Genomic DNA, 288,358 nt, shown 5'->3' with positions numbered 1-288,358 from the left:
AGACCTCTAGAACTGTAAGAAAATACATTTTTGCTATTTTAAACCACTGATTTGTTATAGCAATAGTAAGAAATTAATATATTTATGAAGTAAAATTTAAAAATCCATTCAACTGTAAAGGGGGAATTTGTATCTGAAGTCTGCAAAGTTTAGAGACCATACCATTATGTTTCACAACACACTTGTCACAATTATATGCAAATGTCTATCCAGATTTATACCCAAGGCACTTGTGTTTCAACAACACTTTTTATTTAAGGCTAAAGGATAGTTTTTAGACTTAAGGGAAAACATATGATAGCATATGCTCTCCTGGGAAAGATTGAAGTCAGGAGGAGACGGGAACGACAGAGGATGAGATGGCTGGATGGCATCACCAACTCAATGTACATGAGTTTGAGTAAACTCCGGGAGTTGGTGATGGACAGGGAGACCTGGCGTGCTGCAGTGCATGGGGTTGCAATTGAGCGACTGAACTGAACTGATGATAGCATCAGTTAAGAGAGACATATTTAAAATACTAACGCATACTCAGCACTGCTAAAGCAGATAGGTTGCCAGTTAATTATGATAACTTGACTTTTTGATGAGTAAAATCTCACATTCTGTGGAAATGGAGTTTGGGTGTGTGTGTGCAGTTAGCTGGAAGGATAGTAGGAAGCAAAATAACCCATTTTAAGAATGCTATCTAAAACTTCAAGGGAAGTCTGTGTTCTATTCCCCCACTTCAAATAAAAACAAAAGGGGGGAGTGGGAGATGCGAAGGTTTTGAGGAGAGGGAGGTCACCCAGCAGTCATAGATTATAAACTCTGGAAGTGAAGTTGATAAGGTATGGGCAGGAGAGTGTCTTTTAGAAACCTGACAAATAAGGCACAATCCTACAAATGAACCATAAACCCATAGAAAAATTCAGGTTTTTAACCAATTTTTCTCTGACCTAAGAAACTGTGAGACAAAAAAAGTTCTATAAGGCAGAAGCCTGCCTTGGAGAAAAGCCAGGGTCAGTCAACTGTAGCAAAGCTTATTGTTGTTTTCATAAGGTAGATGGATGTGGATCCACCAGTGAATGAGGAAGGCATAGTCAAAGGTGGTGTTTCAGTTTGGAAGAAAAGCATCTCCAATGCTCCCTTACTGTGAAGTTAAGAGAAATAAGATAACAGAATTTACTAAGGTCTCAGAGGTTGGACTGCCATTTCTGAAGTCTGCTACCTTGATGCAATTTTAGAAAACTATGCAGATTTGGGGGTAGAACAGCCCAACTCCTGATTCAGCAGTTCTCTTTACTCAGCAAATAGAAGGCTGTGTAAAGGCCCCCAGATGTAAGTCTCAGAGCTGTGTGATGAGCCAAGCACAACAGCAAATAGGTCCTGAAGCCATTTGCATCTGAGGAGGAACTCGTGAGTAGGATGCAAAGAGAGTCCGGATTTAGAGTGACTAAACAACAACAACCCTTAGACAAGCAGTACTTCATGTCAGTTTTCCAATGAATCCCCAAAGCTAGAAAACTCCTTTCTAGATGGATAGGATGAGGGTATCCTGATGCCTTCGAAGAGCTATGTTAATTTTCTCTCAATTGCTTTCAACATACCAGTTAGACTTTGCAGCAGTGACCAAGGTTTTCTATCTTGTACTTCCATGACTACCTACATGGCCTTGCTTTTACAAATTGTGTAGGAGAAGAGCATGCTCTATGTCACTCTTCTCTTTCTACCTCCCCACCCACATTATTAAAGCTACTCAACTTAGACCCCAGAGGCATAGTTTGTAAACGTCATTGTTTCACAGACCCCTTAAAAATCTAATAAAAGACATGTAACCCTCCCACTCTACCCAAAGAGGAGACTCTCTATACACACATAATTATACACCACATGCCACATATATTTGCAGGAGTTCATGAACTCCTGAAAGCCCATTTATGGAAGCCCACGTAAAAAAGCCCTCGCCCTACAGGATTTTCTTCACTCTGTTTTAGAGTTGCCAAGAGCTTTGAAAAGAGAGAGAGGAGTGCAATGATGCATGTGCCTTTTCAGATAGCTTGGATAGTTCCATGAGCTGTTGAAGAGTCAAAAAGCAAATAAACGTCAACAGTTCTGAATCCCAACATTGTTTAATGACAACCTTCCCATGTTTGCCAACTTGCTGCTTAACAACAATCCTGTTGACACTGTGGAAAAGGCTTTCCAGGTCCTCCCAGGTAAATAAGACACTCCTACCAATCACCTGGCCACCCAACTGAACTCTAATACACACAGAATTCATGACGATGAGTCACTCTCTTTGCCAAATGTACGTTGACATAGCATAGATTTTGCCTCTTCGTAAGAGCTTTTCATATACTAATCCCAGCAAAGATCATTATAAGAAGGCATCAATTCTAAGCAAAACTGTATGACTGAAGTGAAAGGTGTTGTTTTCACATTTGTGAGAAGTGTAAATGTCTAACTTTTCTGAAGCATTCCATTCCCATTGCTCTCAGGCCTTAGCATATGACTGGATGGGTGGAAGGATTTTTTTTTTTAACTTATTTCATTTGTTGCTGAAGTTTAAGTCTCACCAATTTACGTGCAACTCAGTATGTTACTGGGAACAGGGAAGCAAAATTGAAAATTAGAACATTCATCAATTCTTTAGAAACAAATGAGACAAGTGGTAGATTTCCTGAGGTAGAAAAACATGAAGAGTCAAGGGAAGCACAACTTTTGATGTTGAAAAGACAATTGTGGAGTGGACAGCAGATAAACAGCATTTTCCCCTGCTGGCTCCACTGCAGAAGTAACTTGATCACTCTGTACAACCTGGCAAGAAGCTTCAGGCAGGAGCAAAGAACTATCCCAGGCAAGTAGGGGGTGGGGTGTGGAAGTTGTTAGATTGGCTTACCAAACCCTTCCCTAACAGCCAAGAAGGAAGTGGATTACCTATGGCTGTGACTAAGGAACTTATGGCCAACAAGACCAGTTGCCTGCACAGAATTCTGCCAAGTTCAGTAGCTTCAGCTTTCGTGATGGTTTTACACAAGTTTGGAAAACAGGTGGGAATATATGGGGGGGAAAGTCCAGGAGGTAGATTTCATTTTAAACAGTAAATGAAGATAAGCAAGATTTCCCCAGTGCAGGAGAAGGATAAATTAGGAGTTGGGGATTAACATAAATACACTAACATATGTAAAATAATCAACAAGGACCTACTGTATAGCACAGGAAACTCTACTCAATAATCTGTAACAACCTATATGGGAAATGAATTGGAAAAAAAATAGATACATGCGTATGTATAAGTGACTCACTTTGCTATACACTTGAAACGTGACACTGTTAATCAACTATACTCTAGTATAAAATAAACATTAAAAAGTTTTCCCCAAATCCAAAGTGATTAAATTATTAGAAACTACCTTAAATGCTAGAGGTCATATTGGAGGTAGACCGATTAACAAGGGCAGGATTCCTGGTATAAGAGGAACCTGATTTGGAATTGTTGTAGGCCAAGTTCAGGGACCCTGGAAATAGAGGATTGGGTGCAAGAGGTACTACAGTGGAAAACCAGTTATAGATTAATAACAACTGAAGACCCACAAATTAGAAGGTATCAAATTTAGCCAGGTGTTAGCATGATTGAGAATGAATTTTAGTGCTTTAACTTCTTGGGTTAGGAGTCCTATTTTTTAAAAAAGCACATTCTAATTGCTCAACTATGCAGAAAACCAAAACAATAGCATTAGTGAAGGGGGTTTTACCATTGCAAATGTCAAGAAGGGATGATCTACACAGTTCCTCTTACTTGAATAGAATGTTCTTAGAAATGTCATTCAGTGATTTGCCCATAGTGTGAATGATTTAAAATGAAGACTTCTAATTATTTCTAGCTATAAATTGAGAACATATTTTAAGTTAGGCAGCATTATTGGACTCTAATATTCGTATGAACTTTATCTAAGAAGCTGAAGGTCTAAAAACCTGTAGTAAAAAAGGACACCTTGACTTTATTAGTGTTTCAAAACTCCAGTAGAACCTTCTCCAAAGAGTTATAATATCACACAAAAGTAGGGGAAAGACTTCTAAGAAGTCTTCTGGAGCTTATGAAGGAGCTTCATTTACTGGAATTTATTTTATTTTTATTACTGAATTAGGAAAATGTGACCTTTCTAGGTGTAGTCAGAAAGTTTTTTTTTTTTTTTTTAACTATTATGATTATTCACTACAATAAGGTCTCTATTTGCTACAATAAGGTCTCTGTTCTATTATACTGAAATATTTATTTAAAATGTGTAGCAATGAAATTTCTTCACTATTGTATATTTTTGTTCTTAATACAGAGTGATTTGTTGTTGTAGTTCAGTCACTAAGTTAATGTCTGACTCTGCAACCCTGTGGACTGCAGCATACCAGGCTTCCATGTCCTTCCCTTTCTCCTGGACTTTGCTCAAACTCATGTCCATCGAGTCGGTGATGCCATCCAACCATCTCATTCTCTGCCACCCCCTTCTCTTGCCCTCAATCTTTCCCAGCATCAGAGTCTTTTTCGGTGAATTGGCTCTTCGCATCAGGTGGCCAAAATATTGGAGCTGCAGCATCAGTCCTTCCAATGAACATTTGGAGTTGATTTCCTTTAGCATTGACTGGTTTCATGTCCGTGCAGTTCTAGGGACTCTCAGGAGTCTTCTCTAGCATGTCTAGAGCCCCATGAACAGTGATTAAGATGTACTTTAAAAAAATATGGATCTAAACTCAAGCTAAAGAACCATAAAATTCGTTTTAAATCCTGATAATACAGTTATAATTTGGTGCTTTTTTTTTTTTTCTAGTTTTTGTAGTTTCAATTGTTGGTTATCTACAGTTTTTTTTGTTAACCTTGGCTCAAGACACAAATTATCTACTTGGCCACCTAATGTGGTGATGGCAAGGCCACAAGAGAATTTACTGGGGCCCGAAAGTTAAACATCTTTCAAATGACTCCAAAGAGAATGTCTGAAAGATGTGAACTCTGTCCTTTTATTTATATAATTTTCTTTGTATAATTATTTAAATTTTATGGCTATGTAGATATTTCAATAATAAAAATAAACTAGATTAAAAGTAAGCCAGTGGTGATACATGAAAGACATAAAGAAAGAAATGTCTAAAGTAGTTTGGACTCCTCTGAAGATGAATACATTAAAGAAGCAAGTGCTATACCAGTGTAATTTGTATTACCATTAATCACCAGAGCCCATGGGCTAAAACCTTATCTAGACACTAACTTCATAAAAGAACATGCAGAATATTTAGCAACTATTTTCATTTAAAAAAGCACCACATCCTCTATCACTTTCCTTTTAGTAATATCATGCATAGAATATCCTGTAGAATTTGAAATACAAAGTATAAAGAAGAAGGTGTATTGTGGTGTTAAGGGTGATGACAGTGGCTATTTAAGGACAGGACTTGTTTCTTAGGCATGAAAAGGCAATAGCAACAACCAAGCAAGTGATGAATTCATCCTGCCAGGATTTAGGAATAAACTGATGAAGTTCCAAGCAGAGTGACTCTGCATATCACTCCCATCTCTGAGAAACTGCCATAGGAAAGTTTCTCAATTATGTTTCCAGTTGAATTATCAGAAAGTGTTAATCAGAGCAGTAACTTACCCTTCAGAGAACTTCCATATTACTCATGGTATTTAGACCATTCTAATTCCAAACAATGAAGAGAAACCAGGAAAGAAGCAGAGTTCACTCTTCAGTCACTGGTTCTTGGAACTTACTTGAGCCAACCTACACATGCCAACACCTTTTTTTGTTGTTAATTTGCATTACTCTCTTGATCTTAAACAGATGGAGTCTTTAAAAATTAACACAAATATTTGGGATTTTGGTCTAATTTGGTTATTGAAATGATCAATTCCCAGACTGTGTGTTGTGCATACATTCTAGTCCTATATATATTACAGGCTCCTTTGGATCTTCTGCTCACAAGCCCATGGGAGCTGCAGCGCTTATTCTCCTCTACCATCATGATCCTTGAGGGCAAATGGTTTAATTGCATGTATTTCAATTGTATAAATAAAATGAAAGAAATGGGCAAAGCCACTCATGATTGAAAGGGCAAACTTAAAAAAAGTCTCAGTAATGTTTAGGGCTACTCTCTAGTTTTAGTGTGTGGGTTCCTCATTGAAGTGACTTTTTTGCAGAGCGTGGGCTCTAGGCCACTCTGGCTTCAGTAATTGTGGCTAATGAGCTCAGTAATTGCAACTCTTGGGCTCTAGAGCACAGGCCTAATAGTTGTGGTGCATGGGCTTTTTTGTTCTGCAGCATGTAGGATCTTCCTGTACCAGGGACTGAACCCATGTCTCCTGCATTGGCAGGAGAATTCTTTGCCACTGAGCCACCAGGGAAGGCTGATGGCTCTCATTACTTTCTATAGTACCTACTTCCATTTGACAGCAAAAATATAACCTGTTCATTTCAAATGGTTGTATGATCATTCAGTCATTTCAGGGGTATGCTCAGTCAAGTTGAGGGTTTTGTCCCTTTTCTTCTATCCAGGGTCACAACTATATCCTGAGCTTATGTGATCATGGCATGGAGTGGGAGTTGAGGGGGCTGGAGATTGTCTGGTCCTTGGTCAACATCCATCTTCCTCAACTGCTCATCGAGGCAGGTAGGCTTGACCCATCTAGTTGTGAACCGTCATCCTTGATTTCTACTGCGCCCACAGATGTCTATGTTTGTCCAAAGTCTCTGGCTTGGATTGTCTAGATTCTTCTAGGTTCATTTGGTTCTGTTTATTACATCCCACAACCTACTGTCTGCCTATCTAGGTCCTCTTTGAGAAACTTACAGACCAAGCACAGATTCTCTTCACTCTCAGAGCTCCCGAACCTTTCTGGGGGGTCCTATTCTCCCCTTATCCCTGGATAGAGGGGATTGGGGGAGGAAATGAGAGAGAGTCTCTTCTCAGAGACCCACCCCAGTAGCTAACTGTAATGCTGTCTTTGATATAATTTTTCCCCACCCCCGTTCTTTTGGAAAACTGACTCTGATATTATCATACCTTCTTTCTGACTCTGCTATTGCTGAGGTAAAATATAAGATATGAGTCCTTCAGCCTCTTGGGCTTTCACTGCTCCAAAAGAGTTTTCTTGCTCTAAACAGCTTTGGGTTTCAAGAGTCCATTTTGCAAATCAAGATCCAAGAATTTCACTCTTTTTTTCTTTGCATTCGGCACTCTCTCCACAGGAGTAATAAGGAAGTCTTATTTTAGATGGAAGACTTAAGAGTTTGACAACAGGGAAGAAGAAGGGGCTAAGCAGAGGAATGTGAGGCTTAGAGAGGTGAAGTAACTTGCCTGAGAGAAGGCAATGGCACGCTACTCCAGTACTCTTGCCTGGAAAATCCCATGGATGGAGGAGCCTGGTAGACCCCAGTCCATGGGGTCACTAAGAGTCGGACACGACTGAGCGACTTCCCTTTCACTTTTCACTTTCATGCATTGGACAAGGAAATGGCAACCCACTCCAGTGTTCTTGCCTGGAGAATCCCAGGGACAGAGAAGCCTGGTGGGCTGCCATCTATGGGGTCGCACAGAGTTGGACACGACTGAAGTGACTTAGCAGCAGTAGCAGCAATGTTCAGGTATTAATAACTTTAATGCATTAACTATTATAATTCCATTAACCTATGTATTATATATATATTCTTTGCAGCCAAAGATGGAGAAGCTCTATACAGTCAACAAAAACAAGATCGGGAGCTGACTGTGGCTCAGATCATGAACTCCTTAATGCCAAATTCAGACTCAAATTGAAGAAAGTAGGGAAAACTACTAGACCATTCAGGTATGACCTAAATCAAATCCCTTATGATTATACAGTGGAAGTGAGAAATAGATTTAAGGGACTAGATCTGATAGACAGAGTGCCTGATGAACTATGGACGGAGGTTTGTGACATTGTACAGGAGACAGGGATCAAGACCATCCCCATGGAAAAGAAATGCAAAAAAGCAAAATGGCTGTCTGAGGAGGCCTTACAAATAGCTGTGAAAAGAAGTGAGAAGCAAAGGAGAAAAGGAACAATATTCCCATTTGAATGCAGAGTTCCAAAGAATAGAAAGGAGAGATAAGAAAGCCTTCCATGGCCATCAGTGCAAAGAAATAGAGCAAAACAACAGAATGGGAAAGACTAGAGATCTCTTCAAGAAACTCAGAGACACCAAGGGAATATTTCATGCAAAGATGGGCTTGATAAAGGACAGAAATGGTATGGACCTAACAGAAGCAGAAGATATTAAGAAGAGGTGGCAAGAATACACAGAAGAACTGTACAAAAAATATCTTCACAACCAAGATAATCACGATGGTGTGATCACTGACCTAGAGCCAGACATCCTGGAATGTGAAGTCAAGTGGGCTTTAGGAAGCATCACTACGAACAAAGCTAGTGAAGGTGACGGAATTCCAGTGGACCTATTTCAAACCCTGAAAGATGATGCTGTGAAAGTGCTGCACTCAATATGCCAGCAAATTTGGAAAACTCAGCAGTGGCCACAGGACTGGGAAAGGTCAGTTTTCATTCCAATCCCAAAGAAAGGCAATGCCAAAGAATGCTCAAACTACCACACAATTGCACTCATCTCACATGCTAGTAAAGTAATGCTCAAAATTTTCCAAGCCAGGCTTCAGCAGTACATGAACCGTAAACTTCCAGATGTTCAAGCTGGTTTTAGAAAAGGCAGAGAAACCAGAGATCAAATTGCCAACATCCACTGGATCATCAGAATAGGAAGAGAGTTCCAGAAAAACATCTATTTCTGCTTTCTTGACTATGCCAAAGCCTTTGACTGTGTGGATCACAATAAACTATGGAAAATTCTTCAAGAGATGGGAATACCAGACCACCTGACCTGCCTCTTGAGAAACTATATGCAGGTCAGGAAGAAACAGTTAGAACTGGACATGGAACAACAGACTGGTTCCAAATAGGAAAAAGAGTACGTCAAAGCTGTATATGGTCACCCTACTTATCTAACTTATATGCAGAGTACATCATGAGAAACACTGGGCTGGAAGAAGCACAGGCTGAAATCAAGATTGCTGGGAGAAATATCAGCAACCTCAGATATGCAGATGACACCATCCTTATGGCAGAAAATGAAGAGGATTGGAAAGCCTCTTGATGAAAGTGAAAAAGGAGAGTGAAAAAGTTGGCTTAAAGCTCAACATTCAGAAAACGAAGATCATGGCATCTGGTCCCATCACTTCATGGGAACTAGATGGGGAAACAGTGTCAGACTTTATTTTCTGGGGCTCCAAAATCACTGCAGATGGTGACTGCAGCCATGAAATTAAAAGATGCTTACTCCTTGGAAGGAAAGTTATGACCAACCTAGACAGTATATTAAAAAGCAGAGATATACTTTGCCAACAAAGGTCTGTCTAGTCAAGGCTATGGTTTTTCCAGTAGTCATGTATGGATGTGAGAGTTGGACTGTGAAGAAAGCCGAGCACTGAAGAATTGATGCTTTTGAACCGTGGTGTTGGAGAAGACTCTTGAGAGTCCCTTGGACTGCAAGGAGAGCCAACCAGTCCATTCTAAAGGAGATCAGTCCTGGGTGTTCATTGGAAGGACTGATGCTGAAGCTGAAACTCCAATACTTTGGCCACCTCATATGAAGAGCTGACTCATTGGAAAAAACCCTGATGTTGGGAGGGATTGGGGGCAGGAGGAGAAGGGGACGACAGAGGATGAGATGGCTGGATGGCATCACTGACTCTATGGACACAAGTCTGGGTGAACTCCAGGAGTTGGTGATGGACAGGGAGGCCTGGTGTGCTGCGAATCATGGGGACACAAAGAGTTGGACACAACTGAACAACTGAACTGAACCTATGTATAGTATCTTAAAAATTGAAGTATATTTGATTTACAGTGCTGTGTTAATTTCTGGTGTACAGAAAAGTGATTCATATTCTTTAACATGATAGTTCATGTTTTCTTTTCCATTGTTTCATAATTATTTTTCATTATATTCTTTTTCATATTACTTTTTCATATTCTTTTCCATCATAGCTTAATACAAGATATTAGTTCCCTGTGCTATACAGTGGGATTTTGTTGTTTGTTTTATATTTGTAGTTTGTGCCTGCTAATCCCAAATTCTTAATTTATGCCCCCATTTCTGTTTGGTAACTATAAGCTTGTTTTCTATGTCTGTGAGTCTATATCTACTTTGCAAATAAGTTCATTTATATCATATTTTAGATTTCATGTGTGATAGCATGTATTTGTCATCCTCTGACTTCACTTCATATGATAATAATACAGTATGATAATGATATCAGATCAGATCAGATCAGTTGCTCAGTCATGTCCGACTCTTTGCGACCCCATGAATCGCAGCACGCCAGGTCTCCCTGTCCATCACCAACTCCCGGAGTTCACTGAGACTCATGTCCATCGAGTCAGTGATGCCACCCAGCCATCTCATCCTCTGTCGTCCCCTTCTCCTCCTGCCCCCAATCCCTCCCAGCATCAGAGTCTTTTCCAATGAGTCAACTCTTCGTATGAGGTGGCCAAAGTACTGGAGTTTCAGCTTTAGCCTCATTCCTTCCAAAGAAATCCCAGGGCTGATCTCCTTCAGAATGGACTGGTTGGATCTCCTTGCAGTCCAAGGAACTCTCAAGAGTCTTCTCCAACACCACAGTTCAAAAGCATCAATTCTTCGGTGCTCAGCCTTCTTCACAGTCCAACTCTCACATCCATACATGACCACAGGAAAAACCATAGCCTTGACTAGATGAACCTTTGTTGGCAAAGTAATATCTCTGCTTTTGAATATGCTATCTAGGTTGATCATAACTTTCCTTCCAAGGAGTAAACGTCTTTTAATTTCATGGCTGCAGTCACCATCTGCAGTGATTTTTGAGCCCAGAAAAATAAAGCCTGACACCTTTCCACTGTTTCCCCATCTATTTCCCATGAAGTGGTGGGACCGGATGCCATGGTCTTCGTTTTCTGAATGTTGAGCTTTAAGCCAACTTTTTCACTCTCCTCTTTCACTTTCATCAAGAGGCTTTTTAGTTCCTCTTCACTTTCTGCCATAAGGGTGGTGTCATCTGCATATCTGAGGTTATTGAAATTTCTCCCGGAAATCTTGATTCCAGCTTGTGTTTCTTCCAGTCCAACATTTCTCATGATGTACTCTGCATAAAAGTTAAATAAGTAGGGTGACAATATACAGCCTTGACGAACTCCTTTTCCTATTTGGAAACCAGTCTGTTGTTCCATGTCCAGTTCTAACTGTTTCTTCCTGACCTGCATACAGATTTCTCAAGAGGCAGGTCAGGTGGTCTGGTATTCCCATCTCTTGAAGAATTTTCTACAGTTTATTGTGATCCACACAGTCAAAGGCTTTGGCATAGTCAATAAAGCAGAAATAGATGTTTTTCTGGAACTCTCTTGCTTTTTCTATGATCACAAAAATTAAATATTACAAATTCACAACACAATGTGAATTCCAGAGTTGTATGGAGTGCTATAATTGTTCAACCACAAACACTTGTCCATGAAGAAAACAGTTTGTTGAAAGGAGAAAAGAGAACTTGTATTTCATCTCTAAGAAATTTACACAAATATCTTAAACATCACTTTTGTCAGAAGATGATAATATAATTAAGGGCACATATCTTATTAAAAGTCAAAATATCTACTTTATACTTATTGACAAAAATCCTTTGGCATACTCAAGATGAAAGAGACTAGTAGCCTGAGTTGAGTATTCACTTATTCTTTCAATCAGTGCTCAGTAAACAAAGAGAAAAGCAGTAGAAGGGGGGAGAGTCCCCTTTTCCTTTCAGATTTCAACCTGTAAATCTAAGACAAGCCGCCTAAAAGTTTTAGGTACCCACTTGCCTAGACAAATATTTATATAAACACACTGGTGTATGTGGGGTGTGTGTGTGTGATTATGCTGTTGGCTGAGTTAGGGATGTTATTGTGGGGAGGTAGAGAGTGGAACCGATACTTACATAAGCTAGGGGGAGAGAGAGGAGAGATGAGAGAGGTGAAGTCACTTGCTTATGGAGATGGGATCTGGACCTGGGTTTGTGCATTACCTTAAGTTCCATGCTCTTTAATTATACCGCACTGCCTCCCCGACAACAACCCTATAAAATAACCTCCTCAACAACTGAAAAGATCTTAAGTGGTGGTTTTCTCAGAGTGTGGAAAGTCTAAATCTCTCCACGGATTATCAATAATTAAATGCCCTTTCAGAGCAAGTGAAGTGTGTTAGTCATTCAGTCGTGTCCAACTCTTTGCAACCCCATGGACTGTAGCCCACTAGGCTCCCCTGTCCATGGAATTCTTCAGGCAAGAATACTGAAGTGAGTTGTCATTTCTTTCGCCAGGATATCTCTCTGACCTAGGGATTGAATCTGGATCTCCTGCCTTATCCCTGGAAAAGGGATAGGCTACCCACTCCAATATTCTTGGGTCTCCCTGGTAGCTCAGATGGGGAAGATTCACCTGCAGTGCAGGAGACCTGGGTTCAATCCCTGGGTTGGGAAGATCCCCTGGAGGAAGAGAAGGGCTACCCACTCCAGTATTCTTGCCTGGAAAATCCTCATGGACAGAGGAGCCTAGCAGGCTACAGTCCATGAGGTCGCACAGACTCTGACATGACTGAGCGACTCAGCACAGCACAGCAGCACTCCTGCCTTGTAGGCAGATTCTTTGCCATCTGAGCCCCCAGGGAAGCCCTATAAGCTAGGAGCATTTGGTCAATTCCTTTGAAATAAGGCCATCTTGATATGTTCATTAGTTCATTCATTGCTTCATTTTTATATATCTTTAGTCTTTATTTCCTTTAAAATATTTACTGAGAATCAATTATATTCCAAGCATTGCTCTTATAATTATTTTTCCTTTCAAGTAACTAGCAAACTAGAAAATAAGTTAGTGTAATTCTACAGAGAAAATAACTCATGTACACCTGTGTCTGCTTTACTAATATCAAAATGATAACCTATTTTTAAAGAGAACTGAAACAAATGCCACCTAAATTAGATATTCACCTGGGGGTCTATGAGTCTTAAATAATTCAGTCAGTGATTAAATTATAGCAAATTGAAGAAATAAGTATCTAGGCAGTGGTGGTTGGTAGGGGAGAGAACTGTGAAAGGATATAAAATGAATAGGGTAATTTATCTACCTTTACACTGAAACTGTATTGAAAAGCAAACTTGTCTTCTTACACACCCTTCCTTTCCTCCACAAAATAAGACGGGGTCTTTAAAGAAGTTATGAATCTCTGTTGCTATCCAAATTGGGAGCTCAAATTTGAAATATCCATGTCAGCAGCTGACAATACTTCCAAAGGAAATTTTGATGTATTTTCTCTTGTGTAGTCAGTTCTTTTTAATAAACCAGAATTACGCTTGAGGTGTAAGTACATAACAACCAAAAAACCCACAACCCTGATAGAAAAAATAAATCTTTTCTCCAGAGATGACTGACTGTTCCTTTGTGAGAAGTGGACTGCAGACTGCTATCCTTGAATTTTGCTCTGGGGGACATGGGCACCTTCCTACCTACATCCCAGCCCAGTATTACTATAGTATCCCAGGCATCAGTGGAGGTGTGCCATCGTTTTACATTTAAATGGAATGGATTTGAACCCTATCCTGCAAGTGATAGAAGCCCCACATTGCTCATAGTTTTTCCAAAAATTCTGGCAGGGGAAAAAAAGAAGGGTAAGGATGGTGTATGCTTTTCTTGGTCAACTCAGGCTCTCAACCACTTTTCAGTTTGTGATGGACTGTGAAGTTTTCCCCAAGAACGGTGTCTGTATGGTACCACATCACCCCTGAGGCAGAATACAGTGCTTTCTCCTTGATTTATCTCCTAAAATATCACACTAGTTAGTGTGAGTGTGTAGAACATCTTAGTGAAGGTTTGGGGATAACAAGGGAATTTAGTTAGCATTATAGTGCCTCTTCTGACTTCCCTGGTAGCTCAAATGGTAAAGAGTCTGCCTGCAATGTGGGAGACCTAGGTTCAATCCCTGGGTCAGGAAGATGTCCTGGAGAAGAAAATGGCAACCCACTCCAGTATTCTTGTCTGGAGAATACCATGGACAGAGGAGCTTGGCAGGCTACAGTCCATGGGGTTGCAAAGAGTCAGACACGACTGAGCAACTTCACTTTCACTTTCATAGTGCCTCTTGGGCTTCCCAGGGGGTTCAGTGGTAAAGAATATACTTGCAATGCAGGAGACCTGGATTTGATCCCTGGATTGGGAAGATCCCCTGGAGAAGGAAGTAGCTATAGTTGGGTTTTAAATAACCATTTGCTTTTTCTCCATTATACTTCATGGTCCTTGGTATTATAGATTTTACTTTTTCTGCCACAGGATCACAGGCAAAACCTTCTCCACACTGACGGGTTTGTGGACCATCAGTGGGTTGCCCAACAGTCTCAAGATCCAAATCCTTACTGGTCATGTCAGGACACTCTGATTAGGGAAGGGACAGAAACTTACAATTTCTTGAGTATCTACTGTATGTCCTGCATGGTAGATCTACATTCACAAGGACTGAGCAAGCAGGTCCTAGTGTTCCTGATCTTACAGATAAGGAGGCTGAGATCAGAGAAGAAACTCACATAAAATCACATGGGTATTGGAGGCAGGGCCGGGGACTGTGCCCAGATCTTCTAGCCAGCAAAGCTGTAATATGTGCCCTTTCATCAGATTGTGGTCTTAGGGAAAAAAAGATGTTAAACTGTATTTTCCAGTATAGGATGCCCCCACCCCAACTGCTGGGGAACTTTGTTTCTGAGACTTTCTGAGACAGCTTCTCAGCTTCTCTTAGCAAGTGATAAGGTTTCACTATAAACTGCCTGGAGCAAAGAGCCTCAGGAGTCCAAAAGAACCCTTTCCCATGCCAAGCAGAGGGAGATTCAGCTGTTAATGTCAGAGATTGATAAGTAACTACTGAGTTGAAAGATAAAAAAAATAAAACTCTAAAGTCAGTTGAGAGATACTAAAGGTAATGGCAAATTGCATATTTGAAATAAAAATTTTGGATTGACAATAGGTTTAGAAGAGGTAAGAGGATTAGCTGGACACAAAGGGTGGTAAATGTGTAGGCATATGCGCTTATATACAAGTGGATACAGACATCCACACTTTTATGGCCTGCCTTTAGAAAACCACTTGACCAAGAATTGAGCTTCCCTGGTGGCTCAGGTGGTGAGCAATCCGGCTGCAATGCTGGAGACCTGGGTTTAATCTCTGGGTTGGGAAGATCCCCTGGAGAAGGGAATGTGGATTCTGGCCTGGAGAATTCCATGGACTATATAGTCCACAGGATCACAAAGAGTCAGACACAACTGAGCAATTTTCACTTTCACTTAACCAAGAATAGAGAAATGTATCATTGCAGCTGCTCTACTCTGTGTGTGTTGTAGTAAAATATATTATAAACATAAAAATGTTTAGAAAGGTTAATGTTAAGTGTCTAATTCAGCATATTCACACTAGTATAACCACTAGCTAGCCAGAATTTTATTATTCCAAACTCCATACCTATTAGACAGTAAGTCCCCATCCCTCCCACCCTTTAACCTTGGTCACTATTCTACTTCTTGTCTCTATGAATTAGAATGTTCTAGGTACCACGTGTAAGTGGAATCAAACAGCATTTGTTCCTTTGTGCTAGGCTTGTCTCCAAGGTTTTCCCTATTTGATTAAGAAGGGTAGCTTTCTGGTACCGTTGACTAGTGGCAACAACTTCTCTGGGGTGAAATAATTGGTTTGATCATGTCCAGGGATACCTATAATAAAGAAACTTTATAAATATGCAGATTAATCAAGCAAGAATAATGTATGTTTTCAAAAACAGTGGCACTTTACCAGATCAGCAAAATTCAAAATTACAAAAGGAGAGCTTTATGTATACATTCTGCATATGTACATGGCAATATTTTGACACTAGGAATGAATATCAAACTTCTGTTTATTTAGGAAAGTTTACCAAGTTCGTACTATATCAAAGATATCAAGAGAATGAGGTAAAGAGTGTTCTCAATAAAAACAATGGGAAAATTGTGTTTTTTATGCTCATTATCAGCCATTATTATAATTATCCCTCCAAAATATATAATAAGATAACTTAAAAGGGTTAAAAACTGGTTTACAAATATTATTTGTAGGAAGAAAGTCATTTCTACTTTAGGGGAAGCACTGCGGTTTCATATAGTGGAAAGTATATTAAGAACAATATAACTCTGGCACAATATAATTCTGGCAAAATAATGCTTAGAAATTGAAAGGCATCTTATAATCTATACATGAAATTGGGTAAATTGAATAAAATACAAAGTGTCTTCATTTTTTTCCTGAGCTTGTTTGTCTTTCTTTCAAGGGAAGTTTTGTTTGATTTGTGTGTCTATATGTGTGTGCAAAGATGGAGAAGCTCTATACAGTCAGCAAAAACAAGACCAGGAGCTGACTGTGGCTCAGACCATGAACTCCTTATTGCCAAATTCAGACTCAAATTGAAAAAAGTAGGGAAAACCACTAGACCATTCAGGTATGACCTAAATCAAATCCCTTTTGATTATACAGTGGAAGTGAGAAATAGATTTAAGGGACTATTTCTGATAGACAGAGTGCCTGATGAACTATGGACGGAGGTTTGTGACATTGTACAGGAGACAGGGATCAAGACTATCCCCATGGAAAAGAAATGCAAAATGGCAAAATGGCTGTCTGAGGAGGCCTTACAAATAGCTGTGAAAAGAAGAGAAGTGAAAAGCAAAGGAGAAAAGGAAAGATATAAGCATCTGAATGCAGAGTTCCAAAGAATAGCAAAAAGAGATAAGAAAGCCTTCCTCAGCGATCAATGCAAAGAAATAGAGGAAAACAAAAAAATGGGAAAGACTAGAGATCTCTTCAAGAAAATTAGAGATACCAAGGGGACATTTCATGCAAAGATGGGCTCGATAAAGGACAGAAATGGTATGGACCTAACAGAAGTAGAGGATATGAAGAAGAGGTGGCAGGAATACACAGAAGAACTGTACAAAAAATATCTTAATGACCAAGATAATCACGATGGTGTGATCACTCATCTAGAGCCAGACATTCTGGAATACAAAGTCAAACAGGCCTTAGGAAGCATCACTATGAACAAAGCTAGTGGAGGTGATGGAATTCCAGTTGAGCTATTCCAAATCCTGAAAGATGATGCTGTGAAAGTGCTGCACTCAATATGCCAGCAAATTTGGAAAATTCAGCAGTGGCCACAGGACTGGAAAAGGTCCGTTTGCATTCCAACCCCAAAGAAAGGCAATGACAAAGAATGCTCAAACTACTGCACAATTACACTCATTTCACACACTAGTAAAGTAATGCTCAAAATTCTCCAAGCCAGGCTTCAGCAATACGTGAACCGTGAACTTCCGATGTTCAAGCTGGTTTTAAAAAAGGCAGAGGAAAAAAAAAATAAAAAATAAAAAAGGCAGAGGAACCAGAGATCAAATTGCCAACCTCCACTGGATCATCGAAAAAGCAAGAGAGTTCCAGAAAAATATCTATTTCTGCTTTCTTGACTATGCCAAAGCCTTTGACTGTGTGGATCACAATAAACTATGGAAAATTCTTCAAGAGATGGGAATACCAGACCACCTGACCTGCCTCTTGAGAAACCTATATGCAGGTCAGGAAGAAACAGTTAGAACTGGACATGGAACAACAGACTGGGTCCAAATAGGAAAAGGAGTTCGTCAAGGCTGTATATTGTCACCCTGCTTATTTAACTTATATTCAGAGTACATCATGAGAAATGCTGGACTGGAAGAAGCACAAGCTGGAATCAAGATTGCCAGGAGAAATATCAATAACCTCACATATGCAGATGACACCACCCTTATGGCAGAAAGTGAAGAGGAACTCAAAAAGCCTCTTGATGAAAGTGAAAGTGGAGAGTGAAAAAGTTGGCTTAAAGCTCAACATTCAGAAAACGAAGATCATGACATCTGGTCCCATCACTTCATGGGAACTAGATGGGGAAACAGGGAAACAGTTTCAGACTTTATTTTTCTGGGCTGCAAAATCACTGCAGATGGTAACTGCAGCCATGAAATTAAAAGACGCTTACTCCTTGGAAGAAAAGTTATGACCAACCTAGACACAATATTGAAAAGCAGAGACATTACTTTGCCAACAAAGGTCTGTCTGGTCAAGGCTATGGTTTTTCCAGTGGTCATGTATGGATTTGAGAGTTGGACTGTGAAGAAAGCTGAGCACTGAAGAACTGATGCTTTTGAACTGTGGTGTTGGAGAAGACTCGTGAGAGTCCCTTGGACTGCAAGGAGATCCAACCATTCCATTCTGAAGGAGATCGGCCCTGGGATTTCTTTGGAAGGAATGAGGCTAAAGCTGAAACCCCAGTACTTTGCCACCTCATGCGAAGAGTTGACTCATTGGAAAAGACCCTGATGCTGGGAGGGATTGGGGGCAGGAGGAGAAGGGGATGACAGAGGATGAGATGGCTGGATGGCATCACCGACTCAATGGACGTGAGTCTCAGTGAACTCCGGGAGTTGGTGATGGACAGGGAGGCCTGGCATGCTGTGATTCATGGGGTTGCAAATAGTCAGACATGACTGAGTGACTGAACTAATGAACTAATGTGTGTGCTTTAGTTTTAAGAACTTGTTTGACTCTTCCAGTTTCTAGTGCTGATAATCATATAAGCTTAGAATTTAAATGGTGCAGAACTCTGACCTTCATTTTTTATTCTCTCTTCGGACCATCACTGGGCAGTGTGGAATTTGAAGCAGAAAGAAGGTCTGAAATTTGTGATGCATAACTCGAGCCTTTCTCTATGCAAGACTCCGTAACATATCTGTGTTTGAATCATGCCTCTCCCGCTTATCTAGCTTTGTGATCCAGCAGGTTACTAAACCTCCCAGTGCCTCAGTTGCCTCAAATGGTGAACAATTATACACTCATAGTGTTATGAGTGTTAAGGGAGTTTAATGTAAAGCACCTTGGCTTTCCAGGTGGCTCAATGGCAAAGAATCAATGTAGGAGACACACGTTCATCCCTGAGTTGGGAAGATCCCTTGGAGAAGGAAATGGTAACCAACTCCACTATTCTTGCCCAGAGAATTCCATGGATGGGGAGCCTGGTGAGCTAAAGCCCATGGGGTCATAAAGAGTCATACACGACTGAAGTGACTGACCATGCACTAAGCACCTACATTAATGCCTGGCACATACTAACTACTATCCACTGTTAACTGTTAACCCTTGAGCCTCACTTCCTTGATGTTCTCTCTAGACTCATGTGTTTTCTTCAACTTTCTTAAACTACCCTCTTGGTTTATCACACTCCTATCCAAGCTTTCAGCAAAACCTGTCCATTCAACCTTCAAGATACATACAGATTTGACCATTTCTCATGATCTCCATTGCATTTGAAAAAATGTAATAGGTGGTCAGTCATATGCAGCTCTTTGCAACCTCATGAACTGTAGCCCACCAGGCTCCACTGTCCTTAGAATTCTCCAAGCAAGAATACTGGAGTGGGTACCATTCCCTTCTCCAGGGGATCTTCCTGACCCGGGGATCAGATCTGGATTTCCCACATTGCAGGCAGATTCTTTATCATTTGAGTCCCCAGGGAAGCCTATGGCTCAAACTGTCAATTCTTCCTTGACCAACTGGAGAAACTTTCCACTGATTTCTCAGTTTCCTTCCTCCTTTCTTCTGATATTTTATCTAGAGTAGTTCCTTTAAGTTGTGGCCTGTTATGTTACTCCTTTGCTGAAGGCCCTTCAATTACTTCCCATCTCATTCAGAAAAACTTTAAGTCCTAGCACAGCTTTTCAGGTGGCATCTTATCTGGCTTGTCTACCCCTTGAATTGCCTCTTCTCTCTCTCCTCTCTGTTCCAACTGTGGATGCCTTCAAATGGCTCATGTAGCATCCTGCTCTTGCTTCTCTTTTTTCACAAATACCAGGATGGCTAGCCTATTCCTTTATTTCTTTCAGGTCTCTTATCAAATAGGCCTTCCTTCCCTGATCACTGTGTGGAAACAGCATCCATTTCCCTCCTCACTGTATACTTTTTCTATTTTACTTTCTTCTTCGCACTTCTGCTGTTGTTAAGTCGCTCAGTCATGTCCAACACGTTGCGACCCCATGGACTGCAGCACACAGTGCTGTTCTTCACTATTTCCTGAAGTTTGCTCCAACTCACGTCCACTGAGTCAGTGATGCCACCCAACCATCTCATCCTCTGTCATCCCCTTCTCCTCCTGCCTTCAATCTTTCCCAGCATAGGGTCTTTTTCAGTAAGCTGGCTGTTTGCATCAGGTGTCCAAAGTGTTAGAGCTTCAGCATCAGTCCTTCCAATGAATATTCAGGGCTGATCTCCTTTAGAATTGACTGGTTTGATTTCCTTGCTGTCCAAGGGACTCTCAAGAGTCTTCTCCAGCACCACAGTTCAAAGACATCAGTTCTTCAGTCAGCCTTTTTTATTGTCCAGCTTTCACATCCATACATGACTACTGGAAGAATCCTAGCTTTGAGTATATTGCCCTTTGTTGGCAAAGAGATGTCTCTGCTTTTTTAATACACTGTCTAGGTTTGTCATATCTTTTCTTTTAAGGAGCAAGCATCTTTTAATTTCATGCTTGCAGTCACTATTCTTGCACTTATCACTACCCAGTATATTATCTATTTTCTTTCTCCTAGATATGAGAGATAATTTTCATTCAGGCTGTATCCCAAAGGCCTAGAACAGTATTTGGCACATTCCAGAGGCTCAGTAGACATTGAATAAATGAATAAAATAATGTGTCATTTTCTAAGAGTGATTTTGTTGGTACCCTCATTTGAGTGATTGGACTTCCCACTGCAAATGGATTTGCATTTATTTATCAGTCTGTGAAAGATTGGGTTAAAAAGAGCTTTTATGTTTTTTTATCATAAATTCCTCCCGAGGTTTGGACACGGTTTCTCTTACTCACTTGTTCAGAGCCAATCAATGTCACCCTTTAGTCTGCCAAAGTGGTTGCTGAGTGATGAGGCATTTTATCCCTCTGGGAGCTTAAGGTACTGGCTGTGTGGCATGTACAGTTGCTGCTGGCTATGAGCAAAAATCTAAGATTGATCAAGCCAGAATCTCCTAGTAGGGAGCACAGGCAAGGAATGTTTGGACTCTGGGTCAACTCAGAGGGTCTTTCAAGTCCTCCCTTTAATACTTGTCAGGATTTTAGTGCTCATGAAAGCAGAGCACCCCAGAGAGTTGGCTGTAGTCTAATACACTGCACGATCCCCACAAAGCTTCAACCACAGCTCTGCAGGGAGAACTGAGTCTCTCTGGTGACTAAGCTCATCATATACTTTTATAACTTAATTTCGAATAAAATATTATTTGAACCAAGAAAAAAGTCCCATGTGGATTTTGCTTTTAGAGCTGGAAAAATAAAGAACTTGGCTTTTTCTCATTAAGATCATTTTTGTTTTCATGCTATAGCACTAATGTGTGCTGTGTGCTAAGTCGATGCAGTAGTATCTGACTCTTTTTGACCCCATGAATTGCAGCCCTCCAGGCTCCTCTGTCCATGGGATTTTCCAGGCAAGAATACTGGAGTGGGTTGCCATTTCCTCCTCCAGGGGATCTTCCTGACCCAGGGATCCAGCCCTAGTCTCTTATGTCTCCTACATTGGTGGGTGGGTTCTTTACCACTAGCGCTACCTGGGAAGCCCAGCACTAATATAATGATTGCTTAATAATCTGGTGGTCTTACTCTGCTTGGCTACTGTAATATACACAATACCAAAGACTGGATGATTTAAAGAAGAGAAATTTATTTCTCACAGTTCTGGAGGTAGGTAGTCCAGGCTCACAGACTTGCTCCTGCTGAGAGCTCGCCTCCTGGCTTGTGGATAGCCACCTTCTGGCTATGTTCTCCTATGGCTTTTCCTCTGAGCAAGTTCCTGGAGAGACAGAAAAAGGGGGAGGGGGAAGTCTATCTTTCTCTTCTTACAAGGGCACTAAGCCCAGGAGGGCCCCCACACTGGACCAAATCCAAACCTAATTATCTCCCAAAGGCCCCCACCTCCAAACATCATCACATTGGTGGTTAGGGCTTCAATACATGACATTCAGTCCAAAACAGAGGTTAAGAGCTTTGAAGGCAGAGAGACCTGGATTCAAATCTTGGTTGAGATAATTACAAAGTACATTTGGGCAAATTCAGGTGGTTCAGATGACAGTAAAGAATCTGCCTACAGTGCAGGAGACCCAGATTCAATCCCTGGATCAGAAGATCCCTTGGGGAAAGTAATGGCTACCCACTCCAGTGTTCTTGCCTAGAGAAATGCATGGATGGAGGAACCTGGTGGGCTATAGTCCATGGGGTCACAAAGATTGAGACACAACTGAGCAACTAACACTTCTACTTTTAGGCAAATTACTCAACTTTTCTGCTACTGCTACTGCTGCTAAGTCACTTCAGTCATGTCCGATTCTGTGCAACCCCATAGACGGCAGCCCACCAGGCTCCCCCGTCCCTGGGATTCTCCAGGCAAGAACACTGGAGTGGGTTGCCATTTCCTTCTCCAATGCATGAAAGTGAAAAGTGAAAGTGAAGTCACTCAGTCGTGCCTGACTCTTAGCGACCCCATGGTCTGCAGCCCACCAGGCTCCTCCGTCCATGGGATTTTCCAGGCAAGAGTACTGGAATGGGGTGCCATTGCCTTCTCTGCAACTTTTCCAGGCCTCAGGTTTTTAGATCTGTAAAATGGACAGCCAACTACCTCACTGAAGTCGTACTGGCAAAGTCCTGCCCTCTCTATAGAGCAAATATTTAAATGGCAGCTGTCATTTCTGTCTTTTAAATGCCTCTCTTTACCTTATGTAATTGCTGAAAATATTTTGGGAATTAATACATATCATAAATAAAAACTGTCTTATTTCTGATATGTATTAAAATGTAAAATGTATTATCCTCCCCAGTGGAAAATGGCTTTATAGGTTCTTAAGTTTTTTTAAGGTGCCAATTTTCATATTATGTAGGAAATGTATGAAGTATTGTTTTATAATCATAAAACAAAATAAATATTAGATTGTAAGAATGTTATACTTAGAAACTCTGCACGTGTGTGCTCAGTCACATCCAACTCTTTGCAACCCTATGGACACATAGTGTATTTTAAATCAATCTAAGATGAAAGTAGAAAGTAAATGTGTTCTGAAAAATATATATACATATCTATTTTATTTATGTGAAGAAGTTAGCTAAGCTCTAAGCATATAGTAGATGTTTAAGAGATGTTAACTTCCCTTCACCTCAATATCTACATAAACATTAACATAAGTTTTATATAGAAACCCATGACCAAAATGTTAGCATTTTAATTTTTTAAATGTCAGTTTCTATTTTAAACATTTTTAATATTAACACTTTTTCATCTGCTTGACTTCCAAAATTTCTAATGCAGGCAGTAAGAGCTACGATAATTCTATTATCTAGAGTGGGCCCTTTAAATTGTTAATCACTAATATGACATTCTTTTGCTAAAATGTTCACTGCCAAATTCAATTGTTTATTAAGTCAGAACTTATTACGAGCCTGCTGTGGAACCTCCCTGATAGTCCAGCCATTGATACTCTGAGCTCCCACTGCAGCATCAAGGTTTGATCACTGGTAGAGGAACTAGGGGAGAAGGCAATGGCACCCCATTCCAGTACTCTTGCCTGGAAAATCCCATGGACAGAGGAGCCTGGTAGGCTGCAGAGTCGCTAAGAGTCGGGCACGACTGAGTGACTTCACTTTCACTTTTCACTTTCATGCATTGGAAAAGGAAATGGCAACCCATTCCAGTGTTCTTGCCTGGAGAATCCCAGAGATGGGGGAGCCTGGTGGGCTGCCGTCTATGGGGTCACACAGAGTCGGACACGACTGAAGCGACTTAGCAGCAGCAGCAGCAGAGGAACTAGGATTCTGCATGTTGTGTGGTGCAGCCAGAAAGTCTTGGGGGAAAAAAAAAAAGTGTGCTGTCTGCCAGGCACTGCACTAAGGCAGTGGGTGAATAAGACACGTAAGATCTCTCCCCTGAAGCAGATTAAATTCTAGTGTGGAATAACAGATAATAAGCAAACAGCCAAACCAACTGCAGATTTTCAAGAGTACTAGAAAAAAGAATAACAAATGAGACATATATTCCTTTCCATATCTGGCCAGAGAAGGCCTCCCAGAGGTAGCACCATCTGAGTTGAAACCTGAAATCTGAAATAATCAGCCAGGCAAAAAGCAATGAGGAGCACTGTATTGAGAGGGGAGTGCAAACCCACAGCCCCCAAGGCATCTTAAAGAGAGTTTACCTCCTTAAAAAACAGTGGGTAGGCCACTAGGAACATAACAAATAAGTGAATCTGCAAGGAGATGATGGGTGAAGTAGGCAAGGGCCAGATCAGATGATGTTATGTAGTCCAACAGAAAATTATAGATTTTATTCTGAATTAAGGAGGAGAGTGACATATTAATAATTTTACTCCATATTGACAATATTTTACTCCATAATGACAATGACAAACTGGACAATTGTGTGCTGAATCTGCTGCAGAGGGGAAGAAAAGTGAAGGCTAGGAGCCCAGGCTGGTGGCTTTTTCCATAATCCAGACTAGAAGTAATGGTGGTTTAGACTAAGGTGTGGTAGTAGAGAGAAGGAGAAATGGAGAAATCAGACTCTTCAATTTGAAACTTGAGCAAATGAGAAAAATTGCTGGAGAGGGGAAACGTTGCACAGGTTTTGACAAGATGGGGAGTTATCAGGAGTTCTGTTTTTAATATGTGAAACTTGACATGTTTATAATATACAAGTAGAAATGTCAAATGTTGTTGGATATGGGTCAAGGATAAAGACATATATTTAGGAGCTGTTGGCATCTAAGTGGTATGTAAATTCACTGGGTTAGGAGAAAGTATAGCAGGAAAAATTATAGTAGGCACTTGATCAAGTTCTGTAGCACTTCAACACTTAGAGGTCTCATTTATTATAAGAAAGATCCAAGAAAGAAAAATAGTGATGGAGCACTCAGAGCAGAAGAAATAAAACAAAAGAATGTGTCATTGAATAATATCAATGATGGCTAGCAATTCCTGTGCCAAATACTGTTTTAATTGCCTTAAACTAACTTAATCCTCATAATTTCAAAAGGTAGATAACATTATTACCCCATTCTAAACGCACAGAAACTAAGGCACAGTTAATCCATTTGCCTGTTTACACAGCTCATAAGTGGCAGATCTAGGACTCAGATGAAAGTTATCTAATATGAAAGGCAATATTCTTAATTGGGACCTGATATTGGTCCTCTAATTTGCAAGTGAAAAGTAGCTTTTTTACCCCCTTAATAATATCAAATCTCCCTGCAAGATAAAATAAGATGAGAGGAAAATATTTATTGGACTTGCAACATGGAGATAGATTGCTTCAATGGAGAAAACTTTTTAAGTGGAACATGGGTAACAGAAGACAGATGGGGCTTAACAAGTCAGCAGGAAGTAGGCAGTAGAAACCACAGTGTTAGATGGCTCTTGTGCAAAGTTCTATTGCAGAAAAGAACAAAGCAACAGGGCTGCAGCTATAGAGGGATTTGGACTCAAGGGAGGTATGCTGGTTAGGTCATCTGGGAAGCAGACCATCATATGGAGATAGAAGTACAAGAAATTAATTGGAGTAATGCCTTTGAAGGATAATGAAGAGGGAGCAAGAGTAGGCAACAAAAGCTTTGAGATTATGACACAAATTTGGGACCTGTGAATGGAGGAGGGAAAGGCAAAGAGAATTTGGTCAGGAGAGACTACTATGCACCTCTGAGAATGTCTCAGGAAGCTCTGTCATCAAGACTCCCCAGAGAGGAGTCTTCATGAGGCAGAATGGCCAGAAGCCTTGCCACAGTCAGTCTTTGGTTAGGATTATCTGAGAAAAGTCTTGCCCTGACTTAAATGCTGCAGTGGATGGCCAAGGTGCTGCAGCTGGAGTGTCTCAGCTAACTGAGCTCCTTATAGCTGATCAGCAAGATCTGTCTTAAAGGCAAATCTGAGTGTTTAGCTCCATGGCCATCCCAGGAAGAGGACTGTTTTTGTATATTGACTTTATATGCTGATGAGAATCAAGGTAAAACAGAGATAACACAGTTACTTAAAGTTTTTGAACACTAGAATGGGACTTAACTTTGCCTCTAACGCCAGAATTTTAGGCAAAAACTTCCTATTTAAATATTCGTTTAATATTCGTTTAAATGGTCCCAACAAAAGTATTATGTAACAGAACCCCAGACCCCGAGGAATATTAATTGGAATGAGATATCCCAGAGGTCTACATCTCAAAACCAAGACACAGCTCTACCCAACTGTGTGCCAACTCCACTGCTGGAAACCTCAGGCCAAACAGCTAATAAGACAGGAACATAGTCCCACACATTGAAAAAAAAATGAAATAACAAACAAAATGAAATAACAAACAAAACAGGTGAGATGTATGGAGAGAGTAACATGGAAACTTACAATACCATATGTAAAATAGATAGCCAATGGGATTTGCTCTATGACTCAGGGAACTCAAACAGGGGCTCTGTGACAATCTAGAAGGGTTGGATGTGGAGAGAGATGGGAGGGAGGTTCGGGAATGAGGCGACATGGGTGTACTTATGACTGATTCTTGTTCATGTTTGACAGAAAACAAAATTCTGTAAAGCAATTATCCTTCAATTAAATAAAATGGAAAAAAAAAATGTGTTACAGATGAAGGAGCAAGATAAAAAACTGCAAGACCTAACAAATGAAGAGGAAACAGGGAACCTATTTGAAAAAGAATTTAGAATAATGATAAAGAAGTTTCAAAATATTAAAAATAGAATGGAGAAAATGTAAGAAACGTTTAACATATTTAACAAAGGCCTAGATGAAATAAAGAATAAACAGCGACGAACAACACAATTAGTGAAATTAAAAATAGAAGCAATCAAGAGCAGAATAACTGAAGCAGAAGAACAGATAAGTGAGCTGGAAGATAGAATGACAGAAACAACTGCTGAGGAACAGAATAAAGAAACCAGAATGAAAAGAACTGAAGACAGTTCAGAGACCTCTGGGACAATATTAAACATACCAACATTCAAATTATAGGGGTCCAGAAGAAGAAAAGAAAAAGAAAGGTTATGAGAAAATATTTGAGGAGATTTATAGTTGAAAACTTCCCTACCATGGAAAAGAAAGTAGCCACCCAAGTCCAGGAAGCCCAGAGAGTCCCATACAGGATAAACCCAAAGAGAAATATACAAGACACATATTAACAAACTAACAAAAATTGAATACAAAGAAAAAATATTAAAAGCCACAAGGAAAAGCAAAAAATAACAAAGGAATCCCCATAAGGCTAATAGCTGATTTTTCAGCAGAAACTCTGCAGGCCAGAGAGGAGTGGCAGGATATATTTAAAGTGATACAAGAGGAAAACCTACAACCAAAATTACCCAGCAAGGATTTCATTCAGATTTGATGGTGAAAGAAGGAATTCCTGCCATATAGGACAACACAGATAAACTGTGAGGACACAAAACAAGCCTCAACAAATTTAAGTGGGTACTAAATTTAGTCTCAAGAGCTCAAAACACTTGGTAAATAAATGTCATTAAAACCTTTTTATTACTATGCCTGTGAAATGATGATAGAAAGTTACAACTGCAAAGTCTGAGTGATAAGGTACCAAGGTGAATTGTGTAAAAGATCACAAGTTTAGTGACCTGAAAACTGAAAAAAAAAAAAAGAAAAGAAACTCTTTTTGATACTGAATTGATGATAAAGCCAACAGACATGAGTCAAAAGTATTGGAAAACTAACTCTGTGCAAAGCACTAGTCTTGTTGCCTGCTTAACTAGATACAAGATCAACTGTGTAAGTTTTCACTGGGCTGGAAGACTACCTTGACTGATGTTTTGAAAACACACACACACTGCAAAATTTAAAAATCTTCATAGGTTACCAAAAAACAGACAAGATTTTTCTATACTAGATCAAAGTATACACACCTTTTAAGCAAACACACCACTTGTGGAACAACACTTTAATATATTTCCCCTCAGAGTTAATGGGCTTCCTATTAGAGGCAGAGTAATTCCTGAGATCTCAATTGCTTGGGGATTCTTGGTAAAATTACTCTAATAATCTGAGGCAGCCTGAAAGCAATAATATAGCAAGCATACAAAAATATTCACAGCTACTCTCTGTTCCCTGGGAATTTAGATGGGTAATCCCATACGGTTAATAGTACTTGTTATGTATGGTTGAGAATGATTCCAAAACAATAGAAATCACCAAGGAATAATAAGAGGGAGTTAAAAATGGAGGGAAATTTGCCTTTCTGAAGAAAATAAAACCACTGGGCATTTTGACCAGTGGTTGCCAAGACCATGTCTTTTTCAAACACACTTAGATGCTGATTTTGTTCAAGGACTGACTATGAAAAAAATTTAACTCATTCAATTACCTGTTTCATAACAACACAGTAATGATCTCAGTACAGACAACTGATTTCTTTCTCTTGTTAGGCTATGGATTTTTCAGCTATTCAGTGGTAAAGAATCCACCTGCCAAGCAGGAGACATGGATTCAATTCCGGGGTCAGAAAGATCCTCTGGAGGAGAAAATGGCAACCCACTCCAGTATTCTTGCCCAGAGAATCCCAAGGACAGAGGAGCCTGGCGGGCTACAGCCCATGCGGTTGCTAAAGAGGCAGACACGACTTAGTGACTAAACAACAACAAAAATGGGAATTAATATGAGTAGTTTCGTGGGGAGAGAGCAAGGATGACAATGTGTTCCCTCTCTACTATTCTGTATTTGTGAGGTGATTTCCTTCTGGGAAGGGCAGAGTACTGAACTTTATGTCAGTTCTAGACAACCCCATGAGTGCTACCCGTGTGTGAGGACCCGAGAAGTAAGATAAAAAAGGTCTCAGACTCATAAATTAGGAACAATAATTGCAGAGCAAAACTGATTTTGTGCGCTCAGGCAATGGGATTAAGTTAATGCCACAAGCTCTATGGTTTGTAAAAGGTAAACTTCTGGCTGAAGAGAACAGCAACAATTATTCAGAATTCCTGAAGTAGGCCAACCATTTGTCCAGAGGGCAAAGAAATCCTGCTTGACTAGCTTCTACTCGAAACCAGTGTCAAGTTCCTGACCTTATGAACTCCCCAGAACGATATTAGGTGGCAAAGGAGGAGCTGTTCTCTTTCGCTTCTTTTTTCTCTCTGCTTTGCTAAAAATCAGAGCAGGCGATGTGGTTATGTTTGCATTGGCATTCACATATTGTTTCTCAGAGAATTGTTATATTTTATAATAGACTTCCATCCTTTATAAGGTGGCAGATATTTTTCTTTCTCCTTCTTAAAATGATAGTGCTCATTAAGGGAATTCTTAAAGTGGCTGGAGTTAGTAGGTGAATATGTACATGATTGTAGATGTACTGTCTACATTTAAGAAGACATTATTGTATTGTTAGTGATCTACTGCCTCTCCTCTGAGTATTTTCTGAGTGGCACTGGTGACAGTTGGTCCAGGAACTGGAGAGAAGTAAGGAATGAAATATGACTGCCTGAAGTAGCAGCTCTTAAAATGTGAGATGTCACAGATCACCTTGAAAATCAGGTAAAAACTTGGAAGTACACTCTTGGCAGAAAAAAAAAAAATTGTTTAAGCTTACAAAAATTTATATACAATCTCAGGAATTTCAGAACCCTCTTGATATGCATCAATGAGCCCTCACTCCAAAGTTTATGAATATCAGGTGAGTCCTATGACAATAATAAAGGCTTTCCTGGTGGCTCAGATGGTAAAGAATCTGCCTGCAGTGCAGGGGACTTGGGTTCAATCCCTGGGTCAGGAAGATCCTCTGGAGAAGGGCATGGCAACCCACTCCAGTATTCTTTCCTGGAGAATTCCATGGACAGAGGTGCCTGGTGGGCTACAGTCCATGGGGTCGCAAAGAGTCAGACATGACTGAGCAACTAACACTTTCACTTTCCCGTATAATAGAGGGGTGAAGAGGTTAACCCCTACCAAGTTTTGGAAGACTGAATACCCCACCATCCTTCAACCTAAAGCTAAAGTCTTTAGGTCATCTCAGTCAGCACCACTACTTTGAGTGCTGGGTCATCATGGGAAGTGCTGGGTATAAAGTAAATGCTCTACTTTATCTTCCTCTAAATGTTGAGTTCTTAAAACTTCAACCACAAATAGTGCATTGCAAAACTCACTTGAAGCAATTGGTAGTTCACTTGTGAGAAGATACACATGATTTCAAAACTGGCTTTAGCTGGATGATTTTGCAGTTGCCTATATGAAATGATCTGTCCATTTTAGTTTTGATCTTAGGGAAAGCAGCCACATCTTGATACATTCCTCATAATAAGCAGCTTGGATAATACTCCTACTCCTGAATTCAAAGATTAAAAGAATCTGGAAAAAGAACTTGCCTTTTTCTTCTTGAGACATTCCCTCCAGGGCAGGCCGAAGGTATACTAGCAAAGAAGGAAAACTTATCATTTTTCTATCCATAGTATCCTGAGCTGTCAATTCAGCAGCTTGCACAAGAACTAAACCTACTTTACAAAAAAAAAGCTTGAAAGTGTTGTACCATTAGCTATTCTGATTCTAGTCCATGCCAGGAAGCAAAGGTTCTTATTATACCATGCTCTATTTTTGATCTAATCCATATCAACAGCCTGAAGTCTCAGCATGGTAATGCTGGGGAAATTGTTTGATGATAATTGGAAACTGCACTGCCTTGCCCCTTAAGTGATACAATCTGACTGTCACTAGGAGTGTCATTTGGGCTTTAAAGAGTCAGGAAGAAGAAAAGTGGGCATCTGAACTCTCTGTGGAAGGCACTGCAGCAAGTCAGAGTCTCTTGTGAAGGTGCTCCCATTGGTGAGGTTGGGATATAGAAGGAAGATGTGTATCCCTACCCTCGTGTTTGAGAGCCTTCAGACAACTCAGTCTACTACCATCATTCAGATACCCAGACTGCAGTACCCTGACTCTGGGGCAGACAACATGGTATGGGAAGAAAAGTCACCCTACACAGCAGTTATTGAAAACAGTTAAATAGAACACCAGGCGTTAAAACCTGGTACCTTCTTGTCATGATAAAGATTTTAACAAGAACAGGAAATGGCACAGCACAAATCCGTTTTCATGATAATGATCTCATGAATGCAAAGAGCATAGGAAATGGAACAAATGTAACCCATTCCATTACCACCTTCAAACGGTAACCTCCTTGTCCTAGTCACATGCCCTACTTCTGGTCCTGATGAAATCACAAAGGAAATCAAGAGGCTGAGTGTGGCACGGGCAGCGGTTGGGGGGTGGCAAGCAAGACAGCCCCCGTTTATGTGTGCATATGTGTGTATGCCCACACATATTTCCCTTCTTGAACTCTGTTGCAGTAGAGAATTCCTTAGAGCTGATTCCCTAACTTTGACCTGCTTTTAGCAGGTCAGACCCAGAATGAACAAAGAAAACTAAAAACCCAGGAGTCCCCAGGGAATAGGCAACTCCCCTTTAATAACAGCTACACTGTTTATCAAGATGAGGAAACCTTGGCTTTGCCCTAAATAGAAGCTGTAAACAAAGAAGATGATTGACTGCCTTTCTTCCTTCCAGCACTCACACCTTCTCAGCTTCTTGAGAAAAATGGAGCCTCTGTCTTACGATGTGCTGTCTCTATCCTATCTAAGTGAAGCGCAAGTCCTCCAGGCGTGGCCGACTCTTTGCAATCCCATGGACTGTAGTCTGCAAAGCTCCTCTGTCCATGGGATTCTCGAGGCAAGAATACTGGAGCAGGTTACCATTCCCTTCTTCAGGGTACCTTCCCGACCCAGGGATCGAACTCCAGTCTCCCACATCGCAGGTAGATTCTTTACCATCTGAGCCACCACGGAAGCCCAATCCTGTCTCAAGAGATTGCAACTTGATTAGGGCTCATCTGAAAATATAAAGAAAGGTCTTGGGAAAGCAAGGAAGCCAAAATTGGTTGAGGGTGATTAGGCCAGGTCAGAGTCACTGCTGCCGTCCATTCCTCTTTGACCTGGCCATGTTTCCCAGGAGGATCTGCTCTCTGTGAAAAGCTCTTTAATACTATGTGAAATCTATAATAAATCTTCTTACCCCAAGATGACTGCTTCAGATATGAGGGGGAGTAGTGAGGCACGATGGCTGAGTTTGCCAAATAAATACTAGAGAAGACGAGAGCCAGATTGCCTGGAGTACTGTGCCCACACCCTGCCTCAACCAAATGTCACTCACTCTGCTCAGCTGGCTAGTAACTCCTTACATGGCATCCAAGTAGCTGTTCTATACATTTTCTTCCACTGGGGATTTGTCCAGGCAAGCAAGCCTGAATTCACTTTACATTTCAGGCATCCCGGATGTCTGTCCTTTCCAGATGATATCCCAATTACCAAATGACCCTGGTTGGTTAATAAGGAATGCAATAGTCTTCCTTGCCCTGGTTATATGTCACTTATTAATGTGATGTTGGGAGATTCCCAGATGATTTCACGTCTTAAGACAGCAATTGGTGATCACCTTATCAGACACCAGGTAAAAAGTTTTCTGTGGGTGCAGGAGTTTCCTAAGTGTGCTACCTTGATTCCCAAAGCAGGTTACATTGGAATTACCTTTTCAAAGAAAAGGGAGCCCTCAGTTTCAAATGATCTAAAAATTTAAGAAGGTTATAAGCACTGAGAAATAATCATTTGAGATAAGTACTGCATGAGAAAATGAATAAGTTGGAAAACTGGTTATGTACTTTTGGGTCTCTTAAACCCCCATAGGAGGTAATTGACTGATTGTATATGATTGTGGTGAGTCACAATAATGGGTCCCTTTTGCTTAAAACTATTCTACTCGCTATTAAAAAGTGATGTGATTGGGATAACTAGAATTTAGGTCAGATTATTGAACAGGCTTCTATCCTCCAGTTTTTTCTAATTCTATTTTTCATTCCCAAATGGCCACCTTACATGTAAGCATATCTTTGCAACATAGGTTTCATTCTTTCACTATTCTATGGGAGACTTTGTGGTGGTTTAGAAGGAGAACTGAAGTGACGACAGCACAGGGAGGCAGATTTCACTAACTGTACAGCCTGAGGATAACCCCTTGGTATTTCTGAGCCTCAGTTCTTTTATTAGTAAGATGAGAAACTGGGTCCACTTGGTATTGAAAGTCCTTTCTAGCTCTCAAGGAGACATTGGGTTTCTGTGAAATTTAAACCAGTGACATACTCATCACTTCCTTTTGTTGTTGATGTTGTCCTGTGAATTTTTGATGAATATCACTTGGAATGTCCTTTTTGAGAGGGTGAAAGGTCCGTCTAGTTAAGGCTATGGTTTTTCCAGTTGTCATGTATGGATGTGAGAGTTGGACTGTGAAGAAAGCAGAGCGCTGAACAATTGATGCTTTTAAACTGTGGTGTTGGAGAAGACTCTTGAGAGTCCCTTGGACTGCAAGGAGATCCAACCAGTCCATTCTGAAGGAGATTAGTCCTGGGTGTTCTTTGGAAGGAATGATGCTAAAGCTGAAACCCCAGTAGTTTGGCCACCTCATGCGAAGAGTTGACTCATTGGAAAAGACTCTGATGCTGGGAGGGATTAGGGGCAGGAGGAGAAGGGGACAACAGAGGATGAGATGGCTGGATGGCATCACCGACTTGATGGATATGAGTTTGAGTGAACTCTAGGAGTTGGTGATGGACAGGGAGGCCTGGCGTGCTGCAATTCATGGGGTCGCAAAGAGTCGGACACGACTGAGAGACTGAACTGAACTGAATCTTCTCTTTCCATGAATTTTAAATCTCTATTTCTTGCCTATTGTTCTTTATCTTTACAAGTAAAAGGTACTTTGTTGTTTCCAACAGAACTTATCGGTTTGGTTCCACAGTATCTTTAAGGAATAAGGATATGAGACTAGGGAACAAAATTATGAAGAGCATTAGATGGGAAGTTTGCAAGGCACAAAATGGACCTATGGTGGGAACACAGAGGAAGAAGGGTTTTCCAGTAGGGACACTGAATGTAAAATCTCCAGAGTAGGGGAATTATATCTTAAAGAACTACAACCGACTAAATGAAGGGATGAGTTTGTTTACATCAAGTTCTGAGCTGTATTTGGTGAGAAGACTTTTGACTTCTGCTGAGACATCAGGTCTCAGTTATTATGAAAATAATAAACCATTCTCCAGGCATATAGTTAGAAAGAGAATGTTGGAAATTATTTCCCAAATCAGAAGCATGAGCCTGCTGTTGATTAATGCCATCTATACCTAATCCTGAAATGCCCCTAACCAGAACTACCCAGCTGGCAGAACTGCCACTGTCCCTGCCGTCTGCTCTGTCCCAGCACTCTCTTGGGTAACCCACCTCTGTTTAAAAGGCTTTCATGCTGTGGGACCAGAGATAAGACTTGTCTCAGGCTCGTGCAGACAACCACAGCAAGGTGCCATGAAGTGGTATTATGTGAAAAGGGAACTTTTCTCTGATCTTATCCAGGGACTTCATGCCATTTAAAATTACCCCACTTCAGCATCCTATTTCCCAATTCCACAGTCAACTTGGTTGTTTATTTGAACATTTGAGTTCACCTTATTTGAAATTATTTCCCATCTAAACCAATTTACCAGGTATCCAAAGCACTCACCTTGTGGTGTGCAAAGGATATACTGACGGCATTTTGTGCAAAGACAACCGGTAACAAAAAGGCATCTCTATTAGTTGCTTGTGACTAGCATGCTTCTCTGTGAATCAAGTGATATTTTGTAATAGGACTTTAGACTTGTGATTTTATCCTAAATTGGCCTCTGGTGCCAATATGTCTTTGAAAGTGAAAGTGTCAGTCACTCAGTAGTATCTGACTCTTTGTGACCCCATGGACTGTAGCCCACCAGGTTCCTCCATCCATGGGATTCTCCGGGAAAAGAATACTGGAGTGTGTTGACATTTCCTTCTCCAGGGATCAAACCTAGGTCTCCTGCATTGCTGGCAGATTCTTTACTGTCTGAGCCACAAGGAAGCCACATAGGTCCTTTGCCAAGCTAATAAAGTGGTGATCAAGGAGATGCAACTTCGTTTCCAAAGATTAGGAAGACTATGGAAAAAGTGAGCTTCCTTTGTGGCTCAGATGGTAAAGAATGTGCCTGAAATGCAGGAGACCCCTGTTTGATCCCTGTGTTGGGAAGATCCCTTAAAGAAGGAAATGGCTATCCACTCCAGTATTCTTGCCTAGAGAATTCCATGGACAGAGAAGGTGGGCTGCAGTCCATGAGTTCTCAAAGGGTCGGACACAACTGAGGAACTAAAACACACACACACACACACACATTCACACACACAGAAAAAGTAGACCGAACACTACAAGTGATAATATGAGCACCTACTACAGAAACAAAAATAAAAGAATATAGAAAAACAACTCTTCTAAAGATTGCATTTTCACTACCCCGCTTGTCAATGAAAAGTATATTCCTACACATCTGGTAATCTTTACCAGTCCTCTAGAAAGATAGCAGCCAGAATTAGTGAGGTAATTACAGAGCTGTAGACACAGAAGAGAAGATTAGTATTCGCCATCTCAACTATGGATTTAGGCGCGTCGTTCTAGATCAGTATATGTTTTATTTATGATCACCTAAAATATGTTTGAGCATTTATTGCTTATATCCGTGCATTTGCACTATGAAGAGAGCCTAAGATATGTGTTAGAGTGCAGTTTCTACTCAAGATAACCTAATTAAAGAAGAGTCAAACACATGTGATCATGTTCACGTTTGTACATATCTTTAAACTCATTTTATGTAAGAAGAAGAGCACATTGGTGAGATTGGAACCAACTGTACAACCAAGTGTTCTCTCTGAAAATGGCCCAAGAGCTTCATTAGCTTTTACTAAAATGGGAAAAGCTTTATATATAAAGTGGATTTTGAGCTGAGTATTGAAGAAAGTTCAGAAATGAATGTAGAGGAGTGTGGCTATAGGTTTATAGGCAGGTCATGAAGAAGCAAGTAGGAGAAAGAAACAGAAGTAGAGCAATAGCCAGGAATAACAATGGGAATGTTGACAGATGACCTCAAAACCCAATTTAGGCACCTAAGGGGTTTTCAGAAAAGAATTATGTGATCCCAGCAATGGAAGCCCGGCAGCAGCATTTAGATGAACATATCTGCAGAGAAAAGGGTGCTGAATATGAATAGTGGAGCAATAAATGGTAGCTGAGACCAAAGATAATCAATATGCAGAAGAAAAATGCAACTAAAACAATCGGGAGTAACAAAATATAGTGCATAAAATAAACTCTGAATTCACTGGGGGATTTCCAGGGCCTGATATCTTTTAATTTTCTAGGAATAGGAAAAGACTGCTGCTAGAGGTCAAATCTGGCTTAGTCTTCGGTCAACTAAATGAAAAGTTCTTCCCTCCTTTTCCCACTTCTACCCTCTACCTGTGGAAATGGATTTTTTTCTGATTTTGCATAAAGTATAACATAAAAACTTATGTTTAATATAATCTTCTTTTGTCTAATTCAAAAGGAATTTCAATTTCTTATGATGATTTTAAGTTTATTATTAAATATTTTCACAGGGATGATTGGGGAAAGTATGAAAGAATAATGTTGAAAAATTACCGGGTGTCTTCAGTGCTGGTTGCTATGCCATGGACTTTCCATATGTTTCCCTATATATTCAATCATTATTATTTTCTATAGTTAGTCCAGTTCATCCTTTTCTATTTTAAATAAACTATTGCATATTTTATATAATATTGTTCATCAGCTTAATTATTTGACGGTAGGAATGATTTAGGGCAAAAACCAGTTCAAACAAACAGCCACATGAGAATGAAGATCTTAAGTAAAATTAAGGAACTGAGGATTTGGGGGACGAGTTTAAAATTAAGATATATAGTTAGATGCCTACTTTAAAAGAAGAATAAGAAGAAAAGGGTCCAGGAACAGAAGAGTCTCATTCTGTAGAACTAGAAAATTCTGTAGACATGCATGATTGGATTTTAGGAGAAATACTAGGAGAGAAGAGCTGATATTTTGATTCATTTGCTGTAATTTTGAGACATTACTGAAATAATTTTAATCTACTCATGTTTCCATGGGGGCTGATGAGCAAATTTTGTGGACGATCAGGAATCTTGAGCAATATTAGCACAGATGCAAGATAATCTTAAGCAAGACTTGTATTTCTGTACATAACTGGAAAAACTAGGCCTTTTATCTTAAGATATATTTACTGAGAGATTCATTAGTTATAAAGGAATTTTATCTTGAATCCACAAACATGTTTTGAGGAAATAAATGTTTAAGTCACTATGTGCATTCTGAAAGGAGCATCATGTTAAAACCCCTAAAGATATATTTTCTCTAAGAAGCTTCCAATTAAGATTGAAGACAGTTACTCCAGAAGAGAAATACCAATGCATTAATTACTCTTTTCTTTTTGTAGTGTCTCTCTATGTACATGTCTGTGTGCTCAGTCGTGTCCGACTGTATGTGACCCCTTGGACTATAGCTCACCAGGATCCTCTGTCTATGGAATTTTCTAGGCAAGAATACTGGAGTGGGTTCCCATCTCCTACTCCAGGGGATCTATCTGACTCAGGAATCAAACCCACATCTCTTGCGTCTTCTGCATTGCCAAGTGGATTCTTTACCACTGCACCAACTGGGAAGCCCCTCTATGTACATAAGATTAGATAAAACAGTAATTCCAAGCCATATTAATGGAGTAAGAAATGTTTGCTGTCTTTCAAATAATTTAACCACTGTTGCTAAGCAGTGTCAGATGCTGCAGCTGAAAAAAAAAATGCTGAATATATATATAGTATATACATATATATATAAATTTATGCCAAATATTGCATTTTATTCTGTCTTAAGTAATACAGTAATTTGGAGTTTCTAAAATTGCTAAGTGTAATTACCAAAGAAAAGGAAAAATTAACCTACTCTAGCTATCTCATCTTCTGGGAGTGTATTACTATTTGCAGAGTAGGCTTTCTACACTGCCATCTTATATAACAGAATAAATAATACAGTAAAAGGGGTGTAAGCAGGAAATTCCTCTAAAGGAAGGCTGGAGAGGGATAGGTGTTAACCAAAGTTTCTACGGTGTGGATTAGAATCAATGGGAAAAAAGATACAAGGAACCTTTGTAGTAACATTACATGATATACGGTATTGAGAATTACAGGGCATATTTACAATAACTAATATAATTCAGCAAAAATAAAGACCTAAATTCAGGATACTCAAACCACTAATGGCATATGAAATAGGAATAGGCTATCCATATAGAAAACTTCTGGAAAACTGGATCAAGTATTATAAATGCTTAGCAGTTGGATGGATAATCTGTTAAGTTTTTCTTTTTTTTAATGCATCCTACCAACTTTTCTTTTGATTATTATTTATGCATTTATTTTTGGCTGTGGTGGGTCTTTGTTGCTGTGCAGGCTTTTCTCTAGTTGCAGCAATTAGGGGCTACTCTCTATTAGAGGTGCGCAGGCTTCTCACTGTGGTGGCTTCTCTGTTGTGGAGCATGCGCTCTTGGGCGTAGCAGCACTTGGGTTCAGTAGCTGCAGTGTGTGGGTTCAGTAGCTGCAGTGCGTGGGTTCAGTAGCTGCAGTGCGTGGGTTCAGTAGCTGCAGTTCCCGGGTTCAGCAGCTGCAGTTCCCGGGTTCAGTAGTTGAGGCACATGGGCTTAGTTGCTCCACAGCATGTGGAATCTTCCTGGACCAGAGATCAAAGCCATATCTCCTGCATTGGCAGGTGGATTCTATACCACTGAGCAACCAAGGAAGCCCCCTACTGCCTCTCCAATGATATTTGCCACGGTGCTTTCATGTTTAAATGAGCTTAAATACACCAAATATAAGCATATAATTCATGATTCGGAAATTTAATAGATGCCCAAGAAACGTTTTTCTTCATATGCTTTCAAATCTGTTACCTTGTTTTATTTTAACAACATTCCTATGATATAGGCAAGTTTGGCCTTTAGAATTATTCACATTTTACTGTAGAAAATGAGCTTGCTACCTGACCAAGGAGAGTAATATGGAATTTCTATTCAGATAACTCTATTGCCCTGATGTTCTTTCCAATAAAGTTTGCTGCCTTTCAGGACTAGAAACATGACAGACTGAACAAAAAGTTGGAAACGACCCTGAAAAGAAGAAATTATTTTGCAAAGACAGAGATGTGACTTACCAGGTAAAGACTGTGCAGTTTTATAATCCTTCTTGTTGGTTGGGTCAACATTTGTAATCTAATCTCTCACTTACACTTTAGAGAAATAACATTTCCTCTTACAGTATTTTTATACATATTACATGCTTTCAAAGCTGTTCTTTACCACATATCTCAAAGAGAAACTTAAAAATATTTGAGTTGCTACGGAACATGATGTAAATTCCTCCTGACCCCCATTTCTCACTTTTTCCCTAAAAACACAATTTTAAAAAATCACTTCCAACATGTAGTTGTATAACATTTGACAAAATGAGGTGACTATACTTGTGGTTTTCTCCTATTTCTTTCTTAGAAATCTTGTGTTTGTATGCTATGACTTCTGTGTGGCTGTGTCAAGTGAATATATATACCATCTTTTCTTTAAAAGTGATGGTCTTTATTCTGCTTAAGACAGATACTGCTGTAAACTAGTTCTTTTCCATAAAGCTAGAGTTCATTTTAGCTTTTATTTTTCTAGAGAAAAAAAATACTTGTTTATTAAACAAACTTTAATCAAAAAATTGGTGAGAAAGTGTTACGTCCTACCAATTTCTAAGAGATTTATTGTATTTTTGATACAGTTGTGTCAGCTCTGGTAGTGAGAGTTACACTAAAAAGTTCAATTGGCAATGCTTGTTTCTGTTTCAAAAATGTCAATTCAAACAAACAAACAAACAAACAAAAAATGTCAATTCATTGTTTGAAATTCTAAAGATTATTGGCAAAACTAATACAATTATGTAAAGTTTAAAAATAAAATAAAATTAAAAAAAAATAAAGATTATTGCTTCTTACATTGCTTAAAAAAACACAAGAAGTTATTGACTTACTGAATTTTTCTAAAATTTAAAGCAATCCCGCTGCTGTTGCTAAGTCGATTCAGTCATGTCTGACTCTGTGTGACCCCATAGACGGAAGCCAATCAGGCTCCGCCGTCCTTGGGATTCTCCAGGCAAGAACACTGGAGTGGGTTGCCATTTCCTTCTCCAATGCAGGAAAGTGAAAAGTGAAAGTGAAGTCGCTCAGTCATGTCCAACTCTCAGTGATCCGGTGGATTGCAGCCTAGGCTCCTCCGTCCATGGGATTCTCCAGGCAGGAGTACTGGAGTGGGTTGCCATTGCCTTCTCCTTAAAGCAGTCCAGACAAGTTAAAACTAAGCTAAACAGAAATGGCACCCCACTCCAGTACTCTTGCCTGGAAAATCCCATGGACAGAGGAGCCAGCTAGGCTGCAGTCCATGGGGTCGCTAGGAGTCGGACACGACTGAGGGACTTCACTTTGACTTTTCACTTTCATGCATTGGAGTAGGAAATGGCAACCCACTGCAGTGTTCTTGCCTGGAGAATCCCATGGACAGAGGAGCCTGGTGGGCTGCTGTCCATGGGGTTGCACAGAGTCAGACACGACTAAAGCGACTTAGCAGCAGCAGCAGCAAACAGAAAAGAGTAAACTTTATAGTTGAGGTTCTAACTCTTCTTTCAAAATTGCTTCACATAGCAAGACTTTAAGTACAGTTGGCCCTCCATATCCTTGGGTTCTGCATCCACAGATTCAACCAATCACAGATCAAAAATATTTGGAAAAAAGCTCTAGATAGTACCAGTAAGCAAAACTTGAATCTGCTGTGTTCCAGCAACTATTTTATAAATCGTTTTCATTGTATTTACAACTACCTACGTAGTATTTACATTGCATTAGGTATTATAACATATACAGGAGGATGTGCAGTATGTTATATGCAAATACTATGCCATTTTATAGAAGGGACTTGAGCATCCTTGGCTTTTGGTATTTGAGAGTGCTCCTAGAGTTCATCCTCTATGGCTAGTGAGGAGCAACTGCACTGTAAAGATAAGGTGGTATTTCTGTCACACTTCCAACATCGTCTGTTACAATTCTGGACAAACAATAGATACTTTACAATTGTTTAAAACAAATGCTTGTATCAGATGTCTCTTCCTTGTTCTCTTACTGATTTAGTTTGGTCAAAGCACACTGATAGGAAGTTGTTTCAGTGTTTGTCAATTAGAGCATTTAAAGATTTAAACATTGAGTTTAATATGGAAGGAGGATGCTAGAACTGGCCAATAGGAATAAGTGATTAACTCTGAAATAATGAAAGGGTGCAGCAGTAGCCATAACAGTCAGTTTTATGCTTGCAAGGAAATGATGAGTGGGAAATTTGTGACACCTGACTAAAAATCAATGCTCATGGAAGGTGATATAATAGCTTTAAGCTGGAAAAAAATAAGTACAGGGGAAATCAAAGCTGACACGGTGAAACTGCACAGAAAGAAGTGGGTAGAATAATGACAATGTCAGGCAACTAACATAGCTAATGAGGCATAACGTGATGGCACTAAAGATCTCATGTCTTCTAAAACAACTAGTTAATTTAGCTGACTAATTTCCTTACCTCTCCTACTATATCTCTTAAGAACACCCTGGTGGTCCCCTTATATGATACTTTGTATCATTTCTCAGAATTCTCCAAAGAATCATATTAGGATATACTTGGAAAGAGGAAGTAAAGGCTAAAAATCAGGTCCTTAACTTATTTATTAAGGTGATGATCATCTAACTCCAAAACAAATCTAAAGTTATTTTCTGTATGAGACAACATGAAGGAAAGAGAAATGAAAGTAAAACATACACCTCTATCTTTTCTGGCTCCCAGAGGAAAAAAATATTAAAATGAAATATTTGTACTGTGTTAAGAGAAGAAAATGGGGCTTCCCCGGTGGCTCAACGGTAAAGAATCTGCCTGCAACGCAGGAGATGTGGGCAGGAGACACGGGTTCGATACCTGGTCAGGAAGTTCCCCTGAAAAAGGAAATGGTAACCCACTCCAGTATTCTTGCCTGGAAAAATCCCATTTCATGGGGTCACAAAAGAGTTGGACACAACTGGGTGACTAAGCAACAGCAAAAGAGAAGAAAGCTTAATACCAGGTTAAAAAGTCTATACGTATGCTACATTTTCTTTATGTTAAATTATTTCCAATCTCCTGATTGGGTTGTAAGGAGATCAGACAATATCTTCCTTTGCGTTCTTCTTAGAAATAGTAAGAAAGGGTTGTCAAAGTGGCTAAAGGAGAGCTCTAATTAAAAGGGATTCAAAGACATTTGGATGCAGCCAAGCAAACTCCTTAAAATTGCAGGAGAGCTATTGTTTTCAAGGTAGCAGTCACTCCCTTTCTCTGAAAACTGCTTTAACTTGGCTGGGATAGGCTTCCCTGCTGGTGAGTTAAAGGGTCCCAAACAACACAAGATGTTTTATCTTGGTTAAGCTGATCATTTGTCCTACTTTAGCAAGTGATGCAAATTTCCCTGCAAAGCTCTTTGCTCATTAGCTCATAATTAGGGTAATAAATCTGGAATCACCAAACACATCCATGAAAACATCACAGTACTGTAAAAATGGAAGTGGGCTCTTTCTATTCTGTAGGAAGCAGTAGAGAATTTGCTGAAATCTATTCAATTTCTGAATGCAAAGCTACATGTAATTGACATAAATTTAACCCCTAGGAAGAAGAGGATTGGAGAAGGAAATGGCAACCCACTCCAGTATTCTTGCCTGGAGAATCCCAGGGACAGAGGAGCCTGGTGGGCTGCTGTCTATTGGGTCGCACAGAGTCAGACACAACTAACGTAACTTAGTAGCAGCAGCAGCAGGAAGAAGAGGAAAAAACAGTCTGAATGGCATGAAATCACTTTAATAGTCTACGTGAAAACTGAAAGCTTTAAATGCATTTCTTAAAAAAATATTTTAGAATTATAAGCATTCATTATGTATGAATTATTTTAAAGTGGGTCTTTCACACACATTTTCACACACAAAGACTTTTGCAAGTAAGCACTTACTATGCTGCTAGGGGAAACTGGTGGCCTGAAGGTACCAAGCAATTAGTCACAATTCACATAGTAAGTCAAAATATTGAGTCAAGGAAAAAGCCCAGTAGAGGACTCAGCAAAGCACAAGGCCCACACTCCACCCTTAGTATACAGAATTCTGGGGTGGATGGATATCTTGAACTACTCTTGAGACAATGGAGAGTTGCAAAGTCATGAGAAATCAAGCAATTCTGCTTTCATTTACTTTTAACAACAACAACAACAAAAAAATGCTAATTCTAGGCCAGCTACTTGTATACTTATAATACGTCTTTCATTCTGCACTGCTTGCAAATTATTTGCAACAGTATGTTTGCAACTTGTTTACAAATATGACCCCTCCTCCCTCAAAACTCCTATTAACTGATACCAGTCCAGATCATGCCCATACATGCTAAGGATCTTCTGTTTATTTCTGAGCTCCACCCAACTTGTTCATTTTCCTCATCACTCAAGATTTAGAGAAAGTTGATTCATGTCAGTACTGTAACACGTAGATTGACTAAAACTAACTTCAAGATTAGGGCAGATACGTCTTCTCTATAAAAGTACCTGGAATTGCCCTATAAAAGTACCTAGAATCGCCCTTTTATTCCCTGTGTTTGTCCTAATCCCTGTGGCACTTAAACCACAAAGAAACTGAGTAGTTTATTTATGTTACTACTGAGGATATGTTTCTTCTTGCTCAAAAAAGTGGTTATGTTGAGACCCTGAATGATTCCAGTCTCAGCAGAGAAGTCAGGATGAACTGCTTAGTGGTTATTTACTCCTTCAAAGGTGAAATTTTGCTTCCGTTATTCATTGGGATCTCTTTTTGAAACTAAAATGCAGACTTTTGGCTAAGAGGAAACTATTAGAAATACATGTCCTCTGAAAAGAAAAGATATAATAACAACCCCCCAAAAGCCACATAAAGTGAATGTGACATCTATTTATATTTTATCCTTAGAAGGTAACTTTCTAAAGGTGTGACCACAGTGGAACCTTAGTGTATGCTAATAGGTAAACAGGAATATATTCATCATATAACATCAGCTAAAAGACCAAATGTGCATGGTAGGCTCAAATAAAATATATTTTATTTTGTATTTAACTCCTTAAAGGTCTTCAGTAGTCTGACTGCAGCTGAAAATATTTAGAATGATGTACATAGGTATGAGAACTAAATCTAGTCATTGTGAATAAATCGTATCTACTTAAATTCTCCTCCAGCTTTTACCTTAAAAAATCAATTTAAATATTTCTTTGCTCACTTCCCCATTCTTTAATTTATTAAAGACCTACATATCCATTATCCTATCCCTATATGGGGTATTTAGCACTAATTTAACATTTCACCAAGATATTCTAACTTTGCTCCTTCGCCTTTTGGTAAAATCAAAAATTGCTATAAAATTGCTAAGAGGTTCATGTACTGCCTAGAAGTCTCTCAGAAAACTCTATTTAATAACTATCAGTTTTTCAAACTAGTAGAAGTACTGTGACATTTTCTGAAAAGCAATTGCAAGCAGCATTCCTTCTGGCAGATCCATAGGCACCATCCTGTGTAAAGGGCTTCAGTCCAGATTGGTAGTTACCTAAACTAGAGCATGGGACACAAAAGATATTTTCCAGAGCTACAGATATTCTCCAGAAAATGGAAGAGGAGAATCACCTTTAGATGCATTTAAATACTGAAGACTGAGTCATAGAAGAGAAACAGAAATATAAAGGTGAAAGAAATGGTTTAGAAGTGGTGCCCTGATGGCTTAAAAGGTAAAGAATCTGCCTGCAATGCAGGAGACCCGGGTTCAATCCGTGGCTTGAGGAAGGTCCCCTGGGGAAGGGAATGGCTACCCACTCCAATATTTTTTCCTGGAGAAGTCCATGGACAGAGGAACCTGGTGGGTCACAGAGAGTCATACATGACTCTCTGAATGAGTAACAGTAGATTGTTAGGGGGAAAGAAAAAGAAAACAGGAAGAAAGAAAAATAAAGCAAATAATAGAAGATATCAGATACTCTGAAGCTTCTAACTTTAGCACTCCATCAGCATTCCATTTTACTCACTCCAGGAGAAACAACCCTGCTTCTTGGTCCATCTCTCTCACCTCTCAGGAGAGCATCCCTGAATTCCAAGGTCACATTCTGACCATACTCCTCTCTCATCCCTGTGTGTCATCAGCACTGTATTTGAACAAAATGAGGGGCTAGATCCTCTTATTCCCAAACACTCACCCCCATCTCAAGATTTCTTCCCTATGTTTCCTATGATTTATTGTGTATTGTAAAGGAAGTACTTAGTAGGTCTTCTTTTTCCACTAGAATTAGGTGTTTTACATTCACTGGAGTGTAACCTGGACAGTGAAGTAAAAAATAATTCCTTGGGTTCTTGAAGATTCAATCAATGACTCCTTTGGCTGCCTCTTTATTTGGTGTTTTTTTTTTAATTGGAGAATAATTGCTTTACAATGCTGTGTCAGTTTCTGCTGTACAGCAAAGTGAGTCAGCTATGTGCATGCTCAGTTGTTCAGTCATGTCCAGCTCTTTGCAACCCCATGGATTGTAGCTTGTCAGGCTCCTCCGTCCATGAAATTCTCCCAGCAAGAATACTGGAATGGACTGCCATTTCCTCCTCTAGGGGATCTTCCCAACCAGGGACTGAACCCACATCTCCTTTGTCTCCTTCAACTGGCAGGCAGATTCTTTACTACTGAGCCACCTGGGAAGCCCCGAATCAGTTATATGCATACATATATCCCCTCCCTCTTGAAACTTCCTTCCATGCCTGACCCCCATTTCACCCATCTAGGTCACCACAAACCATTCAGTGAACTCCCTGTGTTATACAGCACCTTCCCATTAGCTATTTATTTTACACATGATAGTGTGTGTGCGTGCGTGTGTGTGTGTGTGTGTGTGTGTTTATCAATGCTACTGTCTCAATTTGTCCCATATTCTTCTTCCCCTACTGCTTCCGCAAGTCTCTTCTCTACATCTGCATCTCTTTTCCTGCCCGGGAACTAGGTTCATCTGTACCATGCCTCTTTATTATTGAGACAGAACACACTAAATGCGTGGAATCCTTTGTTTTATTAAACTAAAATAATTAAGTACACAAAACTTGTAGATCTCAACCCCAATTCTGTCTTTTCTCCCTTGGGGAATCTCCACTAGAAAACTCTCTGCCCCCTCCTATCTCAGGTACACTTCTCTCTGAGTTGAACTATCAGTGAGTTCTTTCTTCAGGGGGATTGGCATTTTAACCCTTGCATCCTATTTTGGAATGGAAAACTTTGCCTCAAAGACATTTCAGTTATTCTACCATGTCTGTACTTAAGAGACAGGCTCTGAAAGTTAACTTCCCTCATTAATTTTAAGGTGGTGGTGGTGGTGGGTGACTTTTCTCACACCCCCTGTTGTCTTCTGTACTGCAGGCCATGCAAGAAGCTGCTCCAGTGGCAGCTGCTGCACGCCATTTCCAGGAGGCAGAGATAATCATGGAACTCAGAGCTTGGCTGAAATTATTCTAGTCAAAACCAAGACATGGTGAACAAAGCAGAGCTTTATTCTGCTTCAAAGCTAGGCCTCCCCTCTCTTCTTTCTTCTTTCCTTGTCACGGTGCCCCTTATCCCCCTAATGCTGAGGTGGCTGGACTATGTGGAATGTTCATGTCCTACAAGGCTGGTGCACACAGGATATAAGCTGGTGCAAGGGGAGAGAAGTGTGTTTCATTTAGACCAATTCAGGAAAAACCGTTTACAGTCCATGTAAAAAAATTCAATATTAGAATAGCCTTACTCGGTCTTTTGTGAGGGTGCTGCTGCTGCTACTGCTAAGTCGCTTCAGTTGTGTCCGACTCTGTGCGACCCCGTAGACGGCAGCCCACTAGGCTCCTCTGTCCCTGGGATTCTCCAGGCAAGAACACTGGAGTGGGTTGCCATTTCCTTCTCCAATGCATGAAAGTGAAAGTGAAGTCACTCAGTCATGCCCGACTCTTAGCGACCCCATGGACTGCAGCCTACCAGGCTCCTCTGTCCATGGGATTTTCCAGACAAGAGTACTGGGGTAGGGTGCCATTGCCTTCTCCATTTGTGAGGGTAGATAGACTTAAACAAACTGAGATTAACCATTAAATATCAGTGGAACCCAAATTGGAGCCACTTCTTATTCACTGACATGTTGAAGACTGTCATAATACAGGACAATTTTCTAAACGGAATCCTAAGTATAGGTCCTCTATCAGTTGGAAAAGTCAGGAAGATAAAAACTTTAAGCTGGAAGATGCTCATCATGGACCTGGTATGTAATTCTCTTTAGGTCATTCAAGAAAACAGAATAATTCTTTTCAAATTTTCTATGAGGGAAGAAATAATTTCTTTGCAAGTGAGAAACAGAAAGCTTCAAACTTGAGTTTTGTGAAAAGAGCAGGGACTGAGGATGTGAACCAAATACTTAACTTTTAACATGAGGGCAAATGTCACAATTATCTAATTCAGCCTCCTAGATTTTACAGACAAGGAACCAGATCAGTTACATAACTTTTCAAGGCATTTACAGGGAGTCACTCACTTCAGTTTGATGACTGGTTCCCTCATTTTTCAATTGTGGGACATTAAGTCTATAACTTTACCATAGTTTTCTGTCTACAGAATTGGGATGATTTTATAGTATTACCTCATAAGGCTATTGCAAGTAACAAATTGTTCATCTCATATGTATAATCATATATATAGTGCACCCAAATCAGTATATGTAACCAGTCTGCACTCAATTATAGACTTCTTTCCATAATTCTCCTTTGACATGAGGGATTGTAATTTTACTCATGATTTACAGAATAATTTTCAGAATATAGAGAGACCTTCCATTTATACATCTGGAAGAAACAGCATCCCTATGAATGTCAGAATTAAAATATATTCAATTTTAGTTCTCGTCTGAAATTTAAGTGGATCTTTAACAAGAACTTTTGCCAGACTCGAAAACAGGTAGTAATTCAACACGCCAGACAAGCATTTCAAGTCTGACTGAGCCTTGAAGAATGGGAAAAAAGGAAGTGGAGGAGACTCCCCCATTGAGCGATAACACATCCCCACCCTGCTCATAACTCAGACAGCTCTGTGCTTTGAAGACCAGAGGGATAAAAAGAAATGATAAGAAAATTAAGACTTTCTTGCAACTCTGCCTTTCTTAGAATTTCTCTTTCCATGAAAGTCTTCCTTTCTCTTTTCAGTTCTTAGCCTATCATTCAAGTTCATGAAAATTTCCCAAGATACTCAGCCCACAGTCACCTCTTAGTCTCATAAACTTCTGGCCCTTATCACCAAAGCCATTAATTTGGATATTAATCCAAAGCCACCCTCTGATAACTCCTCTGCTGCTTAAATAATTTGCTATTACTTTCCCTGTGTTTAATATTTTGTTTCCCAACTAGTAACTCGAAGTCCCTGGAAGATATCTTCTTTTTTTTTTAATTGGTTGACCAAAGAAAGAAAAGGCAACGCAGAAAAAGAAAGTAAACACTGTAATTCAGAAGAGTTCGCCAGAACAGCTCAAACACCAGCTTTGCTCCACAAGCCCCACCCCAAAACTAAGCAGGACTGAAACGGCCAAAGCAAAGTACTAACAAAGCTCAGTAAATATTTAGCTTGAGTACAGCAATAGACGGCTAACTAAACTTTTTGTCTCCAATCTCTCCTGTCCAATCCATTCTTCACACGACTGCTGGAGCTATCTTACCTATGCTGTTGAGGCACTCAATAATCAGTTGCTTAACTGAATTTATTAAGCATATATTTTTTTGCTAGGAAAAAATTATGTTGGTGATTTAACAACTGTATCAATGTTGTGCTGCCAGTGAAAAGACAGAACTTTGGCAATTTAAAGTATAAGAATGTCAACTTAAGAAACAAGGTCTGGTATAAGGTATCCGGGTCCTTTCTAAATTCATCAGGACAACTGCAAACTACAGCATGTTTCTGTTCACTGCTCTCTTAGCAACTCTGGAAAATACGAACTCTTTTTCTGCATCACACTATACAAAACATATAGTTTGACCGTTAGTGATCTTACTGGAATAATACTGATGTTAGAAACTGTAATTCAGGAAATATTACACCCAAAATAGGTTCATTCATTCAATCGACAGGTAGATATTCAGTACCTTCTACATTACACATACCAAGACTGATAAAATTACAACAGATAAAGCAAATACTAGGATGTTGTATCTTGTTAACTACAAAAAATTTTCTATCTTGTTAACTACAACAATATTTTGTTGTTAACTACAACAAAATAAATGCATATAGGTAAGATCATACCTTTTGAATCAGTAGAGCTTAAGCAGGAAACGGATGGCACATTCAAATGAAGGAAGTTTGAGAAGAGTATAACGTGAGCTTTTGTGAGCTGGGTAGGAGGAAACTCCAGGGCCAGTATCTCTGTGAGGCATTTGTGAAGAGAAGGGCTCTTCATGACCCTTGTCCTGAAGGCACAGTGGGGAAGGGTGCTCGTTATTAGAACTGAAGACAGAAAGCGTGCTGGTGAGGAGGTAGGTGGGCAGAGCTGGAACCTTTGACGTGGGGCAGGGACCTGCAATACACATGTCCCTCTCATTCTGGGTGCTGTCTCCTATGCCTGTCTGGAGGTCAGACAGTGAGGAGTCTCGCTGGTGGGATCCACACAGTTCAGACACCCCAGCTGCAGAGAAACTGCAAAGAACAGAGCATAGATCCAGAGATGATGCTGTTCAGCATCCTTTTAAAAACTTCATCACAACTAGGGATGCAGTCAGTACGGGTTGGTTGAACAGTACAAATCATTAATGAATGAGTGACTTAAAGTAGTGCATTTTTAAAACAGCACATTCTATTGAGATTCCTAAGGCAAGGTGTCAGAGCAGCTATCAACACTGATACTTTTTATAGAAAATGGAAAATTAAAGAAGCAAGAAGAAAACTGTATGTCCATGTATGTTCATTGCTTACCATTTATGCCTAATTACCATGTAGCACAATAATGTGCATTAAACATATGTAATATTCGCTTTACAGTAGTCACTTTGCAATGTTAATTTTACCCAATTAGCTCAGTCTAATTGGGTAAAGTTTTGTAGGTTTTGACTCATACAGTATGGTCTCTCTTTTAACTCAAAGTAAGTAATTTGCTTCAGTGATACTCTGTTCAATCATATGGTCTCCAGGACCCAGGAAAAAAAAAAATGTAGTAGATCCTTTCAAAGTAATATTACTTACTTTAGTTGTGCTCAGAGCCAAATCAAAGTCCAGGATTGGGTTATCAACTCATTCCAGTCATGATATTAAGTAGGGAAAAGGTCATGCCAGACCCTTTATAACTCTTAAGTCATGGAACTCAGAATGCAGTCAACTGCCACCAGAAGGATCAAATGGGCAAGGGGTGTGCTATCTTTAGCAAATGCATTCTGGTCTCTAAGACCACACTCCATTTTTTGCACTTGAACTAGTTCTTAACTGTAGTGTAAACCTGGAGACAAAGGTGATTATGATGTATTAGTACTACATGTTTGCATTTCCAGTAATGATTCAGACATCTTATTGCTGAGGTTTTGCATTCATTGCAAAGATATTTCATAAATTTTTTTCCTTGATAAAGGGAGAATAGATTTAGCTTACACATTCTAGATCCTTTAAATTGCCAGATAGAATGCGTGCAATATACTATAGGTTGTTCTAAAAAGGTTCAGTTTAATTGTATCAAAAGCCATAATTCAGCAGTGGGCCTAATACTATAATTAAAGGAGGTTCAAGGTACTATGTGGTATGCATTTAAAGGATTAATCTACTTTAAAGAGATGTTCCTTTGATCCCAGCGAAGAGTTGAGTTGCTATGCCTCACATCTGGATAAGGATCTATACTCAGAAACGTCAAAGTGTGAACATGTGCTGGGGCATGGGCCATATTTCACAGCCTTACAAAATACAAGAATGTCGGGGATTCCACTCCTCCTTGGGGATTCATCTTCTAGGATCACAGGACCCCTTACAGTTACTGTCTCTTCACTGCAGGCCTTCACTTGTGATGAGAGGGGAGGGTGGTTATATTAAGACCCACTATGAAGCCAGTGAGAAAGCAACATGGCAATGTGGAGAAAGGCCAATTGTCTGCATTTTCACGTCATCCTCGCCTGCTGATGTGTTATCTGACCTTTAGACAGTTTGCCACTGTTGTAGAGAAGACTGCTAAATTAACCACTTAAATATCAACAGGCATTCATTGACTATCTGTGGTAAATAAATGATGGAATTATGACAGCTTAGGGTATTTTCTTATGGGTTAAAAACACTTCCTATATTATTAGGAAGTATAACTACCCTACATTGCTTGCCTATTTTCTACTACATATTTAATTGGGATTTTAATTCATTGATCAATCTTGTGAGGTATACCATATACCATTACATAGCTGGGTCTTCCGTGGTGGCTCAGATGGTAAAGAAGTGAAGTGAAGTGAAGTGAAGTTGCTCAGTCGTGTCCGACTCTTTGTGACTCCATGGACTGTAGCCTACTACGCTCCTCTGTCCATGGGATTTTCCAGGCAAGAGTACTGGAGTGGGTTGTCATTTCCTTCTCCAGAGGATCTTCCTGACCCAGGGATCGAACCCAGGTCTCGCGCACTCTAGGCAGACACTTTACTGTCTGAGCCACCAGGGAAGACTCCACCTACAATGCAGGAGACCTAAGTTTGATCCCTGGGTTGGGAAGATCCCCTGGAGGAGGGCATGGCAACTCACTTCAGTATACTTGCCTGGAGAATCCCCATGGACAAAGAAGCCTGGTGGGCTGCAGTCCGTGGGGTCACAAAGAGTTGGACACGACTGATTAACTAAGCATGCATGCGTGTTACATGGCTGAATGAAAACAGACATGAACCCATGGTCGCATAGCACACATAGGAGGAGGAGCCTGGGTTTGAGACCAAGTCTGCCCAGTTCTAAAACTCACATGCTTCCCACTATTCTGTAAGCCTTAGCAACACATTTCAGCTTTTCAGTTAATGGTTGTTTTCTTTTTTCTCCATGGAAATTTCCCAATTACCGCATACACATAAACCCACAGCTTATCCCTGACTCTCCTCCTGCTCTCTGTTCCTCTAAAACATCTGACTCAGAGTAATCTTCCTGAAGCAGCAAGATACTGAGGCTAATGAAGCAGAAGTTACTATTATGTCACTTGGGACAACGACCTATGGGCTGTGGTCAGTAGATTACAGCCTGGAAAGGTCACAGTTTGGGGGGGTCAGAGGTGATGATTCATATGATATCTTCTTTTATCATGATTGGTTTTAAGAAATGTCAGAAATGTCCAGTCATCCAAGTTTTCTAAGAAATCTGCTGGCAAAATAATAGTTTTTTTTTTTTTTTTCCCCCAAAGTTTAAAAAAAATCCACTTAAGGTGTTCTGTAACCCATTGTTTAGGGAGGACTGTCAGGAGTTAACAATTATAAATTTCTCCTTCCCAAGACTCACTCTGGCACCTGTGGCTTAGATCCCATCCCTTCCAAATTCCTCAAGAAACCTGTTACCACATGTTTTGCCTTCATCTCTAGAATCTTTAGTTTCTGCTTCATTCCACTTTTATTTTCTTCTGCCTTCACATTTCACCAAAAGTTTGCTCTGCTGTCCCCTCCAGCTACCATCTTCTTTCTCTCATTTTCATTGTTGAGCTTTTTAAACAAGTGGTCTCAGGATGCTGCCATCATCCTTGCCTCAAGTAAGCCTCCCTTCAGCCTCTGACATTCTGGCTCCCACCCCACCACCCTTTCCTGAATATGTAGTAGATTTTTTCTTTGCCAAATACATTGGACAGTCTTTACTCTTATCTCTGTGTCATGTTAATTTTAACTGCTCAATCCTCCTTGAAACACTGGCTTCATTCTTGGTTTCCTTTTGTCTCTTCCTACAAATTTCAGTAGCTTTTTTCCCTTCTATTTTCCCTTTGTGTTTTTAAAAAATTTTTCTATTTTAGAGTTTCTATGTAGTACTGCTTAATCTTTTTTTTTTTTTTTTTACTAATCTTTAGCAGCTTTATTGAGATATAATGGATATACAGTAAACAGAACTTATTGAAAATATACAATTTGATGTTGCAATATATTTATACACCAATGAAACCATCACCACAATCAAGATAACGAATGTATCCATCAGCCCCACAAAGTTTCTTCATGGCCCCCTGTAATCCTCTCTCCTCTCCTCTGTCCCCCACTTCTTCCCTAAGCAACCAATTATCTAGTTTCTGTCACTATAGATTAGTTTTCACTTTCTAGAAGTTTAATAAATGCTATGATTCAGTATTCACTTTTTTTTGACCTGACTTTTTTCACTCAGTATAATGATTTTGAATTACTATTGCATATATCAATAATTCATTCTATTATATCGTTGACTTTGAATTCATTGTATACATAGTATACTAGGATTGGTCCACTCATGCCAATTCTAACTACTCTTTCATAAACATGTGGATTACTTCCAGTTTTTTGGTTATTACATAGAAAACTTCTGTGAAAAGGTATGTTCAGGTTTTCCTATGAACTATATGCTTTCAGTTCTTTTGAGTAAAAATCTTGGAAATGCATAAATCATGGGCAGTACATTTACCTTTTAAGAAGCTGGTACACAAATCTCCAAAGTGCTCTACAGTTTACATTCCCACCAGCAGTATGAGAGTTTAATTTCCTTCAAATCCTACCTAGTATTTAGTATGACCAATATTTTTATTTTAGCTGTTCTAATAGACGTATAGTTATATCTCATTGTGGTTTTAATTTGTATTTCTCTAATGACGTTGAACATCCTTTCATATGTTTATCATCTGTATATCTTCTTTGGTGAAATGTCTTTTCCAACTTTTTGCCTTTTTTTCTTGTTTGTTTTCTTATGTTGAGTTTGAGAATTCTTTATTTATTCGGGCTACAAGTCCTTTATCAGATATATGACTTTCAAATATCTTTCTCTCCCAGTCTTCTTATCAGAGTCTTTCAAAAAAGTGTTAAACTTTGATGAAATCCAATTTATCATTTTCTGTTCTGATGGATCATGCTTTTGGTATCATATCTAAGAAATCTTTGCCTAACCTAAGATCACAGAAGTTTCATGTTTTGCTTTAGAAATTTTAAGTTCTACATTTAGATCTGTGATTCATTTTTTAGTTTTTATATATGATGTAAGGTATGAATCAATGCTCATTTAATGGCATGTGGATATCCAATTGTTCTAGCATCATAGTCAGAAAGGCTATCCTTTCACATTTAATTGCTCTTGAAAATATGTCAGAAACCAGTTGTCCACATGTGTATGGATTTTCTATTTAATTTCAACAATAACAAATAATTGCTTTATTTGTTATAGCAATTACATCACAATGTCTTCATTGCTATAGCTTTATAATAAAATTTTAATTTCTTCACCTTCTTTTTCAAGTTCCCCAAGTGTGGCTGTTCCTGTTGGAACTATTGTTGACTTGAACTTGAGCTTTCTCTCTAAACATGACTGGCCTTAATTAATTCTGGAAACTCTCTCCCAATTCCCATAGACACTTTCTTTTTTTTTTTTTTGCTAAAGAAATTAAAAAAAAAAAAGCAGAACCACTAACCCCAGTTTCTCTTTTGCCAAGCCTATACTTCTGCCACTGTACAGATGACTATAACTGTACTTGGAAATCTCAAGTCTTCAACTTTTCTGAAATTCTCAACTGACCTTCCCGATTCGTTCTCCCTCCTATTCCATGGGGTCACAAAGAGTTGGACATGACTGAACACACACACACACACACACTCCACTATGTCAACACTGCCAACATTCTCCTGTCTGTCCCTCAGACCTGAAACTTCATCTGTGACTTAGCTCTGTCCTACTTCCCCTAATCCAATAAATCACCATACCCTGGCCATTTTTTTTTTTCATTCAAAATAATTTTAATTTATGGCTTCTTCTGTCTTCTCATTGTTAATTCACATTTTCACTTTTCTCATGCCCGAATGATTGAAAACCTAACAGACCATCCCATTTTCAGGCTCTCCCTGCCCCAAGCCATTTTCTCAGATTTATCTTTCAAAAGCAAATTTGTTCTCAAGGCAAACCCCCACCCAGAAGTTTTCCTTTCTAGCTGTGTTTTCCTCTAACTCTCTTGACTTGTTCCAGTCTAGCTGGTTTTTTTTTACTTTCATTTACACACGAAACTAGCTAGTTTTTAAAAAAGTGTTTTCCAAGTAGAGCGGAATTTTCAGTAACATTTACTTAAAGACGTTGTAGCAAGGCTGTGAAATCCAGACACCATCACAGAATTCGGTTCTCTGTCTTTTTACTCTTTAGACTATACCTTTAGAGTTTTCTATGAACTGAAAGGCATCCAATCATTTGACACTGAAAGATTTTATTTAAACTTGTCCCTTTCCATCTATTCACACAAGAGCCTGCTGCTGCTACTGCTGCTAAGTCACTTTAGTTGTGTCCGACTCTGTGCGACCCCATAGACGGCAGCCCACCAAGGCTCCCCAGTCCCTGGGATTCTCCAGGCAATAATACTGGAGTGGGTTGCCATTTCCTTCTCCAATGCAGGAAAGTGAAAAGTGAAAGTGAAGTTGCTCAGTAAGTGTCTGACTCTTAGTGACCCCATGGACTACTATATGTTAAAAGAACAACGAAAATAAAAAAAATCTAGAGCAAGTTCTCTCATGTCTCTAAGAAACAAAGTAGACCAATTAGACTGGTCATCTACAGTGAAGAGGACAGATGTCTGTGACTATAGCAACTAAAGGAGAATTTTCAGAAGTGACAGGTTACTAAATACCTGCTTTCCTCAATTAAAAGTTCAACAAATTTAGTTACATTCAATTGAGGTAAATGCCCAATTACTCTTTAGATTTCCTGACCTTAATTGAAAGTCATGGGCAAGTACGTTTGTCAAAATAGAAACAAACTATAAAAGTTTACTTCCTTGTGATATTTTGCAGAAGATATAAGAAATAAGAAATAAAACATTTTCTAATAAGTATATTTCTTCAGGGAAAAGTAATATTTGAAGACCAATTATTCTGAGAATAAAAAAAAAATTAGAAACATCTATAGATACATAGGCATGTGAACTAGGAAACATACCTTCTCCTGGTTTTCAAGAATGGTGATATCCTAAACATGGAATTATTCAGATTGTGAAAATACCATGATATTGTAAGGGACAATACAATACCATTTAAGGCAGGTATTTATCTTTTTCCCATTAGCACTTAAAAAAAATACCTTATAGTAAGCACATATATATGTACTTAAAAATTGAACTCTATAATACTATTTTCCAAAAATTAACAACACTGACACAGTTAAACAACTGGCTTCAAAGGGTCAATTTGATGTGAATTTGCAGGAAGAAAATAAATGAAGCTATACAATTCCAAGTTCAAGTTAACAAAATAAGTTAACAAAATAAAATGGAAGACCTGTATTAGAGCAGGGCACCTGTGAGATAATTTTCAACTATGTAACACATATATATTTATAAATGTTGCTAAACAGTCACCATTAAGAAAAAATAATAAACTGAGTACACTGTAGTAGTAGAAAGATATTTTCCCCCAAGGAGGGCAAGTGTTTTTTGAAACCTGCATGTTTTCAAACACCTGCAGGTTCAGGTAAGGCACTTGTGTGGGGTAAAGGTGTCATAATCAGAACACTGGGGGCCTGTGCAAGCTCACAGTTCTACTTCATTTCAAAGTCTAGGAGAACTGAGTTTCCTAGAACTCTCATGAGTACAAGACAACCAGCTTATTTTTTTATCTTCCCACTTCATGGGTGAGGAACGAGGGCCAGAGAAAGGTGGTGGCCCTGTTAACCTCACATAACAAGCTAGCCCGAGCATTGCCTGACTACCCAAGGTGTATACTGCATTAACTTTCACCTGCTCGGGAAAGTGCAATGTTTTGTTTGGATGAAAACACAAGAATTCAGGTAAGCCAAACCAAACAGCTTAGCCAAGATGATGATTCAGCTGTTTAGGACTTGGGCAGGCAAATGGGGAGGGGGTGGGGTGAGAAGAACTTGGCTATTCCTCAGAAAACTCAATTTCCTACTCCCCAAAAATCATCAGGAAATTTTAATTTTTAATAAAAGACACACGATGATGCAGAGTAGGTAAAGAAACAGTTTGAAAAGAGACAGAAATCAAATTTACAAGTGGTACATGGCATGTGATTTCTGATCATTTTAGAAAGCCAATTTGAACATCAAGAGATTTGAACAGACTTTAAAAGGAATGGAGAGGGAGAAGAGAGAGTGAACTTGTCCATTTAAGCATGTTTTTTCCCCCAGTCCTTACTGCTCATCTGAAAACAAGAAGTAGAGCAGGTCAGGAAAGGGGTTATGGTTAACACTGCAAGATGAAAGATAAGCAGCCAGGCAGTTAGAAGCCAAAGCATTTTATCTAGAAGAGCAGGTCTGGCCTTGTTTCCATCTTGATAAGAATTAGATTGGAGAGCTTGTTTGTCTGTAGACTAGGATGGGGTGGCCGGGCTGAATAAAGGGGACAGGGAAGTCAGGGGCTTAGTTATGGAGTTGTGGCAAACCACTAATGTAGTGATAAGTCCTTCTTTTGTGCTGTACGTCTACCTGAACTTTGAAATTGTTAGACTTGTCTGTTTAGATAACATGGCTGTGTTTCTTTCAAATGTGCAGACTTAAATATCTAGAAAGTTTAAGTGACCTGAACAGGCTTATTATCCTCGTTTAAAATATTAAGACAATGGCTAACTGGTTAAGCCACTGACTCAAAACTTGAAGGAAATGACATTAACTCCTCTTTTTTTTTTTTTTAAATTATTTTATTTTTTAACTTTACAGTATTGTATTGGTTTTGCCATGTATCTACATGAATCCGCCACAGGTAGATCAACTAAACTTTAAATTAACTCCTCTTTTAAAAATTTTTTTTCAGCAGTTTTATCAATTTTTATTGGAGGATAATTGTTTTACAATGTTGTGTTGGTTTCTGCTGTATAACAGTGCAAATCAGCCATAAGTATATATGTTTCCCCTTTCTCTTGCGTCTTCCTACCCCTCCAGGTCATCACAGAGCGCCAGGCGGGCTCCCTGTATTATACAGCAGCTTCCCTCTAGCTATATATTTTACACATGGTTGTGTATATATGTCAATGTTATTAACTCCTTTTAATGGTATGCTTACCTTTATTCTGAAGCATATGCACAAAATACTCTGGATTACATTTAAAGTTATGTTTTTATCCCACTTCAAACCCCCAACAGATTACAATTATAAGAGCTTCTAGTTTCTGATGATTTAACTGCTTGAACAGATTTTTAAAATATAATTATTAAAATCAAAAACTTCTGAAGTCATCAAGTTTCATTCTCGGTGTATTTAAAAAAGAGACATGGCTGCAGGTTTTCCTGGGGTTTTACTTGCTACTGCTCTTAGTATCTCAGTTTCTGAAAGAAACAAGAAATCAGAAGTTCAAAAGGAAATTAGTTATTTTTTTAAAATAGGTCTTCAGAATTATCTTAGTGGCTAACTGAAATGAATTTAGTGTGATAAATTTACTGCTCATGCCATGAACTGCTCAAGTAGGGTTTGAATATGTCAGATGATTAACACAGGAGGAAGCATCATAAAGTGGATATAACTCATACATTTGTTGGGGTTTATAATCTATACTAGGAAAAGGAAATGGCAACCCACTCCAGTATTCTTGCCTGGAGGATCCCAGGGATGGGGGAGCCTGGTGGGCTGCCATCTATGGGGTCGCATAGAATCAGACATGACTGAAGCGACTTAGCAGCAGCATAATCTATACTCTCGGAGGAATAAAGTAGAACACTTGTTGTCCAATGGTTATATAATAAAATAAGTTTGTATAAATGACAAGTGGGAAGAAAGATCTTAAAACAATATGTTCTTATCTTGGCTACTTTCCAAATTGTCTGACATCTAGGGTCTTATCTTCTCTGGACCTGAGGCTGTCCTATAGGTAAATAGCTGGACACTGCCCTGATGACCAGGAACAGTGTCCACAGCACCTTATAAAGAAAATACCCTTTCTAGAATGCTCCCAGTTTAAAATCTTATAACCTCTTGCCTTTGGCTATTTAGTAAAGTTGTAGTGGTACTGAAAGTCTGAGGCCAGAAGAAATTTTAATGGTAATCAATAATGATAATATAAAAATAATAGCATCCCTCATTTATAGGAAGCCTCCCAGGTTACAAGAGTCTATGAGACATTTTGCATAAGCTGTTTTTTCATTGGTTATAAATATGCTCTAACTAGTAGGCCCTATCTCTATTTCCTTTCACAAACAAATTTTGCCTAAAAGAATTATACAATTATTCTATATCCTAACTTCCAGGATGCTTTTAACTTTCTCTGCTAAAAATAATATGTGTATGTATATATACATGAGTATATATGTGTGTATGTATCTATGTATATGCACACACTCAAGTTAGAAATGTGTGTAAATTTAAAAGTGAAATAAAATGCATAATCAAACCATTGAGCTATGAACACTTTGATGTATAGCTTTTTAAAAACTGTCATATATACATATGTACACATTGTTTATTCACAATGGAGGCATTGTGTTCATTTGGTTTATAATTTTTTTCTAATTATAAATTATCAATGCTTTTCCATAACGTTCAATAGTTACCAATTTTTCATGGTTTTTTGTGTGTGTGTGTGTGTGTGTGTGTGTGTGCACGCACGCATGCTCAGTTGTATCTAACTCTTTGCAACCTCATGGACTGCAGCCTACCAGGCTCCTCTGTCCATGGAATTTACCAGGCAAGAAAACTGGAGTGGGTTGCCATTTCCTATGCCAGGGGATCTTTCTGACCCAGAGATCGAACATGCATCTCTTGTATATCCTGCATTAGCAGGTGGATTCTTTACCACTGCCCACCTGGGAAGTAGCAAAAGGTGCCCTGATAGTAGTTATCATTGTTGCATGTTATCATAAAGCACAGATTTCTTAAATCAATCTCAAGCCATTAGATATTTTAAGTATTTTTGTCTATATTTAACAAACACTCAATATAAATATAGTATTATTCACTTAATTCTTGTCAAACTCAATTAAGCAATAACAGTTTTTTCTGATTATGGTAATCCTTTTTACTATATTACAGATAAAGAAGTTGAAACTCAGAAAAGTTAAGTAACTTACCCAAGGTCACAGAGCTGATAAGTGGCAGATTTACATTCAAGTTGAGACAGAGGAGCCTGACAGGCTACAATCCATGGAGTCGCAAAGGGCAGGACACGACTACGTGACTGAGCACGCACACGCGTCTGGCTCTAGAGCGAGTGCTTGTAACTACTGTGATACAGTTACTATCATAAATAATCCTGTAATGGATCTCCTCATTTCTTTTTTTTTTCTTTTTTGAGAAAATCCCTAGAATGCGAAGGCTGAATTCTGGCTTTTCAAATGCATTGACACTTGACCTTCAGAAAGTTGATACTTTTCTTTCCCACAAGCTGTATATTTCTAGACCTTAGATAAAACTGAGCATTTTAATTTAAAATTAAATCTCCTGCCGTTGTAGTTCTCATTTGCAATCCTCTTGATTTAGTGGACTTTTTTGAGTCACCTTTGAGCACCCTTGGCCTTGGGTTATTTTCCCTCACTTGCTTCTCATGCAACTCTGCTGTTCAATGTGAGATCACCCTCTGCTGCTCCCCTCTAACTTGTGTTAACATTCCTTCTCTGTTTCCTTCACTGATACTTTCCCCTGACCTCCTTTTTAATTTTAGTGTTTCTTAACTCTCCACTTGATTCTCTTCTCATGTTACAGTCTCCCTGGGAAATCTCATCCACCCCTCATGACTTTAACAATTTAAATGCTAATACCATGCAAATCTTATCTCTTCCCAGACATCACCCCTAAATTCTAGACTTATATATGTAACTATCTATTAGACATCTTTACCAGGGATGTTCTCCAGGCTTTAAAAACCAGAATATATTTAAAATTGAACTCAACATTTTCCCTCTAAACTTCCTCTTCATCTTGTATTTACCATCTCAATTTGATGTTACCATCACACACCAAATATTTAATGTGAGACTCATTGTAAATTAGCACTTACACCGTAGGGTAAGGATGAAGAGCAATGATTTTGAATCAAGTAAATCCGGATTTGAACCTTACCTATGCTACTTAAAATCTGGAAGACCCTGGAAAAGTTGTTTAAACTCTCTAAACTCCAATTTTATTTTCTATAAAATGAGGATAAAAATACCCACTCTGCCAGGCTATTAAGAAGAAGAAATGGGATGGTATATGTTACAGATGTTCTCAATGGAGTTCCTGATATACTAAAACACTTAATAAAGAGTATTGCTATTGGGGGAATAATGTCTCACCTCTCGATAGGCAGGAAGTTAACCAAAAGCAATGAGAGGCAGCCCCTTCAGCTAACCATCCAATAACCACCTAATCCCACCAAGAAATGTATCAGGCCTGCAGCTAATATGCCCCCTAACATACTCCAAATTTGTAGCTAATATACTCCCAAAATAGTCAGGGACCATAAAAATCCTCTACCTACTGACTGGTAGGACCTTCCCTACTCTAGCACACCTGGCACTATCCTGTACTAAAGTAACCTTTGGTGGCTATTGGACTCATTAACTGCTCATAAATATCCCATTCATACATACATCTAATTATAACCAACTGAATTATGGGAAACACATGTGTGGTAGAGCATTTTGTTATGTAACCTGCAGCTGTCAATCAGGAACCCCATGGATTATGAAAATGACCTGGCTTTAAAAACTCTGTATCCCAGCCCTCCAGGGCCATTTGCCTCCCTAGGCATGGCACACCTCTTTCTTGAGGTGTCTTTCTGTTCGTTCTTTGTGTGGGCGTTCAGTCGTGTCCCATTCTTTGCAACCTGTTCTTTCTCTCGTTATTGATAATAAACTCTCTTGCAATGGGTAAGATCTTAGATTTTTCTTTGTCCTTACCAAGAACCGAGGCCCACCAGAGGAAAAGTCTCCAGATTCCCCTTCTACTAACACTCTCACATTCAGTTGGTTTCTAAATCTTGTTTCTAACTCTAACTTCACTCCTACAATCCTCTCTCTACCATCACTACTGACAATGCCTAATTAGGATCTAGTCATGTAAAGTGTCTGTCTGCAATGCCGAAGACCTGGGTTCGATCCCTGGGTCAGGAAGATCCCCTAGAGAAGGAAATGGCAACCCACTCCAGTACTCTTGCCTGGAAAATTCCATGGACGTAGAAGCCTGGTACGGTACAGTCCACGGGGTTGCAAAGAGTCAGACACGACTGAGACTTCTCTCTCTTCTCTCATGTCTACCTCAGTGACTGCAATTTTCTCTAACTCAGTGGTCCTCTCCATTTTGTCCTGACATCAACATGGGGTGATGTTCATATGATTCATTCCCTCAAATGCAGTCAAATATAATTCTAGAAGTGTCGGCTATAACTCTACTCCTTTCTTTCCCATGCCATGAGAAATGTACTAGAATAAGAGTTCAGAGATCAGATCAGTTGCTCAGTCGTGTCCGACTCTTTGTGACCCCATGAATCGCAGCACGCCAGGCCTCCCTGTCCATCACCAACTCCCGGAGTTCACCCAGACTCACATCCATCGAGTCAGTGATGCCATCCAGTCATCTTAGCCTCTGTCGTCCCCTTCTCCTCCTGCCCCCAATCCCTCCCAGCATCAGAGTCTTTTCCAATGAGTCAACTCTTGGCATGAGGTGGCCAAAGTACTGGAGTTTCAGCTTTAGCATCATTCCTTCCAAAGAAATCCCAGGGCTGATCTCCTTCAGAATGGACTGGTTGGATCTCCTTGCAGTCCAAGGGACTCTCAAGAGTCTTCTCCAACACCACAGTTCAAAAGCATCAATTCTTTGGTGCTCAGCCTTCTTCACAGTCCAACTCTCACATCCATACATGACCACTGGAAAAACCATAGCCTTGACTAGCTGGACCTTTGTTGGCAAAGTAATGTCTCTGCTTTTGAATATGCTATCTAGGTTGGTCATAACTTTCCTTCCAAGGAGTAAGCGTCTTTTAATTTCATGGCTGCAGTTACCATCTGCAGTGATTTTGCAGCCCAGAAAAATAAAGTCTGACACTGTTTCCACTGTTTCCCCATCTATTTCCCATGAAGTGGTGGGACCGGATGCCATGATCTTTGTTTTCTGAATGTTGAGCTTTAAGCCAACTTTTTCACTTTCCACCTTCACTTTCATCAAGAGACTTTTGAGTTCCTCTTCACTTTCTGCCATAAGGGTGTCATCTGCATATCTGAGGTTATTGATATTTCTCCTGGCAATCTTGATTCCAGCTTGTGTTTCTTCCAGTCCAGCGTTTCTCATGATGTACTCTGCATATAAGTTAAATAAACAGGGTGACAATATACAGCCTTGACGAACTCCTTTTCCTATTTGGAACCAGTCAGGAGTGGTGCTACTAAAGAGGGTGACTTAAATCTGCTCCCATTTATTTCAGTCTGATACAAATTTGAGTACTAGATTTTCAGTAGCAAACTGCTTATAGCACATCTGTGTGCAACTGCATCATTGTCGAAAGTTTTGTGTTAACCAGTTTCCTTTCCCAGTTTTCTTACCCTACACTAATCCCATCTTCCTCTTTATTGTCAAAGTGAGCTAGTTTCTATTATGTAGACTTGACAAATGTTACGCATTTTCTCTGGTGTAGAATACAACTTCCTTTGGTTTGGCACACAAGGCCCTTCAGACCTGGCCCTGTTTACCTTCTTCAGGCTTTTCCCTTTCCATACTTCACCTTGTATATGACTCTTGAAACAGCAAAATAATGGCATTCTCATCTCCTTTTCTTCCTCTTCCCCTCACTTGTCATCCCACTGTAGTCTGCCTGAGGCTCCAGATACTCCCTTGATGGTGACTTTCATCCTGGGAGCTCATGACCTATGTGTTACTAAGTCCACTGGGGATCTTCACTCAAAAGTGATGGACACTTGGAACACTCCCCTTCCTCCTGATTCTTTGGCGCCTCCTTTATTAACTGCATTTTGGGTTCTTTTTCTTTTCCTACCCATACTTCAATATTCTTCCCCAGGATTCTTTCCTATGCAGTTTTATTTTTTTGTTTTTTCTTAATATTCTACTGTCTTTGGGAGATCCTCTTTATGCTTTGTGGTTTCAGTTACCATCTGTATGCAAATATTAACAAATCTTTTTTTTTTTTTCCTTTTAAGCATTACCTCTTTCCTGAACTCTATATACTCAGTTGCTCATAGGACTTTCCCACTTGATGGTCTTATAAGTAACATAATTGTGCACAGTGTCTCCAGAAGGACTTCGTTATTTCCCTCACCCTCCCAAACCAACTGTATGCTCATTCAAGTTGCACACTTCTATAAGTGGAATCTTCCACCAAATTTCTAAGCCAGAAATCTAGGAGAATCTATACTTGATCTCTGATACTCTTTTATGAAACATACATTTCAACCAGTTATCATATCTTGATTATACCTCATTAATTTCTCTAAACCCCACCACACATCTCCAAATCCACTGCTACACCTTAATCCAAGCTTCCATCTTTTCTTACTTAGATTAATTTATCTTCTTCCTCCAACTCTGCTGCTCACTAACTGATTATCCTCAATCCTCAACCAGTTATTGGACCCCAATTCAAATCTGATAATATAACCCTCATAACTTAAAACCCTTCAAGATAAAGTTCAAAGATTTAACATGATTGATAAGGCTTCAAGACTTGGATCTGGCCCCTCCTTCCAGCCCAGATTACTTGCCTTGTTCATTCTTACACCATATAGTCCAGCTACACTGAACGTTTTTCAGTTCCTCATATCTTTTTTGTTGTTGTTGTTGATTTTTTGTCTCTGATTTTATCTGCATTGTCTCTGATTTTATCTGCATAGGATCCTCTCCTTACCTGCTCTCTTCCTTTGCCTGGTTGCCTGGCTTATTCCTACTCCAGAGCTCAGGTTCTCTAGGATTGATTATGTCCTCCTACTATAGATTTCTAAGCTCCCAGTACTTTCCATATCATTATATCACATTTCTTCACTAAAAGTTTTCATTGTGTATGACTGCTAATAATTAGATTCAAATTGGGGAACTATAAAGTGCCATCTATACACATTAATTTTTTGGCCTAGTACTGTAAATGCACAATCACTCACCAGTTTTCTGATATAGGGCTATGAGTTTTGATTTAAAGATGAGTATGTTGACTGATGAGTATGTTAGCCATCATTTTTCTTTACCACAGTACACTATGTGTAAGTTCTAGTTCCACCTTACTCAAAGTGTAGTGATGACTTAAAATAGAGTAAAAAGTTAAAGACTTTGCCAACCAAGTCTGAATGCAAAATTTTCTGGATTTTTTTTTTCCTTTGAGTCTTTTCTGCTTTCCATCCTTTACCTGATTTTGATAGAAATGTTTTTAATCATTTCTTTTTACTGAGTCTTTCCAAAATACTCAACTGAATTTTCAAAGAAACAACTCTTTCATTTTAAAGTCTATTTCACTGAATTATGTAAGCAGTGTTTAATTATATTACATGGTTACAATAATAAATCAACTGTCATAAATAGTTTGGGCATAAACACAACTCATTCTTGGCAAGCATGCAGTTCAACCAGTAAGAGAAGCGTGTAGGCTTTCTGGAGCATAGCCTACTAGCTGAGAGCTTTCACTGAACTCATAGTATCAATCAGTTTGTTTTGCAAAGGCAATTGATAGTATTAGTTAGCCAAGTCAGTTAAGTGGAGGTCTGTCTGTTAAGAGTGCTCTGTTAACACAGTTTTCTCTCTTCACATTGACTGTATGGATTGTGAGGACAGGAGAAGCCTGCATATCTTAGAAACAAACCACCTCTTTTTTTTTTTCCATCGTGATGTGTTCACCACCTTGTGCTGGCCACATAATAAATATTTGCTGAAGGGCTGACTATTCATAAATAGGTGGAATACCTACTCTTCATAGCCTGTCTTTCCTCCAGTATAGCTCAAGTGTCAACATCTTAATTTATAGACTGACTTCCCTGACTTATCTTTCCATCTTCCAAAGTAAAATGTATAACTTCCCTTTTCCTGCCTCCACTGTACTTGACATCCACTTTCAACCTGTCTCTTTTAAATATTCTTGCTAACATTTTGTTTCTATTTTCCTTTAATCTATTGCATACCTCTTGTAGTCAGGAAATTATTCTTATGTCATGTTTAGTATATAAATGGCACATATAATATTTCCAAGAAAAATAAATAAATAGCTCTGCCATGTACATATACTTGTAATCACTTTCGATGAAGAACCTGAGCCAGAAAGATAGTGTAAGTAATATTACAAGGCAAATAAATCTTGGGGTCTCCTTGGTCCATGTACCTCAAAGCTCATTTTCTATTTCAACTCTGTCTCCTTTAACCACCTAGTAAGTTAAAACCTCTTCCAGGAATAGAAGTAAAGCATTTCCTGGCCTCGATCAATATTTGTTACTTGCCAGCTATTTGTGAATATTAATATTCTCTTTGCTTAATTCTTTCACAGATGCATAGGTGAATAGCAAGGAGGAAGTGCAGATGATGAATGCCAAGGAAAAATGATACAAACTTGAGCAATAAGGTGGAGTATGTGGTCTAAATTAGAGGAATGTGGAAATTGAGGTGGGAAAGATTATATAGAGCAAATCAGACCCAAGGATATAGGTATATCCTATGGCATTACTTAACCCATGGAATGAGAACATTTGTATAAATTATCCATTCCATTGTTTCTCTCCATGGGGGATACTGTTATTTCCCCTATGTGGTTTGGGAAGTCTTCTGGAGTAGATTGATCTCAAGTGGTATCTTGGATGATAGGAAAAAAATAGCTTAGGGTTTGGGAAAAAAGATCTAATTTGCAGGCTGAAAAGTCAGTGTTTTAGAAGGAACTGGCACAAATTAAAAAAGGCAAACGTGGATGATGACTAGAGTGAAGAAAGCACCATTGCTGTGCTGCAGTCAGTAGAGAAGCTCTGCACAAGCAAGCAAGAAAGGCGCACTGTCTATGTTAGAGATTCTCCCACCTCCCACTCCAGAACACTGACTCTTATATCCACTTTTGACTTTGTCCAAATCAGACATGCCCAATACTCATCTTAGTTATGCAGACATCATGTCTAATGTAAAATTTCTTAGTTGTCAAAATCATAGCTTCATATTTTTATAAAAATTCAGACATAAAATCAATTCTCCAGTTTTCTAAACACTTTTATAGCTGATTTACTCTCAGTATATTTAATAATGTAGCAGTTCAACAACAGTTTGTGTTTCACCACAAATTCTTTCATAATCTGATTTAAAACACATCCAGAATATACTACTATCTTTTCTACTGCTACTCATTTTTAGTTTTGTTCAGCAAAGATGTATATACTGTGCTGAATGTCTTCAATATCATTATCTCTGTAACATAATCTCTTTTATTTTTCTGTATTATTTATAAATTCCTAATCCACAAGCAAGGTGGGTGTGGTCAGTGGTCACTCACTTTCCAACTATCAATTTATTTCAATTACTTTACCACAAATTTCATTCCCCTAAAATAAAATTGGCTATCTTCAATGAAAATTAAAAATACAAAATTACATAAAAAATAAAATAATTATAAATATTATCTCGATATAGTTTATCTTCATATTTGTATGGCCAGATCATCACTTGTTAATGCCATAGGTTTAGGCAATTCATTAAACTCTTTTAAGTCTCTTGTCACTCCAACTAGAAAATGAGGTGGACAACAGCATCTACGTCATATGATTGTTTTGCGGATGAAAGAAGAAAAACATGGATATCGCCACAGTGACTTTTATATAACTTAATAAAAGGTAACTGCATTCATTATTACAATGCAGGATTATTTATATAGTTGAGTTTATCCATTAGGATAGATCAAATATCTGCTACTGAGTCCTTGGAAATGTGGCTGTTGAAACATGTCTAGTCCAAATTGAGATGGATTATAAATGTAAAATACAAACTAGATTGCAAAGGCCATGAAAAATAAAGACGGGAAAATATTTTATAAGTTTTCATGTGCTAATATTAGGTATGTTGGAATAAATAACAAATGCTATCAAGATTAATTTCACTTGTATATTTTAAATGTGGCTACTAGAAAAATTTTATATCAACATATGAAACTTGTATTTGTGGCACATATTGCATTTCTATTGCACAGCACTATGATACATCATAATCACCAAGTCATGAACGGGTTTAGGTTTACCTAGAAGTACTCTCATAAACTTTCTATTTCAGGTGAAACGTTGATGCCCATAATTAACTTTATTAATTTTTATAACATACACACATTTAATATATTTTGAGACCTCTTATAAGGTATCATAGAAGATGTTCTCTGTTAGTATAACAGATTTTAAATAATGTATCCATTTTTTATGATGTGAAATTCTTTCCATATTACATTTGTACGTGTCTTCCTACATAGCTTGCAAAAAAATAATATCAGGCATCATATAATTTATGCATCCCTTAATTTATATATGTGTGCCTAGCTAAAGATTTATATGATAATAAATGGGAAAACTTAGTTAATTTTACTGCAAGGCAGGCAGGTTACCAGAAGACCAGTAATAGAATGTGGTTAAAAAGTGGTCCCAGAGAAGCCTATTTAAGTAAAAGAGATCATCTAAAAGCTGTGTTGGGCTATAGGGTTGTTCTATAACTGTACATCCTGCCTTAGTGTGACCTTGAACATCATCTGACTGTGATGAAACCCCAGTTCCCAGTTGTGTGATTAGCTGGTATTGGAGAAAAAAGACTTATATAAATAAATTCACTGAAGCCTCATGGTGAGGATTCCTGTTTCTGTCTCTGTAAATTAAGATGAAATGTCTAGCTCAAAATGAGATGATAATACATGGTCGATGTATTATCATCTAAGTGCAAACATACACCTTTTTTTTTTAACACATATAAGCCACATTTAGTAAAAAAAAAAAAAAAAAAAAACACCTAAATGGTAGTCTATTGCATATATCACAAAGAAAAACAAAAAACTGTTGAAACCTTCATGAGAGGAGACACACATGACTGGATACCACACACCACCCCAGTTGAAGTATATGGGGATTCACTCTCTGGCCAAGTGGTGTCTGTGTCCGTGCCTGTTTGAGGTCTTTGGTTCTGCTCTGTTTCTCCTAGACACATTCAAATTCAGAGGAACTGAAAATTGAGGAATATTTCCCTTAGAATTTTTTTGTTGTACAATTTCAACCTTTTTAGTTATCTTTCTGAGAAGTTCCCAACAGAATTTTCAAAACCTCTCTTAAATCCCACCTTTTCTATGAGGCTATTCCTGGCCCCAACACATTTCCCCAGGACCTGCATTTTGATTCTTTGTCACAGATTTTATTTATAGTCATTTCTGTACATCTCATTCCTTCTATGTTTTATGCATTCCTTGATAAACCTCTTCCTACACTTTAATCCCTTGAGTTTGACTTTGTGGTGGTGGTGGTAATTTAGTTGCTGTCATATCAAACTCTTGTGACCCCATGGACAGAGGACTCTGGCAGGAACTCCTCTGGAATGACAACCGGAAGGGGTTGGGTTGTCATTTCCTTCTCCAGGGGATCTTCCCAACCCAGGGATTGAATCCAGGTCTCCTGCACTGCAGACGGGTTCTTTACTGACTGAGCCACAAGGGATGCTTTTTCACTGTACACTTTCTCTAGATGATCTCATCCACCCTGTGGTTTCATGTTACCATATATATGGTGTGTGTGTATGCACGTGTGTGCATGAGTGTGTGTGTGTGAATGTGTATATATATAGTATACACAACATATACTTTATATGTTATATTATGTGAAGTATCAAGTGGGGTTTATATGAACTTAAGCTTAGATCTCTCTCCTGATATTTAACTAGTATCTTTGATTTCCTACTAGACATCTCCACTTGGATGTCACATCGGTATTTCAACCTCAACTTGTTCAATATATTCCTCATCTTTCTACCCCTAAAATCTGTTTCTCCCCACTGTGATTTTAATCCTTTAATAAAGGAAGGGGTAATAGAGGATGAGACGGTTGGATAGCATCACACACTCAATGAACAGGAGTTCGCGCAAACTCTGGGAGATAGTGAAGGACAGGGAAGCCTGGTGTGCTGCAGTCCATGCGGTCGCAAAGTTGGACATGACTTAGCAACTAAACAACAACAACAAAGTCACCGCCAGGTACTTACTTTTCTGACTCAGAAACTAGGCTATCATCCTCAATTTAACCCTCTTCTTTAGCACCTACATACAACCAATTACTGATCCCACACTTCTAGTTTTTAAATATCTTTGGAGTCGAAGCACATCTGTCCATTTCTGGCCCACTCCCTTAGCATCAGTCACCATTACATTTTTCCAGGATTTACTAGAGCAGCGTCTACTTTCTGCCTGGCATCCCTCCAACATAGTCTCATATTAAAGCCCAAGAAACTTTGCAAATCTAACCATGTCACTCCCCAATAGAATCTTCACTAGTTCTTATTTCCCTTGGTATAATTTCAAATTCCTTGAATTAAAACAAAAACAAAAGCCCTAAAAAATAACTCTACTCACCTCTCCAGTTTTATCTCTTGCTATGTCTCTATTCTCAACCTATACTCTAGCCATATTGAGCATGCAATTTCCTGAAGATTCAGTTCAGTTCGGTTGCTCAGTCGTGTCTGACTCTTTGCGATCCCATGGACTGCAACATGCCAGGATTCCCTGTCCACCAACAACTCCCGGAACTTACTCAAACTCATGTCCACTGAGTTGGTGATGCCATCCAACCATTTCATCCTCTGTCATCCCCTTCTCCTCCTGTCTTCAATCTTTCCCAGCATCAGAGTCTTTTCCAATGAGTCAGTTCTTTGCATTAGGTGGCCAAAGTATTGGAGTTTCAGCTTCAGCATCAGTCCTTCCAATGAATATTCAGGACTGATTTCCTTTAGGATTGACTGGGCTTCCCTGATAGCTCAATTGGTAAAGAATCCTCCTGCAATGCAGGAGACCCTGGTTCTATTTCTGGGTCTGTCTGGAAGATCCCCTGGAGAAGGGAAAGGCTACCCACTGCAGTATTATGGCCTGGAGAATTCCATGGACTGTATAGTCCATGGGGTTGCAAAGAGTCAGACATGACTGAGCAACTTTCTCTTTCTTTCTTTCATCAGATGACTTACTGAAAATGTAAGGCAATACGCTCCTGAAGGTTACTGTTCACTTTTATTCTCTTTCTGATTCTCCTTAGTCCTCTCCATCTTGTCTACCTGTCTGTTGGTTTCTCTCCACCCTTCTCTCCAGGAGTTTGTAAATGTCTTCCCTCTGCATAGAGTCCCCTTTCCTCTCACTTTTCCACATGCATTAAATTTACTTCTCTCTCTCTTTTTTTTTTTTTTTTGTAAGAAGGACTGCTTTCTTTTTTTTGGAATCTGGGTTTTTATAAAATTTTTTTTTAATTTAAATTCATTTATTTTAATTGGAGGCTAATTACTTTACAATATTGTATTGGTTTTGCCATACATGAACATGAATCCGCCATGGGTATACATGTGTTCCCCATCTTGAACCCCACTTCTGTTTATCCTTTTGGACTCAGCTTAGATGTCACTTCTACTGGATTGCTTTTATTTTTATTTGTCCCACTCCAGTGCTAAATTAGGTTTCCCTTCCTCTTATTTTCACAGCATTTTCCTTTTACATTTAGAGTAATAACTATCCCTGGTGGCTCAGTCAGTAAAATAAAAAAAAGCTATCTACAATGCAGGAGACCTGAGTTTGATCCCTGTGTTGGAAGATCCCCTGGAGAAGGGAGTCGCAACCCACTCCAGTATTCTTGCCTGGAGAATTTTCGGACAGAGAAGCCTGGTGGGCTGCAGTCCATGGGGTCGCAAAGAACCCATGACTGGGCATGACTGAGCGACTAACACACATCCTGTTTTATTCCTAACTGCTCTTCCCTGTAAGATAATTTCTTTGCATACACAGTGTGTGTCATATTCAATATTATGCCTTAAGCACACAATCTGACATATTGGAAGTATTGAAAAAAGAATGAAATCCTTATGCATGCTAAGTCGCTTCAGTCATGTCTGACTCTTTGGGACCTTATGGACTGCAGCCTGCCAGGCTCTGCTGTCCATGGGGATTCTCCAAGCAAGAATACTAGAGTGGGTTGCCATGCCCTCCTCCAGGAGATTTTCCTGACCCAGGAATCGAACCTGCATCTCCTGCGGCTCCTGCCTTGCAGGAGGATTCTTTACCCCCGAGCCACGAGGAAACTCCCTATAGTACTTAGCAAAGTGGCTTGCCTGCAGTAGGCATTCTAATCCCTTAACTTTTAGTTGATCTTACTAGTGAATACTGTAACAGGAACCAAACATGCACAAAAGAAAAAGATGGTATAGAAAGGGATAGAGCTTATAGTCTCCTCAAACTTTCCAAGTAGATTCTAATGTTAGACACAGACAGAAAACAGCAAAATTCTATAAAGCAATTATCCTTCAATAAAAAATAAATTAATTAAAAAAAAAGCATCTACACATTCTGTCTTCTTAAAGCTTCATCCTAAAGGCTAATTCTGTAGACATTTGCTTAAATTTCCCCAAGGACACAAGTGGTATTGCCAAGAATCCCAGAATAAGTAACATTCACTGAGTCAGAATTGTAGAATGAAAATATGTTGTTCATATGAAAATATGTTGTTTCATACTTGTTTTTGTTCTTCTAGAAGTATTTACCAAGTAATTTCTTCAGGGTTCTCAAAAGAAAAACAAACAAACAAAAAAAACCTTACATCTTCAAATGATAATAATTTACTTCCTCCACCTTGACAGAATCAGGTTTTTAAATCTAGGTTTTGAAAGGTGTACATGATTCCATAACTATGTCTTCTAAATATTCCATGTTTAATATTAATAAAATGATCAAGGACTTGGACCCATATGCAGCCTAACTTTATTTGTAGTAAAACATCAAAAGGCCTTGCTGTGTCATGAATTAGGTATTACTACATATCAATTAGGCCTGTTTCATACAGTGATAAATGCAGTGGGATAGGTCATTCATGTTTACGGTCATTCAGATGGCCAATGATGTCACTGTCCTTGTTTCTCCAGATTAGTTTTATTATGTAGTTCGGGCATAATAGCTGGGTAAATGGGATGAATTTAGATCTCACAGACCAAAACAAATTTTAGAAGTTAAAGCTCTTTTCCCATTCTAGACTATTGCACCTGTAATTTACACGGGTTCGAAATAGTGAAAGTAACTCTTACTTAAAAACGAGAAAAGTTGAAAAAGTCTTTGCTTCTGAGAAATACAAGGGTTATTTATAACCCAGCCTACAGAGAAATAAAGAACAAACAAAGTAGATCAATAGAAACCAGAGTTTACAGACTTAAAATGTAACAAGTGAACAAACTATACTAGTTGGCCCCTTACCCCTGTACTGGTGTATTATTACAGGTGACATTTGCTATCCAAAAGCAGAAGGCTGAGAGATCACCATCCCTAATGCTTAGACATGCCAGGTTACCATGGAACACTAGCATTGCCCAAAGCTACTTATCAACCTTTATGTGGTGACTAATAATTATAGTTGGGTTACACACATTTTGGAAATGTGGCTGGCAAGGCATACTGACTTCAGGCAAGAATACTGAAATGTGTAGCCATTCCCTTCTCCAGGGGATCTTCCTGGCCCAGGGATTAAAACCGGGTCTCCTGCATTGCAGGTGGATTCTTTAACATCTGAGCCATCATGGAAGCACAATATGAGCCACATGATCATACAAAAGAAAACACATACCCTCCATTAACTTGGTCATTTTGGGAGGATTTTTTTTTTAAACTGGGATTATTGTACCATGTTTTCTGAGTCACATACAGGAATTTAAAATCACTCTTCCAAGCATATCTAACATAATTCATCTTAAAAAACCTACATCATGAAGATAATCTACACTCATACAATGATATGTTAGCAAATTTTTTGCATGGCTTCAAAATCACCACACAATATCAAACTCTTCCATGTTAAGTTTTTTATAGTTTAGAAACTATAACCAGGATAAATTAAGAGGAGTTCAAAATGTAGTACAAAGGAGCATGTTACTAATGATGAACAATATCATATTTAATATGGTGGCAGGTATCTCAGGATATTTAATACTTTTTAAAAAGCCAAAACCAGTTTTATAATTAAGGCAGAGAATGGTTTTCAGTATACTATAGTTTAATTATATAATATCATGTGCCCATTTTAGAATTTCAATTTTAAAAAAGTATATATGAATAACACAGTGCTAATTCAAAAGAATTAAGCAATAGCTCACTTCATATCTCAAAGGCCTGAGAAAGCTACTCAAATTCTTCTTGGCAAATAAATGTTGTCCCTTTACATATGCCTGAAGCAGAATTTTTCTCCTGCTTATTATGTGTTCAAGTGATCACATTCTTAGCTATAATCAGACCTGTCAGAACATTAAAGAAGAAGGCAGAAGACTCCGGGCTTATACTTGTAACTTGGAAAATGTATTAGTGTTATACATTGGTTATAGCCAACCTCTACCATTTGTTAGGATCGCTACAAAGTAATTTGGCTAAGAGTTTGGGAAAACCTGAGTCATTGACTGTCCCAGTTATTTTTTTTTCCCTTGAGTATTATCAAATGATAGTAATATATATGCATGTTACAATCTGATGCAAATAAATAAAACAAGAAAGGAGGTGGGGTGGGGAGACAAAGGATAGACTGTTTGAAGGCCAAAATATCGGGTTACTTACTTACATCATAGAAGACAAGAGAACATGATGGTCGGCGTAACCACAGCAACCATCCCTGAAGACTGGGGAACTTGTCAGGTCAAAGCCAAGAAATTCCAGGTGGTTGTACATGTCTGAATCCTGAAGATACACAACATGAAGTTGGATTTTATCATAAATGTATCAGTCACTTCATGATCGCTAGAGTTGAAACTGGGTTGAATCTTGGCAACTCCCTTATGCTACAGAATTAATGATGTTAAAACTTAGTGGATAGATTTTAGCACCTGGCAAGAATAAGCACAATGTCCAGGCCACTCACTGAGTTTTGAAAGATACCATAAAGTGACAACTTTTCATTGCAAACACTTGGATATCATGGCCAGTGCTTCCAGTACAAATATCTTCCTATTACTCATGACAAGTTAGCTCAAGGTTTTTTTTTTTTTTTAGATACAAAAGAGTTGGAAAACAAAGTGTAAATACTAGAAATTAAATTCTGCAATAAGGAAGGAAAATAAGTATGGGGATATGGATAGTGTGATTTAGAAACAGGCAAAGAATGCCATTAATTATGGAGGAAATTGGTAAATAAGCAAAAGTCCACACTTTCAAAAATCAAGTATGAAAGTAGTCTTCAGAAGACCATGTTTAGGATAATTGATCCATCCTTAAAGTTTCTGCAGAAAAATTTTAATTCCAATTATTTTTGCCCTGTTACTTAATGCTGTTTCTTAGCCTTCCTGACTGTGTCAAGGAGTTTTATCTGGAATCATTCTGTTTAAATATCACAATTAGCAAAACATTACTTATAAAGTATGTCTGTTGAAACATTATTTTTTGTTATCACTACCTTGTAATATTTTCCGTCCTTGTCCATTTGGCCTCATATAATAAAATACCACAGACTGGGCAGCTTATAGTACAATAGACATTTCTCACAATTCTGGAAGTCCAAGATCAAGGAAACAGTTTGTTCCCATTCTGGTGAAGGCTCTCTTCCTGGTTCATAGCTGGTGACTTCTTGCTGTGTTGAATGGAATAAGGGGCTCTGGGAGGCCTCTTTTTTAAGGGAATTAATCCTTCATGAGGTTCTACTCTCATGACCTAATCACCTCCCAAAGGCCCCACCTCCTAAAACCATCAAACTGCAATTAGGATTTCAACTTACGAATTTTAGGGGGGACACAAACATTCAGACTGTAAATTTATGGTTCCTGTTTATTAAACAGGATTAAATGGGATTTATCAATCAAATGCTGAACAAAGCTCTTTTGGAAATGAAACCCTGGACTAAGTATAGCTGGAGTAGTTTTAGCTTTTTCACGTATTGGGGGTATTTATGAACAAAATCACAACTAACCTGAACCTATTTAATTATTAATAAAATATCAGGTAGATGACACTTTCCATGATAATTTTGAGAGTAAACTAGATAAAGCCATTTACAACTATGCTAATTTTTAAAGTATTTTTTTAAAGGCACAGTTAAAACTCATATTCTCTTTGCACTAAATTATTCATATTAAAAGTGATTTTAAAAAGTGATTGTAAAAAAAAATAAAAAAAAAATAAAAGTGTACTTCAGATTAATTAGAATTGTGACAGGATGAAGAACAGGTATCAAATGGTACAACAGGTTATTTGAGACAAGTAGGGAAAGAGAAAAAATGTTGGTGTAGACACAGATAAGGAGGGGGTTGTGGACACAGATGAGCGAGGTGAGAAAGAAGCTGGAAAGAGATGTAGATGAACTATGTGACATAATGAGAAAAAACAGGGAGTGAAGGGAAAAAAAAGGCCACTTACTCCCTACACTGGGATATTCCTCTTCCAAGAAGCACGTCCACTTTGACTGCTCTAACAGCCAAATAGCCCAGGTCTCCCCATTCTGATTTCTGAATGTATAATATTAGAGTTAGAAACTCTCCCATATCATTTGCAAAAGCTGTGTGGGTCGCCATCTCTTCAGCTTTTATATCCACCAAACCAGAACCAATACAGGGCCAGGCCATTGAGATAACAGGGGCTTTATTCCCATTCCTCTTGGTTAAATTCTCCTCCTTCCCCATCAAGGGATTTCATAAAACCCTCCCAGTGGAGACAACCTGATTCTGATCCCAATTTCCATTAGCTCAGGCACCATGACTATGCTGTGTAACTATTGTTTCTTTAGTGACAGGCTTACCTAAGGACCAGAAGAGCCCCAAACATACACCCTTACCTTACTTCATTGCTATCTTTGGTTCTTCCTGTGCATTTAAAAATCTTGCTTCTTTGCATATGTTCCAACGGGTCAGATGATCAGGCTCATACAGCTGTTTTAAGGGCTTCTAGAACAAACAACTCAACACCAATATGGGCAGTAAATGTTTTTACTGTTTTGAGGCATTTGTCCTGTGCCTGACAAAACGTCAAGTTAGAAGCAGTTGGTCTGATCGAAGACACATTTTAGGATGAAAGAGCAGCAGTAAAAAGAAAAAGACTGTTTTTCTCAGACTAAGCATGTATCTATTTTCTGGGATCTCCTTTCACTTTCTCTATTTTAATATGGAATTATGGGCACATTATCCTGTTTGTTAATTCCTCCTCTGCCTGATAGGCTAGTTTATGGAAGCATCTCCCTCAAGTTTTGTGTCAAACCACAGAAGGGGAGCAAAATTCAGTTTTACCAGTAATTATCGTTGTTGGTATCTCCAGAGAGAAGTTAAAAAAAAAAAAATCACATGGGAAACTGTCATGAGGGCTATTAACAAAACATGAGGTTTTGTTGAATGTTTCATGGATCCATCTTAGTACTCCCTAATAGCAAGAGTCAGAGTTGCTAAAATGCTAAAAATGAACCTCTTTCACCAGATGGCTTGCACCATTGGGCTTGAGCATGTTGATAAAAAGCCTTACAAGCATATCAAGATTTCAATTATTTATCCTTTCTCTGATGCTACTGCAATAGAAAAACCAAGAACAAATGGCAGGCTTAAAATTTTTTTCATTTTGCTTTTGTCAATACTATAGGAGAATCTAACATTTCTGGCTGATCTTGAAGGAATTCTTCATAAAGTTAACACTGGGAGTAATTTATTAAATTCATCTTTTTTTTCTAAAAATTAGTATTTTGGACGAAAGGTTGGTCAATGAAATAATATTTCATTTGTAGTTTTCCTTCTCTGTGGCATGTGAAAGTGAAATTTTTGGGGAATGTGATAAATATCCATAAAATTCTAATACTTCTGAAGGAAAATTTTAATAGCCATTTCAAATGTGATGGTAGACTTTAACATGGCGTGGGGGATAAATGATAGCTAAAGCTCAATAAAATGATCTTATAATCATATGTGCTCTTTTACATTTCCAGTTATGGGGACATTTGTAACAACAAACTTCTTGTGTTAAAACATATTTGTAAAATCTGAAGCAATTATGACTCATGCAATGGTGGTAAAACATGAAGCAGAACAGACAACCCATGTTTGCCAATGTGACTGAACAATCTTTATGACTTAATCCTTGATTTCTTGGTCTGACTCCTAAGAAAAGCTGGTTTTGAATATGGTGATTGACCATTACTTGGACTGCCTGTGTAATTCACTCTGTCCTCTGGAGCAAGTCACAGCTTTCTTCCCTCAGGGCTTACTTTTTTCTTCTATAAATAGGGGATAGGCTCTGACATACATAATTTTAAGGTTTGTTGTAAGGGTAAAATCAGATATATATGAAATCTTCCTGAAGAGAAGAGAGATGTCATCCTTAACCAACCGTAGGTTATTCTGTTTTCTGCTCTAGTAGACTACACAGTAGTGATGGAGGTTTCTGATTTCATGCATCCACTTCTCAGGGTCAGGTAGTGTGACACATACATACAATGGCAGTGATAACTGAAGCCTAATAGGATTCAAGAGTTTTCTGTATTTGAACAATGTGCTTGTGTACAGAATTTTCACCAGAAAGTTTTTATAGCAAACTTTTTATGTCAGAAGTTTATTTTATTGGTAAAATATTAAATAATATACAGAATTAAAAACTGCACTTACACTTCTGAGAAGAAATAAATCTTGGACAAATTATATGCTTGTTCCTGAGATTCCCTAAATTTATTCCAGTAGCTGTGCACTCAGACAGTACAAACCTTTATAATATAATCCTTTTCACAAAGTATTACAAAGTTTCTGCAGCTTCTTTAGTTGTACTCACATACAAACACACACTCACACATGCATATTACAACACTCATACACGTATACACAATACCCACATACATGCACAGAACATGTATGTGTGTGCATTAAAAACAAATGAAATACAAGTCCCACATTTTAGTCTGCAGTGATAGAACTGTTAGCGGAGGTCTCCAAATTGGTGTATAGCAGGGTGACTTGTCACACAACTGCAAAGACTGTTTCAGTATTTCCATAGTAAACCTCATTTTCTGAGGTATGGTATTTGAGCCTTAAAAAAACTACATTACACTGAGCAAACCTGACATACAAGGTCTGGAATTTTAATTTTACATATATATTTATTTATATATATATATATATATTTTTAAACAATAGTTTTTATTTTCCCAAATTATTAGTTTGAAAAAAAATGAGGTTTACTGGTTTGACCTATCTTTTCTTTTCGCTTCTAAAACTTAAAATATCCTAGAAACTGTCTAAGCAATTAGTTTTTAAAGTAGTCTAATTACCTTTGGTATTGTTAAAGAAAAAAAAATTCTAAAATGGCCAAGACATATACTGTACAAATGCAGTAACTGCCTTTCAAAAAAATGCCAAAGAAATGTTATCTTTTTAATCAAAATATGTATTTACATTACAGCAGTTTTACTACAGGGACACAGATATAAAAAAAGAAAATCAGAATGCTACATATAAATATGTAGGATATGAAAAATATCTCTTACTTAAGTTGTATGAAAACAGGAGTGCTCCAAATATTTCTTAAAAATTTTCTCCAATAGGTGATAAGTGTTTAAAATTGAGCTAAGTGCTTTACTTTTATTTTAAAGTTCATTTCCAAAGGAGAAAAGAGAAATAGAAAAAAATATTAGGTTCTTAATTTAAAACACTGGACAACGGTCTAAGAAAAAAAATTCAGTCTCTAAGAATTTCAACTTTAGGATACATTTCTCAGGCTAAAGATTACTAATTTCAACAAAAATTTAGTCTAAATAAAGATACCATGAGATTAGACCAGTGGTTTCCACATTCTCTAATCTTTTGACTGTGGTGTGTTTTTCTTTTTGCTTGTTGTGTCCTTTAACATACCATAATTTTCAAGGGTTTCTTTTTGTTTTTAACTAAAGAAAGAATAAAAAAAATAACCATAATTTTTAAGACTTCAAGGAAAGTATTGCACTTGTACAGAAAGTAAAGAAAAACATCTTTTAAACTAAGTAGCAGAAGCAATCACTCTGGGACTGCAAATAACACATGGTCTAAAAGGTTCAACTATTAAGAGCAAATGGGGAGCCTGGAGAACCCACTCCAAACCTGGAATATTATTATAGTAATGTTAAAGCATTTTCTCCCAACTGGGAGATAGTTAAGACTTTTTGCTTTAGATTTTTAACATCTTTCTAAATTCTTGCAAAAAAATTGTTTAATCTCTCGTAACACGCATTTTAGGAGAACAACCAAATCAGAACATAAAATCCAGCAAGAAAGGAAGGAAACATATCATGTTCTTATGATTACATAATCTCTGAAGTCATATTTTAGATGCCCAATATTTGAAAGTGAAAGTAACACAAGGGTTATATACCTTACTCATTTTAATTCAACTACTTTTTAAAAAAATAGAAAACTACACTTGAATATAAAAATATGTCAGCAGATTATACAGCCAACAAAAATCATACACAAAAAATTAAGACTTAAGAGACCTATGAACTGGAAATAAAAACTTGACCTAATCCTCAAACTAGTAGGGGGAAAGAGAGGCAGAGACAATGATGGAGGGAACATGGACAGAAAAAAGAAAGGAGGTGGTGAAAGCAGGCAAAATTTAAGAGATCACAAAGAACTTCGATACACACAAGGGGACGTGATTTATGTTCAACATCCAAGAGTATACTTGACAAGTCAAAATGTTTTATCACAGTGTCAGAAACTGAACTACTTAAAAAAAAAAAAAAAAAAACACAAAAGAATAACAAAAAACAAAACCCAGAGTCTTTCCCTTGTTACAGTGTATTCATGAAAAAAAAAAAAAAAAATCCATTTCCAGTAAATTAAGTAGAATCCTGGTAAGTGCATAGTTGGGGAATCAGTGACCTCCACCCATTGAAGAAGCTTTTCTTACTGTGTGTCACTTGAGGTAATTTAAAGGGCCAGATTAACTGCAAACTGGCTTATCGAAACCTATAAGAAGTTTTATGCTGTACTTTATGTGGCTTAGCAGAGGGCCTCTAAATTTTATATTTTATTCACAAAAAGGACATCTTAGAAAACTAGTCATTCACGTACCACTCTGTATGGGACACAGGTTAATTCACAATAAATTTATACAGAAAATATACAAATGCAATGTTATGGGAGAAAAACCCCATAAACAGAATTAGGAACTTATTTTCAAAGAGTGTGTGTGAAAAATATCCACAAACTTACAGTACAGCAAGAGAAAACTAAAAAGCTAGAAATATAATGTTACATAAAAAACCTTATGGAAATTCCAAAATTTTAGGTTTCTGCAATAAATGTAAAAATATTCAAGGTGTCATTATTTGGCCTAGCAATACACTATGATAAAAAGAAACACTAGCATATCACAGCTTCTTGGTCATATGACATTTGCTTTGAATAACAAGCAGCTCATTTTTTTTTAAAAGCCGTCATACTCTAACACATCCATTGCAAGTAATACACAACCATGGTAGGAAATCATTTGAGATTATGCTTTGGAGAATAGCGATATGATATGACTCTTCAATTCTGTTTTGTTCAAGGAGAATTAATGGCCTGCTTCTTTACATCATTCCACACAACATTAACAGGTTAGAAGAGGATGTTCTAAGACTAGTAGAACACTAGACTATAGGTGAAATTCCAAAACAATACTGTATTTTATTGATTCAAAATTCCACTAATAAAGCCTTGTTTGATACTAGAACTTATTCTTCCTTAAAAACAAAACAAAAATACATACCATACCATAATGCAATTCACAGCTACAATTTCCCTCCACCTCATATACTACCCGCATAATCTTGTAATGGTGTTCAGAAATACTATCAAACTAAAAAGATAGCAACATCTGGTTTCAAAGTTTTCTTTTACTTTAAGCAGATGAGCTGAAAGTCTCTGTATGGGAAATTCCTCTAATGGTTTTGACCTAAGAACACGAAGATGAATTATATAGTAATTTTAAGTGATTTTTAAAAATGCATAATACAAGTGTTGTAGAACTAAACAGCTAGCCAACACTCAATGCATTTTAAAAAGGCACAAACATAAATAAATTTTATAAGTATCTGATACATTAAATTCAGGATCTTAAGACCAGTTACTGTATATTTTAATTATTTTGCAGAAACTGGAGGTTTAAAAACATTTCTAAGATAACTTTTGTATATATAAACTTCAATTTCACCCCCCTACTCTTTTCTTCTTTTGCCTCTGGGGAATTTTCTGTTTTAGAATAATTTTCATACAGACAATATTTACTGAAATAATCTATAAAATAGAATGAAAAATGATCAAAAATTGTAACTTATCCCTTTTTGTAAAATGAATAATTCAAAATTAAAAAATAACATAGCCAATACCTCCTATAATCTAAGTTCTGTCTTGAAATCAGGAGCATAGAGTTTTTTATTTGTATTTTTGCAGACTTCTCTGTTCTTTTTCCATTCACTTTAAGGAATCAGTTTAAAGATAACAAAGTAAAACATCATTTTCATCTAAATGCCTTCACTGATGTAATTTCTGTCAAACATTTATAAAATATCATAAAAACTTCATGGTTTTGTGACGTCTAAGACTGAAACACAAAACCCATAAATAAAAACAATACCGAGCTCACTAAAACATTCTTGCCTTTCTCCATTTGCCAACAAGTAAAAGTTGAAAACTCTTCCTATTTAAGAGTAATTTGTGTTTCTTTCATTTTAGAGGTTATGTGAAATCAGCTTAACAGTTTTTTTTGATTCACTGTTTTGATTTGTTCTGGAAGTACATAGTAAAGACTCAAGGTTTAAGTTGAATAGTTGTGACCACTCCTAAAGATAGACTAGTAACTTTAATATTTCTCTATACAGTCTGATAAAGTAAACCTATTAAGTTGCTCAGGTATTAATCATAATTTTAACTCTCTATAGGCTCCTGTAACACACCTGATTAATTCATGAATTTTCTTTAAAAGAATGTGTATGTATACTGCGATGCACGCACACAGCAGCTTGTACGTCTGTAGGGGATACAGTCCCTCCTTGCAGCCAGATCGGAATCCTAGTCTCTCATTCTCCCATTTTGTCCCTCCAGAAGATTCACAACAGAATGTTTCAACAACTTGAAATCTCTTCCAATTTGCTTATTGGTCACTTTCACTATTGTAAAAAGCCAGATTAGAATGGCTTTAAAAAAGTGATTGACCACTTTTAGAGAGAGGCAATACATATCTTTTAACATGAGCTGGATATAAAATTCTGGGCAAAATTAGGGCAAAACAACATGATGCATTTTTGCCAAACTGGAAAATACAGAGACTAACCCATTTTCACGCCCCTCAAATACTCTAATGTGAAATCTCACCTAAATAAACTGAGCATATAACTGTTATGTAAAACTTGATTTACTTGGTGTCTGCCCCTCATATTTATTTTTAGGTGCAACCATCTTGCATATTTCCCTTTGTGAAGAAGCATGCAAATATAGCCATCCAGAGTTTCCCAGAAAGCACTGTGTCCACAAAAATTCTATCTAACCTACACATTGGAAGTGACCTTGTCCTCATTTGCCCCTGCTACACCCTAAGCCATCTTTATCCCTAGTTGTTTCTCCTATGAAGCTCAGAAAGTACAAGTAATACAGTGGTGGAAACGTTTTGAAAAAAGATTTTCAAAAAGATGGAATCAGAAAGGGAGAGTGCCATTAGTACTGTCCTCAGGGGGTAATTCTACAATTCTGTAGGTCCACTGAATTCAGTTACATCCCTGGGCAGGTAGGCACATGATTGTTCATATACTGAAAAAAAATTAGTAAGCAGGAAAAAAACTCATAGATGATGCCAGCAGAAGTTCACACATAGCCAAAATTATGAACATATTGACTGCCATCCAAATGTTTCCTTAAATTACAGTAAAACACAAAATCACTAACCTTAAATTATTTACCTCCCTCCAAAAGGAAAAAAAAACGAAATTCCAATTATATATGTGGGGTTGGGATAGATGGGGTATGTCTCAAAGACATGCTTCACCTATGAATAATACATTGTATGTTCACAATGTGGTAATGCACCCGAGCATGCAGGAAAAAAAGTGACAGTTGACATTCTATTTAAAACATTTCACATCTCCGATTTGGTGCTTTCTCTTAGATGTAAAGGAATAGTTTGGGTATTTCTCCAAAAATAATTGCCACAGAGGGCGAGTGAAAGAGAGCTGAGTTGTAACCATTTTTTGCCTAGCTCTAGCGGTATCAGTGCTTAGACGTTGATTACACAAGTGAATGGCAAACTGAAAATGGGTGATGAACATTATTGGGGCCAGACCTGCTTATCCATCATAGTTCTCTAGTGTTGCTAATTCTCACATCATTCTGCACTAAAAAACAGTTTCAACATCCCACTGAATGATTTTTTTTTAGAGCAGTTATCACTTACTGCTTAATGTAATTTTAACATGCAGAAATGGTTATCAGACAATCCAGTCATGGTCAGGCCTGTCCTCTCTAAACACAAGCAGTGAATTCTCCCTCCAAGTGGGCCCCCCACACATGAATTTAATCAATTTCACTCAGTTCCTCCCCTCTAATGCTGTTAAACTGCAAAGAAAAAACAGAACACCCATATAAATGAAATTAAAATCTGTCCATGAAATATGCCAACGTATACATGAATTAAAAGAAGAAAAATTCTTTAGTAAGGGACTGAGATTCATAAGAGCTTATATATATTAATAGTTTCATGTTTTCGAGACAGAAAAGTGTGGACCTGAACACTTTAGCTTGGAGGTTCGGTTGCATTCTAGACTCCAAGAAGGGTAAAAATAAGCTTCTGTTTTATCTATAATGCACCGGTTACAAAGAAGTTGCTTTTTCCTTGTACCAAAAGTTGTAAATATTATTATTGAAGAAATACTAGAATAAATAGCCCTAGTTTCATAACCTTATGCGGTTCAAGTTACCATACTTGGGTCAAATTAGCAACTGCTCTGAGGAGATTTTGAAAGAAATAGCCTACAGCAAGATTTTTAAGACTTTCCACCAGAAGAATAAAAGATGAACAGACTATGGACAAAACACTGGGGGGTCAAAGCTTGAAAAATAAAACTAGTGAAAAGAGAAATACCAGAAAAGGGATTTCTGAGTGGGTTTTTCCCCCCTACTGTTAGCCTAATTATATTGATATTTTTCTGCTGACTGGTTAACACTGATTAAATGCTGATAAAGTGACAATCGTAAGCGTACTTTTTAGAAAGGAATACGTATACTATGCTGCCATCACATTACAGCTGTAAAAGAAAACTTCCCAAACAAATTTAAGAAAAGCAGAGGTCCCTTCTGAAAACTACTGAATGCCTCTTAGCCACTCTTAGACCATATGTTATTCTGAAAACTAGATAAAAACACTATTTGTTAAAGGTGTTCAAAGTAAGGCTGCCAGGGTGTCTATAAAATGCAAGTCATCAAAACTATGGAAAAACAGTGCTTAAGTTTAGAAAAATAAGATCATAGGACCTCAGATGTATTGTAGCTGTCCTTAACTACCTGTAGTTTATAAGTTTTTCTATATGGTACAGGGTACAACATACCGTATTATAAATTCCACAGGGGAAGTAAACATAGAACCCACAACAACTACTCATCCAAGGAGTTATCATGGAAAATAACGTGTGTGTGTTCCATGATCTCTAGAGGAAAAGGAAAACAATTTACATTTTGAAACAAATTCTTCTTTGACCAATAAAATTACTTATCCCATTTAAAACTGTGAAAGTCCAACCCAGAAAATGCTAATCTTTCCTGCCTTTGCACAATCCTGAACATCAGTGGCAAATTAGAATCCTTAGATGAATCTTTATGAATCAAGTGATTTTTTTTTTCTCAAAGCGTGATATACCTTATATCTATGCATGGCAGAAATGAACTGCTCTTAAATTCCCACACAATAAACAAGTCAAGCTGCTAAGGAACAATGTCCCCTGTCTCTTCTCTCTTCCGTTTCTTCCTTATTGTAATCAGGCAGAGCAAATGACACTGCGTCCACAAAATAAGAATTAACGACAGTAACAATATTTAAAAATAAAAAAAAAGGTATGTCAACATCTGAGGAAGGTGGGATTGTAAGTGCAGTATTTCTTCATGTGCAGTTCGTTACTTCATAGGGGTCCCCTTTGGAATGAAAAGGCCTAGTGGAATGTGTGCTCCCCTCGAACAATGTGTGATGAAAACTCATAACGGTCCTGGCTTCTGTAGCCACAGATGTTGCATTCCAGTGGGTCCCGGTAGCCATGGCAACCCATGTGAATGGTGTACATGACATGGTCTAGGAAAAGGACTCGGCAGTGCTCACACTTGAAGGCTCTAATCTGTTCACCTTCTCCATTGAAGACCTTGTAGATGTCCTTCAGTGAGCCCTTAGGAGCCTTGGTGGTATCCAAAGCCTTGACATCCTCCTTCATGTAAGCTGGGCTTTGTTTCCTCTTGGGATTTAAGGCAGGGTTTCCTTGGTAAGACTGGTGGTCATCATGGCTGCTTTCTGAGTCAGTAGAATCTAGGCAGCTATTGCTGGGAGAGGCCTCTCTTTCCTGGGGTCGACTCTTTGGTCTGATGAGAGAGATAGGGCCATCCATGTTGTTTTCATGACTATCGGAGGTTTCCCTGCTAATGGGTCTTTCTATCCTATTTGGATGATAGACCTGAGAATAAGCTGAGCTTATAACCGGGGCCACCTCAGCGATTGTGCTTGGCGGGTGCTGCATCAGTGGGTGAAGGGCCTCAGCTCCAAGGTAGGTGATTGCATTGTTGATGGCTTGGTCCATCATATGAGACTGCATCAGCTCAGCCTCCTTCTCATATGTTAAGTTCATATCAAAGTGAATGTCTGGGTAGCTGAATCGCATGATCTTTTCTCCTGAATGGAAGAGGGGGAGAAAAGGAAAAAGGGGGGGGAAAAAAAAAGAATACAACACAATGAATAGCTTGACTAAAGATATATACGTACAAAATTAACTAATCACTTTCATTTTCCATAATATGGTATATCATTCTTTAGATCAAGTATTTAGGCTCTTTAATTCTGCTGAGACTCACAAATACTCTTAACCTACAGAGAGGATTAGTAATAAAAATGTCACAAGTCATTTGCACTTGTTCTAATGCCATCATGAAAATTCATCTCGCCTGAAAGGTATGATTGAGTGTGTGTTATCCTATTTTCATTCTCTATCAAAGTTTCCACTTGTCTAGAGCTCAGAAACTGTAGAAGAAAGAAGAAATACCAGGTAAAAATAGTCAGAGATTTCCTTGTTTTTGCATATTTTAAACATCAGTGACCAAGCCTCAAAGATCATAAAAACGAGAGTGATACGGTTATAACACCTGTGTTATCTCACTATCATGTATGGTTAATTTGGTTGATTTAGCTGCCATGTTAGAGAAAGATTATAGACCAAATATATGTCATTCTGGAAAAATTTTAAATGCCACAATTAAAATACTTTTAACAGTTTAATTGATAAACTGAATGAAATTTAGGGCTATATAAAAATAGGGTATTTCCCAAAGCACTTACTTATTATAAACTTGAAAATGGTTGTTTCATTGTTTTGCTTCTTGAAATGGATAATCATTCATTTTTGCATCACCCCTTTCTTATTTAAACACATATGTTATTACTATATGAACACCCACTGTTAGTTTCTCTATATATTTTCTTGACTGAGAGAGATTTGTAGTTTTACTTTTTAACATTTACTTCAACTAATTTAATTTTACTTCAATATTGTATATCAACATAATATCTAAGCTTAACCAATTAAAGGGTTGGTGCATAAAATAATAGTTTAGGTTTTTCTCCTTCAAATATTGCCAGCTTTGGACAGAGTATTTTATCTTTTAAAAATTCTGCCATTAAATCAGTGTGTTCTCCTACTAATGCTTACTTTGACTAACATGTACACTGATCCATAGAATTGTATTCTGGAAAAATACTTTTATGTGGCTAGTATTATTTCAGGTTTGAAGGAAGGTCTCCCAGATGAGAGGAAGGTAATGATCAGAGTAATGAAAATTGAAAAAAAAATATGAGTAATTATTTCATAGCATACAATTAAGATATTACAGTGTCAAGAGTTTAAAAGTTAAGCTGTGCTGTGCTTAGTCACTACTCAGTAGTGTCCAACTCTGTGTGACCCCATGGACTGTAGCCCACCAGTCTCCTCTGTCCATGGGGATTCTCTAGGCAAGAATACTGGAGTGGGTTGCCTTTCCCTTCTCAAGGGAATCTTCCCAGCTCAGGGATCAAACCCAGGTCTCCCACAACGCAGGAAGATTCTTTACCGACTGAGCCACCAGGGAAGCAGTTTAGAGGGTGTGACAACGATTTAGAGATTATTTATAATACAGTGTGATATGTGGTATGGGGTTAACTAAGGAATATAAAACTCACAGTATTAATAAAAGAAAGCTTCCTGAAGAAAGTGACATCACAGAATGAATGTGATGACAGATATTAGCAAAGTAAAGGAAGGGTAAGGGTTGGAGAAGCTGGTAGGAAGGCTCAGAGGCAGGAGGGCATGACTCATCCTAGGGATTACTAACACTTTGCATGCGGCTGAGAATGGAAACAGATGAAAAAGTTGTTATCTGATAATATAGGGCTTATTCAAGAGCTAAATGAGGTACCATTTCACACCAGTCAGAATGGCAGCAATCCAAAAGTCTACAAATAATAAATGCTGGAGAGGGTGTGGAGAAAAGGAACCCTCTTACACTGTTGGTGGGAATGCAAACTAGTACAGCCACTATGGAGAACAGTGTGGAGATTCCTTAAAAAACTGGAAACAGAACTGCCTTATGACCCAGCAATCCCACTGCTGGGCATACACACTGAGGAAACCAGAAGGGAAAGAGACATGTGTACCCCAATGTTCATTGCAGCACTGTTTATAATAGCCAGGACATGGAAGCAATCTAGATGTCCATCAGCAGATGAATGGATAAGAAAGCTGTGGTACATATACACAATGGAATATTACTCAGCCATTAAAAAGAATACATTTGAATCAGTTCTAATGAGGTGGATGAAACTGGAGCCTATTATACAGAGTGAAGTAAGCCAGAAGGAAAAACACCAATACAGTATACTAGCACATATATATGGAATTTAGAAAGATGGTAACGATAACCCTGTATACGAGACAGCAAAAGAGACACTGATGTATAGAACAGTCTTATGGACTCTGTGGGAGAGGGAGAGGGTGGGAAGATTTGGGAGAATGGCATTGAAACATGTGAAATGTCATGTATGAAACGAGATGCCAGTCCAGGTTCAATGCACGATGCTGGATGCTTGGGGCTGGTGCACTGGGACGACCCAGAGGGATGGTATGGGGAGGAGGAGGAGGAGGGTTCAGGATGGGGAACACATGTATACCTGTGGTGGATTCATTTTGATATTTTTTATATATATAAAAAAAAAAGAAAAAAATAAATAAATAAAACAAAAGTGTTGTTATAGAGTAAACTGAAATATTCATAGGTTAAATACATTGTTTCAGATTATTTTTATATTTCAGGCAAAAATGTATATATTTGTGATGGATGAAATAAGAAGGCTGCATGTTAAAAAAAAAAAAAAAAGGAATTTGAAACCTATCCTGAGAGAGGTAAGAACTGAAAGAGTTAAACGGGAAAGTGACTAACTAGATAATTATTTAGCAAGATGATTTAGGAAGTTGTTGCTACAGGGATGTAGAGATCATGGGTGGCTTCAACTAGTAGAGTAGCAGTGGAAATGGAGAAAACTAGATGGAATGGAGAAAATTTTAGAAAATGTTGCTAGAACTTGTTGATTATCTAGACACAGAATGAGAAAAAGAAAGAGGTTAAGTATTAAGCCCAGGTTTCTGGCCTGGGAAACTTAGTGGATGGCAATGGGATAGAAAAAATGGTGAATTCAGATTGGGGAAGACTATGAGTAATAGTCATGTCTAATAAGTACTGAGATACAGTCTCAAAATCAGGAGAGAGATTTGGGCTTGAGATACAGATATAAGAATCATCGGTTAATAGAAATTAGCTTCTGAAACCATAGAAATAGATGATATCACAAAGGCATAGGTAAAATGTGAAAAAGAGAAGGTCAAAAATGGAACCTGGAAGAACATCAAGATTTTTACACCTGCCCATAGACTAGGGCAAGTGAGATGAGAGTCCCACGCTTAGAGAGCCCTGGGTCTCACTCCTTATGAAGGACTAAGGAATGTGTAGGGCCAAGGGAGTGACTTAGCAGCAACAGCAGCAGGGCCAAGGGAATGTGCCAATCTGGAGCTTACACCCTAGACTACACTCTGGGTGCCCAGCATGCCAGAATTCTTTGTCCAAATGGCCCAGAACTTGCACTGAGAGTTGCAGAGTCCTCTTCACAGTGTTCATTCCCTGAGTACCAACTTTGTTGCTGGTAGGTACACTCTAAGGCCTGAAGAATGGTCAGTACACTACTCTTTATGGGCTGTGAGTCAGGTGGGGCATGAAAAGAATTTGGATGTGCATACCAAATGTCTACACATACATGCATGAGGCCCCTCTGTGGTGCTGTTTAGAATCAAGAGTGGGTTTAAAAGAGGGGACTGACTGCACACCAGGGGGGTTTGCTCTGCTCATGCCTTCAAGTTCTGGTGTGGAACTCTGAAGAATCTGAGAATTCTATTATTTGAACTCAGTCTTCCAGATTAGGAGGTTAGAACACAATAGTTTTTAATTTAAGCCTGATTTATAATATTAAAATAATTAGGTGTATGAATTTGAGGTCTCCGTTAGGACTGTAGAACCATTTGTATAACTGTTACGGGGAATCCATTAAGAAGATTGAGAAGGAGCAGTCAGAGAAGAAATGCAAGAGAGATCAGTGTCACTGAAATCAAGGAAAGAGAGTGTTTCTAAGGGTATTAACTATTCAGTAGTGAAAATACGCTTCAGTTGTGTAAAATGGTCTGAAAGTCCTCTGGGCTTGGCACTATAAAGAATAATTTCAGTAGAACATGAGGACAAAAGCCAGGCTGTGTAGGCTGGAGAATGAGTAGAATGAAAAAAAAAAAATTATAGAAAGCGATCACAGAGAGCTCTTTCAACAATTACATCTTTGAAGAGAAGGAGAAAGTAGGTAGTAGCTGGAAGAAGACCTGGGTTTGATGTTAGCTTTTTTTTTTTTTAATGATGAGAATTTATCACATTGAATGCCAAAAGAAAAATGCCAATAGAAGGGACATGTTAAAAATACATGTGACAAAGGGGGAAAACAATAGCGCAAGTTATTTGAGGGGCTGGGATAGGAGAACTCCAGGGACCAAGAAGAAGCATTAATTAGAAAGAAGGATGCTGCTTTCATCCATGAAAGAAGAGAGCATCCATGTGGGTGCACATATCTTACAGGATTAGTGATAGTTGAAATCATGTCAAATGTTCTTATTTCCTAAGAATCGAGATGTAATATCACCAAGGTGTGAGATACCATATTTTGGGAGAGTAGAGAAAGGTTGAAATGGCCCTATGTGTTGAATATGAGGGAAGACTGTTCAGGGGTGGATAAAAGGAAGGCCGCTATATGGTAGGGATGGAACAATTAGTATTTGAGATCAGTTACTCATTTATTTACAGCGATGCCAATTTAAAAGGCTGTGGGATTTTCTCTAAAATTACTAGCAGCTATGTAGATGTGGAAGAGAGGTTCAGTTGGCTTCATTAGAGGGTAGGCATTTTACTAGTTGAAAGACAGAAGGACAGTAAGACAAGAGAGTCATGGAATCCAAACTGGATAAGAAAAGAGAGGATGAAACAAATACACAGCAAGTTCAAGGATCATTGGCCTGGAGAGCTTGATAAAATCAAAGGAGAGTATTTAACTGAGGAAAGTGATAAAAAGAAATTTATAGTAAGTGAGGAATGATGATATTTCTCATTTCAAAAGGCATCATAGAAAAACTACTATGCAATTGTTTGTTATACAGTTGACCCTTGAACAGCATGGGTTTGAACTGCACAGGTCCACTTATAGGAGGATTTTTCCCAACAGTAAATACCATAGTACTGCATGATCCATGCAGAAAGGTGGATATGGACAACTGCGTGTAAGGAGGGTCATCTGTAAGTCATATGCAAAGTTTCCACTGTATTAAGGCCATTGCCCCAAACCCTGTGTTGTTCAAGGGTCAATTGTGTATTACCACTAGGACAGAATCCAAATAAAGAAAAAAATATCATGAATTTCTAATAAAAAACTAATGTTCTTATTTTAGAATAAAAAAATTTTTTTAATGTATCCCTCTTTTCTAAGGGATGCAATTAAGTCAAATTGAGAGTAGCATCTAAGTCATAGGAAACATGAAAACATTATAAAGATGAGAACTAAAACAGAATAGTAATAAATTTTATATTTTTCCAATGACACAGACATTTAATAGACATCCAGCAAATTAACCAATTTTGTAAAACAGAAGAACTGGCATTTAAAAAAGGTTATTTATAAGCAGGAAGAAAGAGAGACAGAAATAAAAGTGACTCAGGGCCCCAAACAGATCTGAGTATATTCTCAGGGGCTAGTTTTAAACTGTGTGTGCTGCTAAGTCACTTCATTCATGTCCGCCTCTTTGAGACCCTGTGGACCACAGCCCACCAGGCTCCTCTGCCCATGGGATTCTCTAGGCAAGGATACTGGAGTAGGTTGCCATGCCCTCACCCAGGCAATCTTCCTGAGCCAGGGATTGAACCCATGTCTCTTAGGTCTCTTGCATTGGCACGCGGGTTCTTTACCACTAGGGCCACCTGGGAAGCCCTAGTTTTAAACTGACCTAGCATAAACTATGATCTTTGGGCTTCTTTCAATGAACTTTGTCAGTTAACTTCTCCAGCTTGTCTTAAAATTCATATTTTGGTGATTTGTTAGTTCTTCAATTTTAGATTGAAAAGAAATCTCTAAGTGTTTACTGGGATAGAAGAATTTTATCACCCTTCCCCTTATGAAATAACCAAAGCAAAGGTTTTCTCTCAGTTACTACTCAACCCTCATAAAGATGTTTCACAATATATTTTGACACTGGAATATGAGAATCTGTTTATTTTTTATCTTTCCAATTTTTACTCTATATAAGTCTATAAGAATATATATTATATATATAAATAATGAAAATTATGTATATTTAATCTGTTATTCATTCAGCTCTTTTTGAAAATAGCTAGATAATTCTGTAACCTCAGAGATAATTTATAGTATTATAGTATGCAGAATGATGCCAACCCTGAGTGTAACAAAGAATATCTGACGGCTTGGAAATGAAAGTCTAATATATCACACTTAATCTTTTCAGTTTAAAACATAAACTACATGAAAACAAAGATCAAATATGAAACATCTTGAATGCAGATTGCTGAATTACTTATTTTAATGCCAAATTGAAAAAAAATATTTCTCTTCATTCTAGATTAAATACTTGGGGGGGATGCATGCTCAGCTGTGTCCGACTCTTCGTGCAACCCCGTGGACTATGGCCCTCCAGGCTCCTCTGTCCATAGGACTTGCCAGGCAAGAATACTGGAATGGGTTGCCATTTTCTCCTCCAGAGGACTCCTCCCAACCCAGGGATCAAATCCGTATCTCCTGCGTCTCCGGCACTGATAGACAGATTCTTTAAAAGCATTAATTTTGTGGAAAGAAAATGGATTAAAAACCTGGCTAATAACTACAAAGAATAGTTAACAATTCTTTAAGTACTGTTATTTGTTATTACACTTTATGTAAGTACAGGCCATGAGGGCTACTTTGGGCTTCCCTGATAGCTCAGTTGGTAAAGAATCCGCCTGCAATGAAGGAGACGCTGGTTGGTTTCCTGGGTTGGGAAGATCCCCTGGAGAAGGGATAGACTACCCACTCCAGTATTCTTGGGCTTCCCTTGTGGCTCAGCTGGTAAAGAATCTACCTGCAATGCGGGAGACCTGGGTTCAATCACTGGGTTGGGAAGATCCCCTGGAGAAGGGAAAGGCTCCACTCCAGTATTCTGGCCTGGAGAATTCCATGGATTGTATAGTCCATGGGGTCGCAAAGAACTGGACACGACTGAGCGACTTTCACTTCCTTTATATAAGGCTTCAATTTGAGATAACAATGGAGTTCTATCACTCTTTCCTTCATTTCTCTTTCTTAGGCCCACATGCCTAAGGGTATGTAGTGTGTGTGTGTATGTCTGTGTGTAATGTCACACATACTTTGTGTGTAGTATAATGGGGAAAAGAGATGACCATTTATTTCATGAATTGAAACATACCATATATATTCATATATACATGGGAACATGCCTTTGCTCATTAAAATTAGCTTTTACAGAAATAAAATCCTTTGTAATGCTTACCCACAAACTTTTGTGGAGTGGAGCTTTTACGTTTTCCCATATTCCCTGTGAGCTTCTCTATGACAGCAGGTCTCTCAAAAGGCACCAGAGAAATATTGTTGTCCATAATAGGCTCTTGTTCCTTACAATCTTCCATAGGAGGTACTATATAAAACCATACAAAAAATGTAATCTGATAATTTCTTCAACATTTAAAAATATGCAAAGATGGGCTTTCCACCTCAACACGTGTTATACAAACATAAAAACTAGCATGCTAGAATAAAAGCAATTAGAAAGAATAACCTCTAATGTTAAACTATACTTTTAATTTTACACACACACACACAACTTGTTTTTATCCAAGTCTCTCTCAGATCAATGACATACACTGTTGCCACTACTGGTGGCCAACATGTTCTTTTTCTCATTTTATTCCTCTGAAAGTGTTTTTTAACACTGATTAAAATCAATACTAACTTTAAGACTGCACTATTCTCAAGGCTTTTGGAGTTTATTTTTCTAAAACAATTTAAGCAAGTCAACTTGTTTCAGATGAAAGCTTACACAGACACACAGAAGAGCAGCATATTTAATCAGTTTTTTTCACCCATGTATTTTCTTGTAGCAGATTTTCTATCTGATGAGCTGAAAGAGCTGTGAGCCCTGTTGGCTGTGGCTACCTACCTGCACAAAGCAGCCTTCATGAAGGAGATCCGATTCTGAACATGTCCGTGCATAGTAAACGGTGACAGCTTTATGATTGTAATTTATTTTAAAAAGAGCTCTTCAGCAGGATAAAAGAATCCATTTCCAAATTGGCATATTTGCTCACTAAACTACTGCTCTAATTCATCTGACATAAACTCTCCTGCGCTGCTCCCTTTTCATCCCATCTGTCTAAGTGGCTGTGGGTTAATATACTGGCTCATAGATACTGACATGAGATATTGACATGTATGGTATAGACACAGAACTTAAAAGTTATTTTTGAACAAAAATACTTTCAAAGGATATTTAAAGATAGAGTAACACTGGAGACAGACTGCATGTGTGTGCTAAATCACTTCAGTCATGTCTGACTCTTTGTTACCTTATGGACTGGAGAGCACCGCCTGGCTCCTCTGTCCATGAGATTCTCCAGGCAAGAATACTGGAGTGGGTTGCCATGCCTTCCTCAAGGGGATCTTCCCGACCCAGGGACTGAAGTTAAGTCTCTTATGTCTCCCGCATTGGCAAGTGAGTTCTTTACCATTATCACTACCTGGGAAGCCTGATCAGTGGATTAAAACCAACATTTGCAGAAAAGACCATAACTTACTATTTCTTGATTACTGTTACTTTTTAACAATTGAACTTGTGTTAGCACTGTTTGGAAATCTAAAGGTTTCATATCAGGATATCTTGTTCATCATGCACTGTAAAATGATTTACAGAATGATAGCTTTACAGTGTGAAATACAATGCATTATCCTTTATAGGGGCAGACACTACAAGTAAGAAGGCAAGAGATTAAAGTTAAGAAAATCCAGTGCACAATTCAGGTGACCTATTTAATAACCAATACAGGTTATAGATTTTGAAGAAATGAAAAATGGCATCAGAAGATGTTTTTGTAATTCTGACCTGCTTAAAGATATCGACATTCAATCTAAGTTTTGGGTTAACCTAGTAATAGGCAGGTGGATGGGCCAGAAAAATTCAATCTTCAATCTCTATTTTAATGACAAGGGATCCTATAATTTTTTAATGTTAATTTGGAAAAATTTCCAAGATGAGACAAACAAAGAAACACTTGTATACTGCTATAATTCATGATATACAAAAGCAAAAAGTATGTCCCTAGACATTACTTAAAACATGTCCTCTCTTAGGAACAACTGAATAAAAAAAAAAAAAAAACTTAAAGCAAAGAATGAATGTCGATAGGAATTCAGGTAAGGGGGTCCAGGAAGATATGGTGGGTATTCATATAATTAGATATAGATTATTGTCAAAATTTTAACTTTTGCTTTAGATGTTGAATTCATGGTCACTTACTACATCATCAAAAAAATAACTATTTAATTGAAATACAGGCCATGAACAGGCCCAAGATGAAAATATGTCATGAACCAAGATCCAAAATAAAATAAGGAAAGAAAAAAATGTTTGTTGTTGTAAATTTTGCTAAAAAACAGCAAAACTGGTTAACAGGGTTTGCCCCAAAATTGAATATACTAATTAGTTTTGAAATGAGTTGTCTAGAACTTGGCAGTTTTGCTCAAGTCTCACCTTGAATTTTCACATTTGCACACATTTAACACTCAAAACGAAACCTGGGTGTGGGAACTGTCCCACACCACATCCACCTCAATTCAGGTGATTTGTCCCAAGTTCAATGAAGCTCATGTGAACTGAAAACAATGACTTTGGCAGAGTTCTGGTCTTACTTCTACTTCACAACAGACTTTTACATATCAAATAATAGTCTTGCTTCTACCATACTGGCAATAATAAAAACAACAGATTCACCCTATATACTAAGTACTTTTTAAAGGCTTTCCATTTGATAATCTAATTAATGCTTTCAACAACCCCCTGAGACAGGTGCAATTACCATTTCCATTTTACAGATGGGGAAACAAAGACCCAAAGATGTAATTTTCTCACTGTGCTTAAAAAAAAATTGTAGTTGATTTACAATGTGTTTTGAATTGAAGTACAGTTCATTTACACTGTGTTTTAAATTGAAGTACAGTTGATTTACAATGTGTTTTTATTTTTTCAAAAAAACTTAATTGAACCATTTTCTCAGTGTTTATATCTAGGTAGAACCTAAGTGGTATGACCCAGAGCAGGGCTCTTAGCCACTATTTGAGTATTGACTTTGTATAAACAAGTTTGAAATACATTTAAGGTTTCCACTGAGAGAAGATCTGATACATTTTATATATTATGTAACTAATCTCAATTATTTGCTTTCATGAATCTGGGTGCAACTCATCAAAATGTTTCCAGATATACATTACTTGAAACACAAAACAAGTTCTCTAGTTAGCAATGTATTAATAGTATTGTGTGACATTCAACTAGGCTAAAAAAATATCAACTTCACTTATTAGAACAAATTTCATAACCAAATATCTTTCTTGACATTATTTTTGAAGTTATAACCAGCATAAAATGTATTTATCCTTGCATTACTTCATTATCTCATCATATTGATAAATCACAAAGATAGAACCATATGAGTGTTTCCAACACTGCTATTTTGCCAAACAATCCACTCAAATTTCAAATTCCAGGAAGACATACTCTGAGAGACCTAGATTAGGTCACATGTCCACATCCCCCAGAAGAGGGTAGGGCGCTTCGACTGACAGTCCCACTGTGCCTTCACCCAATAGGAGAGGACAGCTCTCGAAAGGAAAATGGAAGCTTTGTTAACTACAGGAGAAGAAGGGCAAGTATGATAAAGACAACACATGTCTTCTATTTTGTCACACATTCTCTCCATGTTGAAGAACATAAAAAGAAATTTTTCATTTATCTTGATTATACTCTTGACAACAGTAGACAGTGCCCATACCTGAAATCACTCTTTCCATTTTCCCATCCTCTAGTCACACACAGCTTCATTGAGCTTCTTTTTCCCGCCTTCTTAATGTGTCCTTGTCTTTCTCTAGATGTCTAATTCCATACTTAACTATATAACCTTATAAAACCTGTTACTTTAGATTACTACCTATATAAGGATGGCTTCCACACCTTTATTGCCTACTGAGACTTCTCTTAAGAGCTTGAGATCTATATATTCAACTTCCTTCTAGACAGTTTTACTTGGCTGTCTCTCACAGGTGCATAAAAGATAATTTGTTCAAAAACTGAAATCTCTATTTCCCTCCCTAAACTTTCTCTTATTTTCCTAATTTCCATCTCAGTTAAGAGCACTATCTACATGGTCATCCATACTAGAGACGTGTGGCAAATCCTAGATTTTTGCCCATTCATCCAGTCTCCTCCTCCCTCCTCAGATATGCACTCATGGAGATACCAAATGTCTTAGATGCTACATTTATAGTTTTAAGTGTTCTGAATATTGATGGCTACTAGGCCCAACTCAACCAATCAGGAGACTGTTGCCATGGTCTACCTGGTCCTATCTTGACTCTTCTGATCTCCTGCCCACATTTCTAGCAATGAAATGTAAGCATAATAATATTTTTTAGGATAAAGAATAAAATTCATAAAATTCTTTGCTTAGCACAATAGGTCCTTCACTGTCTCTCTCAGGCCTCATCACCTTCCAATTTTTCTTGCCTTTAACAACTGGGCTCTAATTATACATAAGTACTTGGGGGTCCTTAACCCACCATGCTCCTTTAGATTTCTATTTCTTTATACTTGCTGTTCTCTCCACATGAAACACCCTTTTCTATTTATTTAGCTTGGGCAATCCACTCCAGTGTTCTTGCCGGGAGAATCCCAGGGACGGGGGAGCCTGGTGGGCTGCCGTCTATGGGGTTGCACAGAGTCGGACACAACTGAAGCGACTTAGCAGCAGCAGCAGCAGCTTGCTCTTCTGCCTTTCAAAACTCCACTCAAACATAATTTTCCCTAGAAATTCCTCTTGGACACCCACTGTGACTTAGATACCTGTCCTCTGTGCTCCCATAATGCTTATCACTCAGTGCTGTAACTGTTGGTTGACTGGTCTTTTTCTTCTAATAGTTGATAAGCGACCTCAAGCAGGGACTGCATTTTATTTGACTCTGTCTTCAGATGATGTGAGACAAATAAGAATCAGTGGATGTTTACTAAACAAACATCTTGAAATGCTGTCACTCATTAGAAACCAGTGAAAGAAGCTTACTAGGAAGTTTATATGTTACCAATTAAGCATCCATCCTTGCAATAAAGAAATTCCCTTTACCAAATAATTCAAAACATAAACCTAAGAATATACATTCTTGCTTTAAACTTGGCCATCTTTTTGGTTCACAGTTTCATTTTTGTCTTCAGGCAAGGAGGAAAAGCTAATTACATACTTCGCTTGTTAAAGCTTTTTCTTCAAGCTGAGAAGACTTGAAAAATGAGCATAAAATAACTTTTAAATAAGATAATCTGCCATAAAATTCAATTCATTTTTATCTTTACTTCTAAAACTGCAAGTCATTAATTTCCTCCTTTTTACCAAACTTGAGAACTTTTGATCCAAACTTGTAAATATATACTTTTCTCCTGCTGCTCCTCTTTATCTTTTCCTTGGCATTCTCACTCCTAGTCTCTCCTCACACTCCAGTCAGGCATCTATCCTATGTTCTACATCGGTGATGCTGTTTCTTAGAAGACATAGATTACCCCAGTGAAATTTAAAAACTGGATTAGCACGTAAAACTCTATCTCTGCATCACAACCTACTATTTTAGTCTCATTTCCTACCATCCCTTGAACTCCAACTGTGTTCAGTATCCAGAAACTTGTTAATGTTTATTTATACCTCTAAGTCTTAGCTTAAGACAACTTCTCATCCTGGGATGTATACTTTTTGTGAATCTGATCTGTGCAATTTTTTCTCATCCTTATGTATGGAGCAAAAACTTCATTTAAGAAACTTCCCTTGATTTCTCTAGAGTTAGGTGACTTTTGCATCTGTGCTTCAGGAGAAGTGTTTATATACCTTTATTAGAGCATTTGCTTCATTTTGTTTATCTTTTATGTATTTCCTACGAGACTACAAATATAAGAACAAAACTATGTCCATGTATCTTTATATTCTCAGAACATTCCATAGAGCTTGGCACACAGCAAGCCCATGATAGGTGCTTTCCTGAATCGAAGTGAAAGAAAGTCTCTTTGACTTCAGACTTCACTAGAAGCCAACATGAGGATGAACATGTTTTGGGAAAGAGAGGCTAGGAAATATAACAATGTCAGTTATGAAAAGGAAAGAATAGTCATTAATTTCAAAGAGCTAATGGGTGACCACAGTGATGGCAATCCCCAGTCTACAGCTAAAAGAAAAGGCAAAATAATAGACCCAGTGTAATAGAATAGTTAGACACTGTGGCTCTGGCAAAAACGAGATACATGCCAAGCTGTGTATATGAGACAGGTTAATGATGATCACTAGTAGCATTTTTATCTATACTGTCTCTCTTATGGCAATTATCAACTCCTACCTCAGACATTACACGTTAACAAAAGGAAGCAGAGGTTAAGGATAATCTCAACTTATTATTGCAACACATTTAGAAAAAGCGCAGCATGAAATAGCAGTCATATAAACTTATATGGTTTATATTGGATGGCTAAAACTCCATCCATTATTGAAGAACAAATATTTGGGTCTATAAATGATACCAAAACCTATGTGCCCGTCCCACACAGACACACACACTCCATCTTGCTTTATCTCCTGCCCTACCCAGTACCCGAGTGTCTTTCCAATTTTCCATACTCTTCCAGTTTCAAACCATCTGTAAAGGCATTTTGCCTGTCAAAGGCTAACCAACCTGGGGAACAGAGGTTGATGCTGAGGCTGCAACTGTTTAGAACTCTTTTTACCCCAGAATACATCTGTTAAAATTTTTTGGCACCACATATTCTATAGCTGATTAATCTCTCAAAAGATAGTTACATGCTGACTATAATTACTTATGTATGCCTTACCTCCCTAGAAAAATATATGGTCTTTAAGGAGAGATTCTATTTCATATACACATGTGTTTGCAACACAGTTTCATAAATAACTGTGAATGGAAAATTAGTTCATAAAACTAATAATCCAGTCAAATATCAAAATCACAATGAAAGAACATTACACAGAAAAATAGCAGTGCCATAAGGTGTCCTAGAAAACTCTGGCATGCCCCAAGCCTCCATCAGCTACCTTGCCTCAAATCACCTCTAAAAGCAACAATTTGAACAGAAACAATGTGCTCAGTAAATGAAACCTCAAAGGTCTAATTAACGTCACAAGTAACATAACTTTATAGGGGGTGCAATATTTATTTCTTAATATTTAATTACCTGAAATAGTAAAAATAACTATTGGGCTTTCATTGCCCATCCAATCACATTGAATTCTCACACCAAGACTATGATTAACACAGACACACACCACACAGCCAGACCAGAGTTGCTGGTCCTCCCCAACCAGGGATTCAAACTGTACTCCCTGTGCAGTTTAACCTCACAATTTTAACTTTAATGCTCTGGATCCTATGTTGCCATCATAAGCCCAGTAATGCAAGCTTACAATACCAAGTTTACAAAGACTTAAAACAATTCAAAAATGTTAATTAACGATAATATAAAAACAAAAGGACTCAGTCACAATAATGACAGAATTAATAACATAAATGACCTTCAATACAAAGAAACTTTTCAATTATTCGATGTAACAAAATAGTAACTGAAAAAATTTCTGATTCATCAAAAAGTAATCACTAGCTGTCCAATAAACACAATTCCACAGTTCCACAATCTCCCATAAATAATCCTTGAGCTGTCTGTAAATACAAAAGAGATGCTTACATAAAAGTGACTATAAGATTTCTCAACTGTACTAATTAATACTGACCAAATCTTTCCTAAATGAAAGATATAAATGTATCAATAAGTTACCATTTTTGTATATGCTTATATGAATAATAAAATCAATCATTATAAAAATATAATTTGTAGGACCAAAGAGATGCTCCAAATCTAAAGAATTAAAATTCATAACACTTTGTGAGGCTGATTGACTAACATTATTTTTTCGTTATAGAGAGTTTTTTAAAGATTTTTTTGATGTGGGCCATTTTAAAAATCTTTATGAACTTGTTACAATATTTTTCTGTTTTCTGTTTTGTTTTTGGCCTAGAGAAATGTGGGATCTTAGCTCCCCGACCAGGGATTGAAACTGCACTCCCTGTATTGGAAGACAAAGTTCTAATCACTGGATCACCAGGGAAGAATTTGGTAACAGAGAATGATTAGTTGAATAAACCTGAGGGACTGCTTGCCTACTTGTTATTGTGTATTGTGGAGGTCCAGATGTTTTGTTTGGGTTTTGATTTTTGTGGAGGGCAGTGGTACCTAATTTTGGTCTAGATTGTTTGCCATACTTGCAGAAAGCAAAATCAGTAACTTCCAAGATAAACCACAAGACAAACTGGAGACATTTTCAATTATATCACTGATTACTTACCTAAGAGACATGTAAATATACAAGTAACCAATTACTTATTTTAGAAAACCTATAGACTTACATGAAACCATCTTGAACTATTTGATGCAGTGAATGGAAAAGACCAAACAGTACTGTCCTTTGGTGTATTCAAGGCCATCTGCCATTATGATATTAATTCAAACACAGGCTATCAGAAATAAACTTGGGTGTATCGTCAAAACTCAATATAGCTTGTTTGCAAAGTGTCCCAAAGCTTAACTAATTTCAAGCACTTAAGAAGGAAATCCCATACAAAGTGAGTATGATCTACAATTGCTCTAAAACAGAGTAAAACTTTACCTTCATGCTGAAGGGTAGACAGAACTGTTTAACCCATAATAAAGGACAAAAGCAGCAGGGGAGAATGAAAGCGGGGAACGCCATGCTACCCACCATGGTGACTCATGACCTGCCCGGCAGCCTCCATGCTGACATTCTGGAGATAGTTGTGGCAGCGCTCCTTGTGCTCCTCCAGCGAGCTGCGCTGCTTGTAGCTCCGTCCACAGTAGTTGCACTTGTGAGGCTTACCCACTGTGAAGAGAACTCAGGATTAGTGTGCTGTCGGGTCTCAGTCCAAGCAAAATTACCAGCTAACTTTTGATAGTCTGGAGGAAGCAGTTATATACTTTTCAGACTTAAATCTCTTCCTCCTCCACACTCCGATTTAGGTGATTAAAGATAATAAACTTCTACCAAGATTAAGCGACAGCAAGCAAAGGCAGAGTGTACCTTTGGCGACAGGGGAAATACTGAATCAAAATCGTGCTGTCTCCTACATCAGGAGAGGCTGATGATCAGTCTTCAAAGTATCAGACTCTTAACATTTACACAATTCTCAAAGCTTTGACTCATTCAAAAGACAAATTATGAGTGTCCTAGATACATGGTGAGAATTATTTTTATTTATTCGGGTTAAGGATAGAGGATTTTACTGAGGGAAACTAAAATGCAACAACTCGAAATGTCATTGACTAATGAAAAGGTTATTCACCAATACCAAGAAGACTAGAAAGAACTCAAAGGATGAGAAAAAATACAGATAAAAGGAGAGTTTCTCTTTTCTTTCCACCTTGGTAATAACTATTCACACATGCAAAACTATGCAGCACAACAGTTTATTCTCCCACCGCAGCGCTGTTCTTACATTACCAAGAATGTAGGTGCTTTAAGTTAAGGTTATTAACAATAACCACTGAAGCCTAACATATTTAGTTATACAACGACAGTGATACTTAATTATGTATTTCACATTCAGGAAGTGAATTACTTTCTAATAGCCATATCTCATGATACTGGTAAATTACTTCAGTGTTTACATTAAAGAAAAAAACTTTAAAAATTTAAGAAGGAAAAAAAAAACATATTTAGGGAAAGAGGTGTGTTTTAATGTATGACTATTCACAAGGGTATCACAAAATACTTTGATTTTTTGTTTTGAATGGATGCAGAAAATCCATAAAACACCAGGGCGTCTGTTGGCAGAGCCCTTGGTAAAGCACACAGTGAATCAGGCGAGCTGCGCTCATTAGACTCCCTTAGGAATCATTTTTTTTCGCCCAGAGAACAGACAGACAACTCTTTTTCATGGTCCAAGAAAGCATCCCTAATTCCAGGTCCTTTACAAACCCATGCTATTATACTGGTCATAAACAAACTGAAATACTTTAACAAGACAAGGTATTCACAGCTACATAAAATTTCACTACACTGATTTAAGAAACCAAACAAACCTTTAGATTGTATTTGAGGGCCATATAAACTCATATCAGTTATTTCACAGTCACAATTTTTTCTAAACTGTCTCAAAAAACAAAACTATCTAAGGCAGGATTAGTCATTTCTAAAAATACCAGGCAAAGTAACTTCTATTCATCAGAACCAAGAATTTCTGGGAAGTGAACACCAGGTAGCTTTGTATATCATGAAGTGTTGTGGCACTGTGAGAGACAGCATTAGGAAATACAAGAAATACTTTAGTCAAAAACATTAGTGTAAATGATATAAATATATTTATAGGTAATTGCATTCCAAGACATGTGGCTTGGGGCTACATATGACAAAAATCTTTGATGAATTTGCTTTGAACAAGTCTATTGAGCAATTAATACTTAAGCATATACACTGTATTTAATAGCCCACTATAAACTAGTTCCACCAGCTCTGTCTACCCCTTTCTAATCCTGTTGTATTGTGTCCTATGATACCTATGTTTTACTGTGAACATATCCTCTGATAATTTCTTCCTCTTATTTCTCTAAGCAACTTGACACCTTTTTAACTTAATTAAAACATAGTTCCAGTCCACTCGCCTTGGCTCACAACTCTTTATAAACACCCAACTCCCCAGATAAGGAAAAAGAGACAGTATACATTTTAACCTTCTCATTGTAGAACTCTATCCCATCAGCTTCTCTTACTTTGTTATCAATTTGTGTAAAAACATCACTCGCTTTTTCATCCCATCCTTGTTCTCTGTGAGTGTAACAGGTATTTGAGTAAACTGCTCTCCATTTCCCCAAATCTTCATCTGCATTCCATTCCAGCAATCCACATATTAGGTCTCAGGCTGGACTTTCACATCTTGTGTAAGTATTCTATATCCAAGAAATTTGGATATACTTCTCTCAGGTGATACATCTTTACAGAAAGCCTACCTTGTACCAACCCTGGGATGAGGTTGGAATGTAAAGTGGAGAGAAAACTGTCATGGTGCCTACCTTCATGAAAACAACAGTCTACCGAGGAAGACAGACATTAAAAAAATATACAAGCAATACATTACAAATTGTAGACTCTATGGATCTAAAGAACGGTAAGCTAGTATAATATGGGTACCCTGATTTAGTTTGAGAAGATTGGCCGGGAAGGTCTGCCTGAGGTTGAACATTTAGGCTGATAGCTGAAGAAAAAACAGAAGTTAGATAATGGGGATGGGCAGAGGGCAGAGGAGAGACAGTGTTTCCGGGAACTGCCATCATCTCTATTTACTCTCATGTTCTTAGCTCCTTCAAAGTCTAGATTGTGTTCCTGCTACTCTTTTTTGAAAATTGTTTCAAACATTATCAACAGTCCCTGCCAAATCCTATGGCTCTTCTATCCCTACAAGATCATTTCTTGTCAGTTCTTTGATATTTCTTTTTCTCTTTCTTTCAGTTTTATGGAGATATAATTGACAGACAATACTGCGTAAGTTTAAAGGGTACAGCAGAATGATCCAACTTACATACATCATGAAATGATTACAATAGGCTTAGTGGACACCCATATTTCCTAAAAATCAAGGTCATGAAAATATTTATACATAGGGAGTTTAACTGTATAATAGTTATCAACTCTATGAGTTAAAATGTATAACATAGGTATATACACAGAAAAGGACCACTCTTTTGCTACTTTTCTTTTTACAAATATTATTATTTACACAGTCTCACTATCTGAAACAGCTTCATTTAGTATTACTGAAACTTTTTTTTTAAAGTCATCCATAGTCCCTGATGTGCTAGTAGATTTTAATCATTCCTGCTGCTGCTGCTAAGTCGCTTCAGTCGTGTCCGACTCTGTGCGACCCCAAAGACGGCAGCCCACCAGGCTCCTCCGTCCCTGGGATTCTCCAGGCAAGAACACTGGAGTGGGTTGCCATTTCCTTCTCCAATGCAGGAAATTGAAAAGTGAAAGTGAAGTTGCTCAGTCGTGTCCGACTCTTAGCGACCCCATGGACTGCAGCCTACCAGGCTCCTCCGCCCATGGGATTTTCCAGGCAAGAGTACTGGAGTGGGTTGCCATTGCCTTCTCCGTTAATCATTCCTAAATCTTCCTAATTCCTTGAACTATCAAAATTTCACTAGTCTTGAATCTTCTGATTTTAGCTTCTGGCATCAGTTTTTGGGTCCTCACTCCCTAGCTTCTCAACCTTCTCCTGCCTGACAAATATATACGAACCTATGGGTTTTGATCTTAGAACAGTAGTCTCCCACTTTTCCCTCTTAAGCCTTCATTTCTATGAAATATCCAAATCAAGTCCTGAATAATTTCCCCCTGTTTGGAAGCTTTTATTTGTCACAAATATTTTAAAAGTGATCACGGTCATGGGAAGGTATGACCAAGGACATAGTTTCCCCTCTGTGCTCTCACAGCACTCTGTCCACATCACTTTTGATAATTGCATTGTAATTATCCATTTGATCTCTGCTTCTCTTATCCAAACAACAAGCTCTGTCATGAAGACAGAGGTTGTGTTTTACTCAATTTGGAATTATAGTGGAGGTGCAATGGTAAAGAATCTGTCTGCCAATGCAGGAGACGCTGGTTCAATCCCTGGGTCAGGAAGATCCCCTGCAGGAGGAAGCGGGAACCCACTCCAGTCTCCTTGCCTGGGAAATACCATGGCCAGAGAAGTATGGAGGGCTACAGTCCATGGGTCACAAAGAGACACACACGACTGAGCACAGAAGCAGCAGCATGTCTTGTATTATTAAACATAAGAGGTGCTCAGTATGTATTTGCTGAATAACTGCATTTTGGATTCTTCCTTTCAAATACCTTTGTAGCATGGCCTCATGCATATTTCTCTGAAATCTAAGATTCAATATATCCAACATTATCTTCTTCTACGAAATTACTTCTTTGTTCCGACTGGTCTTTTGTGCAAGAATTACCACTGTTTTAATAAACCGGACTCATGACAAGGAACCACTACTGCTGCCTCCTACCTCATTTCTCACATCCAAACTATTATTCAAGTTTACCCCTCCCTTTTCACTCTCTGAACCAATATCTGAGTAAAAGTCTTCATTATCATGAACCCAAGTGAGCTTAATAAGACTTCAAAGCAGGTCTTCTCTTTCCTTGTGTATTATTTACTCCCCTCCTCAACAACATTATTGAACAAAGTCCACAGCCCTGTACCTGGCATCAGCATCCTACTCTGGTCCCAAAGGAAACATTCCATCTTCTATCCCAGGATCCAGCCCAGATTACCCTGTATCTTTACACTTCTGAGTCTTAGTTCTTTCTGGAATGGCTTCATACAACTTCTACCTCTTGAAATCCTACTCACCCTTTGAATCTCCCTAACCATGTTCTGTCCATAAGCAATCTTTCTCACTAAAGAACTGTAACTGTACACACTTGGGAAACTTAAAACATTCTGTCTTGAGTTATATGTGGTTACATTCGCCTCATGAACAGTGGTTTGTACTGCAGGGGCCCATTTATATGTGATATTTTTTTTTCTGTATATATATACACTACAGTGCCACAGAGTTCCCTGGTGGGTCAGTGGTAAAGAATCTGCCTACCAATGCAGGAGACGCAGGTTCGATCCCTGGGTCAGGAAGAAGGAAAGAAATTGCAACCTGGAGCAGGAAATGGCAACCCATTCCAGCAGTCTTCCCTGGGAAATCCCATGGACAGAGGAGCCTGGTGGTCTACAGTCCTGATTGTTAAAGAGTCGGATATGACTGAGCAACTAAAGCAACAACATTACCACACAATCTGAAGTGGGCTGATTCCACAAATACGGAACCCTGGATATGCAGCACTGACGTAAAGTTATAGGTAGATTTTCCACTGCAAGGGAGGAGGGGTTGGTTCTCCTAACCCCTGTGTTAAGAATTGAGTTTCTTGAGAAATTGAAATAGTGTCTTATATCTTTGCAACCTCAAAGAGTTTAGTAAGATGATTTGTTCAAGAGCAAGGACTACTAAGTGGTGTTTTCATGAATGACGTCATTTCCTAACTTGTTAAATATTTTCCTCTCACTGGTTTTTGCTGCATCTTTTACTAATTTTAAAAGCAATGCATCTACATAGAAATTTTAAAAGTTACCAAAAAAATATTCATAATTACATCATTTCCAGATAGGTATCTTAAACATTTTTATATTATCCTATTGTAATTTTTAAACATGAACAAATATATTATGTTATGAAACTGGGTTATTTTATATATTGTATCATACAATCTATTTATGTAACTGAAAAATACATCTTGAACATTTCCCCATGTTATAAATAATATTTTTATTGCTCCCACTAGGTAACAATTTATTCCCCAGATTCTAGAATTATATGTTGATTTAGTTTGCCTTAGCATCCTTAGTCCTTTTCTTATTTAATAATTTTTTTTTCCTTTTTACAAGTTATTATGCCCATACTTAAGAAAATAAAGTAGTTCTACAAGGCACTTAAAAAGTCTTCCTCTTACCCCACCCCCATCTAATAACAATCTATTTCTTTGTCTTTTCTCTTTAGAATTTCTATTTATTTGATATTAGACCTTTCAGACTGATTCTTGAAATATCTTTTCTCTTTGTATTAACTATCCTTTTAACATTTTAACTTAAAAAAAATTCCTCCATTTTTCTTTGAATCCTACTGGGAAGTATTTTCTGTCTAACATAAATGTCTAGGAGTTCCTCCCTTTTTCTTAAAAATAGTATTGTTTACTTCATGGATATAACAACATTTATCTGAGCAAAATATTTTCATTTTAAAAAAGTTCTTTTTTATATTGTCTATTTTCTCTGGCTTTTTCCCTTTTTATATGGGTATCTGTATTTGAGCCTTTCCTTAAGTGTCTTGTGCCTTAAAGTTTATTGTCCATTCACATTTATTCAGTTCAGTTCAGTCGCTCAGTCGTGTCCGACTCTTTGCAATCCATGAATTGCAGCACGCCAGGCCTCCCTGTCCATCACCATCTCCTGGAGTTCACCCAAACTCATGTCCATCGAGTTGGTGATGCCATCCAGCCATCTCATCCTCTGTCGTCCCCTTCTCCTCCTGCCCCCAATCCCTCCCAGCCTCAGAGTCTTTTCCAATGAGTCAACTCTTCGATGAGGTGGCCAAAGTACTGGAGTTTCAGCTTTAGCATCAGTCCTTCCAAAGAAATCCGAGGGCTGATCTCCTTCAGAATGGAATGGTTGGATCTCCTTGCAGTCCAAGGGACTCACAAGAGTCTTCTCCAACACCACAGCTCAAAAGCATCAATTCTTCGGTGCTCAGCTTTCTTGACAGTCCAACTCTCACATCCATACATGACCACTGGAAACACCATACCTTGACTAGATGGAACTTTGTTGGCAAAGTAATGTCTCTGCTTTTCAGTATGCTATCTAGGTTGGTCATAACTTTTCTTCCAAGGAGTAATCATCTTTTAATTTCATGGCTGCAGTCACCATTTGCAGTGATTTTGGAGCCCCCCAAAATAAAGTCTGACACTGTTTCCTCTGTTTCCCCATCTATTTCCCATGAAGTGATGGGACAAGATGCCATGATCTTCATTTTCTGAATGTTGAGCTTTAAACCAACTTTTTCACTCTCCTCTTTCACTTTCATCAAGAGGCTTTTTAGTTCCTCTTCACTTTCTGCCATAAGGGTGGTGTCATCTGCATATGAGGGTATTGAGATTTCTCCCAGCAATCTTGATTCCAACTTGTGCTTCTTCCAGCCTAGCGTTTCTCATGATGTACTCTGCATATAAGTTAAATAAGCAGGGTGACAATATACAGCCTTGACATACTCCTTTTCCTATTTGGAACCAGTCTGTTGTTCCATGTCCAGTTCTAACTGTTGCTTCCTGACCTGCATATAGGTTTCTCAAGAGGCAGGTCAGGTGGTCTGGTATTCCCATGTCTTTCAGAATTTTTCACAGTTTATTGTGATCCACATAGTCAAAGGCTTTGGAATGGTCAATAAAGCTGAAATAGATATTTTTCTGGAACTCTCTTGCTTTTTTGATGATCCAGCGGATGTTTGCAATTTGATCTCTGGTTCCTCTGCCTTTTCTAAAACCAGCTTGAACATCTGGAAGTTCACGGTTCACGTATGGCTAAAGCCTGGCTTGGATCATATTTATTAGTGAGGTACAGAAAAGCTAACTGGAAGTCCGGGAAACACAGGTGAGGTTTGTGAACTATTGTAGAGTGACCAAGTAACAAAGCAATCTTTTTATTGTCACCCCTAAAAATAAATATCCATGTATTTTCTCTAGAACCTTTCAATGCCCTTTGAGAAGATGCCTCTGATTTCCAGCTCCCTGGGTTGGGTTGGGGGGGGTGTTGGGGGACGGGGTGATATGAAGCTAGATGGTATTTCGGAAGTAAGGCAAGATATGGGGCCAAGAATCTAAATGTACAGTTGCAGTCTTTTACATAATCTTCCTGCTTTAAGTTTGCTTTACCCCTGTGCTTAGTACTTAGTCACTTAGTCATCTCCGACTCTTCGTGATCCCATGGACTATAGCCCGCCAGGCTCCTCTGTTCATGGGGATTCTCCAGGCAAAAATACTGGAGTGGGTTACATGCCCTCCTCCAGGGGATCTTCCCAACCCAGGAAGAAACCCAGGTCTCCCGCATTGCAGGCGTATTTTTTAACATCTGAGCCACCAGGGAAGCCCAAGAATACTGGAGTGGGTTAGCTATCCCTTCTTCAGGGGAACTTCCTGACCCCAGAATCAAACCAGGGTCTCTTGCATTACTGGTGGATTCTTTACCAGCTGAGCTACCAGGGAAGAATTTTTCCCTACTCTCTACCCTTCCTGGAGTCCCTAAGGTAGAACCTTTCCAATTTAATATCTTCAAAAAATAAATGCTATTTTCTTACAGTTGGTTGAATGTAGTGAGAGAGAGTGGCTCTGTGGCCTGTTTTGTATTCAGATTTTGAAATCCTTTTATATTTAATCCAGAGTTTCATCCCTACCATTAACAGTCCTGTTTCTTCAAAGTTCAGAGATTTTTCAGGATTCTGAAGCATCAGATGGCTTGCTACTCATCTTTTATTCCCTTCTATAATCACTCAAAGTTCCAGAGCTTCTGGAACTCCCTCTGTCTTCTTTCCAGCTTCCCCTTGGCTATTATTCAATCCTTTCCATTGTCTTTGATCTTATGAGTTTATACCTCAATAAATGTCTATGTGATTTCAGTAGAGATTAAAGAGTAAAGACAGATGTAGCTTGTCATTTCATCATGTTTTGACAGCAATAGACAATATCACCTTTAATTCTGGAATCCTATGGCTCTGGAAGAAAGTGCCATAACTCTCTATTTTGATAAATAGAAGTATGACATGATAGTAATGCTTAGCCTCCAAAAAGTAATCACGTATTTGTAAGACAAAGGAGTATGTGGAAATGTAAAACTTCTTCCTCTATTCTATTCTAATCTGCTATTTATTTAACTGTTATAAAACAAGATTCTCTTCCCATATTCAAACATTATCATTTGCAATGATTCTCAAAGTATGAACTGCATGCCACCTTATATTAGAATGACCTGGACTGCTCTTAAAATGCAGATGTTTGGGTACCATTCAGTTCAGTCGCTCAGTCATGTCTGACTCTTTGCGACCCCATGAACCACAGCACGCCAGGCCTCTCTGTCCATCACCAACTGCTAAGTTTACCCGAACTCATGTCCATTGAGTCGGTGATATCATTCAACTATCTCATCCTCTGTCGTCCCCTTCTCCTCCTGCCCTCAATCTTTCTCAGCATCAGGGTCTTTCCCAATGAGTCAGTTCTTCGCATCAGGTGGCAAAAGTATTGGAGTTTCAGCTTCAGCATCAGTCCTACCAATGAACACCCAGGACTGATCTCCTTTAGGATGGACTGGGTGGATCTCCTTGCACTCCAAGGGACTCTCAAGAGTCTTCTCCAACACCACAGTTCAAAAGCATCAATTCTTTGGCACTCAGCTTTCTTTACAGTCCAACTCTCACATCCATAAATGACTACTGGAAAAACCATAGCTTTGACTAAACAGACCTTTGTTGGCAAAGTAATATCCCTGCTTTTTAATATGCTGTCTAGGTTGGTCATGGAGAGGGCAATGGCACCCCACTCCAGTATTCTTGCCTGGAAAATCCCACGGATGGAGGAGCCTGGTAGGCTGCAGTCCATGGGGTCGCTACAAGTCGGACACGACTGAGCGACTTCACTTTCACTTTCACGCATTGGAGAAGGAAATGGCAACCCACTCCAGTGTCCTTGCCTGGAGAATCCCAGGGATGGGGGAGCCTGGTGGGCTGCCGTCTATGGGGTCGCACAGAGTCGGACACGACTGAAGTGACTTAGCAGTAGCAGGTTGGTCATAACTTTCCTTCCAAGGAATAAGCGTCTTTTAATTTCATGGCTGCAATCACCATCTGCAGTGGTTTTGGAGCCCCCAAAAATAAAAGTCTGACACTGTTTCCCCATCTATTTGCCATGAAGTGATCGGACAGGATACCATGATCTTAGTTTTATGAATGTTGAGCTTTAAGCGCACTTTTTTCACTTTCATCAAGAGGCTCTTTAGTTGTTCTTCACTCTCTGCCATAAGGATGGTGTCATCTGCATATCTGAGGTTATTGATATTTCTCACAGCAATCTTGATTCCAGCTTGTGCTTCCTTCAGCCCAGCATTTCTTTCTTTTTTTTTAAATTTTATTTTATTTTTAAACTTTACAATATTGTATTAGTTTTGCCAAATATCGAAATGAATCCGCCACAGGTATACCTGTGTTCCCCATCCTGAACCCTCCTCCCTCCCCATACCTTCCCTCTGGGTCATCCCAGTGCACCAGCCCCTGGCCCAGCATTTCTCATGATGTACTCTGCATTAAGTTAAATAAGCAGGGTGACAACATACAGACTTGATGTACTCCTTTTCTTATTTGGAACCAGTCTGTTGTTCCATGTCCAGTTCTAACTGTTGCTTCCTGACCTGCATACAGGTTTCTCAAGAGGCAGGTCAGGTGGTCTGGTATTCCCATCTCTTGAAGAATTTTCCACAGTTTATTGTGATCTACACAGTCAAAGGCTTTGGCATAGTCAATAAAGCAGATAGATATTTTTCTGGAACTCTCTTGCTTTTTTGATGATCCAGCGGATGTTTGCAATTTGATCTCTGGTTCCTCTGCCTTTTCTATGCTGGACCTAGAATTTATGGGAGTCCTCTGAAGTGCCCATGCTTAAGAAGCTTGCCAGGTGGTTGCCTACATACTGAAGTTCAACAACAATGGTTTGTAGAAACTCATAAATCATCATGTTCTCTAGGTCTGATACTGAGTTAAAATTTCTTAAAGTGAATACTATTCTTAACTCTACCATAATGATTGTAATTATATTACTAAGGGAATTAAGATTAATTTTGCTATTTAAGAAATTTTGGAATTAAAATTTGAAAGTCTATGAATGAAGCATCCCTTTATTCCTGGTAATAATATTTAAAAAATATTAATTTTGATATGGGAGTTTACCACTATATGTTGATAATGTCTTTCGATAGCAATGATCCAGTTTAAACTTTGTATCAGTTTGACTTCGCACTGACATGTTTCTGAATTTTAAAATCAGGTGGAAAAACTTACATTGACCAATTTCTCTTAGACTGCTGATCATGCTGCTGAAGTCTTTTAAGAGGATTATATAGTGTTATTTCACATTAGAAAGAATAGCATGGAAATTAACCATCTCTATTAGTAAAAGATAAATGATTTGCCAGGGTATTGATTGTGGGAGACTATCACTTTAAGTATACAATTCAAGGAGCCTGGAAGTGTATATGTTTTATAACCATCACCACAATTAAAATATTTTCATTTCCATCACCTGAAAAAACTCCCTTTCCCACAGCTGGCTCATGGCAACCACTGATTTGCTTCTGTCAGTACAATTTTGTCTTTTTTAGGATTTCATATAAACTGATCATGCAGTATGTAGTCTTTTCTTTTTTTTTAGCTTCTTAACTCTGCATAATGATTTTGAAATTCAACAATGTTGTTGTATATATTGGTAGTTCATTACTTTTTATTTCATCATATGAATATACCACAGTTCATTCGTTTACTAGTTTGGGTGGTTTCTGGTCTACCAGTTCAGTTCCTTTGCTCAGTTGTGTCTGACTCTTTGTGACCCCATGAACCGCAGCACTCCAGGCCTCCTTATCCATCACCAATTGCCAGAGTCTACCCAAACCCATGTCTGTTGAGTCACTGTTGCCATCCAACCATCTCATCCTCTGTCATCCCCTTCTCCTCCTGCCTTCAATCTTTCCCAGCATCAGGGTCTTTTCCAATGAGTCAGCTCTTCACATCAGGTGGCAAAAGTATTGGAGCTTCAGCTTCAACATCAGTCATTCCAATGAACACTCAGGACTGATCTCTTTTAGGATGAGCTGGTTGGATCGCCTTGCACTCCAAGGGACTCTCAAGAGTCTTCTCCAACACCACAGTTCAAAAGCATCAATTCTTCGGCACTCAGCTTTCTTTTATAGTCCAATTCTCACATCCATACATGACTACTGGAAAAACCATAGCCTTGACTAGATGGACCTTTGTTGGCAAAGTAATGTCTGCTTTTTTAATACTCTGTCTAGGTTGGTCACAACATTCCTTCCAAGGAGTAAGCGTCTTTTAATTTCATGGCTGCAATCACCATCTGCAGTGATTTTGGAGCCCAGAAAAATAAAGTCAGCCCCTGTTTCCACTGTTTCCCCATCTATTTGCTGTTCTGGTCTATGGTTACTAGGAATAAAGCTTCTACAAACATCTACAGGCAAGTCTTTGTGTATATGCATCTTTTCCTTTTTCTTGGTTAAAACCTAAAAGTGGGATTCCTGGGTCATATGACAAGTACCTGATTCACTTTCTAAGAAACAGCTTAACTGTTTCTCAAAACAGCTGTATCACTGAGCATTTTCATTTTCATAATATATCTGCATTATAGCTCACTACAGCTGTAGGAGCTTTAGCAATGTCCTGTTTTCATTTTGGATGATGGTAAATTGAATGTTCGTTCTTTGTACTGGTTAACCTTGGCTAGAGGTTTACTCATTTTATTGACCTTTTCACAGAATCAGCCTTTGATTTCATTGATTTTCTCTATTTGCTCTTGCTTTCATTATTTCCTTTCTTAATATACTCTAGACTTATTTGACTCCTCTTTCATAACTTCTAAAGAAGTAAGTTTAATTAGTTTAAGACCTTTCCTCTTTTTTAATACAAAGACCTAATTCTATATGTGCCCCTCCAAGTACCACTTCTATTCTCATCATGTTCACGTTTTCTTTATATTCCTGAACATAAGTAGCAAATTTATTATAGCTGTTTTATCAACCCTATCTATTAGTCCCACAGTTTGGTCATTTCTGGATCTCTTTCAACTGACTGATTTTTCTACTGACTGTGGGTAATAATTTACACCTTCTTTGCACGTCTCTTCATTTTTTAATGGGTAATGGACATTGTAAATTTTACGTTAGTAGGTTCTAGCTTTTGCTGCATTTCTTTAAAGTATGGTTTACTTGCTCTGCTATGAAGTTACATTACTCCGACTCAGTTAGAGCCTTCTGGTATTTTCTTTTATGCTTCAAGGCAGATCTAGAGAACTTTTTCATCTCTAGGCTGATGTAGCCTCAGGACTATGGCAGTATCCTTCTGAGGACTTAATTCAATGCCCTGCACATGACAAAGTCTTTCCACATCGGCTGCTGAGAATGAACTCCTTTTCAGCTCTGCAAGAGCTCCAGGAATTGTTTGGCCTTCTGTTTTCTAGTGTTTCTTTCCCCAGCGGCAGGAAGTTTCCTAATACATACAGGTAGATCACTATTTAACCAAAGAGTAAAAGAAGGACCTCTGAAAAACTTTTTTTTTCCCCTGTGCAGTTTCCCCCATCTGATACTCTGCCTTGACGTCTAAGTACAGAGGTCTCCCTGAACTCTGATCTCTGTCTCCTCACAGTGAGACTGCCTAGCTCTATTTGGATCTGCCAATCCTGCACTGTGGCCTAGAAACTGCTTCTAGGAAGTAAGCTGGGGTCATCATAGCCCTCACTGCCTTTGTTCTCAATGTCTAAAAGTCATATAATATATTTTGTCTGGTATTCTAGGTGTTCAAAGCAGGAGGGTAAATCTGATCCCTAATCCTTATCATGATTGGAAACAAAATTTATATTAGTGTGTGGTGTGTTTAGTCACTAGCTAAGTCATGTCTGACTCTTTTGTGATTCCATGGACTGTGGCCTGCCAGGCTCCTCTGTCCATGGGATTTTCCAGGCAAAGACACTGGAGTGGGTTGCCATTTCCTTCTCCAGATTTATATTAGCAATCAGGTTAAATACAAAGAAACTAAATACCAGTAACTTTGTAAGTTTTACTGTGACTACACTTCAGGTAACTGAAATAAAGTTTCTTTTAAATGTAATTCTAAGAATATGTTATAAAACCAAGTGTCCTAAAACACAGAAGAGAGCAGGGTCAGTGTTCCAACCATCTCAAACGTTAACACAGTCTCTTCTTTGACATATTCTCCCTCACAAAAATCCTACACTAATCAAAAAGGAAAGAATTATCACTATAATCTGTCAGAGATATACAGACTACTGACCTGAAGAAGGAATTACAAATTAGAGATGCAGTAAAGAGAACTTGGGGCTTCCCTTGTGGCTCAGTGGTAAAGAATCCACCTGCCAAGGCAGGAGACATAGGTTCAATCCCTGGGTCAGGAAGAACTCATGGAGAAGGAAACAATAACCCACTCCAGTATTCTTGCCTGGGAAATCCCATGGACAGAGGAGCCTGGCCAGGCTACAGACCATGGGGTCACAAGAGTCGGACATGACTTAGTGATTAAAAACAAGAGAGAACTTGACAATTCTGACAACTATTCAATTAGAAAAAAATTTGCTATTATTTTCTCCATCTGTTGTTATGAGAAACTAGAAATAGGAAATATTGCACCTATACTCCTAAGAATCCCACATACCTACCCAAAAGAGAGAGCAAATCAAATAGCCATAAAGAATTGTGACGTAGAAATGTTTACCATAAATTCATAGGGTGTTATGAAGTTACATAGCACAACCAAGTCTTGTTCACTTATATTTTCTTGAAATGTCACTTCAAGAGTAATCTTAGTGAAACCTATAAAACAAATTACAATAGCACTAATTCAAGTGGTAAATGTTTTATTCTTTATGTAGATGCGTGTCTGTTTACACATACAGAAACATGTGAAGAAACACATCTATATACAGAAAATATATTTACCATTTGTCATCAAACACATAAAATCAGGAACAGAGCATTATGCACAGATCACATTCATTTTCCCTTAATAAAATTCTAGGTTCGATGTTTTGAATCATTAAGTTGTACATTTTATGTATGTTAGTTGTCTGCTCTAGGTTTCTTGAACAAATGATTTGGCTCTTGAATGACTGAAAGAAATCCCAGATCATTCTGTAGACCGCGCCAACCTCGATGGAGAAAAGAGAAGAAAAGTGCTTCTGATGCTGTAGAAGCCACAGACCAACTGCTCAGAAACGAATAGGGTTTTACCCTGGAAAGAGAGGAAAGGGATACAACTGGAAAGAAAGGGCTCATTCTGGGGAAGGAGGAGGAGTAAGACAGGCTTCAGAGAGTAGCAGGCTGGGCAGAGGGTGAGGAGCAAGATTTATCTCCTGTGCTGAACCAAGCCAGCTCTTAAGTGCACACTTGGCATAGTGTGGAGTCTCATATGGTCCCACAATCGTGAACAAAGTATTGTGGCTCAGTGAAAACAATGGGCTGGAGAGGTAAAAATGGGTGGAGTTATAATCGCAGAAAAGAACTCCAATTTTTGAATGATTTGCTGGGCTAAATAAAGAAGCATATATTTAAATGAAAAAAATAAAATTAAATATAGCCATTTCCTATAAATAAATGCTCAAAATAAATTTGATATGTTTTTCTTGGTCATTTCTTGTGCTTAGTTGCTCAGTTGTGTCCGACTCTTTGTGACCCCACAGACTGCAGCTCACCAGGCTCCTCTATCCATGGGGATTTTCCAGGCAAGAATACTGAAATGGGTTGCCATGCCCTCCTTCAGGGGATCTTCTCAACCCCATGGATTGAACCCAGGTCTCTCACATTGCAAGTGGATTCTTTACTGTCTGAGCCACCAGGGAAGCTGAGTATTTCTTACAGAATTATAAACTAATCTAAAGAAAGAAAAGCCCTGAAATATGGCAAAATTGTCATTAATTTTTTTTCTGTTTTTAGTACCCATAAGTTATAACTTGCCTGGTGGAGGGCATGACAACCCACTCCAATATTCTCGCCTGGAGAATGCCATAGACAGAGGAGCCTAGTGGGCTACAGTCCATAGGGTCGCAAAGAGTTGGGACACAACTGAAGCAACTTAGTACGCACACACAAGTTATACCTGATCTGAATTAGTGGTCAGTTTTACTGTGTGAACCTTGAATATAAACAATTTTAATGTTCTTGATCCCTTCTGCTATAATGATGCCTCAAAAAAGATTTTACCAATTCATATTCAGTCTAGTAGTATATAAGAGAACCATTTCACCATATTTTCAACAATGAGTACTCTCATTAAAATAATAAATTCTCCACTAATGTGCTAGTTTGTGACCCTTGAGTTATAGCAAGGTACTCCTAGGACCTAGAAGTACATTCTTAGGCAGGATATTTTAAAGCAAGATAGGCACAGGATATTTTAAATTCTGAGGGAAAATAATAATACTCAGCCAACTGATTGGAACAATTGGAATAATAACAGCCGACTCATTGGAAGAGACACTGATGCTAGGGAAGACTGAGGCAAAAGGAGAACAGAGTGGCAGCAGACAAGATGACTGGATGGCATCACTGATTCAATGGACACAAACTTGAGCAAACTCCGGGAGAAAGTGAGGGACAAGGAGGCCTGGTGTGCTGCAGTCCATAGGGTGTAAAGAGTTGGACACAATTTAGCAACTGAACAACGAAAATGAAAGTTAATTATGCAATAGCTGGTCATTTCATAGGGATTAATGACTAACAAAGAGTGGATGGCCCAAGGTACAGCCAAGGATCATTAACATCCACTGGCCATTAACTTCCAGAAAATTCCCAGCATCAAATTCCTTATTGCTATTATGAACTGAAAATGGAAAAGAAATATAGGCATATGGATTTTTAATGGTGATGCAGTTTTAATTAATATGTACAAGGCATTCATGGAGAACTTAATTTTTGTACATTTGTACATTATCTAATCACATTGCTGTTCTCATCTCTCATGGTTCCAAAGAGGCAGATACAACTTAGCGACTGAACAACAACAAATAATACTCAACACCCCTCAGGTGCCACGTGAATTACTTGCTCACTGTTTCAACAAGACATCACATTACATTTCTTTCATTGACATCATCTTTGTGAAACTAGGTTTCAGCAGTTGCTGCAAGACAAGGCAAGTTACCCTGTGAAAATCAGTGTGGAACAGGAAATGAGAGAGATTGTATTGAACCCGATTCCCAAATTGGGGGAGTTGTGTAGTTCCCAACAAGGTGTGCAATCCCATTAGTAACCACAACTGTTGGAAGAATGAAATGAAAACATTTTGTCTTTCAGTTTAGTGTTAGTCATCAGTCATGTCTGACTCTTTGCAACCCCACGGACAATAGACCGCCAGGCTCCTCTGTCCATGGGATTCTCTGGGCAAGAATCTGGAGTAGGTAGCTATTCTGTTCTTCAAGGGATCGTCCCAATCTAGGGACTGAACCCAGGTCTCCCTCATTGCAAGTAGATTCTTTACTGTCTGAGCCATCAGGGAAGCCCCAGCTTCCTCAATTTAGGTATACTATTTTTCAAATGGCTATTAAGTGGTTGGGACAGGAATACTTGAGTCGTTTTGAATTCCACTACTTAATAAATAAAACTGTTAGATATATGTATTTTAGGCCTAAAGGTACTGGAAAATCTTACTGAGACACTGAGAGCACTGTGAACCAAGAAAGTTTGGGGAATCTCTGTGCTAAACAACTTCAATATAATATTTCTTTTTAACTTGCATTATTGAAACTGAACATTAAACAACAAAAAACACTCATTTGTATGCCATTCTTTATCTATTCAATACCTTTACTTATTTATCAATTACATTATTATTGTTATTGTCTTTATCATTGATTTGTTCAATCTCTGTATCTATTAAGGCTAATAAACCTTTGACTCACTTCTTATAAATACTTACTTTATGACTTTTTGATGTTTAGATGATTTCATTTTTATGAGTTGAAACTGTTAGTAATTTTCCTCTGTGTGATTTATTTCACTGTTTCAAAATTCTGCCTGATACAGAATCTTTGAGAAATATCTACAACTATTTTTCTAAATCTTTAGAAATCTTAATGACTCTATATTCTTTATAGATTAAGTAGAAAGAGAATATTTTAGAAAGAAAACAAATTCCTATCTGAAAGTGAGCTATTTTCCAAAGAGAACCTGTTATATTAAATCATTTCAGTATAATTAGGTGCCCATCAAAAATTATTACAGTAAAATAACTTATATGTCTGAAGGCAGAATTTATCAATGACAAGGAAGGAGAATGTTAAATATTCAAATATGTTCATGAATTAGTACAATTAGGCGGACCTCACAGAGATCCACAATGTATATATGAGGAAACAAGGTTCTTTTAGGTGATTAGATTCAGTACCAACCAAATAAAATCTGTTTAACCCAATGTTTTTCCCAAATTAGTTTGAATATAAAAGTATTTTATAATACTTTTAATATAATAACAACTATTAATTTCTCAAGTAACTATTTTTCTATGGATTTACATTGAGCACCACCACACAATGATAATAAAATAGGCACACACTGCCAGAATTAATGTATTTTATTGTTTGTTCTTTTATAGGATTTGCCAAGTATTGAACAAGGACCTATAATTCTTGTATCATTCATTTAACATACATTTACTGAGAGTCTTAAAGTGGAGTGGATACAGCCCTGAATAAGACAGATGTTAGCCTTGATTTTACAGAGCTGACATTCCTTAACCACTCAAATATTTCCATTTGCTTTATAATGTAGTATGATTAATTTTCAAATTAAAACCTTAGCATAAGGACACAAACACCATGGAAAATAGTACATAAGTGTGGATGAGTCTTTTAAATGAAACTATCACAGATAATTGAAAGCAAGATAATCTTTTTTTATATTTAGCTCATGGTGGAAAAAATAAGCATAAGTGTAAAAAGAAAAAGTCTCATGTAAGGTTATTTTCGTAAGAGTATATATTGTTGACATCTACTTTTCTATCATTCTGTTTAAGTAACAAGTTTCACAAGATCACTTTAACCGAACACCTGAAATAAGGTACCTAAATGGAACTGAACAAAATATACACTGTACAATATTTTGGCAGTGTTAACAGTTCTGTTTTTCAGCTCTTCTTTATCATATAGAATATAATTACTACTTATTTCTATCTCTGACTATAAACTACTTAAAAAACAAAGATGTTAGAATCTCAGAATTTCTGCAGCTGTTAAAAGTATATACCAGTCAGTTGTATACACCATACATATTTAGCAACTATCGAAAGTGTGGTATGTACAATCACAATAATGACCATAATATTTATATACCATTGAACTCCAAGATATGTCTACTTCTTGCATAACAATATAAAAATAATTATTTAACTAACTGATTGATTGATGAATATAAGAAAAAGAGCTACTGAAATTACAAACATGAAAAAGTTATAACAAGGACATGATGGAACAGAAATCTAAGACACAAGACAAACAGGTATATTTGATACTGTTTCAATATTACAAATATGCAAAACAGTTACTATGGGAATAAAATAGATAAAACCAAAGAAGAACTTTCTGGGCCTATGGAATAAATAAATAATCCCATGACAGAAGCATTTCTTTTGGGTATAATTTCTATTCTCTCTTTAAACTACTTTTCTTATCTGATTTTCCAATATTATAATAACTCAGGGAAGTAAGCAAGGCTTTCATATATTATAATAACACAAATAAGAAATTTGGTTATCAAAGAGATCCAATTATATTCAAAGTAGGTAACCTGTTATACTTTATGGAATATTCACACAGGGTAAAGAATGATATATATACATATATCCATACTATGGTTTCAACTTAGTTTTCTAATAAGAGCCCTAACACTTACCACCTATGTATGAACCCTAGGCTGAGCTAAATAAGGCACTAGTCGTACCTTAGTCATAGCATTTTTGTAAAAATTATAAAAATATGCATATAGAAAACAAGATACTTGACATAGTAGATGCTTAATAAATGGCAACTTTTCTTCTGCCTGTAGCCTTCATCAGCTTATACAGTATATAGTTAACTTATTATGTTTATTATTAAATATAATAATTATCACTCTTACTTCACTGAAAGGTTAAGTTTCACAGGGCAAGATATTTTTTCTTCATTTCTGTATCTCAAGCACCTAAAAAAATGCCTGACATACAAATAAGGGCTTCTCAGGTGGCACTAGTGGTAAAGAATCCACCTGTCAATGTGGAAGATGCAAGAGACACAGGTTTGATTCCTGAGTTGGTGAGATCCCCTGGAGTAGGAAATGGCACTCCACTCCAGTATTCTTGTCTGGAGAATCCCATGGACAGAGGAGCCTGGTGGGCTATGGACCACAGGGTGCAAAGAGTTAGACATGACTAAAGTGACTTAGGAAGGATGGATTGAAAGCATTTTTAAATTTCTTCACACGGTACCAAGGATTTTCAACTGAGAGAGGCCATCACTTAGGTGTGTTATGTTTATTATCCAGAAGTGAATAAAAAAGAGAACTCTTGAGCTACATCTAATTTCACAAGAAAAAAAAATATATGTATGTATACTGTGTAATTGACAAATGTGAAAAATATGTATTAGCTGATTCTATAGAAATTAGAATAGGTCAGTGTTTTCTTTCCTTTTCTTTTGATGAGAATTTTTTTAGAGTAGGTACATTATACCATAAGGCCCTCATCATTCAATTAATCAACAAGTATTTTTTGCCAAACACCATTCAAGGAGCTGGGAACACCTTAATAAGTAAGACAGAAGAGACAGTCTCAGAAGCTTATATTCAAGTGGAAGGAGACAGGTAACGTAGGCATAAACAAACAAAAAAGATAATCACAGATTCTGATTCAAGTTTTATAAGACTCTAGGCTAGACAGAGCAAGACAGAGAGGACCTAAGAGGATGCTTTAGCTAGGGTGTTTATGGAATGGCATTATCTCCAAGGAGACGACACTGAAGCAAATATCTGAAGGATACAAGCAACCATGCCAAGAACTGGGGGAAAAGCTAAAGGCAGAGACGTCTAGGGTCATTAGTAGAAAACCCCAAGAGTAGGATAAAAATTAAGAAACCTCAGGCAGCAAAGAACACGAAATGCGGGGTAAAGTGGTATGTGCTCAAACAGGAGAGGTGGGCACAACTTCTACTGGCTTGATTAACAGCTTAATTTTATTATAAGAGCAATGCAAAGCCATTAAAAGATTTTAAGCAGAGAAATAGCATGATTTAAACTGTGTTTTAAAATAACAATCTGGCTGTTATATGAGGCATAGATTTGAAAAAAGGGGTATGGTGGCTGAGAGCAAGGACTCTAGAGTCAGGCAAAGCAATTCATATCCGAGCTTTACCTGAATAAATTGGGAATCATGTGAAATATGCATAATGTAGTTATAATGGCAAGATTTTGACTATAACACAGCATAATTTTGAAAAGCACTCTCACATAGATAACATTCTATTCTTCAGTTCAGTTCAGTCGCTCAGTTGTGTCCCCATGACTCTTTGCGACCCCATAAATCGCAGCATGCCAGGCCTCCCTGTCCATCACCAACTCCAGGAGTTCACTGAGACTCACGTCCATCGAGTCAGTGATGCCATCCAGCCATCTCATCTTCTGTCGTCCCTTTCTCCTCCTGCCCCCAATCCTCCCAGCATCAGAGTCTTTTCCAATGAGTCAACTCTTCGCATGAGGTGGCCAAAGTACTGGAGTTTCAGCTTTAGCATCATTCCTTCCAAAGAAATCCCAGGGCTGATCTCCTTCAGAATGGACTGGTTGGATCTCCTTGCAGTCCAAGGGACTCTCAAGAGTCTTCTCCAACACCACAGTTCAAAAGCATCAATTCTTCGGCGCTCAGCTTTCTTCACAGTCCAACTCTCACATTCATACATGACTACTGGAAAAACCATAGCCTTGACTAGACGGACCTTTGTTGGCAAAGTAATGTCTCTGCTTTTTAATATGCTGCCTAGGTTGGTCATAACTTTCCTTCCAAGGAGTAAGCGTCTTTTAATTTCATGGCTGCAATCACCATCTGCAGTGATTTTGGAGGCCCCCAAAATAAAGTCTGACACTGTTTCCCCATCTATTTCCCATGAAGTGATGGGACCAGATGCCATGATCTTCGTTTTCTGAATGTTGAGCTTTAAGCCAACTTTTTCACTCTCCTCTTTCACTTTCATCAAGAGGCTTTTTAGTTCCTCTTCATTTTCTGCCTTAGATTTATTTTATTCTAAATTTTTATATGTCCTCCAGCATTCTGGGACACTTTTATTCATTTAAGCATGATACATTTCTTTAGTTTTATTATGTTGAGCATTTTTTGTGTGCTTGTGTGTGCGTGTTTAAAATCTAATTCAAGCAAGAAGCTCAAACCCAGTGCTCTGTGACAACCTAGAGGGACGTGATGGGGTGGGAATTGGGAGAGAGGTTCAAAAGGGAGGGGGCATATGTGTACCTATGGCTGATTCATGTTGGTGTATGACAAAAGCAACTATCCTCCAATTAAAAATAAATTAAAAGTCTAATCCAAATAATACATTGTTGGCAAAATGAAAATTTAAAAAGTAATGTAAAAGAATAATAACATTACTAAGATAAAACTTGACATAAGGGATCATACACATGATATTTCAAACTATAGACTGTGGTGATATTAGCATCTCTCTCTTAAATTTGACTCTACTTAACTGTAAAATAAGGCCCTTAAAATAGTGCTTGTCACAAAATAAGAGCCTGTTAAATGTTAGCCAGTAACTTTAATTTTTACAATAGCCTGACATTTATCATCTGCTAGGAAACATAACCATAACTGATCTCCAGTAATCTTAAAAAACGAACTTCCTAATTAACCTAAGAATTTTCACCTGAAAGCACCTGTAGATTCTTTCATTCATTCAATCGATACAGCATAAGGAATACAGATGCAAAAGAGAATACAGTAATGTCTTTCAAGATGCAGAATTTAGGATGTTTCATTTTTATCATGAGTATTATCATCCTATTTTTGTACAATTTAAAGAGAAACCATGTTGATAGATGATTTATGATACCTTAAGCAAAAATTTAATTATATCCTAAATATATTTTATATGTTTATAACAAATGATATTGGGTTATAATATTTACCTCATTTGTATGGTTATCTGCCATTTGGGAATTTTCTTACAAGATTTGGCAAGACAGTACAGGCTGTGGATGAACAAGTTTCTTTGACTCACATGCATGGATCAAGTAGGAAAAATAAAAGGAAAGGGTGGAGGTTAGCTTACAAAAAAAAAAAAAAAAACCCTCAACAAAACAGAAAACAGTGTGATGTGCCTTTTTGGACACTGGGTGAGTGAAGAAGCTGGCATGCTGCCCTTACATTTCTGCCATGGAGTTCCAAACATGCCAGGCCTGCAGACTCAGCACTGTGCAAGGAATAACATGAAATAGCCACAAGCTCATACCGTTCACAGTAACAAACAAGTAGGATGCAAAACTGAATTACTAAAGCTGTCTGCAGAAAACTGAGAATGAGAAATAGGTCCATGGTTCCTGCTTACTTCTTTAGAACTCCTGAGAACAGAGAAAGGTAAGGAGGCAAGGTTCAGGCAGTCAACTAATCTGACTTGGTCTTTGAACCAAAATGGAGAGCTCTATCAGATAAGAATGTGCTAGAGAAGAAAGACTGCTTTTCCATTACTCCTTCTAGAAATAAGTGTCTAATTAAAAAAAAAATCATTTGATTTTATATTGGAGGAACTCCCATGGACAAAGGAGCCTGGTGGGCTACAATCCATGGGGTCGCAAGCGAGGCAGACACAACTTAATGACTAAACAACAGCCAACTAACAATTCTGTCATAGTCTCAGGCGGGCAGTGAAGGGACTCAGACATATGAGGACTGTTCACCCCCAAACTCCCTTCCCATCCGGGCTGCCACAAAACATTAACCAGAGTTCCCTGTATTATACAGCAGGACCTTGTTGGTTATCCATTTTAAATACAGTACTGTACATACGTTGATCCCAAACTCCCTAACTATCCTTTGCCCCCATCCTCCTCCCACTCTGAAACCATAAGTTCTCTAAGTCTGTGAGCCCGTTTCTGTTTTGTAAATAAGTTCATTTATGTCATTTCTTTTTAGATTCCTCATATAAAGGTTATCATACAATATTTCTCCTTCTTTGTCTGAATAAGTGTCTAAAATTTAAAGAAGCATGTTGTGTATACTGCTGCTTGAAAATTTAATGCTATTAAAAATTTAATTTCTTTTATAAGGAACACATAAGGAAGAGTATATAATGATTATTTGGGGGAAAATATGTTCTTCTGGGCAGAAGTCACATGAATTGTCACTGCAGCTGGCCTGACTGAAAGTGGTTTCTCCCTCCATGGGCAAGGTGTTACATGTGTGTTTCAATCAGGAATGGAGACACTAATCCCATTCCCTCTCTTCAGTGTTTATTGCAAAGCGTACAGAGAGGCTCCACAGGCTAAGTGCCAGGACTTGATGGGTGAAATCAGCAGAACACAGTTATGCAAATCAAGTGTGCAAATGACACTGCTTGTGTAATTACCAATGTAATCCTCCTCTATCAACCACCTCCAGGAAGGAAAGGAGGGGTAGAGGGTGGGGAAGGTTCACACTTGGCAGATCACCCAGAGAGTGGGCCAGGTGCCAGGTCTACAATCAGGTGAAAACAGTTTCTTCTCAAGGGAAGTCTGCAGTACAAATTATACTACACTTTATGCACCATCACTTCTATGAAGGAGCTGCACTAGACTTCGTTTCTATAACCAGCAAAATTTAATCCAATATGTCTTATCAGTATACTGATCATTGTCTTAGAATTTTTTAAATGGATCTCTTTAGCAAATTGGGTAGAAAAGTCATGTCGATCTGGTTTTAAAACAATGTCAGTATGGAAATAACTGATAATGATAGTCTTTTGGCCACATACCCAACTTTCAGACATTTAAAATCCTTCTTTAACAAAATAATCAGTCCTATTAATGTCTAAAGGTCTATAACCTGTAGCAGATCCATGTTATAAAAAGCAGTTCATATGTAACAGAAACATAAAGTACTTAATTATATACTTGTTTACCTCAAAAAATAAAGTGGGATAATATTGAAGCAAACATTGAAGGATTAGGGGAAAAAATCTATTAGAAAAACAGAGTGGAAGGCAGAGGAGAGACAAGAGGGGAAGATAACTTAAAAAAAAAAAAAATATATATATATATAAAAGAAGGAAAGGGTGTGTATTTCAGGAGACAGTTATTGATTATAAATGCCACACTGCTTTGGAAGACAATCAGTTTATGGAACTCCTGATCAGCCAGGAATTTAAGGAAATAATGTGACAGTCCCCTAATAAGGAATGATAGCATGCTATGCTAAGTCACTTCAGTCATGTCCGACTCGGTGCGACCCCACAAACGGCAGCCCAACAGGCTCCGCTGCCCCTGGGATTCTCCAGGCAAGAACACTGGAGTGGGTTGCCATTTCCTTCTCCAATGCATGAAAGTGAAAAGTGACAGTGAAGTCGCTCAGTCGTGTCCAACTCTTAGCGACCCCATGGACTGCAGCCTAACAGGCTCCTCCGTCCATCTGAGGGCATAATCACTCTCATGGCAAATTAACAGATTGTCTCGTATGAGAATACAGAATTAGAGCATTTGACTTTCACTTGTTTAGCAATATGGTCAAAGGTTAGCACTATCTCAAACCCAGCCAGATGCCACTTTTGAACTTCATTTTCAAGAAAGTTAAAGAGAATGAAAAAACTATATTTTCTTACCAGCTTCTCTGACAGCATGTAGTTTATACCTTAAAAATGCCTGCTAGTTGGTTTAATATTGTACTAATGTGAATATCCAAATATATTCAAAAGCAGGGAAACAGTCCTTATCTAAAACAACGAAAAATGGTGGATGTTATTGTTTTAACAGATGGGTTCTTATATGTTACATCTGGTCCAGTTGCTTTTTATAGGATAAAATAGCTTTAACCTGACAATTAGATATAAAGAACAAACTTCTTAAGCAAAATTTGTCAAACTCTGAATAGATTACAAAACTGTGTTGTGAAAAATCAACATAACTGAGGTGTTTTGGAAATAAAGTAGGCATCTGCTCAGAATAATGTAGGCTTATTGATCTTAAGTCAAAAGACTGACACCGGAAGGTTCCTCAAATAGTTCTTACTCTAGGGTTATATGCTATAGATACATCATATAAACTAACTTTACAAAGTGTTTATTTTTAGGTGATATATTCCAGTAATTATATAATAAATACTGATTTAATTGAAAGCTAATTTAATTGAAAGCTAAAATCAGAAAAAAAAAATTCCTACATTTCTCTGCTTACTCAAGGGTATTTTATTTATATATCTCTGAACAATAATGTTACAATAAACAAGGAACAAGAGACAATGAATACGCTTCCTTGGGATATTAGGATTTTTCATTTTCAAATGAAAAGATTCCCTTTTTAGCAATGATTTTTTTTTTTTTTTTTTTTTTTGGTAAGAATGCAAGTGTAGTACAGGCTTTCCTGGTGGCTCAGTGCTAAAGAATCTACCTGCCAATGCAGGAGATCCAGGTCTGATCCCTGGGTCAGGAAGATCCCCTGGAGAAGTAAATGGCAACCCACTCCAGTATTCTTGTCTTAGAAATCCTTTGGACAGAGAAACCTGGTGGGCTACAGACCATGGGTCGCAAAAGAGTCGGATATGACTTAGCGACTAAACCAACAACAAAGCCCAGTACAATTCCATGGCCAAAACTAAATCATTTGGGACCGTGAAAAAGGCATTCTTACTTACTTTTTTCTCTTTACTATTTATACAAAGAAATTTATAAAGCATATATATTATGTAAGTTTTCATACATTAAAAACACATACTCTTCTATTACGTTTTAAATATTTAATTTGAGCACCGTATTAAGTACAGGAGAAATATACCTGAAGTTCTAATTAGGAAAATATATGCACCTTTCATTCCTCCTTGATTAAAAAATAAGTATGGTAAGTACTGCTTTGATTAATAGGGGTCCAGGGCTTAATTGAAACACTATTTCCCCAGTGTACTGGGTAAATAAAGACAATTAAAAGAAGTAATATATAATGTATGAAGCACACTAATCAAATTTCTAAGAAATAAAAGGATCACTTGTTAAACTAAAAATCTAATAGACAAAACTAATAAAATAATTTTTTGTAGCAGGTGCACTGATTCTCTGATTTGTCACTAAAAACTGACAGAAATACTATGTTATATTATAAACTTATGTAAAGAAAAGCAGGCGATTTGTGTGTAAATCTAAGGTTAATGGGTAAAGTTTACACTTTGCCAACATAACTGCCATAGGCAACCCACTCCAGTACTCTTGCCTGGAAAATCCCATGGACGGAGGAGCCTGGTAGGCTGCAGTCCATGGGGTCGCTAAGAGTCAGACACGACTGAGTGACTTCACTTTCACTTTTTACTTTCATGCATTGGAGAAGGAAATGGCAACCCACTTCAGTATTCTTGCCTGGAGAATCCCAGGGACAGAGGAGCCTAGTGGGCTGCCGTCTATGGGGTCACACAGAGGCGTACACGACTGAAGCGACTTAGCAGCAGCAGCAGCCATAAAATAAAGTAATTCTAATGAAATACCCAGCATCAAGACCAGTAGAATAGCTCTACACCATAATAAATGAAAATAGTTTTAAAAAATAAAGAAATAAACACTGATGATTGTTGTACAGACAAAACTTAGATTGCATTATTTCACTTTTTTCCCCCTGAATGGACAATATTTCAGAAATGAAATATAGCACTGCCATAACAAATAAAAAGAAAGTTTGATTTCTCCTATTATAATCTTAGCAAGTTGGGAATAAAATCTAGGCATTGTTAACAGGAATTATCTACTCCCGAGAAAAGATGATCATATCAATCTATTTCTAGAAATAATATTATACTGCTTAAAAATTATTGTTAGGAAACAAACTTCTCCATGTCAAATACTGGAAAATACTACCAAAATATTTGTGCTCTTTAAGGAGCCCAGATTTATTAATTATTCATAAAATTGGGCATGCTTTCAAAATTAAAAACTGTTATCAATGACTGTAATCAAAATTTAAAACAAGCAATCAAATCAAGTAATCAGGGCTTTGTACACTTAAGCCCATCTTTTCATTCAGGTACTAACAGGTAAAAGAGAAGGAGGGAATATTCAACACTGTTTTACACTTTCACTGGTATTCAGCAACACAGAGAGAGCTATTTCAAAAATATTCTTTAAAAAGAAATGCACTTTATGCGAACAAACTATATCTGGAATTAGAATGCAAAATCAGAAACTCTCTATATCAAGGTTTTTTCTGAGATTTATGTTAGCAGATAGTTGCAGAGAAGTGATGCTGGTCCTATGCAGGTCATCTGAAAATCTTTTAAGACCTCTTCCATTTTATGCAAATTTGTTTTGAAAGTTAAAACAAACAACAGCAAACAAACAAAAAAAATACTTTGGGAGTGGGGAATACTCTTTTACTCTGTAAAGTTTGGTTTCAGTGACTAATGAGCAGCAAAATCCCAGGAGAAAAGATAACAGATTATATAATATGAGCAGCACAGGGAGATTAAAGATTAAATTAAGTGATGTGACAAAGCCACACAGCTAATTTGCAATGAGCCTGTTCTTAAACGCAGATGTCTTGACTTTTGACTTCCAGATAGTATTCAATTTATCACTTGGAGTTAACTTTACACAGTTTAGCAGTGAGTGAGTAAAAGTCGCTCAGTTGCGTCCAACTCTTTGCGACCCCATGGACTATACAGTCCATGGAATTCTCCACGCCAGAATACTAGAGTGGGTAGCCTTTCCTTTATCCAGGGGATCTTCCCAACCCAGAGATCGAACCCAAGTCTCCCACATTGCAGGCAAATTCTTTACCAGCTGAGCCACAAGGGAAGCCCAGAGTTTAGCAAGACAGAGGAAAAAATAAACATATGAGGTTGTATCATTTATTCCATAGCATGGAGTACATATTTTGGAGTTTGACTGTCTTGGTTTGAATCCAGGCTCTGCCTGTGTGATTTCTCTGTGCCTCAAGTCTCCTCACCTATAAACTAGGAATAATATTAACAAGAAGCTTTTCTGTCTCTCCAATCCTTTGAAAAACACTGAAATGCTGGTGCGCAAAGGCTGCTCTTTGGGATGCCCACATAGACACTTCTGGCAGTTAAACTGGATACTTACACTGAGTCAGTTATGATTCCATCCAAATTTATTTATGCCAGCTGTACCTATTACTATAAGTCAAGTCGCTCAGTCGTGTCCGACTCTTTGCGACCCCGTGGACTGTAGCCCACCAGGCTCTTCCATCCATGGAATTTTCTAGGCAAGAGTACTGGAGTGGGTTGCCATTTCCTTCTCCAGGGAAGCTTCCCAACCTAGGGATTGAATCTGGGTCTCTCACATTGCGGGCAAATGCTTTATAGTCTGAGCCACCTATTACTGTAATTAAATAAATTAACCAAATACACATATTCTAATAAAATAAGTACAGAAAAAAAGTTATTTCTATAAAAACTAATTTTACCACTCTGGAAAGATTCAATAAAAATGAGATGAAAATAACGCTGATAAATTGATAAATAGGCAATCTTAAAAATTAGTGACAAAAATCTGATAAATTTAATAGAAGTCTGACTGTTTTACAAGGTCTTCAAGTTTTTAAAGAAACTAAAAATGGAATTAGAGATGATGTGTTATGAGTATGGTTTAGGTCAGATAAACTACAAGGAATTCCAAAACCAAATTCCTCACTGAAAGGAAAGGACTTGACCTTTTTATTGAAAGCTTCTCATATTGCTAGATTTACTGTTTTTAATTGATAAACTACCTGGTTTTGCTCTGTCAGGTAAGAGATTTAATTAAATGAATAATCCATAGGATGTGCCTTGTACAAGGCTATAGAGAGTTCAAGAAATTCCAGACATGACCTGTCATAACCTAACTATTAGGATTATACAATCAAAATCAAAACACTGCCTTGTGTCCTCTAGAGCAGTGGTCCCCAACCTTTTTGTAACAGAGACGGGTTTTATGGAAGACACTTTTTCCACAAACTGGGGGTGGGGGTATGGTTTCAGGATGATTCAAGCATGTTAACACTTATTGTGCAATTTATTTCTATTATTATTAACATCATCAGGCATTAGATCATGGAGGTTGGGGAACCCCTTCTCTAGAGTTTGCAAGAGAATTCCAAATAGAAACTTTCAGTTTGCATGGGACCTTATAGGGCTTTAAAAAAAAGAGGAAGAAAGAAAAGAGCTAACATTTATTGAATGCATACTATATTGGATGTATCTATTCTAAAGGAAAATTAGTCCTGAATATTCATTGGAAGGACTGATGCTGAAGCCAAAACTGCAATGGCCAAAACTTTGGCCACCTGAAGCGAAGAACTGACTCATTTGGAAATACCCTGATGCTGGGAATGATTGAAGGCGGGAGGAGAAGGGGACAACAGAGGATGAGATAGTTGGATGGCATCACCATATCAATGGACATGAGTTTGAATAAGCTCCAGGAGGTGGTGATGGACAGGGAAGCCTGGCTTACTGCAATCCACGGGGTCTCAAAGAGTCGGACATGACTGAGTGAATAAACTGATACTGAACTGATACTGATATTATATCCCAGATATTTTTCTGAGTGTTTTCTCATATTTCTCTATGACATATAAAATGTCACAGAAATATGTTAAGTGCACATCAAAACCAAACTCATTATTAACCAATCTACTGGAAGGAAAATGTTCTAATCTAAAACAAAGGAAACAAAGATGCAATATAAATACCCTAGAACACAACAGCTAACTAAAGAAAATAAAATGAGCACTCATTACCCAAAGTAAGGGTTGGTATGGAGGAGGAGGAAGCAAGTTACTTTGTACTAATAATATTATTCATAAAAAACTGAAATTAAAATTAAAATCATTATATTACACTTAATACCCTATACTAGTAAGTTTAAGCACTAGTTCTTATATTTAGCTTATCTGTAACATATTCTCTTTCACCTCCATAGCCATTTTTCACCTTTTGCTGCTCTGCTTCTGCAAAAAGCTAATTTCTATCAGCTTTATCCATAGGCTCCTTTGTCCCCTGGCTTCTGGTCATGCTCATTTAACATAAGGTATTAGCAAAAGAGACAGTAAAGAAGCCGCCTGCCAATGCAGGAGACATAAGAGATGCAGGTTCAATCACAGGGTCAGAAAGATCCTCTGGAGAAGGAAATGGCAACCCACTCCAGTATTCTTGCCTATAGAATCCTATGGACAGAGGAGTCTGTGGGCTATAGACCATGGGGTAGCAAAGAGTCAGATACGACTGGGCGACTAACACACATCAGCAAAAGAAGAGAGATGGAAAGAGTGAGGCCAAGCTGTTTATTCCTCAGTCACAGGTTAGTAGGGGTATATTCCTCCACTGAAGGTGAGTTTCAAAACCGTCTCCTACCTCTCCTAATTTCAGTGACCTCTTCCAGGTGGCGCAGTTGGTAAAGAATCTGCCTGTTAAGGCAGGAGACACAATACATGTGGGTTCGATCCCTGTATTGTGGATACATCTCCTTCCCGACAGGAGATGTCGGGAAGATCTTCTGGAGGAGGAAATGGCAACCCACTCCAGTATTCTTGCCTGTAAAATTCTATGGACAGAGGAGCCTGGCAGGATGCAGTCCATGGAGTCACAAAGAGTCGGACAAGACTGAATGCAAGTGCACACACACACACACACAGAACAAACACTTTGGACATGGGATTGCTGCTGCTGCTAAGTCACTTCAATCGTGTCCGACTCTGTGCGACCCCATAGACGGCAGCCCACCAGGCTCCGCTGCCCCTGGGATTCTCCAGGCAAGAACACTGAAGTGGGTTGCCATTTCCTTCTCCAATGCATGAAAGTGAAAAGTGAAAGTGAAGTCGTTTAGTCGTGTCTGACTCTTCGCGACCCCATGGACTGCAGCCTACCAGGCTCCTCCGTCCATGGGATTTTCCAGGCAAGAGTACTGGAGTGGGGTGCCATTGCCTTCTCCACATGCAATTGCTAATGGCTTCCTAATACTGCAGCCTTAGAGTATTCCAACTGTCCCTTTTATGCCTACTCTTTCTCCTGTAAATTTTAGTGCTTCGTCAATGTCTCCTGCATTTTCTCCATTTGAGTGTCTCATTGCTTTCCTATCAAGGCCCTGATGCTAGTTATTGGTAGCAAGAGTGGCCCAAGGCCTCAGAGAATCCACAAGGCATTTTGACATTGAGTTTCTCATGCTTGAAGAGAACAGAAGGGCCACCTATCAGGAAGTTAGTGAAATCCTAGTAATTCTATGTATGTGCTGGCAACCTCATTACTCAAATTATCACTGATGGTATCACAGAATGAGTGAAAGGAAGACTTTTGGAGCTGTGGTCTTTATTTGTTAAAAGGACAGTAGTGGTGTCTGTGTGAAGACTGTAGTGTTACATGGCTACTTCTGTTAGCCCAAAGGATTATATGAAGGAGAAAGAACAAAATGAAGGTCCTGAATCATCTTTAAAACAGTCCTTATTTACTTAAGGCTTGGGTAAATAAGGCTGAAGATCAACTCCAGAATCTGATTTGAAGGGTGATGGGATTGCCGTACTGAATAAAATGGGCAAAACCAATACCATTAGGTCTTTTTCTAAATATATTTTTAATAATTTTATTTTTTAATTTACTGTCTGTGCTGGATTTTCATTGCTTTTCTCTAGTTGTGGCCAGTGGAGCTACTCTCCAGTTCCAGTGCACGGCCTTCTCATTGTGGTGGCTTCTCTTGTCGCTGAGCACTGGCTCTGGGGCATGTGGGCTCAGTAGTTGTGGCACAAGAGCTTAACTGCTCCATGGCATGTGAGATCTTCCCAGACCAGGGATCTAACCGGTAACTTCTGCATTGGCAAATAGATTCCTCACCACTGGACCACTAGACAGGCCCACTGTTAGTTCCTGATAATGGGGTAATGGTGGGGAAAGAGTGAAACATGTGTTGATAATATGTGATGAAATACTGAGGCTCAGAATGTTTAACTCCTAAAACCCTACAGAACATGACTTGCCAGAAGACATATTTGTCTTCACGCCTCCCCATTCAAGGAAACCAACTCTCACATAAATCAGCATTCCCATATAGTAAGAGGACTTCCAATTGGTTCGGAGAATGGCAGTTCTATTCAGAACTCATTTCTATTACCATTCACAATCCCCAGGCTCATGACAAGCTAGATCCTAATATAGCCAAAGTCAAGGGATATCCAGGAGGTGACAACCTTATACACTGAAATAACTGCAAATCTTTACCAATTTTTATCAGTAGGAGTCCAGTTAGCATGTAAGGGAATGGATTGATTCTAAGGATTTTAAATCAAGAAGGTGAACTACAATGTTAGATCAGGCCAATTTATCTATAGGAACATTCATCTGGGATTTAGTATTTTATTGTCTTGAGCAGGTGGGAGTGACTGGTTAATTGAACCTTTGATTCAATGATAGCTTACATAGTAAAAAAGTTGAAATGGCAGAATGTTCTTGGCATAGCAAAGTAAAATTCCAAAATCTCAAGAATGTAAGAATATTGGGAAAGGATCTATTATAAATAACAATACCCTGCAAGGGCCTGTGGGACATCTCCTTCACCAAAAAATTACACTGGTGAGGAAATAACCAGCATGCTTGAGAAGCTTCCTGGTAACTGTCTTCTCTAGGCTGGAGAGAACAATGATAGATGTTGCAAACAGATCTGAGCTTCTTAATTTAAAGATATATATTGTGATCTTCTGAGATGGCAGAAGCTATGTGGTAGAAATTAATTTCAGGAAGGTAAGGCTGCCTTAACAAGCCACAGGGATGAGGTAAAGATCAATGTGTTTTGTGCCACAGGGTTCTATGGGAATGACTAATGGGTTTCAGATTCCCCAAGAATGAAAAAACACTTGGAATACCAAACTGCTAGCTGTCTTACATGGACAGAAACCCTCTAGGTCTTGTGGGCAAAAATCCAACTTCAGTCACCACAGTGGGATTCATGATCTCTTATCCACTGCCTAGACCTAAGTATATTCACATATCCAGAGTCACATAAGTTTAGGTGGAGACAGAGTCCATGAAACCTGGCCATAGCTGTATGCTATGAATTTTCCTCATAGCCATTTCAGAACCACCTGTGGCCATTTATGACAGTGACTGTGAACTGGGAGAAGGATAATACCAAATCCTTCCACAGGTTATTAGACAGTTGTATTATATTACCTCTGAATTGCCATTAATCCCTGGAACCCAAAATACAACTATGGCCCACCAGTCAAGTGGGAGCTTATGGAAGCCAAGGTATATATGAAGACTTCACCCAAGCCCATCTTACAGTACCACAGGAATAAGTGCACTCAGTAATGGAAAGAATCCTTACACTGGTTCCCTGACCCAGGGTAGGAGGGCTATTATAAAAAGACAAGAACAGTGCTGTCTAATGCAAAATGAATCACATATATAATTTAAAATTTTCTAATAGTCACATTTTTAAAAGGTGGAATTAATTTTCATAATATATTTAATAAATACCATTTCAACATGTGTTTTTTTTAATTTATTTAATTAGAGACTAATTACTTTACAATATTGTATTGGTTTTGCCATACATAAACATGAATCCGCCACGGGTGTACACGTGTTTCCCATCCTGAACCCCGCCCCACCTCCCTCCCCGTACCATCCCTCTGGGTCATTCCAGTGCACCAGCCCCAAGCATCCTGTATCCTGCATCTAACCTGGACTGGCGATTAGTTTCTTATATGATATTATGCATGTTTCAATGCCATTCTTCCAAATCATCCCACCCTCTCCCTCTCCCACAGAGTCCAAAAGACTGTTCTATATATCTGTGTCTCTTTTGCTGTCTCGCATACAGGGTTATCGTTACCTCTTTCTAAATTCCATATACATGCGTTAGTATATTGTATTGGTGTTTTTCTTTCTGGCTTACTTCACTCTGTATAATAGGTTCCAGTTTCATCTACCTCATTAGAACTGATTCAAATGTATTCTTTTTAATGGCTGAGTGATACTCCATTGTGTATATGTACTACAGCTTTCTTATCCATTCATCTGCTGATGGACATCTAGGTTACTTTCATGTCCTGGCTACTATAAACAGTGCTGTGATGAACATTGGGGTACACGTGTCTCTTTCAATTCTGGTTTCCTCAGTGTGTATGCCCAGCAGTGGGATTGCTGGGTCATAAGGCAGCTCTATTTCCAGTGTTTTAAGGAATCTCCACACTGTTCTCCATAGTGGCTGTACTAGTTTGCATTCCCACCAACAGTGTAAGAGGGTTCCCTTTTCTCCACATCCTCTCCAGCATTTATTGCTTGTAGACTTTTGGATCGCAGCCATTCTAACTGGCATGAAATGGTACCTCACTGTGGTTTTGATTTGCATTTCTCTGATAATGAGTGCCAAAGAATGCTCAAACTACCGCACAATTGCACTCATCTCACACGCTAGTAAAGTAATGCTCAAAATTCTCCAAGCCAGGCTTCAGCAATGTGTGAACCGTGAACTTCCTGATGTTCAAGCTGGTTTTAGAAAAGGCAGAGGAACCAGAGATCAAATTGCCAATATCCACTGGATCATGGAAAAAGCAAGAGAGTTCCAGAAAAACATCTATTTCTGCTTTATTGACTATGCCAAAGCCTTTGACTGGTGGATCACAATAAACTGTGGAAAATTCTTCAAGAGATGGGAATACCAGACCACCTGACCTGCCTCTTGAGAAATTTGTATGCAGGTCAGGAAGCAACAGTTAGAACTGGACATGGAACAAAAGACTGGTTCCAAATAGGAAAACAAGTACGTCAAGGCTGTATATTGTCACCCTGTTTATTTAACTTATATACAGAGTACATCATGAGAAACGCTGAACTGGAAGAACCACAAGCTGGAATCAAGATTTCCGGGAGAAATATCAATAACCTCAGATGTGCAGATGACACCACCCTTATGGCACAAAGTGAAGAGGAACTAAAAAGCCTCTTGATGAAAGTGAAGGTGGAGAGTGAAAAAGTTGGCTTAAAGCTCAACATTCAGAAAACGAAGATCATGGCATCTGGTCCCATCACTTCATGGGAAATAGATGGGGAAACAGTGGAAACAGTGTCAGACTTCATTTTTCTGGGCTCCAAAATCACTGCAGATGGTGACTGCAGCCATGAAATTAAAAGACGCTTACTCCTTGGAAGAAAAGTTATGACCAACCTAGATAGCATATTCAAAAGCAGAGACATTACTTTGCCAACAAAGGTCCGGCTGTGGTCATGTATGGATGTGAGAGTTGGACTGTGAAGAAGGCTGAGCACCGAAGAATTGATGCTTTTGAACTGTGGTGTTGGAGAAGACTCTTAAGAGTGCCTTGGACTGCAAGGAGATCCAACCAGTCCATTCTGAAGGAGATCAGCCCTGGGATTTCTTTGGAAGGAATGATGCTAAAGCTGAAACTCCAGTACTTTGGCCACCTCATGTGAAGAGCTGACTCATTGGAAAACAGTCTGATGCTGGGAGGGATTGGGGGCAGGAGGAGAAGGGGACGACAGAGGATGAGATGGCATCACTGACTCGATGGACGTGAGTCTGAGTGGACTCCGGGAGTTGGTGTTGGACAGGGAGGCCTGGTGTGCTGCGATTCATGGGGTTGCAAAGAGTTGGATACGACTGAGCGACTGATCTGATCTGATCTGATCTGATAATGAGTGATGTTGAGCATCTTTTCATGTGTTTGTTAGACATCTGTATGTCTTCTTTGGAGAAATGTCTATTTAGTTCTTTGGCCCATTTTTTGACTGGGTCATTTATTTTTCTGGAATTGAGCTGCAGGAGTTGCTTGTATATTTTTGGGATTAGTTGTTTGTCAGTTGCATCATTTGCTATTATTTTCTCCCAATCTGAAGGCTGTCTTTTCACCTTGCTTATAGTTTCCTTTGTTGTGCAGAAGCTTTTAATTTTAATTAGGTCCCATTTGTTTATTTTTGCTTTTATTTCCAATATTCTGGGAGGTGGGTCATAGAGGATACTGCTGTGATTTATGTCGGAGAGTGTTTTGCCAATGTTCTCCTCCAGGAGTTTTATAGTTTCTGGTCTTATGTTTAGATCTTGAATCTGTTTTGCGTATGGTGTTAGAAAGGGTTCTGGTTTCATTCTTTTACAAGTGGTTTTTTCCCCAGCACCACTTATTAAAGAGATTGTCTTTAATCCATCGTATATTCTTGCCTCCTTTGTCAAAGATAAGGTGTCCATAGGTGCGTGGATTTATCTCTGGGCTTTCTATTTTGTTCCATTGATCTATATTTCTGTCTTTGTGCCAGTACCATACTGTCTTGATGACTGTGGCTTTGTAGTAGAGCCTGACATCAGGCAGATTGATTCCTCCAGTTCCATTCTTCTTTCTCAAGATTGCTTTGGCTATTCGAGGTTTTTTGTATTTCCATACAAATTGTGAGATTATTTGTTCTACCTCTGTGAAGAATACTGTTGGTAGCTTGATAGGGATTGCACTGAATCTATAGATTGCTTTGGGTAGTATACTCTTTTTCACTATATTGATTCTTCTGATCCATGAACATGGTATATTTCTCCATCTATTAGTGTTCTCTTTGATTTCTTTCACCAGTGTTTTATAGTTTTCTATATATAGGTCTTTAGTTTCTTTAGGTAGATATATTCCTAAGTATTTTATTATTTTCGTTGCAATGGTGAATGGAATTGTTTCCTTAATTTCTCTTTCTATTTTCTCATTATTAGTATATAGGAATGCAAGGGATTTCCGTGTGTTGATTTTATATCCTGCAACTTTACTATATTCATTGATTAGCTCTAGTAATTTTCTGGTAGAGTCTTTAGGGTTTTCTCTGTAAAGGATCATGTCATCTGCAAACAATGAGAGTTTTACTTCTTCTTTTCCAATTTGGATTCCTTTTATTTCTTTTTCTGCTCTGACTGCTGTGGCCAAAACTTCCAAAACTATGTTGAATAGTAGTGGTGAGAGTGGGCACCCCTGTCTTGTTCCTGACTTTAGGGGAAATGCTTTCAATTTTTTACCATTGAGGATAATGTTTGCTGTGGGTTTGTCATATATAGCTTTTATTATGTTGAGGTATGTTCCTTCTATTCCTGCTTTCTGTAGAGTTTTTATCATCAATGGGTGTTGAATTTTGTCAAAGGCTTTCTCTGCATTTACTGAGATAACCATATGGCTTTTATTTTTCAATTTGTTAATGTGGTATATTCAACATGTGGTATTATCCATATGTGTGTGCTCAGTCTTAGTCATATCAGACTCTCTGTGACATTATGGACTGTAGCCCACCAGGCTCCTCTGTCCATGGGCTTTTCTGGCAAGAATACTGGATGGGGGTTGCCATTTCCTCCTCCAGGGGATCTTCCTGACCCAGGGATTGAACCTGTGTCTCCTGTATTGCTGGCGGATTCTTTACCACTGGGCCACGGGGAAGCCCATGTGTACAGGTGCTTAATAGCCACAGATGGCTAGTGGCTACCATACTGGAAATCACAGCCCTTAGAACTGTCATTTCTTCCAAGACAGTAAACTAAAACCAAAAGATGCTGGGGTGGTCATTCCTACTACAAACCCATTTAAACTGTTTGTTAGGCTAATGCAAGACCTAGATGGTTCTGTGGATGAATGAAGATTTAGTTATATCAGAATGGCAAATACAGAAGGAGTTCTAGCTATATTATCTTTGTTGGAGCGTATTAACACAGCCCCTGACACCATGTATGGAACTACCAACCTAATTTCTTTTAAAAGTAATTCCTTATCAATAAAGATAATCTGAAGCAGTTTGCCTTTACAGTGCAGGGACACATACTTTCACCATCTTACCCTAAGGCTAGGTCAACTCTCCTCTCTTTGCCATAATATAGGGCAAAGAAATCTTGTTCATCTTGACATCTCACATAACATCAACCTGGGGCATTACCTTCATGGTAGTATACCAATTGGATTTGGTGAGCAGGAAGTAGTAAACACTAAAATGTCTTATTAAGATATATGCCAGAGGATAGGAGGTGATCTCTATGAAAACTTTAGATACCTGCAGCAATGGTGAAATTTTAGGGGCCCAGTGATGCAGGCATGTGGAAACAGAGCTTCTACAGTAAATGATAAGTTGCTGTACCTTGTACCTTTCATCATGAAGGAGGAGGCAGAAAATGAGGTGCCCCCTCTTTGAATTTTAGAAACAAGATATACTATGTTTGGGTATTCCACTCTGATACACGTATTCAATAATCCACAAGGCTGTCAACCTTGAGAGAGGACTGGGGCAAGAAAGGTATACTGGGACTGCAGTATACCTCTCCTGCAATGAAAGCTGCCATGTAGATCTCTGGCTCTAGGATCCAGCAATGCCATGATTTTTGGAAATACATGTGTCAAGCAAAGATGGTGTGTGATGTAATTGCTACTGCAGGATCGGAGCACAGATCCCCAGTGGAGGAAATATATGTGCTCTTTTCAATAATGATTTGCCATTTGAAAAGTAGCTCCTAATTTGCTATTGGACTCTTGTTAAGACTGAGTATTAGGACACGAAACTCCAAATGACTGTGTGGCTCAAACTATACAAAATGAACTATGTGTTAATCTGATTCAACATACAAAATAAGATGTGCATAAGAGCACTTCACTATTAAATGAAATGGACCACACAGGTCTGGGAAACCCAGGTATATACTTCATGAGCAAGTAGCTCATGTGTCTCTGATACCTGCCACTACTGCTTCACAATCTCACAATCTGGCCTCATGGGGTGTTCTCAATGACCAATTAACATAGGATAAAACTGCATGAACCCAGCCTGTGAATGGACTGCATGGCATTTGGTACTAGCTGCAACTATTGTACTAGAGGCCCAATGAAGAGGGCTCCCCCTAAATACTAGTAGTGAAAAGATAACCCCTCCAGCTGTACAGTTTGCATGTAAGAAAAGATAGATGAGGAAATGATAGATGGCATGGCCATATAGTCAAGGACTTAGAAAAACAAGACTGGAAGATTGGAGATAGAAGGTTTCGGGGAGAGTTATGCATATGTGCCTCTTAGAACTGGTACAAAATATGACAATGTGGTATTTTACATGAATTCCCTCCAGAGGGCATCCATTGTGGAGGATGCTTTGAGTAGTCTAGAAAAGATTACGTGATGGGTGACTCAAAACAATCAGATAATCTATACTATGGGTATTAGATTCTTTACCTAGTTACCCTAGTGCCTGCTTAAGTGGCCCATGTGAAAAGAGGGGCAATAATGGAAACTCTATAACTTCAACAACATAGATTTCACCTGCTCTGTGACTAATTTAACTACCACAACTGCTGAGTTCACCACCTTCCAATGATGGGACCCTGATATGGCACTGTTCTCCAAGGGGATCAACCAGTTGATTAGTGACTGGCGGATTACAATGAACTTTCTACCTGAAGGAGGGAGAAATTTATTCTCATAGGAATTGATAGATATTCAGGATATAGATTTACCTCCCCTTCCTTCGGTGCTTTTGTATGCTCCTCTTCACCTGGATGTAACAGAATGCCTTTAAGAACACTATAGTATTCCTTAAAATATTGACTTTAAGCAGGAAATTCTTTTCAAGGCAAAGGAAATACAGGAATGGTCCCAAACCATTTCCAGATTTCACTAGCCATATTTCACGCCACATTATCCAGAATCATTGGGTCACATGGAGTATACTGGCCCACAAGTGGCATGGTTCATGTATGATTGCTAGCTGGGATAAGTTTGAGTATGTTCTGTAGCATATGATAAATGCCTAAAGTCATCTATCTTCCCCATTGCCATAGCACATGTTTGATTACAAAGAGGTTAAGGTAGTAGTGGCCACAATACATCAAATAACCCACTTAAAGGGTTTTCACTTCCTGTGCTAAAACCTTGGGATTGCTGGTTTTGGAGATGTCAATGCCCAAATGTTTCCACCAGGGATCAGAGTTCTGTTACTATTTTACTGAAAGCTGAGACTACTCCCTGCCTATATGGGGCTTTTCAAGCTACTGAATTAACAGAAAGAGACATAGGCTATTGGCTGGTAAACTTTTCAGATTACTAAAATGATTTGGGGTTGTTGCTATATGATATGGGCAAGGACAACTAAGTTAGAAGCTTAGCAGATTTACTGGAACATCTCTAACAAAAACTTGTCCAGTAATTCTGGTTATTGAAAAGCTATAGTAATCCAAGGATGAAAAGGTCACCAAATACTTAAAACGTTTAGGAATTAGGCTGTGATTACCCATCAAAGAACCTTGTCCAGCCCAGGTGCTAAAAAGAGGGTAAAAGTAAGGGGAAGATGGAATAAGCAGTGAAAGAAGAAAATTATAATGACCAACTTGAGCTTTCTGATCAGTTAGAGAAGCATGGACTTTGGCAGCTATGTTTTATGCTTCATCTATTATGAACAGCATTGGTGATGGCTAGTATTTTGAATTCAAAGTATGTCTGAGCTAATATCACACCTTAATGAAGCAGTAGTTGGATGACACCCATCTGTCCCTTTCCTCTCTCTGTTAAACTCCCCTTATTAGCCAATTTGAGCGTATCTGTTTATATATCTGCAAAAGCCATAACGTAGTATACCAAATTGCAAATTCATAATGGCAATTATAGAGACTTATATCTTTTTTTGTTTGAACCTCAAAGTAGCAAAGTATTTATTTACAAAATTTACAGTTTCATAGGGAATGCCCTAGCTGTGAAGTGGTTAGGACTATGTGTTTTCACTGCAGGGTCACAGGTTTGATCCCTGGTACAGGAACTAAGATCTTGCAAGCCATATAGAACAGCCAAAAAAAAAAAAAATTATAGTTTCTTAGAAACAGCTTTGCTCTATGCACATAAACTTTATAATTATATTGAACCATATAAATTATGGTGTCTGGCCTTGCCAAAGCCAATGTAAGGGGCTTACTTTTGAGCACCATCTTTCCCTCCCCTCACTCCACTAGACACCAAATAGGAGCCCCTAGATGAGCCATGCCTAATATGTATAAAGAAACTGAGTGTAGCTGCCCAGCTCAGTCTAATACAAAAACCAAGGTGTCTTGACTTCTTAGACACTACCCACAGGGATTAACCTCTTAAAAGAGCAAAAAAGAAATCAAGGAAACAGAAATTGAGGTGAAGGTTAAATGTCTTCTGGAGGTGTCACCAGACAATGAACCTTGAATCTAGCAATCACCAGGTAGAGTAAACGTATACAGCAAACCATGATACTGAAAACAACACAATTTTGTAAATTTTGCAAAAAGTGAAATACATGCTTACAGCTATATTTTTGCCTCAACTTCATTCCCATGGAAAGCTACGTTTTATATTAATATAATCCTTTGTCAACTGACTAATGCTTTAATAAGCCAGAGCTCATGGCCAGCTAAAGGAAATAACTGTCAGGTCTTAAAAGTATTTTTCAATAAGAATACTTCTTATAATAAAACAATACCACTTTAATATATAATTTTCACAGCATAATTTCTAATTAAAATATAATGTGTCATGGTTGGAAATGAGTAAACTGCCTTAAGTCAGGGAAGAATATAAAGCATATACTTAAAATATTTTAATATTTCATTAATTTTATTTTTTAATTGAGTTAATGTCTAAATAGTTTTACATATTTCTCATTCATGTTAAAAAACTGGGTAAAGCCTTAAGGATTAACAGGAAAAATGTAAAGAAAGATAATACAAGCATTACCTCACAACCCACAGTACTCTGTCAATTTGTCAAAGTAGATGAAAATATCACTTTCATCATATCTTCATATTAAAATTAAATTTTAATATGTCATTATGAACAGAAGGAGCATATAAAACTGGCTTAAGAGTATTCTATATTAATTTTCCACCTTTAACTTCTTGGTTATAGCAATTCATGCTAAAAATCAAATGAAATCCATTCAGATTTCTAATCATTCTTTTGCTTTTATGTACTATATTGTGGCATTTAAAAAAATCAAACAGTCTAGATTTTTCTAATGATTTATGAAGCAGAGAAAAGTTTCAGAGAGCATCCAATGACTATGGTTTGAAAGTTAAAGAAACAAGGAGAGTTAAAATGAAATATAAAATACTCTCACAGCCAATTTTTCTTTTTTTTTTTAAATTAATTAATTAATTTATTTATTTAAAATTTTATTTTTAAACTTTACATAATTATATTAGTTTTGCCAACAATTTTCTAATGAACATAATATTTTCAAGTTTAAAATAGTTATATTTTACACCCCTGAAGTCCCAGCCCAGGTACTCTATCAGTCAAAAAACATCACAGCTTTCCTCTCCTCTATGCTAACATCAACATGTAACTATATTTTTTTTTACTGGGTTTTCCATTATTCTGGATTAACCACAATTACTTCATTAATAATTATAAAATTTAAAAATTATAGAAAATCTATGTAACAGATGTTTTCATCAATGGCTTGAAACTCTTCAGTTGACAGTACTCCTTTCTGCCAAGTCTATAAATTTAAAAAAGAAGGGCCAAATGCATCCTGCAAAATCTGTCAATTATTCAATGTATACAAAAAAAAAAAAAAATCATCTACCTCATTCTCAGCTATGTACCAAAGCTATAAGTTGCTTTGAATTATTCTATAGCACACTTCTGAATTCCCACATTTTAGTTTTCTTCTTAAAGAGCTGGTGCCACTTACCAGAGTGGGTCCTGAGGTGTCCTGTGAGGGCGTCCCTTCTTCTACAGGCATAGCTACAGAAAGGACATTTGAACGGCTTCTCTCCAGAGTGTAACTTTATGTGTCTCAGAAGGTTGCCCTTCTGAGTAAAAGAAGCTCCACACTGGTTACAATGAAACGGACGTTCACCTGCAGAAGGGTAAAGAGGTGGGGAAGATCAAGTAGGTTATGTGCAAGTGACTAATTGGATCTACAATGTTAACCAGAACCAGTTCTCTGTGCTGAGAATGTCCATCTCCCTCCTATGTCCTCTAAACCTTTATCTTCCTCGAATTTGCTTTGCTAATACCAAAGTCCCAAACTTTAGGACAAGTGCCATTTCCTTTCTTCGTATAAATTTTACAGGATTCTTGTCACTGACTGGAAAGAACAACAGTCAGAACATTGGCCACTGGTTGAACAACTAGGTGCCATCAATTAACTGGTTTTACAGGTTGCTTTACATACAATATTTCAAACCACAGGATGGCATTACTAGTTTGGTATTAATAACTTCAATTTACAAATAAACAAACGGAAGTTCAAATATCAAAGCATCTGATTACAGTCACAGATAATAAGTACTGGAGCTGAACATGACTCTTGGTCAATCTGACGACAAAATCTTGCTCTCTTTATTGTACCATGCTATTATCTCTTTAAAAAAAAAAGTGACAGAAACTTTGAGCTGAAAAGGACCTATAGTCTAACTCTCTAGATGATCATTTTCTTATCAGGGGGCCAAAGAGGTTCAGTGAATGAACTGGGTTACAAAGCTCATTACCACAAATATCTCAAAATAGAGCTTAGGTCTACAGATTTACCCAGTCATTAGCAATAAAACCTGTGGCAAAATTTCCTGATAGAATCAGAGAAAATCCAAAGAAAATTATTCGTTCAGATATTTCCCATACATATATTCTCTTTTTCTTGTGAAAATAATTTATTTGATGGGAACGTTTTCTACTATTACTGATATTGCTCTAAAATTGTTTAAGCCAGAATTATCAGTTGTCTGTCAACTGACAGCCATCAACAGGCTGTTAAGAGAGTCACCCAAGTTAAAAACATGTAGTTTGGTGAGCATGTGAAATTGGTAAGTAGGATCAAACTAATAACATCACCAAACCATCATGAACTACTAGGAGGGATAAATAAAATAAACTATGGTCACCTTCTAGCAGTTACCACTGCACATTCTATCATATAAATTATAAAGCCTAAAGAAAAACTGACAGATCAGATGTATCTTGAAATCTGTAGTTCTTGTTCATTTTGGAATTCAATGATATACATATATATATATATATATATAAAGGTAACCTGTGCGTGTGTGGGTAGCAAAGTTTTAGGTTTTTTTCTTTGGCGATCTTATGATGTAAGTTTACAAAAAGTCCCTATATTGATGGTTGAAAAAGAATTATCCATAATGTTAACATTACCTTAAATTTTATCTAGTTTAATTTGTTTGATTCATTTGGTAAAACTGAAAAATTAGCACTAAATACAGGTTAAAATGGAGACATTTAACCTAAAACCTCTCATATAATATCTTATAAAATAATCAAAGTTTAAAAATAAACTTAATTTTGGTAAATCATTTAAAAAATTTTATACACACAGACATACACACATATACAACTTAATTCTTTGACTTTTTCCAATGGAATAACAGCCTAAAGGTTTTTAAAATCATAATATTCTACTCCTCACTCATGTCATGGAATTAGTAATAAAAAGGAAAGAGGATTTTATTATTGAAATTAACTTTTTAGAGAGTAAAAAAAATAGCAAACGCAAATTACACATTTTAATAAATATATTTGATTTAACTTTTGAAATCCTATGTAAGGTTTCCCAGGCAACCACAAATTAGTACTCAATAACTATAAAACAAATTAGTATTTGAACAAAAATACTTGAAATCATATTTGCCTTGGGAAAATACTCCTGGTAGAATGCTAAATTTGATTTTATTTAAGCCTCCTACAATCCTTGAGTTGAAATATTTTAAAATCCCTAATTTAGGTTACTGAATTCATCATTCAAAATAATGCTAATCTGAAAAATAACAGTAAGGATCATTTTTAAAAATAACTGTTAATTCACTTAATTATGAGACTAATGACAGGGTAATTTAGCTGTTACATTTACAAAATACTCCAGATATCCTCAAATATTTTTAATAAGAATTATTTCTGTATTTATATGATCATCTTAAAGGGGTAGGAGAAATGTCTAATTATAGCCAGAAACATTGCCCTGTTGCTGAGTAAGTCTTAGTGAGAAGGTGTTTTCTAATTCTGTTCCCATGGCCATGGGAAGGGAAGAAAGAGGCATGAGGAAGGTAACGGTCATGAGCCCAGTTTTGGTGAGAGGAAAGAGACTGGCAATAATGCACTTTGATTTCAAGCACATGAAGCTTTGAGAAATGATTTTCCTGGCCTACATCTTACAGAGATATGTATAAAATTATCTGATAATTAACTGAAAGGTTCAGTTGACTAACTGTATTGTCTATGTAACTTGAAACAATACATCTCAGTTATTTTTTAATAATTCTTTTTTTTAATACATAGCCTGAATCAATTGGTCCTTTTCAAGTTGGTTTAAATATATATTAAATATTACATATTGCCTAAAATATATATATTAATGACATTCATCTCAGGTAAAAACAACTTTCAGGAGAAATTTACAAACTTACTAAACACATCAGTAACTCTATCGAGTTTAGGTTTAATTCAAAAACATTAAGTAGGCTATTGTATCTGTGATAATCTTGTGATGGGTGGGCAGCGAAGTCAGATTAAGAACTCTGGATTCAGGAGAACAATTAAGATGTAGTCATGTAGCCACGTTATTGTTCATTTCCATCCTAAATCTGTTTCTTTTTTTTAAATCAATCTACTCATCTAGTCAAGGACCATTTTTATTCACTGAGTGAAATCATCTACTATTCTTATTATGGAATAAATTATATTTCAATATTTTATATATTTTCATAAACACATTTCTAGATCTGTGTTTATTCAATTGAAATGCAAATATACATGCATCAGTTTACTTTGGTGAATCAAAGGCAGAGGGTATGCCTCTGTTGGCTGGAACACCACCTACAAATACGAAAAATCCCAACTATGTATAGAGAGGGCCTTGGAGCAAGAGAATGGCTCCACAAAGCTGCAATGGACAAAATATGGTGTTGAAAACTTAAGTTACAAAGATGAGAGTACTCTACCCCAAAGAGAGGCAAAATTAAGAATATTCTATATTTATAGTGTTGTATCAATTTGTGTTCATGCATGAATTGATTTACTACCCCTACTTCTTTTCTTCTCACTTCATTCCCAGCGAAGAGTGCCTGGAGTATCCGATGACAATATTACCTGATTATCTACTAAAGTAGCAATACCAAAGAGGTAACACTGAGCCATTAATAAGGCACTGGAATTGACACTTTAGTAGAGTATGAAAGAAGAAGAAAAAGAAGTGAATTAGAGCTGATACTCCATGTCATTTTAATAAATTGAGTGATTGTGTATTTTTCCACTATCAATTTTATATTAGACATTCTGTGAGCTAAAAACACAGAAGCTTATGTTTCTTAAAGGGATTTAAGGATTGAAGACAGTGTCTTTTATACTAGCAAGCTATAAATGGTGAAAGGGGGAAGTTCTAAAATGAAGATGGTTCATCAAATTAAGGGGAAAACATTTGCTTAATGTCTATATTTCAACTTCATTTGTTGCCAATCTAAAGAAACACAAATAGACTTTCTATTCTCACAGTGCTAAAATGGAATTGAAAATGTCATGACCCACTAAGACACATAAACTGGGTCATCAGAAATACACATAAAAATGGCTAATTTAAAGACACATCACAATTTCATGGTTAACAATGTGCGGCAAGTAGCCCAAGCACCTCTATGAATTATTAGTAACTTTTAACAAAAAACCACCCAGATCTTAGAAAAGTATAAAAATTTCCCAATACTCTAATAAATATTTATTAATATTAAAAATTCATAGAGTTCCAAGAATATTTTTTAAAAGTCTATTTAGTTTATTTTCCTTGCCTTTACCAGCTGAATGAATCCTATACTCCCAGGACTCATGGAAATCTGTGTAACTATTTTTTTTTTTTTCTGTGTAACTATTTAGAAATAGTTTCCTGGTGGTTCAGATGGTAAAGCGTCTGCCTACAATGTGGCAGACCTGGGTTCAATCCCTGGGTCAGGAAGATCTCCTGGAGAAGGAAAATGGCAACCCACTCCAGTAATCTTGCCTGGAAAATCCCATGGACGGAGGAGTCTGGTAGGCTATAGTCCATGGGGTTGCACAGAGTCAGATATGACTAAAGTGACTTAGCAGCAGCAGCAACAACTCTACTTTACTGTAGTAAATATCAAATGGACAGTACAGTAGGTGGGTAATTATTTCTGCATTTATAAACCAACAATCCTCATGAAAGTCACTGTAGATACAGTGAAACATCAATTAACCTAAATTTTCAACAGAGTACACTCAAATTTTTTGAATGTTTTTAACTCAGACCAAAAAGGTTTATTAAAAATGTTACAAAAATTTTTTAAATATATTTTTCAACTTTAAAATGAATACTATTTGCAATTCAACTGAAAAGTCACTCTACTAATTTTATTTAGTTTCTACATTGCTGGATGTGAGACGGAGACATCCCAAAGTGTGTTATCTCCCTCAATATAATCTCTCTGAGATGATGGGTACATCATAACTTTGTGGATCTCTTCTTTTAGACCTGCAGTTAGAATAACTTCATGAGCACAGAAACAGAGTAGATTCATGTTTTACAGTCTTTTTCTTTTCTTATCAAACATGATACTTAGCTTGATCTTTTGTTTCCATGAGACATTTCTAACAATTAAAAGAAAAACCATCTTCACTAGTAATACAAATATTACTGTAAATTCTAAAAAATATTTTAAAAATATGATGCTATTTAAAAAGGAAATTCAAAACAAAAAGTAAAAATGTAACTGACTGTATGGTTGAATAAGAGTGTACGCCCTGAAGTTGATGATTTCAATTGAGGTAACAGTGATTCTAAGGTGTAGTTTCTCACTATAATGAAACTATCAGCCTTAGAGTATTGATATACGAAGCACAAAATATTTGAACAAAACCTCTTTGGACATCAGGAAACACTGAGCCTAGCCTTTAAATGCTCTTAATTACATAAGGAATGATGGATAAATTACTTAACTGTTTTGGGCTTCATTTTCTTCATGTGTAAATGAGAAATGTGGACTAAGAAAATGTCAATGTTCCCAGGATGTCTCATGTTTTAAGCATCTACTGACTAAATTGATTACTTAGAAGTCTTTTAAATCAATGTCTTTACTGTGATTTATCTCTCTTCCAAAAGAGTGTCATATTTTAAAACTCTGAGTGTATGACTTATTACTGTTTTGCTCTATGATACCTCTCTGAATTATAGTTAAAGCTATCATTACCTTTAAATCAAATTTCATATGACTGAAACTTTTTAAGAGTCAACGATCCACCTACCTTATCACAGTATCATTTCTTGTGTTTACATCAAAAAGAATTTAAATTTTTTACCAAAGGATTTAAAGAGATTTAAATAAGGCCTTCTAAATGAGTTGGTTTTTCTCATTACTCAGATGTCTAAAAGTATATTAATCTGAGGTCCTTTTCCTCACCTGATTCTATGAGTACACATTCCAACCACCCTTTGGTACATTCTACCCGATGTTATCTCCTTGCAGGAGTTATAGTTAAAAATTACAGGAAAAGGGTGACATCCTGGAACTGGTGAAAATAAGTATCTGTCTCCTACACAGACCCATGGAAGGCAAAGACTGATTGAAAATTGTATTTCAAGAAGTTAATTAGATAAGGTGAAAATGATCCACTATTATATAAATACATGAGGACCACATTATAGGATAAATGTTTACCTAGCAAACTCTCTTCTCTGCCCATGGGTATGGTAAAATATGTATAGGAGTACAAAAAGATCAAGTTACACAATGAAATTCTCCTATACCTTTTGAACCCTCATCATATTATTGCTATATTAAGAACTGTGGAAACTGAATCCCAAACTTCTTTTTGAAATGCTATTCAGATCTGAAGGCTGGAAGTCAAGACCCAGGCTACTTGCTGCTTTTCAGCAATCCAATACTAGCAGAATTCTGAAAAAGGAGTTTCACCATTGCCACCCCTGAATAAAAAGGAAAGAGAATAGATGTCAGGTAATATCAACATCAGATGTCACAGGCAGTCATCAGGTTATTCTTTCAGCTGCTTACCAGTATGACTCCTTTTATGTACCATAAGCACATTGGGCCCAATGCAAACCATGCCACAGACGTCACATTTCAGTTTACCATTCGGAAGCCGGATTCCTCCCTCGCCTTGAAGCTCCTGGACTTTCCTGTTGTCTGCCACCTCGCTGCTTTCAATTAGGGGTTCTTCTAGGCTGCTACCCTCATCATGGCCCCTGATCTCATCTTCGCGGCTCAGGGGTTTCCTGTCACACTCTTCATCACTCTGCATTTCTAGCTTTACTGAATTTGCTGTAATTTAAAGAAGAAAGAAAGACATTTTGAGTGCATGTTATATGTAGTCACCTACATCTCTTTCCCACACATTGCCGTTCTATTAACATGGCTGGAAATACTGTAGAATACAGCATATTCTCTATAGAATAAAGTCCATCCCTCATGCAACATTATATGTGCTTTGCTCCAAGGTACTCCAGTGAAGCTTCGGTATGAAAGTGAAGATGACCTAGGGAAGCTCAAGGTAAAGAGAATGATGCTTTACTTTTACACACATGTTTTTCTTTAATTCAGGGGTACACTTTTTAAGCAACTCTTTAAACAACTGGTATTGTTAGATTTTTGAGTTTGTCATTAAGGTGACTGAGACAGGATTATGAAAAGGCGAAGATGAGATACTACTTAACCCACTGAGCTACACCTTTTCTTAACTATATATATATATATATATATATATATATACACACACATCGGAGAAGGCAATGGCACCCCACTCCAGTACTCTTGCCTAGAAAATCCCATGGACGGAGGAGCCTGGAAGGCTGCAGTCCATGGGGTCGTTGAGGGTCGGATACGACTGAGTGACTTCACTTTCACTTTTACGCATTGGAGAAAGAAAGGGCAACCCACTCCAGTGTTCTTGCCTGGAGAATCCCAGGGACAGGGGAGCCTGGTGGGCTGCCGTCTATGGGGTCGCACAGAGTCGGACACGACTGAAGCGACTTAGCAGCATATATATACATACACACACACACACAAGTCATAGTCTCTGTTTTCCATTAGAGCTTGTGTAAACCTGCCTTTGAAATGAGCAAGAGAAACAACTCGGGATGTTAAGCCAGCAAATGTCTTAGACACATGAAGTCATCCAGGCAAGGCAAATATTCTAAAAATCAGACTAAATAATACAGTCAGTTGAAAGTTATATAGATAAAGGGCAGAGTGCACAGAAGTCACATGCTCTTAAGCTACTTTGCTTTTTTATTTCCTGTGTGAAAAAAGTTCTCCATAGAACATATTAGTCTGCAAATCAAAGTATTCCAACTTTAATCTATGCACACCAAAAAGCAGTGAATGACAGGAATGGCATAGCATGCATGCACACACTTGTGACTGTTAAGAAATTTAATGCCTTCTGTTTGCTGTTTTTGGATCATCCCACAGAAAAGTTGGAATTTTGTTAGCACAGCCCTCATGCTGGATTGCTGACAGAGTCCTTTCACAGAGCAGAAGCAAGGTTTAAGAGAATACCAGGTTTTATCCACTGATCTTGAAAATTTCTCAAGAAACCATATCAAAGTTACTAAGCAAAACAAATTATTTGGTATTACTTGAATAGAGGAAATATTTTCATAAAAAGGAAGTACATTTTTTTTTACGGCAATTGTTTTCTTAGAGAAACCACCCCTTCTCTGCCTCGTTGTTAGTTCTTATGACAGGCAGCACATACTATCAAAATGACTCCTCCATGCTCTCTCCATGGAACTCCCCTGTGAACCACAGACAGTGTGGTACAACGTGGGGATCACTAGATTTAGTTAGGAGAACTGGCTTTGACATTTACTGCAATATAATCTTGAACCAGTTACTTAACATCTGAATCTTATGTCTTTCATTTACAAAGTGGAGATGAATTCAGATTACAGAATAAAGTTTAAGCACAATAGTTTAGCTATTAAGAGCAAAGTTTCTAGCAGTGGCACTTAGTATTATAAAAGGACTGTCACGCTGTGCATATTACTAAGTTCTCCATGACCTCTACAAAATCGGGATGATAATGGCACCCACTTCCTAGGACAGATGTAAGCATTAAATGTCTAAATATAAAAAATGGGCTTACCATTATTTTTCTTTGGACAAAAGTGTTTTTATTCCACAAAGTTTTTGTAAAGATCAATTAACGTAACAGTACGTAAACTAACCTAAGAACTACAAAGGGATACACAGCCTTCTTGCCTCATCTCTAACAGAATATGTATATCTTGAGTTTTACCCTATTTACAAATTAGCACTGCTTTACTGGGTTTTGAGAAGAGTATGGACAATATTTTCCATCTTAATATTTCCAATATGCTAAGATATTTGTGGCATACAAGAAGTATTTCAGGTAGTATTCCCTGAAGCATTTTAATTAACTGATTAAGAATTTTCTTTAAGGTATTTTCTTATATGTTTAAAGAATCCATTAACAGAATAACAAAAAATGAATCATCGTAAAGGATTAGATTTAGAAAAGGCAGAGGAACCAGAGATCAAAATGCCAACATCCACTGGATCGTCAAAAAAGAAAGAGAGTTCCAGAAAAATATCTATTTCTGCTTTATTGACTATGCCAAAGCCTTTGACTGTGTGGATCACAACAAACTATGGAAAATTCTTAAAGAGATGGGAATACCAGACCACCTAACCTGTCTCCTGAAAAATCTGTACACAGGTCAGGAAGCAACACTTAGAACTGGGCATGGAACAACAGACTGGTTCAAAATTGGGAAACCGGTATGTCAAGCCTGTATATTGTCACCCTGCTTATTTAACTTATATGCAGAGTACATCATGAGAAACACTGGGCTGGATGAAGCACAATCTGGAATTAAGATTACTGAGAGAAATATCAATAACCTCAGATATGCAGATGACATCACCCTTATGGCAGAAAGCGAAGAAGAACTAAAGAGCCTCTGATGAAAGTGAAAAAGAAGAGTGAAAAAGCTGGCTTAAAACTCAATGTTCAGAAAACGAAGATCATGGCATCCGGTCCCATCACTTCATGGCAAATAGATGGGAAACAATGGAAACAGTGAGAGACTTATTTTGGGGGGCTCCAAAATCACTTCAGATGGTCACTGCAGCCATGAAATTAAGACGCTTGCTCTTTGGAAGAAAAGTTATGACCAACCTAGATAGCATATTCAAAAGCAGAGACATTACTTTGCCAACAAAGGTCCATCTAGTCAAAGTTATGGTTTTTCCAGTGGTCATGTATGGATGTGAGAGTTGGACCTTAAAGAAAGCTGAGCACTGAAGAATTGATCCTTTTGAACTGTGGTGTTGGAGAAGACTCTTGAGAGATCCTTGGACTGCAAGGAGATCCAACCAGTCCATCCTAAAGGAAATCAGTCCTGAATATTTGTTGGAAGGACTCATATTGAAGCTGAAAATCCAATACTTTGGCCACCTGATGTGATGAACTGACTGATTTGAAAAGACCCTGATGCTAGGAAAGATTGAAGGAGGGAGGAGAAGGGGACGATAGAGGATGAGATGGTTGGATGGCATCACCGACTCAATGGACATGAGTCTGAGTAAACTCCAGGAGTTGGTGACGGACAGGGGAGCCTGGTGTGCTGCAATCCATGGGGTTGCAGTCAGACACGACTGAGCGACTGAACTGAACTGAACTGAGCTGAAAGGATAAAAAATGAAAATTATGTCCTTTTCTACCTAAAGTTCACCCATTCCTCAGTTCTGGTCTCAAAATCAACCATAATCCTTGTCTTCTATTTAGAATTGTGTGTGTACATGTGTGTACATATGTGTATACATGTGTACATACAGCTCACTCTTTTTACACAAAATGAGCTGACTTTAACGTTCCTTTCTTCAGTTAATAATATCTGTTCAATATTTTCCACATTAGTACAAAGAAATCGGGCTTCCCAGGTGGCTTAGTGATATAAAGAATCCTTTGCAGGAGCTGCAGAAGATGTGGGTTCCATCCTCGAGTTGGGAAGATTCCCTGGAGAAGGAAATGGCAACCCACTCCACTATTCTTGCCTGGGAACCCATGGACACAGGAGCCTCATGGGCTACGGTCCATGGGTCACAAAAGTGTCAGATACAACTGAGCAACTGAGCACACAGGCACAAACACAGAAATCTACACTGTTCGTTTCCAATACCTGCATAAAATCTATTTTACAAACATAATATATTCACCCAGGCTATTATTTATTTAGTGCTATTATAGACATTATTGTCTAATATACCATACAAAACTGTTAATCTGCTAAAAACCAGTTATTTTACTTTAGACTTTCAATCTGCATTTTTTATTGTGAATGAAGTTGGGTATCTTTTTCATGTTTAAATGTGTTCTCTCTCTTTTTTTTTTTAGAAATGCCTATCAAAATTCTTTGCCCATTTTTCCACTAGGTTGTCAGCCTTTCTCACTGAATTTAAATGCTTTATATAGTAAGGAACTTAGCCCTGTGTCTGATATGTTTTGCAAAAACTTGGGTATATCTTTTTACTCCAGGGTATTTTTTTGGCATGTATGTTAAATTTTTTACATTTTGAATTTTAACATTTTTGTTAAACATAACATATTTAAGCCATAACAATTATGACTTCTGGATTCCATATCTTGCTTCAATAGTTTTTCCATATTCCGAGAAATTCTTCCATTTTTTTCTGAGAAGGAAAACTGTTCTAATCAATGTAAAAATACTACCGGTTACTCTACACAGTCCCATGTTTCATTTGTAACTGTCACATAAAGGGAAAATTAAGAAAGAAAACAAATGAAAAATATGACTTAATGTAGCATGATTTCATATACCAGCCTGTGAGCAAATTTTCCCACACATTAAAGTCATGTACTAAAGATCACAAATTTCACGGCAATGCTATCACTTACATTCTTAAACTAGTCAACATCTGATAAGCTGCCTTTAATGAGTATAAAGTCTACCCACATTTCATTTCAGGAACTGAAGAAAGGTATATCTAAAAGAAGTTAAGTCTGAACGTATGGGCCTCTTCAATTTCAAAAGAGTACAAAATTATGACTTGATGTTCTACTAAATTATCTTTTCCCTCAGGAGAATATTAGAATATGGACAGTAAAACAACATTAAACATTAGTAAAAATGTCATTTAACAAATTTATCAGGGCTTCCCTGCTGGCTCAGTGGTAAAAGAATCCACCTGCCAATGCAGGAGACATGGGTTTGATCTCTGGTCCGGGAAGATCACACATGCAACAGAGCAGATAAGCCCAAGTGCCACAACTATTAAGCCTGTGCTTAAGAGCCCAGGAGCCTCAAATACTGAGTACCCACAGGCCACAACTGCTGCAGCCTGAGAGCCCTAGAGCACATGCTCTGAAACAAGAGATGTCATTACAATGAGAAGCCCGTGCATTACATCTAGAGGGTAGCCTCTGCTTGCAACAACCAGAGAAAAGCCCATGCAGCAATGAACCCAGCAGTAAATAAATAAAATTTAAAATAGTTTAAAAAGTCCAGTTTATGAGATGTTACTATTATGGTTAGAACTTTCTTTTCTATCTATAGAAGAACATACTTGAGATGAATATCCAAAAGCATAGATTTACTAGAACTAAATATAAAAGAAGTGGTAAACTATAGTAAGAAACTAAGATAAGAAAGCTTTCTAAAGTGAACAATGCAAAGAAATAGAGGAAAATAATAGAATGGGAAAGAATAGAGATCTCTTCAGGAAGATTAGCAATACCAAGGGAACATTTCATGCAAAGATATGCACAATAAAGGACAAAAATGGTATGGACCTAACAGAATTAGAAGATATTAAGAAGAGGTGGCTAGAATACAGAGAAGAGCTATATAAAAAAGGTCTTAATGACCTGGATAACCACGATGGTGTAATCAGTCACCTAGAGCCAGACATCCTGGGGTGCGAAGTCAAGCAGGCCTTAGGAAGCATTACTAGGAACAAAGCTAGTGGAGGTTATAGAATTCCAGCTGAGCTATTTCAAATCATAAAAGATGATGCTGTTAAAGTGCTGCTCTAAATATGCCATAAAATTTGGAAAACACATCAGTGGCCACAGGAATAGGAAAGGTTAGTTTTCATTCCAACCCCAAAGAAGGACCATGCCAAAGAATGTTCAAACTACCACACAACTGTACTCATATCACATGCTGGCAAAACAATGCTCAAAATCCTTCTAGCTAGGCTTTAACAGTATGTGAACTGAAAATTTCCAGATGTGCCAACTGGATTTAGAAAAGGCAGAAGAGCCAGAGATCAAATTTCCAACATCCACTGGACCACAGAAAATACAAGAGATTTCCAGAAAAAACATCTACTTCTGCTTAATTGACTATGCCAAAGCCTTTGACTGTGTGGATCACAATAAACTGTGGAAAATTCTGAAAGAGATGGGAATACCAGACCACCTGACCTGTCTCCTGAGAAATCTGTATGCAGGTCAGGAAGCAACAGCTGGAACTGGACATGGAACAACAGACTGGTTCCAAATTGGGAAAGGAGTATGTCAAGGCTGTATATTGTCACCTTGCTATTTAACTTATATGCAGAGTACATCATGAGAAATGCTGGGCTGGATGAAGCACATGCTGGAATCAAGACTGCTGGGAGAAATACCAATAACCTCAGATATGCAGATGACACCACCCTAATGGCAGAAAGCAAAGAGGAACTAAAGAGACTCTTGATGAAAGTGAAAGAGAGTGAAAGAGCTGGCTTAAAACTCAACATTCAAAAAACGAAGATCATGGAACCCAGTCCCATCACTTCATGGCAAATAGATGGGGAAACAACGGAAACAGTGAGAGACTTCATTTTGGGGGGCACCAAAATTATTGCAGATGGTGACTGCAGCCATGAAATTAAAAGACACCTGCTCCTTGGAAGAAAAGCTATGACAAACCTAGACAGCATAATAAAAAGCAGAGACATCACTTTGCCAACACAGGTCCATATAGTCAAAGCTAAGGTTTTTCCAGGAGTCTAGTAAGGATGTGAGAGCTGGACCATCAAGAAGGCTGAGTGCTGAAGAACTGATGCTTTCAAACTGTGGTGCTGCAGAAGATTCAGTGAGAGTCCCTTGTAGGGCAAGGAGATCAAACCAGTCAATCCTAAAGGAAATCAACCCTGAATATTCACTGGAGGGAATGATGCTGAAGCTAAAGTTCCAATACTTGGGCTACCTGATGCAAAGAGCTGACTCACTGGAAAAGACCCTGATGCTGGGAAAGATTGAAGGCAGGAGGAGAAGCAGACGACAGAATATGAGATTTATGGTATCACTGATTCAATGGACATGAGTTTGAGCATATTTCGGGAGACAGTGTCGGACAGGGAAGTCCAGCATGCTGCAGTCCGTGAGATCACAAAGATTTGGACATAACTTAGTGACTGAACAACAAAACTATAGTAATCTTTTCTCTAACAGTATTATACTCTGAGGAATTATATATTTGCCTTGTATGAATATATATGCTATAGTAAATAATAATTTGTATTTATTGATATAGTAAATCAATAAAATCCAACACATTTTAATATATACATGGCATAGGTTTTTTCAAAAATATGGTGGATGTGTTTATTCACTCAGTCATGTCTGACTCTTTGAGACCCCATGGACTGGAGCCCACCAGGCTCCTCTGTCCTTGGGGATTCTTCAGGCAAGAATACTGGAGTGGGTTGCCATTCCCTTCTCCAGAGATCCTCCCATCCCAGGGATCGAACCCAGGTCTCCTGCATATCAGGCAGATTTTTTACCATCTGAGCCACCATGGAAGCTAAATATGGTGTCCTATTGTACAAATAAAATTCCATTCTAATTAATATTTAGCTCATCTTACCAAAATTAAGTTGAAATTCTAAGATAAAAGTGATTACTTAAATTGATCAGAATTTTAACTGTTAAATAAAATATTTTCCTACTTAAAGAACCTACAAGATATTCTCCTATTATTTATTTCTACTACTTAGGATTTTTCTAATTAATCTAGGGCATCTAATATTTTAACTATTAATGATTAGTATACTCTAAATTATAAATTACATAATGACTGTAGTTACATGAAGTCACTATAAATTAATCATGGAATAAAAATCAAAGTCGTGGCACTATCAAATTTTTGAAATTAAACTTTAACTCTTTATCATATAGTATTCCTTTTATAATTTGGTTAAAAGAAAGGCATTCTAATACATGGCTAATTTCTTCTAAGAAAATGTTAGTATAAATGAAATCTTATTACTATATATCAACAACAAGAATTACTTTTCATGCTTATTTTCTTGATAGAAAATGAAGAATGTAAAAATTCAAGCATATCCGTGTGAAATTATACACATTTTAATATATTGAGAAGCATTAACAGTTTAATGAAAACAATATTTTGTCAGAATAATTAGCAATGAAAAAAGGATGTGAAATAAGATTTTAATTGATTAATTTGTTCTTTGTTATTCAATATTGTAGCCACAAATAACTATGATATACAGATAGGTGAATATTTTCAATGAAAAAGTAAAATGTTTATTATAGGTATTTTTTTTCCCTTTAACTTGAAGGAGATGATACAGTTCACAGTTTTAAATAAAGAAGAGTCGAATTTTAAAGTATCCAAAAAAGTTACACTGATTCTTTGTTAGGTTGATTCTTTTAGTACACTTGGAGGTTTGTAAACACAATTAAAGGATAATAATTGTTGACTGAAAAGACTTTTATAATCAATTTTATACAGATAAAGCTTTGAATATATTTCAGGATAAAATATTCTACATATATAGTTATGAAAAAAATTGCTTCATAATGCAAACGTTTAAGGATTAAAGATTTATCCCCTTCTTTGTGCTTTCCAACTACTATTCTTGAACTTTAGGATATAGTTTATAGATTCTATAAAAATGCATGTTTTAATCACCTCCATTTACATGTGATCACCCCAATGCCAAGAAGTAAAGAGATTCACATAAAAGCTCTTATAAATGATTCCCAGGCCAAAGAAATTTCAATAATAAAAGCTTTTCAGTAAACATACTGGATTGTCTACACTCAAAGCCTTCATAATTATCAGTTTCAAGATACATACTACTGAGTGGATAAAGTTACACTGGACTTGTCTTAAATTCAGTAGCATGGTATTAAATAAAATGATAACCTAATAAGGGTATTTACACAGCTAAACATATATACAGATCACTGCTTTTAAAAAAAAAAAAAGGGCAGAAAACCAAATGGGGAAAAATCATGCTGTTTTGTGTAACTGTTAAAACACATTATTTTAATTCAGTCTATTTCATAATGAAGTTTTCATTACCACTACTATACTTTAAAAACTAAAGACAATTCAAAATCCAAATGTATACCACTTAAAAATGAAATGCACAATGCTGTTACATACATTAATAGACCTCAAACAGTAGAGCCCATCTACTTCAACCAATAAGACACAAGGACCAAAATGAAATCTGTTTAAAACTCATTGAGCCAGCAAATATTTATTATGTGCCTAATATTGTGCCGCCCAAAAAGTTTATTTGCCATCGATACTTTGCTAAAATTGACTATGAAGGTTTAAGACTAAAAGCTGAAGAATTTTTCACTTAAATAAGAAACCTGTATTAGCAGGATGGTATGTACCCAGCTCAAGGAAGAGTTTATGAGTAAGAAGTACAGGAAATATTTTACTAGCATGTAATTTGGTTACATACTGAATTTATTGACCTAAATAGTACATAAATGTGGAGAGATTTTTCCTTAGAAATTCCTATTTTTTATTAACTTGACCAAATTACCAACTTATGTAAGATGGTATGAGAGCATTTGATTTTGCAATGTCTGGCACTTGATGGCTTCAAATAAAATTCTCAGCTTTTAACATCTGGAGGGAAGATCACTTTTTTACACACATGGAGAAATATATTCAGTTAATTTTGAATTATAAAAGTGGAATAAATTATATCCTCATCGTTAGAATGAGCTTTTCACAGATAAGCCTATCATTTAAATGTCAAGTTTTTGAAAAATCATAGAAACCAGAACCTAAAATACCATTATTGAAATATTTTCAAAATCTAAATTAAACTTTATACAACTTAAAACTTTATTATTAGTATGAGTTGATTCTATTCATCCATGAATAGATTATTGAAATTTCCTAGCCAGGAAAATAATGCAAAGGGATTATGATTTATTTGCTGTATTTGAAAAGATACAATATTTATCTTATGGAGTATAAAATAGGCCTTCTATCTTAATTACTATTCACCTAGTGATTTATTTTTGTTTAATTTCCAAACTATAATTTTCAACTCAATTTTTAAGGAAGGAAGTAGTCAACACTATGGGAGCTAAAGAAATATTTCTTTCACAGTGCTAATAATAAAAGATAGCTAAAATGCCATTCTTATCAAGTTTGGGGAAAAAACCTTTCAGGTGTGATGTGTAAGTAGACTTTCATATGCTTGGTTTCTGTTGTGTGAACATTTAAGAGGACACTTACATTGTGTTATTACTTACAAGCATCAATTTCTCCAGGGCTATGCCAGATACTTGAAATGGTGTTATACACACTAATTGAATCAATATGTCTATCTAATAATCTGTTGAAGTTGCCTCTGAGCTCATACAACTCTGGTTTAAACTTTCAAAAAAGAAACACCAAACATGATTAAATTCATGATAACAGCACAGCAGCTGTTTAATTAATGTGTTAAAAACACAAACTGCTTTCCAAACTCTGATGTAAAGCATAATTATTTACTAACCAACTTTCCAGCCATCTACACAATTAAAGTAAAATCCTCACAACAAAAATTAAGGTATGTGCAATCATTTTTCAAAGAATTTCCTCAACAAATTTTCACACAATATAAAAACTCTGTTCCTTTTAACTGGAAATAAATTAATACATACATCTTACAAAACAGCTCCCTCATAGCATCCTTAAAGTATTCATTTTAGAAATGGTTGGACAAGTCCAGACACTGGTGTCACTCAACTGCAGCTGAGGCATTTGGGGGTAGCATTCTAAGTCTGCACATCACATTATCTCGTTTTCTTTAAGTCCCTGCTCTCTCTCTCTCTCTCCTTTCCCCAATATAGTTAGATTATATATTTCTTAAACCTACTAGAGTAACTTGATCAAGACAGTCCTGGTTCTGAAATATGATTACTATTCTAAAAGCACTATAGAAGAAAATTACTCTGCACTTGATTGAAGGAAACCAGGGTCTTTACTTCCCTTTCTGCCACTTAACTAGTTCTGGGACCTTGGGAAATTTGTTTATTTTGACTCAGCCTCCTGCATCACCTGAAACATGGGGAAAATAACACTTGATGTTCCTGAAAACAGAAGCCTAGATAAAACAGTCTCTACACTAAGGATTTAGAATCCTTCTAATAATTGTAATAATACAAAAATAATTTATAATTCTTATTGATTTAAAACAATTCACATTGTCTCATTGGATACTCAGAACCACAGTGGATTATAGGTAGGACAGACACAGATAAATGGAGGTTGGTTGCTAAGTAACGTACCCAAGGATGCTAAACTAGTAAATATCAATGCAAGATTTTCTGCCTTTTGTCTTCGCCATCTTCCTATGACACAATACTGCCTGTCCAATTAAGCAAGTAACTAATAGTAGTATTACATTTAGAAAAAATATCAGTCCTGAGAAAATAGATCTTTCTGATGCTATAAAACTGTGCCCATAAGTTGAAGAGGATACCAGGAATTCAAGCCCACATGGGTCAGATAAAATAAAAATACATTTCCATAAACTGAGGTGTAGATGAATACTTTCAAGTCTGGGAGGCTTGTGCCTACTCAAATGAAATACTTTTTCATTTGTAGATTTACTTTGGTCTCAAGGCAGGGATAGGGTCACGTAGTGCAACAAGTTCCTGAAGAATCTGCCAATATTCAATCCTTTTCCTGATCCCTACTTTTTCTATATTCCCTGTCATGACTTACGGGTGGTGGGTAAAGACAGCCATTTGAGGAATAAGTCGCTATTATCAACTTTAATCTCTAAACCAACAGTTATAGACGATGGCATTTTAGGACTTCCTTTGTGGTCACATTTTGACAGTCTTGTGTCAATTTTTGTTACAAAGATAAATCCTATTGATGAGCAGCTCATGCAATATTTCATGTACATTTAAAGAGATCGTCACAACAAAATAAATACCAAAAAATTACTCTACCTCCTTGAAAAAGAAAAACCAAGTAAAACTAAGGAGCTGAGACCTGTGACCCTTGATGCTCTCCCACAACACACATGACCTTCTACAACAGGCCCAGCAGCAGACCACACACCTTTACTGACCAGCACAGTGGCACCACCGCACCCAAGGATGAAGTTTATATTTTCCGGCACACAACTAGTTCTTGGGAAATGTACAACGTGGAGAAAATAAGCCTAGTTTAAACAGAAATGCCACAGGCAAACAAGAGTCTATCCTGTTATCCATCCTTTAAATAAATGACTGCATTTATCAAGTCCCAGAGATTCAGTATCTGCCATGTCTTGCATATCCAACTTCTTTTTGTTACATTTTAATGGGCAACACAGAACTCCTTTTAAGACTGCCCATGTCCTCTCACCTGGAACAATTTCAACAACTTTCTAGCTGGGTCTCTCTTCAGGATTTTGCCACACTCCACACCCCCCAATTCTCTTCCTAACGCTGAGCTCATGTTACTCTTTTAAATGTTTTCCTTAACTGGACTGTTTGCTGCCTACAAATTAAAGACAAAGGTATCAGTGTGGACTTTAAGGACCTCCACAGCACAGTTCCATCATTGCTCTTGGTCCTATGTCCTATTACTCCCTTAGTTATTCATACTTTTTCCAGCCATTCTTCCTGGAACTTATCCCATACATCCCTATTTTTTTTTTTTTTTTTTTTTACTGATTCTTATTTTTTCTAGAGTCTTTCTCCTACTTCTATCAATGTCAGCATATCATCAAAGCTCATTGCATGTAAGTCACTTCAGTCATGTCTGACTCTGTGTGACCCTATGGACTGTAGCCCACCAGGCTCCTCTGTCCATGGGATCTTCTCCAGGCAAGAATACTGGAGTGGGTTGCCGTGCCCTCCTCCACAGGGTCTTCCTAACCCAGGGATCAAACCCAGGTCTCACGTCTCTTGCACTGGCAGGCAGGTTCTTTACCACGAGCACCACCTGGGAAGCCCCTCAAAGCTCACTTATCTTCTACCTTTTTCATGAAGTATTCCCTGTGCAAAAAGATGCATTACAGTGATTTCATTCAAATATTTGCCTTTAACTCTACATTCCCTGATAGCTCACCTGGTAAAGAATCCACCTGCAATGTAGGTGACCCCAGTTTGATCCCTGGGTTTGGAAGATCCGCTGGAGAAGGGATAGGCTACCCACTCCAGTATTCTTGGGTTTCCCTTGTGGCTCAGCTGGTAAAGAATCTTCCTGCAGTGCTGGAGACCTGGGTTCGATCCCTGGGTTGGGAAGATTCCCTAGAGAAGGGAAGGGCTACCAACTCCAGTATTCTGGCCTAGAGAAATCCATGGACTGTATAGTCCATGGGGTTACAAAGAGTCAGACATGACTGAGTGACTTTCACACACTACATTCCCTATGGTATAAGATTTTTTAAAAGAAATGTTTTATTCACAATTGTAAAACTGTCTTCCCCTTACATATACTAGATGCTCAGTGAATGTTCATTGAACTCTTGTTGCAGCTGATTTACCTATCATATTTCTTTTTTTTTTAAGTTACAGAGACTGCACATAAATAATTATAATAGAGCTAGGTATTAAACACAAATCAGCAACATAACATTAATTAAAGGGCCACTGCATAAAAGAAAAGACTTTAAGTGCATTATATACATCACTGATATAATCATAACAGCTGCTCTGTGAAGTATACAATACTACCTTCATGTTACAGATGAGAAAACTAAAGCTCAAAATGGGTGAAGTAACTTGTCCAGGTCACACATCTATTCAGAGCCAGATCTGAAACTAGAACTGAGAACTAAAGACCAAATTCTTGCTATTTCCCCTGTGTCATCAAAAGCAAAATCAGTTACCAGTTAACAGTAAAGGAAAACAGGGATGCCAGTATGTTAAGGAAGAGTAACTCTGGATCGGTGTGTGCCATCTGCCATTTTCTCTACTGCATGTAGAACACAGGTGTAGTAGTTTGCCAGCTTTGAGTAAAGAGAAATTTGTCTGAGAGACTGTTCTGGAAGAAGACCAGCTTCCACTGCCAGATTTTCTGAGCATGGATTTTATTTCATATAAGAGCAATCTACTTTGAACTGGTGTTTGGCAACCATCTGCTTAACATAACTGTGGGAGGTTTGTGAAGCAAATTGCATTCTGAAATTCTCTCTTTTAATAAGGGGAGTACAAATTTTCTAACCAAACTTCTGTAAGAAATAAAATCATTACTATAAAATCCAGCTGAGCGGGCATATTCTCGAAGGGATCCACACATGAGATTGCCAGAGGTCACTGAGGACACTTAAACCAGGTCAGAAGGCAGTGCCGCCGGCACGCTAAAGAGAAAGAGATAAGAAATGGAGCAAGGTTTCCATTACGGGGCAAGAATGACAGAGGAAAGAACCAACGCCAGGAGATGCACTTCATCAGCTTTACTGAGTCTCTGAACAGAAAGTGACGGAGGAACCCAACAGCTTTCCTACCCTGGGTTCAAGTATCCCTGAGTGCCAAAACCCACAACAAACATCAAGCCTACAGAAGTTCTTTCCCTGATGTTCTTTTCATAAACACTTCACTATTTGTGTGAAATAAGCAGAGTCAATATTTGGCCCTGAGATGCAGAGGACTGTTTGGTTAAAAATGTTAAATCAAGAAAATGAATCAAGCAGTAGCAAAAAAGAAAACTTATAGTTGTGATTAAGAAAAATGAATCTGGACAATCACCCGGCAAATTTTATTTCCTGCAGTGTTGCAGCGGTAATATTTTTATTTGTTTTTATTTTGCAATATTCATACTTGTTTCCTACCCCAAATGAATAGACACTTTAGTTGGTTTTATAGAGTGAACCTGTTAAAAGATAAAATAATTACAAAGCACCGTAGGAGGTATTAGGTGAGTAATAGAAATGCTGGATTAGAATACCTTTATTTAAGTACATATGTGAACATTAAGAAGTCATTTAGCAACTTCTTTGGCAGTCCAGAGGCTAAGACTCCGTGCTCCCAATGCAGGGGATCTTGGTTTGATACCTGGACAGGGAACTAGATCCCACACGCTGAAACTAAAGCGTTCACGTGCTGTAACTAAAAGATCTTGTGTGCTGGAACTAAGACCCAGAGCAGCCAAATAAATATTGTGGTGAGGAAGTCATTTAACACTGTCCCTGTTTCCTACTATGTAAACTGGGGATAATAACCTCGATATAAAAATCATAAAGCTTGGGAAGCAGAGTCACTTTAGTGCCGGCAGAGAGCCTATGGCTAAGAGATTCGGTATTCAAGAGTTTAAGGTCAGACTCTTTCATTTATTAGTGACATGACCTTAAGAAACCTCAAGAAACCTCTCAGTCTCCTTTTTCTCATCTATAAAGTCAAGATAATGATATTGCCTGCCTCCTAGGGCTATTCTGAGCATTAAATACAACTGTATATAAAACAACCTTAGAGCTATTTCACTTCTTATCAATAGAGTTACCATACGAAAGCATATTATAAAACACAGGATATTAAACAAATGTAACTACAGGAGTTTGTTTACTACAGGGAAGCACAGGCTTCATGAAGTAAGTGTCATTTAAGACAGTACTTACAGGCTGGGTATGCCATATATAATAAAGAGAGGAGGTAGGTGGCACTTAAGATGGGCGGCAAGCATAGAGAGAGGAAAGATGTATGAATACATGTTGGTTTTGAATGACGCTATTTTTTTCTGGAGTGTATATATTCAATGGGTAACATGAATAGAAAATATTTAAAATTAAAGAGTTTAAAATAGAATGATGGAGATTAATGGGGATTCATGGTTACAGGCAGAAACTTAAAAGACAAGTGTTATCAACTTATTAGAAGACTGTGTTTCAATAACCACAGTATGAAAGACTGTGAAAATTCCTTAGAATTGCTTCATTTATCCATTCACAATTACTGAGCACCTGCTCTGTGGCAGGTACGGCAATGCAGACAGTGAACGGGACAGATATGGTCCTTGCTTTCATGGTCTTTCTGACATTTATACATACATACATATATATATATATGTATCATTTTTGTTTTTATATATGGGCACCTATGCACAGCAAAATATTATGATGTGAAATACAATGATTTGTAAGCCCTCCCCCAGCATGTGCTACTACTATAAAATCTCACTGCAAAATGCAGAGCATAAGTAATCAAACAATACTTTCAGAAGATCACTGCTTCAAAAAAAATAGCTTCTTCTGAATTGCAAATAGTTACTTTAAGCATGTCATTGATATGTGAAACAAAGTTCTGATTAGTGAATGTGTTGTCTGTTTCCATTTCTGGAACATCCTTTAACCGGCTTTCTAACTAACGTTCATAGCTAAAGTATATGAAACATACTTAAAATGATGACTTAGTTTGTTCTATGTATCGTAGAAAGCAAATTAAACAGATGTGTCTGATATTGTTAAAGGGCATACAAATAGCTTGTTTTAGCTTGTAAACATAAGCTACTACAGCTATTAGATGCAAAAGAGCCCCTTATTCATTTAAAAAATACTTTCTTTAAAATACTTGATACTTTTCAATCATAAGACTAAAACTTATACAACTGAGTTTTATTTCTTCACCTCTTAACTTATGATTTTGTGCTGATCTTGCATCTCTGTCACCTGTGATTGGATGCGTTACCTTCTAAGAGACTTAGCTTCCTCATCTGTGAGACCTAGATAATGCTACTTACTTGTGCAGATAAAAGCCTACCTGCCTGAGGCCATGATTCTTGAGGTCCCTTCTGTCTATGGTATATGTAACTTATAGGATACAAACAGACTATCCTTGAAATTTTATGTAAAAAATGATTTGTGTAATCAGTAATAATAATTAGCTACTTAGTATCTCAATGTAATATTCTCTATACAAAAAATCATTGCCAAAACTGATGTCAAGAAACTTATGCGCTATGTTTTCTTTTAAGAGTTTTATGGTTTCAGGTTTAAAATTTAAGTCTGTAATCCAATTTGAATTCAGTTCTGTGCAGGGAGTAAGACAGTAGTCCAGTTTCATTCTTTTACATGTGGCTGTCCAGTTTTCATAGCACCATTTATTGAAGAGACTGTCCTTGACTCATGTCTTCTCTTGGCTCCTGTGTTGTAAATTTACTAACCATACATGCATGGGGCTTTTTCTGAGCTATTTTATTTTCATCTGTGTCTATTTTTTTTTTTGGTAATATCATACTGTTAGGATCACGATAGCTTTGTAATATAATTTGAAATCAAGAAGTATAATGCCTCCAGCTTTGTTGTTCTTTCTCAAAGGTTGATTTGGCTATTCAGAATCTTGAGTAGCTTAATACAGATTTTAGGATATTTTTCTATTTCTCTGAAAAGTAACATTGGAATTTTGATAGGAATTGCATTGAATCTGTAGAATCCTTTGGGTCACATAAACATTTTAACAATATTATTCTTCCCATCCGAGAACACAAAATATCTTCTCATTTATATGTGTCTTCCTCAATTTCTTTCATCAATGTTTAATAGTGTACAAAGTTTTCAATGTACAGATTTTTCACCTACTTGGAAAAATTTACTCCTAAGTATTTCATTTTTTGGGGTGCAATTATAGATGGGATTGTTTTCTTAACTTTTCTAATAATTAATTGCTAGTGTATTCAAATGTAACTGACTCTTGTATATTGATTTTGTACCCTGCAACTTAACTGAATTTGTTAGTTCTAACAATTTTTGAGTGGAGTCTTTAGGGTATTCTATATATATAATTGATCTGCAAATAGAGATAATTTTACTTTATTCTTTCTGATTTGGATAAATTTTATCTTTTTTTAAATAAAGTCAAGATATTGAAACAATCCAAGGTGTATTTCAATGACTGAATGGATAAAGAAGATGTGGAATATAACTACAAGGGAATATTCAGCCATAATAAAGAAGAAAATCCTGTTTATAACAAAATGAAAATAAGTCAGATAGAGAAAGACAAATACTGCACTGGTATCACTTACATGTAGAATCTAAAGTAAGCCAAATTTACAGAAACAGAGAATAGAATGTGTGTGCCAGGAGATGGAAGGAAGAGAAAACATGGAGAGATTAGCAAAAGGGTACAAACTTCCAGCTAGAAGATGAATAAATCTGAGGATCTAATGTATAATATGATAACTAAAGTCAATAACACTGTTTTGTTTAATTAAAATTTGCAAAGAATGTAGAACTTAAGTGTTCTCACACACACATAAATATGAGAGGCATGGATACATTTACTAACTAGATTGAAGGAATTCTTTCACAATGTATACATACATCAATCCATCACTTTAAATATCTTAGTTTTGTCCATCTTCAATAAAGATGAAAGAAATTCAAGAAGCTTTGAAAAATAAATAAAAATGTCTTTATACAAAATATGTTCCTGGGTTTGGGGTTCAGAAAAAAATCTAACTTTTATATTTGACTTGAAAACAGCATACCTGTTAGTGTATTTCTGAAGATCACAAGTAAGAGCTTGTTCAGATGTGAATATATGTGTTTATACATAGTATTTATGAGTTCCCCTGGTGGATCAGACGGTCGAGAGTCCGCTGCAATGTCAGAGACCTAGGCTCGATCCCCTGGAGAATGAAATGGCAATCCACTGCAGTATTCTTGCCTGGAAAATCCCATGGATGGAGGAGCCTGGCGGGCTACAGTCCACGGGGTTGTAAAGTTGGACACAACTGAGTGACTCACACACACACATAGTATATGTACTGCAAACCAAGTTGACAGGTGTGTAGGATGTTCTCTCTTAAGCAATAAATGTTAGGTACTTAAGCAGAAGATAGTATAATGTGATGAATGTCCCATCCACATGTGTTTCCCTCAGCTGAATATTGGCTGGCATCCAGAAGGGTGGGGGGCGGGGAAAGCTAAACAAACACAACATATTCAAATCTTAAAAAAAAAAAAAAAAAGAGTACTACAACCTTCACAAAAAGCACAAAGTCCTTGACTCAAATAATGCTATGAAGACTTTTTGAAATTTTCTTATATTCTACAGTGTCCCTGTCAGGATGTGAACCCTGCCATTATGTATAGCTTGCGGCTGTTTTCAAGTTTCCTCCCCATCTGGGACTAAGAGGCAAACTGCAGGTTTCCAGGGAGGGGGAAATGCATTATAGTACGGATTTCCTCAGTACTTCACATGGACAGTACAAGCCCAGGGATACCAGCTATACTTGATCCTTCCAACAACTGGTCACCAGGTTTTATACATGCTAAGTTTCTGGAAATGTAATACAAGTTGTTAGTTTTAGAAGCCTAGAATTTTTCTTTGCTTGAACCTGACAGGGTATTTTTACTTCTTGCCCACTTTCAAAATGAATGAAGTGATTTCAGGGGCACAAAAAGACCCAAATCTAGGACTTTTGTCACAGCTCACCGTCCTCTTCTCAGTAGGCTGTCTTTTTTGCAAGGCAGCACACACTTACCAAAAGTACCTCATTCCGTGGAAGCTGTCAGCAATTACTGCAATGAACTTTAAATCTTTTTCCTCTAACTACTATAGTAGTCCAGAAATAATGACACGACTTCTCCATACTTTAAAATGTCAAGCTGACCACTCAAAAATTGAAGTGAGGTTTCTCCAGGAAGGCCCAGACGATAAGACATTTTATGAGCCTTTCGTTTCATCTCTTGTTCCATTACTATGCTGCCTTAACACCTTCACAGGGTAGCAACACCTTCTGGGGCAAGCTGAAACTAAAACAGACCACAAAAGCTGCCACCTGAACAAAGTTAACAGTATGTGCCTGGCCAAGTGTAAGCTATACATATTTTTTTCTTTCCTTGATCTGACAGTATCATTTGAATTAATTTTATTTTCTTCCTTTAGTGCTATTTCTAATAGTTTAAACATGCTGCACGATTAATTTGCCTAATGACAAGGTATCCTTCCTTTAATTGGACAGTAATATTTTTAAAAAATATATACACAGTATACTCTGTTATTTTCATGCATTCCAGGGCTAAATTTATTTTCAAATGTCTGCTTCAATGTTCATACTCGGAGATAAAAAAATCTCTCTCTGAAATGTGAACTAACATCCTTAAACTCATGAAGCTTTAAACTCCCAGCTGACACCAGAATTATAGATTTTCAAGGTTAACGGAATATAATAAAATCTTGATGTAGTTTTTCAGATAATATAGAAAGCATATGATATAATTTTAACTATGCTCAATTTTGGCAAAGAGAGGTACATTATTAAGAAAGAGATGTACAGAGATCAAATAAGGTTTAAATGGCATGTTTCATCCCTTTCCCATAAAAATAAGAGATAAGTAAGCAAATCCATTCATTCATTACATATTCAGAAAGTGCAATTTACACACTACACTGCTAAGTGTTGGAGTATATGTAAGGGTGAAGAAGACAAGCTTGGCTTATGATGGAGACAGAGATGGTGCCAACCATGTAGGTGGTTCTCCAAGAGGAATAGAGTGCCAGGGGAACACAGGTCTCGTGACAAGTACAGAGTCTGAGAGGAGGAAAAAGAAGACAGGAGAGCCAATGATGGTGTCCAGGCCTCTCAAAATAGTACTCTAAAAAAGAAAGATACAAGAATCTCAAAGGTTAAATCCAGTATCAGTGGGGCACAGGAATTCATTCATTATGTGGGTCAATTTGAAATGGCTACTAGCCATGGAAGGAGTAGACGAAGAGACAGAGAGAAGTACTAACATTTGGTGAAGGCCAATTTTGTTGAGTGTTGTCAACATTAGCCATTTAATTCCCAAACAGAACTAAGTTCTGGTAGTTATAAGTTATAAGTTATAACTTCTGGTAGTTATAAGTTATAAGTTATAGTTATAAGTTCTGGTAGTTATAAGCTTCATTTTACAGAAGAGGAAGCTGAGGATCAGGACAACATCATAAAGCTATGATGAACACTATGCCTCTGAAATCAGCCAAATACCCTTAGAATATATTTCACTGGTTACAAAGGGAATCAAAGAAGGGGAGGGGGAACCAACTTCCACACATATGGGAACCAAAAGGAGGAAGAAAACAACTTCTACAACTATGGGAATTCAAAGTTCATTCTCTATTGATGGTGCCATCCTTAGCTGTATTTTACTGCGTATTCTACACACATGTGTGTGTTAGAACTGACCTTAGAATACAGAATAAAGGTACACAACACTAAACAAAACACAAACTCATTTACTGAGTAACATGTAAGTAAGTAAAATGAAACAAATTACACCAAAGTACAAAGAATCTGCATAGACAAAGAACAGAATGCAATGAATAAGTCTAGGAATTAGACTTTTATGCCTGATTCTGAGGTGGCAGAAGTGTAAGTGTTCATTCACGCCACAGGAATGTTTGGGTATAACTTTTGCCCCAGATGCTTTGCTAAGCACTAAAAATAGAGTAACAAAATCAGAGAGAGTACTTGCCTTCATACTCTGCTCATGTCAGGTGGAAGCAAAGGAGGACAGCAATCACTCAAGAGTCTGTCTGGAGGGAGTCAGCATAATGGCAAAGAGTTTAGAACAAGAGAGGTTCAGAGCAAGTCACTAAAATTCCTGGATTTGAGGACTTGCAGCCCTACCATATACCCTTTTATCAGAAATCACTTCAGTTCATTACTGTTCTAATGATGTGAGTTTTTCTTTTTAGCATGTAAACAACTAGGGTTCCCAGGTGGCTCAGTGGTAAAGAATCCGCCTGCCAAGGCAGGAGATGTGGGTTTAATCCCTGGTCCAGGAAGGTCCCCTGGAAAAGGAAATGGCAACGATTCCAGTATTCTTGCCTGGAAAATCCCACGGACAGAGGAGCCTGGTGGGGCTACAGTCCATGGGGTCACAAGAGTCAGACAAGCAAACAACAAATGTAACTAACAAGAAGAAAGAGATGAACAAACAACAAATGGAAACAACCAACAAAGCAGAATATTTACCACTGAAAAATATACATTTAAGTAGCAGCTGGTAATGGCACCCCACTCCAGTACTCTTGCCTGGAAAATCCCATGGACGGAGGAGCCTGGTAGGCTGCAGTCCATGAGGTCGCTAAGAGTCAGACACGACTGAGCGACTTCACTTTCACTTTTCACTTTCATCCATTGTAGAAGGAAATGGCAACCCACTCCAGTATTCTTGCCTGGAGAATCCCAGGGACAGGGGAGCCTGGTGGGCTAACGTCTATGGGGTCGCACAGAGTCGGACACGACTGAAGCGACTTAGCAGCTTAGCAGCAGTAGCTGGTTAAGTCTCACTAATAATTCCTAGAGTTCCCTTACCACATATATAAACAAATTGTCTAATTGCCTTTTTCCACTATGAAGGTAGCCCAACAATTTGAGCAAACCCTAAAAAAACTAAAACACACACACACAAAATTTGAATGAAAACTTAAAACATCATTAGATACAAGATCACTCTGACATGTAATAGAACGTTTGGTCAAAAAGTAATGGCTGGGCTATAATTTCTACATGCTGATAATAATCACTGCAAGCTTTCACTATGCTGCCATTTTCTCGGTCTTAATGAAATTCACTTGTCAGTTCCATTTTGAAACAATGCATTCTGGCCTTGCATGACAAGGGTAACATTAAAATCTCTTTTCTTTTCCTAATCAAATCAGCTAATACTGAAAAAAAAAAAAAAAGAAGAAGAAGAAATTCTTCTAACTAACTGGTCAAAAAAGATTAGTTTTCCTGTTTCTTTCCTTTGGTTTTCTTTCTGTTTCCACTGCTGAACTCTTCAAATATTACCATCCGCTTCTTTAAAAACAAACAAAAACCAGTCTGTCGTCAACTAGTATATTGAGTAAAACCAGCCAAAATATGTAGTACTATACAAAGGTAGGGAGTAATGTGGTAGATAGTCTAGAATTTACTTCTACTCCAGCTGTGGGCTTTATCAGCATTATCTTTCACTGGTATTGAACCTGTCCTATAATGGAACATGTCACAAAGCAGCTCATTCTAAAACAGAGAAGGCAAAGAAACCTGTCTCCTTATCCTGACTTTAATTATAAATGTCTATAAAGCCTTAGTGAATTTTAGCACTCTTAAAAGTAAGCCTGATAAGAGAACGGGTTACTATTTATCTTTTTATCTCTATTCATAGAGTATCTTTTCAAGTCTAATACACTAGACTACATTTTCTATTGTTCTTATTTTGTGCTTTTCTTTAAGTGTTAACCCAATAGAAATTAAATATGGCCCAGAAAGGGATGTGAAACTTCAACTCATATGACACATGAACCTGATAAAGTCTAGGCCACTAAAACCTATCCAGTTAGACCCTGAATTTATGTTCTTTCTAAATATTTTATTTCTGCTTAACATTGTAACATACTCTCTAATGATGCCTAATGTTTCATTTACTCATTAATTTAATAATGCATAAAAGTAACAAACAGTAAAATGCTTATCACTCAGTACTAATATAGTTCTGTCATGGGTGCAAGATGGCAGAAGGTTTACAAAGGATTAGAAATAAATATTTTCCTTAAAAACCTTAAAATATTTCTTAAACAATAATGATAAGTCCATACTCTTCATGATGTGTGGAAAGAAAAAAACCACATTTTCCATTCCTTTAAGACACATAACAAACAAAGGTCAATAAAAGAAATGAATGCAGTTAATATGGTACTAGGAAATGATACACAATAAACCCATCACAGGACTAGAAAGATGCCTAAATTCTACTACTTCTTAGTGGTGGGCTTCAGTGAGTAAAATTGAAGGAAAACATTTTGTATCTCAGTTTCCTAATGAGTAAATGGAAGTAAACTAACTCCATATTTCCCACAGAATAACTTTATAAAAGTCAAACAGAAAACACTTCCAGGGAAGTACTATACAAATGTCTTCTCATAATCATGAAAATGTCTTACAGTTATGATCAGAGTTATTCAATGCTTGATGGGTAAATTGATAGGGAGCATATTACACCTTTGATGGATGTACTTTCTATACCACAAGAAAAGCAGCTAGCTGAAATTCAACATAAATTTTTACCTTTCTAAACTGCAAAGCTCATATTAAACACATAAAACTCAAATCAGGAAAGTGAAAACCACACTGACCTAAAGAGTCAGAGGTCTGTACAAACTCATAAGTTAAACAAATCCAGAATGAAGTGAAAAACTGTCTCTAAAACCAACAAAATCTACAGGTTGAAAAAAACAAATTTTAATTTTACTTATTAATCCCCAGGGATCAGAAACATAACTATTTGATCTAGTTCCTATAACATTTCCCCAATCATGTAACTGTTCAACATTCTCTAAAACTTAAAAAAGTAACAGTAATTTTCATTGTTTTGTTGTAAATATCCAGAGCATTGATCTAAATATCAGACCAATTAACAGTATAATAAAATAGCAAAAAGTAAGGGAAAAGAACTTGGATGAGACACTAACTGAAAAATGAACAAAATAAGTGTTACTTGTTTTTCATGCTTTCCCTTCACTAGTAACCTAATATAAAACAAAACATAAAGAAACAAAATTATTCTAACATGTCTGTAAGTATACGGGAGTTTCCAGGCAAGAATACTGGAGTGGGTTGCCACTTCCTCCCCAAGGGGATCTTTCCAACCCAGGGATTGAATGTGGGTCTCCTGCGTTGCAGGCAGATTCTTTAATGTCTAACCTACCAGGAGAGCCCCATTCTGACATTTTATAAGTATTATATTCAAATATTTTCTGTCAAAGATTAAAATCCAGACAGAACATTAGTTAGAATTTACTAAAACACAACAAAACTCTTAAATCCAATTGACTGGCAATTTTTTTTTTTAAAGACTAACAAAACAATAATTGCTTCATTGAAGTCATGGTATAAATTTCACTTGGAATCTAGACTCTGTTCTGTACTTCAATATTTACCAAGTTTTACGAGTAATAATATATCAAATTTTCTGAAATGATTCCAATGAGAAAGAAACTCTTTTTTACATATTCTTTAAAAATTTTACTCCTCAAGCTTTTGAGCATACTAATGTGGTAATATTATTAGCACATTAATAGTATTATTATTATTACCACAGGAGATTATTATTACAGTTTTATTTAAAGTTTCACAAAACGTACTCAGGCCAGAGAGATACACAGAAATCCTGATCATAAAACAGCAGTGTCTTTTCTTAAACTAACTTTTAAGATTTTCACATTTGAATGATTTGTGTACATTTCTATGAAACTGATGCCCTATCATTAACATGATTCAGACAGTCTCACCTAAAAAAATGCTGAAATCTACATGAAATTAAAAGACGCTTACTCCTTGGAAGGAAAGTTATGTCCAACGTAGATAGCATATTCAAAAGCAGAGACATTACTTTGCCAACAAAGGTTTGTCTAGTCAAGGCTATGGTTTTTCCAGTGGTCATGTATGGATGTGAGAGTTGGACTGTGAAAAAGGCTGAGCACCGAAGAACTGATGCTTTTGAACTGTGGTATTGGAGAAGACTCTTGAGAGTCCCTTGGACTGAAAGGAGATCCAACCAGTCCATTCTGAAGGAGATCAGCCCTGGGATTTCTTTGAAAGAAATGATGCTAAAGCTGAAACTCCAGTACTTTGGCCACCTCATGCGAAGAGTTGACTCATTGGAAAAGACTCTGATGCTGGGAGGGATTGGGGGCAGGAGGAGAAGGGGACGACAGAGGATGAGATGGCTGGATGGCATCACTGACTCGATGGACGTGAGTCTGAGTGGACTCTGGGAGTTGTTGATGGACAGGGAGGTGTGGCATGCTGCGATTCATGGGGTCGAAAACAGTTGGACATGACTGAGCAACTGAACTGAACTGAACTGAACACTGCCTTATTCTGATCAGTTTAAAAAGTTTTATTTTGTTCTGCTGGTTTAATATAGCCTTATCCATATTTGAATGTATGTTTCGTTCCCATTCATTAACCCTAAATATGAAATAGTAGATCTCACTGGGAAAAGTTTCCTAAAAATTATGGCATGTATTAGTGATATAATCCATTAGCACACGCCATGTATGTTTATGTTCATTAGCAAAATGGTTAATTAAATACTTAAAATCAGCATATCAGCAGCAATATTTAAAATTAACCAAGAAATAAGAACAAGGGCTACTCAGTAAAAAAATACATATATATGCTCTATGTGATTTAAATGTAGGTAGATGTTCTGACAATGTCATTAGTAGAAGTGTATTACAATTTTTTTTTACATTTGCTCTGGATTTCATTTAAAATATATTATCTATTGACTGTCATTTGACAATTCTAGTTCAAATATTGCTTTTCTGCGGCAGTATAAAAACCTTCTTTAAAAATAAAACTAGTGTCCTCAAAGGAAATAGCTGATTAATTTTCCTTAATTGACAAATATTAACAAAATAACCATTAGGTAATGTATACTAAAAACACTAAACTTATTTTAATACTCCTTTGGGGTGAAAAATACACATAAAATGTCTTCATGTGACTTCTATCTGGGTATAATTCAAGCACTGACATACAATCTGAAGAATATGGAAAGAAAATTTATGATCTTTCCTCACCTGGGATGAACGGCTTCCCAGGTGGCGCAGTGGTAAAGAATCTGCCTGCCAAGGCAGGAGATGCCAGAGATACGAGTTCAGTCCCTAGGCTGGAAAGATCCCCTGGAGTAGGAAATGACGACTCACTCCAGTATTCTTGCCTAGAAAATTCCATGGACAGAGGAGTCCTGCGAGCTACAGTCCATGGGATTGCAAAGATTCGGACACAACTAAGCACAACACAACCTCAACCTCATGGGCATAAAGTAATTAAAAGCAAACACTAAAAATATGCCACCATCTAGGCACTAGACTTTACCAAATTTAGGTTAATGGCACACAGCAAAATGCAGAGGAGTTGTGGCATTACAGCAATTCACATATACATGGTAAAGAACACAGACACACAAAAACTATTTTTTAAATTGCTATTTGTAAAAATCAATATAGGTGTTTTCCAAACCTTTTCTACACATGAGAACATTTAAGCTAAAACTAGATTTTTGCAAACAGGGAGAAAAAATGAATTAAGCCTCATAAAACCCAAGATTCTTTTCAGGAATGAACGTGTCATAGGAATTATCTCACAGTTTTTCATTTACACAGAGAAACCCACTTGTAGATAAGATGTTCCATTTGTTCCAATATACAGAAACATGAAAGGATTCCAACGACATAATGCCATTACTAAAATAATAATAGAATTCCTAAATATAAGATATACATAAGACATAAATGAGACAGAACTATTAGGAAATAATGTGTATTGAGCATATAATGCTAATCTGAAAATTAAATGACAGCTTGTAATTTAGTTTCACTGACATAGCATCTATGGATCTATCTATTCAGTATTTGTACACTAGTCTTTTAATTAAATCAAATGAGATAATGTATGTGAAATACTTTTCAGCTCTAAAGACAAATGTATTAACTACAGTTATTATGACAGTTCAGGAATTAAATATTTAACACATAAATGAGGGGAAATGGAATACTGTCATTTCCTTTCCTCAATACTATGGTATGGTTATTCATTTTCAAATGTTCAGGAAAATTTCTATAAGCTATTTTAAATTAAGAAAAGCCTGCAACACAGCCCACTTCCACATCCAATTCACTATAAAAAATCCTACAATTCACTATAAAAAATCAAGCATATGCATTTACAAAATCAGGACACATACAATTAAAAGTCTTCAAGGAAAATTCTGGTTACCTCAGAATAAAAGCTGGTTACATACTGTCAAAGCTGTCTATTGTCACCCTGTTTATTTAACCCATATCCAGAGTACATCATGTAAAATGCTGGGCTGGATGAATTATAAACTGGAATCAAGATCTGTAGATGACACCACTCTTATGGCAGAAAGCAAAGAGGAACTAAAGAGCCTCTTCATGAAGGTGAAAGAGGAGAGTGAAAAGCCTCACCTGGCTTAAAACTCAACATTAAAAAAACTAAGATCATGGCATCTGGTCCCATCACTTCATGGCAAATAGATGAGGAAAAAGTGGCAACAGTAGCAGATTTTATTTTCCTGGGCTGCAACACCACAGTGGACAGTAATTACAGCCATGAAATTATAAGACACCTGCTCCTTGGAAGAAAAGCTATGACAAACCTAGGCTGTGTATTAAAAAGCAGAGACAACACTTAGCCAACAGAAGTCCATATAGTCAAAGCTGTGGTTTTTTCAGTAGTCACGTATGGACGTGAGAGTTGGACCATAAAGTAGGCTGAGAACCAAAGAATCGATGCTTTCGAACTGTGCTGGAGAAGACTCTTGAGAGTCCCTTGGACTGCAAGGAGATCACACCAGTCAATCCTAAAAGTAATCAACCCTGAATATTCATTGGAAGGTCTGTTGCTGCTGAAGCTCCAATACCTTGGTCACCTGATTTGAAGATGGATTCACTGGAAAAGACTCTGATGCTGGGAAAGACTGAGGGCAGGAGGAGAAGGGGGCAACAGAGGATGAGATGGATGGATGGAGTCACTGACTCAAGGGACATGAATTTGAGCAAACTCTGGGATATAATGAAAGACAAGGAAGGCCGGTGTGTTGTAATTCATGGGGTTGCAAAGAGCTGGACACAACTTAGCAACTGAACAACAACATAAGAATTGTTGTGTAAAACCAGACTGAAATTGTTAATGAAATCTGAAAAAAAAATGCATAGCTTATTCAAATTTTTGATGAAAACATTTAAAGAAAAATACACATTTTTTTAAAGGCAGAATTTTCCCTTATATACAGATTATAAGACTATTTTGTCTGTTTACATTATAATGGAACTCATACTTAGATAGTTTCATATAGTTCATAGAAATTTTTGAAATCTGCCATCTCATTAGATTGTCACACTACAATATAAGGTACATGTATTTTCTAAATACATATAAAGAAACTGAATCTCAGGGAACTCAATTGACCTGAGTAAAATTACAAAATAAGATGAAGAGTCACAACTTACATTTTGGTAGCTGTTTGTTTATTTTTGAGCCAAATATTGGGCTTTGTCTTTAAAAGTAAAGCCAGAAAGGAAATTTTACATTTTGGTGAAATAAAGTGAGTTGCTACCTAATTTTGATCATTAAGTCAATTATCTCCTTCATAAGAGTAAAAATTATTAAAGGAAGCTTCAGCTAAAACTAGAGTCAGGAAGATCTGCAGACAGAACTCTCAAGATGTATCTGCTGCTGCTGCTGCTGCTAAGTCGCTTCAGTCCTGTCCGACTCTGTGCGACCCCATAGACGGCAGCCCACCAGGCTCTGCCGTCCCTGGGATTCTCCAGGCAAGAACACTGGAGTGGGTTGCCATTGCCTTCTCCACTGTGTGAAAGTGAAGTCGCTCAGTCACGTCCGACTTGTAGCGACCCCATAGACTGCAGCCTACCAGGCTCCTCCATCCATGGGATTTTCTAGGCAAGAGTACTGGAGTGGCTTGCCATTGCCTTCTCCGCAAGCTGTATCACGCCTCATCAATTACCGTAAGAAGGAAGTGATGGACCTTGCATCTCAAACAGGAAAGTGCCTCTACTTTGCTACTAACGGGAAAGTGCCTCTACTTCCCCTGTAAGAGGAAGGAAGATTTTCTTCTTGTCCAGTAACAAGCTCAACCAGTGAGAAATGCCACAGCTTGGCCAATGAGAAGCCATCACCACCCTGAACTCCTACCCCACTGAACTTTATTTTGTAACACCTGCTGACAATTCCCAGTTTTTGATATAAAAGCAAGTTCCCCTCCCTTGTTCTCTGGACATCCTATGCTCCACCACAGCTTTCATTTCCCAAATTGGAATTCCTCTGCTCATTCCTGAAGAAAATTCATTTTGCTGATGAAATAACTGGCTTTGTTAAAGTTAACATTACTCAGAGTCAAAGGGGATGGAAAAAAAATTCATAGGTACTCTAATATACAGGTTTTTGTTAAGCTTAAGATCTTAATAACAAATTGGATAACCTTAAACTCTAATAAAAAAAAAAAAACAATTGCTTTAATGTTTTGTTTTCCAGAGGTAAAGAGCTTCTTTTTCTCCTCTCCTTTAAGCTATTTATAACTTAGAGCAATTTGGTAAAATATACCTTTGTAACAAAGGTTGAAGCATTAATCCTTTTCTCCCTCCATGATCCCTCAAAGGTTCTGAAACTCTTGTTAAATGTTCTTGTTTTTCAGAATAGTATGTATTTATGAAAAGCCAACTCACTGGAAAAGACCTTGATGCTGGGAAAGACTGAGAGGAGGAGGAGGAGAAGGGAGCAACAGAGGATGAGATGGTTGGATGGCATAACTGACTCAATGCAAATGAGTTTGAGCAAACTCCGGGAGATAGCGAAGGACGAGGGAGCCTGGCATGTTGCAGTTCATGGGGTTGCAAATAGTCACACATGACTTAGTGATTGAAAAACAACAAAGTATTTTCATGGGTTCAGTGGGAGTCTGTTCCCCTTGTAACAGGACGTCTAATGCACCTGTCTACTGCTTCCTGTGACACGTGGCTGTTAAATGTGCTACAGAAGTCAATACTGACATACCAGTATATTTAAATAGCCTTTTGATGTATACTAATATTATGTCTGAGCATTGGCTGAATGATGTTAATGTCTCTGTACCAGTGAATGGGTCCAGAGACACTGTCAGTTATGCAAACCTCCTGGCTACATCTTTACATGTGGAGGTCCTGGTAAGGCCTTTATGCTTAGGCAACTCACTGCCTTGACAGCAGAAGGATAAAAGGACAGTGTGCACTTGCTGCATTTACTTTTCTGTTCTCTCTTCATAACATAATAGAAGCATCCCACTGGTCTATCTCATTAAACCTCTATAATCACACTCTAAAGGAGAACATCCAATAAGCATATGTGGTTCTGGGTCTGCCTCCATAGTTAGAGCTTTCTTTCTATAGATGGGAATAAGTGCCAATGGAACAAATGATCAGAAATCTCTCCCTAACAAAGGTGGCCAATTCCATAGCCAAAGCAGTTTTAGCTCAGCAATGATATCTGACTCAATGGCTAAAATAGTACTGGATAATAATATAGCACTTGATTATCTACTTGCTGAGCAAGGGAGTGTCTGTGTGATAGCCAGCATCTCCTATTGCACATGGAAAACTGCCTCTGGAGAGGTCAAAACACAGTAAAATTAGGAAACAACATTTATAACCATGACAAAATACAGACTGGATAAGAAATGCCTGAGAGTTCTCCCAACTACCTTTCCTTGTTACTCAAATGTGGCCTCAAGCCATTTCCAGTCTGCGCACTTTCTCTCCAACATGGGACATGGCAAGCAGGAAAAGTCCTTGCTGGCATATAGGGACAAACCACTAGATGTGGAGAACCTGACTCTTGATAAGCAATGCTTTCAAGAAAAGTTCTTAATCAAAAGGGGGGATGTGAAATTAATAAAGGAAATCTCAACTAAAATTAGAGTCAGGAATACCTGCAGAGGGAACTCTCATGCCCTACCACTTGTCATCAGTTACCCCTTAACAGGAAGAGTTGTACCTTGTATCTCCAACAGGAAGATGTCTTCACTTTATTCCCCCAGCAGAAGGAAAGAAGATTTTCTTCTTGTCCAGCAACAAGCTAAGCCAAAGGAAAATGCCATATCTCTGCCAATGAGAGGCCACTGCCACGATGAACTTTTACTTTCCTCCAAAGAACTTTCATTTAGAACATACCTCCAACTCCCAACTTTTCCTTATGAAAGCAAGTTCCCCTGCTTTGTTCTTTGCATTTGCCTATAGACTGCCATAGTTTGCATTTCCTGAACTGCAATTCCTATGACTATTTCTGAATAAACTCATTTTACTGGTGAGATAACTGGCTATTTATTTTTTCAAAGTGACATAAGCATGGGCCAGATAGAAAATCCCTAAACAGGATGAGACTCTACTGTAATTTCCTGCTATACCAAGGTCATCCTTCTCTCCCATGTCAACCTCACAGCCAATCTGTATTCTCTAGGAGTTTTCTGTTTCCGGATCCATGAAAGACTACAGTCACATGATAAGTACTAACTTCTGAAATCCCAGGTTGATAATAAAAGGGCTAGTCCATCATCATGAGGTTAATCTAAAAAACTAGAACTACTGCATGTCTTTTTTTTTTTTTTTTAACGTTCTTAATTCTGTGAGGTGAGGTGAAGGAATATCTATGAGCAACAGGCTTGATCCATAAATCTCCATCGTAAAATTTTTAACACACTACCAAGAGAAGAAGCTTATATCATCCCACCACAATTGGGCAGGATATGTTTGCCAGTTCAAACAAAACTGTATAAAATGTGAATAAAATATCCGAAATTTTTTTTTCTCTTTTACTTCCATTTTACTAAAAATACGAGGGACAATAAGGCATCTAATTGACCATGTTTTTCACTCTCCAGTTTGATGTCTAGTATGTTCTTTCCACACACATCCTAAATGAACAAGACTCTGTATATGCTTTCTTATCATCTGCCCCAATCAAAATTCACCTATCATTTCCTTTGTTCCCTGGAACCCTACCAAAAGCTTTTAAGAAACCAACTACTTAATTCGATAAATTGATGAGCTATTTCTAGCCCCCCAAAAATTAACACTTAAAAATCACTTGTGCCCCAATTCAACTTCCTATAACTTACAACTAGAAAGTTCAAAGGAACAAAAGGAATAAAGATACTCTTAAGAAAAAAAAAGGCACCAAGTATGAGCTACTCTATAACCTGAGGTATCTATAAAATATAAATATAAATATATCTAGTATATTCAGTTCTGATATATAACTACATACAAATATCTGGTATATTCAGTTCTAATGTGGTAACAGGTAAAGTGTCAGAGTTACTCATTCAGCCATGTCCAATTCTTTGTAACCCCATGGATTGTAGCCCACCAGGCTCCTCTGTCCATACAATTTTCCAGGCAAGACTACTAGAGTGGGTAGCCATTCCCTTCTCCAGTGGATATTCCTGACCCAGGGATTGAACCCAGGTCTCTTGCATTAGAGGCAGATTCTTTTACCACCTGAGCCACCAGGGAAGTCCCGTAGTAGATAAAAGAAAGTCTTATTTTGCTTATCCAGTAATCTACGCTTTATTAGTGACAAATTAATTTTATTTATTCCTAAGAAGCTGAAGATTTACTTTAACATAATTATTTGGGGAATATGCTAAAAAAAATAGAAGACTATGAATTGATAACTACTGAAGCTAAGTGATGGATGCGTGAATGCTCATTAAACATTTACGTCTCTATTATTCAAATTTTCCATATTAAAGCAAAAGGGACACTGATGTATAGAACAGTCTTTTGGACTCTGTAGGAGAGGGAGAGGGTGGGATGATTTGGGAGAATGGCATTGAAATACATATAATATCATATATGAAATGAGTTGCCAGTCCAGGTTCGATGCACAATACTGGATGCTTGGGGCTGGTGCACTGGGACAACCCAGAGGGATGGTATGGGGAGGGAGGAGGGAGGAAGGTTCAGGATGGGGAACACATGTATACCTGTGGCGGACTCATTTCGATATTTGGCAAAACCAATACAATATTGTAAAGTTTAAAAATAAAATTAAAAAAAAAAAAAAAAACTAAAGAGAAAATAGGTAAGAAAATCAATCAGTTGATCAATCAGTCCAGAGGCAACAGTTATAAAAGTGTAGCAAGTGTAATTTAGAAAGACAAGAACCTTGAAAATGATTCAAATAGAAAATAAGTGATCAAACCTTTAACAATGTAAAACAGTAAGAGATATGGGTAAAATGCAAGTGACTAAAACTGTATGTAAAGTAAGTGAGAAGTGGTAAATATTTAGAAAATACTTTCAAAGAACTGCTTAAATATAGTAAAATTTCACAGACCTCATGGATACTTTTAAAAGCCCAATATTATCTTTGAAACAGGGGAAATTTAAGATAAAATATCTGGGTTAGTCATGGTAAAGAATGATTTGATGATAATTTACCAAAAACTACACGATGCATATCACTGACTCAAAATCCTAACTAATTTTGATCACATTAATAACTGCAACACACATGGAGGAAAAATAAGATCATTTACTAAGTTCTCTCCATAATCCTAAATTTAGTTGAAGATGAAATGCTTGGTATAGTCTTGATGTATTCTTAAGTCATTCCTGATCATTAAAAATTCCTTTCATAAAGAGTATTTTCTAAGCGGAAGGCTGGATTTTTTAAAATATAAATTTATTAAAATTGATAAAAAGTAATTAGAATTCTTCTTCATTTTCCAACATTTATTAACCTAGGCAACTTCATAAACTCAGAGGCTAGAAAGATGAATGAGGCAGAACCACTGCCCATAAAACTCAAGAGCAGACATATCAGGCCTGGGAAGAGTGTAAGAAATAGTTTAGGAAGACTTACAACACACAGAGCTGGCCAGTGTTTTCCAAAGACTCAAACTGGGACATGAACCAAAGGTACACTGAAATCAAGATATTAGCCAGAATAGAAGGGAAAAAAAAAAGTATATGAGTATATCATTATTAGGTTCAATTCCACTCCAGTATCCATAATACTCTCAAAGCAGATGCAAGACAGGTGATGGGCAATGATTCAAAATGAAGTAGCAGAAGTCATTCATTCTTTCAAATATATACTGAACTACAATGAGCTCAAAGTCTGGTAGAGACAGAAAGTCAATAAATAGTGAGAATACCGTGGGATGCGTGCAAATAGATAAGCGGACTTAGATATGGGAGGAAGTGTAAAGGGAGGGAAGACCAAAGAAGGCTTCCCAAAGAATATGACAAAACTTCATCTTGAAACATGAGGTTTGCCAAACTGTGTGGGAAGACATCCAGGAACAGGGAACAACATGTATGAATGTAGTATGAGTATGAAATAATAGAGTAAAAACAATTGCTGCTCTGAAGCTAGTTATGGGGAAAGGGCAAGAAACTCAAAACCCTGAAAGCAAACCACACACTCGGGCCCTAAGGAACTGAGGTACCAAGGTCAGAGCAGGACTAACAAATGTAATTCTCCACCACACAGCTCCTAATGTCCTCTCTGGTTAGGGTCCAGAATCTCAGTCTGTTAAGGATATTCAGCCGTTAAAGTCAGAGGTCAGGCTATAAAGTAAGACAGATTACTAAATATACTTTAATGAGAACTAAACTAGAACTAAACTAAACCACAGACCTAATAAAAGCATCCAAAGAAGTAGTGGAACACAGAATCAAGTTATAAGTGAAGTTGACTACAAGTTATCCAGTATATGAAAAATCCAGGATTTTTAGTAATATGCCAAATAGAAATTAATTTTTCTAGTTTTATTCTATTCAGTGCTATACACTACATGTTAATGCAATCTGCCAAGAACTCCAACAGCAATTTATATATACATATATAAGTGAAAGTGAAGTCATTCAGTCGTGTCCAACTCTTAGCGACCCCATGGACTGCAGCCTACCAGGCACCTCTGTCCACGGCATTTTCCAGGCAAGAGTACTGGAGTGGGTTGCCATTGCCTTCTCCAATTTATATGCAGAGTACAGAGTACATTAATGTGAAATGCCAGACTGGATGAATTACAAGCTGGAATCAAGATTGCCAGGAGAAATACCACAACCTCAGATATGCACAGGATACCACTCTAATGGCAGAAAGTGAAGAGGAACTAAAGAGCCACTTGATGAGGGTGAAAGAAAAGAGTGAAAAAAGCTGGTTTAAAATTGAACATAGATCGGAGAAGGCGATGGCAACCCACTCCAGTACTCTTGCCTGGAAAAATCCCATGGACGGAGGAGCCTGGTAGGCTGCAGTCCATGGGGTCGCAAAGAGTCAGACACGACTGAGCGACTTCACTTTCACTTTTCACTTTCATGCATTGGAGAAGGAAATGGCAACCCACTCCACTGTTCTTGCCTGGAGAATCCCAGGGACGGGGGAGCCTGGTGGACTGCTGCCTATGGGATCTCAAAGAGTCGGACACAACTGAAGCGACTTAGCAGCAGCAGCAGCAGCAAAACTAAGATCATGACACCTGGTCCCATCACTTCATGGCAAACAGAAGGGGAAAAGTAGAAGCAATGACAGATTTTACTACCTTGAGCTCCAAAGTCACTGCAGATGGTGACTGCAGCCATGAAATTAAGATGCTTGCTCCTTGAAAGGAAAGCTATGACAAACTTAGACAGTGTATTAAAAAGCAGAGACATCACTGCCAACAAAGGTCCATATAAACAAAGCTATGATTTTTCCTGTAGAGATGTGACAGTTGGACCATAACGACTGAGCACTGAAGAACTGATGCTCTTGAATTGTGGTGCTGGAGAAGACTCTTGAGAATCCCTTGGACTGCAAGGAAATCAAACCAGTCAGTCCTAAAGGAAATCAACCCTGAATATTCATTGGAAGGACTGCTGCTGAAAGTTGAAGCTCCAGTACTTTGGCTACCTGATGCAAACAGCTGACTCACTGGAGAAGACTCTGATGCTGGGAGAGACTGAAGGCAAAAGGAGAAAGGGAGGCAGAAGATGAGATGGTTAGATAGCATGACTGACTCAATGGATATGAATTTGAGCAAACTCTGGGAGATAGTGGAGGACAGAGGAGCCTGGTATGTGGTAGTACATGGGGTCTCAAAAAGTTGAACACAACTTAGCAACTGAACAATCATAACCATTTTATACTTTCAACAGAAGATAATAAACTTTCCAACCTTCAGTTAAAATGAGCCATATAAGCAAAACAATATAAAAAACTATAGCATAGAAAGGAAGAAATATTAAAATTAAGTATCAAAAACCCTCTGCTTTTACAATAATAAAGTTTAAGTAACCTACACAAGCTCTAGGGGAAAGAGCAGATTTTAAAGTAAGTTAGGCCTCAGTTTAAATAACAAATCTGAGGCTTATCATTTACCAATTATTCAAACACCACTGTTGAAGCCACTGTAAACTGAACACATGCTGTGGAATCAAACCATCTTGATTTCAAATCCCAAAGCTGTCACTTACAGCTGTGTATCATAGAGCAAGTTAGTTGGCCTCTGTTTCTCTCCCCTAGAATGTTTCTCCAATATAAAAAACTGAATGAAAGGCACTTCCCACAGATACTTTCCCAGGACTAAATGGTGTAAAGTATTTGAAATCGTCTCACCTAAGGCCTACCACATAATGCTGTTCAATAAAAGTGGCTTCCCAGGTGGTGCTAGTGGTTAAGGATCTGCCTGCCAATGCAGGAGACATAAGAGATGGGTTTGATCCCTGGTTCAGGAAGATCCCCTGGAGCAGGGCATGGCCACCCATTCCAGTATTCTTGCCTGGAGAATCCCCTGGACAGAGGAGCCTGGTGGGCTACAGTCCATAGGGTTGCAAAGAGTTGGACACGACTGAAGTGACTTACCATGCACGCACTCAAGAAAAGTTAGTTCTCTTTTTCTCTCCTTGCTCAAAGGATTCTCCAAACCTATAGTTTGTTCACCCAATATTAGTTTGGCTCCTACAATCAGTGTTATGTATTTAGTAACTATTTTTATTATAGTTTGGGACACAAACATTAACATGTATGAGATCTAGAAGCAAAGCAAACAAAAATATCTTTGAAACAATCTTAAAATGATAAAATATATAAGTAAAAAACCATTTGCCGCTTTAAAACAGAAGTGTACTTGAGAAGAGAACAACTGTTGACTTCCCCCAACCTTAAGGTTCTTAAAGCTCTTAAGGAAAGATATGTGATGATAGCAAGTATCACATCTATCTTAGTCACCTGACGTCTTCTCAACATCAAGGATGGTAGTAGGTATATAGCAGATAGTGCATTAGCACTGCTGTACATATCAATCCAAGAATGAATGAATGTGCCAGGATAACATTCTGTAGCCATTTCAGATACTGGAATAATCAGAGAATATAAGATACCTATGTTTTGTATGTCTGAGGAAATAAAAGAAATCCTTGAAAACATGAAAAAAAAAAAAGAATGAATGAAGTGTAAATGACATAATAATTCTCTTTCCCATCAGAAACTAAGCGACTTCAATCTCAGTTAAGTTCTTCTTGCTATTTATTTGAAAACCTCTGCAGCCTTTAACATTTGAGAAAAACAGGTCCCTTCACCATCTCTTCTTGAAATATTTTCTAAGTTGCAACAAAGCCCCAAGATCTTGTTGGAATGGGCATTACATGAAAAAATATATTGCTACCACTTCTCTAAACTGAAAAATAGCAATAACATGAATTTGTGGAAGTTGTATTTTGCAACTTTTGCATCAGCTCCTCTCTGCTTCCCCACCACACACTGGTCCAACGCTCTTTACTCACGCATATTCCCTTTCATTGGATGTCCTTGTTTGTCCTCATTTTCCTGCTTTCATCATACCAGGTACAGCCCCAAATCATTTCCCTAGAGAATATCCTTTTCTAATGAATTTTGGCAAAATTAATGGGTGTTTTCAGAATAGTGAATCTACACCCCAACAGTAAGGGCAGTGATATGACTTAACTGTCTCTTCTATTAAACTCTGATCTGAGAACAATCTTATTCACCTCTGCATTCCAGGCACTTAACACAGTGGCTGACACATACTAACATGCAGAAAATGTTTCCTGAATCCAACTGAATCCTTTTCCAAGTTATCTTTCTGATTAGTTATAATATAAACAGGTGATAAAAGCAATTGTTCTAAGAAGCATTTTTTAAAGTAAGAAGTTGAACTCCTTTTATTAAAAGGTGCTAAAGAACAGCTATTTTGTGGATTATATATATTATAAAAAATAGAGGCTTCGGGACACATCCTTGTTATCAGCCAAATTTGCCAGTGAGTTAAGTGACACCATTGACATCTTAAAGGATGAAAGGCATGTATACTAGCACGTTTACATCAAATATTAACATAGTTCACTATGATTTCATTCAAATAAGGCTGTGTTAAATAAAACCCGATTAAAGACTTTATTCATCATATTCTGATTCTACAAAACTATTTTCAAATCTCATTTACAAAAGCTAGTAGAGAAGGAAATGGCAGCCCACTCCAGTACTCTAGTCTGGAGAATCCCCATGGACAGAGAAGCCTGGTGGGCTACAGCCCCTAGGGTCTCAAAGAGTCAGACACAACTAAGCAACTAAACAAGCACAAAAGCTAGTAAAACTGGAGTGTATTCATCAACCTGTGAGAATGTAACGTGCAGGTTTCACTCTGGTGTAATAAAAGAATGAGAGAGTAGGTATCTACTCAGTAAAGGTGTTGCAGCATTAATGATAGGGAAACTGACCTGAGAAAAACATTTGAAACCCACAACATAATCAGCAGAATGAAGGAGGCGACATGATGCAGGGTTAGCCTGCTGGTCAATATAATGCACTCTGTTGAAAAATTATCTTATCCTGATGCATAACCTCTGTATGTTTTGTTGTGCATACAGAAGAGCGGGTCTCTGTTCTCAATTATCCCGAAGGAGGTTGCACCTTGTTAACGATAGGTGTCAAGATCTCCAAAAGAGATGGACTTTACTCACTGGAAAATGTTGAGACTTTCCGGGATCACTCTGGCCAAGCTCTTAAACTTGAGAAGGCGGTGATTAAAAGTTAGCAAGCGGCTCTGTCTTGGTGAGATGTGGAGTAAAGTATAATTGCTAATCCAAACAGCAAGCCACACCAAATATTAACTTCACCGAATTACAGATCTCAAGACTGCTCAGAATAGGAATCATCACCCCATTAAGAACAGGAATTCCCTGGACTTAGGAAAAAACTTCTGAATTTTCACCTGAACACTATATTAATATCTTAGGTTCTTTAATATTCAGTAGCGTTCCTCAATATTTAAGTAAAACTCTGAATGTAAGCATGTAGAATCCAGGGAAAGAATCTCTGGAATGCTGTAGTTGTTTGAATAGTTCCTATCCTGCAAATACCTACATCCAAACAGGAAAAAAAAAAAAAGGCTGAGAGAAAGCTACATAATGTTACTAATTTACTAGTACTACACTCTCTGAAAATACTGAACAGTGCAAACTAATATAAGACATGAGGTGTGATTCACAAAAAAATAGACTAACTTTCCGTAGACGAGAATTCACCCGTGGATGCAGGTAGAAGTGATCTCGATGTGGTATTAAGTTCAGATGAGGGACAAGAGTCCTCTTATTTTTCACACAAAACACGAGCCACAGCAGGGGCGGCTCACCTTTCTTCCATATCCCCACAGATGTTGTCTGGAGGTTTCTGGACTCCCTCAGCAGAAACTACTGGAACTAACCACTCACGCCGAGCGATACCCCCCACCCCTTATACAATCAGGCACCAGTCCAGCAGCCCCTGGCGGTGCTTGAGCAAAGAATTTTAGGAATGGGGAAAGGAATGGCCTGTTCCCTAGAGAGGTTAGCCTGGAATGGGGGTGGAGCGGGGAGGAAAAGGGGGCACCCTTCACATCCCTGTCAGTCAACTATTATTAACTATTATGCTGATGGAATGGAATCTAACCTTATACTGGCCATGCCTGGCCCTCTTCCAGGTTCAACGGGATGGGCAAAGGAGAGACTGTGGTTTTATTAAGTGATCAGGCTTTTGCTTCTTCAAGATAGCTCTGTTCATGTAATAGAAAGAGTCTTAACATAATATTCTCTAGGATACATTTACTCTGTTCCAAAAATAGTTCCATAATAACTGGTACACTTGAAGTAATCTTCGGTTTAAAACAAAATTTAGAAGATGTCAAAGGAATGGAAAACCTGAGCAAATCAAAGGTCTTGATATGTAACATATGGTAAGATTTAACCCTAGTACAGCAGCCCCCAAAAAAGTGATCTAAATGCTGTCTGCTTCTGTATTTGACTCATTATTTCTGTGGGAATTTTGATCTGCATAAAGGTAAGCCAGATCTTATGAGACAACAAATACCAACTCGTATCATGACCATATTTCCAACTCAGAAAACCCCCTCAAGGGCTTATAAAATGCAGAATTCTGATTTTAACACTTTGCAGTTCTTTGGAGGTACAAAAATGCTAACTAATTTTAATAAGAAAAGGTCTCTTTTATCTATATATGTGTAATAAACATCAATTATTATTTTGTCATTCATACCTTGTATCATTGCTAAATATTTCAAATCAGCTTAAAAATTAATATTCTGTTTGTCAAAAATAATCATAATGGAAGATATTTATATTACTATTCACATTTCAGGCACTGTACTAAGATTTTCACAAATATTACCTAATGTAATCATCAAAACAACACAGTCATTAAGTAATATCATCCCCATTTGTAGATAAGGACACAACATCTTAAAATAGTAAATAACAGGCATATCTTCCAATTATTAATAATAAGAAGCAAAATCTTGGAGACTAAAGATTTAGAAAAAAGAAAAACAGACAAAGATAGAAGAACAATCAGGGTCCACCATACATAAAAGACTGCAACACGTGTCAGCAGGGAAGTCTCATGCATGATGTTCCAGTGTCTGGCAGGTTTGGACCTCAATGACATTGTAAGGAATTTCATAATTGCCTTGCCCTGGAAGAACACGCTGCCTCTCCAGTGCTTTGGATAAGACCCTTTATTTAAAAGTCAAGACTTCTATCTTCATGTCTTATAGAAATGAATCTCAAACTTCCTCTATTCAAAACAGAGTTCCTCACTTCAGTCCCCAGATCCAAACCTTCTCTCAATCCACCCATATCAGTAAATGACATCTCTATTCACCAGATTGCTTAGGTCAAAACGAGCGGTCATTCCTGACGCCTCTTTTTCCTCCACATGCCACTTCCAATCCTTCAGCAAGTCTGGAAGGTTCATACATCTGACATTCCTCATGCTCTCCTCTGCTCCTGCTTGAGTTGGTCCATCACCATCTTGCACATAGATCACTTTCCTCCAGGTTACCTTAATGTCACCTTGTTTGCACAACTACTCCTTTTATCCATGCCCCACAAATTATCCAGAATGGCCTTTTGGAAATATTTATCACCCCATAATTTTCTTCTCCTCATCTGCACTATTATTAATTGCACTGGTCTTGCTATTCCTCTAATATGAAAAAATATTATAATTCCCAAGAATAATCCTAAAACATAACTCAGTAAATCTAGTACTTTATGTAATAGGATACTTTTGGCTTACAGATCTAGGGCCCCAAAAGTCATCTCCACTCTCATGACCCAATTCTGTTTGCAACCATTCATGAGCATGAAAACCTTCACCCCATAAAGAAGAGAAAGGAAACTGAATTAAGGGTTAGTAATAGAGAACTATAGAGGCCAAAGTAGTTTTGTATCTGTTACCCATGGGACTCCTTGCCTGCAATTAAATGCTTATAGTAGAAGAATTAGGGCCAAAAAAAATGATGGAACTTCATGAGAAATGAAATTCTGGAAAAGTGACTATGACCAGAAACCTATGAAGAGGCACTATGTGATAATCTGGATACTAGCAGCCTTTGTTCAAGGCCAGAGGACAGGGTATGACACAGAATTGGTGCCTCAAAAAAAAAAAAAAAAAATCTCAGAAGCTACATATGGTATCACTGATATAAGCACTGGATGTCTCCTGATAGACAGTGACAACAGAGGGTCTTTGTCAATGAACTTCTTGTGTTGCAGATGTAGACATTTGAGCAATAATGGCAGTAAGTCTATGGTAGTGATAATCCAGAGAACAATTTCTAGTCATTTGTGAAGTGATAGTGGACTCCCAAAGGAGTTGGTAACTAGGAACACCACGAAGAAGGTTAATCTCCATGAACCAGGTGTGTGGGGCTGGTAGTCGGAATCCCAAACCACCTTAATCTGCTCACTAAAGTCTATGTGTCATTACCTGCAAGTCACAGGCTGGTGATATCTGTAACACTTAGATTCTGCCTACGGGTGAGATATAACTTTTTTCTCTCATTTTTAAAGCCTTCTAATGGAGACAAAACAAACATGGTCTTTTGTGTTACTAGTTCCAGGCTCATTTCACATTTTTATTTGATATTCTGGCCATATATACAGAGGATTAAACAATGAAATGGTTTTATATCATTCTTCATTTTCACCAAGAAATAAATCAATTTTAAAATTAAAGATTTTTAAAAATTATAGATGTAATTAAGATGAAGGTGACTAGGATTCTTATAAAGAGGGGAAATATGAACACATGTGCACTATAAGAGAATGCCATGTGAACATGAAGGCAAAAATCAGGACCATGTAGCTACAAGCTAAGGAAAGACAAAGATTTCCAGCAAACCACCAGCAGCTAGGAGAGAGGCATGGAACAGATTCTGTCTCACAGCCCTGAGAAAGAATCAGCCCCACGAATACAGTATTTTGATCTCAGACTTTGAGCCTTCAGACTCTAAAACAATCAATTTCCATTGTTTAAGTCTCCCAGTTTGTATTACTCTGTTCCAGCACCTTAGAAAATTAAAACAAGCTCAGATAAGGTCAAGGAGATGCAGAAGTGATCAAGAAACTACTCACTACTGTAAGAACCTTTTGAAAGACTATAGAGAAGAGGAAAGGGGCCACAGCACCACTGGTGGGGTAATTTTAAAACTTTTAAAGTCAAGGGACGTGAATTCTGCAAATGAGATAAGTAAGCTTATGATGAACCTATTAAAATTAGTAAGCAAATTAGCTGTCTGTGCAACAACTTTTTTAAAAGTTCTAATATGGGTTCACTAAGGATAGCACTTTTATTATTGATTCAATTAGGCTGGTAGATTAAAATACATGGACTTTGTTCACTCTGAACTTACAAATCTGAAGAAACCTTTCCAAATATTCTTAAGGTCCAAATGGAGAAATATGCAGGAAATAATATGAGAGTTAGATACCTTCATAACAGGTTAAACAACCACACCCAAAAAGTGTTGACTAATGAAAAGATGTTAACTTGAAGAAAAGTCTCAAGTTGTATGCCATGGGGTTACATTAACCAGATTGAAAAGAAATATGTACAGCATGTTTGTCAAACCTGTGGATGATACGCAGCTGACAAGGATACCTGATCCTCTGAATGGCTGAGTCTGGATTCCATAAATCATCCCACTGAGGAACCACTGAAGGAACTAGAGATGTTTAATGAGGAGATAAGGAGCAATGTAAGGTAGGTACCAAAGTTCAAGGCTGGAAATATGGAAGACGTATAGGAGCAATAAAGTTCTTGCAGGAAGAATTTGACATCTTAGTGAAAGAAAGAATATTTCTGTCTACTACTATCACTCTAGCTCTAATTACTCTATGCAGAGTACATCATGAGAAACGCTGGCCTGGAAGAAGCACAAGCTGGAATCAAGATTGCCGGGAGAAATAGCAATAACCTCAGATATGCAGATGACACCACCCTTATGGCAGAAAGTGAAGAGGAACTCAAAAGCCTCTTGATGAAAGTGAAAGTAGAGAGTGAAAAAGTTGGCTTAAAGCTCAACATTTAGAAAACGAAGATCATGGCATCTGGTCCCATCACTTCCTGGGAAATAGATGGGGAAACGGTGTCAGACTTTATTTTTTTGGGCTCCAAAATCACTGCAGATGGTAACTGCAGCCATGAAATTAAAAGACGCTTACTTCTTGGAAGGAAAGTTATGACCAACCTAGATATCATAATCAAAAGCAGAGACACCACTTTGCCAACAAAGGTCCGTCTAGTCAAGGCTATGGTTTTTCCTTTGGTCATGTACGGATGTGAGAGTTGGACTGTGAAGAAGGTTGAGTGCCGAAGAATTGATGCTTTTGAACTCTGGTGTTGGAGAAGACTCTTGAGAGTCCCTTGGACTGCAAGGAGATCCAACCAGTCCATTCTAAAGGAGATCAGCCCTGGGATTTCTTTGGAAGGACTGATGCTAAACCTGAAACTCCAGTACTTTAGCCACCTCATGCGATGAGTTGATGAGATGGCTGGATGGCATCACTGACTCGATGGATGTGAGTCTGAGTGAACTCCAGGAGTTGGTGATGGACGGGGAGGCCTGGCATGCTGTGATTCATGGGGTCACAAAGAGTCAGACACGACTGAGTGACTGAACTGAACTGAACGGAACTATTATTGCTGGTTTCCTAATGTCCACTAGTTTCTCCATTTTTTCTGTTGCATTTGCCAATCCATTTTCTCAAAATAAGCCATCTTTAATACATTATAACCAAAATGACTTGCTGTGTCATGTTAAGGTTTGATTGTGGTCATATTTAAATTTTTACTTTATAACAGGCTAGGACTCTTGCTGGCCCTAGACATGCAGTCTACAAACCATACTGCAAGGAGGAGTCAGGAGCATTAATCAGTTTGCTATCCTCAAAGCTCCAGTTCTTTTATCACCCATCAATGCTGGTCTTGTCTGTCCCAGCACCATCCTGGGTCCCCTAGTCAAGCCACGGTGGCTTGATGATCAGGTTTTACACGGTGCCCAGCTCTGTCATGGGTGCCCTCACTCTATGATTCACACTTGAGTATAATCGGCTGCTCTTCCTCAGCATCTAAACTATCCTGACTATATATATCTACACGACTTTCCAACATCAGCCCCATGAACTGAAAAGCCCTTCTTGGTGTTGGTTCCCAGCCTGAGTTTTGACTTTCTATCCTCAGGAAATTTTTCCTCAAGGTAATTTTATTTCACAATTCCCACTGCCCTTTTCTGAGACTGAGTTTTGGGTGGGGACACACAGTTCCATCTCAACAAAGACCAAGAACTAATGTTCTTTCTCTCTAAGGAAACTCTAAGCATCTTGTGTAAATTGACCTCCTCCTCCCCAAGAACCAGATTTACAGAGCAGAACACACCTGTATTCTCAGGGAGTGGTGGCTTTTGATTAATGAAGTCAGAAAGCTTTCTGTTCTAAGATGATGGCTGTGCTCTTGCTCTACATGTGCTTAACTAAAGAAGTCATTTAATTAATACAGAATATCAGCCTTTCTAAATTAAAAAAAGTGCCACCGCCCCTCCAAAAAATACCCACAATTCAAATCCTGCCAACTCAGGGTTTAAAATTTTCAATAGCTGCTCATTTGCATTAGGAGAAAAATCCAAACTTCCTCCCACCATCTACAAGAAAGTATTTGTCATATGGCTCCTTCCTACTTCTCCCATCACAACATGTCCTGTCCTTCATCTCACTCACAAATGCTAGGCCCGACTGCCTTCTTTCAGAGCATTAATCAACAAAAATACTGTTCTCCTTCCTATGGGCCCTGCACACATATATACTCCACTGCTCTGTGAGTTTCCCCTCCTTACCTTCTCTCTAGCTAAAAGTTAACCTCTTCTAAATATTCAATATAAACTAAGGCCCTAATGCTCTCTTTGGCCTCCTATACTTCTTTTTTTCATAGCACCTATCGTAAAACATCATTACGCATTTCTGCATGTGCCTACAGTTTTTTATATTTTACCCACACTGGAGTATAAGCTCTTTTAAGGCCAGAGCTATGTTTGTTCTATTCATTACTACAGAATAAGTTAAGTGTCTGGCACATAGTAAACAGCTGAAAATACTGTATTAAATAACTAAATAATAACCAGAGATGTCTAAAAACAGAACCACCAGTTTTGCAGCCTTGAGAAACATCTTCATTGTACATCAAAGGTTTTTCAGAAAGGATTGCTGAGTTAGAAACATCAACTAGGTGAACTCTAACTTTCTAGTTCTAGAACGAATACTTTGTAAGATATAGGCTGATACAGATTATAAGAAGTAAAGGTCATGATAAACCTAAGAAGTGACCAAAGGTTTCAAAGCTGAGGTAGGACTTAAAGGAAATGACTAACTTGGAATGGCACAAGATAGAGAATTTCCGAGAATTTTTCAGGGCAACGATGAAAAGGAAAATGAGAACACCGTACGTGAGAAGATCAATCTGAGAGGCATGAAATACCAAGCAGAAATGGTAAGGTCATTTGATAAAGGGTTTGAACTGAGTTCTGATTTCCATCTCTTGGTCAGAGGAGTGCTGAAATTAGGAAGAGTCTTCTGCCTAGGATGAATACGTTAGAGGGAAAAGTAGCTAAAGGTAAGTGGCCAGTGAGAGGTTACTAACCCACGATAATTATTATGAAGTAAAGACTGGAGTGACAGTCTTCATAGCTGACCATTACATACATTGAGACACTGTAGAGAGGCTGCAGCTCCCAGAAGCACCAGTAGAAGAGAGCTGGCAACGAACTGGCAGAGCTTCAAGAGCCCAGACGGGTACTTGGCATTTGCTGGGAGTTGGGGATGAGTTACCAGCACTGCCACCAGGGTTACCATCTCTCTTAAAGCAGTCTGTGCCCCCAGTAGCCTGGGAGAGGAGTTTCATAGGAAGACAGAGGCTGCTATGCATAATCTGAGACAAGCTAGCTGGCTAGCTGATATCATATTAGGCAAGGGGGCACTCATCAAACTGTCTTTGTGGACAGAGTCTAGATACTCGTAGGACTTGGGGCTAAAAGCTATTTACCAAACCTGCACAAAAGCATTTTGGTATTATAGCAACCAGCAAAGCTATACCTCTGAGTGCTGGGTCAGTGTCAACCCTGGGAAAAGAAAGCTTAAAGTGAGACAAGCAGGAGCAGGATGAGAGAGATCAGGATTAAACCAAGAGAAATCTGAAAAAAAAAAAAAAAAGAAATTAAAGGAAAGGTATGAGAAACAACATACAGTGATCAGTGATTCCAATATTTCAAGCCTAAAGAACTATATGGAGTTAAGGGTTATACTAATGACAGATAAGACATTTTGGAAAGAGAATAAATTTGAGTGCAGTGGTATATAAGAATTCTGAGTTTTTAGTATTTTGCGCTTAAAATGTTATTTATAGTTATTACTAAACATCTTAAATACAGCTAGAAACATTAATCTTAAGTTCAGACCTGAAGTCAAAGTTTCAGACTTTGGGAAAAACTAAGGAAAAATGAGGATAAATGTCAAAATTGCAGATAAGCTTTTTAAGTGCATGCATGCTCAGTCACTCAGTCTTGTCTGACTGTTTGCAACCCATCAACTGTAACCCACCAGGCTCCTCTGTTCATGGAATTTTCCAGGTAAGAATACTAGAGTGGGTTGCCACTTCCTACTTTAGGGGATCTTCCTGGCTCAGGGATTGAACCCATGTCTCCTGCACTGGCAGACAGATTCTTTACCACTGAGCCACCTGGGAAGACCAAGCTCTTTAAGTACTGAACATCATAAAGAGTGACTAATAGAGAAGTATCTTTTAGGATAAAGTAAATTAAAATCAACCAAAATATACCACAAAATTAAAAACTATGGTGCTGCACAAGCACAGAATAAATCATTAAATAAACCCAATATTCATTTAAAAAAGTGATCCACAACCTAGGAGGCACTCTAGAATCATGCATGTAAATCATTTAAATACATTGATTGCTATGGACTAAATAGTATCCCTCCCCTTCCAAATCCATATGTTGAAGCTCTAACCCTCAATTTGATGATATTTGGAAATGGGGTCTTTGTAAGATCATTGGATTTAGATGAGGTCATAAGGGTGAGGTCTTCATAATGGGTACGCTGCTGTTGCTGCTAAGTCACTTCAGTCGTGTCTGACTCTGTGTGACCCCAGAGACGGCAGCCCACCAGGTTCCCCCGTCCCTGGGATTCTCCAGGCAAGCACACTGGAGTGGGTTGCCATTTCTTTCTCCAATGCATGAAAGTGAAAAGTCAAAGTGAAGTTGCTCATTCGTGCCCAACTCTTAGCGACCCCACTGACTGCAGCCTACCAGGCTCCTCCGTCCATGGGATTTTCCAGACAAGAGTACTGGAGTGGGTTACCATTGCCTTCTCCCATAATGGGTATAGTGTCCTTTTAAGAGAAGACACCAGAGGGTTTTCCCTCTACCTCTACCTTTCCCCCTCACATCTACACAGTGAGATGGCTGCCATGTACAAGCTGGGAAGATTCTCTCAGCGCCAGACCCAACTGTGCTGGTATCCTCATCTCAGACTTTCAGCTTCCAGAAATGTGAGAAACTAAATTTCTGTTGTTTAAGCCACCCAGCCTAAAGTATTTTGTTATGGCAGCCTGAACAGACAAATATACTGATATTTAACCAGTTAAATAAGAACCACTGAATTAAATCATATTCAAAGGTTACGAAAATAAGTGTATCTAATTTAGTCACCCAACTAATTGAAATATTTTAGTAGGAAGATCTGTGAATAGGAAAAAAGTATCCAGCACACAACAAGCACTCTAGAAATGATTGTTACATGAACAGATACATGAATGAATGAGAAATGCATACAAGCATAACTAAACAAAATGATCTTGTGAGAGAACACACATGAAGTAAAATATCACAAGCCGAGAAAACACAGAAACGTAAATACTCTTCAATGAAAAAATATATGAAAATAAAGATTTATCTAGATAATGAAAATAGTTTTAAACATTACTGAAGAGTAAATTACATAGACTTATTTTCACAAATTTAATTGCTAAAAGATTTACCCTAAAAATAGATAATAATATCTAAAAACATCTCTAGGAATTGTAATTCAAACCTGGGCCCCCCAAATAAAGCTTCAGATATTTATATATAAACTACGGTTTTCCAGTTGATTATCACAGCAATAGGGTCTCATTACATAGAAGCAGTATATACAATATAGATAAACCAGCATCCACAATCTATCCCTACTTTTAACATTCTAGCATTTCTCTTTCTGTTGTTTCTTTTCAAAGAGAGTTGAGACCACAAATGGATAGATAAATTATGTATTATTATCCTTTTCAAAGAGTTGAGATGGTATATAAATAATACACACATATATAATACACATTATATAGTATATATTATTTACTCCTCTAAAATAATCTAATCACTTTCCATTAAGAAAATCTTCATCACATAATTTTCTAATGTTACATAACACTTCTTTTTATGTAGTAACCATAATTTACTAAGCATTGTTTCCAAAAACAGTTTCCAATAATAAAGCTTTTGTGAACATATTTATGCATAAAACTCTGTCTGTATTTCTAATTAGTTTCTTAATATTAGAGTATTAAAAGAGGAATTAGTAGGTAAAAAATCATTATGGACAATATACAGGTCTTGATATACACTATAAAATTTCCTTCCAAAATGAAGTACCATTTGTACTTCTGTGAGTATGTGTATTGTGTGAAAACTACAATGTTACCAATAATGTTATCAATGAAACCAATATCAGCCATGTAAAATAATCTCAGTAATTTTAATCCTTTTTTAAGTATCATGGATGTAACATGGTATTTCATTTTTTTTTTTTTTTAGTAAGGCAAGCAGTCACTTGGCACAATCTTTTTTATGCTGTTTTTTAAGTGAGAAGACTGATTAATGTGAACAGACTAACTTTCATTTTTAAGTGTATTTCATTTTTAAGTGTCTATTTCATGCTTGCAAACAGAAATGAACATTATTTTTCTTTTTCTAATTTTTAAAACATTATAAAGATGAGTTTGTCACACAAGTTATTATCCCCTAAAATTAAAAACAAATTTTCGCAAACTGCCAACTTAATGTCAGTCACTGAAAGATGGAACTATTATTGTTTTCATATTTTAAGACTGAGATAATACATTGAATATGTAGTAAAATCAAGGCTGATGGCAGACTTCATAACAAGATGCTTTACTGTACTCATTTAGTAGAATTGTGGGATCATCTTAGATGTTCAAGTTAACTATAGGAATTCTAGAAATGTTCAGTAGTTGGAAAGAATCAAATTTGTAATATAAATTGATATGCAATATTTTATTAGTGAATAATCATATCTAAAAATTAAAGTAAAATTCAATCTCTGCTATAATTATCAGATTTTTTTAAATTATCAGATAGATAAGAAAAAAATAAAACTCTTCAGAGTTAACCAAACAATTATACTGTATAATATGTATAATACCAATTCTCTTTCTCAGGACTTTTTTAATCACAATTACTTTTGCTGACAAATATTTTAAATCGATCAGTTCATACCTGATTTAACATTTTTCAAGCACCCAGAAATCTCCACATTTATTCTTTCTGTGCAGCACATAAATTACCTTAGGTAACTTTTAGAATCAATCATACCCATGAGATTCTATGACTTAGTGAGATATAATCAAATTTAATTAACAAATGCTTGCATCCTGATTTCTTCATAAACAAGGGGAAATAGTGATTACTATACTAGAGAATATTGTATTCTAGACCCTGGCACATAGAGCACACAGAGGCTCAATAAATGTGAATCTCTTTCCTTCACTCCTTACTCTCCCACCCTTCCCTCTACCAGTATATTTGATGGCAAATCAGTTATTTATGTGTAATTAAATATGATAAAATATGATAAAAATTATATGATCCTTCACCAAATATCTTTATATTCCATACTCCATTACTGGCAGATACAATTTGCCAACATGCAAGATCATATCTAAGGACACTTTTCTGACTCAATATTGAAAAACAAAAGACACTGTGAATTATACTTTTTTTTCAGTTAACACATAGTAATTAATCCCAGAAAATCCCCAAAGTTAGGTCAACTATATCATTCTATATTGGTGGTTCTAGTCCTTCACTATCAGAATTATCCAGGGAAATTAAAGGATCATTACAGATGCCTGAACCCACCTCTGCAGATTTTCACTAAATTGGTCTGGGGTGGGGCCAACCATCAGTATTTTTTTTTTAAACATCCCCAGATGATTCTAAGGGTTTCCCTGGTAGCTCAGCTGATAAAGAATCCATCTGCAATGCAGGAGACCCCGTTTTGATTCCTGGGTTGGGAAGATTCCCTGGAGAAGGGATAGGCTATCAAGTCCAGTATTCTTGGGCTTCCCTGGTGGCTCAGATGGTAAAGAATCTGCCCACAATTACAGAGACCTGGGTTCGATCCCTGGGTTGGGAAGATCCCCTGAAGAAGGACATGGCAACCCACTCCAATATTCTTGCCTGGAGAATCCCCACGGACAGAGGAGACTGGAGGGCTACAGTCACAGGGTCGCAAACAGTCCCATTCGACTGCATGACTAAGCACAACACAGCACAGATGATTCTAATGTGCATCCAGAGATAAGAATCATTGATCTCAACTCAAAAGAAAGTAAATTACAGAGGAGTAAAATCAAAGGAAGCAAAGGAAGACAGTGAAGCAGCTGAGCCTAAGAATCCAAATCTCCACTTTTAAGAAATATAAGAAAAATCTCACTGTAGAGTCTAAAGAGGTTTGTGTCTGATGTCACAAAACCTGAAAATATTTAAGCACATTATTGAGGCAGGTACTACATTAATCTCTATTTAATTTCACACAAGATGCTGATGGTCAACAGTCATCCTTACTATTGCTCCCTTAACTAATATTCCCTTTGCTTCTTACTCTAAACAAACAAAAAACCGTTAAAGACTAATATAAACATTAGCAATCCTTTTCATTACAGAAGAAGAAATATCTTCATAACTAAGTTGTTCTGATACAAAAAATGAACAGAGTAAAATATGAACAGAATGGGCAAAGAGTCCTCAAAGCAAAGCACTCTCTCACTCTGTCCTGGTTAAAACCTGTTTGTCTGGGGATTGGCTCAGTTGCACCAGTTCCAGCTTCCCAGCCTTCCAAGGCACTGACGCACTGATGTGACCTCAGTCATCTCTCTGCTGGAGCTGGATCCAACTAACAAAATCCAACACATGCAGGCACTTGTTTCTCCATTTTATCCAGTGCCTTTATCATTAGCAGAGAACCAGGAGTCAGTCATCCCTTCTAGTCTCGCCCTGGACAGTTTTTATCCTCAATCTCTATAAACACCCTCCCAAAGGTGATCAGGCAGATAAACACATGAATCATCAGCAACAGAATGATCAAATGAAGACAAACAAATTATAATATTAGCTAGTTGGATTATAGAGCTTTAGGGAAGAAAAGCATCTAGAATACCAACTGAGTTTACCTATCACTGATGAAGATCCAAAGGCTTATTTTGCTGAGGACTCTACATGAGGAAAGTCACAACTCCTCCCTCACACCCCTCCTTCCTTCTTTTCATTTGCAAAGATAAAGAGAAAACAGATTATTAAAGACGTGGAAGAAGGAGAAAAATACCGTAAATATTGCTTTAAGATGCCAGTACTATGTACATATATCTCGAGAGCTGGGTAACTGTGTCCCCATGATGAGTTGGAAAGTCTTTCAAAAATCACATCTCATCCCCCTTTTGAGATGAAAGATCTTACCCTATGAACAGTATCAACTATAATTTGAACACATTATCCCTAAAATTTTGCACTTATTAATAACTGGTACGAACAGACTCTGAGGTCAACATGTATCATGAAGACTCATCTTACTCCTGTACCCACTTACCACTGGAGCAAATACTTGAGTTTTCCTTTTCTACACCTAACTAGCTCCTGGTTTTAGAGCACAATACACATAAAAAATTAAAATCTAGATGATACCACCCTTATGGCAGAAAGTGAAGAGGAACTCAAAAGCCTCTTGATGAAAGTGAAAGAGGAGAGTGAAAAAGTTGGCTTAAAGCTCAACATTCAGAAAACTAAGATCATGGCATCTGGTCCCATCACTTCATGGGAAATAAATGGGGAAACAGTGGCTGAATTTATTTTTGGGGGCTCCAAAATCACTGCAGATGGTGACTGCAGCCATGAAATTAAAAGACTCTTGTTCCTTGGAAGAAAAGTTATGACCAACCTAGATAGCATATTCAAAAGCAGAGACATTACTTTGCCAACAAAGGTCTGTCTAGTCAAGGCTATGGTTTTTCCTGTGGTCATGTATGGATGTGAGAGTTGGACTGTGAAGAACGCTGAGCAGTGAAGAATTGATGCTTTTGAACTGTGGTGTTGGAGAAGACTCTTGAGAGTCCCTTGGACTGCAGGGTGATCCAACCAGTCCATTCTGAAGGAGATCAGCCCTGGGATTTCTTTGGAAGGAATGATGCTAAAGCTGAAACTCCAGTACTTTGGCCACCTCATGCGAAGAGTTGACTCATTGGAAAAGACTCTGATGCTGGGAGGGATTGGGGGCAGGAGGAGAAGGGGACAACAGAGGATAAGATGGCTGGATGGCATCACTGACTCGATGGACGTGAGTCTGAGTGAACTCTGGGAGTTGGTGATGGACAGGGAGGCCTGGCATGCTGCGATTCATGGGGTCGCAAAGAGTCGGACACGACTGAGCGACTGATCTGATCTGATCTGATACAGCCTATAGTAAAAGCTCTGCTCTTTTAGAGGCCATGAAGAGTTGGCCCTCATTTTCATTTTAGTTTCATTCATAAAAATCATGTGGTATTCTACACAGGTAGGTTAATGATATAGGTTGGTTTGGGATACGTTTGTATTTTAATATGTAGCATTTAAGGTAACTGACATGGAACATATAGGTGCCTTTCCTTATGTCACATCCTCTAAAGCAATGCTTGTCAAAGGATCTGTGAAGGACCACCTTTAACAAATCTTCTAATTTGTCACAGACAAATATCTTTGTTTAATACAATAAAAGTAAAAGTTGAAAAAGACAAACTACAAGCTCCAAACTGTATTATTCTGTCAATCTTTTTTAAAAGCTTTAAACACTTAATTTCTGTATTTATCTCAAGGCCAACTGGTAACAACACTTCCTGGCCCATAGACTGAACATTAAGTAGAACTGCTATAAAGAATATCTGATATTAGGAATGATGGATAGGGACTGGTTTATAATAAAACCAACCAAAAATTAAAAACTAATAATCCTTCTCATATTGATGATGTTTCATTTACATGGACCTCAATAATTCAAATGGGATATTAAAAAAAACACAATAAAATAGCCAATATACCATTTTGAACCCTTCATAAAATCCACATCATTAATTTACTACTTTGAAAGGCTACTGAATGAAGGAACTAGATTTTAACTTAGTATTGATTTAGTATAGAGCAGTATAGAATAACTTTTATACTGTAGAACAGTCACTAAATAAACTATGAAAAACAACCAATAAGAGAAACCTCCCAGGTTTACATATAAATTATTAAATGAAATTCCTCACACTAATCTAGCTACAATATAGTTTAGAATACTTGGTGACTTTAACAAAACCTGTTGCTACTCCAGACGGCACTATAAAAAAACAAAAACAAAAAAGTGCTACATATTATACCTGCACAGAGCTAAAGAGAAATCCAACAGTATAAAGCCAATAAAGTCTGTAATATATTAAAAAGTTCAGTTTTTCTTATAGAATGGGCTGTTCTGTGCTTAGTCACTCAGTCATGTTCGACTATTTACACCCCATGGACTGTAGCCCACCAGGCTCCTCTGTCCATGGGGCTTCTCCATGGCAAGAATACTGGAGTGGGTAGCCTTTCCTTTCTCCAGGGGATCTTCCCAACCCAGGGATCGAACCCACATCTCCAGCATTGCAGGAGGATTCTTAACCAGCCTAGCTACCAGGGAACCCCTTCTTAAAGAATATATAATGCTTATTATATCTTTTCTACGGTTTCAACACAATCTCTCATCAGTTTTGGCACTAATGCAAATAACAATATAGACTCTATCTATGCAGTCAAACTTCATTAAGGCTGACCTTTTATATATGCATATTTTATATATTTATGTATTTTATATGCATATAAAATGAAGGGATAGATATATCCCTTTATTAATGAAATAAAAATCACCTGTATCTCTATCCCTAAGAAGAGAATAACACAATAAGACAAGATGAGTTAGAGAGAAAACATTCTTAAGTCTATAATGACAAAGTCTGGTTAGTCACTCAATCACTTCACACCTTTCAGGCCCACCTAAAAAAATCTCAGAAACCAGAAATGTTTTCATTGGTTATTTATAAGTCCAATGGGCTATCCATCACGCTACAGAGCCATTTTCTCTGGTTATTTAAAACACTATACAGTGCATGGCATTGGAAAGGAAGGTAAAAGATAATCTAAACTAACATTACTGGGACTGCCCTTGTGGCTGGTGGTTATGACTCTCCACTTCCACTGCAGGAGGTGTGGCTTCAATCCCCGGTCAGGAAGCTAAGATCCCACATGCTACCGATGGCCAGAAATAAATAAATAAATAAACCAGCATTACTCATTATTCCTCCCATCCAAAAGAACTTTTCTTCTTTCAGATGTCAAACTAAACATTTCCTTACCCAAGGTAGTCCTGAAGAGATCAGGAATAAAATGGAATGGATACCTTCACTCCAACATGCCTTAAAGAATTCCCTAGAGAAAGGACTTATGACATATTAGCTTTCTTCACTTTGAGGTTTTTCTAGAGACTGAATTCACTACCAATTATGAAGATGATTCTGAGGTTACAAAAACAAATGAGTTTCAGATGGAAAAGAGCCTTCCCTAGGTCCAAATTAAATTTATATTTCAGTTCAAAAAGCAATGATTAAAAATGCTTAATATCTACAATGGAAAATAACTTTTAAGACCCCCTTGTATAAGGTCACAATAAGTTATCAAAAAATAATCCAGGGCCTTTGAAAGCACTTTTAATCAGTCTCTATATTCCCTCATACACAGAATATAGTACAGCTTGTTCCATGTTTGATCCAAGATGCTAATGATAATAGCTGTGGCAATGAAATCAGTAACACAAATGATACTACATTTACACCTAAAGTGCAAAGGAGCATTCTTACCATTTTATTCTCACTTTAGCTCTGTCCAAAGGACAGGAAATAATGTCATTCCTGTCTTAACAAATAAATCTAACATTTCAGACAACTGACCCATAACCAGTTACTAGTATGTAAAATTGACACTTAGAAGAACAGTGTCACCATTCAAGCCAACAGGAAGTGAATCCCAGGCTGTAAACCTCAATCTGCTACATAGATTTTTCACTTTTTTTGGTAAAACCAAGAAAGAAGTACATACAATAAATAGTTTTAAAGTTGTGGCAATTCTTTTTTCAATTATATTTTAATTCTAATTTGTAAGTGTTATCTTTCAGATGGAACAGATACACAATCCTAGAAATAACTGACGATCTTCTGTCCCCAGGAAAGCCAAGATGTGGTACTGTTAGCAGTTGTCACGGTATCTGTTTGTCCAACTTTTCTCCAGCTGGAGCAAAGGTAACAAACTCTTGGAGCATAAAGTAAAAGGGAAAAAAGAAAAAAAATTGCAGATTGAATTTTCAGTGCTGAATTAAAATGCACTGTGCAGTACAGAATTTGACCATAAAATGCAATTCTAATAAAAATATACCAGAGCCCTTCACAATTCACCAAGTTGTTTTTCTACCTCTAGTTTCTTTTCAACATAAAAACATAAAGGCATTTTAAAAAAGAAATATTAATATGATGTCAATTTCTTAATATACCAGTAACTCACTATCAGAAACTAACAAAAAGAATGCATAAGGACCCACCTGTGTGTATACTCAATCCTATCTGACTCTTTGTGACCTCATGGACTATAGCCCACCAGGCTCCTCTGTCCATGGTTTTATCCAGGCAAGAATACTGGAGCAGGTTGCCATTTCCTACTCCAGGGGATCTTCCCAACCCAGGGAGTGAACCAGCGTCTCTTGCATGTCGTGCACCAGCAGGTGGATTCCTTACCACTGAGCCATCTGGAAGTCCATAAGGACTCAGAGTATAGAGTAAAAATTTTTGATAAGACCATAAATATTATTCTAAAGAAGGAGGCGTCAGTTCTATTGAGTTTGTAGAAAAATATACTGTTGATTTACAAATAATGAAATACCTGACTCTTTCTGTCATATCCCCAGCTGTACCAGAGGAAGAAAAAAAAAAAAATGCTAAGGAGTGCTACATCAGCATTCCTCCACTACTCTACAGCAGCATGTATGAAGGCATGGAGATAGGAATGAGCATGACCAAGAGGGCAGAGAAAATGAATTTTTTTTTTTTTTTACTCTATAATACTGTGGACTAGACAGTAATGGAAAAAAAAGAGAGTAAGAGACCATGGAGGCAAGAAAATAATTGCAAGGTCAAGCCTACAGAGTAGTCACAATATGATACTATAAACAATAACAATAAGAAATAACTGAGCTCCTATACTGTTCCCAGTACTACAGAGGAGGCTTCAACATATACCTCATCTAGTTCTGACAAAGTCAACAAATGTAAGTATTATCACTTCTCCTTATATAGGTATAGCACCTGAAACTCAGAGATATTAACTTATTCACATGAGGTCAGAAAGCCAGTAGCTAGCAATGTTTTGGAGTAAATGATGATCGATCATGATCAATGATGATAGACAGACATGTATATGTGTTTATCACAGCTAACAGAAACACCTGGATTTTAACCTATGACTATCTCCAGAGCCTGAACTGCCTAAAAAATATTCTTATTAATGCTTACAAAAGATAACCTGATTTACTATATCAATAGACTTGAACTGTGGTGTTGGAGAAGACTCTTGAGAGTCCCTTGGACTGCAAGGAGATCCAACCAGTCCATTCTGAAGGAGATCAGCCCTGGGATTTCTTTGGAAGGAATGATGCTGAAGCTGAAACTCCAGTACTTTGGCCACCTCATGCGAAGAGTTGACTCATTGGAAAAGACTCTGATGCTGGGAGGGATTGGGGGCAGGAGGAGAAGGGGACGACAGAGGATAGGATGGCTGGATGGCATCACTGACTTGATGGACGTGAGTCTGGGTGAACTCTGGGAGTTGGTGATGGACAGGGAGGCCTGGCGTGCTGCAATTCATGGGGTCACAAAGAGTCGGACGTGACTGAACTGAACTGAACTGAACTGAGACTAACAAGGAGAGGCTTAATATAAGTTTACCAGGCACTTAATGAATGTACATTCAATGAAATAATAAATGAAAGAGGGCATACAGACAAAAGATAAATAGGCTTTGTTTTTTAATTTTTTTTTTTTAGGAAAGAGCAGAAAAACTCTTTAGCCTTTCTTACTGTTACCTTCATTCTCTGAAAGAAAATGTTTTCGTAAAATGAATCTTAATCTTCAATAAATGTTTGTTTTGTAAACTTTGGATAATTAGTACAATATTTGAAGGTAAAAAGAACTATCTTAAAGTGTATATAGATTTGCTAGAGATGTTGGAACGATTATTACCAAAAAAAAAAAAAAAAACCACTGTAAAATTCTTTATTAATCACAAATAAGGTGTTCAGATTTATGAGGATGTTAAAATTGCAAAAAGAATAGTATATTTTGAAATGCACTAAATAAAAGGAATGCTAATTATATCCTATAAAAGGCACATTCAGTATATGTATATATTTTCTGCGTAAAATTGTGTTTTTGTTTCCTTTATTTTGGTGCTCACACACTTCAGATTTCATTTGCAATATAAAGTAGAAGGAGAATAAAAGGGTTAATATTCCATGTCTTGCAAAAACCCTTAGCAAAAAAAAATTATCAGCTGGGTTAAAACAGAACCTGTTAGCCTATCTCTTAGGCTACCCGACAGTTGCCTTAAAGACTTGTTTTGCTGTGGTTTTGAACCTGAGTGTGATCGAGACCACGGCTTGCAACAGACCAAAAAAACAAAGAGTTAAAAGGCAAATACAACAATACACCAAGGGGCAGAGACAAGGCTCCCTCAGCCCATTCCGTAACAAACTTGTTGCCAGGCCTGTCTGCACCATCCTAACTCCTGTGTTTCTCTGGCCTTGAGCCAAGAGTATCATTTTACTCCCAGTGAAGAAAAAGAGTTTCATTCTTCCAATCTTGTACTACTTTCACCCCGACCTTGTAATCTTGTTTTTCCACATTTTCTAACTACTCAAACAAAAGCCTTCCCCCCTAAAATATGCACAAAGGATCGGGAAAAGAGGAGAATGAGAAGGAGGTGTTCTCTTGATAGATGGTACTCATAGTCCTGGGTGCTATTTTAAACACTGATAAGGACAAGCTGGAAGCAGGGACTCTGCTTGCACCCTGTGAATTCAGGTAATGTATCCATTGTTCCACATCACTATGGTCTGGGGACAGGAACCCCAACTAGAACAAGCTTGCCCTGCATTTTCCTTTGCATTTAGATGTCAACTTTGATAAGGTCACACCTTAAAAGATCCACATAGCAAGCAACACACAGATAGCAGTAAAGCCTTCAGCCATTTCCCAGACTCAGATAAACTGGTAAAAAGAGGAGGAAATCAGGACAGCATTCACAAACGCAAACAGATTTACACAGCCATCCAATTTGTAACTACCACTACTTAGATCCTTCCTCACACCAGGGACCTCAGTGGAGCCAACAACATAAATCGTGGAGAGACTCCATTCCTCTCGCTCCTTGAGTCTATCCCAGAATTTTCTTGAAGGAGCTCACTGTTTTGCCTCACTGGTCTCCTTGGAGGAGAATCCAAAAGACTTCCCTCATGGCTTTGTTTCTTTCCATTCCAATGACTCCCTGAAGTGGCCAATTCCTGACCCTTTATTCCCCTGAACCTCCCTGAAGATTTGATTCCTCTCCTAGTGCAGAGCCCGCTCCCATGAGCTACCCATAGAAACCAAATCCCCAAGTGCCTTCCCTCCCAGTCATTCCCCAAAGATCCAATCCTCTTCTCCCCTGCTGTTTTCCTTTCCACCTGCTCCCTAAAGAACCTGACATCACTATTAGTGAAAATACACCACTGAAATGAAGGAAAGGGGACACACACACAGGATGAAGGAATGATATTCTAATTCCTGAACTGGTTTTTCTCTTATAGGAAAGTTTTGTTTACATACAATATATTACATCACCTCTGATCAACTCAAACTTTCCCAAATCATTGGATGAAGTGATTTTATCTAAAACATTTCAAGAAGTATAATAGATGTGTGTGTATTTCCCTACCAAAAACAACACAGTTTACAGAAAGTTTACCACCTTATAAAACTGTCACAAAAATCAAGACAGGGCAAAGATCCTTCTTAATCTATCAAACACTGAAAATTAAAAATCTAGGGCAAAAAGAAAATCTCTTCAGAAAAATTACTGATAGACTGGCATCATGTTCAAAATCTCTCTTGTTAGATTGCTATGCTGTAGCTTACAGTTTAACCAAACTCTATCAGAAAACGATTTCATGGTAACATTGAGACTAAGAGCTTAAGAGTTTTGAAACAACTTTTTTCACACTATTTAATTTTTGCCTACTTTAGATAATAAAATATCACTGGGGCAAAAGATAAATGTATAACCTGTTTGAGAACATTTTCTTTATACTTTAATAATCAAAAATATGTGATTCCATTTTTCCTTTTAAAGATACAAATTTACCTAAACTTACTTAACTTAGTTAAATTGTTAAACTTCCTCATTCACTACTTTTTTTAAAAAGGTGTACAACTATAATGAATGAAAATAATAAATCAAATAATTAGCATTTAAATATGTTAACATTGATCCTATTTAAATTTTTTTCCCATGGCTTCTTAAAAAAGCAATTACGGAAAGAGGGGGCCAAACTCTTTCTAAATGAAAAGGTGGTCTAACCACTCTTAAGGAAATACATTTGTTTTTAGTAGATTTTCCATTCTGATACCAAATATCTAAAAGCCCTTTGCCACCTGGAAAATCTAAAAGTAAATTGTGTTAATTCTCATTCTCACAGATCTTGCTCACACTTAATACCAAGATGAACACATTAAAAAACACATGTACTTAACATCTGATTAATATGTAATATTTGAACAATAGTACTAAAAAGTATCTCTCCCATTTTAAATAGTTTTTCAGCTAAAATATTTTTAAATTATAATGTAATTTTTATTCAAAATATCTCATTGCACTCATTCAGTCATAAGTTAAAGAAGAGATACATCATGATGTTGAGAAATGAGAAAAATAATAACTTTAGAAATAATTATATCATTAGGTCTGGAGAAGGCAATGGCAACCTGGAGAAGGCAATGGCAACCCACTCCAGTATTCTTGCCTGGAGAATCCCATGGACAGCAGAGCCTGGCAAGCTACAGTCCATGGGGTCGCAAAGAGTCGGACACAACTGAGCGACTAACACACACACACGTCATAAGGAGGGCTGAGTTAGCCTGTACAGATTCAGAAACACTTAGGGTTCTCTCAGATACATACAGAAAGGTCATCACAAAACACCTGGATTGTTCATAAAAGACAAACAAAATAATGGCCCTCTGAATATTCTTTATAATCCCTTGCCCTTGAGAACTTTAAGGCTCAGCAAGACAAAAAAAAAAAGAAAGAATTACTTCTTACTTGGGTGAAATTCATTACATGTATGTCAAGAGATGATAATTATAAGGTCTCATGACTTTTGGTTGTAGCTTTTGAAAGAGGGGAATCTTTGATCCCAGACATACTGCATGCTTTATTGCTAAGTATATATAGATTAGGACTTCCCTGGTGGCTCAGACAGTAAAGCGTCTGTCTTTGCGGGAAACCCGGGTTCGATCCCTGGGTTGGGAATATCCCCTGGAGAAGGAAATGGCAATCCGCTCCAGTACTACTGCCTGGAAAATCCCATGGACAGAGGAGCCTGGTAGGCTACAGTCCATGGGGTCGCAAAGAGTCGGACATGACTGAGAGACTTCACTTCACTTCATACATAGATTACATACATTTTTTCCAGTTCCAATAAAATCTCAAAATTCTAAGTGTAGAATTGTCTCTATATAATTCTCTCACTATAGAAAGAACAGATTTAGTCATCTGTAGTGAGAACCGGACTCAAACTTAATAGGTAACATAAGTGAATTGTGATTCAAGTTCAAATAATACAAGAACTATATTCCTACTTTCATGTGCCAGAGGTTTCAGTGACAATTTAGATAATTTGATACTTTATGTATACATACATACATACATACATACATATATATATATATATATATATATATATATATCTTCCTCAGGAATATATAGGGAGAAAAAGAATTAAACATACATTGCACATATGTATTTCTATACTCCCAAGAGAGATAATATAAAAATCTTAGGCCTTTCATGACAACATTTTTGAGAGTTTTCAAAAATAACTAGAACATGGTAGACCATAATACAGCCTGAATTAGAAGTCAAAAGTCTTGAAATTTATCTATTTACTTGGACAATTCACTAACTTTTCAGTGTCTGTTTTTAAATCTCTAAAATGAAGGGGGTTGAAATCTGTCTCAAAAACTATGATTAAATAAAATGAAAAGTATCAGGGGCATGATCCTATATTAGGCGGACAGTAACATAAAGACAATTGGGACACCAAACTGAATTGTCAGAAGGGTGGAATGCATATAAATTGAGGGGAAAATGATTGAAATTGCTAAATAAAAACCCACAAGACATTCTTTTCAGTGTGTAACTCACTGAATATTCCCAAAGTATTCATAATGAATGTTATGTCTGGTGTGAACCAGAACAGCACTAGCTGCTGAAAAATGAGATAATGAAAACTATATAAGATATGGAATTATTTCACTGGAAAGTAGGGTATTTGTTTAAATTGAACAGAAGTCTGGCACAACTTTACCTATTTCTTTTACATTTTACCCATGTTTGCAGAGCATAAAATAATTGTCCTTATATTAGGTTGATATACTACTTGTACCATCCCCAGTGTCCTGTGATCTGTATCTGGTCTCCACAAGCAGATTCCGATACGTGAAAAGACATAGAGATCACCTTCTGAAGCACCGTGAGCGTGGCCCACAATTTAAGAGAGCTGAGCTACACTGAGCTACTGAACTGATGTGACCTGAGATCTGATCCCACTTCAGTAGCCAACAGGCTACAGTGGTAGTGTTACTTTACCAAAATAAACCCCTCCTTGATACGAAAATGTGCCAAGAGTGCTTCCAGGTGCCAACTTCTACACTTCTGGAATAGGATTCCACTAACAGAGTTAATAAAGCTTTGAACTGTTTTTCTTTAGGAGGCATGTGTATTAGGATTCTACTCATCCTGAAATCTAGCCTCAAAGTAGATATAAAAACACACTGTTTTTTAAATATTATACATATATGCAATACCTGCTTATTGTAGAAAATTCAGAAATCTAAAAAAGGATAAACCAAATATCATAATTCCAACACTGAAAGATAACTACTGTTAACATTTGATATATATTCTCCCTATCTTTTAAAAAGTATACATACAATTATAAGTGGGTTTGTATTTACAAATTTGAGACCCTACTAAACAAACTTGTGCAGCCTTTTACATTTAGGCTGTATCTTATCCTCTCCAGTGGATATCCTGTTTTTTTAAACAATCAACCATTATTTAAAACATTTCAAAGAATTTAAATGGAACAGCTAATTCTTCACATCAAATATTCTATTCAGAGAAATTATTTTAAAAGTGATTTTAACAATTGAGTCTACCAAACTTTCAGTAAATAAAGAATTCAGTTAGACACAAGCTTAAAATTGTAATTGTAATCAACTTCCCTTTTTTCATTCAAATAAAATGAATTTATCATTCAAGTAAAATGAACTGAATAATTATAAATATTCAATTATAGGTAGGGGCCAACTGTACACACTGCCTAAATAAAATTCATCTTGGAATTTTAGGGTTGCATATCACAATTAATATCACCACAAAACTAATAAGTGCTTATATTCAGCATCTACTATGCTAAGTTTTTTTCAAAAGCATTCACTCTAATCGTGACCACAACCCTATGAGACAAGCACATATTGGTATCTTTTTTACACATTAAGAAACCAACTTTCCAAAAGGTTAAATAATTCTCACAGCTATAAACGAATCATACCAAAATATAAGATGTAGCTCTTGAACCCCATATTGAACAGATGTTCAATTTTCTCATTTATATTTATATCCTGTATATTCATATTTATTAACTGTATTTTAATGTTAATGAAAACAAGCTCTTAACATCAGCACTATTACCATCATGTTACAGCATGCCAAACTGACAATATTATACTGCAAGGAGATAAGCATAAGCAAGACAAAATATATTCAGAGAGCTATAATAATATTACAGTTTTCAGAGTTATATAATATGTTATATAATTATATAATATCATATAATATAATTACATTATATTATAATGTCCAGGAATGTTTAAGATTAATTCCAGTCCTAATTTTTATTTAACTGTTTTTTTTAAAATACCACTTACACATATTTTTGGATAAAGGTTGCTTGAAGGTATTAAAGTGTATAAACCAAGACAAATGCAATTAAAATTATTAAATGTGTACAGTAGAGAAACTATCAACAAATGATTTGAATGTGCAGAATTTACATCTAAGTTGTGGAGGGAAAGAAAATTAACGGACTATGCTAGTCTCTTACAGTCCCACTTGCATGGAATCATGAGAATGACATTTTTAGTACCACTTGTGAGGCAAATTACTGAATAACGTTTTTTTTTTCTTTTCATTGTTTACCTTTTCTTTATTTTGTTGACTAGATATATGTATTTGTAGTGCTCAAAAAAAGGTTTTAAGGTATACAGTGAAAAGTCTTGCTTTAACAAAGTATAAAGTATAGAGTCTTACTTTGAATCCACTCCTTTATCTACTTGGCTCTCAACCTTCTACTCTCTACCAAAATACCCACAAAACATATTTATTTATTTATTGGTTTCTTATATAACTTTTCCTGTATTTTTTAATATAATGATCAAATATATATTTTTAAATACAATTTCTTTTTGCACAAATGTAACTTCACTTTCACTTTCATGCATTGAGAAGGAAATGGCAACCCACTCCAGTGTTCTTGCCTGGAGAATCCCAGGGACAGGGGAGCCTGTTGGGCTGCCATCTATGGGGTCGCACAGAGTCAGACATGACTGATGCGACTTAGCAGCAGCAGCAGCAGCTTCTATTATTCTGTACTTTTTTTTTTTTGTACTTTTCTTTTTAACAGTAATATATTATGGAAATCTTTCCATAGTCATAAGATTCACCATTTTACATACACCCTTGTTAAAGTACCTAATTTATTTAACTAATACTCTACTGATGGACATGATTTCATTTTTTTTAAATTTTTTTTCTAACTACAATTTTATTTTATTTTTAAACTTTACAAAATTGTATTAGTTTTGCCAAATATCAAAATGAATCCGCCACAGGTATACATGTGTCCCCATCCTGAACCCTCCTCCCTCCTCCTCCTCCGATACCATCCTCTGGGTCGTCCCAGTGCACTAGCCCCAAGCATCCAGTATCGCATTGAACCTGGACTGGCCACTCGTTTCATACATGATATTTTACATGTTTCAATGCCATTCTCCCAAATCTTCCCACCCTCTCCCTCTCCCACAGAGTCCATAAGACTGTTCTATACATCAGTGTCTCTTTTGCTGTCTCGTACACAGGGTTATTGTTACCATCTTTCTAAATTCCATATATATGCGTTAGTATACTGTATTGGTGTTTTTCTTTCTGGCTTACTTCACTCTGTATAATAGGCTCCAGTTTCATCTTTCTGGCTTACTTCATACAGAGTGAAGTAAGCCAGAAAGATGAAACTGGACATGATTTTCAAACATTTTTGCATTTTTACTATAAAACAACTGCTGCAATGACTACATTTGTACATTTAACATTTTATCAACATATCATAAACTTGTAGAAATAGGAATATCAAATCAAACCTTATGCATATTGTTTAAAGTCATAGTCATACCAACTTACACTCTCATCAACAATGTATAAGAGTCCTTATTACCTGGTAGTCTTTCCAGTATAGTATGCTATTACACATTTGGTAGTTTGCTAATGTACTGTATTAAAATGCTATCAAGCATAGTTTCAGATTTTTCTGTTTTGAAACTCTTTATAAGAGTCACTGGTATTTTCCCTTGAACTACGTAATAGCATAATATGACCAGATATTCATTAGGTGTTCTTTGTCAATTATTAGGTTTTGTTACATAAAGGGGAGGCAAGATCTTTAGCCATAATGAGTTGCAACTTTTATCTTCAACTTATTATTGATGGTTTTGCTAATTGTTTTGCCAAGTGGAAATTTAAAATTTTATAAATTCAAATACTTATTCTTTTAAAACCAACTTTCATATTTTGAATTTTATTAAAAAGGCCTTTTCCATACTAAGACCATAAGAAATTTATATTTTCTTATACTGCCTTTATAGTTTCATCTTTCTCATTTAAAACTTTGTTCCAATTCAAAGTTTATCCTGATGTTGAGTATGAGATATGGATGCTGTTATAGGTTTAGTATGTGATATGGACTGTATGATATACTTGTCAAAGAATACAGTGGTTCTTCCCATTTTTAAGTACTCTTTGTCATGTTTCTTCGTTAGAAATATTACATAATTAAATAAAACATCTGCTAATTTTGAACTTTCCCATTACAAAGTTATTGCTTGTGATCATTTTTCAACTAATTGATTCTCTGAGGTTTGTGAGTATAAAATCTTATCATCTGTAAATAGTTATTGTTTTATCTCTTCTTTTCACATTTTTGTATCCTTTTATCTAACTGCATTGACAGTTTTCTCTAGTACAGCATTAAATACTGGTAGAGAGAGTGAACTGGATTTTATCTTGCTTCCAATTCTGTTAAGCATGCTTCATATGTTCCTATCAATCATAATGACTTTTGAGCTTTTATAAATATATTTTATAACACTGAAGAAGTCTCCTTTCAACCCTATTTTATTGGATATGAAGAATGGTTGTTAATTGTTGTTTTCATATGTCTTTTCAGTGTCTATAGAGATAGGTTCATGTGATTTTTATCCTTAGTTTAATATGATAAACAGCAGATTACCTACTACTGAACTATCCATGTATTGCTGAAATAAAACCCACTTGTTGGCAATGTGTTACTACTTTAATGGAACCTAGACTGTTGGTTGACTTATTTTTTAGGAATTGCCACTTATTTACAGCCATTTTAATTGACAGTATTAAAGTGTAAGAGACCAAATCTTAAAGTGATAAGAAATTCCCAATCAGAAAGATTTGGGGAAGAGAACTGGAATTTAGATTTTGGGATTAGATAGAACTTAATTAATTATATTGGATTGTTGCAGGTGCATTGGTTAGGAACTATGGAATTAACATTTTCAGTTATACTCATCAGGAAAATTACATGCTCAGTAAAGCCTTTTAGCCTAATACTTTGTAGGGAATTTTAAAAATGTAACAAAACATTAATTCAACTTAATAAAGATATACTGAACATTTATTTTTTCAAGGCATTGACTGCTCTATGGTGTAGTTCAGTGGCTTAAAATTTTTGACCTAGATGCACAAAAAGAAATACATTTCTGAGTGTATATGTATATATAACATATATATATATGTATAGAAATATATTGTATATTACATGTTTAAATATATGCATATGGTTATGAAAGTGGTTTCACAGAATATTTATATTTACTACATGGAATGTACATTTGCTACACATAAATACATATATTCTTTTCCTTTTTATTCCATATCATTTTTATTTAACTTCTAGTTAAAAACACTATATTAATTTTGCAACCCACTAATAAAATAGAATCTGTAGTTTTGGAAATATTGTCATACTAGTTAAGAACATGGACTCTGCAGCAAGAAAATCTAGGCTTGAAACACAGTTCTACTTCTTAATGGCTTTTAATTGTAGTTCCATGTCTCATCTTTAAGATGTGGGCAACAGTATCTACCTATGAAGATTAAATAAGTTATCCTACAGTCAACAAAAGAAAAACAGCATCCATAAAACACAGAAACTAAGGGGAACAAAACATTAAAAATATAGATTTCCTAAGATCTATTAGAAATAATGATGAGCATGTCAATATGATCTAAACATCTCATCTGGACTGTGCCTTCCCTCCCAAAGCCTTGGAAATAATAAAAATTTGTTGAATTAAATAAGCATTAAGATTTCTCTTTTATTCTCCCTTTTATATACAGATGCACATAAGTCCACTTAAGGACTTTATAAGCCAGTAACCATGCTAAATAGTTATAATTTACCAGTTCACTTCAGTTCAGTTGCTCAGTCACGTCCGACTCTTTGCCACCCCATGAATTGCAGCACGCCAGGCCTCCCTGTCCATCACCAACTCCCGGAGTTCACCCAGACTCACGTCCATCGAGTCAGTGATGCCATCCAGCCATCTCATCCTCTGTCGTCCCCTTCTCCTCCTGCCCCCGATCCCTCCCAGCATCAGAGTCTTTTCCAATGAGTCAACTCTTCACATGAGGTGGCCAAAGTACTGGAGTTTCAGCTTCAGCATCATTCCTTCCAAAGAAATCCCAGGGCTGATCTCCTTCAGAATGGACTGGTTGGATCACCCTGCAGTCCAAGGGACTCTCAAGAGTCTTCTCCAACACCACAGTTCAAAAGCATCAATTCTTCGGCGCTCAGCCTTCTTCACAGTCCAACTCTCACATTCATACATGACTACTGGAAAAACCATAGCCTTGACTAGATGGACCTTTGTTGGCAAAGTAATGTCTCTTCTTTTTAATATGCTATCTAGGTTGGACATAACTTTCCTTCTAAGGAGCAAGCATCTTTTAATTTCATGGCTGCAATCACCATCTGCAGTGATTTTGGAGCCCAGAAAAATAAAGTCTGACACTGTTTTTCACTGTTTCCCCATCCATTTCCCATGAAGTGATGGGACCAGATGACATGATCTTCATTTTCTGAATGTTGAGCTTTAAGCCAACTTTTTCACTCTCCTCTTTCACTTTCATCAAGAGGCTTTTTAGTTCCTCTTCACTTTCTGCCATAAGGGTGGTGTCATCTGCATATCTGAGGTTATTGCTATTTCTCCCGGCAATCTTGATTCCAGCTTGTGCTTCTTCCAGTCCAGCGTTTCTCATGATGTACTCTGCATATAAGTGAAATAAGCAGGGTGACAATATACAGCCTTGACGTACTCCTTTTCCTATTTGGAACCAGTCTGTTGTTCCATGTCCAGTTCTAACTGTTGCTTCCTGACCTGCATATAGGTTTCTTAAGAGGCAGGTCAGGTGGTCTGGTATTCCCATCTCTTTCAGAATTTTCCAGTTTCTTGTGATCCACACAGTCAAAGGCTTTGGCATAGTCAATAAAGCAGGAATAGATGTTTTTCTGGAACTCTCTTGCTTTTCGATGATCCAGTGGATGTTGGCAATTTGATCTCTGGTTCCTCTGCCTTTTCTAAAACCAGCTTGAACATCTGGAAGTTCACGGTTCACGTATTGCTGAAGCCTGGCTTGGAGAATTCTGAGCATTACTTTACTAGCGTATGAGATGAGTTCAATTGTGCGGTAGTTTGCGCATTCTTTGGCATTGCCTTTCTTTGGGATTGGAATGAAAACTGACCTTTTCCAGTATATAATTTACCAGTACACTATAAAGAGCTTCCCTAGTGGCTCATGTGGTAAAGAATCTGCCTGCAATGCAGGGGACGCAGGTCAGTACCTGGGTGGGGAAGATTCCCTGGAAGAGGAAATGACAACCCACTCCAGTATTCTTGTCTGGAGAATCCCATGAATCCCACAGAGGAGCTTGGGAGGCTACAGTCCGTGGGGTCCCAAAGAGTTGGACACAACTGAGCAGTTAAGCACATGCACAGTACACTATAAAGAAGCTACCTACACTGTAACTCAAATAGCAGATGTAGTCTTTTCCTCCTGATTTTCAAATCTGTAAACTTGATGATCAAGAAACGCTTCTATGCTATTTCTTAAAGACACTTAAAGGACATTCTAGCTTATTGTCCGTCCCCTAACTCCTTAATATTCTGGTTGAGACCCTTGATGTAACTACAGGTATCCATAAGGAACTCAGTGATCCAGTTCTTGAAATCATAGGTTTAATGTCTTTTACCCAGAACTCCTATTGGAGATGCTTGTGGCACTAAAAGAGGTGGTAGGAACACATATCCTTCCTTCTCTAGATTTATATGCTAATTATTAGGGGATTCAAAATGAAGTGGAGATAGCACAGAGCAAACATCTGTATAAAAGTATGTAGGTATCCAGTGGTCATTCTCACAATAATAGAAGAATATGAATCCTTTTATTTTATCCACCAAGACTAACAGTGCACACCCATGCTGGCTCTGGGCATGTCTGTAACAAAGAAAAATCCAGAAGATATACAGTGGTGCAACTCTCACTCAGTCTGAATTGTAGGACAAAAGTACCCTAGGTTTTACAGTGTGTGCATGTGTGCTCAGTCATGTCCGACTCTGTGATGCCATGGACTACAGCTCACCAGGCTCTTCTCGTCATGGAATTTTCCAGGCAAGAATACTGGAGTGGGTGGCCATTTCCTACCACCCAGGGATCAAACCCATGTCTCTTGCATCTCCTGCACTGGCAGGCAGATTCTTTACCACTGCACCACCCGGGAAGCTCAATTTTTACAGTTCAGTTCAGTTCAGTTGCTCAGTCATGTCAGACTCTTTGTGACCCCATGGACTGCGGCACACCATGCTTCCCGGTCTATCACCAACTCCCGGAGTTTACTCAAACTCAATCCCATTGAGTGGGTGATGCCATCCAACCATCTAATCCTCTGTCGTCCCCTTCTCCTTCCACCTTCAATCTTTCTCAGCATCATGGTCTTTTCAAATGAGTCATCTCTTCGCATCAGGTGGCCAAAGTATTGGAGTTTCAGCTTCAGCATTAGTCCTTCCAATGAATATTCAGGACTGATTTCCTTTAAGATGGACTGGTTGGATCTCCTTGCAGTCCAAGGGACTCTCAAGAGTCTTCTCCAACACCACAGTTCAAAAGCATCAATTCTTTGGTGCTCAGCTTTCTTTATAGTCCAACTCTCACATCCATACATGGCTACCGGAAAAACCATAGCTTTGACTAGATGGACCTTTGTTGGCAAAGTAATGTCTCTGCTTTTTAATATGCTGCCTAGGTTGGTCACAACTGTTCTTCCAAGGAGCAAGTGTCTTTCAATTTCATGGCTGCAGTGACCATCCACAGTGATTTTGAAGCCCAAAAAAATAAAGTCTCTCACTGTTTCCATTGTTTCCCCATCTATTTGCCATGAAGTGATGGGACCAGATGCCATGTTCTTAGTTTTCTGAATGTTGAGTTTTAAGCCAATTTTTTCACTCTCCTCTTTCAGTTTCATCAAGAGACTCTTTACAGTATTTTTATAGTATTTAGGTGTAAAAGCAACTTAAATCCAGTCTGGAAGATAATATTACCATATTTCCTCCTTAACTCCCAGCATTTCAGGGTCTCTTGAAAGTGAACTTTGAAGCCAATGAAGAATACGTATTTATTAGTCATGGGTTCACTTTTCCATCAACTTGCTGGAATTTGACCACTATACATACCCAATGATACTAATAATTATGCTACCTCTGATATATATGTTACATTAACATCAAGTACAATCTCAAGAAATCCTTTAACTATACAAGTGTGTGTCTCTCCACAAAACAAAGAGAAACTCATGTTTAAAAGTTAACATTTGAAGTAAAAAGTTTTGTTTTTCCTATTCTCTCTCTTTTATTTTCCAATTGTACCTGTTGATATTTGGAACATTTTTTTTCTAACTGAGTGGAAGGGGTGAAGGAAGGTATTTGTTTTAGATGTTCCTAAATCTGACTTGGATTATGTTCTTAAAATGTTCATGTATTCAGCAAGGAAGGGCAACGGGCACCCAAATTTGAAAGAAATAAAAGTAAATGGGTATTTTCATACTTATCACAAGAATGGCAAGTGCGAGGGCAAGTGCGAGCAGGCTGGCAGAACCCTGTGACCCATTGAAGCTCTAGCACTGCCCTCTTCTTAATAGGCCTCTAACAGTCCTGCCTGATACATATGCTGGGGTCTTGCACTCTGTCTTCCCACGTCTTCCTGAATTCCTTCAACATCAATGCTCAATCCAAAACTCAGGTTCAAATAACAGCTGACTGGAATTTTTCAACACTTTTTCACTGCTCATATTTGCTAATGGTGACAATGGGATTTCTTGGGGGGAAAAAGGTATCTTCTTCAGAGAAATCTAAAATTTAATCTGCATCTAAAATAAGAGGGTGTACGTACGTGTTTGTGTTATAGGAAAAGAGTTGTTTTTTAATGTTGTTGTTGTTGTTGTTTTCTGATGAGAACTCTAATCATTTTGATAGGTTCTAATGGTAAACTGAAACAGAAAAATTAAAATATTATTTTTATTAAATACAATGTTAAGTAAGAAAGATCTCTTTTTTTGCTTATTAATACTCTAGCCTTTCATGTTTTACCCTTTGATTTAGTCTTGGATGGGCTTGAGAGATGTAATTATTAGTGATCAGATTGACTATGTGATGTACAACATCATATGAACCAAATGTATGAACCGTCATGAAACAGAGTATCTGAAAAAGAATATAAAACTCAAGCTCTGAGATTGTTAAAAAATCTCCAGAAAGGTGTAAAGATCTGATCCTCCACAATGTCTGGTTTAATGTGATTTTGATCAACATATAAACCTCTGAAGTAACAAAAGCGTTAAGCCCTCCTGGGAAAAGCTTTGTAGAATTAAAGGAAATACATATTAACTCTTAAAGCCTGCAATACAGTAGATTCAACTGATCACCAAGAAGGCAAAAACAACAGCTTAATTAGGTAATGGTGGGACATGGTAGCTATGAAAAAGCTGGAAGATAAATATACACAATCACACATATTATTATAAATCACATTTCATGTTGCTACACAGTTCTTCAACTAATTTCATTCATTCAGTATTCAATAAGTTTACTGAACTTTTAGTTCATGCAAGGCTCTGGCCTAGGAAAATAAACATTTGTATGTCTTACAGATGAACTAGTCTTAAACTGAGGTAGGAGGAAGGGAAACAGACTGAAAAGGAAACTCAGACATTAGCCCTCTGGCAAATAAATCCCATTAGCTGGATGAAATTCTATAGGCTTGACATAGTGGAGGAATTAAAGCTCAGATAGAAATTTTCCTTTTATTTCTTCACCACCTTGAGAACATGTCTGTTTTCAGAGTGAGTTCTCTCAAAATGATAGGAGACTAATTGGTGCAGGTTCCTGAGATAATGGAAGCTTGCCTGGCTAACTAGGCATCCTGCCCATCAACTCTGGATCCACATATCTTACAAATTACAATCAGAGACTGGGGTTCACACCCTGAAACTAATCCATCACTCACATCTCCTGCCTTACAAATAAATTAAAGGGATAGTTGAAGGGACTGCATAACTTAAACCATGTGGATCTCAACAAATATGTCTCTTTTACTATCATGGAATAATCATATTGGGATTAGAGCAAGGTTTTACTATCAAAAACAAAGATAACAGAAATGTTACCTGCCAAAGTCAGGAAACCTAGAAAGTCAAATTATTCACATGGCATAACATTAATAAATACTTAGGTCTTATTTAAATTTATAGCATCTCAGAAATGAATAGCTATCTCAGAATCACATTGCTCGGGTGTATAATGGAAAAAAATAGCTGTGTTGCATCAGATCTTTCTTACTTTATACACAAAAAATCAGGGTGAAACTCTTAGATACAATAATGTACTACCTGAACCTCTTTTAATAAGAATAATAGATGATACTTTATTAACTTTCTGGTGAATAACACTTAATTTAGGAGAAACAAAATGATATTATCAACATCTTAAGTGGTAAACTCTCCAATGGTTACAGAGCACAAAAATGACCTACTGGTAGGTTCATTACCACAGAATGAAATACTCAGTAGCTGTTAAAAATCATGAGATAAACATATACACAAACACACACACATATATATATACATATACATACATATATGTGTGTATATATGTTTAATATATGAACAAGGAAACTGTTTAAAATGTATACTATTAAGGAAAAAACAATTAAACAATAAGCAATCTTTAAATATATGATCCCAGCTACTCCTGTGTTTATTAAGGCATAGAAAATAACCTTGATATACTTATGTTGTTAAATAAATTACACTCAAAGCATTTAGAATGGTATCTGATACACAGTAAATGACATATAAGAATTTCTGTTATTATTATTTTGCACAGCAATTGGTTCTGATTGTGAGATGAGTGCTGTACCCCTTTTTTTAACCTAGGAATATTTTCCTTTTCTCCTTAATTAAACTACATTCTTTCTATAAAAAGCATTGACAATAAAATGCATTTTTCCCCCCTTTGGCCGTGCCACACATCATGAGGGAATCTTAGTTTTTCAGCCAGGGATCAAGCTCACTCCCCCTGTAACTAACAGAATCCTAACTACTGGACCACAAGCAAGTCCAGAAAATGCATATCATTAAAATATACTTAATTAAATCATGATTTTTCACATCTAATAATCACAATCCAGGAAGACTAACTGATACTATAAATCCTTCACATAACTGATATACCTCATAATTTTCACTCAATGACACTTCAAGTTCAATAGGAAAAAAGCTCAGAATTAAAGGTATATATAAAAGAGAAGAAACAAACATTAGTTTTAGACATCTGTGTATTCTATGCTGCACTATGAAAGAGATTAATTTCCAATGCTCCTGACCTTAATCAAGGAGTTCACGTGTAAATGAGCCATCATCATTCAACATTGCCTCCCCAATACAGAAAGCCACAGGAGCCAGTGCCATTCATCCAACAGTTATGTAATAATAGCATTTCACATTCACAAGATCCCTTCCTATGTGCCCCAAACCCTGTTAACAACTTCATGCTTCAGCTCATGTAACCCTCCCAGCAGCCTTACAAGAGAAGTGATCTTCACAATCTTTAGAGTGGAGGACAAGGAGGCACAGAGAGGTTAAGTAACTTATACAAGATTGCACAGCTCGTAAGTAGAGCCAGGATTTCAACCTAGGAAGAAGCTAGGATGAAGCTAGACTCCAACATCAAGTCACTAGTTGAGCATCAGCTCTGTGTAAAATGTTAGGCATATCAACACTGTTGCCCTGCTAAGGTCAGGTTCTTGATCAATTACTCTCAGTCAATCCTCTTCCAACTCTCAACCAGAGCCCCTACCTCAAGCACAACAGTCATCATGACTGCATTTAGCACTACTACCACCAGAACTCCTGACTATACAGGGAGAAATACATTCCTCAAGTTCTGATTTTTGATTTGAAATGTTATTTCCTCAGAAATTGCTAGTCTGCATAATTCTATTGATAAGATAAATGTCATATTAACTAAGCTTTATCAATGGTTATTCTGGAAATTTAACACCATTTTACCATGGTTTCAAATGAAAAGTACATTCCTTCCCAACATTTTAACTTTTAAATTATCAAAAAAGAAAAAATTGAGCTTTACAGCATGGATTGATTCATGTAACCACCACCATAATCAGGATATGGAACAAAAATACATTTTTAATAAAAAAGAAAAAGTGTTTTACAAACAGACTTAAAGACAATCCCCCGTTATATTAAGGACTTCCTGTTTTGTGTGTTCCGACGAACTGACTACGTTATCCCTCTTTCCCAAGAGAAATGCATTGGATACCAAAAATAGAAAAATTTGGTATATTTTTGGAAAACATATTTTTACACCTGAGGCAATCTCATCTTTTTATGTTTGGGTGTTAGTCGCTCAGTTGTGTCCAACTTTGTGATCCCATGGACTATAGCCTGCCAGGCTCCTATGTCCATGAAATTCTCCAGAATTTCAAGAATATTGGAGTGGGTAGCCATTCCCTTCTCCAGGGGATCTTCCCAACCCAGGGATCAAACCCCAGTCTCTCGCATTTGTAGGCAGATTCTTTACCATCTGAGCCACCACAGAAGCCCCAATTTCATCTTTACGGATATTTAAACGCTGTCATTTTAATGGAACCTTACCAAAACAGATGCAATTCTTTTCTATAGCAGTGTTTTGACAAGTGTGGAAATTATTAAATTAAGCACACATTTCCACACCACACATGACAGAGCACTGCTTATCCACAGAGAAGGGCTGGGTGGAGGTCTACTGCCGTAAGATTATCAAGTGCATATTTCTACAATATCTAAAGACATTTGTAAATGTATCTGATATTTATAAAACTATCCACAAGTTCCTTATATTGAAACAAAACAAACGAAAGTAAACAATACCCACTCCAACAAACTGACAAGGGTAGTTTCAAATCTTGTTGTGAGCTCAAGCTCTTGTAAGGCTTTACAGATACCACCTGAGACTTCTCCTACCCCAAAAATTTATTTGGCACAGGGTCAAGGTATGGCCAGGGGTTTCCCAGTAGCTCAGTGGTAAAGGATCCGCCTGCCAATGCGGGAGAGGCAGGAGATGTGGGTTCAATCCCTGGGTTAGGAAGATCCCCTGAAGAAGGAAATGGCAACCCAAGCCAATGCCTGGGAAATCCCATGGAAAGAGGAGCCTGTCGGACTACACTCCATGGGGTCACAAAGAGTTGGACATGACTGAAGATGTATACTGGCTTCCCTGGTGGCTCAGAGGTTAAAGCGGACACACTCACGCAAAGAATGGCAAAGAAATCACTTCCAGATCCTAATACTCTCTAATTTTTTTAACCACGAAGTTCATCTTTATTGCTGATATTCTGTGCTCATGGCGGGGGGAAAAATCTCAACACAGGTCAAATACCACTTTGGGGCTGGAAAAAGTTACTTTAATGTTATGAATTCTATAGAAAATAAAAGGAAAATATTCATGGGCCCCAAACTTTTCCTCCATATCTTCTAATGTGACTGGATGCTTGAAATTCCCATGATTGAAAGCGTATTACAACAGCTGAAAACTGCATTTCTAGAAAAGCCTCTATCTAAGGCACACATGCTGCTATAAGACAACTGTAATACATTAAACTACCTGCCTCTAAAAACAGCTTGAACGAGTTTACCGAACTGTTCTATGACAAGACAGAAAGCTGAGATAAGGATTCCTGCTGCCATAGACAGGTTTTGATTTGGATAGAGTGGGATAGTGGAGCCAAATATTAGTATCACACAACCCTGAAAGGGAGGCAGGATGGAGTAGGGCAGTGAAGCAACAAGAAAGTACCACAAGGGAAGTGGGTTTCTAAAAGGAGTGCTAAGAAAGAAGAAAGAATAGCAAATGGGCTAGAGACAACTCAGATGCTTCACTAAAGCTAGCCTTATCTACATAACCTTGATTGGGGCACCAGTGGCATGCCCCTTCCTGCAATGTTCTAAGTACTCTTCCCACCACAACCTCTTTTTTTTTTTTTAATGAAATAGGTCAGCTTGACAAAGGGCAAATGCCTGAGCTGAAACAAATTTCCCTAGGGTTAGCCAGAGGAAGTTTCATTAGAAGTCTAAAACCATGAGCCAGCACAAACAGGACAGATGCAAGTGTGGGAGAGAAGAAATATGAGAAGGACAAAGAATAAAGGGTGTACCACTGTTATTATTCTGTTACAGATGACACATAGCAGGAAGTCCATAGGAATTTTGCTTATTAATGCTCCAGCCTACTGTGAGGCCCAGCTACAGACGTGTATCCATACTGTGCTCAGTCCTTCAGTCATGCCTGACTCTTTGCCACCCTATGGACTGTATGTAGTCCACCAGGCTCCTCTGTCCGTGGGAGTCTCCAGGCAAGGACACTGGAGTGGGTTGCCATTCCCTTCTCCAGGAGAGCTTACCGACCCAGGGATCAAACCCATGTCTCTTAGGCTTCCTGCATTAGCAGGTGGTTCTTTACCACTAGAGCCACCTGAGAAGTCCTTCATATCCATACTACATACTTCATATTCATACTTGTAGCGCCAAACTACAAGAATAAGCAGGAAGCGAGGCCTAAGGAGGCTTGAGTGCTGAGGGCAAAATTATCCCCACGATCTAGGTTTAGATGTCACCATCCTTTATAGATTCCTACTGCATCCTGTTCACATCAGGGCAGGTGAAATAAGACCAAAACTGGCCTTTTCTTCTTGATCTTCACCCCCAACCAAAGGGGACTCCATCTGTCTTTTCCCAAATGCAATTCACTACCATCTACTTTATGAAAGCCCATCCATTCTCCCTTAGTCTTTTGATCATAAAACATTGGAGAGGGATGCACCTATTCTGTACCTGGTGCAGTTGCATGATCACGGGTTCAGAGGAGATGAACAAGAGATAGGCTATGCAATGGAGGATCTCAAAGGCTAATATGGAAGACAGGTATAAAACAGTAACAGTAGAATGCAGTAGATACTATAATAGAAATATGCACACACTCAATGCTACAGGATTACCGGGGAACAACTAAAGCTTTAAAGAAGCAGTAAAGTTTGCTCTTTAAGGATTGGGAGTTTCTTGGGAGTCAAGGAAAAGGGACAGAAATTCCAGGAAAAGGGATGGGCTTATGCAAAGATGAGACAATTTGAAAGAAACTGTTATGTTCCAGACAGACGTGGCAAGTGTCTGTTTGAATCATGGTGTATGTGGAAGGGAACTTCAGAAAATGAAGATTAATAAATTGTGTTATTTAATAAAGGGTATAGTATAAAATGAGCTTCCCCCATAACACAGTAGGTAAAGAATCTGCCTGCAATTCAGAAGACTTGGGTTCAATTCCTGGGTTGGGAAGATGTCTTGGAGAAGGGAATGGCTATCCACTCCAGTATTCTGGCCTGCGGAATTCCATGAACAGAGGAGCCTGGTGGGCTTCAGTCCATGGGGTCACAAAGAGTCAGACACCACTAAGCAACTTACACCTTAACACACTGGAGGTAATATAGTTCTTTATAACTCCCCATAGTTAAAGGGAGTCATGAATGTTTTAAGGAAGGAGAATGATAAAACAGATTTTTACTAAAGAAAGAAGTAGATGACAAGGCTACAGAAAGAAAATTATTGATTCTATGTCTCTAACTAGAAGGCAGATGACCTCCAATTCTTCCCCCCAAAAATAAGTGGATCCTCTGCCTTAATTATATGGATATATTTGGCAAACTGATGCTTGTTGACTGCCTCAAATTCACATCTAAAATGTTCAACTGACATTTAATTTTTTATATATTTATTACTTCTACCTGTTAAGTTTCATTCTTTTTAGAGGAAGAGCAATAAATCGGTTTCACGCTCTGTGATTCTATCTTTTCTATTATTTCTATCGATTCTCTTATGTTCTCTGATTCTATTTCTAGTCTGTTTCTACAGACTGTTAGAGAAGTGTAAGGTCAAGTAGGTAAGTATTTGCACAAGTGCATTTAAAGCAGGCCTCTCCTCTTTCCTTTTGGCTGCAAGTCATGGGGATATGGCATCTTATCTTAGGCAAATCAGTACTTGGGTGCCAAACTGTACTATTACATATATTTCTTACATTCAGTAGTAATTCAGTGTGGAAGCTGGAATCTCTGTGAAACTCTTTAGCAGATCACATAAGATATTCCAATTTTTTTTTCTAACATTCAGAGCTGTTGTAAGTGAAAGGACTCTAATGAAATTTTTGCGATTATTCTTGAAAGAGCTGCTTTTAGCAAACTGGTCAGCTATTCTGAGGTACAATAAAGAAGCAGTGGCAGTGGCCTTTTATAACCACAGCATTGCTTTAAAATGATCATTATTACGTTTTTGTATAGACCACTAAGTAGCACAATATCGGTTACCATTCTTAAGAATTCCCTCTCAGTTTGGTTAGAACTGAGCACTAATCAGCTGTTGAAATCTAAACTGATTATTTCAGTGCTGAAGTGTCAACAGATGCACAAGCTCCCAAGCTGAAACAGGAACATGTGTCTGGCTTTTGTAAACAGGCTGAAGGAATACAACTGACAGAGAAGTGGAGAGAGAAACTACTCCATCTTGGAAAACACAGTGTGAAAATGTTGCACGTGGTTTTGTTAAACATCCCAGACAAAGTAACCCTGAAGGCCAAGAGAAAGGAAAATGACTGAAGGCAGATAGAGAAAAGAAAAAAAAAAAAAAATGAGAAAAAAAAAGTAAAGATCTTTTGCCTGCTGCAATAAAGCAATGGAATATATTTTTACATTTTTAGCTTTTTCTTGAAAAGAACAAACTCCACCTTTCCTTTCCCCCATCCCCTGAAAACTCTAGGGACACAGTCCGGCATATTCTTTTTGTATCATCACAGGAAAAAGAAGAGACATTTTAGTGTTTGATAGTAATGTGCTGTAATCCTCTAGCTCCTTGGAGCAATCACTGCCTTTTTTTCCCAAAGCAGGCCTTTCCAGTTTCTTGCATAGATATTATTTGATAGTGTTTCCTAAACTTGCCTGATATCAGAATCACAGACTCACAGATTTCTTCCTTGCTGATTCTGATTTAGTTCACCTGGAGTGAGGTGTGGGCCTCTAGTTTTATAAGCATCCCAGATGATTCTTGTGATCAAACAAGTTGGGGAGACAGGGCTATCTGACACAACTATTTTTAAAATAACTTGGGTAAAAAGATTATCCTTTCCTGAGAATTTCATGATGTTCCTTGCCATGACAGCAGACCCAATGGTATTATATGAACTTGCTGAAGCACCCTTAACAAACCTGCAGTGGCATCATTAAATGGGCTAACAGGTTTCCTGAACATATATCCAACCATTTCTCAGCTAGGGAATCCCCAATTAGATAATTCTTCAAAATAAAGCAAAGACATGTCTGACAAACCCTCGCCTGGCTAATCAAGAGAAATTCCCAGGGCTAGTATATCTAGCTTTACTTCCCCCATAAGTATAGCTCTGAAGTTAGGGTCCGCTTCTCCCCAAATGCTCACACACAGACAAAGCCAGTTAATTCCCCTGTTAAATGTGAGTGAGTCACCATCCTAACAATTTAGATTGCTAAGGTACACATATTGAAATATATGCTTCCCGGCACAATTCCATATCCAATTATAATAGTAAATCCAATAAAGGCATAGTGAAACTGCCACTCAGGCAAGGAAGAAAGACAAAGTCATAAGCCAATTTAAATATTGCTAATGCCCTGGGAGGAACAACTGTGGGTGCCTACAACCCCTGTCAGGAAATTTCATCTTATCTTTTTCACCTAGGACTCTTTCACAAGAAATTTTGGCTAGAAAGTTTTGGTTAGGTTTCCATATCCTAAATTATATGAGTGTCTGAAAGATGATCCCTTTTTTTTTTTTAACATGAGTTTTGCAACATCTTTCTATATGCCCTTCCCTTTTAAGTCTTAGAGCAACAAGTTTTAGGGGAAATAGTAATGCTAAAAAGTCAAAATTTTGCATTCCATTTGAAATGGAAACATAATCAGTGAATTTCTGTCTTCAAAACATGCTAAGTTTTCAGGCAACATATTGTCTTAATCTGAACTGTCAAAAGACTTACAAGTGATTTAAGGGTAAAATAACTTACTTTTGATTTTATTAAGATGTAACTTACTGAAAATAAAGTCAAGCTTTTTTATTTTTTGTTGCTTCACCAAACTTAAATGGTTTACTTGGGCAGAGATGGAAAAAGACAGGCTATATATGCTAACTATGGTATTATTCCTCAGAATAAATTATGACAGTCTTTTAAACATGGGGCCAATTCAAAACTCTAAAAACCCACAATGAAAACCTAGGATTACAAGCACTAATGCAGAACAAAACATCTAAAATTCCCCTGAGATGTCTAGCTTGTCTTTGTAAAAGGCAATGACATTCCAGAGAGGCAGATGAGGGCTCAATATAAAGAAGGACTTTCTAAGAATCAGAGCTGACCAACAATACCACAGCTTCTCTCGCAGAGAAGTGGTCAAGCAAAATCCCAGAGACCACCTGTCATGCGTGCTGCCAAGAATATTCTTGCTTTGTTTAGGAAGTTGTTCTAAATGACCTCTGGGGTCACTTCCAAGTAAAGTGTTTGATGCACCAAGGTTATTTCAGTGGTGAGATAAAAGACATGGGTGTAAACACACACACACACACACACACACACACTTGCAGACCCAGAGCAGAACTTAGAAGCCTGATATTTTTAAATGTGATTTTATAGGCAAAAAGCAGAGAATGAATCAGCCACATCCTCAAACCACCATTCTACAGAAGAAAGGGAAAAAGGTTCAAGTTTATTCCATCTCAGGATGTTCTCTGAGTCAAAGAACAAGCCCAGGTCCTTGGTGACCTCTAGCCTACTCTTTAACAGGTTGCCATCAATCTAGATATTGGGACAGACTGGGAGCTACAAAATGACAACACATTTGGATATATAATTGCTCATATAAAACACAGATGTCATGAAATGAACTTTTCTCTGCTTTCAAGCATGTTTCAGGTTCTCGCATGAGAGCAACCTATTGTTTCCTGAAAAAGCGTACCAGAAAGCAAACAAACAAAAAGAGTCCTGGACTTCAGCCTTCTTCAGGGTAGGCCTAGCCTGTGAGCTTTTTCTAGACAATTCTACTTGCTTATGAGCTGACCGACTCAGAGATCTCCGCCAGTCTTGAAATAAAGAAGGAGAATTCAGGTCCCATGTAGGCAGTTCCTTAGCTCATTGCTAAGTCGCTTCAGTCGTGTCCGACTCTGTGTGACCCCATAGATGGCAGCCCACCAGGCTCCGCCGTCCCTGGGGTTCTCCAGGCAAGAATACTGGAGTGGGTTGCCATTTCTTTCTCCAATGCATGAAGGAGATAAGTAAAAATGAAGTCACTCAGTCGTGTCTGACTCTTAGCGACCCCATGGACTGCAGCCCACCAGGCTCCTCTGTCCATGGATTTTCCAGGCAAGAGTACTGGAGTGGGGTGCCATTGCCTTCTCCGCCTTAGCTCATTAAATAACCCTATAAAACATCCCTCCCTATTCAAAAACTAGCACCTTTGATGTAATTAATCAAACAATTTTTAAATAACACCTTATTTTTCTTTCTGTGTTCTCTGCTTGCTACTTCTATCTTTGAGATACATAATCTTTTCTCCTAAAACAATTATGCTACATGGACAGCCAGGTTTCATGGTTTAACAATTAAGATTTTGTAAACCTCTGAACTTTATTGAAGTGCTGTACTAAATACCTTGAGAGTTTCTTATGTGATTTAGCAAGATGAACCAGTGAAATAAAAGCAGAAACAGGAATAAAAGCTACATTTTCTGTCATATTTAACTTTTGGAAGTTTTTAACATCAATCAGTATCTTCCCATTAAATCTGCCTTGAAACATGGATCCCAAGTAAAATCTTTTTAATTCTTTCTCCTAGTTCTTAACAGAGATTTTAATTATAATTTCTCCTGGATGCTGAAGCAGAAATGCTCTTCATGGACAGAAATTAAACACAGGCATCCCAACTAACAAACATATGAAATAATGTTTAAGTAACCATAATTGAGATACGTCAAATAATCTTAGAAACAACAGTGTAATCCTACTGGTGGGCTTCCCTGGTGGCTCAGCAGTAAAGAATCCGTCTGCCATGCAGGAGACCTGGGTTCAATCCCTGGGTTGGGAAGACCCCCTGGAGAAAAAGAAGTGGTAACCTACTCCAGTATTCTTGCTTGGGAAATCCCATGGACAGAGAAGCCTGGCAGGTTACAGTCCATGGCGACACAAAACAGTCAGACATGACTTAGCGACTAAACAGCAGCAACAAATCCTACTGGTATTAAACGAAAAAAAAAAAAAACAGACGTGGTAGTTTATATTCTAGCTGAACTAGCACTATCCTGAACACACTAGAATATAAAAAAATTATGGCAGGATAATTAAGAAATCAGTAACATGAGAATCAGATGACTGGGATTTCTGGGCAGTGGGGCTTTTACGTTTCACTTTTTATCTTTCTCTACTGTTTAACTTTCTACACTGCCCCTCTGCCACTTTTATTTAGAATCTTTATTTAGACTACTCTGCAGCCTCAGACCATGGCAGAATTTTGTAACACTGGCCACATCCCCTGTGGGATGAGGCTCACTACCCACACCCCCTCGTCCCTAGCACTATCATACCATAACACCAAAGTTCCAGCTCGGAACTTACGTAATGGATGGTTTCAGAGCTGACATTTCCCCCACCACTTTTCTTCTTTCTTCACATCCTTATGTTATTTGTGCTGATTTTGGCCTCTCTTCCTCTAAAACATAGGCTGGTTTGAGAGCAGGGTCAATGCTGATGTTTTTAATCCTTGCTTCCCCCAACGGCACATGGCACACTAGTTAACAAGTATGAGTGACACATGAATGTTAGATTTGCTTTTTATGAGGAGAGTATAGCTTTATGGTTATAATTTTATTTTAAAGGGGAGAAACTACCACACTTTCCTTGTCACGTATGTTTGGTAATAAATCACCTACATGTTGCCTAAAGAAACGCTGAGGTCCTTAAAACTTATAATTATTATTAAACAACTAAGTAAAAGATGGAGAAAAGGACACCAAAACATTAAAGGTGGTCTAAATAAAAATTTCAAATAGTATGAAAATATGCAGCCTTTCATTAGGTATGCCATATGGTGCGAGGGAACGCAGGCAAAGAAAAAGGAATCGGATTGAAGAAAGAAATGTTATAATAATCCCCTCATTTCCAATAGTGTCAAATACAATTAAAAAAAAAGGCACTGGTTTCAGCTCTGAGTACACATTTATAACAGTGAATAGGAACTACACATCAGAATGGAATGATTATTGATTTCTTAATGGATTACTGCTGCAGAAATTTACACTCACCAAAAAACCATCCATCTTTGGGTAATAATTATAAACCTATCACAGTACATACAGCATTCTGACTGAATTGAAACTTACTGCTATCTGCCGGGAAATGACCAATTTTCTATTTCTCCAGCTCCAACCACAATACAGAATGGTGAGCAGACACTTACATCAAACGCTATTATAGTACATGGTAGCAGCCACAACATGCACCATCTGTAAATGGCTATTAGAGAGGTAAACAATCAGGTCCTGGTGGACATTTTTCTTATAATTCATTAGCTATGAAAACTGTAAATAAAATGGGCATTAGGCAATTACACTTGTCAAAGGCCTATCATTACTGGCAGGTTGTGGAGAAGGGGTCAAGGGCAAGCAGTACATTAGCTGAAGTCGTGCTGTTCTGACTTTGCATCCTAATTTCAAACCTCTCCCCAAATCGACATCAGAAGTTCCAAACCAACAAGCTACAGAGCTTAGGTCTCTTTCTAAACACTAAGTGCGTTCTTAGTGAATTGCATTTTACTAAATACCCAGCGGAACCCCATTACAATTCAAATATTATTTTCCAAAAAGAAAACTCCAGTATGTCAGTTCCACGTAGCAGGCTTTCATCACTGAATAATTATGTAATCCAGTATTAATGAAGTTTCTAATTCTCATATTTTCCAGCTGTAGGGTTTCGATTAACACCACTTCCTTCCAGATAGTTAATCCCATTCTGAACACCTTATTGATCCATATTATGGAAAGATAGTCATGGAATGAAGAGAGTTAACCCAATCTGAATAAAAGTAATTTGCAATCAATGGTATCTTGTTTTCATGTTCTCTTTAGATTCTAATCTATTATCAGAATTTTTGGTTAGATATATCAATTTTCTTTTCTAAAAATTATAACGTGTAATTTTTTTACCCAATTAACTAACTTAAAAAACTGCATTTCCAAAACATCCAAAGAACTAAAGAAATCAATTTGATTGTTTTTATGAAAGATTCTTTTCCCTAAGTACTAACAGACTATTAAATTATCATGATAATCAACCATAATAATTAAAATACCATTAAGTATAATATAAAATCAAATAGAAAAGCTAAATAAAGTTACCAAAATAAAACAAACTTGTGAAACACCACAATGGATTTGTGAAACAGTGAAATTTGAAGATGGCAAATCTGTTTGTTTAGTGGAAAAGAGTATTCTAAATGTTATAACAATCAAATCAGAAAAATACACATATTCTCTAAAAGGCAAGAGATAATTTTAGACTGACTTGATACTAATTGTATTTCAAGTAATATCCTGTGCTGTCACTTCAGTCATGTATGACTCTTTGCAACTCTATGGACTGTAGCCCTCCAAGCTCCTCTGTCCATGGAATTCTCCAGGCAAGAATACTGGAGTGGATTGCCATTCCCTTCACCAGAGGATCTTCCTGACCCAGGGATCAAACCCGCATCTCTTATGTCTCCTGCGCTGGCAGGCAGGTTCTTTACCACTAGTGCCACCTGGGAAGCCCAAGTAATATCTTAGGAATCATATCTAAGAACTATAAAAAATCATATGCAAATATTTATAACCTACAAGAATAACAGTTAATTGTGCCAGAAAATGAAGTTCTTTATGGAAGTTATTACATTCATTTCTTAAAACCGTATGACAGGTATTATGATCTACAGCTGAAGAAACTGCATGTAAAAAATACAAGGAACACTCCCAAAGTTACATAACTAGAAAACAATAAAATTTCAGCAATTTCCTACATGCATCTTAAAGTAGGGAGCAGAAGCAGAACTTGACCCCAGGTCTATGTAATTTGAAAATCTCAACCACCTTCACTGGGCCCCATCCCAAAACATAAGGACAGCTGCACCCACAGGGACAGCAGTGTTCCAGAACAAACAGGTACCCAATATTTATTGTAAATGAACAAATGAATGAAAAGAAGGACTGAGCATATTATGCAAGGGAAGCAACACCAGGCCAAGACCAAGAACACAAGGAAGCACTCTGCTACTCTCTCCCCATGTGACCTTGGGCCCCAATACGCAGATTTCTACAATACAGAATTTGGAATAGATAGTACAGTATAAAACATTATGATTACTATACTGGTGCATGCACATGCACACACACACAGACACACATACACAATTCTATCTATGGAAGGGAAAGGACAGGAATCCAATGAGACTTTGAATCCATATTTATCACCTACTATGTTCCCGGCCCAGTTCTGAGTATTGGGTTACATCAGTGACCTACACAAATGTTCTTCAACTGCATGGTGAGAGATAAGACAAATAAATTAGATAACTTCAGATACTGTAACATACAACAAAATAGAATAGGGTAATGTCACAGCTGTTGGGGTAGTTCAGATGGTAAAGAATCCACCTGCAATGCAGAAGACCTGGGTTCAATCCCTGGGTTGGGAAGATCCCTAGAAGATCCCCTGGAGAAGGGAATGGCAACCCACTCCAGTATTCTTGCCTGGGAATTCCCATGGACAGAGGAGTCTGGTGGGTTATAGTCCATGGAGTTATAAAGAGTTGGACATAACTGAGCAACTGACAATGTCACAGAATGCCTGAGAGGGGCTTATTTATCTAGGGTGCTCAGGAAAGGTCTCTTCAAAGGAGCAACAGATGAATGAGAACAAAAATGAAGACGGCTTCGTGCAAAGTTAGGAAGAGTGTTCCAAACCCTCAAATGGGATTGAACTTGCCATGTCCAAGGAGAAGAAAGAAGGGAAGTACCTTTTAGAGTTTAGCAGACAAGAAGAAGAATGGAGGAAGGGGAATCAAAGACAGAGGCAAGACCCATGTCCTATGGGATCTTGTAGATTCTGGAAAGGAATTTCAGCTTTATTCTGTTTTAATAGAAGATTTTTGTGTTTAAAGCAATGTATGGTTATAATCTGGTCTCGGTTTCACAATGTGCAGGTCTGACTATTGGGTGGATTATGGAACAAAGAGAAGAAATAATGGTTGCAGTAAGACCAGCTACAAATTTTTGTAATATTTTAGGTTTAGAGGACTAGGAAATGATGATAGTTCAGACTAGAGATGTAGGAGTGAACACGGTGAAAACTGTGTAAACTCAAGATATATTTTCAAAGTGGAGCCAACAGTTTCTGATGGACTAGATGCAGAGTTTGAGGAAAGGAACAGTACCAAATACAGACTGGAAAGTCAAAGCATCAGCAGTAACTAAAGAAAGAAACTGAAAAAGAGCCCATGATCTGCAGATGGAAACATAAGGACTGCTAATGGATGAAGGTGAGTACTAGATGTTTTCTGTTCACTGAGGAATTGATAGCCACTGATTATGACACTTCTAACCTAGATAGCATATTCAAAAGCAGAGACATTACTTTGCCAACAAAGGTCCGTCTAGTCAAGGCTATGGTTTTTCCTGTGGTCATGTATGGATGTGAGAGTGGACTGTGAAGAAGGCTGAGCGCCGAAGAATTGATGCTTTTGAACTGTGGTGTTGGAGAAGACTCTTGAGAGTCCCTTGGACTGCAAGGAGATCCAACCAGTCCATTCTGAAGGAGATCAGCCCTGGGATTTCTTTGGAAGGAATGATGCTAAAGCTGAAACTCCAGTACTTTGGCCACCTCATGTGAAGAGTTGACTCATTGGAAAAGACTCTGATGCTGGGAGGGATCGGGGCAAGAGGAGAAGGGGACGACAGAGGATGAGATGGCTGGATGGCATCACTGACTCGATGGACGTGAGTCTCAGTGAACTCCGGGAGTTGGTGATGGACAGGGAGGCCTGGCGTGCTGCGATTTATGGGGTCGCAAAGAGTCAGACACGACTGAGCGACTGATCTGATCTGAATGAAGTCACTCCCTCTCTCTATTTCTTTCTCTCAGACAGGAGCAATAGATGTTTTCCCACTTTTCTATCAAAAGCTTGTAGCTTTCAGACAGCAACTAACTGGAGCATTTCCTTTATCTCAATAACCAGCAACCTAAAAAATCAAAACACATGGTAAAAACATAAACTTGGAAATAAATACTAATTACCAAGCCCAGGGTCTCTCACAGGCAGCAAAGAAGTAAAACATCAAATCAAAGCATGAGGGCATTTTAAAGCAAAAAAAAAAAAAAGGCTTTATTACTATACAGTGAAAAATACAACTAATAGGCATTAATTGCCAGAGATATGTTCCTCCAGATCCAAAACCTCCATGAGCTCCACATTTGAAAAGCAAGCAACTGGGGTAGTGCTGAAGTTCTCCACCATCCTGAAGAGCCACCCAAGTAGGTAACAAGGCACTTTGATTAAAAACAACCTTTCTAGCAGCAAAAATATCTTACAATAACTCAACTCCAAGTGCTCACACAATAAAGAAAAAGATGACAAACAGAAAATTACAGATTATCGCAAAGAGTTGGACATGACTGAGCAACTGAACTGAATTATCCTAAAAGGTTCTTTTCAGCATAAAAATGCAGATGCCCTGTTATATTAAATTCCTAGGATAGAGATACAAGCACTTTCAGTTCAATTAGGAGTAAGTACATTGCCTTCCCATATATGCCAGTTAAATATTATGGGCTTAATTTACAGAACCTCAGCAGTAAAGAAACTGCCTGCCAGTGCAGGAGACACAGGTTCAATCCCTGGGTCAGGAAGATCCCCTAGAGAAGGAAATGGCTACCAATTCCAGTATTCTTGCCTGGGAAATCCCATGCACCAAGAAGCCTGGCAGGCTACATACAGTCCATGGGATCACAAAGAGTCAGACAGGACTGACACACAGCAGCCCCCAACACACACACACCCAGGGGAATAACACTTCATGAGCTTCCAAATAACATTTAAACATTTAAAACTGCTTGGATACCCTTAAAACAATTATTTCAAGAAAGGATACAGATAAAAACCAAAAAAAAATTTCCTAAAGGTTGGATAGCTGACCTTAAATACTGTTAAAATAATTATATCATGGGCAAACATGATAAGTATCACAATTGCTCTAAGAAATTTGCAGTCTGGCTTCACCATCTAGCATAAGCAAAACTGTGCAGACTTTCAAGGAAAAGGTATTCAATTCATGGGTTTTTAAACAATTTTGAGGATTTACCTACTGGTTAAGAGTTGACCAAAAACAACAGCAGTAATACTCCCATTTTCATATGTGTCTACTCAATGGCTAAGCCATGATTTGAAAGATCTTGAATCATAGAACTTAGAAACCTTCATTAGATATAATAATAACTTTATTTTTATTGAATTATAGTTGTCTTACAATGTTGTATTAATTTTTGCTCTATAACAAAGTGACTCAGATATATATATATATAGAGAGAGAGAGAGAGATAGATATGTACCCACACATATATTCTTTTGAAAATTCTTTTCCATTATGGTTTATCACAGGATACTGAGTAATAATTTTAAAACTATAAATGTTGTCAACAATATTTCTTACTTCATACTACTTAACAACAAATAACCAAAATGTCTAGGGATAAATTTCAATTAATATAATATACATAATATGTTTATACTATGTTTATTATACATATATATAAAATCAAGATTCTCTACAGATCATTTAGAGTCTTTATAAAATCTATCTCAGTATTGTAGAGCAACACTGGCCTAAAAAGATGCATTTTTATGAAATCATGTGAAGCTTCTAAGCACTTGAAGTTTTTAGTCTAACAGTATTCTGCTTGAATGAGAGTTGAGAAGAGAGTTTAAGAGCCTAAGCTAGTGCTAACTTTAGACCATTTATTTTAAAACTGCCTTGTGGGTAAAAAGACTAGCTGGGTGATGATGTATCCTTAGGACAGATGACTGAAGGGACCAAACTTGTGGGATTAATCTAACCAATAACTTACAGAAATAACTGAGTTACATCTCTAAGGTGTCCAGCCGGATAAGCAATTCATGTTAACTCATAGGTAATGAAAAAGTAACAGGCAAGCTTCTTGATTGAGAGACACATGTATAAGGCACTGTACTAGGTAACTTCTGTGGAAAAGAGAAACTAATATTTCTTGAAATGTGTTACATCCTGTGATAGAAGCTTTACTGAAGTTATTAATTGTCACAACAACCCCGAGACAAGTACTAACTCCGCCTACTTCTTGTGCTGTTGCTGCTGTTTAGTCGCCAAGTCATGTCCAATTCTTTGCAACCCCATGGCTTGTAGCCCAACAGGTTCCTTGACAAACAAGGAAATGGAGACTAATACACAGCTTAACCTGAATCACAAACCCAAGTCTGATCAGCAGTCAAGTCAGGCTCTGACCACTACCCTCAGGCAGTGGAGATTATAGTCAGTTTCCCTGCCCTCAAGGAGATTCCAGTCTTACAGGGGAGATAAGATGTACACAAGCAATGGAATAATGATACAAGATAGGAAGTGATAAAGCCTTTCTAGTTTTTAGGGAGGAAACTATTCAGGGATAATGATGGTCATTTGGTGTGAAGGACTGACTGCACAGTCACTATGCTAACAGGAACCCAGACCCAGGAAGACGTAAACTTCAGACATGAAAAGCAAAATGAGTATCTTTAAATGATCTCATTGGGATTTACAAAGATTTCTGCATCTTTTAGCCAAATGACCTATGAGTAATTTATTTATATGTACTGCTATAAAATCTTTTAAAAGAACATCCGCTTTTCTTTTTGACTGTTCACAAGAAAAGAGGGAATAAAAAGGACATGACTGGGGTCTGATACATAGTTCTGAGAATTCCAGATATGTAATAGAGAGATGGGTAGTTACCTTGTAGGATACACAGCTCTGTGAGTATGAAAAGTCATGGAATTTCAGAACCACACTGGGCATTCCCTCCCCAAAATATCTAGTAAACAAGTAAACAAGACCCTCCTCTGGGCCAGGTCAGGAGAGAGACACACTCTGCAGTCAAATTTTTCTACCAAACACATCTTTGGAACTGCCATCCTCAAGTGAAGTGCGTTCCTACCGCATAATTACCACTTCAATTACACCCCTCACAAACAGAATAGGTTTATTTGTGATTTGCATTAATTAGGTAATTTCAGTTTCATTTCTTTAGTAACTGATTTGAATACAACAGAATTAATAACTGCCTCATATCTGCACACACATTTCTTTTCAAACAAGGACGACCTAACAGCACTCAGACAGATGAAGAGCAAAAATATTCAGTGGTGCAGGTATATCTTGGGTTTTATCGGCAATAGCTTTGGACTACTTTTTTAAAAAATGGTTGTTGATTAAAGACAGCTGAAAAGCACAGCCTTTGGAGAAAACTATTGATACAAATGTATGTGGGATCTTTTTCTTGGTTATTTGATTCAAGTTTTTTCTCATACTCTTTTTATCTAACAATCAAATAATAGCCACAATTCTAGTTAGCTTACCACATGCCAGTCATCATTCTGGAGACTTTATGTATATTATTTCTAATGCTCGCCACTTCTCTGACAAGGCAGATTATTAATATCCCTAGTTTACAAACTGAGACACTAAGAGATGAAATATCTGTCTAGAGGTTACACATTTGATATATATCAAGGCTCACTTTTTTTATACTACATAGGAAGGGGAAGAAGAAAATTCATACAGATCTGTATTTTTAAAACTATATGTTCATTATTTTTTAGTAACAAATAAAATGCTTAAGTAATGCCAGGAAGAAGAGATTCCTCTGAGACTGCTTAAATAAATATTAAGATCAAGTTTTAATGAGCATATTTTATGTTAGATGTGAAAGCATTCTGAATAGTCTAAAATATTTTACTGAATAGTTTAAATATATTTTATTGAAATATATTACTTTTAATAGACTTAAATCTAATTTATTCTTAAGGCAGTTAAACATATACCCTGATCTTGTTTGCATTATTTATGGACTTAGCAAACCCTCCCTTCAACAATAATACATGTGTAAACTTCATCTCACATCTGATAATTTTTACTAATAATTTTTATCACAAGGTTAATTTTAGAAGAGTATTCCAGGGGGTAACAGTTAATCTGGGAATTCTAAATCTCTGACAGGGTATGATCTCAAGAAAGTCTTTTGAAACAGTGCTTGTGTCTTAGATACTTCAGGAGGAAAATGGAAAAATGAGAGATCAGAGAACAAAAACTGGATGCAAAACCCATCTTATCTGCTCAATATCAAGTTCCTTCTTCACTGTCACCTCCCATGACAGTAAAAAGGAAGAAAGCAGAAAAACTTCTTAATGTTTCTGGCAGGTTTATCGTCACCCTAACTCCCTAATGCCCTTTCCCACTGAAGGGAAGTTAAAAGGCAACTGGGGTACAAAACCAAAATTTACTGCATCCATGATAATTTAGGAACAAAAGATACCTCTCAGACACAGCATTTATTTCAGTCACTTTTGTAAAAGATAAAAACAATAGATTATTAGTCCGGGATGGCCCTCAGTAACACCCCTGGTTTACAACAGAAAACAATCTATTCTAGGTACTACCAACTGCTACTACTAAAATCTTCCCATCTAATACTCTTAGGAATCCAGTTCTTCTAACTGGTCGACCCCCATCTTTCACTCTACGGCATTCAGACATCTGAAAAACTATACTTCTTTCTATCGACCATCAATGTTTATCTTCTACCAGAAACCACCTTAATCTTATGGCTACATTCTTCCTCATCCAAGCAGAAGGTGACTTCTTTAAGTATATAAATTTAGGTATGTATTTATGGTTTCTTAAAGAAGAAAAAAGGGAGGGGAAGACCCTATTTTTCATTTGTGTATTCCTTCTCTTGGATCCGCTAAATCAGTTCAGTGACTTATCCCTCCCTTCAGGATTTGCCACTGGTATTTTTTCTTTAACTAGCTGTCTTCTCTGTTCTCTGTACTTCGCACTTCTACTCTTTGCTTGCAATGAGCAACACTCAATGGAATTTTAAATTGATGAACATGAAAAACAGACTAAGGGTCTTTTAAAAAAGTAAACTTGATTGTAATATACAAGGTAGAATGGAAAACCTAAGGATAAGTTTTAACTTACTCTACTCACCTTTCTACTGGCTTCATAATGCTATCTACATGTATTTCTACTGGCATCATAATGCTATCTACATGTATTTCTACTGGCATCATAACGCTACATGTTCTGGCAATTGCCAAAAGTACATTTAAAAGTACATTATTTACTTTATAGTATCTCATGCTTTGAATGAATATCACCCAAAAAATGTCAGAGCATGAAACTCTGTTTGGAAATTCCACTATATCAGAGCCATTAAGAAAACACACTCAGACTAAATCTAAAATAATATCCAATAAGTCTGTTGACAGCATTTGCAATACCCCGACTTTAGCATTGGTCATCATGTAAAAGATCTTTTATAAAAGATCCAAATAATGCAGAACTATTTAGAATAAATAATAAAACGCCCTATTTGCTGTCACATAACCCAAAGTGAACACTACCAATAATCTGATCTTTCTTCTTTCCTTTCTTATTCTTTGCTTTTACACACATACTCACACAAGCTTTTAAAACATAAATGGCACTCTCATACAAATAGTTGTACGAAAACAACTGTTTAGTTAACTATAGTTTCTCCGATTTGCTTAAAAAAAAAAAGAAAAAGAAAAATGGATCTTTAAATTCATTACTAGTTATTGTACTCAAACTGTGAGACTAAAACTATTCAAATTCATAAAAAAAATTTTATGTAAATAGTCTTATGGTAAGCACAATTTATGTAAAGATAATTTATTTTAAATTATGTTTTCTTGGGGAGGTGTGTCTCTTTTGTTTGCTTTTGTTTCAAAAAAACTAAATTCAAAAACTGTCATTAGGTCATTAATTTGTCATAGTTCAGACAGATGGCAGTGTGTAATTCATATTTCGGGGGTTTAAAAGCAGCAGACTCACAGAAAATATCTCGTATTTCTTTTTCTAGTTCTCAATTATGTTCAAACAAAACCTATCACCACTTTTAAACATTTTGCATTCAGCAACATATTCAGCAATATATTCAAAGCTACATCAGAATCAGTGTTTTTAAGTATTTATAATTTTAAGCAGTACCTAGAAATGATTAGATACTACCTACTTATTAACAATACCTAAGAAATTCTTAAATGCCCAAATTTTAAGCTCTAAGTGATATATGGATGATATGAATAATCATTTCTAGCAAAAATAAGTGAACCTACTTCAATCAGGAATTAAACATAAACCTTCAATCCTAAAAGGTATGTAAATGCTACTTCTCTAACAAAAAAGGTAACAAATGTATTGAAAACAAGCAATCTACTTCAGACCATCTAGATACCAAAGGTATTGACATAAGTTTGATTAAAAGACTTGAAAGATATGTCTTATAAAATAAATATATTTTCATATGTAAATATTACTTGCTAAAATGTTTTGAACAACAAAAACGAAACAAGTCTCTTCATGAAAATGACCATTATGGGGAATGTTTTATATAGTCACAAAAAACAATAAAAATTCCTCTTTAGAATTCAGCCAGAAATTCAACAGGAACACCAGTTTCCCAGCACTTCAAAATACGGCCAAGCCCTGCATACTGATGTCTCAGTAAGTAGTAGGTAAAGTTGATGCCGTCAGGTGTAAGGAGAGCTACAGCTTCCATGATAATAAGAGAGCAATGACAAAAATGTCAAAGGTGTAGACACCCAGAATGTTAATTTATTAGAACGTGACTTTACACTGATTAATTATATGCTCCTCAAAATATCTGGAGAGCATAAGAAAAGTTAATTGAAGCATTCCATTTTGTACATGCAGTTTTAAATAAGTGATAGAGAACTGATTCTAAAATTATAAGAACGTGGTTTGAAATCTGTAAACTCTAAATATGCCATATAAAGATATTGTAATGAAGATGATGAAGATGACTATAAAATATTCATGGAAACATTTACACTAACTTGGATTCTACTGAATATGACTAGTGGTGGTGGTTTAGTCCCTAAGTTGTGTCCAACTCTTGTGACCCCATGGACTGTAGCCTGCCAGGTTCCTCTGTCCATGGGATTCTCCAGGTAAAAATATTGGAGTGGTTGCCATTTCCTTCTCCAGGGGATCTTCCCAACTCCAGAATCGAACCCAGGTCTCCTGCACTGCAGGCAGATTCTTTACCAACTGAGCTATGAGAGAAGCCCAAATATGAATAGTATGAAACTTAAAAGATGTTTAGAATCTTGAAGATCATCAGTTTGGATCTGATCTGAAGATTCCAAAATCATTTTGAAACTGAGACATGGTATAAATACATATCCTAATAAAGAACATAACAAGACGGAATTTCAGAATTATTTCAACATCTAAGAAATCAACTTTCCAAACTTCTTCAAACAGATCAGAAACACATTATTTAAATACATCTATGCAATATGCTAATCACAAGTAGTTCCTAAATTCAACAAAAAATTACTGGACTCCTACAATGACCCACTATGATACTATATACTGGGAATAAAGAATATTGGGTTAGCCAAAAGGATTGCTTAGATTTTTCCGTAACATCTTAAGGAAAAAGCCTAATGAACTTTTTGGCCAACCCACAGATAAGAAACTGACATTTTCTGCAGAGATTCACATCTGGAAAATCTCTAATTAACTTCTTTATAATCAATGTACAGCCCCAAAATAAAGTTGTGTGCTTTGAAAAAATATTCTTAAATTCACACTCAGTAATTAAGACAAGCTTCCCTATTAACTAACCTAAAATACTATAATTTTCTATAAAATCTCATTTGCTGTGGTTGAACTATTTCCAAGATTTCATGAAACTAGTGTGATGTTTATTTCTCCTGACCTATAAACTAGAAGCTCTTCAAGACCCCAGCTTATATAAGATGTCTTTCTCAGGTAGCAGTACTACTATCTTCATTTAAAAGTGAAAGTGAAGTCATTCAGTTGTGTCCGAGTCTTTGTGACCCCATGGACTGTAGCCTACCAGGCTCCTCTGTACATGGGATTTTCCAGGCAAGAATACTGGAGTGGGTTGCCATTTCCTTCTCCAGAAGACCTTCCTGACCCAGGGTTTGAACCCGGGTCTCCCACATTATAGGCAGACACTTTACGTCTGAGCCACCAGGGAAGTCCTATCTTCATCTAAGGCAGATATTAAAACCTCTTAAATCGCTGACCATATCACACATCAACATTTCTGTGAATGGAAGTTTGAATTTATGGTAATAGTAGTTGGGACATCCTTTATAGTATTATAAGATAGGTTTCATAGAGTTAGGCTGTAAAATCAACATTTAACAAGCCTAAGCAAAAATGTAAAATGTACACTAAAAAAAATGAATGGGTCCTAGGCTAGCAAGAATTGGTTATAACCTGATTATACGTATAAGTTAAAAACTGAATCTGGAGGATTTAGCTAAGGAAGTCAAGAAAAAAAAAAAAAAAAAAAGACTCAAAAGTATTTTTGCTCAGCCTATATCTAGGGAATCTAAATTTATGTCCATTTAGGGAAGAAGGACAGAGAAGGCAATGGCACCCCACTCCAGTACTCTTGCCTGGAAAATCCCATGGATGGAGGAGCCTGGTAGGCTGTAGTTCATGGGGTCACTAAGAGTCAGACACGACTGGGCGACTTCACTTTCAGTTTTCACTTTCCACTTTCATGCATTGGAGAAGGAAATGGCAACTCACTCCAGTGTCCTTGCCTGGAGAATCCCAGGGACGGGAGAGCCTGGTGGGCTGCCGTCTATGGGGTCGCACAGAGTCGGACACGACTGAAGCAACTTGGCAGGGAAGAAGGAAATACACAGGAGACTTCAACCATAATGATCCAAATGGCAATGCTATCTCTACTGTGAGGTGGAACATATTAGACTCTCTTGGTCTAATGCCATTAAACACTTGAATGATATAACTGACTCCCTGTGTTTGGATTACTTGCTAACCAAATGACTTTTGTTGCTTTACCCATATAAGTCAGTTCACAAGAAAAAAATGATTTGGTTAAGTCAACTGGAGTGATCAAGATCCTACATTAGTTCGAGGTTTATTTTATTTTTAATGAAAATACGGACATAAATTGGCATTCCGATTTGAAACATCAACTTTGTAAACTTGTTTAATGTGAGTCAACCATGAGATATGGGATCACTCTATGTGTGCCACTAATCAAGTTTTGGAACTTACAAGGCTGAGAATCAAATACTAGATTATAAAAAATTTTCTTGAGGAAATGGTCTCCACTGGGAATTTATTTTAGAAGCTCGCTGTGTTTTCGCCTTTGTTTCATTGTGCATCTTTAGATTTATACACTTTTGAAGAATTCTCAGGTGTAAAAGGTGAGAAGCAGTTTATTTATTGACAATCGATATAAATCATGGTGAGCACATCACACTTATTTGGTTCTAACTGCAAGAGGATCATTAATATCACAAATAAAATATGAATTCATTTGGACCTTGAAAGATAACATCCTCCTCTAAAAAGATCCCTAACTTATTTTTGATGCCCGAGTATCAACAGTGAATTACACAAAAAAAACATTAAAAAACATTTGTTGGATCAACAATTAAAAGACAAAAATGTCTCTATAGCGAGTTCTGAATCTCTACATAAAGGAAATCTCAGATGAAGTTCTTTTCATCATCAACATTCACTTGAATTTTCATGATGTCTTGGGTAGAGCTTACATTTCTAAGATAGAGTTCTATAATATATATTTTGAGGAAATAGATTAAGATGTATTCTATACCACACTTTCCCCCCTACATTCCTTTATCCCAAGTAGCACAATATCATAAACTTTAAAACAATTCTATACCAAATGATTTTCAAATGATATATATCATGTTGCATATTTATGACAAAGTTTTCAAAAAGACTCTGCTTAAAATCATGAAATTCTTTAGCTAGTAACATAGCAGAACTGACTAGTACTTTTTAATAAATCTTTCCTCATGTTTTAAATTATATATTTATAGATGAGAAAGAGGTTACAGAATAAAGACAAACCATTATGATAGAGGACTTGGAGTATTTGCTGTACGTTAGCCTTATGATTTTTTTTAAATATGTAACCATCATAGTTATGATATTATATATACCACAAAATGTGAAGTTGAAAGGCTAGCATGTTTTGCTTAAAAATCAGAGTCAGTCACAACAACTAAGCCAACTTCTGTGCTCCGTCACTCAGTCGTGGCCAACTTTTTGCAACCCCAAGAACTGTAGCCCACCATGTTCCTTTGTCCATGGAATTTTCCAGGCAAGAATACTGGGGTGGGTTTCCATTTTCCTCCTCCAGGGGATATTCCCAACCCAGGGATTAAACCCGTGTTTCCTGCATTGCATGGTGGATTCTTCACCACTGGACCACGTGGGAAGCCCTTAGTCCAACTTCAGACACTAGCACAAAAGGACTCCATTAAGCAAAAAGAGTTCATTAAAACCTGTGCTCATGTGTTTCAATATAAAATTTTGATTTTATGGGGGCAGTTGGGAAAATATGGTCAATGATGAAATGTTGAGAATTACTTAGGGAAGAATTTTTTTTTTAAGAAATACTGAACTATTGTTAATGTAATACAGGAGGAAAAATAACAAAATCATAAGCTAACATGTTAGATTTCACTAGTTAGGAAAATTCACACTTAGTTAATCTATCCTCCTGCCTGATTGCTAGCCTCTCCCAAATTCCACAGGTGCGTCAAACACTCTGTATGCAGGATTAAACTAAACTAAATCTTATCTGGGAAACCTGCTTCACTATTTTGTATCTTCCCTGATGGAACCTACTCCATCTATCCAATAATCTAGAGATCATCATCATGAAATTTCTCCTCTCCTTAAGACTTCTATCCAAGTCCTGTCTACTTTAAGCTATTATTTCCCAAATCCTTCTATTCCTTATTATATGCACTACCACTAGCTCTCATGACTTTTCATTCTATCACTGCAGAAGCCTATTAAAGAAGTCCCTGCCTCTGGACTGGTTCCCATCTACAACATTTTTACTCCTGTTATAGCTGGTATGATTCCTGTCAATATGAAGACTGAAGTCATCAGCTTTGTTTAAATCTTGTGCTCCCTTGAAAATGAAATCCAAGTTTTCTCTTATATAAGATACTCCATTATCTTGCCCTGATTAATTCTCCAGAGTCATCTCAGGCTTCAGATTCCAAGATTCCAACTTCACACTCCACAGATACCAATCTGCTTTATTTCCCAGAACATAATCGTATTATTTCTCAGCTCCCATTGTGGGTTCATTGGTGAACAAGCCTTCAGCTTCTCTCCTAAATCCTATTCATTTAGTAGTCTCAGCTTAAAGAGCCTCTCCCTCCAAGAAGTCTTCCCAAACCAGTACCACTCCTTGCTCTCCATAATAATAAGAACACTGAGCTTATCACAGAATACTGCCTTGTTTAGACGTCTCTTTAAATTAGAGTATGAGCTCCAGGAGGACAAGAATAGTGTACCATTTACCTCTGAATCTACCCTACAGTGCCTGACACATAAAAGACTGCCTACAAATATTTGTCGAATTAATCAGCTAGAACAATACAGCAACGTGTCAAATGCCTATAAGTGATAATTATATTTTAAGTTGATCTCAAATTTAAAACACCTAAACTATTACCCTCAAAATGCACAATTAACAACAATCAGGCCTACAGTTTGATCAGGTATCATCAAATGAGAATTTACGGTTCTACCGCAAGCAACAAATGAGGTAAAATTTTAGATACAGATTTTCAAAGAAAAAAACTGATTCTAGATATGGCTAGGTTACTCTATTAAGAGGACTTTTTCTATTTGTAATAACTGGTGTCTTTATAGTACCAATGCTGAGCGATGATTTTCTTGACATGTAATCAAAAACATAAAACTATGCTCAGGAACACTGAAGCCCAATTAAAAAAAAAAAAAAAATTCTGCCATACAGACGGACTCTTACTTCTTTCTAATCCAAATCTTCACAGATCCTTTAAATAACAGAGGTTCTTTTTTTCCTGCCAGTTTTACCCTAAATTAAATGCCTATTTCTGTTCCATGGACCTCTGTAGTAAAATGGAAACAGCAAAAGACCTGAATTTCAAACAAACATGGATTTGAAAAAAAGCTTTCTTATGAATCATGGACTGGTGCAAAAGTAACGTGCCTGCTCTGAGTGTTAGAGCAGTGATTATTTATTAGATGTTAGCATGTGCCAGGAAGTGTGCTAAGTATTTTGTATATATTGCCTCATTTAAACCTCACAACAGTCCACTGAGGTAAGGATTGTTTATCCCCATGCTACAGATAAGGAAACTGGAGCTCAGAGATGTGAAGTAAGATGACTGAGATCACACAGCAAATCAGTGGCAAAGCAAGAATTCTAACAAGGCCGTGTATAACTCCAAAGCCCATATTTTTAACCACCTGCAATCTATTACTTCTAAGCCTCAGTTTTCGGTATTATAAAGCGAAGTATCCTCACAGAGCTGTTGTGGAGACTAAGTGAAGTAAGAGGGATGTACTTAGTATATAGCACTACGCATCCTATATATACTCAATAAATTATACTCCCCTTCTCTTTCTCACACCAGTGCGATTAAGCATTTATAATAAAGAGAAATAGTTCCTAAATACTCTTTATCTATTTCAACAGAGATTCCTGAGCCTGATTAATTCGTAAAAGGAAACTACTACCATATCACTAAGTATAAAATATACTTAGTGATATGGTATATATATATATTTATGTTTATATACTGTTCATATAAACAGATATAAAGGAAAAAGGCAAAGAAAAACAACACGGTCTCCCTCATTTTAGGACTGTCACACAGCTACTAATCTTTTAGAACATTATAAAATTAAAATATATTGATATTCAAAGTGAGGAGAGAAAAGCTTGGGACCCAGAGATCTGAATTCCTGACAGCTTGAAGGAAGAGTCCCAAAAGAACCTAACCAATCATGTTATACTGTTTTCAGTGTATTTTCATTGGAGAAGACAAATTTAGACAAAGATAGAGGCAATAAAAACAACACTTCTACAGTGAGCTATTGTGTTTCTCCAAGACAGACATTTATTCTTATTTCAAAGCAGACTTAAAAGATGGGGAGGAGGCAGAATGAGGAGCAAAAAAAAAACAAAAAACAAAAAACAGCAATTTTGCTGTTAATTCCCTGCTCATATATTCTTCCTTTAGTTCCTTTTTTTTTTTTTTTTTTTTTTTTTTGGTACATGGCCATGACACTGCTGATAGCTATAAAGAAATCAAGTCAAACTTTTTAAAAATATTTCCTAACAAGTAAAAAGGAAATGTAAGGTATGTTGCGTATATATACAAACTAAGTACTACAATTGGAAAACAGAATGAGCTTTTACATCAAGTCCATCTGGTGTTATATCAGGGTGTGTCCTATGGAAATCCAACCAAGGGTAACTGCCAAGCTAAGCTACAGAAGACAACTCAGAAAGCTGGTGAGTCTCAAGATACAAGCCATATTTTTTAAAGTGCATTAGAGCATCTGCTTAACAAGATTATCTGTTATCACTCCACCCTCATAATAACCCTATTCTACTCCTGTAATACTGTTTTTGTCACTAAAACATGGGTCAGTTGTGGACATGGTGGGCACCCTGAGATAATGACATTTTACAGATATCAGTGATATAACTAACCCACACGGTAGTATCAGTGTCCCAATCCTGACAACTTTATCCTTTTCCTAAGGAACCTTAGAAGACAACTGATTTCTTCAAGCCTCCATTTCCACACAGGAAAAATAGAAACCATAATATACTTACACTTCACAAGGTTCTAAAAATGGAAACCAGCTAAGAAAAAAAAAAATGAATGTGAAGCACTCCGAAAAGAATAAACTAGATTCGCTGACCTGATTATTGGTCAGTCTTGTAAAACTAGAATTACTACTTCTTCCAATTCCACACATGCCACTTGGCCATCAAACTGACTGATAAATGGTATTGACTGCAAAGTGGATCTATGTAAAGGTTTTAAAGTAATAGGAAAAAAATTTGTGTCACAAAGCACTTTCACACCATTAGCTATCTATTTACTGGCATTATAAAAGTAGACAATGATAAGGAAAATAGGATTAATTACAATTTTTTGAACCTTAAAACCCTTTCAAAATACTCAGCAGCAGTTACAGAATAATCTGAAACCAATACGGAAACAAGTATATAAGAATTGGAAATGAGCTAACCCAGAGACAGAAGGAATCACAAAATAAAGTCTCATCCGATGGGCCGAAATACAATATGGATTATTTTTATATTGTTCTGTCTGAGTTGTCTGTCTCAGATTCTTAACTTCCAGATGCTATTTTTAAAATCACTTAACACTGTGTATTTCCAGTAGCCATCAAGGCACAGACTGTCATCCCTGACACAGGAGACTGTCAGCAGACTCAATATGTACACTAATGATCTCAGGCAACAATGCCCATCTTCTTATCAAAGAGATCCTCATTCTAGAAGAAAAAGTCCAAATTTCTCTAAGAAAATTCACTCGAAAACATAGGAAGTAGTCATTACAAAATGTTAAGTTCACGAATACCTCTCACATCTTTTTAAGATTATCTTACAAGCTGAATTTTAAAACCAAAGACTGTCAAGCATTGTACATTTTTAGTTCTCTCCCAAGTCACCGATGCTCTCTTCTAGCACTGTCAAATAATGATAGCTGCTGTCATTACTTTTTATACAATAGCTGGCAGCAAGTTGCACAGGTACCCTTCATCTTAGAACAGTCGTCATATAACCCAAACAAATGACTATGACCTCAGAAGACAACTGACCACTTTCCTACAGTGAAAATAAGTGGGTTCTCACATGGCAGTGTTACTTTACTGCTAGGACGTTAGTTATCTCATAAAAATTAAAGATACTATTTCTCTTATTTTTTTAAACTGTTTTAAAATAACTTTTCACCTCTTACATATGTACTCCTGTCCCCGCCTTACTGCTACGGAGCCTATCTTATTCTATCTATAAAGGTTTTCACATTTACTTTCAGCTCTAATACTTTCAATCAAAATTGCAATTCTGTTTCTGGAAGTCACAGCCCTTTAGGAAGACTATTTGAAGATATTAAAGAAATGCGGAAAATAAATAAGATCTTTTCACAGAATAAAGTCAGCAATGCATATAAAGAGATTTAGGTAAACTACTGATCTCGGCCACAAGTGATTTGCCAAGTTGCAAATGTACAAATCATTATTCCAAGTCACAGAAAAACATCTGAGTGACCAACTACAGGTTTCTTATTCTAATTAACAGACAAGAGTCCCTCTCTAGTGCTATTTGCTTTGGCAATCTAAAATGCTGATATGCTCCTAGATCTAAAAGAGAGGAAAAATGGGTATCTTCTCCATCTAACACCTAAGTGGGTAACCTAGATACTGTAAATAGAGGCTATGTAAAGGATGCAACAGACAGCTCTGAAGTGAGAGCCAAAATATTTAACCTGCAACTCTTTGGAAAAGAACATGAAAACACATGTAGCTTAGCCAAAAACTCTACTAAGATGGAATTGCCACAGGCTAGTAAGTTAAGAAAAAGAAGAAACAAAAACAAAACCTCTTTACCAAACATAATTTTACTGTTGTTGGGTGAGAAAAACTCAAAGGTCAAAAGCACAGTTCTTATTTGTCCAAATTGATCATGTCTACAACTGCAATGTTTATTCAAAATAAGAGTGAACTGCCTTTTAGAAAGGATTACTTCAAAACCAAAATCAAATTCACAAATAAAGGATCTAATTAACCAATTAACAAGCATTTTCCTGCTGATATTCTAGTGGTGGCTCAGGGATAACAAAGTCTGATTATCTATTATTACCTACCCCTTATACTCAACGTTTCTAAAGACAATATTAAGCTAAATATTAAGCTAACAGAAACTGCATATAAATCTATCTTTAGGAAATTAAATGAAAATTATCTGAAAAATAAAAATCTATATTGCCAAGGACCTAGTCACATTAAATATTAAAATGTAAAAATTATACTCCCTATATTGCAACAGTATGTAACTTTTATCAAATTAATAGTCAACTAGCAAAAAAATTAATTAATGCTACAAGATCCATTATAAGAGATTAGCACTATAATTTAACATGCATTCCCTTACTATTAATTTTTCTTCCTATGTGATAAAGGAATTTCAGTGACTGCTTCTAGAATGAAATCTTCCTAGGAAGTGATTCCCATTAATAAAAACAAAGAAAACTTTTAAAAAAGTAAAGCAAGTTCATACAGCTCAAACTTTCAAGTCAATAGCTAGAGTCGCTTAAAGATAACAAACTGCAAAATGTATTTACCAGTACTCTATATACTGTTGCTTATAATTCAGAAGACTTAACTACCTATGAAGCTAGTAACTTTACAACAAACTCAAGTTTTGAAAGCTATAAGAGGGAAGTGGAAAGAAAAATTTGTTCTCTCAAGATAATCAGAATTAACATATTAAGAGTATGCTCATAATTCATCATATGATTCAGTTTTCTTGTTATTAAATCTTCTTTAAAAAGAAAAGAAAATGCCTTTCCTTCAAATGTCACCCAAATAGAAAGCTTTTAAATTAAATTGCATTTAGATGGAAGTCAGATGTCCTTTCTATATAAGAATATAACACATATCAGAAGTAAAAGGGAAACAGATTTCAAATTAAGTAGGAGTAATAAAGCATGTGCACTTGACAACTTATGAAACATCATAATTAAGAGAAAACAAACCAAATCCTTAATAAAGTATTTATCTTCTGTCACTGACAGCATGCAAGTTGCTTTTTTATTACACAGAAACAATGTTTGCTATATCTTGATATAAAGAATGACTCTTTATCAAAAAGAGTAGCCAAAACTATTCCAGCAAGTTCAAAACATCCTTCCAAATTTTCTCAGTTCTTTTCTGACAGCCTAAAACAAAATGCTTTCACTTCGTCAGAGAAATGGATGTAAATGAGTTCTACAAATTTTCAGTCACATATTACTTCCAATGCTTTGGAGGAGAAACTTCCACGTTTTCTTAAAAAAGCAACTAACACTACGATTCTACCACTAATGTATTAGCTTTGTGCCAAGGCAATAGAAGATAATTTTTTCCTTTTCTTTTTTTTTTTTCTATGAAGTAACATGTTTCCATATTTTTTTTACTCAACAACAAAAAATAAATCGTCATAAACCTGGCAAAACAAAAGAATAACCGGCAAAGCCTAACATTTCTTACCTGATACAGGTAAGCACCAGCTCCCAAATGCCACCTTGGGATAGTTCAGACTAGTAAGGAGGCTCATGTTTTATGATACCAAAATGAGCAGGAGTAAATCTGTGTTGTTCTTTCTTTAGCAAAATCTATAGCAGCAGCTACACCACAATGTGAGTGGACCCTACAGACCTAACAAATTCAAGTCTATCACTAGAGAAATAGGAAAAAAAAAATCATAAAATGAAGACTTACTGCTTGTCATGTGACTCGGTGAGGCATGCTGTCCATTGGGTGTGCTTGAGGTGAGGTCAATTGCCATATTGGAGTGCTCCCTTTCAGGTGAAAGCTCATTGTCACCTGTTTTCACAAAATAAAATCTTTTGGTCTCTATTCACTTTCACCTAAAATCTAATTACCAACTTTGTAATCATATATGCAAAAGCATGCATAGTCTTGAAATTTTCATGAAATACATTTTTCCCTCAAAAAATTATAAGGAAAAGTTATTTAGAAATATATAATAAATGAATGAAATGATGAAAAGCCACAACCAGCACACAATAAAACATTTTTAAAATTTCACTACCACATTCATCTTAATTGTAAAATAAGGAAAAATGCAGTAGTTAATTTCTAAAGTATCTTCTACTTGAAAAAAATTTTCCTTTAACATCTAACTTAATCATTAAGCACCCGGTATTTTTAATGAGTATTTTCAAACTCGTTGGCCAGAGAGCTGGATGTTTGAGAGTTTGCAAAAAAAAAAAAAAAAAAAGTCAACTTAAGTGAGCTAATTCTCTTTCATATCGTGTGTGTGAAAAATTAGGTAACAGAGTACTAAATATTTAGTACATGCGATATTAGTAGACATATATGTAACCCAACCTAGTCTAAACTTAAGTGAAAAAAATCAAGTAGGAAAGTTTTGATCTGCTAAACTATTACTGACTGAAATAATACCCTTAATATGGCAAGTATGTATCTATAGTTCCTTATTTCACTTTCCTGCTATTTTCTCAAACTCATTTACAAGGTGAAACTGTGAACAGACAGTAAGAGTATACAATTCTTGATAAAAATTTCCAATTCAGAAGTTAAAATACAGGTAACAAACATGCTTTTATTTACCAATAACAGATGAATGAAAATGAATACTTACACGTTATATAGCCATCAATAGCCTCTGTTTCCATAGTCAATGTGCAGTGCTGCAATACAAAAGATTATACCCTTAACACAAGGATTCCTTTCAGTCTCTGCCATTAAATGCTTAACTTATATGAAGCTCCAAGCAGTTAGCCCACGTTGCTGCGGCTGCAACCTGTGCCCAAGAAACATACTATGGTGTACTGCATGTGCTCATTTGCAAGTCACTGAACTCTTTCTGCAAATGATCTGATTCCTGCTGGAGATAGGATAGGAAAGATAAGTGTGCTGTGAGATGGGCTGTATCGAGAAAGTAATGACTCTTTTCACCAGAATTTACTCAGTTTAGAGGGAAAAAAAGAGGAAGGGGATACACCTCAAATGTGCCCGCTTTAACTGGGACTGAAGTATTTTACCATTCACTACTTCCTACAATCAAGCTGCAGTCTGAGGACTTTCCGAGTATACAGATAGCTCTATTCACAATTGTTGCAAGTTGGTTCATCATGTTCTAACAGGGAGGGGGGAGGACAAACAAACAGAGGAAAAACAAAACAAAACAACTTCGCGCCCAAGTACCTCTGGAAGGTTTCTGCAGCAGTTACCCAACTGCCGGGCTTGTATTGACATTTTAGCCAGCCCCAAGTTCTGTGTGAGCACCTGTTCAATATAACCTTAATTTACTGCCAGACCATGGTTGGGTACTAATGCCGAGACTACTTAATACATTCCAATTTGAAAAAATTCATATACTTCTTGCTGTGGGGAAGGAGATCACTTTTATAAAGTTTGGGGAATTATTTTCATGCACCAATGACACAAACAAGAACTTACTTCTCAGAAACAAAAATAAATTGTATGAGATGACACCCCCTAGCTTTGATTCCACATAATGAAAAGATCGATAAGCTAACTGTATTCTTTGAAGAAAAAAGTTTAAAGAATTGACATGTCCTGAGATGATTTTTACTTATTTTTTTTTTCCTTTGGCCCTGGTCCTTTTTGCCTTTAGTTTCAAAACTCTCACTGCACCAGCAGCTAAATTATTCACAATGAGCCATTTCTGTATTGATCGCCAAGTATATTTAGCCCTGGCTCCTGGAATTTCTCCATTACTTACTGGAAAACAGGCAGCTTCACTTCTTGTCTCCAAAACCACTTCCCTTCTCCCTCCCCTCCCCTTCTTCACCACCACCCTCCCTACCACCCCCCCCCCAAAAAAAAAAAACTTTTCTTCTTTATGGAATAATCAGATCAAATTCCCAACTCAGTCACTACACAGCACTTAAATTTCAACCTGCTGTACTGCTACCAAATTCTTTCAAATTATGGTTACATAAGGCTTTAAAGAAAGGCATCCATAAAGTTTAAAAGGGGAGCAGTTTCTTCGGATATTTTACAAATGAGTTTATCTCTTTAAAAATGTACACATTTAACACACACATATTAAGAAAGAAACGTCAGGAAGAAGCGAAAGAAGTCTGCCCCATCAATGAAAAGATTTTTAACCCTCAGAGAAGGAAAGAAAGAAAAGGAGAAAGAGAAACGAAATGTACATACAAAAGAAATTGTCCTTTGATTAAAAAAGATTCATCACCATTTCCAGCTCTGTCGGGAGATCTCAGCTTCTTCTAACCCCTCAAAGAGGAGGTGACAATGTCGTGCTGAAGATAAACGGAGAGAGAAAGAAAGAAGTTTTTTGTGTTTCCCCCTTCTCTCTTTCCCTCCCTTGCCCCTTCCAAGCCAAGCCCCCTGCAGAGTTCAAGGCGAGGAGGAAGGAAAAGCACTTTACAGGTGGGTCATTCCGAGCCCAAATCCAGCAAACAGATCGGCTGATAAACAAAACCAAGAAATGAGAGAGAAGGAACACCCCCCTTCTCCTCCACCACCACCTCCTCCTCCTTCACCCCTCCCCCTCGTCCCTTTGGGATGGTCTAGTAGGAAAAGTCACTCAGGAATGGCACCACGTACTTTCAGGAAAGAGGAAAAAAAAAAAGAGAGAGGGAGGGAGGTCAGTCAGTGCTACAGCAATGCGATTAACAAGAAGAGAAAAAACTTGATCCACCGGTTCCTTAAGAATCGACCAAAAGCTAAGACAAGAAAACTGAAAGAAGGGGGGGGGGGGGTGGATAGGGGAGGGACAGTCAGGGGGAACCCAGCAAAGAACCTAGGCCAACTTCACAGGACAGTTTTTCGCCCTTGGCAAAACAGTAATAATAAATTAAATCTTAAGTCCATCTCTTTCGCCCACACCAGAACCTGTCAAAGTGATTTAACTGCTGCCTTTTTACGTGTCATACCAGCTTGTTGTTGTTGTTTAATTCCAACAGGATTTGGATATTCCCTTATAGCTGGGATAGATACACAGCTGCAATTTATTCCAAGCTACCCCACCTTTCTTGGAATTCAAGTTAAAACAAAGCAAAACAAGTCCAAATCCATGACAGCTATAGAGATGAGAACTGATTAATCGATTAACATCCCAGAAACAGATTATAAGCAGGGGACGATAAATTAAGGCAGAAGACATCATCTTCAACCCGATTCCCTGAGCGTCCTTTACAGAAATCATTAGCCTAATCATAACCACAATGCATCCCTCCCAGAGAAAAAATATCTATAGTATCTATATCTTATTATTACTGGTTAACAGCAACAAGTCATTTGATCACATCACGGTGCAAAACGAGATGCTATATAATTACACTTAACTTTGAAAACACTCCCCCCACCTTGAAAATCAGATACACATATTATATATAATCTATGAATCAGAAGACAAATAAAACAAGAGCTGTTCTTCACCACGCAAAAGCCAAGCGGAGATTTACCTCAGCAGTGCATGCAGTAAAATAATCCCATCACCCTTTTGTTTGTGTTTACTGTTAGTGTGTCCTCTCTCTTTCTTTCTTTCCTGTGCCTAACGTGTGTTTGTGCACTGCAGTTGGTGGTGGAAACTAAGGCAGTGGATCTGTAGCTAAGGGTAATCCTGTTTTTACTTCCTCCATCTTCAGCGAGAAGCAGGGTTAGCCCGGGACAGCTGGTCAAACCCCGAGAAACCGATCCGCCGGAGCCAGAGCACATCTCCCCCGCCGGCCGGGCTCGCGCAGACGCCCGCGGGCGGAGGGCGGGCTGGCGGCGGGTGGCGGAGCCCTAGGCGCGGGCGGACGTGCGCGCGCGCGCGTGTGTGCGGGGCCGGGGCGCTTGTGCTTGTGTGTGCGTGTGTGTATGTGTGTGTGCGCGGGCTGGCGAGGCGCGTGTGCGCGTCTCTGCGCGCTGGGCCGCTCGGCGCGCTCGGCAATCGATTACAGGACAAGTGCTGCCCCGGCGGCTCCGCGACGCGCTCCCTCCCTCGCGCCCACCCGCGCGCCGGGCCGCGTCGCCCCTGGCCGGGCGCCCCCGGACGGCGGACCCCGCCCCCGAAGCCGGGGCGGGGGGATGGGGACCAGGTAACCCGCTTCCGAGAGTGCCCCGGCAGCCTCCCCCATCCACTCCTCCCCGAGTCGTAATAAATCTCACGTTTTCTGCCGGCTCGAAAGGAAGAATTGCAGCGACCAGGGGATCATTTCGGCGTCGTGAAGTTTTCTTTCAAACTGGGATCTGTGGTGAGGCCGGGCGAAGGGCGCGGGACCGAGATCTAGGCGCGCGACGCGGAGCTCCGGGCTCCGCGTCCTGGCCGGAGTCTGGGTTTGCGCGTGGACCCACCCACTCAGCTTCGCAATAAACTGTGCGGTGCGATTTCAGAAACCGGCGCCCGACCAACCCGGACTCGGAGCAGGAGAGAGGGGTCCTGGGGAATGGATTGAGCAGGAAAGGCAGGTCTGATATGCAGCTCAACTATTACTATTTTGAAAGTGCTTTACAGTGCAAGTTTAAAATTAGAGTGTCTACTTGCTTTTTCTACCCCGGGCATGTGGCATATCCACCACAGTCAAGGAATGAACGGGTAAGGGTCTAAAAAGTTGTTAGGAGTAAAGCGCTGTCTCTCAGTGTCATCAGTTAGCTATAGCGCAGCTTTTGTATTTGGGAAGAACTTCTGTGAATCGTCATGAGAAGAAAAAAACAAAAACGTTCTTTCTGCAAACAGTCGCATGTAGCATCTTTCTTGACCACAGTTGCAAAAAGAGGGAATAGAGACTTCTATAATTAAAGGGAAAAGGAAAATGAAAGGAGCTGAAAATACTGAACTGTGTAGTCTGGATGGCTTAAGTTTGAAAACACGTGAAATTTTCAGCACTGCCAAACAGCATTTCTGAGAAACCATATCACAGATTGTGTAGAAAATCAATGCTGAAAGAGTAGGAGCAGGCGCTGTACTCCTACTCCTTTGAAGAATCCCAGAAATAGTTGCTGAGGTTTTTTTTCTCTCTGCTGAGGGAAGAGAAATGATACATTGAAAATAAAATCGTCAACTGTTATGTTAAGCGTCACTGTGTATATCTGGGAAATTTTGGATAATGTCTTTAGATTCGGAGACTGGGAAGGAATTCTTTTCATATTGATACACACTAAATCATGGACATCCTGTGACTTGTATAAACTTTAATATTTTTAATGAATTCCTTTTTTAAAGTTTACTTCATTTGTTGGATTTATTAAACAGCTGTACTAAGAAGCTTGTTTTTTAAATCATGGAAAATGGTGGTTGGTGCTGTGCTGTAAACAAGATTAAACAGTTTTCATTGGCGAGCAAATCATTTGGACTCAGGCTAACAACAAATTTTAAGACGATTTTAAGAACAGCTGTGAGTTATGTGATGGTAAAGCAGGTTTGTTTTTTGGTTTTTTTTTTTTTAACCTGTCAAGTGTCTAAATAAAAGTCATTTTCCTAAAGTTATATTTGGGAAAGACCATAGAACTCCACAAATCATTCTAATCATCCGAATAGATAGCAAAAATTTTAATCTTAAATTATCATACAAAATTGAAATGTTCATAATATATAAAATTCCCAGCATACAAAGGGTAACATAACTTTTCTAGACTAAGCCGAAGTGTTGAAAGTTGTGGAGGTCCTTAGAAAAGATGAATTAAAACATATTCAGAATTAAAATGAAGTGTCTGGATAGTTTAAGCAATTTAATTCTGTAGTAGAAGTGGATTCGTTGTGAAGTTCTAAGGAATCATCTTCAAGTTCCCCAAAGCCACCACAGCTGATACAGTCTTTGCCCCTGGCTCATTAGAGCTTAATTTAGCTCCCTTGAAAGCCTATCCTTCTCCTGAGTTACTTTCATTGGCTCCCTAATCACCAGAGGCACACTCTCTCCCTCTAGTGGCTAAGTATTCAGACACTTGACATTTGATGGCCCTGTCTCCCCAAGGATGGGTATTTGGGCAGGAGGTAGTGATTCCCAAATTTTAAAATGGCAAAGTGACTCATGGTTACTTGTGAGAATTAGATCATTTGGGGAAGCTTCCCTCTTCTTAACATCCGATGTTCCTTTCTCATTTGAAGATCATGGTATATCACACTCATGCCAAAGAAGTCAAGATCATGTTTACATACAAAGACTAGGGTTCCGTTTCATCCTTTGCAGTCAAATAATCCTGGCTCTGAAACTCAACAGTTCCACTTTGGGAAGGAAAAGAAAGTGAAGTCTCTCAGTCATGTCCGACTCTTTGTGACCCCATGGACTCTAGCCTGCCAGGCTCCTTCATCCATGAAATTTTCCAGGGAAGGATACTGGAATGGGTTGCCATTTCCTTCTCCAGGGGCTTAAACCTTTGTATAAACTAGAAATTCCCTTTGTGCACAGTTTTTCTCAACATTGTTTGTGTAGGTCAAAGGATATCTATATTTCCAGCCTTTGCCATAACTGCACACATTTTTAAAGTACTTTTATAGTTACACTTTACACAAAAATGTATCCTAAGAAAGTACAATAGTATGTTCATTGGCTACTATATCCAGTTGGATAAATTTTCACTTTGAGGGCGGGTTGAGGAGGTAGAGAGAAAACGTACCCCACCCCACCATTTTTCATATAGCTGGTTCTTTGTCCTCCTTTCTATCCCATCCTATGAAACTCCCTCCAGACACTGATCCCTGTCTTACACTGGCATATTTCTTTCATTATACATTGTGTAAATGTTACTCATTTGTTGAGTTTTTAAAAGTAAATCCCTGCCACTCCCCCCCCCCAACCCCGCAAGAATGTCATCTTTTTAAGGACAGAGATTATGTCTGTCCTGCTAACTGTTGTTTTCTCAGAATTACCACAGGATTTGACAGGAGTTAGTACTCAGTAATTATTAAATGTATGAATGTGGAGCTAGCCCCATACTCACCTAGCTTCCATGTGTTAATCTGTTTTCAAGGGCCAAAAAGTATACAAGATCAAAGATATACTCTAATTCCATAAGTAATTTGATCAATTCTTGGCTCATAAGTCATGTTACAAATAACGTTAACAGGTCGACTCTGTCTTATGACCCATGTGAAGAATGTGGATACCTTAGTAGATAATATAAAGTTTTACATGTATGAATAGTAAAATTGGTTAAAATAATTTTGAGTAAAATACATTTATGTGACCTCTCTGTTTCATAAATTATTTCATGTTAATATCTGATAGTTCATAAACCAAGCTATCAAAGAATGCAACAGATTTAATTCTATAATTACTGAGTACAGTTAGCAAAGAACATTTTTAAAAGGCAGAGTAGATTAAGGGTGGGTACATCATGAGGTATTAATATTGTTCTCTTCAGAGAATTTATTTTGTCTGATTTAGATTTAAAAGTCCTAGTACCCTTTAAAAGAATTAGACTAAAAGTTCATTTTTGTTTATTCAAGCAATTAACTTTATGTTTTTAAGTTTGGGTTTTATTTTTAGCAGAGGGAAGAAAGGGACAATTTGAAACACTGCAGTACTTTCCTAATATCAAAGAAGACATTTTTTGGAAACCAGTTATATACTGATTTTTCTTGTTTAGTTTTATTGTGGTAGATATAGAACATAACCAACCAGAGAAGGTGCCTTAAAATTATTTGAATTCCTGAAAAAGTTAAGTTTGCCAAGCACACATAGGCACAGTGTTTTAAATCTGATTGCTTGTTTTATTTTGTCAGGTGGTGGTGTTCTCTTTGAAGTGTTGTTCTCTTTTTAAGCAGGATATGGAACAATGGTCTCACTTTCTCCTGTCGACCTAGATTGGCACTGTGAAGAAGCAAGGAAGCCCTAAATGGAACCATAGTTTCAAAGAAAACATCCTAAGATATCAAATCCATTTCATAAGTAAGGTGTGTAAATATCTTCCAACTTTGCCTCCGTGACTACATTGATGGTCTGGAGTCTGTCCTGCTGGCATGTGAGTCCCACATGGTAGGGGTCTTCTCATTCCATCCACCTTGAACAGTAGTTTCTTTGAACAGTTCTTGAGAGTGTCACTTTGCAGTTTGATAAGGCTCTTGTGCACATACCCATGTCCCTAGAAAAGGTAACATTATGACAAATTCACGGTCCAGTAGAATATCAGATTTCTTCTAGAAAGCACATTTTGATGTAGAGCAGGTGATAAGCTGTCTCTATCCCAAATGAGAATTATAAATCGTGGGAGTTAAACTAAGACCAAGGGGATAAGACAGGAGAGATTTCTGGGGAAAAGAAAATGAAAGTATACATTTCTAGATATGTCATTAGAAACTTCCATAATTGCTTTAAAATGTAGGTGTGTTCATCATTTGAAGAAATGAGTATGATCAGTGCAAAGATGAAGGAACTTTGAATTTGGACAAGTGCAGATAGATGACGCTTGTAAAACAATTCCAAAAGGCATGGGGAAGAAGATTCTTCTAGCAAGTCATGAAATTATCAAAGAAAGAAAGTATATTGAGGTTATTGGAAACCTCCAATTAAAATATTAGTACAAGGAAATAAAAAGATGATTCAAATTTTGAAGACAAAGTTCATGAATGGAGGATAACAGTAAAAGAATACGTTGTCTCATGAGCATTACTTTAGATACAGAATAATAAACACCCTCTGAGCGCAAGAAGAAAATCAAAAGTGATCATTTGACTTTGGAATTGGAAGGTGAACATAGGGCCAACTAGCCTAGAGATCTATAGCATCAATAGTTGGATTCTGCTGGAGATATTCATAGTCTAAAGCAAAGTGATGGCAGGTCGCATCTCAAGAGAAATATTTGGTAGTCAAACCATTGCCAATAGGCATATGATCCTGATTTTTTTAATACTCAAAAAAGCTCACAGAACTGTATGCCTGGTGTTTGTGAGAAGCCTCAGCTCTTTGTAAGATTGTTTCACCGTCTAGCAGTTTAATCACAGGTTTAAATAATCCTGTATGTGTGTGTGCATGCTCAATTCTATTCGACTCTGTGACCCATGGAACTGTGGCCTACTAGGCTCCTCTGTCCATGGAGTTTTGCAGGCAAGAATACTAGACTGGGTTGCCATTTCCTCCTCCAGGGTACCTTCCCAACCCAGGGGTTGAACCCAAGTCTCTCAGGTCTCCCACATTGGTAGGTGGATTCTTTACCACTGAGTTACCTGGGAAGCCCCCAAACAATCCTGTATCGATGGAAGAAAGTAGAACTCATTAGCAATAGTAAGTGTAGGAAAGAATCCAGGGATTCAACCGTCCTCTTTTTATAACCAGATAGTGGCAACCTAGGGAATTAAGAGCCTTACAGGGATAGGTATTGGAAGCCGTTTCCTGTCTGATGAATCTGAAAGAGGGCTTGAGGTATGGAAGGAGGGAACTGAATCAAGTCACTCTCAGGTAGTAAAGTCAAATGTCATCTAGTTTTCATGGCTTGTGGTTTAGAGAAAGGTTAGCTCAAAATAAAGGCTAGTTTGGCATTCTTAAATGTCCCAAGACATGAATTATGAAGATGAGAATAGCACCATCAGAATCTCTCCCCCAGAAGCTCTACTCAGACTTCATAAAGGTACAGAAAATTTGACGTCATGGTGAGGTGCTAGACACCAGGGAAAGTCCCACTTAGTAGACTAAGGATATCATCAAATGTCCCATAACCATATTCCAGAAACTGCTTCATTGGAAAACTGTGTCTTTCAAGTGTACTATTTTTGAGAAATAAATCTTCATGCAGAATCTACAGCACTTCATTTTTTATTATATTTTTTATTCTACCTTGTTCTAGACTGATTTAAAGTAGCTTATAAGGATATATGTTTATATAATTTATATAATTGTATGTGCTCAACTTATATAAATGCATGTGCTCAGTTGCTCAGTCGTGTCTGACTCTGCAACCCCCATGGACTGTAGCTTACCAGGCTCCTCTGACCATGGAATTTTCCAGGCAAGAATACTGGAGTAGGTTGCCATTTCCTTCTTTAGGGGATCTTCCCAAACCAGGGAATGAACCCACGTCTCTTGAGTTGCCTGTGTTGGCAAGTGGATTCTTTAACAATAACACCATATATTTACATTTATATAATTAGTAAATTATATATAGTATTATATTTACATGTATAATATTAAATTTAGAGGTGCAAGAAGAAAGTAAAACATGTGAAAACATTAAGTGAGAATAGTACTAAAGCTACATAAAATTCCCATGTAAACATTTCCTTAAGTCAGGCCACAAAATGTGTAGCTTTCTAGCAGCCAACTCAAAAACAAAACTAAACATAGCAAACAAGGTATTCAGGTACATTTTTCATGGCACCTGTGATAAAAACTGAGCAATTATTCAGCAACAATACAATTATTTGAGGTATCCAGGTTCGATGCACAATACTGGATGCTTGGGGCTAGTGCACTGGGACGACCCAGAGGGATGGTATGGGGAGGGAGGAGGGTGGAGGGTTCAGGAAGGGGAACACATGTATACCTGTGGCAGGTTCATTTTGATATTTGGCAAAACTAATACAATTTTGTAAAGTTTAAAAATAAAATTTAAAAAAAAGAATACTGTATAATGTAATGCAGTACTTTAAACTGATGATTCAACTAATCTCAACAAAATTGGGGTGCCATCGGGACTAAGAAAGCCATAGATTTTGTTGTCACTATAAGCATTTATTTTATGCCAGGCATCATAAGCCCCAAGTTAGAGGGATAATACTAGCCACATATTTCGTATGAAGAAATTGAAACTTGGAGACATTATTATCTAGGCCAGAGCCCTACAATGTCAGAGCTGGACTTAAAGATATGGTTTAAGTTCTAGAAACCGCATGGTAATTACCAGTATGCTATTCTGTCTTCTTAATAACTAAATATATTTATTAATCATACAATCCTGTTGTTGTAGTTAAATCCAGCCCATTTAGTAACCCACTGTCTGATACTGAAACATTTGAAAGGAAAACTGAATGTCTAAGATGTTCTTAGGAGGTTATTCAAATGTGGTGCCAGCATGGAATTCTACCAAAACCAGTGCTTAATTGTGTGTGAAACAGAACTTATTTGACATCTAATACTTTAGCATCAGATATTCATAAGTACTTACCTTGAGCTCTTCTAACAAGCAAAGACAAGAGAACCACTGAGGATGAATTAAAGGATAACTACCTTCTAAAGAATTGAGTAAAGAGATATAGACAAGAACTTAATTTTAAATTCTGGATCACCAAGCATATTTGCACATTTTGTTTCAAAGGGGGTCATTTCTGATTTATAGCACCAAGAAACAGAAGCATCAAACTCCTCCCTTTTGTAGACTTACTTCACCTATATGTGCAAAGAATAAAGGAGTTTTTGTGGTGAACTTTGTGATTTTAAATAGTTATGGTGTTCTTCAATGACATTTTAAATTTCAAGAAACAGGTTTTGTCTTAGTAAAGAGCAGCTCTCAGTTTATAGTAAAGGTCAATTTGGACATTTTGCTAGGACCCATTAAGTGAAGCCTGTGAGATTAGATTTTTTATTTCTGTTTTAATCTACAAATACAGTGAATATTGGAGTAGATGGGTAAACCTGTACTGTTTTAATTAGTTTTTTTTCTATCCAAGTTTGCACAGGTGTAAAAGTTACACATTTGTTCTCTCAATAGGAAGGTTTTTTTCCCCTAAAATCAAAAAGAAATAATACCTTTATTGGGGGAAATTTGCTTTAGGGCATTTTGAATAACCTGCCCTAATCAGAAGAGCTTCCCCAAACATTATGGAATAGCCAACAAAGGAAATGAACAAGGGTCTGATATCTTCATAATATATTCTTAGAAATAATTTAACATTTCCTAATATTTAATATCAATAACCTCAGATATGCAGATGACACCACCCTTATGGCAGAAAGTGAAGAGGAACTAAAAAGCCTCTTGATGAAAGTGAAAGTGGAGAATGAAAAAGTTGGCTTAAAGCTCAACATTCAGAAACAAAGATCATGGCATCCGGTCCCATCACTTCATGGGAAATAGATGGGGAAACAGTGTCAGACTTTATTTTTTGGGGCTCCAAAATCACTGCAGATGGTGACTGCAGCCATGAAATTAAAAGATGCTTACTGATTGGAAGGAAAGTTATGACCAACCTAGATAGCATATTCTGGAGAAGGCAATAGCACCCCACTCCAGTACTCTTGCCTGGAAAATCCCATGGATGGAGGACTCTGGTAGGCTGCAGTCCATGGGGTTGCTAAGAGTCAGACACGACTGAGCGACTTCACTTTCACTTTTCGCTTTCATGAATTGGAGAAGGAAATGGCAACCCACTCCAGTATTCTTGCCTGGAGAATCCCAGGGATGGGGGAGCCTGGTGGGCTGCCGTCTTATGGGGTCGCACAGAGTCGGACACGACTGAAGTGACTTAGCAGCAGCAGCAGCAGATAGCATATTCAAAAGCAGAGACATTACTTTGCCAACAAAGGTCCGTCTAGTCAAGGCTATGGTTTTTCCTATGGTCATGTATGGATGTGAGAGTTGGACTGTGAAGAAGGCTGAGTGCCGAAGAATTGATGCTTTTGAACTGTGGTGTTGGAGAAGACTCTTGAGAGTCCCTTGGACTGCAAGGAGATCCAACCAGTCCATTCTGAAGGATATCAGCCCTGGGATTTCTTTGGAAGGAATGATGCTGAAGTTGAAACTCCAGTACTTTGGCCACCTCATGAGAAGAGTTGACTCATTGGAGAAGACTCTGATGCTGGGAGGGATCAGGGGCAGGAGGAGAAGGGGACGACAGAGGATGAGATGGCTGGATGGCACCACTGACTCGATGGATGTGAGTCTGGGTGAACTCCAGGAGTTGGTGATGGACAGGGAGGCCTGGCGTGCTGTGATTCATGGGGTGGCAAAGAGTCGGACACGACTGAGCGACTGAACTGAACTGAATATTTACATTAGGTTTCCCTGGTGGTTCAGTGTTAAAGAATCCACCTGCCAAGCAGGAGGTGCCAATTCAATCCTTGGGTTGGAAGATCCCCAAGAGAAAGAAATGGCAACCCACTCCAGTATTCTTGCCTGAGAAATCCCCATGGACAAAGTTGCCTAGTGGGCTACAGTCCATTGGGTCTCAGAAGAGTCAGACACAACTTAGCAACTAAACAACAATGGTATTTATGTTTGAGGATGAATGCTTAACAGAAAGCTAGTTAAATATTTAACCAAGCCAATTAAACCTAGACAGCAAAAATTTAAAGTGGTCATCTTTTTCACAATGTAATATGAATTTGAGAGGAGTACCTTACTCTGAAGTCTTTGGGAAGATTGCCTTCAGAGGTCATTCCTGAGGTGCAGGTGGACAGTACAGGCTCTGAGACCTGGTACCATTAGGCAAATTATCATACACAGAGACCCTTAAATCAAGTTCAAAACCAACATTAGCAACTTTGTGGTATTTTCACTCTTCATGTCATTTTCCTATATGGCAAGAACAAACTTGGCAATTATGTTTTTCTTTATGAATAAATGATGTTTCTTGGATTTTGTACAACCATGTATTATGAGTTTAGGCAGTTTTAGTTAATAGTACACCTAGGAACTTGAATTTCTGCAACCCCACAAGGCTAAAGGCCAGACCCTGAACAGTGAAGCTCCCTAAGGTCATACCACTGTGTACATGACTCTTGTCCTTTGGCCAGATTTCTCTTCTGACCCCTGAGAATATTATAGACTCATCCTTTGGCCTGCTTTAGAACCTCAATGGATATTCGGCTTCAACCAGGCTAGCTTGCTTATGGAGATTTGTGAGGGACAGCGGTATTTTTGAGATAAGCTGTCTAAATGGAACCATTCAGAGATCTGAGATGGAAACCTAGAGATCTGAGAAAGAGAGAGAAAGAAATTAACTGCAACAGATGATGCCTGTAGTGATGACAGCAAAGAACAGATCAGAGTTGAGAGAATAAGCGAGGCAGAGAGGCTGTATGGAGCAGGAATGTCCCTGAGTTTGGCTGTGAAAGTAAAGGCAGAGGCTAGTAGCTGGAGGAGGATGTGTAGTTGAGGAAAGTTTTGTTTTTTTGTGTAAGACATCAGCATCCCTCCGTGCTGATGAGAAGCTGTCAATAACAATTTAGAGATTTAAGATAGAAGCAAATTGGTGAAGTTCCTGAGGAGACAGAAAAAAAAAAAAATAATAACCTAGAGCACAAGTGAAATAATTAGTTCCTGATGAGGAGATAACCTCTGTACTTAAGCAAGAAACGATGGATGCAGATGCAAATAAGTTTGTTAGTTGACATAATGGGGAGTTGGGGAGGGTTTGAAGAAGATATCAGTGTTATTTATTAAGAGTGAAAGGAAAAGTGACTGTATTCCAAGTTTTAAGAAAAGAGTGAATAAGCTTGGAATAGGTTGCTACAAAGAATATGAGAGAGACTAACTTTAAAAAAGTATGGAAAATTGATGGGTGAAATAGAGGAACCAGTTGAGGCTGGTGACCACAAGTAAGCCACCAGTGTGCTCCATGCTGTAACAATAGCCAGTCTCAGAGCCCAGGAATAATCTGGAAACAAAATGAACCACGTGTGTCCAGTGTAGAAATTCCAGCAGGTAGGGAGCTGGGAGACTGATCAAAGATCTTCAGTTAAAAGAAATAGATTGAAACAATGAACAACTGAGTAAGCTATACAGAGAAGAATACTAATAGGTCAGGTACTGACCAAGAGGAAGTAGAGCAATACAGACACCTGGGATTCCACTGGGGTTGAATAACTTGTATAAGAGGGAATTCTGAGTGACACGTATATAAGTATAGAAGACCAGGAAGAGAAATTTGGTGTCTCTGCTGAGGACAAGACAGCAGGATCCAGACTGGAGGCTGAGAGTCCTGACCTCCAGAATGTGGATCATGAGAAAAGTGACAAGATAATCAGGAGTCTTGGGAGAACAGGAAGATACTGAACTAGTCTTTGAAGAATGAGTCCCCAGGAGGCAGCTGATAAATAACAGCAAGGGAGAGAGGCAGTGAAGAGCAGCAGCAGGAGCATCAGAGGAAATGGAAATTATAGTTAGGGTGACCATGGCATCTAGTTTGCCCATAACAACCCTGATTTACACCTGTGATCCTGACACAGTTATTAATAGTGCTATATTTTACTCTTAAAAGTGTCCTTGTTTCTATGTGAAGTAACATGTTCCCCCCTGCCTTAAAGGGGAGTAGTAGCCCCAAGGAAAAGTTCTTTCATTTAGGAAATAAATTATTTTTAAATAAGTGAGAAAATATAATATGGATTTGCTTATTTGTTTGTTTTGTTTGAAAGAAGAGTTCCAAAACTATATAAGAAAGATTTGGAAGGGGATGAAGTAGTGTGTAGTCATGTATGAATGTGAGAGTAGTCATATATGGATCTGAGAGTTGGACTATAAAGGTAGCTGAGCACTGAAGAATTGATGCTTTTGAACTGCGGTGTTGGAGAAGACTCAAAAGTCCCTTGGACTGCAAGGATATCAAACCAGTCAATCCTAAAGGAAATCAGTCCTGAATATTCATTGGAAGGACTGATGCTGAAGCTGAAACTCCAATACTTTGGCCACCTGATGCAAAGAATTGACTCATTGGAAAAGACCCTGATACTGGGAAAAATTGAAGGTGGGAAAAGGGGATGACAGAGGATGAGACAGTTGGATGGCATCACCAACTCAATGGACATGAGTTTGAGTAAGCTCCAGGAGTCAGTGATGGACAGGGAAGCTGGGCAGTCCATAGCGTCGCAGAGAGTTGTACAATACTGAGTGACTGAACTGAACTGAACTGAAGTGATGAGGCATTGAATCAGAGGAGCTGCTGCTGCTGCTGCTAAGTCGCTTCAGTCATGTCCTACTCTGTGCAACCCCATAGACGGCAGCCCCCCACGCTCCCCCGTCCCTGCAATTCTCCAGGCAAGAACACTGGAGTGGGTTGCCATTTCCTTCTCCAATGCATAGAAGTGAAAAAAAGTGAAGTCCCTCAGTCATGTCCAACCCTCAGCGACCCCATGGACCGCAGCCTTCCAGGCTCCTCTGTCCATGGGATTTTCCAGGCAAGAGTACTGGAGTGGGGTGCCATTGCCTTCTCTGGAATCAGAGGAGAGGAGATACCAAATACTGATAGTATTTGAACTGAGAGTACAAAAAAAATATGTTGATCACTGGAGCTCCCATCTCCATTTCAATTTTCTTACCAACTTTCTGACTCCTTTAAATTGGAATCAGATGAACAATGAGGCCTTTAGAGGTTAAATATGCCTGTTATTATCTATATCTTAATTTTGTGGCCAGAGATTGTAGCAGTTCTTATTTTACAAAATGAATGATTCCAGTAATAGGTCTTTACAAACAGTTAACATTGTCCAAGTTCCTACAGATCGTTGTCATAAAATGACCACTAGTCTAGATGATAGCTTGCTTATATTAATTCTTGCATTTATGTTTCGAGCACTCTTTCCTCTGAACTTTGATGGATTTGGCTTTCTCTGCCAACTCAATTCCATTTCTTCCTTCAAATCAGGGTAACAAAACAAGCCAGCTTAAGGCCTCTGGATCACATAAAGTCTGGTTTATTCACCAAAGTCACTGGATTTTGCCAAGCATTATACACTGAGAGCTGATGGCAAAAGGATAAGAGAAAGTGTCAGATGACAATACCAAAAAGTAAATAGAAATTAACAGTCTTGATAAAAGCAAAATATTCTTATGTCTGTTTCTTGTCACAGCCATAGGCCATAATGTGCCTTTAAAGACCAACGTAACATGTAATCAAAATAGAATTGAAGAGTCTTTTCTTTAAAAAAAGAAACAGTTTTACTTTCACTAAAAACAGAAATCTCCATTGCAGATTATTCAAAGGAGACCTTTAAGTCAATTAGATAATTTGTATTTAAGTCTACAAATAATATAGGATAATACAACTGAGACATAAAGCTTGCCAATGTAATTTATGGAAATATAGATGAAGCCATTTCCCTGAGCTATAGATATTCTTCAGTCATCTTGGTAAATAAATATGCAAGTTAAAATGAGTGGGATTTTTCACTTTCTAAAAATGTTCATTTTAATTTACAAATAAATTGTCCATGGGAATGCTTAATGTAGAAAGCATGCAGCATTGATTTAAAATATGAATCATTTATTTAAAAATCTATGCACAGTTTTTCAGAATTACCTGATGATAAGAAATCAGTCTCACTGCCTAAAACTGTGATTCACAAACTTGTTTTCTGTTTCTAAGCCATCCACATGGCTTTGAAATATTTTTCTATGTAGCTATGTCTTTCATTGCATGCTAAAATTCAAAGCTAGATTACCCATTCCTCTCCTTAGCTTTCCACTCCATTCTAAATGAATATCAGAGTATTAGAAGTGGTGTAGAGGTTCAAAATATGTTTCCTATAACAATGTCTTTCAAATTCAGGTTGCAACCCATTCAGTTCAGTTCAGTTGCTCAGTCGTGTCCGACTCTTTGTGACCCCATGAACTGCAGCACGCCAGGCCTCCCTGTCCATCACCAAATCCTGGAATCCACCCAAACCCATGTTCATTGAGTTGGTGATGCCATCCAACCATCTTATTCTCTGTTGTCCCCTTCTCCTCCTTCCCTCAATCTTTCCCAGCATCAGGGTCTTTTCCAATGAGTCAGCTTTTCGCACGAGGTGGCCAAAGTATTGGAGTTTCAGCTTCAACATCAGTCCTTCCAATGAACACCCAGGACTGATCTCCTGAGTGTTATAACCAGCATTTTTTTTTTAAGAAATGAAAAAGAATGGAACAGTGACCAGAGGTTCTGGTGCTACTGAAGGAAAGAATGAATGCCTTGAAAAGGTCAAAATTAACTAAATATATGTGCTTTTATCATTAAATACTAGAAGCAGTTAAGATCGCTGGTTTCAGGTGAGCTTTCCATTTAGTTTAACCACGTCTTATCTTAAATGTTTGATGGAAGTCACTGCTGGTCTTCTGTAATTTTTTGATTTGTCAACTGGAAAACAGAAGTTCTGTTCAAGACTGATTTCTGGTTACTGTTGCTATTGTTCAGTCTCTCAGGTGTGTCAGACTCTTTGCAGACCCATGAATTTCAGAACACCAGGCTTCTCTGTCCTTCACTATCTCCTGGAGTTTGCTCAAACTCAGGTCCATTGAGTCAGTGATGCTGTTCGAAGTTGATGATTGGTTGATCCTCCAATACTTCCTAAAAGAATTTAAACTCAACTCTAGAGAACAATAATATGAAATCCTATGTGTAACATAAAAGAAAGCAAAGGGAAAAGAAAAAAAAAATTTTTTTTTGGTTCCAAAAAGCTGCTCTGCTGCTGCTAAGTCACTTCAGTCGTGTCCGACTCTGTGCGACCCCAGAGATGGCAGCCCACCAGGTTCCGCCATCCCTGGGACTCTCCAGGCAAGAATATTGGAGTGGGTTGCCATTTCCTTCTCCAATGCATGAAAGTGAAAAGTGAAATGGAAGTCGCTCAGTCGTGTCCGACTCTTAGCGACCCCATGGACTGCAGCCTACCAGGCTCCTCCGTCCATGGGATTTTCCAGGCAAGAGTACTGGAGTGGGTTGCCACTGCCTTCTCCCCCAGAAAGCTGCAGTTGAACACAAAACATACTTCTGAATTCATAGTAATCAGGCAAAAGAGGAAACGTGCTATAGATGACATAGTCCTAATTATCTAGGAAGCTGTGAAATCGGCAGCCCAAACACACTACATTTCCCAGCTCAGTGCTCCAAGAGAAATTTGACCCAGCTGATAGTGACAGAAGTGCTATTGGTGCTACAAGGATCCAGAGTCTTCAATCCGGAAGGCCTAGGGTCAGATCCAAGCTCTGTCATTTACTGTGTTACTTAACAGTTGAAACTGTTTCTTAAACTCTATTTCCTCATCTGTTAAAGTGCATCCTAATGATATAAATTAACTCATAAGGCTTTTTTTAATAAGAATTAAATGAAGTAATATTTGTAACTGATCAAAGCAAGGCTGAGACAAGCTCTGCTCCCTGGTAAAGGTTATATTGTGTTTCTTTACTTAATTAAGTAAGCAAATATTCTGAGTGGCAGTTTTACAAAAGACGTTCTGAAGTCAGTGTGATTGCAGTTAGGGCAATTATTAAAATGACATAAAAGCTGACCATTGCTTTGTATCTTATGTTTCTATTGAGCTCCTTCCCAGTATCTTTATCGCTTTCCATTTTTTTAAAAGGAAAATCAGAAAAATAAATATGTTCTCTGCCACATCAGTCAGAATGCCCACATCTCATGCTTATTCTTCAAAACATCCTCCTCCTAATAAAATATCTCAGATTGAGACTTTTTTATATGGACCTCAGCCAACTGAAAACTAGAGCCTCTGTGTCTTGACTTGAAAAACCTCACCTAGCAGTAAAGAACTCAACTCAACTATACTCAGGTCTGGGATGAAAAGTTTACAGTTTGCAAATTATCTCCCTCAAAGACTAAAAAAGAATCCAGTTTTTGTTTTCTCTTGTTGAGAATCTTTAAGATGGAAAATTTTGACTTGAGCATTTTTAATGAAATCAAAGACAAAAAAAAAACTATAGACAAAAGCTTTGTGTATGAAATGACACTGTATTCACTCACACCTTATGCGTAAACTGCTCTAGTTATATTGAATCATTAAGCCACGTTTTGTATTTATGTCCTGGATCTATGTTTCTACCATACATTATAAATACACCCTTTGTAATTTCATTTAGGTTAACTTATTTAGGCATCTACTATCAACATCAATAATGTTATCATTTAACTCACAGTAAAATCTATTTTTTCATGCGTCCTGAGAAATCTGTATGCAGGTCAAGAAACAACAGTTAGAACTGGACATGGAACAACAGACTGGTTCCAAATTGGAAAAGGAGTACATCAAGACTGTATATTGTTACCCTGCTTATTTAATTTATATACAGACTACATCATGAGAAATGCTGGGCTGGATGAAGCATAAGCTGGAATCCAGATTGCTGGAAGAAATATCAATAACCTCAGATATGCAGATGACACCACACTTATGGCAGAAAGCGAAGAAGAACTAAAGAGCCTCTTGATGAAAGTGAAAGAGGAGAGTGAAAAAGTTGGCTTAAAACTCAACATTCAGAAAATGAAGATGGTGACATTCAGTCCCATAACTTCATGGCAAATAGATGGGGAAACAATGGAAATAGTGAGAGACTTTATTTTGGGGGGCTCCAAAATCACTGCAGATGGTGACTGCAGCCATGAAATTAAAAGACGCTTACTCCTTGGAAGAAAAGTTATGACCAACCTAGACAGCATATTGAAAAGCAGAGACATTACTTTGCCAACAAAGGTCCATCTAGTCAAGGATATGGTTTGCCCAGTAGTCATGTGTGGATGTGAGAGTTGGACTATAAAGAAAGCTGAGTGCTGAAGAATTGATGCTTTTGAACTGTGGTGTTGGAGAAGACTCTTGAGAGTCCCTTGGACTGCGAGGAGATCCAACCAGTCCATCCTAAAGGCAATCAGTCCTGAGTATTCATTGGAAGGACTGATGCTGAAGCTGAAGCTCCAATACTTTGGCCACCTGATGTGAAAAATTGACTCATTTGAAAAGACCCTGACTCTGGGAAAGATTGAAGGCAGGAGGAGAAAGGGGCAGTAGAGGGTGAGACTGTTGAATGGTATCACCGACTCAATGGACATGAGTTTGAGCAAGCTCTGGGTGTTGGTGATGGACAGGGAAACTTGTCATGCTGTAGTTCCTGGGGTCACAAAGAGTCAGACATAACTAAGCAACTGAACTGAACTGAACTGAAAATCTATTTTTTCATGCGTCTGCGTCTTATCTCCCATAGTATACTAGAGCAATTTTATAGAAAGACTGGGTCTTTTTCTTTAGAATCTTTATTTCTTGGTACAGTGATTTACACAAATTTGGTATCATTTTTAATAAAGATTATCATAGAGGTGAATCCCTCATCAATAATATAGTATAAAATACTATAATGCTGCCTAAGTATTCATTCATTAAAAATCACTTTTAATGTAATTTCCTTTTTCTTTTTCTATTTTCAAATATCTATGCCTTTTAAAAAATTTAGGCCTTTGACTATATCAACCAAACTATTACTGCCTTTTGCAGTTATTAAATAAACATCTCTTAAATAAACATCTCTTTGTTTCTCCTAAATCTTTGCAGGGTTTAGAAAGAGCTTCTTAAGTGTTTTTAATCCTCTTCTTTAGAGATTATACTATAGTATTTCAGTTCACATTGTGCACGTCTAGCATTGGTGTCCATTTAGAGTAGTATATTCATATTATCTACTTTTTAAAAAGTGAGCTTATGTCTTAAAATAGTGTATGACTTCAATGTGGTCACAGAACTAAAACTAGGATTAAAGTCTAGCTTTCAAAAACACCTGTTACTTATTCTCAATTTCTTTTAAGGCTAGAGAAGATGGTGAACTTTTAATTTTTAATCTTTAACTTCTATTTATTTTTATTTTAGGTAATTTTAGTATTTTTACCTCTCAGTAAAACTGACAAGTTTTCATTTGAATGAAAATAAAAAGTTACTTTGGACATTAAATTGAAAGTAAAATTAAATGTATAAGCATATGATACTAATAGTAATGAAGATTTATAGCTCAATATATTAATATTTTAGACTTACCTTTTATGTTTTCATCTAAACTATTGTTCTGTGGTAGATTTCTTTAAGAGCAATATATTTTCAGAATTGTCAGAATTGTTAGTTCATCTCCTTTCCACTCAGTTCATATCTTTCATTTAGCTACATCAGAATTAAAACTTTTATTGGCAAATCCATGTTGCAAGTTGGATGGAGAGGGTTTTTTTTATTGCATGGAGTGAGAACTTTATTGTAATTAATTCATTTTTATTATTTAAACTTTGATTAATGCTAAGAAATATTGAAGGTTACTGTGGCAGACTGATTTAAGAATCTGGAGAATTAACTTGGGAAGGTATCAATGACCACCATGGTATAGGATTAAGTTTAAAGTGACATAATGAAAGCACTGTAATATATTTTGACACAACCCATTCATTTGATATATTATTTATCCTATCTATATATTCCAGGATGTCCAAGTCATAAACTTTGAATATCCTTTTTAAAATCTCTAATAACTGAAGTGAAATTAATTGTGATGTGAAATAATAAAATTTAAAAAAAAAAACTATAGCTTGCAGATTATTGTTACTTAGCTTTAATTCTTTACTAAAAGTTGATATGTTGCTACCCATCTCCATAGACAGAATAATGTGTGTTTTTGGAAAATCATCCAATGGTTCTTATAATAAGAACCAGAAGATCTTTTCAATAGAACTAATAAATATTGCTTACTTTTATAGTTAACAAAGCAATTTTTATAGAGACTTATCTAGCTAAGTACAATAACAATAATAGGGGAAAAATCAAAATCTCCCTCATTACCTGCTTCTGTAATTGTACATGCAAGTATGCTTGAAGTCTTTGAAAGAGACATTGTGCAGCTTGAATACTAATTTTGTGAGTACTGTAATTTCACGTCTGCTATCCATGTTCAAGCTGGTTGTGCTCGAGGAGCAGCTGAAGCTTTATGGAAAACTTTGTAAAACATTCTATTTTGAAGCAGTTTTTTTCCTTTGCATCATGTGCTCTGGGTATTTTTCTTCTTTTGTGTCTTATTTTGAGAACATTTGTATGAAAACAAGATCTTTGTTTCTTACAAGCACATCTGCTCTTGCTGCTTATAGATTACGAGAGTAATCATCCTCTGTGACATCATAAACATTTCCATGGCAACCCATTGGGCTTACTTTTTTTTTTTCATATAATAAAAAGTTACAGTCTGTCAGCAGCAGCGAAGTGTTTGTCTCAATACGGATACATAATAACTTCCCAGTTTTCTGCATCCACTGCCCATGGCCTGTTCATTGCAAAACACTGAATTCCCTTAGAGTCCATGACACTGTCAATTCCAGTTATCCACAATTTAGTGAAAGAATAGGATGCTTGAGGAAGCAAATCCTGAGTGACCAACTGTAGTGTACAGGTTTGGCTGGTATTAGTTCAATAATGGAGGAAATACACGATACCTTGTATTTTATGTTCTGTGGTAAATAATGATGTAATTTGAATAACAACAGAAAGATCTTGAAGCCCTTTACTTGAAATGATTTTATGAACAGTTTCTACGTCCACTCAGCCACTTCACTGCTGTCACTGCTGTGATGAAATGTAGCTATGAGAGAGACCTCAGTCTGTAATCATTTGGATAGTAAGCCAAGGCTACTAAAGAGGACTGGAACTAGGAACAGACTTTCTGGCATGTTCCACTACATCAATATCAGTCAAAATTATTTAGTCACAACAACCAAGCAATCCATAAAAAAATATTTACTGAGTACTTGCTATGTGCATAGCACTTTTAAGGTAGTATATACATAGTCCCTGACCGTCCAGACCTTCCTTGAGATTAATGTCTGATTAGGACAGTATCAACATTTTTCCCCCCAGTACTACTTAGTGCTGAGGGCTTTCCTAGTGGCTCAGTAGTAAAGAATCTGCCTTCCAATGCAAGAGACACAGGTTTGATCCCTGGGTCTGGAAGATGCCCTGGAGAAGGAACAGAGGAGGCTGGCAGGCTACAGTCTATGGGGTTGCAAGAGTCGGACACAACTTAGCAACTGAAACAACAATTTAGTTTTGAAGTAAATCCTTTCCTCTTTTATTTTAAGCAGTCCCATTTTATTTTAAAAAGTTTATGTGTTTGAAATGAACCACATTAGTTCAGGATAGTTGGTGAGCTAAGCCCAAATAACCTGTTCTGTGTTGAATGCTTAAGGATATTTGGAGAGAGAGCTGAAAAGCAGCTGCTCTCTGGGTATGCTTAGACTCAGAATGGCAGAAAGAAGACACATGATCCTGGGTATGAAGCAAGTATCATTTGGACTTCCTGAGTCTGAAGATAGGTCAGGAATGAGAAGATGAGCACGGGGTTGGATAGCATCACCGACTCAATGGACCTGAGTTCGAGCCAACTTCAGGAGGTAGTGAAGGATAGGGAAGTCCAGCATACTGCAGTCCATAGGGTCTCAAAAAGTCAGACAGTACTTAGCAACTAAACAACAACAACATCTAAGGACAAAGCATCCAAATCCAAGGAAGAAGGCCTAGGAGATCTACTCAAGCAGAGGCAGGGCAGGTATTGGGCAAAGGTAATAACAGCAGGCAAATGGCAGAGGTCTAAGGAATAGAGTGTCCAGTGCTGTAGAGACTGAAGAGCATGAGTCAACAATCCATTCAAGCAAAACTGAGCTCAATCATGGGAGAGCCATTCACCGTGTACCAGAGGACATGGCAGGAGCCAAGTGAAGAGGATCTGAAGTGTTAAATGTCCCAGTGAGTGAGTGTAGGTTTTGCATATTTCATATACTTATTTATTTATTCACTCATTCAGTAACAGACACTTTTATTGGACACAGGAGTTAATAAAACTGACAAAGTTAAGCCTATGAAACACATTCTCCTGGATAAAACAGACAATCAAGAATTCAGCAATTAAATATATAATGAATATCTGTTTTACATGTCATGATGGAAATAAGCAGGTGTCATAATAACAAAGAATAAAGAAGTGCGGGTGGAGAGGTGCTACTTAGGTCTCACAGAAGGTCTCTTAGAAACTATATACAATACTGGTTTTTTATAAAATCTTCTTGACCCTACCCCTCTCCACCATGCCTTACCAACTGTAAAACCATAGCATACACATCCATGGTTAGTTCTAGACCCAGATGTTGCAATTAACCAGTGGCCTCCTGCACCAATGATTCCCCACCACCAACATCTTTAAGTCCCTGAACTGACCCTTGTGTCTGTCCAGTCTCCAGGATCAGCTGACAACCTGACTTGTCCTGTTGCTACTTAAGTCCTCATGATGATAAATCTCTGTTAAAAATAGCTTCTTATGAGGGTAGAAGTTTCTCTTATTCAGAAGAGACTAACATAATCAACAAGCCTAAATATCTCAGGGGTTTAACACATTAGAATTTTGTCCCTTGCTCAAAGAATTTAGTGAGATTGAGGACCTTTCCAAATTTGCTCAATCATCTCTTTTGGGGATTGGAGGCCTCTGCCAAAATCTCTGCTTTTCCCTGATGAACAAGGGAAGGAAGACAGCGGGGGATCATGGGGAAAGTATCTATGGCCAAGCACAGTGCTGGTGGGCAGGCATTCTTGCATCTCTCTGCCCACATTCCATCTGACAGGTCTCGGTCTCATGGCATATCTACCTATAAGGGAGGCTTGGAAATGTGGTCTAACTCTGTGCCCTGAAGGAAAAAAGAAATAGGTTTTGTTGAGTACAATAGTCTATCTCTTTATTTAACAAGTATTCATTTCACTTTTTTTCCCACACAAAGAGCTTACTCATCTCTCCCTAAGTGAGCTCATCGAAGGCTCCATCCAGTCACTGAAAGACTGTGCTTTGATTGAACCAATAACTTGCTCTGAACACAGAAAGAAGGCAATGGCATTCTAAGAAATACGAAAGACCAAGGAGCATCATTAACATATCCTCTTCTCTTGTGCTGTCTTTCCCTGTATTAGCCAATCACTTACACAAAATGATGCCATAGAAGGAAAGGGAAAGATGGAGCAATCATAGTTCCTTCTTTCATTCCTTCCTTACTCACCAGTGAGCCAAAAGTAGTAAAGCAAATTGAAGGAATGTGCATACAGAGATAAGCAAAATAAAAACAGTTGAATAGGGAGTATGCAGCATTTCCACTGGTCTAGCAGGAACAAAATGCATAGCATACTTGAGCCACAAAATAAGAGTTGTGTAATTTCAGTAATTCCACATGAGTTAAATGCTCTCATATTTGCATTTAAAACTGGCATGGCACAATAGAGAGATGAGAAATAAAATTAAATATTATTTAGAATAACATTAAGTAGCAAATATAAAATACCATTAAGTCAAAACATGCTGTAAAAGAAAGGATAAGGTTTTATAGCTTAGTGCCTTTAATGCAGTGGTCCCCAACCTTTTAGGCACCGGGAACTGGTTTCATGGAAGACAATTTTCCCCTGGAGCAGGAGTGCAGGATGGTTTCAGGATGATTCAAGTACATTATATTTATTGTGCACTTTATTTCTAATCTAATGCTGCTACTGATCTGACAGGAGGTACCAGTCCATGACCCAGAGGTTGGGGACCCCTGCTTTAATGGCAACTTTCCCCAGGGGCCCTACATTTTTATTTTGTAGTGGACACTGCAAATTGTGTAGCCTTCCCTAGGTTCACTGAGCTGCGTCCCTCCCCTAGTGTAAGTGCAATAAAAGCTTCCAGTCAGAAAATGAATAGGATACACACAGCTGTCAGTGACCCACAAAAATGATGAATCCTTTTGGGTAGGCACTGTCTACCCAAGGCTGACTGCCCGAGACGCAGTTTCTCGTTCTGTCCCTGAATCTGCTTTCTACGACCCTTGGCTCATCTCTCTGAGAGCTTCTTCCTTAGCCGTTATCCTCAGCAGAAATATCTGACATGGTTGTTGAGGAAAGCCCTCCCCTTGTCGATTGTGAAGCTTCGGTATCTTTCTTCTTGTCTAAGGGTGGTTTTAACGACTTTCTGGCTCACAGTTTCCCTGACACTAAAATTCCTTCAAAAAGTCTTTTAGGGGTGACTTCCTTGGTGGTCCAGTGGTTGACTCCAAGCTCCCAATATAGGGGGCCCAGGTTCAATCCCTGGTCAGGAAATCGGATCCCACATGCTGCAACTATACCCAGTGAAGTCAAATTAATTTTTAAAAAATAATTTTTGGCAAGTTTCTGATGTGTTCCCTTCCAGTTAGTTCCATATGCCAAGGTTTTTTGTTTAGTTTTGTTTTTTTTTTTAAACTAGGCATAGTTATTAAACTTGCCTTATTTTCTGTTTCCTGATCCCTATGTTTTTCTTTCAATTTAAGGACAGGTACCTTGAGGCACCCCAAAAAATGACCTTTTCATTATAGGGGACTGGAAGGCAAAAGTAGGAAGTCAAGAAACACCTGCAGTAACAGGCAAATTTGGCCTTGGAACATGGGATGAAGCAGGGCAAAGGTTAATAGAGTTTTGACAAGAGAACACACTGGTCATAGAAAACACCCTTTTCCAGTGACACAAGAGAAAACTCTACACACAGACATCACCAGATGGTCAACACCGAAATCAGATTGATTATATTCCTTGCAGCCAAAGATGGAGACGCTCTATACAGTCAGCAAAAAAAGACTGGGAACTGACTGTGGCTTGGATCATGAACTCTCTATTGCCAAATTCAGACTTAAATTGAATAAAGTAGGGAAAACTACTAGACCATTCAGGTATGACCTAAATCAAATCCCTTACAATTATACAATGGAAGTGACAAATAGATTCAAGGGATTAGATCTGATAGACAGATCGCCTGAAGAACTATGGATGGAGGTTTGTGACATTGTACAAGGGGCATGGATCAAGACCATCCCCATGAAAAAGGAATGCAAAAAAAAGGGCTGTCTGAGGAGGCCTTACAAACAGCTGTGAAAAGAAGAGAAGCAAAAAGCAAAGGAGAAAAGGAAAGATAAACCCATTTGAATGCAGAGTTTCAAAGAAGAGCAAGGAGAGATAAGAAAGCCTTCCTCAGTGATCATTGCAAAGAAATAGAGAAAAACAGTAGAATGGGAAAGACTAGAGATCTCTTCAAGAAAATTAGAGA

The 288,358-nt window shown here is 37.6% G+C and overlaps 1 protein-coding gene across 7 annotated transcripts; it reads right to left on the bottom strand.

Annotated features, from left to right (window-relative positions):
- Positions 1–79,033: 79,033 nt before the first annotated feature.
- On the bottom strand, positions 79,034–267,977 carry IKZF2 (IKAROS family zinc finger 2). Of its 7 annotated transcripts, none has more exons than XM_070387108.1 (9): positions 264,806–267,976; positions 262,847–262,950; positions 261,300–261,348; positions 260,393–260,497; positions 153,317–153,583; positions 146,980–147,147; positions 103,454–103,591; positions 94,882–95,025; positions 79,034–87,392 (listed from the first exon to the last, which is right to left on the bottom strand). In XM_070387108.1, the coding sequence occupies exons 3-9, from the start codon at positions 261,331–261,333 to the stop codon at positions 86,668–86,670; spliced, it is 1,581 nt and encodes a 526-aa protein (XP_070243209.1). In that variant the 5' UTR covers positions 261,334–261,348; positions 262,847–262,950; positions 264,806–267,976; the 3' UTR covers positions 79,034–86,667. The 7 variants fall into 7 exon arrangements, with proteins under 7 accessions (XP_070243209.1, XP_070243215.1, XP_005894519.1 ...); XM_070387114.1 differs by lacking the exon at positions 264,806–267,976 and adding an exon at positions 264,118–264,346; XM_005894457.2 differs by lacking the exon at positions 264,806–267,976 and adding an exon at positions 264,118–264,346 and having other exon boundaries at positions 262,884–262,950.
- Positions 267,978–288,358: the final 20,381 nt, after the last annotated feature.

The sequence above is a fragment of the Bos mutus genome, chromosome 2 (genome assembly GCF_027580195.1).
Source record: "Bos mutus isolate GX-2022 chromosome 2, NWIPB_WYAK_1.1, whole genome shotgun sequence".
Classification (NCBI taxonomy): domain Eukaryota; kingdom Metazoa; phylum Chordata; class Mammalia; order Artiodactyla; family Bovidae; genus Bos; species Bos mutus.
The sequence above is the reverse complement of the archived record's forward strand: the minus strand, read 5'-3'. Positions and strand labels throughout refer to the sequence as shown.

Bases quoted from the DNA above. Each gene is read 5' to 3' on its own strand.
- IKZF2 (XM_005894457.2), bottom strand. The intron at 260,498-261,299 runs GTAAGTATTCAT...TTGTGAAAACAG, and splicing joins TATTGATGGCTATATAACGT to GTGACAATGAGCTTTCACCT. The intron at 153,584-260,392 runs GTAAGTCTTCAT...TTTAAATTACAG, and splicing joins ACCGAGTCACATGACAAGCA to CAAATTCAGTAAAGCTAGAA.